This window comes from Schistocerca gregaria, chromosome 2 (assembly GCF_023897955.1).
Source record: "Schistocerca gregaria isolate iqSchGreg1 chromosome 2, iqSchGreg1.2, whole genome shotgun sequence".
Taxonomy (NCBI): Eukaryota; Metazoa; Arthropoda; class Insecta; order Orthoptera; family Acrididae; genus Schistocerca; species Schistocerca gregaria.
Window position 1 is genome coordinate 623,487,092 of NC_064921.1, and position 288,358 is coordinate 623,775,449.

Sequence of the window (288,358 nt, forward strand, 5' to 3'; positions counted from 1 at the left end):
CACGTGCCCGTCGACCTGGGACCGGACCGCAGCGACACACGGATGCACGCCAAGACCGTAGGATCCTACGCAGTGCCGTAGGGGACCGCACCGCCACTTCCCAGCAAATTAGGGACACTGTTGCTCCTGGGGTATCGGCGAGGACCATTCGCAACCGTCTCCATGAAGCTGGGCTACGGTCCCGCACACCGTTAGGCCGTCTTCCGCTCACGCCCCAACATCGTGCAGCCCGCCTTCAGTGGTGTCGCGACAGGCGTGAATGGAGGGACGAATGGAGACGTGTCGTCTTCAGCGATGAGAGTTGCTTCTGCCTTGGTGCCAATGATGGTCGTATGCGTGTTTGGCGCCGTGCAGGTGAGCGCCACAATCAGGACTGCATACGACTGAGGCACACAGGGCCAACACCCGGCATCATGGTGTGGGGAGCGATCTCCTACACTGGCCGTACACCTCTGGTGATCGTCGAGGGGACACTGAATAGTGCACAGTACATCCAAACCGTCATCGAACCCATCGTTCTACCATCCCTAGACCGGCAAGGGAACTTGCTGTTCCAACAGGACAATGCACGTCTGCATGTATCCCGTGCCACCCAACGTGCTCTAGAAGGTGTAAGTCAACTACCCTGGCCAGCAAGATCTCCAGATCTGTCCCCCATTGAGCATGTTTGGGACTGGATGAAGCGTCGTCTCACGCGGTCTGCACGTGCAGCACGAACGCTGGTCCAACTGAGGTGCCAGGTGGAAATGGCATGGCAAGCCATTCCACAGGACTACATGCAGCATCTCTACGATCGTCTCCATGGGAGAATAGCAGCCTGCATTGCTGCGAAAGGTGGATATACTCTGTACTAGTGCCGACATTGTGCATGCTCTGTTGCCTGTGTCTATGTGCCTGTGGTTCTGTCAGTGTGATCATGTGATGTATCTGACCCCAGGAATGTGTCAATAAAGTATCCCCTTCCTGGGACAATGAATTCACGGTGTTCTTATTTCAATTTCCAGGAGTGTATTTCAAAGATGTGATTCCAATGCCCAAACAGTTTATGAAACAGTCCAAAACTGCTTAATAGGTATGTTAAAAGCTCGTCTTATTCCAAACAAATATTATAAAACAAGAATAGGTAAACTGTGGTACACCAAAGAGTTGGAGAGTTTAAAAAATAAGCTACTGCTGTTAAAGCGCATTGGCAAAGAAAAATAAGTCTAATGAAATTAAGCACCTTGAAATAACCACTAAGAAACTGTATAAGAAAGAGCTACTATTGGTGAAACAGAGAAACAACACTAATCTCATAAAAAATAGTAAAAACCAGTGCAAGACAGCCTTGTCAGCAATTAATAACATTAAAGGTGAAATCAGAAACTTTGATAAGACAGCTTCAATACCAGCAGATATGTTCAACAATAAATTTGTAAGCTATGCTGATTAAATCAAAAAGTTGATTAGTAAACCCAATGTAATGTATACAGATTATCTTAAGAGCACAAACTTAAATCATAATCAGGCCAAACCTTCATTGAAATACTTCAAAGAGGTATGCCAAGATGAAGTTCTTAAACTTGTCAAAGAAATGAAAAATTCATGCAGTACGGATATTTTTAATATGTCGAACAATCTATTTAAAAAAAAACAGTACGTTACATTGCCTTCCCCCCCCCCCACCTCAGCGTACAACATGTCATTTGCGACTGTGGTAGCAGTCATGTCATCTGCAACTGCGGTAGCAGCTGTTAGTAAGCAAATACTAAAAGATGAACTGACCTGAAGGTTCAGGGAGCAAAACCAGTGGACTTGTAGACTTGCTTGTATGGATGCAATAGCGCAATTCTTTTAAGTTCAGCAGCCACTTTTTTCCCCATAGTGCAATGGGAACAGTTCTGGCCCGGCAAAAGTTTGGCTGAGAATCGTCTTTCAGAGTAATATGTGCAACAGAAAAAAATCACAGAAAATATGCCGCAAACAGTGAAAAAAAAAGGGGGGGTTAGTATGAAAGTATGCATAGAACACTACATTTCAAAAAATGAACAGTAAAAACGTAATAACGTGATTGTGTAACTATGCTATTTTCAGCATGTTTTAGATTTTAAAAACCCACCGATGATGGTGATCTCTGTCACTGAAACTAGTTGTGAAATAAATACATAAACAAATAACAAGGTGTTTTGCATCAAGGCGGACTCAATTCCAATATTGTTGTTTTTCTATCAAGCAAGGACCAAATGGAAGAGTTCCAAGATAAAGAGGTGGAATCCAAAATTTTCGGGACTGGTGCTGCCATCTGGAAAGTAGTAGTAGTAGTAGTAGTAGTAGATCTATGCACCGCTAGGTGGCGAGAGCTGCATATCTAATGAATCAGTGTGCAGAGTCACCTTCAGCTGGGAGGACGTGTTCCGTGTCCACAATGATTTCTGTAATACTCTGCAAACAGAACAGCGCGTGTGTATCAAATTTTGTGCGAATCTTGGGAAAAGTGCTACGGAGACCTCTGCAATGATTCAACAAGTGTTTGGGGGACAGAGCATGAGCCATACAGTTGTCCTAGTGTAAGAGCCCGGGGTCTCCACACCCAAGAAAGTGAAACAGGTGAAGAAGGAAGTGAAGAGCATGATCATGGTTTTTTTTTTTTTTTGATACCAAGGCAATTGTGCACAATGAATTCATCTCACCCAACCACACATTGAATTCTGTGTACTACTGTGACGGCTCCATGAAAACATGTGGCGACGACAGCTCGAACTTTGGCATCAAGGGAATTGGCTGCTGCATCATAACAACACGCCCTGTCACGCGTCCTTGCTCACCAGGACCTTTTTGGTAAAAAAACAACATGGCGGTTGTACCCCACCCACTGTACTCGCAAGACTTGGCACCATGCGATTTTGTGGTATTCCCAAATCTGATACTAGTTGAAAGGCCGTAGGTTCAACACTCTAGGGAGGATTCAAGAAGCATCGCTGGAGGTGATAAACACCCTCAAAGAGCAGGACTTTGACCAGTGGCAGAAGCACTGGGACCAGTGTGTACGTGCATATGGGGACTACTTTGAGGGTGATGGCAACCATTAGTCCAAAGGTAAGGTTTTTAACAGATGGCAGCACTAGTCCTGAAAATTTTGGATAGCACATCGTATTGCTCTGTGTTGACTTAAGTCTACAGTCAACCTACAAATTGTGACTCATACTTATCCATTACCACACCCAGAGGACCTCATACACAGATTAGCTGCTGGTCGCTACTTTTCAAATACCACTAGATGGGCTTCTTTAAATATTTGCATTTGCCTTTTGGCAATGCTACCCCATACGCCATTTTCCAAAATGTATTTGGAACAGTTGACTGCTCAAGTACCAAACTGTTTAAACTATTTTGACAATATTGTCATAGCAGGACTCGCACCTGAAGAACACATTGCAAATTTGTGTGCTTTTTTTCATGTGTTATCTGCTGTAGGACTAAAGTGTAGACTGGACATGTGAGATTTTTTTAAACGTGAGTTGCAGTATCTTCTTCACGTTATAAAGTCAAGGTGTACATCCTCTTCAGTAGCATTTGTTAGCCATATGTGACCTGCCAGTTCCTTGCAATGTCACAGAATTGCAGTCAGTCTTAGGGAAAATGAACTATTACATTCATTTCACACCGAACGCTGCACAAATTGCAGCTCCATTGCACTGCTTGCGTCGCAAGAATGTCCCCTTTGCTGGGCAGATGGGTGCCAAGAAGCTTTTCAAAAGCTTAAAGATGTTATGTCCAGTGATTGATGCTTGGTTCACTTGGGTCCTGGCACAACAGTTGTGTTTAGCATGTTGATGCTTCCCCTTACGGAATCGGTATAGTGTTTTTGCACAGAATTTGTGATAAGACAGGCCTAAAGCTTTTATATCAAAAGGGTTGTTCAAAGCTCAGTGTAACTATTCACAAATAGAGAAAGAGGCATTGGCTATTGTGTATGGTGTCACCAAATTCCACTGCTATTTGTATGGCAGAAAATACTACTAGTAACAGATCACAAGCTATTGCAGTACTTGTTTCATCCAATGAAGCCGGTTTCTGTACGAACTGCCCAAAGATTGCAAAGATGGACTTTGTTGTTGCTCAGGATTCTGTAATTGCTTCAGTCCTTTCCTCTGAACTATAGGAAAATTACACAGGCTATGGAAGCTTATTCAGATTTGAACATTTTCCTCAAAAACACACATCAAAAAAAAGTATTCGATCACCCCAGTTCCCAGAAATCCTGAAGATATGTATTGACTGTGGATATTGCATAACAAACACAGTCCCTTTGACTGTTCAGAGCTATCACCAAACCCACCCAAAGATGTAAACAAACGTGCATGAGCAGCGCCTGTTACACCGAGGGGACCTGGCAGCTGATCAGTTCCAGTCATTACACCAGGAAGGAGGTACACGGCTCGTGTTATCTGTAGTTCAACAATGCCTAAATGGTTCATACTGTGGTTCGAGATAGCATCCGCATTGTTCTTTGTGCTTGGAAGAGCTCTCAACAGGGGAACTGTCCAGGCATCTCAGAGTGAACCAAAGTGATGTTATTCGGGCATGGAGGAGATACAGAGTGCCAGGAACTGTTGATGCCATGCCTTGCTCAGGCCGCCCAAGAGCTACCTACGGATTATGGCTTGGAGGAACCCTGACAGCAACACTACCATGTTGAATAATGCTTTTCGTGCAGCCACAGGATGTTATATTAAGACGCAAACTGTGCAGAATATGCTGCATGTTGTGGAACTTCACTCCTGTCGTCCATGCAGGATCCATCTTTGCAACCACAACACCACGTACTGCGGTACAGATGAGTCCAACAACATGCCGAATGGACTACTCAGGATTCTTCACCGATGAGTGTCGCATATGCCTTCAACCAGACAATCGTCAGAGATGTGTTTGGAGGCAACCCGGACAGGCTAACACCTTAGACACACTGTTACGGCATAAAATCGGCACCGGCACGCTAGTCGGGAAACAACAGCTGTGAGAAGAAGTCAGCCAATCACACACTGACCGACCTCCCTCTAGGATGACAACATGACAGCGGCAGCCCCTATGTGAAGAGGACATAATCGCGACACCTGACTGGTGGTGGCCCACTCCAATAGCAGTGTCAACACTAGCCACTTCGTCAGGAATAACTATGTATTTGTTTATTTTGAAGAAGACTGATTATTTTGTACGTCACCCTTTGCTTGCGACACATCTGTGCAATCCAAGTTACATATTGTAGTTGCCTTTTGTAATAAAACTCATTAGCACAAATAGTCTGTTTATCTAGAAAACAGACACAACAGTCCCCATAAAATATTAGATTATACTGTTAAATAAAGTGTATCATTTCTCATTCAAGTGAGACATTATGGTTATGGTGCAAGGAAGAAGCAAGTAAATAACAAACCTTTAAGACCATAACATTGGTATATAACAATGTAGAACAGATAGCATAGCCACTAAATAAATGGGATTATCTTTTCTGGGAATGACATGTCATTTGCTCAGGATAATATCATGTCACCAAATTATTCATTAGTTGGTTACATCACCAACCTACTTTGATTAACTCAACAGGAGTGCAACCAATGTGCAGTTTACAGATAACACTTGTCAACTATGTCATCAGCATCTGTTGCTAGGATCAAGGGGAGGAGTTTATGAGATAGTGATAATTGTCAATTTCAGATCACTAAGATTTTGTAATTCTGCTTCCAGCAAATGACTCCATCACTACACTCATTGATCTACAACATTTGTTTTCCAGCATCTTCATCATCTTTCTTACTAATGTCAAGATTTGAAGACCTCCCTCAAAGAATGTTGTATATTACAGTTTGATCATTTTTCAGGAAGTAAAAATTATTGTTTTCCTTGGGTGGTATTTTTATATGCTTTTTTGTCTGACATATTACTATATCCAGAAATTTATCTTAATTTTTATGTAGCTTTCCGTGTAAAAACATTGCATATACTGTAAAAATACACTGTGGAACAATGTGGTATATATAAAAACATAATAATTTACTCTTATAATGGCAAAAATAATGGATAGTATTACCAGAATGTTATATCTGACACACTGAAATAATACAATGTATTTATTTAATTAACCTCCAAGCTAAAGAAAAAACAGTCCTACACTGAACAAGAAACAACAAAAAGACAAAATTAAACAGAGGAAAAATAAATTGAACTATTCACTCAGAAGGTAAATTCATATAAAGTTCCTTGTATTGTACAACAAGGTGTATCTCCAAATTGTACCTCATTTCCTCTGGTGATAGAGGAAGAAGCTCTTTATACAACAAAGAAATTTAGGACTGACTAAGAACATCAAAAAAGTTCAAAGAAGGGCAGCTCATTTTGTATTATTGTGAAATAGGGGACAGTGTGTCATGGATATGATATGATATGCAACCTTGAATGGCAGTCATTAAAATAAGGGCATTTTTCTTTGTGGCGAGATCTTTTTCACAAAATTTGTCTCCAAATTCTCCTCAGAGAGTGAAAAATATTTTTTTTTGCACCCATCAACATAGAAAGAAAATATCATTATAATAAAATCAGAGCTCACACGGAAAGATTTAAGTGTTTGTTTTTCCTGCATACTGTTAGAGAGCAGAACGGTAGAGTAATAATTTGAAAGTGGTTCAATCAAGTGTGAATTGCAGAACAGTCACATAGATGCGCACGTAGGAAACCTCAAAACAGGAATAAGGTGTTAACTTGAGGTTGATTCTCTCTTTGGTTTTTTAGCAGAAACTGACTTATCCAAGGATGAATGAAATTATGATTAACAGACAAATACACCAAATTTGCATCATCTGCATTGATTCTCAAGTTTTGGTCACACTTCCTACTTGAGAGCAACAAAGTCTTTCTGCCTCATTTTCTTTAGCAATTAACGTTTTCATCAACAATACATACGCACGCACGTTTACCATCTCTTGCATGACCTTCCTTCCTTCCTCTCCCCTCGACCCACATCAATTGCTTCCCACTTCTGCACAACATGCATGTTATACCTTTCCCCTGCTCTCAAAGTTTCTTTCATGCATCTAACAATTTTGATTGGTTGAGACAGTTCCGTTATTACTTTTATCTTGTATTTGTACTGTACCATTTTACTTCCCAACTATCTGTAATGGAAGTAAAGTGATTTGGAAAGTAACAGTAAGTCAATCATATTACAGAATACGTTTGAGGCCACTGATCTGTCTTCTCTTCATACAAATAATACAATAACATCTGGTCCTGCTTATTAGTTTCTGACATATACACACATTTGGCCAGTGACAGTGATATAGGTATTACTTGCTTGGAAGCATTTATTAGCACCTTTATAAAGAAACTCAAATTTTAACAATTTTTTTGTCTATCCTTACACTTACCAGTCATCAATCAAGCATGTAGAATAACCTGCAATTATATTTCCTTTTCTCAATTCAACAGATACAGTTTCTTAGAACTGTTCCTTCTATTTAACCTTTGTGTTCCAGTGAAACGTGTTTTTAGATTTTAAAAAAGATTTAGCTGAAATAAAAAAGGAAACTATTCTAAGAATTATACACATAATAATGACGGCTAACATACAACTTCACCAACAAATTCACAACCATCCAGACATGAAATTTTTTCTTCCCTTTTGCACACACAACAGTTATTTATATTAATAATCAGATTGTTCAGTATCTAGATCCTGATAACACATTTCTTTGTTTTATATATATTATACAAATGAAATACTCATTTTCATCTGAAGATAAGCCTCCTCCTAAGTGAAACATTAACACAATCTACTGTTGGAATAATTTAGCATGTAATAACTCTTAACTGATCTGGTTTTGGATGTTCAGACTGATGTCTTGAGCAGTCTTGGCTCATCCTTATCTCTATTTCACTGTTTTCCACCTGTGAGCCTTTCTTTCAACAGACTTAAATCTGATTTCACATTAATCATATGTACTGCAAGATACTGAGTATTGCTTCTAATTTCCAGTTACAAATCCTACATTCATTCTTCGTATTCACTAGTTTGTCATTCACATCAGCAATTACAGATTGGAGTGTTATCTGTAAGGCAGTAACCTGTACGGAAATCCATAGGGCTATTGGTAATAGGGGGATGAGTATGTACAACATTTTTGTCATGTGGGATCACCACCATCGATTTAATAACCATTACTGTCCACACTTTACGATACTGAATGGTTACACAACATTTGACAGACCTGCTTCCACACTCATTACTATGCCAACTTCTGAGTTATTTGAATGCCAGCCATTTTCCAATTCACTGCCTCTTAAGAGTCATTTCTAAAACATTTAGTACCTGATCAGCAATAATTTTTTTCAATCTATCAACCCATTCATGTCAAAGTCCTGGAGTCAGTCGGTTGAAGAAACATGTGCACAACTGAAAAACTAAACTGAATCATAAGTGGGCACCTACACTTAAGTCAGGCGCAATGAATGTGTTAATGAAGAGAGAAAAAAAGCATAACCTCTAACAAGCAACTTTGTCTCTCCTTCGTTGGTTAAAGCATGTATGGGTGACTAAACAATGAAGTATAAATAAAGCGATTGCAACATACTCTAAATTTCAATTGACCACAAGACCCAGTATACAAATAACTTTGAAGTCTTTCACTGAACTACCCAAGAGTTTGACAGTAGGCCAACCTGCTTGACTTCAACATAATTAGCATTTAAGAGGCTAATATGCATTGAAATCCAAGACTGCCTGTATGCCTCACTAACAAGTGTTTACCAGTTAATTAATGAAGTTTCACATGCTACATACAGCTGGCGTTCATGTAAGACATAATCCGTGTCTTTCCGATACTATTAGGTATCTCGCTTAATTGCAACAGTTGAGAGTTGCAAGAATAGTGTTACTTGTGCTGATCTTTGGCAACCATATATGAAGTATAAGAAGGTTAACATTAAGCCAGAAAATTTTGGAGTGAAAGTAGATCCTGCCAGAGAAGATATATATTTGGCATATGAAGTTAGTTATACGACAATAACAACACATCCTAAAATGAATCTTAGTCTTCACATGTTGTAATGAAAACTACATTTTCTCAGTGTAAACAACTATTTCTTGACCACATATCCAAGCACTCTTTCTGTTCAGACAATGAACCACTTATCACATCAATGTATGACAGTCCACTTCTATAATTACTCTCAACAACACCAGAACTGAAAAATGTGACTGTTATTCAACAGGCTCCATGTTATACTGTGCAGTGTGCATGGAAGCTGCAATGAATGTTCATATTAGTGACCTTAGACTTGTACCAAGACTATTCTGAATATTTTGGGAAAGATTTCTCAATTTACAATGAAAGACATTACACCACACATCACTTTCCAACAAATCGAGAAAAATAAAAACAAGTAGGAATGGCAATAAAAACAGAAAAGGCTATCTCTTTCAAGATTCAGAAGTGTTCCTCACAAAATGCATTTTTTTTCCAGTGACACGTCATGGAAATTTAAATACGACGTAGCCACTTCTGCAACAATTCTGTTGAACCCTAACAGAGATGACGAACTGATTTCACCACTGACTGTAACAGCAACAAAATTGGTGTTGACAGAACACAATATCCACTTGCTCAAAACCCAGGAGTTATGAAACAAACTATTTATTACATCCCTCATTTCACTTCAAGATAGCCAGGCAAAAATGTATTCCAGTCTTTATGAAGACAGAGGGGAAAAAAATTGACCTAGCAACAATCTCCTCTGCTACAAATACTGACATAACATCAGTACAAATTTTGAGAGCCCTCCAGGTAAATGCAACTCACTAATGTTAACTGCAAACTTTAGACAACTAGAAGTAGCAGCAACAACCTTCGCATAAATTAATATAATTCTAAAAAATAAAACTATTGTAGCGTACAGAATTCTGAAACATGGTTCCAACTTAATAAGTAATGTCTGCTTTACAATATGTAAAGCATCACTGGCACTTTGAAATTTTCCAGACTTGTTAAAATAGTCAAATGTTACAGCTTTCCATAAGGGGACCAGAAAGGCTTCAAAAGTTATCCAGTTTCACTGCTGACATCTTTCTACAAGACATCAGAAAAAGTAATGCACTCCAGAGTAGTCTCTTTACTTCGGTAGAAACAATTTACTTACCATATCACAATTTGCATTCCAGAACAGATGCTCAACTGAGAATGTTATTTATACATTAACTCACCAAACAGTTCAAGTCCTAAATAATAATAATAACAACAATAACAATAAAATCAACAATCAATTACTAATTCTTGTCATTTTTTCAAGGCATTTGATTGTGTAGCTATGTTATAGTCTTCAAAAAACTGAAGGCTCTACACACAGCTAACTCAAATCTTATGGGGGGAGGGGGAATATTGTGCCAGGCAATTCAAATGATGCTGGAAGGGTAGAAAATTATAGTGAGAGAAGAGGGCTCAATTTTGGGTCCACTCTTGGATTTTTTGCACACAATACTGGAGTTGAAGAGATTGTTAAAAATACTTTTCACACAACTAAGTGGTTCTCAGAAAATGGACACTCCCTAAATTTTTAACATAGACACTATCTTCAGTTCTATAAAAGAAGTAGTCACATCAACAATTGATGTAGCACAATTGGTAGTCAGTAAATCAGGTAAAATGCTCCAAATGTTTGGGTTTACATATTAATAAAACAGCTATTCTTGGAAAGAAATTAACCTCCTGATATATTTCCACTCAATAAAGATTTATGGAATTATTTTCTGGGGTAATTCCTCATTTAGAAAGAAAGTATTGACTGCACAAAAACCAGCAGCAAGCGTATTATGCGGTGTCCACAAACAGACATCATGAAGGTACTTCAAGAAGCAAGGCATTTTAACTGCGCTATCAATACACGTATTTGCTAATGAAATTTGTCACAAATAGTCCATAACAATTTGAGAAGAACAGTAAGGTCTATATCCTTCCAACTGGCTTGGGGGGGGGGGGGGGGGGGGGAGACCAACAACATCCAAATGATCTGTGGAACATGTATCCAACAGTATGTTCAGGTTGCTAAGCTTGTGATAGGAGAAAGCAATTTGTAGTGTTAGGAAAGCAATGACTGCATTTGTGTAACAGTATTACCAAGACTAACAAAAATAGTGGGACATAATAGTAATTCCAGAAAGTACAATATCTGTGGTTTAAAAAAATAACAGGAGATCAAGCAGAACTAAAGAGAACACTAAATTTATTATTTTTTCCACTTCTTGTAACTTTGCTACAATGTATGTTAAACAAAAGGAACTAAATTTGTATCGCCATAAGAACACTGTCTTTTAAAATTCTGCAGAAACGAGTGCCTACCTCTCTCATGTTACGTATTGCATTACGGATAAGAAAGAAAACTTCCCCATTCATACACTGCCACTCCTGCAATTTTAACTGAATTTATCTATTACATAAGATTGTGGGAAATACTCAAGAGCTTGGACTGTGGGAAATACACAAGAGCTTGGACCTCCAAACTGACAATTACCATTAAATGGATTTTTTACTGCAACAACAAAACTCAAACTTAAAAGCAGAAATTTCAGAATGAAAATGAACACAATGGTCACAAGAAAACACGTCTACAGATAAGACCAGGAAATTTTTGAACATAATTTGTGTGGACTCATTTGCTTAAAGTGTAAAAATTAATGTGCAACATATAACTCCGAACATTTCATTTATATGTATGTAATGTTCATTTTGTATCATATCTGTATAATATTATAAATATTTGTTTTTAGTACTTTGCAAATCAAGTCCCTCTAAAAATCCATTACACCTCAAATTGTTACGAGATTTCTTTTATTTCTCTTTCTTTTATACATAGAACTGGGTGCAGTTTTAATGTTTCTGCCCAAATGTGGGTATGAAAACTCTTGTGCAGTCTTAAATACCCAGATTTCTGTGTAAACAGTGGACTAGACTTTTCCCTTTTAGCTCATTCCACTGAAAATCAGCCAAAATTAATGAGGTTGCCCTCATGTCACATTTGTGAAAAAAGTTGTAAAAAGAACATAATGAAAGAAGGTTAAATTATTTTCTTTTGAATATTGAGATCAAAACGGTGGTTACAGTGTAATTACAAAATTTGGTTCATTTTCACAAACTGGCATCAGTAGAAATGGTGTTAACTTTATTCACAGATTTATTTTATTCCACTTGGTGTCTTGGAAAGTATCAACTACAATCTAAAATTATTCAAGTGTGATAATTATGCTCACAACTCTGTACTGAAAGTCTTTCCATCAAAATCACAACCTTATTAAAAAAAATTCTGAATGGTATTTGTCCTGAGTAGTGACAAATGAAAGGACATAAAATGCATTTATTTTATTTTGTGACAACTACTGTCTTAAGCAAATTATCAATGGGGAACAGTGTGTCTGATCCTAAAGCACAGTATACAAGATAGCCTGTGCTTGAGCAGGCAAAGTCATTAAAATATTTTTCACGATGGACCCTACAAACAGCACTAGCCATAACTCTACTGCATCTACATCTACATCCATACTCCGCATGCCACCTGACGGTGTGTGGCGGAGGGTACCCTGAGTACCTCTATCGGTTCTCCCTTCTATTCCAGTCTCGTATTGTACGTGGAAAGAAGGATTGTCGGTATGCTTCTGTGTGGGCTCTAATCTCTCTGATTTTATCCTCATGGTCTCTTCGCGAGATATACGTAGGAGGGAGCAATATACTGCTTGACTCTTCGGTGAAGGTATGTTCTCGAAACTTCAACAAAAGCCCGTACCGAGCTACTGAGCGTCTCTCCTGCAGAGTCTTCCACTGGAGTTTATCTATCATCTCCATAACGCTTTCGCAATTACTAAATGATCCTGTAACGAAGCGCGCTGCTCTCCGTTGGATCTTCTCTATCTCTTCTATCAACCCTACCTGGTGCGGATCCCACACTGCTGAGCAGTATTCAAGCATTGGGCGAACAAGCGTACTATAACCTACTTCCTTTGTTGTCGGATTGCATTTCCTTAAGATTCTTCCAATGAATCTCAGTCTGGCATCTGCTTTACCGACGATCAACTTTATATGATCATTCCATTTTAAATCACTCCTAATGAGTACTCCCAGATAATTTATGGAATTAACTACTTCCAGTTGCTGACCTATTTTGTAGCTAAATGATAAGGGACCTATCTTTCTACGTATTCGCATCACATTACACTTGTCTACATTGAGATTCAATTGCCATTCCGTGCACCATGCGTCAATTCGCTGCAGATCCTCCTGCATTTCAGTACAATTTTCCATTGTTGCAACCTCTCGATACACCACAGCATCATCTGCAAAAAGCCTCAGTGAAATTCCGATGTCATCCACCAGGTCATTTATGTATATTGTGAATAGCAACGGTCCTATGACACTCCCCTGCGGCACACCTGAAATCACTCTTACTTCGAAAGACTTCTCTCCATTGAGAATGACATGCTGCGTTCTGTTATCTAGGAACTCCTCAATCCAATCACACAATTGATCTGATAGTCCATGTGCTCTTACTTTGTTCGTTAAACGACTGTGGGGAACTGTGTCAAACGCCTTGCGGAAGTCAAGAAACACGGCATCTACCTGTGAACCCGTGTCTAAGGCCCTCTGAGTCTCGTGGACAAATAGCGAGAGCGGGGTTTCACACGACCGTCTTTTTCGAAACCCATGCTGATTCCTACAGAGTAGATTTCTAGTCTCCAGAAAAGACATTATACTCGAACATAATACGTGTTCCAAAATTCTACAACTGATCGACGTTAGAGATATAGGTCTATAGTTCTGCACATCTGTTTGACGTCCCTTCTTGAAAACGGGGATGACCTGTGCCCTTTTCCAATCCTTTGGAACGCTTCGCTCTTCTAGAGACCTACGGTACACCGCTGCAAGAAGGGGGGCAAGTTCCTTCGCGTACTCTGTAAAATCGAACTGGTATCCCATCAGGACCAGCGGCCTTTCCTCTTTTGAGCGATTTTAATTGTTTCTCTATCCCTCTGTCGTCTATTTCGATATCTACCATTTTGTCAACTGTGTGACAATCTAGAGAAGGAACTACAGTGCAGTCTTCCTCTGTGAAACAGCTTTGGAAGAAGACATTTAGTAATTCGGCCTTTAGTCTGTCATCCTCTGTTTCAGTACCATTTTGGTCACAGAGTGTCTGGACATTTTGTTTTGATCCACCTACCGCAGAAGGCTTTATGCAGCCCATGGTTTGGGGAACCCTGCTATAAATGAAAGAAAGAAAGGAAATCGTCACATTTGCAAAATGCAATTTATTGAATAGGCAATTAGACATGAGAAGGTCGAATGTCTCATGAATTTGACTGTTTGCGTATCTATGCTCTTGAATGGTTACCAGACCGTTTTTTCTGAGCCACAATCTGTTTTCATAGATAGAAGCAATGAACATTACTTTACTAGTGATAGAAGATTTGCTTTTAATGCCAAGATTAAGTTATATGAATTTAGTAGATGACAGACTATCAGCAACCTGGTTTCATTCAGTGGTTTGAAGAGAAAAAATCATTTAACTATTGTCTCAGGAATAGTGGAACTAGTTTCATTTTTTGTAACATTCATTAAATTTGTTACCTCCTCTGTCACAGTATAAAGTATTTGTATTCCTGTAACATGAGTTTTGGCACACATGAACACACCTTTTGAACTTAGAATGTTACTATCATATGGACACCACAGAATTGATTTTGTGGTGTAACATTTAACAGTTCCACCTATTCCATTAAGTGCATCTTTGCCATAAGTACTGCCAAAAAATTCCATTCTGTAGTACACGAGAGTGGTTTTCTGGAAACCTTAGAAAGTTTGTCATGCTGCAAACAATCACTTTTACAACACTTAATGTAATCCTCTGTTTTATGGCATAAAACAAAATGGATGAAGGAGAACTTTAATTTTCTGTCAGGAAAATCATTGTGCAAAGCCTGAAGGAAACAAATTTCTGCCAAATCCACTATAATGGTGTGTAAAGTATCAGTGGGTTTCCTTGTTCAATTTTAACACATTAGTGATGGGTGTTTCACCACCATACCATACCAGTCTGTGTTAACAAAATCAAACTCTAAAGTTATTTTACTCCATACTTAACAGTGGTCCTTATAGGACATTCTTTTAAAAAGACACAAAAATTCTGGGTAGCCAACAAACTTGAAAACACACAAAAATGCCTACTGATGAAGGTTTGTCATCACGAAAGAATTAGAAACAGAATCTAATTGTAAACAATATGCAAATTATAAACCAGGTGTGCCCAACATTTTAGGTTACATTTTGTGTTGCAAATAATATACTTAACACTAACAATAACCACTTTATATCTTCATTTTTAAAAAGATAAATCAATGGCAGAATAGCACCATGTGGTGGCAGTTTCAAATTGAAAATATTCAATTTAACACAACTTTACAAAAATTCAATTTTATGGAACTTTTTTACCAAATGTGTGATCAATGCTATGGAATGCCTCAATACCTACTTTGGGCTTTATGCAGCCCATGGTTTGGGGAACCCTGCTATAAATGAAAGAAAGAAAGGAAATCGTCACATATGCAAAATGCAATTTATTGAATAGACAATTAGACATGAGAAGGCAAGCAAAGAGTATCACCATATTTCTTTATTTGTACCACATTTGTACATAAAATTAACAAAGTTCATCTTTTTTAACTAGTGTTTTAAACAAACAATTTCAAACAATCAATGCTCGAGCACAGCTTTAGATTATGTTCACTTTTTTTTATATCATAAATACTTATTAGTGTAACAATTTCTGATCATCAATTTTCCACAATCACCTTCAATCTATTGGCATGCATTCAAGATATGACTGCCAATGATTGTCACAAATGGATCTCATTTGCTGCACTGTTTACACATGCTGTGATCGTATGCCCTGCTACAAAAAGGACAATGGGCAATTCCGCCATGAAGATGCACAATAGGTAGCAAGGGCTGTTTTGGAAGCCCAAGAGGAAGTTTTGTTTTGAGTTTCATAACTTCAGATTTGTTTTGTTGTTATATACAATGATCAACAGAAGATCTTGCTGCATGAATGACTTTTTCCAGGCAATGAGAGCAGACAATTTTCGTTCCAGAGTTAGTCATCTGAATATATATCAGAAGACCATTATATCCACCATATTGACAAAACTGTAGACCAGCACGATATGCCACTGGTGACAGTTCCGAGTAATGTCCTATTGCCTGCGCATTTGATCAAAAGTCAAGACCAGTAGTGGACTAAATGTTCTACAGAGCAACTGGGGCTGCCTTTTCATTGCTTTTTTGTGTCAGCTTCAAATTTGTTTATCCATATTATTTATATAAACACACAGAACACAAAATGATATAACCAACAACTATTAAGAAAATTACATTTAACTTCCACGAATACTTGCCACAGGCTTCAACAACAATTTAGACATCTTTGCACCATGGGAGTCTCCACACTACTAGTGGGAGTGAGAAATCATACCTGAGGAATACATGAAACAGCAGCACTGCTGCGCTAATATTAGATGATCGGTGGGCTACAACTGTAGTTTGAAAACACGTGCGGGACTCTTGGTCCAGTATTTGGGCCAAATGTGATCATCAAGAGCCTGGCCCATGGTACATAGGTTGGGCAAAATGTAAACTGTACAGACCTGGTACATCATACGACTGTTGTGACTTGTGATATGCTTCACCACCACACATAACAGACAAGGCTTTTGACATTATTCGTATCTCTGAACCATCCAGTTACATGTTATTCATGGCCACATTCACATACTGAAATAGGTTTTTTCAAAACTTAAATGCTGTGATGAGAACATTGAGTGTTATGTTGATACTTCCGACATCAACAGTGATAGTAGTGACATCATACATCCTGTATGACAAAAATACAGGTAATTATTTATTGAGAATGGTAGGTACTGCATTGGAAGGCAGCATGGAGGGTAAAAATCAGAGGGAGAGCAAGAGATGAATACACTAAGCAGATTCAGAAGGATGTAGGTTGCAGTAAGTACTGGGAGATGAAGCTTGCACAGTATAGAGTAGCATGGAGAGCTGCATCAAACCAGTCTCGGGACTGAAAACAACAACAGGTACTGCTGATGAAGATCAACTGCTAAGGCCTAGCTCTGAAAAGAAATAGTCTAAAAATCTGGAACAGTACAATGACTTCTGGCATGAAAGAGGCATTGGTAATGTGTTTTGGGAGAATATTGGAACCGAGACTGATACATAGAACAAATACAAACCATTCCAAATATAAAATACGAAGAATTGATGCCAGTTCATTTCCGGTGGATTGTAATGAAATTAAAAGATATTTTGCATTGTCCATAATAATGTTTAAAGAGGGGAGAGGAAAAAAAAATCACTAAAGTAAACAAACTGGCTGAAGAGGGCTGTTACAGAAACAGACGATATTTAGAAAAAAACAATGCAGCTAAAAAGGTACAGACAAATTAAACAATTTTTGCACTTTGCAAATGATCTGATTGCCAATACACACAAATTGAACAAAATAATACCTATGACCAAGTATCGAAATAAAAATTCTTAAGCAGTGTACACTATGAAGTACAACATTACTATTGATGAATTGGTTCAAATGACTGAGCACTATGGGACTTAACATCTATGGTCATCAGTCCCCTAGAACGTAGAACTACTTAAACCTAACTAACCTAAGGACATCACACAACATCCAGCCATCATATTGATGAATTGCTCATGAAATTTAAGAGACGCGTATCTTGCAAATAATTCAACCCATGAAGGAGGACACGATTTAGTACTAAATTTGGCGAATTATGTGAGCATGGGTCAGGTTACTGCTATGACAAATATATACAGGCCACTATAAGAACCTGTAATTATAGCGTCTCCAAAAGTGTTGTCTAAGAGCTATCACAGTTGGTGCTACACCGACTCACTTTATACCTAGATAATCTGTGCTCTTCATATAAACTTTGACATTTTCTGTGTAATTATAAAACAAACGTCACTGGTACACTGTGTGTACAAAGAAAGTATACGCCAAAAAGTTTCTGTAAAGTAAAATTGAAAAGGGGGGGGGGGGGGAGGAGGATATAGAATGAGGAGTCGCAATCTAATACTCATTGTAAAATGGAAAGATCAGTGAGATGTTCACGTTATAACAAAAAAACACAGAACAGTGGATATGATTACACAAGGATCGAGTCTTACTTTGAAAGAGTCTTATTATTGAGTACGACAAGGGAATGATTAGAATTGATTAACTGGACTAAATACTAGCATGCTTTCCAATCATGAGAAACTATACAGAAGATATCAAAAAAATTCTTTTGTGTGTTTTTATATTGGTCTTCAATTAATATATTTTGAGCAACAAAACAGGAAAAAACAGTGATGATTATAGGACTGAAGTAGCTCAATCATTACTGAAGAATATACCACAACCAGATAATGAAGGATGAGGACGAGTATTGTACTGGGATTTACTGGACACTACACAAGGAACATAAAACTCATTTTCCTAAACATATTGACCCAACAGCATCAAAATCCAGGCCATCAACACTACAGTTTACTTGTAAATCAATCAAGAGATCACCAATTTAGTATTGGAGGACAGCACAGAGGGTAAAAATCATAGAGGGAGACCAAGAAATGAATACACTGAACACATTCAGAAGGATGTAGGTTGCAGTAGGTACTGGGAGATGAAGCAGCTTGCACAGGATAGAGTAGCATGGAGAGCTGCATCAAACCAGTCTCTGGACTGAAGACAACAACACAACATGAGAATATAACAAGATGCAGTTCCATTATGAGTACTTTTGTTTCGAACGATATGGCACCCTTTAAGATTATCAATCTGTGCTGTTGCTTTTTGTAGAAGTGCTAATAATATGAATTTTGAAATACTGAAGAATTGGAAACAAGTGGTATTAATTTGTATCACTTTATAGATTGATAAATGTTTTTTGGTATTTCTAACAATTACAAGAAGAAGCTGTAATTACTTATAAAATATTTCACAAAATGAAACCAGTTGGATTGTACACATGCACTTACATCCTGTAAGTTGTGCACAACTGATACAACACTGGACCAATTTGCTGAACTGTGGAATAGCTCGAAAGCTGGGCAATCTTTTTTACATTATGGGCCCAGGCCATTGGAACTTAAATACAGGGGTAATGGCAGAGCTTGTTGCTGCCAGAAGACCTGCAGAACGAGGCTCTCTGTGGCAAGTGGTGGCCACACTGCAGTCCCACACGTTAATTAGCGACATATTTTGATATGTAAAGAGTAAAGTTTTTGAACTAGATACTCAACAAATTCAAAAACTGTCTTCATTGATATGCCCAGTGAAGGTCACTCAGTCTGTATTCCATTTCTGGAAAACCAACTCATTACACAGGGGGAAAAAAATTCTTCAGCAGGCAGATCGGCAATGCAGCATGCACTCTTCCTTCTACAGTCTGCAACCAGGGTTGTGTAAAAGTTCAGTGTTACAACTACCTTATAAATGTATTCCATGACTTTACAGCAGCACATTCTTTTGGACAAACTTCACAAAATTAAGTAAAACCAATTTGAACAACGATATTTTTCTATCAAAGCTACTTACACATCTAACATTACAAAAAACGCTTTCTGTCTTAACACAATCTTGCCTTTTCTGAAGGAACAAATAGACAATCTCTTAGTACTAGAAATTTGACTGTCACGTATTTCCATGTCTTTGCCTATTATGTTTCCTCTTTACAGCATACTTCTGACTAAATGTTTTTTAAATACTTTTCATGTATTCCATTGGGTTAAATGTTGGGATTTTTTCTTTAGATAAAGTTACATACTAAAGTAAGTATTTGCTGTTTTTTGAAAACTATTTTTGCTAAATTTATCAAAATCTTTGCTTTAAACACAGTCTGAGCACTCAACATTGCCATGTTCTTGAGACATTTTCCACTGGAACAAGCAGCACTTCAGAAACTGTTTGCAGGAAATTTAATGTTACATGACGAACCTTTTTAAACATATTCCAAGCACCTTGTGTGCATCTCTTAGGTACCACCTTTTGTGAACATCTTTTAGGTATTAAATGGTGAAATTTCAAATAATTCACACGATTCAAACATCACTCTTATTAAATCAATCTCTCTGCTGCTACTGCTTCTTTCCTTCTGACATCTCTGCTGTTGCAAAACCTATAATATATGTTTTCCCATCATGGTTTCTAAATCGGGTGTGTATGTTGCAGAAAAGGCCTGATTTAAAAATTTTCTGGAACTAATCAGTCAAAGATGCATTATGAAGAATCTGCAAGCGTGAAACAAAGAATTAATATCAAATTTATGCGATTTTTAACCCGTATGTTAGGGGACAAATAAGATTTAAATGTGACAGCAGAAATCTGTGTAGCAAGCTCCGAGTGAGAATGCACGACTGCAGTTGACAGAGCAGTGTCACTACTGTACCTGGTAAAACGTATTACTTTCTAATAACTTACTAGACAGGAGAGACATTTAGAGAAGCATACAGGCAGATAGAAAGTATGGAATCAAGATTAAAAACACACACACACACACACACACACACACACACACACACACACACAAAAACACCTGATGTCCGAGTACTGCTGCTAGACTGAATTTTTCATTGTTTCATGTACTGTTTAGCTGCTTTAAACACTCCTCACTCATCTTTATTCTGAAATATGAGATCTAGCAATCAATGAAGAAACATCCTCCTCCTAACTGTTTAAATCTGAAAATTATAATAGGCATTGTGTGATTCAATTTACTTCATTGGAAAAATTCCTGAAATTTGCAAAGAATCTTCAGAAATGGTTTTCTTTGTAGATCTGTATATACTTGTACCATAATTCCAGAAATTTAATAATTTTATATTACAATTGTTTCTTTAATGACACCAACTTGAATAAGATTGATTAATAAATATAAAAGTTAAAATGGTCACTAACTTATAAGCCATCTATATACCCTGAATTTAAGCATATGAAATAATCAGGTTTGGATTACTGAATAAGGAAGGTACTTTTCACATTCACATTAATAAATAGATGTACACTCATGTTTAGAAAGTACATGAACACCTCGAGTGACTACAGATAGGGTGTTCATATTCACAGGACGCACATACTAGTACATTCTGCAGTAATGATTAGCATTTGAACCATGTTAGCCTGTGGGTTCAAGGTCAACATTGATATCACGCACAACACTAACTACTGGTAAAATGTGCCAGGGGTTCTTGTCACTATAAACTCAGCAACTTAATTAGCTGTGAAAAATGCTTCGCAGATGTAAGTGCAACACGTACTGTCAAACGAGTTTGAAAGGGGTCACATTATTGGCATGAGAGACTGATGCATCCATCTGGGAAATTGCTGCTCTTATGGGATGAAGTGCTTTGGCAGTGCAATGGGTGTGTGCAGAATGGTTCACGGAAGGCCATAGAACATGACGAGATAAGTCCGGTCCTACCACCCAGATTATCCCCAAGAAGACTGACACCTCATTCGATTGACATTGCAGGACACATCCTTCTTGGCTTTAACAATGGAAAAGTTAACACACTTCATACACTATCAGTGGTGACAGTCCACCACTGTCTATTACAACATGGGTTATGTGCGTGGTGCCAGTTCTCTGCCTACCGTTAATGAATATGCAAAAACCTGCTAGACAGCAATGGAGGACAGAACGTCGTCATTGGGGACAGAAATGACATCAGATATTGGTTTTGGACAAATCCATGTTCTGTTTGAAAATTATGGTCACAATTTGGTCTGCCGAAGATGGGGGCGCAACATCACAGCGACTGCATACACACAATACCTACAGCACCAACTTACGGCCCTATAGTGTGGGGTGCTATTGAGTACAAACACAAATCATAGTTTGTGTGCACACAGGGCACTGACTAATGTGGCATACGTGAATGACATCCTGCAACCTGTAGGCATACCCTTTCTGTACAACACCCCAGATGCTATTTTTCAGAAAGGCAATGCACAACCACATGATTCTGCAGGAACAAGTGCATTCTTGATGCCATATGTCAGCCTTTTGCCCTGGCTCACTCATCACCAGACTTGTTGCCAATTGAAAATATGTGAGAAGGTGAAACAATGGATGTAGCACTGTGACTCAATGCAACCACCACTGATAAACTTCGGAACACAGTAAATCAGCTTTAGTTCTTATACCCAGTCTATTCTGAAAATCCAAGTAGTTGTATTAAAAATGGAAATTTTAGAATCTTGCTGGATAAATTCCTGTGTACACCCTGATGTATACTCAGGGCAGTGATCACTGGAGAGGCACTGATCACCATCACCCTTTTCAGGCAATTAATGAGAGTGACAGCTGTTACCAGAGGCCATCCGATGCCAAACCTGACAATTTTTATTCTAACTCTTACCAATTTCTGCAATTCTCATAGGCTCTTGTTTTATCTCTTGACAAAACAGTTGCTGATTGGTCTGGACCTCAGGTAACTGTCAGGTACTGATGAACTAAATATTTCTTCCCAAGACTGGTGAAACCACAACATGAAAACCATATTATCAATGCTATGCTATGAGAGAAAACAATAGACAAGGAATACTATATCAAAGGAAACAACTATACTAACCTATTTTTTTATCCAAATGTTTACTAGTCAGCAATACAGGTGAAACAAAATTCAGTGAACAGCCATTAAGTGTCAACAAACAAATGAAAACAATCACTACTAGCACACTAATTTATTTTGAACAGTAACAAAAATGTATGAATATTATTAACAACTGGTATATGGTGTCTTTAAAATACAACTGAAATTAAGAAAGCTATAGTCCTCCAAAATTAGTGCTGGAACTGTCAAGAATGTTCATAATTTTCCCTTTTCCTGTCACGGGAACGTGATCTATCCTTCCTGTCACCAGAGCGGGAACGGTGTGAACGTCTAGACCGACTGCTGCTACGTGACCGATGTGATCTGTAAGAAAAATGTATTTCAGTCCTTTAACTGAAATCTTTCCCCACCTGACCAGCACATCACATCAAGAGTCATTCCATGTCATGTCATGTCATGTCATGTCATGTCATGTCAAGACAAGACATTGATCTTATTTCTTGCCCCGAATTTTGATTAAATCGGTCACTGAGGTAGCCTACACACAGGTTAAAAATACCCAACTATATTAAAATATATCAACCCATTTTGAAAATAAGGCAATGCAAAGTTGTCAAAAACTATCAAACACAAGACCGCTCTAATTTGAAATTGCTGTAGCAACTCTTCTACTTAAGCTAAAATGATGGAAGAGGTGCCACTTTATAGCACTTCCCACAAGCATTCCAACGATGTACAGTACAATAAGGGTTTGCGATGAAAATTTTTTCCACTTTAATGGAAAACTTAAGTTTTTATTTTACAACGCTTCATTTATTGTTGACTAATTTAAATCTGCAACCTCTTTCAGAAATAGCGGGCAATAACTACAATAAATTTTTAAATTTAAACAATTTATAAAACAATTTTTCATCTGTCTCCAGAAGACACTAAGAGCACACAAAAAACCAACTCACTTTCAATTGAATGTACAGTGAAAAACTATACTTTGTGTACACACCTCTGTCATTGCACTCAATTATTAGAATGTTAATCTACAGCATGCATGGGTTCATGAAAACATATGATCCCTACCTGGAGCTGTGCGACTTTGAGCGTGAGCGTGAACGTTTATCTCCCCGACTGCGAGAACGGCTGCCATGTCTGTGACGACGCTCACGGTCTCTATCCCGGTCTCTTTCTCTGTCTCTGTCTCTCTCCCGCTCTCTTTCCCTGTCACGGCTGTGCCTACTTGAGCCACCACTGAGACCACGCTCCCGTTCTCGTTCCCTTTCACGATCTCTTTCACGGAGCCTTTCACGCTCACGGCTCTCACGGTCACGATCTCTGTCCTTCAATGACTGGCGCATCTGTAGTTTCCGTCCTTCTACAGTTTTCTGCAAGAAACAATGCATGCAGTGACATTAGAATAATTGAAGGCCAATATTACACATTTAATATTATTAATATTACACATGGTGTATGTTTTGTATTGGCTGTATTAATAATGAAGCTGCTTCCTCCTGGAATATGTTCCACACTGATCACAAAGAAATTAAGTAAAGGAATCCAGTGAAAGAAACACCTAGAATTAAGGTATAGTGAACAGAAGTCTGTTAATGGCCCAGAACACTGGAAATTGTGTGACTGCAGTGATACAATCTGAACTTGAAAAAAACATTGAACGTCACAAACAGACAAGTTTATAAACTTAAGTTCTAATGTACATAAGCTACATTATACAAAGATTTTTACTTCATTATAAAATTTCAGTGTGTTTCGCTAGTAATACAATGTTGAACATAATATGAATTAAATTTAAGCCACTGCAACTACTTGTTGCACTTAAATACTTTCCTAATATCACCAGTCTTTACTTCCTTTTCTCACCCCATGTCCAATTTCTCCACCACCCGTCTCACCCATGATCACTAGACTGCCCATTTAGGTGGCACCACAAGAAGAATAGTTTTTCCATTATTGGATAATAAAACATATGTAACAATACTTCATATAACAGTTAGTAGTGACAAGTACAGAAGACAGGTCATAGGTCCTATATGTATACTTGTCCACTGGAAAGATAGATACTGAGCTTGGTTCAGTGGACCTGTAATTTTTACATTCCACCAGTGAGAAAAGCCACACCAACAGCTTATACAAATCCTGACACTGGGAAAGCCAGGACAAGCTGTTCTGTTATAATTTTTAAATCCCTTCCACCACCCTGTTTTATGTTTGAATTATTGTCTTCAGAATACATTTAATGGAAATCTTTTAGACTTAGTGCTATGTTTACCTAATTCAGTGATTATAATATGTTTTTGTTCAGAAACACTGCTTCTTTATTATTAGCAACAACCAGAGTGAACAAATAAAACAAAATATTCTAATCAGTTCTGTAACTTCCATTTACTGAACACTGCACAGTAAGAGTTGTTGGTAAGCATATCTAATAATGTGTCAGCTTCTACTCCAAAAAAGTAACATCCAGTGGCATATGTAGTTTTGTCTTCATAAATCATACTCTCTGCAACTGATTAGTATTGTATATGTTGACACACAACTAACCTAATAACTAAGCCAAAGAAAGATACAATAATCTACAGTTCAGCATGTTACTACATTAACAAACTTTTTACAATGGAGTTTCAATGTAGTCATACTACCTAGACACACCTCTTAATGAAAAGTTTACTTCCTAAGAATACAACTAACAATGTAACTTGATATAAACTAATTTCAGCCATTACATTTTGACGAGTTTAATATTAGCTGGAAACAAAGTCTGGAACCTGGAAGTCTGTTTCTGTTCACAATTACTGGCCACAGGCCACTTTAGCAGCACCCTGGGGACTTGCATGTAGTGACCATGCATTGCCCTGACCGTAAGTTGTGTGCAGTCTGAAGCATGTTGTGGATGACAAATGTGGTCAATGGTTATGTGAGAAGTATGAGTTGCAAAGTTTTGGCACCTTCAGTTAACACTTTATAGTGACTGAATGACTACATAATGAATGCATCACAGTAAACAGTGAGAGTGGTGTAATAAAATGGACACCAAGTGCATAATTTCTTGTAAGGTGAAACAAGCTTATTTCACGTCAATGCAAGAAGTCAAACTGAAATCAATTTGGTTTCGCACTTGATGGCAATGAGGAACTCTGATTTAGTGGCTTGTTTTGCACGTAAAAAGATGCGTTCTTATACTAGATACAAAACAGCAACTTCAAATTTGTTAAAACTTTTATGTGAGAAAGGGGCAAGGTCATTCCATGTCAAAACACACAATGATTCAAGAATTTGTAACCCCTATCTCAGATTTTCACAAAACTTTTGCTTATAACATAGGAACTTCTGCAAAATCTTTTTGGTCTCAGACTACAATTTATCGGTGACTAAACTACAAGAACATATCTAATTTTAAATGCAGTGATATTCTGATAATTGGGCTCTGCAAGAATGTCAATGCAAAATGGTACTATCTACATAATGACCTTAACTTGGATGTTTATCAAGCTTTTGATTTGGAATTTTTTTCAGTAGTTAAGTAAGGCATATAGTTAACATATCCAGTTATTGAAGCAGTGAAGTTACAAAGAAAATTTTTAAAAATTTAATATGCCAACTTCCTATTTTATAAAAATTGCAAGGATACGGAAAAATGCTTACACCATTTCTCCAATCTGCTGGGAATGATCCCCCAGATTGTAAGTTTTCTAATATAATAAAAATTTGAATGGGTCTTCTGCTAACTTACACACACATCTGAATACAAAATACTTTTTGCTGTGATTTGAAGTTCATCCATTCACTGTCTCAGGTGCACAAGTACCAAATTAGCATCTCTAGCTATAATTCATTCCACGTAGGCAAGTTAACGAAGTGTGAAAATCTATTTAATATCATTTGATTAATTCAGCAATGTTTTAAACACTATGATGTACATAATGTGTGTGTTTGCTCAGCCAATCACCTGCTCACAGTGAAAGTTTTCAGACAGCAGTGGCTTGTTTGAAACCTTTATAGGCATGAAAACAATGCAACAAGTACTGAAATTCATTGTTGAGAATAACTGGCAAGCATCAATTAGTCTATTTGTCCTCAGTTCTCTGTCTTTTCGTGAGACAGGTCATATCTGTTTGTGGTGTGGCCCTATCAGTCCACTGGTAAAAAGTATGTTTCAAGTGAAGTGCTCAACTAATTGCAATGGAAAATGGTTTCACACACTATTGGAAAATGGCTAAAAACACCATGTCATCTGACAACCTACACCTTAGTAAAAACTCTACAAAAATAAAAGAGCTGAGTGAAGACCAAGAAAGTGCTACTATATGTGGACATCACAGATACCTTTACTTAAAAGTATTTGTAATTCATCAAAGAACTTTTGATCCTTTTGGAAAACACAAACAATTAAAAAATCTTTGAGGCCAATTTGCTTGTCTGCCTAAAACATTAAATTCTAAAAGAATCTATATAAAACCACACCAAAAACTGTGCACAACATGCTGTAAGATTTGTTAACAGAAAACTGGCATCAGTGATAGAAATGAAAGTGGTGCAGATGAGACGGAGGTGACATTTCACGAATCAGAACTAAAAAGTCAAGGTACTGAGGATGCAAATAAAGCTTAACATTATTTGGGGTGCTCTCCCTTAAAACTTCACTCAATTCCAAAACACAGCTAGGCTTCATACAGTGGAAAGAAGCTAGAAAAAGTGAAACATGGTTTGGAAAGAAAGTGTTCTGGGCATTCAATTGCAGTATTGAAGATTCTGATCATAGAGAAGAAAAATTTGATGATGAAATTGTTAAGAAAGCCAAAGATTTTGAAGCCATTATACTGTTAATAAAACGAAAAGTGGTTAGTGTAAGTTAAAATTTAATTTTAGCTCCACCCACTTTGTCAAATGAAAACATATCAGAATTCAATGTTAGTGAGCATGTGGTTCGACAAGCAAGGAAAATGAAAACAGAAATGGGTATTTTCTCAATTCTTAAACCAAACAGGAAGAAAGTTATTGCTGATTACATGGTAATTCTTTAGTGTTACCAGGAGCGAAAGACAATTAGCATTCAGAATTTATATATAAAGAGTCATCCTTTGCGTTTGGATGCAGAACACATTGAAGAAACATACAAAGAGCTTATAAAATTTCTTGTACGTGACTGGAAACTTCGACTGCATCCTTTATCACTGTGATAAGCGTCCCAGTGAAACTGTCAGAATTATTGTAACAAATTAGCTTACAAAGATACTGATGATTAAATTGAGTTCAACCAATGGATAAACACAGATCATCATGTAGAATTAGTAAAGCAGCCTGCAAGTGGTGTTTGAATACATAGTCTTGTCGTTAACAAAATTACAGGCATTTAAACCACACTCATTAACGCCTGTCAGTCAAAATTATTGAAAAAATTGAAAGAATATCTACCCCCAGAAAAAGTAATTTTGTTAACGGATTTTGCTGAAAACTACAGTTTTGTAATTCAGAATGAAATTCAGAGTCACTACTGGACAAGAAGCAGCTGTATAATCTACCCCTGTATGTGTTTATGTAGTAAATGAAGAAAGTAAATTGGTAGTAGTGAACCACTGCTTTATAAGTGGTGGTATGCAACATGCTGGAGGATTTGTAAATGTTGAAAGAAATGGTTAAGTGGCTGGAAGATCATTACCCACAAGTGAAGAAAGCACATTATTTCACTATTTTTCTATTGAGGCTGAGCTATTCTGTTTTGCTACTAGCCACAGTAAATCTGTGTGTGTTGGTTTGGGAGGAACTATGAGGGGTGTTTGAAAAGTCCGAGAGATGGTACCACCGGCACATATCGAGGTCATGTTTAGTTAGTAGCATCTTTGGAAAGAACGCACACCAAGTTTCAGCCATACCGGTCTTTTTTTTTTGTGTTTGGCATTCGTTCAAGGAAGTCTAATGATTTGTCAAAAAAGGGACAAAAAGAATTTCATATGGTGATTAAACATCACTTTATGAAAGGCAAACTGCCTCAGTGGACTAAACAGAAGCTTGATAAACCTTACGGTGACTGCACTTTCGATTAAAACAGTTTATAAGTGTTTTCAAAATTTTGCCAATTGGAAGTGATGCTGAATGTTCTGGACACCCTGTCGAGGTTACGACTACAGAAATCTTTAATAAAATCCACGATATGGTGATAGATGGCAGAAAAGTTAAGGTGCGTGAGATTGCTAGTGCTTTGGGCATCTCTAATGAACAGATACGTATATCTGGCATAAACATTTGGGACATGAGAAAGCTATCCGCAAGATAGGTTCTGCAATTGCTCATGCTCAACCAAAAACTGAATTGTGTGAAGTATTGCAAGAAAGGTTTGCAACTGTTCAGAAAGAATCCCCAGGTCTTAAAGCATTGTTTCGTCACTGTGGATGAAACACTGATACATTACTATACTCCCGAGACCATAGAACAATCTAAACAATGGGTTAACAAGGGAGAATCAGCACCAAAAATGGCGAAAACCATTTCTTCGGCTGGAAAGGTTATGGTGACTGTCTTGAGATTTGCAGGAGGTGATCCTCATCGACTATTTGGAAAAGAGTAAAACTATTACAGCTGCATATTATTGTTGTTGTCTTCAGTCCTGAGACTAGTTTGATGCAGCTCTCTAAGATACTCTATCCTGTGCAAGCTGCTTCATCTCCCAGTACCTACTGCAGCCTACATCCTTCTGAACCTGCTTAGTGTATTCATTTCTTGGTCTCCCTCTACGATTTTTACCCTCCACACTGCCCTCCAATACTAAATTAGTGATCCCTTGATGCCTCAGAACATGTCCTACCAACCGATCCCTTCTTCTAGTCAAGTTGGGCCACAAACTTCTCTTCTCCCCAATCCTATTCAATACCTCTTCATTAGTTACCTGATCTACCCACCTAATCTTCAACATTCTTCTGTAGCACCACACTTCGAAAGCTTCTATTCTCTTCTTGTCCAAATTATTTATCATCCATGTTTCACTTCCATACATGGCTACACTCCATACAAATACTCTCAGAAGAGACTTCCTGACACTTAAATCTATACTCAATGTTAACAAATTTCCCTTCAGAAATGCTTTCCTTGCCATTGCCAGTCTACTTTTTAGATCCTCTCTACTTCGACCATCACCAGTTATTTTGCTCCCCAAATAGCAAAACCCTTTTACTACTTTAAGTGTCTCATTTCCTAATCTAATTCCCTCAGCATCACCCGACTTAATTCGACTACATTTCATTATCCTCATTTTGCTTTTGTTTAGAGTTTTCTCAGGACTGGCTCTCCCAAGGCCGTCAGTATTTCTAATGGAATGTTATCTACTCCAGGGGCCTTGTTTCGATTCAGGTCTTTCAGTGCACTGTCAAACTCTTCACGCAGTATCATATCTCCCATTTCATCTTCATCTACCTCCTCTTCAATTTCCATAATGTTGTCCTCAAGTACATTGCCCTTGTATAGACCCTCTATATACTCCCTCCACCTTTCTGCTTTCCCTTCTTTGCTTAGAACTGGGTTTCCATCTGAGTTCTTAATATTCATACAAGTGGTTGTCTTTTCTCCAAAGGTCTCTAATTTTCCTGTAGGCAGTATTTATCTTACCCCTCGTGAGATAAGCCTCTACATCCTTACATTTGTCCTCTAGCCATCCCTGCTTAGCCATTTTGCACTTTCTGTCGATCTCATTTTTGAGATGTTTGTATTCCTTTTTGCCTGCTTCACTTACTGCATTTTTGTGTTTTGTCCTTTCATCAATTAAATTCAGTACCTCTTGTTACTCATGCATTTCTACTAGCCCACGTCTTTTTACATACTTGATCTGATCCTCTGTTGCCTTCACTATTTCATTCCTCAAAGCTACCCATTCTTCTACTACTGTATTTCTTTCCCCCATTCCTGTCAATTGTTCCCTTATGCTCTCCCTGAAACACTGTACAACCTCTGATGCTTTCAGTTTATCCAGGTCACATCTCCATAAATTCCCACCTTTTTGCAGTTTCTTCAGTTTTAATCTACAGTTAATAACCAATAGATTGTGGTCGGAGTCCACATCAGCCCCTGGAAATGTCTTAAAACTTGAAATCTGGTTCCTAAATCTCTGTCTTACCATTATATAATATGTCCGAAACCTTCCAGTGCCTCCAGGCCTCTTCCATGTATACAAACTTCTTTGACGATTCTTGAAACAGGTGTTAGCTATGATTAAGTTATGCTCTGTGCAAAATTCTACCAGGCAGCTTCTTCTTGCATTTCTTAGCCCCAATCCATATTCACCTACTACGTTTCCGTCTCTTCCTTTTCCTACTGTCGAATGCCAGTCACCCATGACTTAAATTTTCGTCTCCCTTCGCTACCTGAATAATTTCTTTTATCTCATCATACATTTCATCAATTTCTTCATTTGCAGAGCTAGTTGGCATATAAACTTTTACTACTGTAGTAGGCGTGGGCTTTGTGTGTATCTTCGCCACAATAATTGTTCACTATGCTGTTTGTAGTAGCTTACCCGCATTCCTATTTTCCTATTCGTTATTAAACCTACTCCTGCATTACCGCTATTTGATATTGTATTTATAACCCTGTATCACCTGACCAAAAGTCTTGTACCTCCTGCCACCGAACTTCACTAATTCCCACTATATCTAACTTCAACCTATCCATTTTCCTTTTTAAAGTTTTCTAACCTACCTGCCCGATTAAGGGATCTCACATTCCACCCTCCGATCCGTGGAACGCCAGGTTTCTTTCTCCTGATAAGTCCCCACCCACAGATCTGAATGGGGGACTATTTTACCTCCAGAATATTTTACCAAAGAGGACGCCATCATTTGGTCATACAGTAAAGTTGCACCCCCTTGGGAAAAATTACGGCTGTAGTTTCCCCTTGCTTTCAGCCATTCGCAGTACCAGCACAGCAAGGCCGTTTTGGTTGGTGTTACAAGGCCAGGTCAGTCAATCATCCAGACTGCTGACCCTCTTCAGGAACCATATGTTTGTCTGGCCTCTCAACAGATACCCCTCTGTTGTGGTTGCACCTACGGTACGGCTATCTGTATCTCTGAGGCACTCAATCCTCTCCACCAACGGCAAGGTCCATAAGGGGGAAGGGGGGGGGGGGGGGGGGGGCGCCACGCAACGTTCAGCAGTTGCATATTATAAACGCCAGAATTGGACTGCAAAAAAGTCTTTCCATCACGACAACGCACCAGCACAGACGTCAGCAGTTGTGTTCGCAAGATTAATGGAAATAGAATTCCAATTAATTTCACAGTCCTCCTGCAGTACTATTTTGCAGTAGCGGGATACAATAACATCAGTTGTTACAATATTGGTTCTTACCAGTCAAAATCACAAAAATTTAACTGAAAACAAAAACAAAGAATTCCCATATTTCTAAACAGTTCCCAGGTTTTTCCTGGTTTTCTCCCAGATGAAAAAATTCCTGGGTTTTTCCCAGATCTCCCGGCTGTCCTGAATTGTACACACCCTTAAGTTCTGCATGAACAAAGCGCGAGAAAAAGTTGGAAACAAATCAATTGTAAAATGTAATGTCTTACTGGAAATTAATCTCCAGTATTATGAAACTGATGACAAATGAAGTGCTAAAATTTATCAACTTGGGTGAGTCTTTCAAAATAGCAAAGCTTGCTTGCTTGTGGCAGTGTTAACTTAGTTTCTGCCACGTGCACCTTCCAACACTTTAAATACTGCTACGTCAGCATAAATGGCCTAACAGTTCCTCAGCTACCAGAAATACCTACAGCAGTGCTGCTGAGAAAAACACACTGTAATATATAAAGAATAGGTCAAATATGGACTGCCCATCACACACTTTAATCTTTAGTATCTAGACCTTGATTCAGATGTGTTGACTTGGGAAAGCAGCATGGCATCCTTCCCCAGCACCACTCCCTCCGTGGATCTACAATTAATACCATACACATTGCTTTCTCCTTGCCACACCTCTCTAAATTATTTTTTCTGCTTTATCTGTAACTTCATCCACTCATTAGCTTTTCTCTGTTGGTGTTTAAGGCATTATCAATAAATACTGATGAAGATCATATGGCTGCAACCATTCAAAGCTTATTTTGGAGATTAAGCGACTAAACTGGATTGCATGAACTACTCATCTAGTTTTTCATATTTAACTGTGTTCCAGTAAGTATCTGAGATTTAACTTATCCTTTTTGCTAAAATAAATGGAAGTGCTTTCAAAACTGTCTTGAGCTATAAATTGTGGTTTTGATGGGTTGGAAAGCACATCATCTCAATATCCAACCATATCTTTTTTTCACTAATGTACAACAGACATGCAAAATAGGCACTGATAATTTACACACATTTTTAACAAATAAAGCATTAACATGCAAAGTCACTCACTGTCCTACAAACTTCCATGTTTTACAGCAGCAACACCACCAATGCTGCTGATAACTAAGTACTCATCTGTGCTGATTGCTACAGGTTTTGCATGCCAATTCTCCTTGCTTATTGCCAGCAGATAAGCTAACAGTGTTCTTTCATTTTACCTAGATGATAAACATACTACACTGAATCAACGATGCAAATGAGATTACTGTTCAGAAATGAGGAATGGCATCAGGGGGCTACTTTTGCTGTAGGAGATCAAATGTTGATTTTGTATCAGTTCAGTTCATAATGTAGCCAACTTTTAAACATAAAATATTGTCATGATTCATTCGTTTATTTATTTATTCTTTTTTCTTTCTTAGCTGAAAGATCTCTGGATTTCTTAGATCATAAATTGACCCCTACAATGACAAAAGGGCCAAAAATTCCCCACACATATGGACAAGTTCCTATGCCACATATCCACCGTGTGCAGCTTCTGCCTCAAAGACGTCTGCTCACAGTACCCCATTGGCACTGGTCACTTCTGTTTGATGTCAGTTCAGTTCTTGCCCACTGATTTTTCAGTTCACCACTCTTCAACAGCATGGCTAGCACTCTTCCAGTGGCAGCCTTCATTCTGATGTATAATTTGTTGACAACGGAGTCAGCCATAACAAGAGGTACATTGCTGGACAAATTCTTTCACCAGCGAATGAAAGGAGGAAACAGACTAGAGTGTGATATGGCAACAGACAGTAAAAATATACTCCTTTAGTTGAATGCCATTATCCCATTTCAAATTCTTGACTTGAATGATTGAACAAATCTTAAAGAAAATGGCTACACATTTTAGTTTTGGCACCTGCATTTCTTTACCAATAACTTTTCCTGCATCCTCAGGTGTACTTTTATTGTGCTATTTGACATTTCATGCTTTCCACAGCTCTTCTTTGCACTTCAACACTACATACTTTCCATTTTCATTTTGCAATGTAACAAATCCTCAGTTATCATTAACTTAAATTTTGGCATTTATGTATGTCATGCTTTTTCATTGGTTTACTTAGTAAGGCTTTGCTGTAGGTGAGGCCTGCATTTCCACTGTCTAAAGGCTAAATAGGTTGTCACATATCACATATGACTGTGTAGCACTGCAGTGAACTGTTATTGAGTGTACAGTGAGGTGTGTGTTTCTTTGTCTCTGTTATATGCTGCAAATATGCACTGCATGTGAAGATAAATGTCCAAACATATACTCTCACTAAACCTGTCTCTTGCACCTTTAAATTTTCACACAGGCTAACAAAATCTATGGAGCTGGCCATGTATGGAAGATGAGAATATGGATAGCAATTTTTTGTACCCACACAGACATCTAATCATGGTACTGTCTGAAGGATTCCATTAAAGGCATCTTAATATAATACATCTAACACAGCAGGCTAGTAAAAGGGTTTTACAAATTCTAACAATGTTAACTTGCATTATGCCATTTGACAGGACTTTCACAAACACAGCCATTTTGCTTACCAATGGAATTATAAAGGAATGGGTCAGGGAAGGCAAGACTCCATCTTTAAGTAGCCCTTTTCAATAATTTTGACAAGTGAACATAAAGGCTTTGTCTTCCACAAACTTGAAAGGGTTAAAATTGCCTTATGGTAATTTGTAGCGTATTATTAACTTTGTTCATAAAAGAAGTTAAGCTGTGGCACTATATTACAAGCAAATCGACTTTGTACCTAATAGTGTTCAGTTATTGCTTGTAACTGATTATATACTTACACAGGGCTTTATATAAAAAATAGAATCCAATCTATTCAACTGACAACCGAAAATTACAAGCACTTTTAGATCCACATAGGTCAGTGAGAAACTTGTAAACTAATACAAACAGAGCAACAAGCCTAATACAAGTGGGATGTAACAACATTCCTAGATGTGTTAAGGTAAGGGAAGTCATGGTGTTATGTGTAACTCCACTAAAGTTGTGGGTAGCCCTACAACTACCTTATTGATGAATGATGCTTGAGACCTATAAACAAAACAACAATTTAATAATTATGGGAGCACCATAGCTTTTCAGCTTAACATTTTTGCATGTGGAAAGTACATACACCGAGGGACACCATGTATCTTCAAGGCTGCATGGTGACCGCAGTAACTGTGACCAAGCGAAGTACTTGCATTGGCTTTTTCTGTAAATCATAGAGCCAAAATTGACTAGCGCAGCATGCCCTAGTAATTGCCCTCAGTGTATTGCTGGGAGCAATCCATGAAGAAAAAGAATCCAAAATTTGCTTCATGTCATTTTCCTGTCCTGTTATGCAATGATCTGTGAAATTTATGTTTACTGCCTTGTAAACGACTGACAAGACAGGAGCTACTCCTGTGTTAAGAGTCTTGTACAGTAGTATTTCCTGTATGATTACAGATGAAGAAAACAATGTGAAGTCAAGGTTGGAATATTGACAATTTATGAGAAGGATAGTTTGCTACTCACTACAAAATGAACCCGTTGAGTTGTAGACAGGCTCAACTGAAAGGCTTGTTACACATTGAGGCGCGCACACATGCACACAAAAAACGGTTATATCAGACTGCTCCAGCCGGAACATATGGAGGTGGTTTTTTGAAGCAACTCTTCCTATTTGTGAGAATCTAATATTACATTTGAGAATCTTACTTCCAGCATTATCCAAGATAGCTGCAGAAATTAAATATCTGCAAAGTCATAGTCAATATATCATTATGGATCAAATGAAACTCATGACTACAAGAAGTCATGGAACTAAGCATGGAAAATAGCAGAAACACTAAATTCTGACAACTGCACACAAACTACAATAAAGGAGCATAATATAAATATCATGATACTAGAATCTGCAGTAGGTGATATGGTGCTGGAGAAAGCTAAGCATTCTAGTTCAAACTTGAGGAAATAAACCAGTATGAAGGGCCTTACGAAGTAGCACAATGTAAATTTCATTAAAGGATTTATTACTTAAAAGTATCCTCAGAGGATTCACATTATTTCTGAATTTTGTACAGTGATATTGACAAGGAGCCTATGTCATTTTATTTCTTTAGGTTTCATTTTCTATGCAATGATCCTCCTTTCCACAATACTGTGTGTTTTAATTACACTTTCTATGTGATTTGTATTATAAAACTAACACATTTGATAAACACTTTTACTGCAAACTGAAGATGAAAATGAGTGTGTTATGAGTCCAAGCATAATACAAGAGATTTGAAAACTCGCGGATAATGGAGTCAAGGGTGAGAAGTTGGCTATCTTGTTCCCTTCCTAGGTCTGAAATTTCCTGATATCTTGTTTAGTTTCTTACTTCCTCTTTGAATATCAATTTTATGCTCCTCTTCCTATATTCAACAGTTCTTAGTGAGACCATTCTTTCTATCAATCTGCCCCCCCCCCCCCAAAAAAAGAACTCTTCATGTTGGCACTTTGTCAACATATTTACCACCTTCATAGGCTAAACATTTAAGATTTAAACACTTAATAATAAATTTCTACCGCCTCCCATGAAGTATATACAGATCTTATGTTGTTAGAGGGCAAACTACAGACACTAGCCCTCAACTTTAGAGTTCAAGGGTTACCAAACATAGCACAAATAATTGTTGGCTGAACTCTTTGATGCAGTCAGGCAGGAAATATTAGGAAAGACATGTAGCCAGCATTTTCATTTTCTTACTGTAGCTTTCTATCCTGCAGTATCATTTTGTATACATTTCTTAGGTGATGTGGATATTTCGTATTTACAGCACTCATTCCCTCCAACTTTTCTATCTTTTAGGAATGAAGTACTTCCTGATTAAACACTACTATGCTTTATCTGTCCTCTGTGTACTTACACTTTCTTCACAAGCATTGCACATTTCATTTGTTAATTACAAATGTGGACCATAATTAATGTGTTTTGTGTAAGAAACAATTACCAACAATCTTTTTTAAAGGTGTAATTTACAACTGCAATATTTATATTGATAATACAGCACTCACAGCAACATTATGATCCTTCACCACAATTTTTTCTTCTACTTTCATCAAAACAGTCCCTAATACATTACAATTATGTCCTGCCAATATTCATTATTCGTATTTGCACAGAAATTTGATGTCTTTTTCTAAATTTCAGCTAAGACCCTCTATTATTTTAATTCCTAAAACCAGAGGCATAATTAATACCTTTCAAAAACAATGTTTTAACAACATAAAAAATTAAATCTAAATTCTGTGTTATTGCAGGTACTTTTACTCACCTCTAATTCAGCAAGCTTCTCGCGAATTTTAATGAAACCAAGGTGCAACTTTCCACCAAAATGATCTGCCAATCTGCGATCGTTATCATGTATCCCAAGATAAGCTGAACATACTTCACAAACTCTGAGTTTCTGTTGCTGGTAACTACTAGCAGGCATCGAATTGCGATATTCGCTCTCAGCAGCACTTTTCTTTTTTCTCAGGTCTTCAATCTGTGAGAAACAATAACCAGGTCTGGCTAATAAACCATAAGTATCATGGTTATCTAAAACAATCAAGTTACCACCTAATAATTTCAATAAAATCTTAACAGAAAGGAACTAAAAATATAATCAATACCCACATTCCTCAGACAAAACATGAAATTGGTCAACTGGTAATGAATGAAATCCAGTTTATAGTTACTGATTTGCCTGTTACAAGATAAGCCAATACATTATCCTATGTTTACAAGTTCATATTATTAAGAGGATGGTTAATATTTTAATAACTGTGTCTACACTAGTCTTATTTTTATCATTCCCAACAAGTTGGGAAATTTCTGCTGTTTAACAGAATGGTATAAAGAATTTGAGGGTGTTTATTTTTGTATTTACATAAGACAATATGTAAATATAATACATACCTCCTCCATCAACTTCATACTGTCTTCCACAAGACCTTCTGCACCCAACTGTTCTGCACGTGCTAACTTCTTGCCAATTTGCTCCGCAAGCTCATGAACCTTATTAGCTTTTGCAGCCACTTCTGCTGACAATTCTTCCTGTGTTTCTGCCAAACGCTGCTTTGCTAGCTCTGTTCGACGATCACAGTCTGCAATGAATGTTTGCAGATGCTCCATTGCCTACACAAAGATGCACAAGTGAAAATACTGCATTCAGTGCCTAAAAAATAGCACTGGAATAGAAGTTGAAAATGAAGGTTGCACAAAGTTTACTAAAGTTTCCCCCGTTCTAACCCACCAGTCACTTAAATTTTTCCATTTAAAGCCAAATGCTACATTTCTCTTTTTAATTTTACTCGCCCAGACCCTTAATTCATGCATTTGTTGTTAAGGCATAACTTTATTTTAGCTTTTTGTCACATTCTGTACATTTAATTATATGCACCTCTCTTCACCAGATATCAAGTTCACATGGTAAATTATAAGTAGGGACTGTTGGTTGCAAAAAACTTATCCACCACCTACATTAATGTAGCGAACGTGCATATTCTGCGAGTACTGGAACTGGAAAACTATTTTTAATCCTCGGCTTTAACTACATTTCCTGATTACAGAGCGAGCAGTGCACAATTAAAAATTAACATTGGCAGAAGGGCTAAAGTTTCTGAACTATCTGTAGCACATGGATGTACCCATACCATTTACCAGGTTATGAATCACGTGAAACTAAGTTTGCATGTGGTGTGCAATCACACAGAACTAAAAACATTTCAATACAATGCTCAATTTTCACTGACAACCTCGTTCACACAACAGGGTATATAAGTGGAAAAGATGAAGAAAATCTTTAATTTTCCCAGATATCCTGGTTAAAAATACACTACCCCTAGTGATCGCACTTTTTTCTGTGTTAAGTGACGAAAAAGGAGGGGGGGGAGGGGGGGCTGGAAAGATCTCTAATATGCAGCAACATGTAAACTGCATATTCTCGTATTGCAAAAGTATGAAATCGAATTCCACCAAACACAGCACGTTAATCTCCGAAGCACTGAAATTGACATTGCAATGTGCTGTTTAAGGCCAATCATAGTTCATGTGTTCTCACCAGCCGATGTCGGCAGATATTCACAGCTTAAGACATGAATGGCAACATCACTTAAGTAGCGCGAACACAGAAATATGAAAAGTTAATGGTTTAAATTAATATACATAGAGTAACTACAAGAAAAGCTAAGCTTCCACATATAATATAGGTCTTTTTTGCACGTGTTACACTTTATGATACATTACGTAAATGTGCCAGTAACATTTTAAGCAATGAATAAATGTCTCTTCTGGGCATGAAATTCTTCAAAGTTGCTGTTCCTCACAATGATAAGTTTTAAATGAGTCAAACGCTTAAGTACACATTCACATGTCCAAATTCCCACGGAAATAGGCTCCAACCTGGTATTAAGGTTTTCAGTATGGTTTTGGGGATTTAATTTTTCTTTGAGCATCAGCTTCGTGTTATCTCATGTTAGATTTTTATTATGGCATAGTGTCTTAAATGCCTTAAGATGAAAGCGTGCCTTTTAAATTTAGTAGACAGTTTAAACTAGCCAACAGCTTGGACTGAGAACACTGTTTCAAACTGACTGCCTCTACAGAAAAGATTAATTAAAGTCAAATTTCTTTAGCCTTCTGTAATTATGCGAACCTCTTACTTCACTTGACAGCCCCCGGACACAAATCTGTTTTGTTTTCATTTGACGTGAGAGCTTGAAATAAAAAGAGGAATAACAATCACACTTCAAAAAGTAGCCAGAAGCGGAAGAAGGTACTGCTCTTAGGCGATTCAACTAAGCATGTGCATGAGCCTGCTGGAAAGTCCACAAATGAACCTAATGCCAACAATTGTGATGTCACACATCTGAAACAGTCTGTTGGTATGAAGTATTGCATAGTCTTCATCCTAAGGCGTTCAACACATTTTGCTATTGGCAGATGCTTCTGTGTGCACTGTGTTTTGCTGTTGTACATGATCACATTTCCTTTGCAACTTAAGTTATTTTGGTTTTCCTCTCATTTTTTATTACTGTGGCAGTAGTGGGAAAGAGTAACAGTCTTTGTTAGAGTATTAATTCTTACTAGTCAAAATTTCAAAAAATTTAACTGAAAATTGAACCAATGGAATCGCCTGGAATTCTAAAAATTTCGTGGTTCTACCTGGATACAAGAAATTCCCGCATTTTTCCTGGTGCATATATGCATCACACAAGCATTAAAGGGATGTGCGGATTGTGTATTTTGACACTATACTGTAGCAAACTGGTCAATTTTTGTGACATACTGCAATGCCATTGCTATGGCCCTGTTGGGACGCAGCCTCATTTTCGTGGGCTTTTATAATTTAGTAATTACTGTTATGTTGTCAGTTTACAATGGTGTGCAACTTTCTCAATGCAACTGTGACATTTAAAAACTCAATAAAAATGATTTTGCTGACTGACAAAAGGCCAACTGAGAAAGCACAATGACTTACTACTTTAAAATTGGAGTTATTGAAGGCAAGGGTGGTTCAAATCGAAGTGTGGTAATCCTGATTTAAAACAAATGCTAACAAAGAGATAGAGGGGCTGTCCAGTACTTACCTCAGCTCAGTACAGCCAATAGATACACAAAAAACAACCGAAAATTTACGTTCCTACCTTTCGGAATAAATGTTCCTTCATCAGGGAGGAGAGAGGGGAAAGAAATAGAAGAAGAGAAAGTGGATTTAGTTACTCAGGTGGAGTGAGTAAGTCTATGGAAGCCATTGTGAGGCCTTGTGAGGGACCTTTGATTTTTAGGTTTTTCTGCACTACCTCTCCCAACACCCACTCTAAGAACTTGCAGAAACCTCGTTCCTTATCACACTTACCAACTTCATCCTCACCCATAATTACTTCACTTTTGAAGGCCAGACCTACAAACAAATCAGGGGAACTGCCATGGGAACCAGGATGGCTCCGTCTTATGCCAACCTCTTCATGGGCCGCATAGAGGAGGCTTTCCTGAAGACCCAACAGCTGCTTCCCCTGGCCTGGTATAGGTTTATAGATGACATCTTTGTGGTCTGGACTCACGGTGAAGAAACACTCCTTAATTTCCTCCATAACCTCAACTTCTTTTCGAATCTGAATTTCACCTGGTCCTTCTCCAAAACCAAAGCCACCTTCCTGGATGTTGACCATCTTGTTGAAGCTCACATCCACACCTCTGTCCATATCAAACCCACCTACAAACAACAGTACCTTCACTTTGATAGCTGCCATCCATTCCACATCAAACGCTCCCTTCCCTACAGCCTAGGCATTCGCGGCAAACGTATCTGCTACAGTGACGAATCCCTCAACACTTACACCATAACCTGACCAGTGCTTTCCTGTCCCGCAACTATCCTGCAGACCTTGTCCACAAACAGATCTCCCAAGCAACACATTCCTCCCCCAAACTGCACAGAAGCATACCCCTTGTCACCCAAGATTATCCTGGCCTCGAATACGTCAATAAATTACTCCACCAGGGATATGACTTTCTCAAGTCATCCCTTGACAAAATTCTCCCCACACCACCCAGAGTTGCCTTTCACCCCCTCCCCCCCCCCCCCCCCCCGCTCCGTAACATCCTTGTTAACCCTACAATATTGCCACACTACCTTCTCTACCCAGTGGTTCCTACCCCTGTAACCAACCCCACTCCACATACTCCAGCCCCGCTACTGGTAAAACATACACAATTCAAGGCAGGGCCACGTGTGAAACTACACTTGTCATTTATCAGCACAGCCTTTTACATCGGTATGACAACTAAACTGGCTGAGCGCATGAACGGACACAGACGAACTGTCCGCCTAGGAGATGTCCAATACCCAGTAGTGGAGCATGGTCTCCAGCATAATTCTAGGGACCTTGGAACCTGCTACACCGTATGAGCCATTTGGCTTCTCCCACCCAACACCAGTCCCTCTGACCTGCGGAGATGGGAACTTGCACTCCAACACATCCTTTCATCCCACCATCCCCCTGGACTGAACCTATGTTAAGCAACCTCACTCCCATTTAATCTCCCGTCTTCTCTTCTTTCCCTTTCCTCTTGAGCCATTCACACACCTTTTCATCCTACGTAGTTGTGTTTATCTTTATACTATATACCTTTTTACTTCTGTATGCATCCTCTTTGGTTTGAAGCTGGCACAGTACTTACAGTAGAATATCTTTGGCTTCCCTCTGACAACCATGCCTCCATCCTTGCTACCCTCCCTGTTTTCCTTTCCCTGTTGCTTCATAACCTGGGTTGTGAGTAACTAAATCCACTTTCCCCTCTTCCCTTTCTTTCCCTCTCTCCTCCCTGATGAAAGAACATTTATTCCTAAAGCTAAGAACGTACATTTCCGGTTGTTTTCCGTGTATCTATCAGCTGTACTGAGCTGAGGTAAGTACTGGCCAGCCCAGCCCCCCCCCCCCCCCCCCCCAATATCTCTTTGTTAGTATTTGTTTCACATCTTCATATGAGATTTTCCATTAATCATTTTAATCCTGATTTAATTTTATTTTCTTAAATGAAGTAATGCAAACACTGGGATGACTTGAGAAGGAACATACCGATTTCCCTCATCATCCTTGCTCTGTCTCCAATGGGATTTTATAATCAACAGGTCTTTTACAAGTACATATGCATGCACAAAAGCACATGCTTGAGACCCATGACAGTAAACTTCCCACAAGAAGTTTATGGTGGCACTGTCCTCCAATTTATCCATGCGAACAGGATACTTAACTATTTTAAAATAGTTGTATAAACCAAACAATACCAGATCAATATCTGATTTTTTACAATATGTAACACAGAGAAAATTTAAATGGCATTTACACTATTGCTGCATGGTGGTGATTTTTTTTTCTTCCCTTTAATGTCTGTTCATAAACAGAACTACATTACAACTAACATGCAATATAAGTGCCAGCAAAATCACTAGCCCTTTGGGTAACAATCTTCATTCCTATTGGTCCATTATATTTGAGTTGATAACATTTCTTATTAACATCAGGTAGACATTCATTAGAGCGGCATATCAAAAATACTAAGATATTTTCATTCTCTCAGTGTTTTTTTTTTTTTTTTTAAATGTGTGTTTTACATTCTTTTTCTCACCTCCAAGTTCATTTATTATTTGTGGGCTTTTAACAAAAGAGCCAAAAAATAAACTATAAATTTGCTGACTTACATCAATATCATAGAAGTAGTCCTTTGTTTTGCTGGCCTTTTCATAGTCAGCACGAAGTGCCAGATCATGTATTTTTGGGCATTCTCCCAGATCCATCCGCTGAAAGTTAACACACAAAAAGATAAGCAGCTGTAGTTATTTCTGCATTAACAGTGAATATTTTCAATGTTAGCAATATTTTGTAACATTTAGGGGCTCCAAAACGAAGTTTAGTAAACATTTTACAGAAAGTTTTCAAGGGATTACTTTGCTTGAGTCAGAAAAGCCGAGTTGTTACTCTGCTGGCAAAAACCTTTACATTACATATTTCGCAACTGTGTTTATAATAAAGAAAACATTAACACAGCATGAAAGACATGAATTTTAAAAATATGGCCATGAAAAATGAAATTAGTCATGCCTTGTGTTTCATAATGTAACCACATATTTATTGCACATATGACCTGCCCAGTACTCAATTAACCGCAATCAACAAAATTTGTTGTCATGCATTATCATTATACCATGAATGTTGAAAGTGACCTGTATAGTTCAGTAAGAATATGATCATTCCGCTAAACTAATAGCAGGGTAATTTTAAAAAGCTTATAACAGGAAAAGTCTTCAACAATGAAGAGTCAGCGATTTTTCCTACACTCCAACTGAAGAGTTATTAACATCATAGATTTCTCTCATGCCACCTTTTCCACATGACAAACTTGCACTCTGAGAATACTTTATGAGTGTCAAATATTAAAGTAAGATTCTTGATGATCAAATCCAGAGCATCCTTTTAATATTTATAAAAAAACTTGTTATTGAAACTTTCCCTTTTCTAAAATGGAACATATCCCTTTTCCTCACTAATAATTACAATAACTACTATTTTGAAATGAGTTTGGATAAACTGCAAGTTTTCATGGTGCTCACATTCCATGTTTAATGACTGTAGAGCTCCACATATAACTCACTATTTCTGTTTAAAAGGTGCAGAATGGCAAAGACAAAACACCTCTAATCGATGTATGCCTAATAAAACCCTACAGCATTCAAATCAATCTGTTCCTCATTGAGCAAACAGAGGAATGACAAAAATTCTAAATGCGCAAACATATCCTGACACTAACTAGCATGACACTCCAGCTAAAAATTTGATTTCACAATGTTAAAATAATTAACAGTTGAAAAATAATTCACTAGAGAGTTTTCACATCAGCAAGACCCATTTGGACTGCTTACGAACCACCTGTAGCACAACCATTTCAATCCCCACTTGGCAGACTTTCATAGGAAAAAATCTCTTTTTGTTTATTAGGAACCTGCCTGTTCCATCATATAGAAAATACATCTTTTTAAATGTGAATGTTAGAGAAAATTTGAGCCCAAAAACAAGAAGGAACTTCACTGAAGTAGGATAATGATTCACAATAAAACTGCTACATAATAATGCAGTGAAGTGACATGACATGCAGGCACAGATAAGTTAATTTTTCAGTGCTGATTAGCCAAGGAAATTTACTACTTTAAAGGAGATTACTTAAACTACGTATGGACATCACCGCACATTTTCTTGCAAACACATTTAACATTACATTTTTACAGTGTGGCAACCCTTCCTAAACTGTACAAAACAGTATGATCGATTTCACAGTTATTACTCAGTTGCACGAGTTAACTCTAACTACCGAGTTTACATCTATATAAGCTGCAGAACTTTTCATTGATTTTCTATTTAATACATGTGAATAAACAAGATAACTTTACTTCATTTAATCAAGAAATGTGATAAAAATCACTCAAAGTGAGAGAGTGGCGGAGAGAGAGAGAGAGAGAGAGAGAGAGAGAGAGAGAGAGAGAGAGAGAGATAATATGCACTGTTCTTTGATATTACAACAAAGATTCAGGGCAACAGCAAAGTAAACCCCCATTCAAAACCTTCTGTAAATTAATATTTAATACTAGCCGCAGCCTTGGCCAACAGATCACAGAATGTAAAAGAACACAACTCTCCTATGATATTTAATTTGTAATATTCTGATTCACACCACATGAATTCCAAAATTTACTAAGGAGCTTTATCGTTTAGTAAAAATTAAGTACCTTCTATCTCCGTAGAGTAGTTAATCAGTATTTAGATGCATCTTTCTGCAGTTGCTACTGCATTCCAACTTTTTTAAGCATATTCAGACAAGCAGAAGGAAGAAAGTAAAATTATAAAACAAAAGACTGAACCACAGAAAATTTCAAACTAGCCTTATCAAACAGTATCAGTATTAAGGAATAATGTTTTTTAGCTTATCATTAAGGAACACTAGTTCTTGCAGGAAGTGTCCCACCAAAACTCAAAGAGCACGTAATTAGGTACTCACTCATCAAATTGAGCAGTGCGAGCTGCTTAAAACATTTACTTCAACATAAAGCTTAAAAAATAATTAATTCCAATTAACACTGCACCTATAAGGGATCACTCAATATCTTCTGAGGTAGAATCATTTCACTATAGATGTGGTGACCTGAGAAGAGTTAATTCATTTTAGCGTTCACGCCATCTTTATCATTTAAATTAAGTTTGAAGAGCAGTGTATCAAATTTCATCACTACTCTCCCCCCATCACTACAGTGAACGAAAATCACAAATGAGCAAATAAGTTATAAGAAACAGCTATTTAAGCACAGAGAAAGCTGTATGAATAGTTTTTGCATAAAAGACTAATGTTTCAAATGGTATTTTTGTAAGTCTGCACTTGCCAAGAATGATGTGCGCAGTAATGCTAACGATGTTTCACAAATATCTCTTCACTCAGCCAATAATGAAGCCTACAGGATGGATGAAAATATTTATTACAAATAAAAATTAAGGCCAATGTAAACTCTCAAAATTAGCAACAATGTGCCAGTATTAATAACAAAATGCAAATATTTGCACAACAGTTTGCAGTACAGAAGTGTAAAGTTTTATGAATCATCTGTTGCAGTGAAATAAATGGTAACCAAACACCAGATCAGTATGTGCATCTGCATGACTTAAGTTGTGGGTTATTAGGGGAGTGATACTCTGAAAGAATATTTAAACAGTGAGATTATAAAGTTTGTTTTAAAAGAGAAATGAGGTTACCTGACATTTAAAAATAACGTAGCACCAAACAATAAGAGCAACAATTATCTCTGTAAAGCCCATGCCACACTAAGATATGTTCGAAGTTTACTTTTTGGCTTGTGCGATGGCTTCCAAGCAAGCACCCGTGACTGTTAGGCTGCAGGGAGCTCAAAGTTTCAGGTAATAGCTTCAATGCTGCAATCTTTAATATCCTCCACTTCTACCTATCCTGTCCAAGCTAATGTACTGTGTCTGGCATCACAACCTGCCAGTTATGTCCCCTCTGCAAGCATCACCACACTAACGAGACACTAGTGGAAACTTGCTCTAAAAGTGCCCCTTAATTGATGCACAAGGCTCCACAGAAGTAAAGAAAGCATTATTGCTGTAATGGCTGCATGTAGGGAAGAGTCTTTATTATACGTGGGAATAAAAGGACCTGAATCAGACATTCTGCCACAAACCTTGAACTGAGTGGAAGGTCCTGGTAGATGGGTGTGTGAAACCACCACCTGCTGCCTTCTATTGTCAGGCAAATTTTTGGTGTAACTTTTTTAGTGTGGGCTACAGCTGTAATTATATTATCCTGCATAATATACATGTTTAATTGGCTTTGAATTAGAGATTCAACAATTGTTTCACAAATGAGTGCAAACAGTGAATAGAGACAGCTGTATTGCACAGGACGAGAATTCAAGGTTTTATACTAGGCAGTTTTCAGTACATAATCCATTCAAAAATGGATTACTTCATAATTATTTTTGAATAACTTACAGTTCATGTTGACAGTTGAAATTTTGCTTATGGTATTTTTACAAAGTAGACAGTGAAACAAACTAAAGGTTTTGATGAATGAATTTAATCATATCCTTGTAAGTGGACAATGTGGCATTCCTGTCCTCCTAGCCCTTAAACTCCCGAGTAGTTATCTTTCATTAATGGCTACATCATATCTTACAACTCTCTAAAACCCATAAAAGTCATTGTACTTCAAATAAATTTTTTGCCCTGGTTAACTCTTTGTTACATGTTTCATTTGTGTGTATCTTCAGAACACAGATGAGTATGAAAGATCATTTTCATTCTCTTAGTGGGTTTTAGTTTTACTGAAATTTAAGTACCTTTACCACAACTTCAACTCAGTTTACTTTTTGCATTGTGTCCATTAATGGAAACACTAAAAACTGCGAAATAACTTCTCATTACAACTTTTTTATTTTGTCAGCTCCATTTAAGTTCTCAATTCCTATGAAATATTATCGAAGTATTACTATTAGCCCTGTAAAATGAGTCTTAAAATAGGAAATTCGTTAACTTTAGTAGCCTCTGAATGGCATCCTGGTTGCAAATCATTGCTGGCAATTATTTCTAGTAGTAGTAGTAGTAGTAGTAGTAGTAGTAGAAACAAAACTGACATGGGCGCTTGGGAAGGACAGGCACACAGCAACCTATTGCTAACCGGTTAGTTCTTATTACTCTTGCACATCTAGATTTTGGCTTTACAGCTCAATTTCCTTCTGCATATACACCAGTAAGATCATGTGGTGACATGTACTGCTGCAAGTTTGTTGAATTTTAACTCCAACTGAAGATTGCTATTTATAGCCAAAATCTACATTTTCAAGAGTAATAAAAACTATGGGATTGCAACTGACTGCTGTGTGCCTCTCCTTCCCTGTTGTCTACAATCACAGTGCACAAAAGTTCCTTATGGAATCAAAGGTGGTTAATGGACACTTGGTTCATAGTCATTATCAGAAATGTTTGCCAGCATTAATCTTAATGATAATTTCTATATACAACAAGTTTACCATTTAGTGGCTGCTTTAAGTTTACAATTACTGTCACTTTATTATCACAAGATCCATTACAATGAGGTAACAAGTCTCAAATTGCTAAGGTGTATTTGTATTACTGATTAATGCCTGCCTTTCACTTCGGTAATGGCCTATTTGCAGGTAAAGATTATTGTAGCCATGTTATGTTTCACACTTTCTTCCACTTGTATTTGCCGTAGTTAAAATTCTATGATCGGTTGACCAAGGTTACAAAATTGGTACATTTAAGACTTAAGTTAAAATAGTCAGAGAAATAGTCACACACCTATATAGAGCCCACATACAGACAAAAATATATATGTTGCCAGCCCTCGGTAAATTATGCAACTTACAGACTGTCACAAATATCTTCAAACTCGAATGGTGTCGCCGTATGATGTAATGGTGACAAAATTCCTCTAAACTATCCACATGGTGTGTCAAATTATATTTTATCTTCCTAAAGGGTGAAAGAGACCAGTTGAAAAAATATGTGAGTTGCAATTTGTCTTGATAAATAAGTAAATCTATGATCGAAATACAACTCTTTAAGCTATGGCGTTAAAAGATGAAACAGATTATACACCTTCAGTCAGCAAAGGTTAATGGGCCGAAGGTGACTTAGTAGTAATTTTGTCTAAGATAGGTACATCACCAGTGCAAGGTGAAGCCTGACAGTCTTCAGGATACTTCCACCTGCAAGTTAAATGGGCATACTCACAAGGTAATAGGAAAACGTCCCTCAGCACTCGATTCAACGCATATTTCAACTACAGAGCCATGCAGAACAACTTCTCTACTTACAAAATGGAGATTTTGTTCCTTCCTCGGGATATTTTACATTCCGATCAATTTTGATGAGGAAAAATCTTTCTGCCTAGAACCCAGATATTTTTCCCACAATTTTAATAAGCTATAACAATACTTAAGGACACTTTACTGGAATCCAATAATATTTGAATGGCTGATGTCTTCAGCTTTCATGTGGAAATACTTACCATTTCGAAGTGCCGTCAAAGTCACAGATATACTAGTTCTTATAGTAACATCTTAAATGTGAAACAATGAAAAAGAATTTTTGAATTTGCATTTGTATCTTTCAATTATTTAATTCTTGTACTTACATAATGTAATAAACCCCAAATTCACCCTGTCTTATCCACAACAATATGCCGTGATATTCTGGAAAGAACTATTGTATGAGGCATTAATGAAGCTTAAATTGTAATAAAGATTGATACCATAAACTGACAATAATACAGCACCAAACCAAAAATTGTGATAAGCCACTGGAGGCCTTATGAATGAAATTTAACTAGAAAAAGGTTTACACAGAAAGGTTTTCCAGGAGTACAATTTTGAAAAATTATACAAAAATCAACATGAAACACAGATTTGTCTTAATTTTGTGACTTCGTAATACGAAGTTACTTTACGATTGTAAACAATACTAAATAATTCAATATATTAAAACTTCAGATTGCTTCACAGCAGATATAAAATGTACATACCGTAGATGATAGAATCTCATGTGGACAGCAGCTGAGCAGGAAGCTTTTGCACACCTTGGGGTCTGAAAACTTCACTTGGAACCTGTTGTTTTCCCCTAAAAATCCGTTACCATTTTGTTAAATTAATGATATTTGTGTAAAACTATGAATGCTCAATGGAATGTGGAAAAACCTACACAATTAGGTACAAAAATACTATTTGAAATATGTATGATATCTTCCAAAAAAGAAGTGTTTGTCTATTTTACACAATTTAGAGCCATGTGATTTTTATGAACTCTAACAGACATATTTGAAGAAAGTGCTTAACTGTATTAATTTGTTTTTAACAGTAAACAATTCTACAACTGCAAAAACACTTCACAGAACTACAATATCTATGAACATATCAAGCTATTAATAGCAATGTTTAGACTCTTCTATTAAGTAGCAGTTATGATGACACTGTTTTGAAATAAAAAAGAAATATCACAGATTAATACACACGTGTGCTGCTCTCAGCTGCCCTTTACTCTCAATACTTGTATTAAGCGCGGAAGCCCCCCTAGAATGAAATCAGGGATGAGGCTTTAGATCCCACATATTAATTTCAGAATAAATGTTAGTATACAAAATTTAACACTAAACTAAGCTTCTTTATAATACTAGCTTTTATTTTAATATTAATTTCTTCTCAAATTGTCATTTTGTCCAAAATCTATTACAATTAGTAAGAATTTCCAAAGTTTCTGCTACATTAAGGCAATGGTTTATATGTACTCATTAAAAGAATGGAGGTAAGAAAGGAAAGATTTAAAGAAGATCATCTCATTAAAATGAGAACAGTTTCACACCAAACTGAAAATGTCCACTCAGTGCCAACTTGTAGAAATAGATTCTATCACTCATGACTGATGTGTTATATATAAATCTGGTACTAAATCCAGAAGTGTGTTATCTTTTGTCATATTTAATTCTAAAGTCAATTACACTAAGTAATTCTGACTCTCAATCTGTCCACAATTCCCATTCAAATGAGGTACATTCCCCCTCAGGTGCCAATTTCAGAATTACTCAACACACAGATAGTACCAAACTGTTTCAATGAAGCTGCCTATACATAGTTCTTACAATTCTTAGTCCACATCCGAAGGATTCTTATGTAAAAGAAAATATTACATATGCAAAGAGTTTCTTTTACCAAAGCATAGAATTAAAAATATGAAATAGGGGAGAAGAGCAGATTTATGTGGGCACAAAACAGAGACAGCAACATATATACTAAGGTCAAAGACAAAACCATCATAGCATAAAAGCAAAATGTGCAATCACCACAGAATAGTAGCCAATCCTTCAATTGAGGATATTCCACTATCATGCAAGATTACTAGCTTGTGTGTAGGGGAAAAAAAATCAGCCTTCACAATGAGAACTTTTTTGTAGTAACTGAAGCTGTTGCTGACAGGTGTGATTGTTACCAAATTATTCATCTAATGACTTGTGGTTGCAAAATACTGACACAAATTGTCTAAAGAAGAATGGTAAAACTGTTGGATGTTTACCTCTGGTAAGCTCAGTTTGGGTTCTGGAGAAGTGTAGAAACGTGAGGTAATACCAACCCTGCAACTTATCTTGAGTGGTAGGTTACAGAAAAAGCAAATCCATACTTCTAACATTTGTAGAACCAGAGAAAGGTTTTGACAATACACACTGAAATATATATAGGCATACAGATGTTATGAGCTGAAGGGCACGACAGGGAAGCAATGATGGAGAAGGGAGTGAGACAGGATTCTAGCCTGTCTACAATGTCATTCCATCTGTACAGTGATCAAGCAATAATGGAAAACAAAAATTTGGAGGAAAAAATTTGAGGAGAGATTAAAGTTCAGGGAGAAGAAGTAACAACTTTGCTGTTTGCCAGTGACACTGTCATTATGTTGGAGACAATGAAGCACTTGGAAAAGCAGGTGGACAGAATGGACAATGTCTAAAAAGGAATATAAAAGATGAACAACAAAAACATTAGCAATAGAATGTAGTTGAATTAAATTAGGCAGTGCAAAGGGAATTAAATTAGGAAACAAGATAATAAAAGTATTATATGACTATCACTATTTGGACCATACAATAGCTGATTATGGCTGAAGTGGAGAGGATACAAAATGTAGACTGGCAATGTCAAGGAAAGACTTTCTAAAGAAAAACTCTTCACATATAAATTAAATATCAGGAAGCCTTTAAAGATATTCATCTGGAGTGTAGTCTTACACAGAACTGAAACACAGACAAAAAGCAACAAGAAAAGAATAGAAGACACTAATATGGTGTTATAGAAGAATGATGGAAAGAAGATGGGTAGATAATGTAACCAATGAGGTACTGAACAGAACTGAATCAAACAATGGAAAATCCAGAATGGAATGTAACCATATTATGAGAAGGGAAGTTGCTACTCACTATATAGTGGATATGCTAAGTCGCAGATAGGCAATTCACATTTAAAGCTTCCGGCCAATGGCCTTTGTCAACAAAACACGCACGCGAGCTAGCAAGCTGGGAGGGGGGGCGGGGTAATGCAGCTCACACACCACTGCACTCTCAGGCAACAAACCACACTGTGAGCAGCAGCAGCACCAGTGCACAATGGGAGTGGTGACTGGGTGGGGGAATGGAGGAGGCTGAGGCATGGAGGGGAGGGATAGTATGGTGTGGTGGATGGACAGATGTGCTGCAGGTTGGGTAGTGGGCAGAGGAGAGGTGGGGAGGAGGGAGAGTTGCAGAAAAGGACAGAAATAAATAAAAATTAAATAAAATAAATAAATAAATAACTGGTGTGAAGATGGAATGACAGCTGTGTAGTGCTGGAATGGTAGCAGGGAAGAGACTGGATGGGCGAGGACAGTGATTAACGAAGGTTGAGGCCAGGAGGGTTACGTGAACATAGGATGTGTTGCAGGGAAAGTTCCCACCTGCGCAATTCAGAAAAGCTAGTGTTGGTGTGAAGGATCCATATAGCAAGGCTTTGAAGCACTCACTGAAATGAAAGTTATGTTTGGCAGTGTGTTCAGCAACAGGGTGGTCCACTTGTTTCTTGGCCACAGTTTGTTGGTGGCCATTCAAGTGGACAGACAGCTTGTTAGTTGTAATGCCTAAATAGAATGCAGCACAGTGATTGCAGCTTAGCTTATAGACCCCATGACTAGTTTCTCAGATAGCACCGATTTTGATGAGATAGGTTTGATGAACCCTCTGCCAGGCACTTAAATGTGATTTGCAGAGTATCCATGTAGATGTAGATGTTAGTGACCCGACTGGAGCAGGTGGTGGCGGGAGGATATATGGGGCAGGTCTTGCATCTATGTCATTACAGGGGTATGAGTCATGAGGTAAGGGATTGAGAGCACGGGTTTTGCAAGGATGAACGAGTATATTGTGTAGGCTCGGTGGACAGTGGTATACCACTGTGGGAGGGGTGGGTAGGACAGTGGACAGCCAGATTCCATACCCACCTACTGTTCCTGCATTGTTGCTTGGATCATGGAATCCCAAATGGCCTTACCATCAAATTACCCATCTCTGATTGCCACCCCTCCTTCAACAATGACCTCCACCTGTTTCAAATTCTGCCAATCCTTAGGCCTCACCAACATAGTCATGCAAAACCATATCAACCAAACCCATACCATCGTGCAGTATCACCTCTCCATTTGCAAGATTCTCCTGCTATGCAATCCCAAATTCCTGGAACCCATAACACACACTGAAATTCTTGCCCTGCAAGAAGTTTAGCAACATGCACGATGCCACCGTAAAAAGCTCTCCATCCTGCTCACTTCCTACTCCCACCTTTGAGAATCACTGTCCATCACCTCCACAACAACCTCCAAATTTCCCCACACCCTCTCATAGCTGACAAACCCTGTCTTTCAGTGCTACTACACTTACCCCACCCTCCAAAACTCTCACTCCCACCACCACACAGAATCCAGAACCTAAACCTAAACAGATCTGCAACAGTCATGAACCTTTCCTCCAGGCCACACATAAATATCTGTCCTTTCCAAAGGTCTCACCTTTTGCCCCACTCCCAAATTTGATCATGCAGGAATTGTGAAAGACCTTTTTTCTTCCCTCCCCCCCCCTCCAATCACTACACTGGAAACACTTTCTCCACAAACCCGACCAATCAGACTCAACCAAAGACCAATATTGAACCATACCTCACTCAGTTCAGTCTTCTATCCAACCATGATCCACCCTAACTGCCTCCAAACCACCTACTGTTAACTTTCTACAATTTCTTAACCTCAAACCTTGTCTCACCATCATTCCGAAATCCCTCAACATGCAAAATAAACTATCTTCCACCTACAAACCTTGCCACAGTGACTCCATTCCAGTAATCCAGCAGGATCTCAAGTCACTACTCAAATCTTTAGGTCCATTCCAGAACCCCTCTCCAGAGTCCACCTCTACTCACCCCTAACACTCCACGCACTACCACCTTCTACATGCTTCCTGAACTCCATAAACCTAATCATCCTAAAGTCCAAAAACCTAATCATCCAGGACACCACAGTGTGGTCGGCTACTGTGCCCCCACTGAGAGAATCCCTGCTCTTGTAGATGAGCACCTTCAACCTATTACCCGGAATGTACCCCTTCTATATAAAAGATATCAACCATTTTCTCCACCGACCCTAAACAGTTTTTGTCCCCTTACCACATAGTGCCCACTTACAACTATTGATGCCACCACCTTTTACACTAACTTTCTTAATGCCCATGGCCTTAACGCTATTGAACACTACCTTTCCAGGCGTCCTATGGATTTCAAACCAACAACCTCCTTCCTAGTCTTCATAACGAACTTTATCCTCACCCACAATTACTTTTCCTTTGAAGGCGTTACCTACAAAAAAATCTGAGGTACGGCTATGGGAACCCACATGGCAACATCCTAAACCAACCTACTCATGGGTCTTCTAGAGGAAGACTTCCTAAACACCCAGAATCCTAAACCCCTCACCTGGTTCAGATTCAACCATGACATCTTTGCTATCTGGATCGAAGGTGAGGAAATTATCCACAATCCTCCAGAACCTCAACAACTTCTCCCCATTTGTTTCACCTGGTCCTACTGAACCCAACAAACCACCTTCCTAAATGTTAACCACCTTGAAGATGGCTACATCATCAACTCCATTCATATCAAATCTACTAACTACCAGCAATATTTCCAATTCAACAGCTGCCACCCATTCCATACCAAGAAGTCCCTTCCATACTGCCTAGCCACCCATGGTCATTGCATCTGCAGTGACGAGCATTCCCTCTTGAAATATATCAAGAGTCGCATTGAAGCCTTCACCAAATGTAATTATCCTCCCAACCTAGTACAAAAACAAATAACCCATGCCTTATCTTTCCAGTCTCCCACCACCTGCCAAAGCCCCACCGTTTGGCCACAGAGCAGCAGTCCCCTCTTAACTTCATACCACCCAGGAATGGAAGCAACTGAATTACATTCTCTGACACGGTGTTTATCACGTCTCGTCATGCACTGAAATGAGGAATGTCCTGTCTACTATCCTTCCCACCCCTCCCACAGTGCTATTCCACCGTCCACTGAACCTACACAACATATTTGTCCATCATTACACAACTACCGCTCCCAACCCCTTACCTCATGGCTTTTACCCCTATAATAGATTTAGATGCAAGGCCTGTCTCATACACCCTACCACCACCAACTCCAGTCCAGTGACAAATATCACCTATTCCATAAAAGGCAGGGATTCCTGTGAAACCAGTCATGTGGTCTACAAGCTAAGCTGCAACCACTGTGCTGCATTGTATGTAGGCATGACAGCCAACAAACTGACTATCCACTTGAATGGCCGTCAACAAACTGTGGCCAAGAAACAAGTGTAGTATCCTCTTGCCAATCACACTACCAAACATGATACCCTTTATTTCAATGACTGCTCCACAGCCTGTGCCAACACCAGCTTTTCTGAAGTGTGCAGGTGGGAACTTTCCCTGCAATACATCCTACGTTCCTGACTCTCCTGGCCTGAAACTACTTTGGTCGCTGTCCTCACCCATCCAGCCCGTTCCCTGCTCCCATTCCACACTACAAAGCCATTATTCCACCACCACACAATCTTTTTTTATTTATTTAATTTCATTTTTTAAGATTATATCTCTCCTTTTCCACAACTCACCCTCCCCCACCCCTCCCCTGCCTACCACTCAACCTGCAGCCCTTCACTGTCCACCACCATGCCAACCATACTATCCCTCCCTACCACTGCTGCCCCCCCCCCCCAGTCACCTTTTCCCAGCCAGTCACCACTCCTACCATGCACTGCTGCTGCTGCTCGAAGTGTGATTGCAATTGCCTGAGAGTGAAGTTGTGTGTGTGAGTGAGTTGCGTGTGCGCGCGTCTATTGTTGACAAAGGCCATTGGCTGAAAGCATTAAGTATGGAAATCTTTTTGTTGTGCCTATCTGTGACTCAGCATCTTCGCTATATGGTGACCACTGAATATAAATGGGGAAGAAAGAAATTTGTGGCGTAACTTGACTAGAAGAACTGATCAGTTGATACGACACATTCTGAGATATCCTGGAACACCAATGTGGCATTGGTGTGTGTGTGTGTGTGTGTGTGTGTGTGTGTGTGTGTGTGTGTGTGTGTGTGTGTGTGTGTGTGTGTGTGTGTGTGTGTCAAGGGTGGAGGAATAGCGCACGCGTGTAGGGGGAGGGGTGTGAAATTGTAGAGGGAGACCATGGGACAACTACAGTCAGCAGGTTAATAACAATATAGTAGTTATTTGGAGATGATGGGCTTGCACAAGATAAAATAGTGTGGAGGGCTGCACCACACCAGTCTTTGGATTGAAGAACATGACACTTACTGGTGACAATTACAAGTAAGCAATAAATGTCTATTACAACTGAACAACTGCATAACAATATTTGCATTTCACAAAAAAATTAAGGCTTTATTCACAGTGAAAAGCTAATAAGTGACTAGAAATCCATATTTTTTAACTGTATGAAATAAAAAGTGGGACTGCAACAATGTGATGAAATTTATCCCACCCACACTAATAGTACTTGTGTTTTTGATAAAAATCAGCTACAATGTTTTTGTTTTCCAAAATACTTTCAGATGTATCAGCATATATTATTAAATGCAAATAAAAAAAATCAACATTTCAACTGACAACTTCCCTATTTATAAGGCAGACTTCTCTTATGGAGTTTCATTTTCCTATAAAATTTTAAGACGTGATGTATATACATGTTATGGTGTAGTTTTTTGCATTACGAAGCTATGTATGTATTTTTATTGACTTTCAAACATACCACTATATACACTATCACCCCCAGGAGAAGTGTGATCTGGTGTGTTTAATTTTTACTTTCATCCATGGATTGTTATTAAGGGCAGATTTTTGTGAAATTAAGCCTGTCATACATTATAAACAAGTATTTCTGCAGTTTCCCATGAATTTACTTTATGATTAGGCTATGCCAACTATTCTATGCCTTTAATATTATGAAGTGACTGACAACTAATTGCTCACACGAGAACTAACATGGCTACACACACAATGGGGTTGGTTGCAATTTCTGCTCTCTTCACCACTGTCATATGAATCTGCTTCCTCAAGTCAGTTAGCATTCAGATTGTTGCTGCTAAATTAACTTGTTACTGGCATGTAGCTTTGTTCCACTGTGCATATATTTTATTTGACAAAACAATGTAAAGGCATCAAAAAGAATATGCAGTGACAGTCCTCTCGGCAAAGAAGGGTGGTCCGTCCAGTTTCCGATATGACAAGACTTAGCCTACAAGACAAACTCAGTACCTGCATGTGCAGCCAACACATGAAAAACCTTGGTCCATTTCCATTCCTTGAAGTCAGTCATTTTCTGATCAATGTATAGTTTCAGATTGTAGAAAATTGTACATATCTACAGGGTGTACATAAAGTCCAGAAACACTTTCAATCATTTACTGCACAAGAGCTAAACATTGTACAGATGTCATACATATTGCATTTTGAAGAGAAACTCAAAGCTTTTTTACAAATATTCAATACTGGAACCATCAGTGACGCGGCAGACATCAATACGGTAACCGAATTCTTGCAATACCTGTCCCAGCATGGCATTGTTTAGTTCTGCTACATAATGTGGTAGAAGCAATACATACACCAGATCTTTAATGTGTACCCACAGAAAAAAGCCACATGGCGTGAGATCTGGTGATCGGGGAGGCCATTTCATGAAACAGTGTCCCCTTCTGTAGCATCGCCGATCCATCACTGCGGTAGCTCCGTGTTCAGGTACTCACGAACTTCACGATGAAAATGGGGTGGAGCCCCATCCTGCTGAAAGACGAACACAGAGTCCAACTGCATTTGTGGCATCAGCTATTGCTGCAACATGTCCAAGTAGGAATATCCAGTGACAGTGCTCTCGGCAAAGAAGGGTGGTCCGTACAGTTTCCGATATGAAAAGGCATCTTTGGGGAATCACACTCAAATTCAATGCACTCGTGTGGATGCTTTGTACCCCAGATTCAACAATTATGCCTGTTCACATTCAGATTAGTGTGAAAACTGGCTTCACTGCTGAAAAGTGAGTGATCAACAATGCCATCCCCACCCTCATTCAATTGTTGTAACTGAGAACAATACTCAGAACACACTTGTTTCTCATTGTCATTGAGCTTCTGCACTAGCTCCTATTAGGATGGTTTCACAGACAGCTGTCAAAGGACTTCCACACAGTCATTGGAGCAGTTTAGAGTTCCTGGAATGCACTACGCATCAATTTCTTTGGACTCTTATGACTGTGTCTCATACATGCTCCACATTCACTTAACTTACATTGGGATGTCCGCTTCTCTTTGCCAGACACAAGCAACCCGTCTTAACGAATTTGTTGTGCCACTGGTAAATGGTCTTCCTTCGTGGTGGCTTCTTTCCGTACTTAGTTCTAATTAGCAGTTGTAAAGCTGTAGCACACTTGTTTTTGTTGAACTCCAACACACAGAAAGCTTGCTCCCCACGTGAACTTCCCATGTTTGCAACTAGCGCCGACTATCAGCAAATTACCAAACTACACTGCGGCGGTATGCATGAAAAAACTTTCAAGGTTTCTCTTCAAAATGACATATGTATGATATCTGTACAGTGTTTGGTTCTTGTGCAACAAATAATTTAAAGAGTTCCCAGACTTTATGTACAACCTGTATTTAGTCTTCTACAGGGCAAAGTGATTTCTTATGTATAGAGAATTTTAAGTTTTTAAGAGGTATTTTCTTCACCTCAGATACTTATGGTTGTATGCTTCACTGTTTTCAGCACCTTTCTAGACATGAATGACAGTGTCTGTCTTAGCACAAACAAGAGGAAATTACCATTGTCATCATTCTTATCTTCCACACAGTTCACTGTTCCCATGACAACATTATTAAAAAGAGATCACAGCACCCACTTCAACACTTAAAAAATCCAGTCACCATTGCTTATGACAGCATAGTTCAAGAATCAGATGAACACTTGCCTGTCAACAGGTATGACATTTCATACCAGAAGTGGCTCTCTTGGGTGCAATAGTTCTCAACAGTAACCAAGCATTTGATTGCATTTGCTACCACTTGTCTATCATTTTTTTAAAGATTATATAGAAGAATTCTTTATTAACTCTTGGAATTAAGGTATCTGGTAATTTTCTCTACCAGACACTTGTCACCAACTTAATACAGGTCAGGTGTGTACTTTTACACCAAATAATGAGTTCGTAATTTCTTGTGGGGTAAAAAAAAAAAAAAAAAACACCACACACACACACACACACACACACACACACCCTGCTGATAGAACTAATATACACAGTATCACACACCCACAAAACTCGTCTCCAGATTATAGGAACATGTTATACTAGTAATCCCACTCCCCTAATTCTTTTAAAGAATGGAATTACAGCAAACAGCTTCAAACATTTAACTATTTTACAAAGGTGATCATCATTTGACATTAAGATGAAGGACGCAAAATTATGTGGGTTTCATTACTTACCAATTATTCACACACAGACTAATGAACAAGTCAAAACCAAATCTGGTAAACCAAGTAAGAGAAACCCTTTTTATGTCCATGCAAGATTTTTGTGCTAAATAGTGCCTGGTGTCAACCTATTTTTGGGTTGTTGGTAGTGAAAGTTATAAATATACCTTAAATGTTACAGTATCAATTTCTTATTTTACTTTATGGTTATGTTACAAGACAAATGCATTTAATTTTACTTTTATAAAAATACAGTAAAAAATATCCGTAATGCCTTGTTAAACAATGGACGAGTATAATCTAGTAATGTGCACAAAAAAGCTACTGTTTCATGCAGCTTAATGTTTGTAGTATCTCCTGAGCTATGTATCTTACAATGATATAATTTAGCAGGTGTCTTCAGTAGTATATATAGATACAGCCTGAAAAAATTGTGTTGCATATAGAGTTAATATAAAAGATGTAACAAATTAGTCATGTCAAATGACAGTTTTACTGCTTGCAGAGCAAAAAAATGCTTTGTGTGCACATTTGTGTGTGTGTTGCAAGGAAAATTTGTGAAACTACGAGGAAAGTTTGCTACAAGGTCACTGTGCTCTCATTCTTAAATACTGGATGAATAGAGCTGGGTAATCTGCATGTCATGAATTACAGTGCCTCAACCCACACACCAAGTTTCTAAAATTAATAAACAACATTTTGTGTTCCACCTTAGATATGGGATTAATTCATTAGAATCAAATATTTGTTGCCCTTGGAAAGTTAAGAGTTGTCTAACAGACAACATTTAACTGGGAACAGTGGTTCAGAATCTGCTTCACTTATACTTACTATATTTCTAGAAAGCAAAACTATAGCTTTACAAACGATATTTCATTTGATATGTTCTTCCTCTGAAGTACATATGAAACGTTATGCTTATGAATGTTAAGTTTGCTTTTGGTCACTTCAAGAAATCATTACCTAATGTGATATGAAAAGAAATCCTATTTTGTTATTTTCAGTATCTGCTATCCAATGTTCATTACAATACCTGACAATATAGTGGTACTTTTCAGAACTATGGGGGTTTCTTTGAAAGTGCCGAATTCTGTTCACTGATGCCCAGCGAGGCATACCATGATTACAGCTGAATAGCAAATGTGCAATGCAAGGTTTCAGTGTGTACATGAGATTAATTACAGAGACCTCATTGGTAATGTTTGAGTCTTTCTTCCTCAGTTTTAAGACTAATAGCATCAAAGCCACATACAACCCTTCACTCTAACCCAGGCCTTGACCAAATCTACAATCACATTTATATATATATATATAAAAAAGGTACTAAAAATGATAATACAACAGACAGACACACACACACACACACACACACACACACACACACACACACACACAAAATCACTCCACTAGCCAAAATAGAAAAGCAGGTATGGGAAACTTTATTCCATCCTCATTGCAGAGTACATACTTTATAAAGAAAACTCGTTTCCACTATTATATTACATAAATTTATACACAAGAGGAATAAGTCAGAAAAATATTTAACGTCATTCAAATTCAGATGACTTTTCTACACTTATCAAGTACAACAAAAAAATTAACTTTAAACTGCACTACATTGTACGTATTTTACAACAGTCACAAACAGGTCAAGCATGTACATACTGTACTACTTCCGTATCCTTCCTATCACTTTCACGAGTTCCTGAAGAATACTACTGAAAGTTCTGGTCACTTCCCATCGTTTATTTTAATGCTACCAAAGTACGACCTACGAGTATATATACCTTATATAAAATACAATAATAAAACTGTATGGAAGGGCATCTAATGAGCACGGAGGGGGGGAAGAGGGAGAGGCACACCACAAATAAATAAACGTCACCATATACTTAGTAAGTTGCGAAGTAAAATAATTAATATTAATTGACAAAATAACTAGTACAATGAAGTGCTTTCCATACGCTCTGATTGACAAATTACTACGCCTGATAAACGACAAACTACATCGCCATATTGAAATTGCAGTACAGGACCCTGCTGGTAAAGTAACAATATAACAAATTTACTGCAAATGCGTATTGCTGTTTCTTACCATTTCGACCAGTTCCCATCAACTGATCTAACATCGCCCTTATTTGATCATGAGCCGTCATTTTAGTATACTCTCCAGAACGAAAATCAATTCACTCTATCTGCACAACGATCCCAAGGATTTTCCTCCAAACATTAATGTTGTCAGAGTAGTTATTGTAGCACCAACAGCAACGATATTTTTCCTCACAGAGATAAAGGTTTCTTAACGCTCCAAAGAATAATTTTTGTAAATTTAATGTAATTATTAATACGTTTGAAAATCCATTATTATGTTCCCGTGGTATTTGCTTAAAATTTATTTTTCTTCTAATTAGTAGTTACTCAGTTTTAAGCAAATCCTTGACGTCAACTATCTAGTAAAAGCACTTGCCAGTGTCTGTGACGATTTCTGAGGGACATTTGAACTTGAAAAATAAGGAGTTTGGTTATGCATTACGTATTGTTGCCAATCACGATATGATAAGCTTTGTGAGGTTTGAAATCACGAGTATGTTGGTTTATTGTTACTGTGCCCGCTCATGCGGGGTACCGGAAATTAAACATTTCTGAAGGCGTGGCATTATGTTCATTAAATTGTTCAACATTCATTGAGTATTTTATTATTATTATTATTATTTTTATTTTTAAATTGAGATGGAACACTCCAAGGCAGATAGGCGTGCAGTTGTCGAAGCTGTTGATGCTGCGGAAGAATATGTCCAAAAACTGGAAGATCTACTGAAAACCCTTACTGAAGCGGAACATCAAGTATGAACATTTTCTCAGATTAGCAAATGACTTTTCACTCTGGCTCACACAACAACAGACCTACAAAATAAGCGTTTCTCTGTCACTCTGATCCCAGGCTTTCTATGAAACGTATATTTAAATGTACATGGCATTTTGTAAGGAAACCAAGAATACTTTCATTAGAGTATCTGTGAGTAATTACTGTGATTTTACCCTGTGGATATTGGTAATGGCATGGAAAATATCCCGATATTGAAACAGCAATTAACACATCATTGAGAAACATTCCCTGCGTTGGGCTTCAGAGGAAATCATTTACTTACAGAAATCAGACATACTATCTTCTCTTTAGCATATTTGTTCTCATTTATTGTTAGTGGTTTTTAGTTTACAGTGAAGTCTTAGTACCTTCTCTGATTTTGTAAAATAGGTTTTCATTCCATTAGGACCACAACATAATTACTTAAATGTGTGCATTATATCTCCTTTGCACATCGGTGTTGTGATACATTCCTTGAAATGACAAGTTTTTGCTGCAAGATTTATTTGCTGTGCTCTATATGTGTAATTGCGGCAAATTTTTTAAGTTGCTGTTTGTATTATATCGTAGTGAGGTGTGGAAATGGTGACACGTCTTTCAGACAATGTTACGAGTTAGGCCTATCATCAGAATGCCATTGTTACAGGACACAATTATTATCACATGTCGAACAACATCCTTGTCATATTGTATCTTTAACTCCATATTTGAAGTAAATGATGTCACTTAATCCCTACGACTGTACACTTAAGCCCCCCACTTCCTGAAGTGTTCCTTTTTACTGTAATGGTTTTGGCAATTAATTGATAAATGTATTTTGTATATTTGAGTTTTAAACAACATTATTGTTTGTCCTTCTGTGTACTTCTCTTATTACTGTCAAGTATTGTTATGGGCTGTGTATGACTTTTGTGGTAGCTAATTTACAACTTATGTTGTCTTCTTTGTTATCGTCTGTGTATATTACATATTTCAATTACTTATAGTCAGTTTGCTAACCTCTGCTACTACCATTTTCTATATCTTCCATTTTCAGTCTGTTTTTTATTGCATATTGTTCAGCTTCATAAACACATATGGATAGTTATAAAATTGATACTATGCTGCTGCTTCTCCTCACACTTCCTCTGTGCTGTTTATTGTGATGACATACTGAGGTGTTGTTTAGACTGAGGCTTCAATCGGGTTCCAAAGTGACAGTTTGGTTGCGATTTGATGAAACAATGGTCCTGGTAACATACTGAATATAGCCTTGTCCAGTTGATGTGTTCATATTGGATGACACTCCTTATACATTTAATTTATTTTTATTTATTCATCCCGTTGCAGGGGACTCCAACTTATTGAAAACACCTTCAATGCTGGGCAGGCTTTCAAATCAAAGACTGTGCTAGCAGTAGGTAGGTACTGGCAGGGTGACTGAAGGTAAAGTGGTCTTGTCAGAGGAGTCAGACAAAGTGTGTCCCATAACATAGGGTTAGGAGGGCTCTAGGGTTGTGGTGAAGCTTAACTTCCCCAAAGGAGGAAATCTTATGCAAATCATGGTCCTCTAGGCTGGGGTTGGGTATGGGGCTGATAACCCCATACTGTAAAGAAAGGCAACAGGGAATATACACATCAGATACTGGAAGGAAAATACTTATCACAATCCCATCAAAGGAAAGACATAAATGATTCGACAATAGCAACAGGGAATGTAAGGACAAAGCTTCAGCCTGAAAAAGTGGAAGAAATAGTCAATGAAATCTTAAAATTTAAGAATGGTATTGCAGGGCTACAGGAAATAAGATGGCAAGGAAATGGCAGATTGGCACACATGAGTAGCCTACTCATCAATATATAGTGGGCCAGAGGAAAGAACTGACCAATTTGGTACTGTGTTTATAATAACCAGGAATGCTAGTGAAAGAGTATTAGACTTTTGAACATATGAATGAAATCATTTGCAGAATAAGAATAAGAGAGGAATTTAGGAACATATTGATACAAATGCACCAACAGAAGGAAAGGAGGATGTAACAAAAGAACAATTCTATCAAGATTTTGAAAATATGTTGCTCAGTGCCCAAGTATGACTTGATACTAGCAGTGGGAGATTTTAACCAAAAAATTGTGAGGAATGAGCGTCAACACAGAGTCTTTGGAAAACATGCATTGCACAAAGAAAACAATGAAAATTTAGATCTACTGTGCCATGAATATGATGATTAAGAGCACTTGTTTTCCACATGAAAAGAGCCTGTTCTGTTGATGGTGCAAATGCTGCGGTCTACTGCCTGTCGAATTTCTGGAACAGTTCTGAAGTGAATGCCACAAAGTGGTTCCTTCATCTTCAGAATCAAATCAAAGTCACAAGGACTTAAGTCTTGGGAGTATGGTGGATGGTGCAGCACTTCCCAGTCCCATCGACCGAACAGAGCAGCCACAGCTTGCACTGTATGCGCCTGCACATTGTTGTGCAAAATGATGGGTTGTGCAGTAAGTGTCGCTGCTTCTTTCGCATAGCTGGTAGCAGGTGATGCTCCAAAAACGAGCATTAATACTGTGCATTGACGGTGGCATTCTCTTTAGAACTGTTCCATAGATTCGACAGGCAGTGGTCCGCTCCATTTGTACCATCAACAGAACAGGCCCTGCTAATGGTATACTACGCCTTCCACATCACTGGCAATGGGTTCTACACAACGCTGGTGACTACTTTGAAGGACAGTAACAGTAGAAAACCTGTAACTTTTTTCTATCAGTTGTGAATAAATAGTTGCCTCTATTTAAGTTCCAACCCTCGTAGATGTACAGAGCTGCTGTGGACCAAATATGAGCCGGATCACTATGTGACAAAATCAGTCTTGAGAGAGAAACTATCACTGGTAAATAGCAGTAGAACAGAGAAATAGGATGAATTGGAATTTAGGCAGACTTAAAATTCCTATTCAAATGAAAAAATGTGTACTAACACTAAGTGGGAACCTAAGTAATGAAGCGCCACCAGCAGGAGTAGTTCAGAGGTGGAGCAGGATTCAAAAAGTCATTAATAAGAAGAAATAATGGGCGTGAGAAGAAATAGAAGAATCTAAAAATAGTTTGAAGAAAATTGCAGGTTAGCAGTAGAGAAAAAAGAATAGAGGAAGAACGGGATTGTTACAAAGAAAAACTAGAAATAACATGGAGCAATATAGAAAATAAAGGAAAAGAGCTAACAGACTGTGCAAGAGAAAAAAAGAAAAAGACAGAGTGGACCAAGAACAAATTCCAAGAACTAGAAGAGCTAAAGAAACAGAGTGAAAATAGAAAGTTTCGTAATGCTTTAAGGAAAGTAAGTAGTGTATGTGTGCAAAAAATAAAGGCATGCTCGAATGTAGGTGGGAAAAAGATAAGGTTGTGGTCAGAGTACTTCAAAGATGCACTAAGTAACAGCTTAAAAGAAGAATAGACAGGCCCACAGGAAGAAAAAGGAGCCAGAAATCCAATGCTGCAAGAGGTTCCTCTGAATACACATAAGATGAAACACATTCAAGCTCCTGGTGATGACAGCTCTGTATTAATAAAATGTGGTGGAAGTGCTTGATAAAGGAGCTGTGCATACTAATGTCAGACATACGGTAAAGTAAAACCATGCAGGATAACGGGAAAACAGGAATAGTAATCCCCATTTATAAGAAAGGAGATATAACAGCATGTGAAAATTACATAGGTATAACATTGTTAGCCTGACTTATAAGCTGTTAATGAGTATTCTGAATGAAAAGTGCGCAGAAAGCATACTTTGGTAATAGTGTGGCGTTAGGCCAGACAGAGGAATAACTAATCAAAACCGAGTGAGGTGGCGCAGTGGTTAGCACACTGGACTCGCATTCGGGAGGACGATGGTTCAATCCCGTCTCCAGCCATCCTGATTTAGGTTTTCCGTGATTTTCTTAAATCGTTTCAGGCAAATGCCGGGATGGTTCCTTTGAAAGGGCACGGCCAATTTCCTTCCCAGTCCTTCCCTACCCCAAGCTTGCACTCCGTCTCTAATGACCTCGTTGTCGACGGGACATTAAACACTAACCACCACCACTAACTAATCAAATATTTGTGATAAGGCAAATGATGGAAAAGTTCTGTGAACATAATATAGATCTGCATTTCCTGTTCATTTCTTTCAAACAAGTCTTTTTTGGCAGAATAAACTCACAAGAAATACACAAGAGTGCTGAGGGAAGCTATTATATGTGCCATCGTTGTCGACGGGATGTTAAACACTAACCACCACCACCAACTAATCAAATATTTGTGATATGACAAATGATGGAAAAGTTCTGTGAACATAATATAGATCTGCATTTCCTGTCCATTTATTTCAAACAAGTCTTTGGCAGCATAAACTCGCAAGAAATACACAAGAGTGCTGAGGGAAACTATTATATGTGCCAAGCTAATAAATGTAATCAAAATTGGCAGTGACAAACAAGCTAAAGTAAAAATAATTAACATGACAAGTTAAAGTTTTGTCTTCAATGAAGGGGTGAAGCAATGTGATAGTCTCTTTACTGTCTTCAATATAGCCCTTCTTATGTTTTTGATGCCATAAAAACATATGACATACAAACTTTCCACTTGTTTTATACGAGGTGACTTACTTGAGATTCACAGCCGATCTTCTTGGCTGGCTAGCTGGGCTGCTGGACTTCTTCTCCGTAGAATAACGCTAGGTATGGGAACATTTAAGCCTCTCTCTCTACTTGTGAAATAAGTAGATAAGCGAACTTTACTTTTCATCAACCACTGGTATATTTGAACTCCATACAGAATAAAATTGTCCCTTTCCACATACATATATGACTTCCAGTAAGTCACTCGCTCCGTCCAACATTAGAAACAAATTTAATTACATTTATAAAAGAGTCGGCTCCATAACCATGACTCTGCTTCATATGAATCATAAAATAGGTCTTGCCTCTAACAAGGCTGGATGAAGAATTTTCAAGGTTACTTTTTCAGCTGTTCTTCTTTCACATAACAATAGTCAATGACACAGTAGGCACAAAGCTGCTTAAAAACTACATGGTTCTTCCGTTAAAACATCTATGGATTGCTGACAAGTACTTGTCGGTGCCGTCCGACTGCCGCGTCTGCTTTCTTCTGGTGACTGACTTTAAACTTGCACACACAAATGTGACGTGCAGTAGGTAGGATTTTACCATCCCAGACTCGTATCTAGAATATCGTGTGTTCAAGACGGTAGAAGGCTGAGTGGTTCTAGAATTTACACAGAAATTCTCGAATCACTACACCTTGTACAGCATAGTAAATAAGATCAATAAAATAGGCACCATATTTATGAAAACATATCAGATGTATATGTATGCCATGAAATTGCAATATTAGGGAGAAGTTGCCAACACAATTAAAGAAACCTATCTGATAATGGAAACAGAAGCATAAAAAATCAGCCTCTTAGTAAATGAAAATAAAAATATGTTCTAATTTCACACTGAGCCCAGAAGAGCCCTAAAGATCTAAATGTAAATAGGAAATGCTTCAACAGAGTGTCCTCTTTTAGTTACTTGGGAGCCTTAATATCAAATGATAATATAGTATTGGAAAAGCTATGAGGGAAAGAGTACAAGCGGGGAACATAGTTTACTTCACAAATTTACAGCTCTCCAGAAACACCCTTGTTACAAGAGGAACAAAGCTTCTAATACATAAGTCCCTAGTTCAGCCACTAGTCACATGTGGTTAGAAGTATGAACACTGACAGAAGATGGCAAAAATACTCTAAGAACTGCTGATCAAAAAGTACTACATAAAATTTATGGTCCAATAAGGGAGGAAGAAGGCTGGAGGATACTCTATAATGTTGAACTAGAAGGATTAATACAAGGAAAAGACATAATAAAATTTGTACAAAAGTAAATGATGAAAGGTATGATAAATGCTGCTATACAGAAAAGGAGACCTAGAACGAAGTGGACAGATGATGTAATGGATCATCTCACCAGCATGGGAGTCGCAGATGGAAAAGAGCTGCAAAAACTGGGAAGCATGGAGGCAAATAGCTGAAGGAGCCAAGGCTCGCCAAAGGCTGTAGTGCTGAAGAAGAAGAAGAAGAAGAAGAAGAAGAAGATCATCTCTTCCAGCCTTTCTTCCTGTATATGTATTTTAATACACATGACACTGTGGCGCTCTATGACGAACTTGCCCAGGTGTTGAGAGTCTTGTACAGGCAGAGGAACAGTGCCTTCTGAAATTTCTGAAAGCCCATACTTGAGCACTGCTATGATTTTAATCTTCACCATCCATAAATGCTCTCCTGCCTCCTCATTGGCACTGCTTAGTAGGATGTGGTCGAACAGCATTCAAGGGAACAGTTGCCAACTGGACACATCTAGCAGATCCGACAGTGCTTAGAAGAATCCGTCATAATGAATCCTTAGCTGGAACAGTTAGACACAGTACAGCCAACTGTCTGTGTTTGAATATTGGGAAAGTGTTCAGTAATGGAGAGGTTACTTTATGAAGCTTCCTGGCAGATTACAGCTGTGTGCTAGACCGAGACTCGAACTCGGGACCTTTGCCTATCACAGGCAACTGCTCTACCATCTGAGCTACTTAGGCACGACTCACCGCCCATGCTCATAACTTATTCCGCCAGTACCTCATCTCCTACCTTCGAAATGTCACAGAAAAGCACCCCTGTGATAGACAAAGGTCCCGAGTTCAGGTCTCAGTCTGGCGCACAGTTTTAATCTGCCAGGAAGTTTCATATCTACGCACACTCTGCTGCAGAATGAAAATCTCGTTCTGAGATTATTTTATGATTGTGATCCATCTAGCTGCTGATGCAGCCATTCCAATGTATTCAGCTCGTATATGAAGACTGCTTGTCCATTGATTATTTGAGGATTTCTGCCTTGTAATGTGGAGCGGGCGTCCAACTCTGAAGTTTAAAATGCAGACCACTGCAGATAGGAATACAGCCTAGAATGGGCCAAATACTGACAAATTTCTCATGAGTGTAAGATGAGTTGTGGAATCTGTTTCTGAACATAGCCAATCAGCAGAGTCCACATTAATGTGGGAGACCAGTATGAGGATTTCTGGAAGTGCCAAGCGCAATAGTAGTCTCCATACGAGCCCAGAAGACTGAGACGAGTGACCTCCATTGGCATTCAAGATTTAGCCTTCTGTCATCAAAGAGCTATTAAAATAAGTCATAGTTGAGACTAATACTTCAGTAATTCCTGGGGGGCTCACAACTCACTTGTTAGTATGTGCATGACAACATGGGGTCCTGAGCAGTTGCAGAACTTCTTCGCACTCTTGCTCTCTGACTGTATCTTTTCTCATACTTGTCATTAGGACACTGATTATGGTTAATCTCTCATTTCCTCGCCATTTTCATTTTAGTGGACTCACATCCAAGCTTTTTTTCAAAAATTTTATGACGACAGCAAGCTGTGCAGGAAATGTCACCCCTTACACAGCCTGGTAGGCAGTCATTATGGCAGGTCATAAGGTACCCAAACAGTGCCTAAGTAGAGACTGCACTATTGATGGCTGAGCTGTTAACAGTGGACATAGAGTCGGATGGCCGTTGCTCAGGCTGGGTGGTGCCCAAGGAGAGAGCGCTTGACCAGAGTAGGCATTAAAGCAGAAGTTTGGTGTCACAAAATGACCAAAGTTACCAGCTGGTGAAATGCTGGCTGTCATCCCTGACAGACTTGCATGCTTAAACTCTGGTTATATTATATTGTTAAATTCTGATTATTATATCCCCAAGAACTTTTCCTTCCTTGGCCATACAATGGGAGGAAAGTAAAACTGAACAAACTGCATAAACATACTCCTCTTAGTCCATGGTTCACACCCAGATCACAGTAACATGATTGTACATAAACTCATGTTGTAGTGTTCAGTTGCATAAAAGATAGAAATCCTGCCAAGTGGGAGTCATGGGCTGTCATCTGCTTCCTATTTGTGGAAGGAATATCACCTACTGAAATTTTTTCACATTTCAAAATGGTTTGCAGTGAAGGTGTTATGAACAGTGTGTGTGTGTTTAAGTGGTAGTGGGAGTTTAGTGGAGGCAGAACAAATGTTCATGATAAACATAGGAGTGGAAGAACTTCCATTTTGACATACAAGTTGGTGCAAAAAATTGAGGAAACTGTTTGTGAAGACTGCTGATTGACAGTGGATGAAATTTCTGTGATTTTTCTGTAACTCTCCATAACTCTGTTATATGAGACACTCACAGAAACACTGGGATACCAGAAGCTGTGTACAGGATGGGTCCCAAAACAGCTCACAGAGTAGCACAAGAAAAATCAGGTTAGTAGTGTCTGTGAGTTTCTTGAGCTGGAAGATGACGGTTTTCTGTGCTCTATTGTGACTGAAGATGAAGCTCGGATGGCTCATTACATTCCTGATACAAAGGCAGTTGCCACTGTGATGTCACACAAGTTCTGCATCTGCCAAAAATTCAAAACCACAATTTTAGGCAAAAAAATATGGCTGCAGTCTTTTGCTACCTAAATGGCATCATTTCAGTTGAATGACTGCTTTGGGGAGACCGTCAATGCACATTGATATTGTGAGACCCTCAAAAAACTCAAAAGGATCATTCAAAACAAAAGGAGGGGAATGCTGACAAGAGGAGTGTGCTTGTTGCACAACAATGACCACCTTTCCACAGCTTTAGCCTTAACCTTAGCCTGGGCTCATTTGGTTGGGATGTTTTGAACCACCCCAGTGTTCCCCTGAATTGGTGCCTTCAGATTATTATCTTTTCACCTCTCTAAGGGCATATATAAATGGAATTAAATTTTCAACTACCGAGCAGGTGCAGAAAGAGGTTCTGAAGTTGGGGAAGAACTGGTGGGAGAGATCTATGAGCTGGGTATAAAGGAGATTGCATCCTGGCTCACCACATGAATTGAACAGGATGGCAATTATGGGGAATAATGGTCAACAAGTTATCAATAATTCCAGTAATTTTCTTTCAAAAATAGTTAATATAAAAATCCTGTACACTTCCTATCTGAACATGCCTTGTAATATCAAAATTGTATTTGGAGAAATCTTCCTCACTAAACTATGAAGTGGTTCTGTAGTAATTATGAGCATTGTCTCCTATCCAGTCCGGAGTATTAATCTCTTGAAAGAAACTTGGTGACATATCTTTCACCTTAACACGCCATATAAACCTGAACATTGTGAGGGTTTAATTTCTCATGAGGACGTAATTCTGCAAATGGATCAGAAATTACACTAAAACTTGGAGAAGCAAACAGTCTGCTTCATACACCACGTACGTCAAACTCCCCACCCAACAAAACTGACACTGGAGCATTCATCCTCACTTTTATTGTGGATTCGCTTCCTGAGAAAGTTAAGGTCACTGTCTACCAGTGTGAAGTGAAGCCATATTTTCCACACCCGTTGACAGTGCTTTAAATGCCGACACATCAGCCATGTCTTCCCAGTGTATGAACAACCCAATTCATGGAGACTGTAGTCATCTACCTCATGAAACCTCCACATATGAGCCATTAGCATCGTGCCAATTGAAAATACAGTCACATTCTTTGATTCCAAAAGTCTGCTAGCTTAATCAAGGAATGTAAAATCCAGGAACTTAAGGTCTCCAAATGTGTCTCATATTTTGAAGCCTGGAAGATGTATGATCGCCTATGTTTTGTCCCAGCAGTATGCAATTTTGCCACTACTGTGGCCAGGTCATGGGCAGTACTTCGAGTACTTATTCCCTCGATGTTGATTTCTGGCAGTTGCGGAAGTAAATTAGCTCATGGTGGAAGTAGGGCTCTCTCTCTCTCTTGTAGTTCCTGCAGCACCGTGTACAGAGATTTCTACTCCCCACATCCAACTAGAGGTGCAACATCCTCCACTGGTGTCTACCAGTGACAGAGCTTCCTTTAGGAAATGCTCTCCCAGAAATCTTCAGACTAGCAACAAGACATCAGCTGTGACTGAAGGAATGATGGTCTGCAGGGCACTGAGTTGCCTTAATCTCCCCATTTCTTTGCTCACAGTGAATAAGCTCTTCCAAGTATTTTAAGGATAAAAAGAAGTAACCTCAAATAAAGAATACACCAGTGACACAAGAAGCATCAGATCACCGTCCCCTCCCCCCAAATGTAACCTTAGTTTGTCAGTGATGTTCCGTCCTTACCAGTGAAAAAGAGTGACCCTTGGCCCCTCCACTTCTAAGCAGTATATCCTAAACATGGCAATTCAATGGAACTGCAGTGGATATTACTGTCACTAGCCAGAACTGCAACCATGAACGTCCTCTTCTTCCATGATCTGCGCACCAAGAAATGCATTTTACGTTTGATCATTCTCCAACCTTTTGAGGTCACTGTGCCTTCTGCCAGAACCATAGCAGCCCCAAAAGAATCCTTACATGTTTGACACAGATGTCATCAGAGAATGGATAGCTCTCAGTACTACATAGGAAGTCAAGGCAGTGTAAGTGCTAACAACCACAGTGATTACCACTTTCTGTGTCTATTAACCACCAAACAGAGCACTTGGTACCCACTTCTGGATTTCAGTCACCTTTGCCCCTCTCCATCAGACTGTACTGAGGAGGTAGACAGAGATGTCTCCACTGCAATAATCATTGGTAACAGAACTGCTATGCCCTTTATTAAGGCCCCCTTCACTGTCATGATAGACCAAGGAAAATTGTAACAGCTACCCAGGACTTCGAAGGGCCTTGTGATATCTCAAGCAACATCCTTCACAGACAGCCATTACCTGACTGAGACACTGTAAGCAGTGACTTGCTACCTAATTAAAAGCACTAAGGAGGAATACTAGGAATGCTACATCACCTCTTGAAAACATACGCTTCATCATCCCAGGTGTGGGCTAAGCTCTGTAGTCTAATGGGCCACCAAAGATCAACAACTGTTCTGGGTTTCCTTTGTTGTCTTCGTATTGGTACTAATGCATTGGTTCTTGAACACCTCATGGCCCACTTTATGACAGTATCGTTATTGTCTTTATACCTGGGCTACCTTCAGAATACACAAAAGACAAGTTGAAGACATTCTCCTATTCCCCATAAATCTGAATTGCATAATCAATCTTCCACTGACTGGCTGTTGCTTAAGGCTGTTGAATCGTATCTTGCCTGAGACCAGATTCAATTCAAAATCAGATTATCCAATGTCTGACTCACAGACTCCATCAACTCAGGGTCTTCAGCCATATCTATCTAGAAGCAGTCTTCGATTCGCAATGTAGAGATAGTGTTGTCTTTGCAAATCCTTAAACCAGGCAAAAACTCAACATCCCTTGTCAGCCACTGACTGATTAGCCTTACCAGTAAGCTCTGCAAACTGGAAGTTAGCCAGATGATTATGCTTGGTTCTTGAATCACAGGTTGTTTTTTCCCCTTATCCGGGTGGTTTCACGGTAGGACAGTCTACAACCAGTCATCTGATTAAGTTGGAAACAGCAATCCAACAGACATTTTCTAAATGCCATTGCAGTCTTTTATTACCTACATAAGGCATATGACACTGCTTGTTACTACACAGGATACTTACCATTCATGACTGGGACTTTTGAGATTCCATACCAATTTTCAGTTATCAGTTTTTATCCTTCAAATCACTTCACCTTAGAGATGGTACATCGTTCAGCTCCCCATGGGCCTAAAGAACAGTGTCCCTCATGGCCCTATGCTGAGTGTTATTCTCCTCTTTATCACCATAAATGGGTTAGTTGCGCTACATCTGTGCTTTATGTTGATAATTTTTGTGTTTGGTATAGCTCCCAATCTGAAGCCTTAACTCAACAGCAGCCACAAAGAGCCACCTGAAAGGCTTTCACTTGGACTCTTTGCCAAGGCTTCCAGTTTTCTCCAGGGAAGATCATGTCTCTTCAGAACTCTTCTTGTGTACCCAGCATTTGGCTGTTGTTGCTCAGATGGTATCTTTGGGACTCTTCTTTGATAAAAAGCTGGCATGGTTGCCCCATATTTGCCAGCTAAAGACCAGTGCATGCAAAGGCTTAACACACTTGTGTATCCTTGACCATTTCTTGGTGTGTGGATTGCACTATGGTACTCCATATTTACCAGGCCCTGGGCTCATTCTGATTCAACTATGGTTGACAGATCTGTGGCTCAGCAGCACATCAGCTTTTTAAATCACTAGACTCAGTCCATCAACTTGGAGTAAGACTGACCACTGGCACCTTCCAAGCTAGTCCTGTAAACAATCTCCTTGCCAAAGTGGGGTCTTCCCTCTTCATTTTGGGAAGTACCAACACTTGCTCACTTACACAATCACTATCTATTGATTACCTAATCATCCAATGTACCAGATTCTTTTTTCGTACTAGGGCCATTGGTCCCCTGACACCTACCCCCATTGTGATTACCAATTGGAATATGCCTCAAGTATCTTTGCCTAGCCCCTTAGAATGGCAGAGTTGCCAAGAGGCTAGGCAGTCAAGAAGCAGTCAGGGTGGCTGTGTTGTGGGCACATCATCATTTTCACAGCAGTGTTCAACTCAGGCTGAGCATCAATGTCTGTTGTCACTGTCATTGCCTTGCGGAAGTGGTTTGGAGCATGGAGATGGCCCGTCATTGCTGAAGTTGTTGTGTTGGCATGTGGTCAGTGGCTGCGGTGGTCAGTGCCTGGAACTTGGATCTACCCTACTGGCATCGCTTGGTTCATTACATTCTTCCATCCTTACCTGAATCCAGCCTCTGAATTCCTGTTTGAAAGTTGACTGCAACACGAGCACTGAAATATATACTTTTGTATATGCTTTGTGACCTCCTACTTGAGTTCTGAGAGAATATCAGTGTCAGTATGTTCCTTTACATTATTTACTGTCTCCTTGTTCGTTCACTATTACCAGGTGCTATAACAGAGCTTGCAATTTATGATTTACACTGTGCTATACCATTTAAATCTTCATTGGTGTCAATGTCACTGGTAGGAACCCAGAGGCTGAAGGTAGTAAGCAATACCCATTATGCAGGCAGCTGAGGTTGTGGTTTGTGCGGTTACAAGTTGATGATGATGTTCCATGAACCATGGGCCTTGCTATTGGTGGGGAGACTTGCGTTCCTCAGCAATACAGATAGCTGTACCATAGGTGCAACCACAAAGGAGGGGTATCTGTTGAGAGGCCAGACAAACGTGTGGTTCCTGAAGAGGGGCAGCAGCCTTTTCAGTAGTTGCAGGGGCAACAGTCTGGATGATAGACTGACCTGGCCTTGTAACACTACCCAAACGGCCTTGCTGTGCAGGTACTGCGAATGGCTGAAAGCAAGGGGAAACTACAGCCGTAATTTTTCCCGAGGGCATGCAGCTTTACTGTATGGTTAAATGATGATGGTGTACTCTTGGGTAAAATATTCCGGAGGGAAAATAGTCCCCATTCGGATCTCCGGGCGGGGACTACTCAGGAGGACATTCTTATCAGGACAAAGAAAACTGGCATTCTATGGATCGGAGCATGGAATGCCAGATCCCTTAATCGGGCAGGTAGGTTAGAAAATTTAAAAAAGGAAATGGATGGGTTAAAGTTAGATACAGTGGGAATTAGTGAAGTTCGGTGGCAGAAGGAACAAGACTTCTGATCAGGTGAATACAGGATTATAAATACAAAATCAAATAGGGTTAATGCAGGAGTAGGTTTAATAACGAATAGGAAAATAGGAATGCGGGTAAGCTACTGCAAACACCATAGGGAACACATGATTATTGCCCATGCCTACCACAGTAGTACAAGTTTATATGCCAACTAGCTCTGCAGATGAAGAAGAAATTGAAGAAATGTATTAGGAGATAAAAGAAATTATTCATATAGTAAAGGGAGACAAAAATATAATAGTCATGGGGTGACTGGAATTCACAAAAATATAATAGTCATGGGTGACTGGAATTCGGTAGTAGGAAAAGGAAGAGAAGGAAATGTAGTAGGTGAATATGGAATGGGAGTAAGGAATAAAAGAGGAAGTCACCTTGTGGAATTTTGCATAGAGCATAACTTAATCATAACTAACACTTGGTTCAAGAATCATGGAAGACGGTTGTATACATGGAAGAAGCCTAGAGATACAGGAAGGTCTCAGTTAAATCATATAATGGTAAGACAGACATTCAGGAACCAGGTTTTAAATTGTAAGACATTTCCAGGGGCAGATGTGGACTCTGACCACAATCTATTGGTTATGAACTGTAGATTAAAAGAGAAGAAACTGCAAAAAGGTGGGAATTTGAGGAGATGGGACCTGGATAAACTGAAAGAACCAGAGGTTGTAGAGAGTTTCAGGGAAGCATTAGGGAACGGTTGACAAGAATGAAGGAATACAGTAGAAGAAGAATGGGTAGCTTTTAGAGATGGAATAGTGAAGGCAGCAGAGGATCAAGTAGGCAAAAAGCCGAGGGCTAATAGAAATCCTTGGATAACAGAAGAGATATTGAATTTAATTGATGAAAGGAGAAAATACAAAAATGCAGTAAATGAAGCAGGCAAAAAGGAATACAAATGTCTCAAAAATGAGATCAACAGGAAGTGCAAAATGGCTAAGCAGGGATGGCTAGATGAAAAATGTAAGGATGTAGAGGCTTATCTCACTAGTGGTAAGATAGATACTGCCTACAGGAAAATTAAAGAGACCTTTGGAGAAATGAGAACCACCTGCATGAATATCAAGAGCTCAGATGGGAACCCAGTTCTAAGCAAAGAAGGGAAAACAGAAAGGTGGAAGGAGTATATAGAGGGTCTATACAAGGGCGAGGTTCTTGAGGACAATAATATGGAATTGGAAGAGGATGATGAAATCGGAGATATGATACTGCGTGAAGAGTTTGACAGAGCACTGAAAGACCTAAGTCGAAACAAGGCCCCTGGAGTAGACAACATTCCATTAGAACTACTTACGGCCTTGGGAGAGCCGGGCCTAACAAAACTCCACCATCTGGTGAGCAAAGTATGAGACAGGCGAAATACCCTCAGACTTCAAGAAGAATATAATAATTCCAATCCCAAAGAAACCAGGTGTTGACAGATGTGAAAATTACCGAACTATCAGTTTAATAAGTCACGGCTACAAAATACTAACACGAATTCTTTACAGACAAATGGAAAAACTGGTAGAAGCCGACCTCGGAGAAGATCAGTTTCCGTAGAAATGTTGCAACACGTGAGGCAATACTGCTCTATGATTTACCTTAGAAAACAGATTAAGGAAAGGCAAACCTATGTTTCTAGCATTTGTAGACTTTGAGAAAGCTTTTGACAAATTCTGAAGGTGGTAGGGGTAAAATACTGGGAGCGAAAGGCTATTTACAATTTGTACAGAAACCAGATGGCAGTTATAAGAGTCGAGGTGTATGGAAGGGAAGCAGTGGTTGGGAAGAGAGACAGGTTTGTAGCCTATCCCTGATGTTAATCAATCTGTATATTGAGCAAGCAGTAAAGGAAACAAAAGAGAAATTCGGAGTAGGAATTAAAATCCATGGAGAAGAAATAAAAACTTTGAGATTCGCCGATGACATTGTAATTCTGTCATAGACAGCAAAGGACCTGTAAGAGCACCTGAACGGAATGGACAGTGTCTTGAAAGTAGGATATAAGATGAACATCCACAAAAGCAAAATGAGGATAATTGAATGTTGTTGAATTAAATCGTGTGATGCTGTGGGGATTAGATTAGGAAATGAAATGCTTGAAGTAGTAAATGAGTTTTGCTATTTTGGGACCAAAATAACTGATGATGGTCGAAGTTGAGAGGATATAAAATGTAGACTGGCAATGGCAAGGAAAGCGTTTCTGAAGAAGAGAAATTGTTAACATCGAGTATAGTTTTAAGTGTCAGGAAGTCGTTTCTGAAAGTATTTGTTTGGAGTGTAGCCATGTATGGAAGTTATACATGGATAAATAGTTTGGACAAGAAGAGAATAGAAGCTTTCGAGATGTGATGCTACAGAAGAATGCCGAAGATTAGATGGGTAGATCACATAACTCATGAGGAGTTATTGAATAGAATTGGAGAGAAGAGAGATTTGTGGCACACCTTGTCTAGAAGAATGGATCAGTTGGTAGGTTATATATTGTGAGGCATCAGGCGATCACCAGTTTAGTGTTAGCGGGCAGCGTGGAGGGTAAAAATCGTAGAGGGAGACAAAGAGATGTATACACTAAACAGATTGAGAAGGGTGTAGGTTGTAGTAGGTACTGAGAGGTGAAGCTTGCACAGGATAGAGTAGCATGGAGAGCTGCATCATACCAGTGTCTGGACTGAAGACCACAACAACAACGATAATGTTCTGAACAATACTTTTTCACATGGTCTAATTGGTGTTCTATTGATATGGGCTCATTTTGTGCAGCTAACATCTGATCTAAGGAAGCAAGAAATGTGGGGTCTAATGTGTTATTCAGATAGGCCCAGTTTTCGGAGGGTAGGATCTCAAAGGGTTGGTTAGGTAGATACATTAATGTGTGTTTGGTATTTAGGGCAGTGGTTTTAGCAATGGTGGTGAGTAGTCAGAATGTTGATCAAGAAATCCACTTCAGGTGGCGTTGATTAGTAATCCTTGTGCCTGTTGTTCTGTGCACTGTGCACCACTGTGATATCCTTGTTCTTAATTAGTACAAATGGCGAGCACTGGGTTTGCCACTGAGAACAACCAGTACAGTTCTATCCTTTAGAATAATTCTTGTGTGTAGCAAATGATGAATGGCCCAGCTCGGCAGTGCAATAATTCCTGATTGGTGAGCAGAGCATGGTACTTTCTGTCAAATACTATCCATCATATTACATGAATAAACTGACTTAGCGAATAATCATAAACATTTTTTAACATTAAGACGAGCAAACACACATCTATAAACACTCACGCGCAGTGACAATTTACTTGCTGTTACAAGCCTGCACGGAATGGACAACAACCAGACGTGCTCTCTTCACAATATAATTAACATACAGTATGACACAGATTTTCCCTACACAACCAAACACGTTTAAGTTTCCACTATCAATAACAATGCTGCAAATAAAAATTTCGTTCGAAAGTTGCTATTGCTAAACAGAATGTCTCCTCTACGCTCACTCACCTTTTATGATTTAATACATAAAACATGAAGATTGTCATAACATATTTGCACACATATCCCTAATATTCTGTATAAATAAAAATGTAAATGCAAAACAGCTACAGTTGGAAAATTCTGTTTATTGATTGGTTCTGGGTTACCTGAACCCATTTTCAAATCATCCAAATAGACAAATGGTATATTCTGTAATAGCATGCAAACCATGTTAATATTTTACATATACATGTATCAACAAGTTTCTCTATTAACCAGGATAAACATACAACTCAACACAGCATACTGGAAATCCTTGTAAATGTTCATTCGTTCAAAATAATATATCTCTGAAAGTTCTTCACCGATTGCTTTCAAATGTTGACACTGCATTCGAATCTGTACATGTTTTTACATACATACTGGAGCACCATATTTAGGCTCGCACACACACACACACACACACACACACACACACACACACACACACACACACACACACACACACACCCATACACACAATCATATGGTATTCCCGTATGTGTTTAAAAACAAATGTAATGTTGTGTCAAAATTTCAAAGCATTTAATGAAGAACTTTTGGAGATTTACGATTTTGTACAAACAAACATTTACATCTATAGATACAAAAACTAAATTTTTTTGTGTTCAGAATCTTTTTTCTCGATAAGTTCTCTACCAATTGCTCTGAAATTTTGACTCACTGTTGTATTCAAATACAGATATGCTTCTGTGCACCTACTAGAGCACCACAAATAAAATATAAATAAATATGTAATAATTTTTGGTGAAATCAATACAAATGTTAATGTTTGTTCTTGGAATATTGTAAATCTCCAGAAGTTCTTCTCCTATTGCTTTGAAACTTTGACACATCATTGCATTCAAATGTGCATGTTTCTGTATACCTATTTTTTTTAAAAATGTGCATAATATATCAAAAAGATTCAATACATAAAAAGGAAATATTACTACCAAAAATCCTGAAAAGTTCTTGACTGATTTACTTTATAAATAGGGGGCTAAAGAGGAGGCGGACAGAGGGCTGGGAGGAAATGAAGACGAAAGTGAAAAGGAAGATATGGACAGAGAGAAGGGACAGGAAAAAGACGGAGAGAAGAGGAGGGAGCGGAAGATGAATATAGAAAGGTGGGCAGATGTTGGATGGGGGGGGGGGGGGGTGGGGGCGCAAGGAGTAATGTAGAAAGAGAAGGGAGGAGAAGACGGACATAGAAAGTGGGAACGGGGCCATGGGGGCAGGAGGAGATTGGGAGGAAGTGATGGATAGAGAGAGGGGGTGTGGAGGTGAAGAACAGAGGTAGGGGTAAAGAGTAGGCAATAGACAAAGAAAGAGGGAGAAGGAGACAGTCAAAGACAGGGGAGAGAAGTAGATTAGTATGTATATCCTATTCCCCTACATGTTAGAAATGTGTGGTTACTCTTTTCTTTCTTTTTCATTTAACCAGATTGAGCCACAGCAATAAGTGTCTGAGAATAGCTAGTAATTAATAAGGAAAAACACACCAATCTCACAGGTATTTTGCACAGTCAGCTCACAAGGTCACTTTGTGACCTTAAGGCATATGAGTAGGTTGGAATAACTGTAGGTGTAACATGTTTCACTTGCCTGATCTTACCTTTCTTTTCTCCTTTTTCGAGGCACCTGCCTCCCCTCTTTGAAAGGTGCTGCCAGTAGCGGAGGCAGTGCATTCAGAGTGCCTTTAAGAGGGTGAATGTGCCCTTGTGCACTTGGAAGTTGTAATACAACATTAACAGGTGACGTAATTTTTATTGCTTACTAAGGTCCTTGGTAACCCGAACAAAACATTCTAGTCTTTCCTTCAGAATATACAGGTTGGTTAGCATTACTCATTGTCTGACATGATACACTGGTAGTGTTACTTTTTTTATTATGGGTGCCTTCCTGCCATTCTAATGCCTTAGTATTTATCTTTTTAACTTGCCAAATAAACTTTAATCTTTTTAAAAAATTTTGAACTGATTTATCATTTCCTGTTGGGATCTGGAAAACTCAAAAGAAGATTGCATCTTTTGACGGAAAACGACCTCATTGGGATGAGCATGTACTGTCTTGGAACTTTCAGTTGCATGGCGCTACTGTGTAATGGAGTAGGATGTCACAGTCATTATGGAGACTATTGACTTAGCAACTTGTCTACTGCACTAGTCGCTGGCCGCTGTGGCCAAGCGGTTCTAGGCCTTTCAGCCCAGAACCGTGCTGCTGCTACGGTCGCAGGTTCGAATCCTTCCTCGGGCGTTGATGTGTGTGATGTCCGTAGGTTAGTTAGGTTTAAGTAGCTCTAAGTTTAGGGGACTGATGACCTCAGATGTTAAGTCCCATAGTGCTTAGAGCCGTTTGAACTGCACTAAGCATGAGTTGCATAATGTGTAAAATTGATACAACTGCTTTATTCATTGTGACATAAAATTTGTGCTTTGACCATTATCGTTTTCTCAGATGTTCCAAATGTCAGTATCCACTGATTGTGTCACTGTTTGCACATGCTGCTTTGGTATGGTGATCATGGACATGAAATATGAAAAATGGTCAATTTTTGTTAGTACATAACGGTTCCATGCTGTTGGTTGAGTGAGTGAGTGATCTGAATTTGTCCTTGCCAGTCATCTGAAATAGTTTATCTGCCACTAGTAATCTCTATAACGCAGTTTTTTGATGGCTGAGTTCTGCACTTTGTGCACATGGGGTACAGTTTTTTACCTGATATTCCACATTTTGCTTGAATGACTTCCACAAGTAGTTTTGTGCGATTTGGTGTTCAGTGGCTGTACAACCAACGTGTCTGGCTAAAATTGAATCATGTACCTGTCTCAACACCTTGTTTTGTAATTTTGCTGCCATCACTAGGTGCAAACTGCATATCATTTTTCTGTGTAGCATACTGTCTGTTTCGCTGAATTGTGATTGCCTTGCAAGGTGCTGACAATTTGGGTCAACAGCTTATGCTTCCTCTATTGTTCTGAATGTACATCACCACATTACATGATGCGTATTCTCCAACTATGTCCATCCACATTCAGATGTTATTTATCTGGTCAGTGTACCACTTCAAAATCAAATTCTCTTAATCATAATGCTCACCTGGTTAAATGACTTGGGCAGTCTTTGAGTCCCATTAACCACTTAAATACTGCATGGTCAGATATTACTTTAAAGCATTGTCTTTATAAATAACAGCAGAAATAATTTGTTATGAAGTGCCAGCATCTTGTTTCTCATAGCTGAATAATTTTTTTTTTCTGCCTTTTGAGTTGCCTTGGCACATATGCTATTTACCTATTCAGCAAATTCAAAGGGCAGTGTTCTGTCATTTATAATTATTCTTGCAAAACATTTTCCTGTGAGCTATACATATTTTTCACCCGGGATGCAATCGCTTTCATGTCAGAGAACGTAGGGTTTTTTATGTGACAGTGATAAGCATTCAGCATTATAGGATAAGAAGCCTCTGTGATAACTAGTGTCCAGACAGGTTGGCCATTGATGACAATGTCAGTGAGATTTCCAGTTATCTAGGTGACTGTCTTCCATGGAGGATTTTCATCTGTGGCAGGCTTACCTCCTTAGATGGTCACCTCACTTAGTTTTCTAAATTTGGTGCTAAGGGAGTGGCTAGTACCCCTGTACGACACCGTGGAATGCCTGTAGCATATTGGGGAGTGGCCTTGTCAAGGGTACAGCTAAGGGCTTTTTCCACTGCTTGACTGTAACCATCTGCAGTTGACCAGTGTGAATAGAACTGTTGTGATGGGTGATGGCTAATGGCGTAGTGGTTGTCTAAAACTCCTTTTTTTTCTGCAGTAGTGTATAACATGTCCAGTGCATCCACAGTGACAACTTACTGGCATATTGTTCTCTGCTCTCTTACTGTCTGTTCCTCTGTGGTGGCTATAGTTGTCAGAGAAGTACCTGTGTTTTTCAGATGCATCTTTGTCATTTGATGGCTGCAGCATAAGTCCGAGTTGGCTGCGTCCATTCTTCCTGGTGTGATCGACTGGTGGCAGAAATTGATACTAAAGATTAATACCTCTCTTCAGCATTCTCTTTCTTCCTGATACATTGGATCGACATTCGTGACTGCTGTCTCGTGTGTATTTGGTCCAATATTTCGTGCTGCCACAAAGTGCCACATCTGTTGCACTACTGTCTGGTGTATGAGAGACTTGAGGTCATAGTAGGCTTTCACAGCTGCCATAGGGATCACATTCAGGAGTCAGATACGCCTCCTTCATCCAGTTCTTTTTCTGTTGCATTTCCTCAAAGTGCTTAGTGAATTCTTCAGCTGTTGTGACATTTTTTACCAGAAGAGTTGGGTGCATTTCTTGTATGACTCCTTTCATTGAGTGTGTGTTCTTATTAGCTCCTGTCATATTCAGAATAATGACTTGGCATTGCACAAAGAATTCTGTATCTATGGTTGTATTGTTTCCCCGCACAATTGAGCCCTGTTCTTCCGTTGTTCTTTTGCTAAGCAGATTTGCTGTCAATTGTCACCAATTGTTTTCTTCAGAACGGCCCGGAAGTTATCCCAGCTATTGAGCTTCTCTTTGCTATTCTCAAATCGCTGCTGAGCTGTGCTGTCCAAATACAAATTTGCAAAACACATCAGATCATTCCGTATGTTGTATTTGACGACTCTGTTGAAAGCTTTCACTTGTTTCATTGGGTACTGAAATGCGTCTCTGGAAAAACACTGCTGGGTGCCTGATGTGCAGTTGACTTACTGCTGTTTCGGCATCCATTGATCTCCTAAATATGCAGTGCTTGTATTCTATTTCTTGTCCAAGTAGTCAATGGCTTTTACACTGCCTAAGGACACATGTTGATAAAGAGGTTTCTAAGTACCTGTCATTTCCACCAAACATCTACATCTACAACTATGCTTCACGAACCTCTGTGTAGTGCATGGCAGAGAGCACATCCCATTGTGCCAGTTATTAGGGTATCTTCCCGTTCCATTCACGTCTGGAGCACAGGAAGAATAATTGTTTGAATTCCTCTGTGTGTGCTGTACATTATTATAATCCTGTCCTCATGATCCCAGTGTGATTGATACGTAGGGGGCTGTAGTATATTTCTAGAGTTGTCATTTAAACCAGGTTCTTGGAACTTGGTCGGGGGGGGGGGGGGGGGGGGGGTCAGACAAGTCTATGACCATTCATGCTGCCCTTCTGTGTATACATTGAATGTCCCCTGCTGGTCCTATTTGGTACTGGTCCCACACACTGAGCAATATTCTAGAATGGGTCACACAAGTGATTTGTAAGCAATCTCCTTTGCAAACTGATTGCACTATCCCAGTAGTCTGCCAATAAATCGAAGTCTGCCACCTGCTTTTACCCGTGAGGGAGCCTGTGTCATAATTCCATTTCATATCTCTGAAAAGTTTTACATCCAGGTATTTGTATGAGTTGATAGATTCCAACAGTGACTCATTGATATTATAGTCATAGGATACTATTTTTTTTTCTTTTTTGATGTGCACATTTGTACATTTCTGACCATTTAAAACAAGTTGCTAAACTTTGCACCACGTTGAAATATTATCCTTATCTGACTGAATATTCATGCAGCTTCTTTCAGACAGTACTTCATTATAGATAACTGCATCATCTGAAAAAAGTCAGAGGTTACTTTTAATGCTGTCTGCGAGGTCATTAATATACAACAGGAACAGCAAGGGGCCCAAAACACTTCCTTGGATCACAACCGAAGTTACTTCTACATCTGGGTGATGACTCTCCATCCTAGGTAAATGCTGCATTCTTCCTACCAAAGTGTCCTCAACCCAGTCATGAATTTCACATGATACATCATATGATCAAGCTTTTGACAGTATGCATAGATGTGGTACTGGGTCAAAATGAAGGTATCAACCTGACTGCCTTGAATCAGGGTTTCACATGATCAGTGTTTTTGGGATCAGTGTTGGTTGGTATGGAGGAGGTCATTCTGTTCAAGATACTTCATTATGTTTGAACTAAGAATATGTTCTAAGATTCTACAACAAATTGATGTCAAGAATACTGGATGGTAGTTTTGTGCATCACTTGCACTACCCTTTCTGTAGAGAAGTGTGACCTGTGCTTTCTCTGAACTACTGGACACAATTTTTTGTTCAAGCAATCTACAATTGATTATATATTCAGAAGAGGGGCTAATTAAGCTGCAAATACAGTATAGAATCTGATAGGGATTCCTTCAGGTCCTGAGGCTTCATCCAATTTTAACTGTTTCAGGTGTTTCTCAATCCCACTGACACTAATACTGATTTTGCTCTTCTTTTCAGTGGTACAAGGATTAAATTGAGGCAGTTCTCCTGGGGTTTTCTTTGTAAAGGAACATTTGAAGACAGAGTAAATCATTTCAGCTTTTGCTTTGCTACCTTTAATTTCAGTTCCTGTCTCATACACTAGGGACTGCACACTAGCTTTGGTGCCACTAACAGCCTTTACATACAACCAGAATTTCTTTGAGTTTTGTGAAATATAATTTTACAATATTCTGCAATGGTTGTCACTGTAAGCTTCAAGCATTGCTCTCTTGACAGCCAAACATATTTCATTCAGCCCCTCTCTATCTATAGTCTTACACTTTGTTTTACACCTATTATGCAGTAGTCTCTGTTTTCTTAGAAGTTTCTTTACAGTGACAGTATACATGGAGGGCCCCTCCCAGTATGAACTGTTCTCTTGGGGACATATCTATCCAGCGCATGTTCAACTTTTTAACATGAGCCATAGTTCCTCTACATGCTACTGCCCTGAGCTGAAAGTTTAAGTTCTTCGTTGAGATATGACACTACTGATTTTTTATCTAGTTTACTGAACATATATATCTTTCTGCTTGTTGTAGTTGTCCTTTGTACTTTGGTAATCATTGTTGCTGCAACTGCATCATTGTCACTGATATCAGTTTCAATGTGGACATCCTCTAAGAGATCAGATCTACTGGTTGCCATCAGATTCAATATGTTTCCATCATGAGTGGGGTTCTGAGAATTTGCTGTACATATTTTTCAGAGAAGGCATTTAGTAACATTTCACAGGATGCCTTATCATGCCCACCACTAACACAACTCCAAATTTCTTCATTGATTGTTGGATTATTGAAGTCTCCACCAACAATTACAGTATGGTTGGGGAACTTACATACAAGTAAACTGACATTTTCCCTAAAGTTTTCAGTTACGTAAGGAGATGAGTCTGGTGGGCAAGGGAAGGATCCAGTTACCATTTTATGCCCACAACTGATATTGAATCTTTCCCACTTTCACGTGCAGCTTCAATTTCTATCTTGTAGATTTGAGTTCATTATCTGTTGCAACAAATACACTACCTCCATTTCCCATTAGCCTGTCCCTTCTATATACAATTAAATTTTCTTCAGAAATTTCGCTGCTATCAGTTTCGTGTTTCAACCACCTTTCTTTTATTGTCATATCATACCCCCAATTAAGTCCAAATCTGAAAGCATACTCATCAGTGAAGTACAAGACTTAGCCCTAAAAGCATGTTTATCATGGGCACCAACATAGAGTGCTACTATGTGTATATAAATAATGAGTATTCCAGAATATGAAAACATGACTAACATTAGAACCTTCTAGAAATAATCAATACAAAGTAACATATATTTGCTGGTAACTGGATATGAACTGGCAACTCGCACATAGCAGCCACTGACACTAATAAGTACTCTACGTTCCTGCAGCACATCTCATGACAATATTGTTAAAAGTTTAAAGTTTTAACCCAGTTTGATTCAACAAGTTCACCAAGAAATGTTATGCAACAGACTTCAAGGAGAAAAACTGTAGATTAACTGTAACCAGTGGTGAATGCATTTCATTTCATTGTGCACCACTTAACATAATCAATGTATAAGGCAGTATCTGTTTGGCTTGCATAAAGAATGTGTGCTCATTACCTCTTTGGGTGAATTTCAATTTCATAGATACTAGGTATGAATTGCAAAGTATATGTCTAATTTACCTTTGTGTGGTGTGCATGTGGAAATCTGAGCCCAGTCCCCTCATACTGATCCTCATTGGTGACAGTTTGCGTGCAAAGTGAATCTTCATTCCTACACTGACCTCTCCTTTATTAGGGATTAAGCAAGAAATTGAATAAATAAGAATGAATAATTTTTTCCTCATTGTAGCTGCATAAGTGTTATACCATAGAACACTTGCAAATGAGTTGAACTTCTTTTTATACACTGATTTGCCAGTTGTTCTTGGCTTTCTTGAAAGTCACGCATACAGTTTCTTCGTATGAAGTGAAAGTTATATCAGTATAGAACTCCACACTGTTAGAACAAAAGTTTTTTGAATAAGACAAAAAAGTATTTTGTTTTGTTAATCCAGTGTTTATTGTTTTATTAAGAACATAAATCTGAATCAATCAAAATGAATTGTTAACAGCCTTAAAAATGTAGTTTCCAATCTCCTGAATTGGTGTTTAGCAATAATAATTGTATCACCAGGTGAAAGAACTAGTTTGGTTTCTGTGCTTAACAGATTTGGTTTATTCAAGTTTTCAGTTAAGATGTGCAAAATTGAACTCAGTATATCATTTCAGCAACAGATTGGGAGAAATCTGAAACAGTGGCAAGTAAATTGGAGTGAACTGTAGGCCAGATCAGGTGAGCTGGAAAGGAGCCAGAGTTGAGTGGGGATAAGGGAAGGCAAAGGTCGAGACTAAGGTGGTGGTGGTGGTGGTGGGCTGTAAGAATGTTTTGGAGGAGAATTCCCTGCCATAAGGGAGGATATTTAACTCTAAAACATGATTGCAGTAGTTTGTCCCAGTAGTTGCTCTAAACATATGGTAACTCATTTCCCAGTATTGTAAGCCTGGAATTTACCTCAGAATTTTGCATACTATTCCTTTATTTCCCAGTATAAGTTCTCTTGCTATCTTGACATGTGAAATAGTAAAAGCAACTAATTTTCATTCTGTGTTTTGGAAGTAAATTGATATAATGAATATTGTGTACATACCCCAGCATGCAGATACTGAGCAATTGTTTACTCAAATACAATTTTTGTTGACAGGTGAAAAACAGTGCAAAACAGGCAAGAGATGATGTCAATTTTGCTTTGGACACACTAGCAGCAGCATTCACTAATGCTTTAAAGCAAAGGCGAAGTGCTCTTCTTGAAGAAGTGGATCGTTTGTGTAGTGAAGGACTGGCACCTCTAACTGAATGTCGAGATCTGATTACCACTCAAATGCAAGTGGCTCACAGCTATGCTAATGAAGGGAGACATTCTCTGGATGACAATAACAAATTTCCAGTAACTGAAAGCTGGGATGACTACACTCACTCGTTTGCAGAGCGTGGTGCTGCATTTCTCGGGAGGTAGGAATGCAGCCCATTAGACTGGATTAATTATATTTCTGTGGTCTGCAGTGTAATTATTGTTCAAAGTTATCTCTCTTTATGGCTATCACCACCTATGAGACTTACTGTCTTTGTAAAAAGGTAGTATTATTGTGTAGTACCAACAAACTGAAAGGAATCGGAGGAAGTTTCTGGGCATTAGCAGTAGTTTCCTAGTTCTGAAATTTGTACTGTGACCTTGGGTTATGGATTGCTGCAAAGGTGTGTACTGTTTTTTTAGCTATGATAAATGTCTTTATTTCAGATTAACAGCGTTCAGCAGTTAATCACGTATATATTCTCTTCCATCATGTTTGCTTCTTCCAAAGCTACAATTTCAGATTTCCATGCTAGAAGAAAATTGCTGGTATGAGGTTGGAGTAGACTTCATTCTGACTTACTGAAACATTTCCATCAGAGATTATTTGATAGATCAAGGAAAAGTGAAAGTCTTTAAGTGCATAACAACTGGAAAATAGAAGGGATATGAAAACATATTCACAGTCTGTAAATAGCTCTCTCATCATTCTACTTGTGTGCAAAAATATATTACTTGTAGCAGCACTTGCTACCACTATGAACAACAGACTTTGAGGTGGGGCAGCTTGCTTGCCTCAGCCATACCGTAAGTGCAACCACAGTGATGGGGAAACTGTGGAGAAGCCAGACAGCATGTCATACCTGAAGAGGAGCAGCAGCCTTTTCAGTAGTTGCTTGCATCACAGTCAAAATGATTGACTGTTGTGACCTTGTAACACCAGCCAATGCAGCCTTGATCCCCTCGGGGGAATATCTACATTACGAGAATGGTAGCTCAATTTATTGCAGCACTTCCTTTGTTTCCTGTGCTGCAATCTCTCATGTTTGACTATCCTTCCTTATCTTGCTCACTTTCTGAAGATAGCAGCCTTTGATGTCAACCTGGCTATTCTATAGATTTTGTGTTCCTTTTTTTGTAATATTCCTTCATTCACATCTTATTGACTGAAGTAATTTGTGGTCCCCTTCTGGGTTTGATCTTCATTTTCCAAATTTTTCTGTAATGTGGAGTGACTGGGGAAAAACACCTTGAATTGTACCTAAAGATGATGTGCACACAATACCTGTTTAGGCTCCTATTTGAGCTTCAAAGCCAACACAGTAGCCAGTCCAACATGGGGGGGTTGTGATGTACCCTTTCAGTTGAGCCCCCTGATAACACAGGGATCACACTGCTGATGCCTTAGCTGCTAGCTCCCTGTGCATGCCAAGGAGTGGATGCCAGTCTTCCTAGGGCATCAGGAATCCCAGCAATGGCCCATGTGCCAGACAGCCTTTGCTGTGGCTGGGTGGTGCCCATGGGGAGAACTGAGGCCTTGGTCAGAATAAGTGGCATCAGGGCGGATAGGCCCTCACAAGATCCCAGCTACAAAAGGCTGCAAAGGAGAAGAAGAAGAAAAAGAATCAAGTCAAGGCTATTCTGGTGAGCTTGGAGGTGTCATATCCCCCCATGTTGTCAAATTCCAAACTGGTGCGCATTGATGTGGTTTCATTGCCATCGCTGACGGGCAGTAATACTGTGGCATGAACAGTCCTCACGGCCCCTTCACACATCACCTGAACACCTGTAACGTGATCATTCAGTGGAACTGTATGAATATTACCATCACCAACCAGAACTACAGTATCTGAATTCCTCCTCTCAGAAATTCCTATTGCTCTACAAGAAACACACTTCACTGGTGGCTATTCCCCAATGCTCCATGGTTGTCATGCATTCTGTCCAGAACCATGCCGGTCCTGAGAGGGCATCTGGAAGGTCTGCACATTCGTTCACAAAGATGTGATCAGTGAGTGGGTTCCCCTTCATACACTGTTGGAAGTGATAGCAGTGCAAGTGCTGACAACCACAGAAATCACCATTTACATTGTTTACATACCTCCAGGCAGACCAATTTCTTACTTTGAGTTGACCACCGTAATCCAACAACTTTCCCCTTTTTTCCTCCTACTTGTAGATTTCAGTGCGTGTCACCCCCTGTGGGGGAGTACTATGTTATCTTGTTGGGGCCATCAACTTGACCAGATTCTTACTGACCATGAACTGTGTGTCGTCAACAGTGGTACTCCTACGCACTCAGTGCTGTCCATGGCACCTTTCCAGCTCTTGATCTAATGATCTCTTCCCCCAATCTCACCAAGCGAGGTGGCGCAGTGGTTAGCACACTGGACTCGCATTCTCGGGAGGATGACGGTTCAATCCCGTCTCCGGCCATCCTGATGTAGGTTTTCCATGATTTCCCTAAATCGCTCCAGGCAAATGTCGGGATGGTTCCTCTGAAAGGGCACGGCCGATTTCCTTCCCCATCCTTCCCTCACCCAAGCTTACGCTCCGTCTCTAATGACCTTGTTGTCGACAGGATGTTAAACACTAATCTCCTCCTCCCCAATCTCATGGCTTCACTGCATTGCTTGTTACATGATGATCTATGTGACTGTGACAACTTTCCAGTTATCCTGTTGCTTCCTTGCAATCACCGGCTGGATCAATTACCACAATCGGTGCTTCGAAGAGCCAGCTTGCAGTTGCATGCCTCTGCCGTTACCTTCGCCCCCTCTGTCAGATTGCATCGACAAGGTTGTGCATGATGTATCCAACGTGATCTCCCATGCCGTGAGAATTGCTATTCCCCTATCTACTGCTCCTCTTCACTGTCATGGTGGAACAAAGACATTGCAATAGCTGCTCAGGGCTGCTGAAAAATTGTGCAGTGTTTCCAGTGACATTCTTTGCAGACAAATTGTATCACTACTAAGTGACTTCATGCTCAGGCTACTAAGGGACTTCATGCTCAGGTTTGCTATCTAATTAAAAACAGTAAGAAGGAATGCTGAGAGCACTGCATCTCCTTCCTGGAAACGTATACCTCTTAATCCTTGGTGTTGGGCAAGATCCATAGTCTTAAGAGCCTTGAAATATCTGTTGATTTTGACCTTCAGGTTGGTATTTTTACCAATGTGTCTGTACTTCTGAACACCTTGTGATGCACTTTCCATCAATGTTGGTACCTTCTTCTTATTCAGCTATCCTTCTAATGCAGAAGAGACAACTGAAGACACCCCCTTATGTTCCACCCTCTTGCCAGTTTGAATTATATTATGAACCTTTCAATTGCTTCAGGCTCTTGCTTTGTCTCATGATAAGAGCCCCAGGCCCTGAGTCAGTTCACAATCAGATGATCCCACATCTGAATGTTGCTCAAAGGCTACATCTGCTTAGGATCTTTAACTGTGTTTGGTTCAAAGGTCCCTTTACTCTGCAGTTGTGAGATAGTACCATTTTGCCAATCCTTCAGCCTTGCAAATACCCAACATCTGTCGACAGCTACTGACAGATTAACTCACCAGTGTGCTCTGCAAACTGCCTGAAAGGATTGTTGACCGTGGATTTTGCTGGGCACTTGAATCTCTGGGCCTTTTGTTGCCCTTTCAGTGTGGTTTTCACAAGGATGATCCATAACCGACCATTTGGTGCGTTTGGAAACAGAAGTCTAACAGGCATTTTCTAAATGTCAACACCTCCTTGCTGTCTTTTATGACCTACGTAAGGCATATGATATCACTTGGCGCCATCACAGTTTACCTACCCTCCATGACTGTGGCTTTCAAGGCTCCGTAATGATTTTCATCCCACCAGTTATACCAGGTTGTTGGTACTTCATTCAGCTCTCTATGGTAGTAAGAGAATGGTGTTCCACAGGGCTCTGCCTTGAGTGTCACACACTTCCTCATTGCCATCTGTGAGCTAGTGACCTCTGTTGGGCAGCTGGTCACTCCTGCACTGAATGTCGACAACTTTTGCATTTGGTACAGCTCCCACACAGTAGCCTTGGCTAAATGCCAGCTCCAATTTGCCATCCGACAGGCCTGCTTGTGCCCTTTCCCATGGTTACCAATTATCTAGTGCAAAAACAGGAGTCACACATTCTGTCGTCATGCCATAGTCCATTCTGACCCAGTGCTTTGAAGTTATTGAACAGTTATTTTGGGCTTCCTCTCTGATAAAAATCTGATTTGTTTGCCCCATATTTTCCAACAAGACTAGCTGCATGTGGAAGCTTAACACGCTCTCTGCTTTCTTGCCTGCACATCTTCTGCATATTTATCTGTTCCTGGTCTTGTCCTGACTGGACTGTGGTTGCCAGGTTTATGGCTTAGTAGCACAGTCCTGGTTAACACACTCTGTTTTCTTGCCCACACCTCTGGGTGTACAGATTGTGTTACTATTCTCCGTATTTGCTGTGCCTTGGTCTCATACCAGCTGGACTATGATTGCCAGCTTTAGGCTCAGCAGTTTGTCTGGCACTGAAATTGTCAGACTCAGTCTATCGTGGAGATTGTCTGGCCCCTGGTGTCTTCTGAACTAGTCCTGTAGACAGTCACCTTGCTGAAGTGAGATCTTACCTCTTCATCTCTGACAGTACCAGCTCTTGGTCTCCTATGTAACTGCCATTTGACAGTTCCCTGGTCAACAAACATACCACATTCTTTTTGCTTATGAGAGGCATCGACCTCTTAATACCAGCCCTCTGATGAGATTACCAGTTGGAGTGCGCTTCACTGCAGCCCTCGGTCAGGATCTTTGCTTCTCCTCCTTGAATGTACTCCCCACATTTTTCTCATGCAATCTTCTCACTTTCTCTTGTTCTGAATCTGTTCACTCAGAGACATTCTGTGCTCTGTAACTTCTTCGTGATTGATTGGGCTGGCAGGATCAGATGTGAGGAGGATCTTTTCCCACCATTGGATGAGCCCTGGGAGACCCCTCATCTGCTCTTACCTCCATACTGGCCTGATCCACACACTTCTCTGGCAGTTCTTTGTCAGCTTCCAGTGCTTCAGTCTGACTGCTCCTATGTATTTTCATCATCAGAATATGCAGAGTCACTAATTATGAAGGGACTACAAATGGATCAATGACCTTGCTGTTTAGTCCCTTATCCCCCAATCAACCAAACAACATGACCTGGCTATACTAGTACTATGAATGGCCAAAAGAGATGAAACTTTGTCATTATTTCTCCTGAGGTCTTGAATCTCTACTGTATCGTTAAATGATGATGGCATCCTCTTGAGCAAATTATTCTGGAAGTAAAATACTCTCCCATCCAGATCTGCTAAGGATAATGTCATCATCAGAAAGAAACAAAACCACCATTCTATGGGTCGGCATGTGGACTGTTATATCCCTTAATTGGATAGGTAGGTTAGAAAGTTTAAAAAAGGAAAGGGTAGATTGATGTTAAATATAGTGCAAATTAGTGAAGTTTGGTGTCAGGATGAACAGTACTTTGGGTCAGGTCTGTACACAGTTGTAAATATAAAATTATATAGGTTTAATGAGAAAGAAAGTAGGAATCCGAGTAAGCTACTACGAATGCATTTAGTCCAGTGAAACTGTCAGAAAAAAAGCCTGTACCTTGCAAAAGGTAGAGTAGAAGATTTTATTTTTTTAACTCGTTCATATTTTTGGAAAGGTTAGAAAACCGAGTTTTGCCAACAAAATTTCTCTTGGGAAAACTTTCTGCAGTCAAAAAACTTAGAAAATTTCGGACTTTTTTCAGTTTTTTCAAAATATCTCAGTTTCATTTGCTCCTATCGCTTTGACGCCTAGTTTCTTTTTTAAAGAGCACAAAATTCTCTACAAATTTTATTCTTACCATTTTGTTCTACTCCCAGTATCTCAGGCACTACGGTGCGTCAAAAAATACCAATTTTTCGAATTTTGAGCAAAGAATAGTTGGTGACAATTTCCACGATGTAAAGTTCCGTAGAGAAGATAAAGTTGTGACTCTGCTTTCTGCGTTCAATTCTGTAAAAGCTGGGAGCACTAAAATTACTCCTGTTGATCCTTTAACTCTTTTCCAAAGGATTTGTTTAATGAAACAAAGTGAAGAAGAGTTAAAAGCCTTTCTGAAATATGAACTTGCTCCTTACCCAACATCCCTATTCTCAGAAAAAGGCATGCGAAAAGGAACAAAATCTTCATTCTACAATGCAATCGTTCCAGTGGAAGATGTGAAGTCAGGTGGACTAAGTAAATGTTTTGTCATTGATGGAGGGTACGTTATCCACAAAGTGACTCGGACTCGAAGTGTTTGCTTCAAGTCAATAGTCCAATGCTATGTTTCTTACCTGCATCGTCATTTTGGATCTCAATTTGCTATTGTATTTGATGGGTATCCATGTGAGGGAGACAAATGTAGCACAAAGAGTACTGAGAAGATTCGTAGGTCCTAACAACATTCTTCGGTTGACATTGTGGTTGAATCAGAGACGGTGAACAAAGTCCCTCAGGACAAGTTCTTGTACAACGAACGAAACAAGATGCGTTTGATCACACTTCTTAAAATGGAATTTCTGGAGTGTAGCATTGAAGTGCACCAGGCACAAGCAGATGCAGACGTTATAATTGTAACATCTGCTATTTCAAGAACCACAGGTTTTGGAAGTGTTGTCATTGTAGGAGAAGATGTTGACCTGCTCATGACTGGTTTGGGGCAAGGCATTGAAAACTTATTTTTCTTGAAGCCAGGAAGAGGAAATGCAGAAGACAAGTGGTTTTCCACTGCGTCTTATAAGTTTGACAGTGAATATATTCTGTTCACTCACTCCTTTAGCGGATTTGATACAACATCTGCTTTTTTGGTCAAGGAAAAATTAAGTGCTGCAATATTATTGCGAAAAATGAACACCTAACCTCAGCGCGTTGCACGTTCAATAAACCACATGCTACCCATGAAGAAATAATAACAGCAGGAGAACAGGTTACTATCGCATTGTATAGTGGAGGTCAGCAGTACCCACACATTAGACCATTTGCAGTACCAGCTATTCACCAAGTCTGCCACAAAAAGCAAACTGAATCTTGCACGGTTGCCACCTACACAAGATGCTGCACAACATCATTCGTTGCGGACTTACCAACAAGTCCAAAGTTGGATGGGAAACTCCGAACCTCCTGAGAAATGGGGCTGGAATCAGAGTGACCATGGTCCAATAACCATTATAATGAGCCAAGATCCAGTACCTGAAGCACTTCTTCACATTGCTTCACACTCACGCAAGCTGGACTGTGGCGGAGTGTGCTCCTGCAGAAAAGTGGGTTTGAAATGTTCTTCAATTTGCAAGAAATGTATTGGGGTCAACTGTGAAAACGAGCCAAAATTTTTATATGAAGACAGTGAAGAAGATGTTATGGAGGATGTTGAGGAAACCGCTGACGAAACCAAATAACTTGCTGAGGCTGACTCGTTGTTTAAAGAAGAGGTCAATCTGGGATCAACTCTATGGACAGACCCTGAATCTGTAACTCGAGGTATTTCTGGTGACACTGAGGAACCTGGCCCATCAAAATGTTGGAAGTGATGCTCATATCTGTCTCAAGTGCGCTTAAGTGCAATATTACAAGTATTACACACCCAGAACTGTCAACATTTTTTAGTAACTGACAATGCATTTTAATTGTAATAAAGCTACTTATTTTTAATGTCAACTGTGTGGCTTTTATACACCAGAATAATTAACTACCTAATTAGGTTGCCTATTGCAGCTAATAATAGTTCAGTTTCCTGAGACAATTTATTTTGTGTGTGTGTGTGTGTCTATGTCTCTTAATGATGTATTTTTATATTTATAGTTTTACAAATACCAGGGCTGAGGTGGCCCCTAGTGAACTTCAGGTAGTGATGTAAGAATCACAGTTGTTGGGTGCCCAGCAGTCTTCATGTTGCATGCAGAGAAATTGAATACCTGAAAGTGAGCTGGTAAATTCCAACTTATAACATGATGTATAATGTATTTATACCACACAAACAGAAACTGAAAAAGTAGTGTTCAAAAATAAGGTATCTTGCCACTATGCTCAAAATTTGAAAAATTGTTTTTTTTTTTTTTTGGCGCTGTAGCACCTTAGATATTGGGAGTAGAAAAAAATGGCAAGAATCATATTTATAGAGAATTTTGTGCTCTTTAAAAATGAAAATAGACGTTAAAGCGATAGGAGCAAATGAAACCGAGATATTTTAAAAAAACTGAAAAAAGTCCAAAATTTTTGAAGTTTTTTGACTGTAGAAAGTTTTCCAAAGCGAAATTTTGTTGGCAAAACTCGGTTTTCTAATCTTTCCAACCATATGAACAAGTTGAAAAAATAAACTCTTCTACCCCACCTTTTGCAAGGTATATCTACTATTTGACTGGACTAATTATCGTAACAAAGATAGAGATGAAACCTACATCCACTGCAGTACTAAAAGTTTATATGCAAACTAGCTCTGCAGATGATGATTAGATTGCAAGAATGTATGGTGAGATAAAAGAAGGGAGAGTAAAATTTAATTGTAATTTTTCTATGGAATTCGATGGTAGGAAAAAGAAGGAAAGGAAAATTGTAGAAGAGTATGGACTAGGGAAAAGAATGAAAGAGGAAACCACCTGGTAGAATTTTGCAGAGAGCACAATTTAATCATCACTAATACTTGGTTTAAGAATCATGAAAGAAGATTATATAGATGGAAGAGACCTGGAGACATTGGAAAGTTTTGTATTGATTATATAGTTGTGAGACAGAGTTTTTGGAACCATATTTTAAACTGCAAGACATTTCCAGGAGCATACATATATTTAGACCGTCATTTATTGGTTAGGAACTGTTGATGAAAAGTGAACAAATTGTGAAAATGTATGAAATTAAGAAGATGGGGACCATTGAAAGAACCAGAGGCTGTCAAGAGTTTCAGAAGGGCCATTAGGCAATAACTGACTGAAACGGGAAAGGAGTATAGTAGAAGACAAATGGATAGCTTTGAGAGATAAGTTATTGAAGACAGCTGAGGTTCAAATAGGTAAAACAACAAGGCCTAGTAGACAGAAATATAAAAATTCAGTTTGTGGAGGAAGCTATAGAGATAGAATGTGTGACCAAGAGAAAATGGAAACTGCAAAACAAAGTGAAGAGAGATTAATAATTAGTTATAGTCACAAAAATAAAGTCCTAATTGCAATGACAGACAAGTTTTTGTATTTTTATTAACTACAACAGGAAGGCATTGCCTGGACATTGTAAGTCCTTGGTTATTTACCGCTCCCCCTATAATGACCTTTTAGAAGTTCAACACTCTCATGATTCATACCACTGTTTTATGTTTCCTTATGTTCCAATTGAGGTTTGCTAGTTCTATAATTTATGCCATGATTCTAATTTTCATTTAATGTTGGCTTAGGTCTCACTGTTTTTATCACTAACACTTTATCTGTAATGTGACCCATCCGAAAATTATAGATGACACATTCAGATTGTGTGATAGGTTGCCAGCAGTCCCAAACTTGGAAGATGTTCCTGGTGTGCAGTTTGAATGTTGCCTGCATGCTGTTGAAGCTGATTTGATGCATACTATCGAGAGGGTTGGCAGCGTGTCACGTCTTGGGCCTGTCCAAATTTGTGCTGTTGAAGAAAAACCTGGAGCTCTGCTCGTCCATTGGCAGCAGGTGTCACATTTATGTAATTAATTATCTTATTAGATTAAAGGCTTTTACTCGTTTACTACCTGTGATCTGTTCTGCTACAATTGTGTGCATTATGTTGTATTGTCTTATGTAGGGTTTGTAGGTTATTTAGACAGGATATTTCTGTGGATTTTTCCAGTCAGCAGGTTTACAACATATGGACCTTGCAACATCAAATCTGTTGAAAAACTAAGTGTCAGATTTATCTTTGTTTTATCTTCCTCTTGACCAACTAAGACCATGCAACAACTTCAATTCCTCTTCCTTCTTTGTTGTTTTCTTTTTTTTTGTCGTCACACTGTTTTTTCCTTTCTTCTGTCCATAGTGTTCCTGATTTATTATTTCTTCTACTTTGTGAAAGCCTTCAGAATTTACTATTTTGTTCTCTTTCTGATTCTTTGATGATGATTTTTTATAGTTCATTTCATTTTTTGTAATCCACTCAATTATAGATTTCTTTTTCTAGAAAAACAGTAATATTTGTTCTTTCTGGTCCTTTGAGGACGTTTCTTTCTAGTTCATTTCTTATTTCTGTAATCCATGTTATTGTAGATTTCTTTTTCCAGAAAAGCAGGAATATATGCTTCGTTTATTTTATTTTTTAGTTTTTTCAATGTTCTGATAATGCAGAAGTTATGTATGCATAATGAAAGGCATTTCCAGGTAGTCTGTTTTCTTGACATTTCTGTTGCACATTACAGGTCCTCAAAAGGTAGTTTGATTTCTATCTATTCATTAAAAATTGTGTTTTTGAGGCTGGTTCATGAAATTTAGCTTCACTTTGGTAGAAACAAGCTGCAAATTCTTATACAATGTAAGTTGTGTGGAGTGTTGTTATTTGTGGCACATGAATAGTTTTGGATGAGTCTTTTTAGATCAGATTTATGAACCAGTGTTTTTCTTCCTTTATATTTTATTTGTTATTATTTTAGGCTATATTTGATAGTGTTTATTCTCATGTGGTAAATATTTATCTTGAAATAAAAACAAAATTAACTATATGTATGGCAGATTTTTTTCCTACCTAAATTTATGCACAAACAGATGTTGTTTCTTGTTGCAGTACTGTACAAGTAATTTGTTTCTAATTTGTGCTATATGCTGTATGTCCAAGGCTGAGCTGCTCGTGGCTGCAAGTTGCAGTTTATGCTTTTGAGAGTTCTAAATTCTGTCTGATGCAAGACATGATTTATTTTTTTCTGGTGTAAAGGATTCTTGTTTCTCTGCAAGAGAAACACTCTCAGCACTGACTGTGATTAATTTGGGAGAACCTCGGTAATGTGGCTTAGCAGTCTTTGTATTATACTGCAGCTTGAACACACCTCTGTGTTCTTCAGGTCTCAGCAAGATGAGGTATCTGCTCTACCTTGTGGAAGGTGTCAGAGCATTATGCCGTTATACTTCTCTTCTGAACACTGGAAAGAGCTTCATTTTTGATATGCTATTAAAACTGTTTTTGTGATCTTGCAGTTAGACTAACATCAGCATACTCGGACATACAATAGAAATGTTAAAAAGTGAAAGGTTCTGGTTTAATTATCCACTAGCATATTTTTGGTAATTCCTAATTTTGTGTCACTTTACTGTTACTAAATTATGACTTCTATGTAATTTATTTGATGCATAATTATGATTAGGTTTTGAGCTGGTCTGATGGTTGTGAACTGACCTAGCATGCTCAAATTATTTACTCCTGACAGAGAGCCCTACATACTGTTCCAGCATTATTTTTCATAATTTTATGACCCTTGATAATTTTTTTTCTCTCACCCACACAGGTTTCAGTAGGTTCATAATATAAACAGGGTGACCATAATTACAGTTCCTGTTTCAAAACACTGTAGAAAGATGACCACTGATCAAAATGGCATCAAATTTGAGCAGCACAGTATTAATGGAGGAGGAAACATAATTGGGGGGGGGGGGGGGGGGGAGAAAAACAACATTTTGACCAGTAGATGCTGCAGTAAGCATCAGAATATGCACGACACACAGCCGTTTGTCAGTTTCCATTCGGAACACCCAACATGACTGTCCCCATGAAGATTGCACGCTGCTAGTAAAGCTTTTTTACAAGAACAGAACTGCAGAAGTTTTAGACACTCAAGAGCATGAAAAAAGGCATTGTCCTGATATCTACCAAGGGTATGGAGAAATGACTACAAAATTTAAAAGACAGGTGGCAAAGGTAGGAAAGCCGTTGATCTGGTGTCTTTCGAAGATGTGGCTACAGCAGTGCAGGAGGAGTCAAGTGATGGGATGCAAACATGGAATTGCCTGAACATTGAACATACCTGCGAGCACAGTGCATAAAATCCTGTGAGACATTCTACATTTTTATCCATACAAAACCACCCATGTTCAGGAGTTGCTTCCTGCTGACCTGCAACAATATAGATGTTCACTCTGGAATTTCTTGCTCACATGGAAGTGAACAATGAATGGCCATGGATTATTCTGAGGAAAGATATAACCCATTTTCATCTCCAAGGACATGCCAGTATGCAGAATATGGGTGACGGAAAATCCACAAACATATCAATCGATACCACTTCATTCTGTTAAGCTGAAGTGGTGGTGTGTTTGTGTCTGTTGGTAGTAGTTTAGCTTGTAGTGAAATTGAAATAGATAGTTCCTGTGAATTACTATGGGTAGAGGTTATACTCAAAGATGTACCAAAATAATAATTGGCTCCTTCTACCAGATCAGATGATGTAATAGCTGAATGCTTCAAAGAAAACTTAATCTCAATACAAATGAATACCCCACTCACAGTTATAATTGGTGGAGACTTCAATCTGCCCTCGATTTGTTGGCGAAAATACATGTTCAGAGCCGGTGGTAGACAGAAAACATCTTCCGAAATTGTACTAAATGCTTTCTCTGAGAATTATTTTGAACAGTTAGTTCATGAGCCCACACGAATTGTAAATGGTTGCGAAAACACACGTGACCTCTTAGCCACAAATAATCCTGATCTAATAGAGAACGTCATGATGGATACAGGGATTAGTGAACACAAGGTCATTGTAGCGAGGCAGAAAACCATATCAACCAAAACCACTAAAAATAAACGCAAGATATATCTATTTAAAACAACAGATAAAAATTCACTTGATGCCTTCCTAAGAGGGAGTCTCCATTCCTTCCAAGCTAAGTATGTAAGTGTAGACCATGTATGGCTCAAATTCAAAGATACAGTATCGACAGCAATAGATATATTCATACCGCATAAGTTAATAAGAGACGGGACTGATCCTCCATGGTACACAAAACACGTCAGAGCACTATTGCAAAAGCAATGAAAAAAGGATGCAAAATTCAGAAGAACGCAGAATCCCCAAGACTGGCTAAGTTTCACGGAAGCTCCAAATTTAGTGCGGACATCAATGCGAGATGCTTTCAATAGTTTCCACAATGAAACATTGTCTCAAAATATGGCAGAAAACCCAAAGAGATTCTGGTTGTATGTAAAGTACACCAGTGTCAAAAAACAGTCAATACCATCACTACATGATAGTGATGGAAATGTTACCAATGATGGTGCCACTAAAGTGGAGTTCCTAAATACAGTTTTCCAGAATTCGAAACCAGAACAGCTGTTAGCATGAGTGACATGAAAGTAGATATCTTAGGTGTTGCGAAACAACTCAAATCGAGTCTTCCCGTCCAGATGGTATACCAGTCAGGTTCCTTTCAGAGTATGCAGACACAATAGTGCCTTTCTTAGCAATCATATACAACCACTCACTTGACGAAAGATCTGTTCCTAAAGACTGGAAAGTAGCACAGGTCACATCAATATTCAAGAAAGGAAATAGGAGTAACCCATTGAATTACAGACCCATATCACTGGCTTTAATTTGCAGTAGGACTTTGGAGCATGTACTGTACTCAAACAGTGTGAATCACCTTGAAGAAAATTACTTATTGATACATAACCAACAAGGATTCAGAAAATATTGTTCTTGTGCAACACAGCTAACTCTTTATTCCCATGAAGGAATGAGTGCTGTTGACAAGGGATCTCAGATCGATTCCATATTCATAGATTTCTAGAAAACTTTTGATACCATTCCTCACAAGCAACTGTTAATCAAATTGCATGCATATAGAGTATGGTCTCAGTTGTGTGGCTGGATTCATGATTTCCTCTCAGAGAGGTCGCAGTTTGTAGTGATAGACGGTAAATCATCAATTAGAACAGAAGTGATATCTGACATTCTGCGCCATAGGCCCTCTGCTGTTCCTGATTTACATAAATGATCTAGGTGATAATCTGAGCAGCCCCCTTAGATTGTTTGAAGATGATGCTGTAATTTACCGTCTAGTAAAATCATCAGATGAACAATTCCAATTACAAAATGATCTAGAAAGAATTTCTGTATGGTACGAAAAGTGGCAATTGGCACTAAACAAAGAAAAGGGCAAGGTTGTCCACATAGGTACGAAAAGAAATGCGATAAATTTTGGGTATACGATAAATCGCACAAATCTAAGGGCTGTCAATTCGACCTAGGAATACAGTTACAAGCAACTTAAATTGGAAAGACCACATAGATAATATTGTGGGGAAGTCGAAACAAAGACTTTGGTTTGTTGGCAGAACACTTAGAAGGTGCGATAAACCCACTAAATAGATTGCCTACATTACACTTGTCTGTCCTCTGCTGGAATATTGCTCTGTGGTGTGGGATTCGTACCCGGCAGGACTAATGTAGGACAAGTGCAAATAATGACAGCCCATTTCGTATTATCGTGCAATAGGGGTGAGAGTGTCACTGATATGATATGCGAGTTTGGGGTGGCAGTCACTGAAACAAAGGCAGTTTTCTTTACGGTGAGATCTATTTCGAAATTTCAATCCCCAACTTTCTCTTCTGAATGCGAAAATATTTTGTTGACTCCCACTATGTAGGGAGAAATGATCATCATAATAAAATAAGAGAAATCAGAGCTTGAACGGAAAGATTTAGGCGTTCCTTTTCCCATGTACCTTTCGAGAGTGGGATGGTAGAGAAGTAGTATGAAAATGGTTCGATGAACCCTCTGCCAGGCACTTACGTGTGAATTGCAGAGTAACTATGTAGATGTGTGATGCAGGTGGATGGCATCATTTAGCATAGGGGTGTATTTTTTCGAGGAAATAAGACCTTCGGTTTCTCTTACCTGTACCATCGCTGGTAAACACTATGAGACTCTTTCGCAGACCAACATCATTCCAACTGTTCCACAGGATGGGTGTGTAGGTAGGAGTATTTTTGTGCAAGATGGCGCTCCTCTGTACATTGCACAGCCAGCGAAGCAGCTGCTGCAGAAGCATTTCAGAAATGTTATAATTATCGGCCATCATATCCCTACAGCCTGACAGTCTAGATCACCTAATCTTAATCTGTGTGATTTGTGGCTGTAGGGTTGTCTGAAATATGTTGTGTTCAGTGCTCCTATTACGAATTTAGCTTAATTGGAGGCATGCATTGGACAACACATTCTGAAGACGCTGTAATATCTAGTGGAATGCGCTGTTTCTCAATTTCAACTTGGGGCAGAAAACGGAGGATAGTACATCGAATATGTCTTTCACCAATGTGATGAAGATTAGAAAGTGATGTCATTTTGATTTTTATATGGTTTTTGGTTGCAGGACAATTAATAACTGATGTCATTTTGCTTTTCATATGGTTTTAGGGCCAGCAAAATTTTTCGTGCGCCTGTTGGCCTCAAGACAATTAAAAACCAGTTGTTCCCACCTGATATGGTATGACCTTCCAGTGGTGGATGGGTTTATCTAAGTAACAGTGCCACAGCTGTTGACTGCCGAATTTGTGTAGTTATGCACATTGAACAGTATGGATGATGTAATGTGTATCTCAAACCATAGCTGGCATGTTGTGATTCGTGTGTCATTTATAGCGACCCCATTTATATTGAGAGGCTCACAGCATCATCTAATGATTTTTTTAATATTACAGGATACACCTTTTACAGTATTTCATGGTTTTTTGATACCTTATGCTTGATTGTATACATAATTGCTCCATCATGAAACATTCATCTCTGTGTGTCCCACTACACATTTGTAATAATGTTCATTAATGAAAAGCTCCTTGTCTCTTTTGTTAATGCTGCAATATTAATAATTCAAAATCTGATCCCATCAATTGTTGTTAACTTCTCATTTCTCATGAAGATACATTATAGTGTATGTGTACCTTCAAAGAAAGAGAGAAAAGGGGGACGACACCACAGTAAGCTAAATGTGTTGTAGACTGCAGCAATTATGTATGTAAACAGGCAGCTGCAAGTACCCAAAACGATAGCAAGTTGTGGAAATTACTACACTGCTAACTAAAAACGGCAGCCACCTTTATGTGAGGCAGAAAAATAAATTACAAACTTCCTGAAACATCAGATTTTAGATGCAAATTTCTCCAAACTTTGAATAGGAATCATTTGAAAAATCATAAACTGAAGCGTTGAGCATAAGCATAAGCAATATTATGCCTATATCAGAAGACTGGATTACCGTTGCTTTGAAGGCTCTTGGAAAAATGCATTCAGACATACAAGCAAGTTCAGAAACTGACTGGCAGCACAGGGCATATGGCATAAACCAAGGCTATAAAGATTGGGGTCAAAGAAGAGCAAGAAAATCATATTATAGCTTGCACAGGATACAGTGGCCTATGCGCAGTGACCAGTTTTTGTCCAAAGCGCTGGGCGAGTTCATTCGTTTGTTTGTAAGGGGAGTGTTTTCTGCCTTTCCACTGGTCAGTGATGACAGAATCGAGGTGCGCACCCTGCAGTCTTTCTCAACCATTTTTACAGAAACTATTTGGTAAAAAAAAAATCATGTTTGCTTTACTTATAGCTTTATATGACAGGCAGTTATTGTGATATTTACATGAAAGTAAGACACTGTGCGAAATTCAGAAAAGTGTGCAAAGAAAAATGGAGGTAGCTATGATTTTGCATTTGGTGCCCATTACATAATATGTTGTTGTGCATGAAACATGTTGAAATTTCATTAGACTTAGATAGAGGCATCTATCTGTCACCATTGTCGAGGAAATCGATCTAATGTAGCACACTCATTTGCAATTGTGCCATGCCAGCGATAAAGCCAGAGTGAAATAATATTGATGTGCATCTTCCATGTTTTTGCAGCACAAAGATTGTTCCATAAAATTTTGGACGTGCAGTCACATAAATTCAACTTCTTCTTCTAATATTTCGGCTGAATACTGTCCAGACATCTTCAGAGTGAGGCACTTGACAGTGAGGTTACTAGGCTCTTTAAGTTTTTTTTATTAAGATGCCCTGACCATGGCATAGTTTCAAGGTTTGTCAGGTTATTACATTTTGTAAAGTTGTCTGCCATGAATAAGATTTTAAGGAAAGCTGGTGCTGCTATTGTTAAGAAGAAGATCTGTTTTACCGGCAGAAAATTTGACCTGGTTTCAGAACAACTTTATCACCTGCATCTAAAGATATCTGTGGAGTTACCCTACAATTCATGGAACTGGATTGATGGTATAATGTGGACCAAGTCAGACTTGGTTTGTGAGGTAGCCATATTGAGACAGATGACAAAGTTTAGCCGGTTTGAGGCATCTTCGCATGAAGAAACTGATATTCAATGCTCAGTTATTAATATATATTAAAAACAAAGATTCCAAGACTTACCAAAAGTGCCGGTAGACAGGCACAATAAATAAAACATACACACAAAATTTCGAGCTTTTGCAACCAACGGTTGCTTCTTCAGGAAAGAGAGAAGGAGAGGGAAAGGCGAAAGGATGTGGGTTTTAAGGGAGAGGGTAAGGAGTCATTCCAACCCCGGGAGTGGAAAGACTTACCTTAGGGGGAAAAAAGGACAGGTGTACACTCGCACACACACACACATATCCATCCGCACATACACAGACACAAGCAGACATTTGTAAAGGCAAAGAGTTCGGGCAGAGATGTCAGTCGAGGCGGAAGTACAGAGGCAAAGTAGTTGTTGAAAGACAGGTGAGGTATGAGCGGCGGCAACTTGAAATTAGCGGAGATTGATGCCTGGTGGATATCGAGAAGAGAGGATATACTGAAGGGCAAGTTCCCATCTCCGGAGTTCGGATGGGTTGGTGTTGGTGGGAAGTATCCAGATAACCCGGATGGTGTAACACTGTGCCAAGATGTGCTGGCCGTGCACCAAGGCATGTTTAGCCACAGGGTGATCCTCATTACCAACAAACACTGTCTGCCTGTGTCCATTCATGCGAATGGACAGTTTGTTGCTGGTCATTCCCACATAGAAAGCGTCACAGTGTAGGCAGGTCAGTTGGTAAATCACGTGGGTGCTTTCACACGTGGCTCTGCCTTTGATCGTGTACACCTTCCAGGTTCCAGGACTGGAGTAGGTGGTTGTGGGAGGGTGCATAGGACAGGTTTTACACCGGGGGCGGTTACAAGGGTAGGAGCCAGAGGGTAGGGAAGATGGTTTGGAGATTTCATAGGGATGAACCAAGAGGTTACGAAGGTTAGGTGGATGGCAGAAAGACACTCTTGGTGGAGGGGGGAGGATTTCATGAAGGATGGATCTCATTTCGGGGCAGGATTTTAGGAAGTCTTATCCCTGCTGGAGAGCCACATCCCGAGTCTGATCCAGTCCCGGGAAGTATCCTGTCACAAGTGGGGCACTTTTGGGGTTCTTCTGTGAGAGGTTCTGGTTTTGAGGGGATGAGGAAGTGGCTCTGGTTATTTACTTCTGTACCAGGTCGGGAGGGTAGTTGCGGGATGCAAAAGCTGTTTTCAGGTTGTTGATGTAATGGTTCAGGGATTCAGGACTGGAGCAGATTTGTTTGCCACGAAGGCCTAGGCTGCAGGGAAGGGACCGTTTGATATGGAATGGGTGACAGCTGTCATAATGGAGGTACTGTTGCTTGTTGGTTGGTTTGATGTGGACGGATGTGTGAAGCTGGCCATTGGACAGATGGAGGTCAACATCAAGGAAAGTGGCATGGGATTTGGAGTAGGACCAGGTGAATCTGATGGAACCAAAGGAGTTGAGGTTGGAGAGGAAATTCAGGAGTTGTTCTTCACTGTGAGTTCAGATCATGAAGATGTCATCAATAAATGTGTACCAAACTTTGGGTTGGCAGGCTTGGGTAACCAAGAAGGCTTCCTCTAAGTGAGCCATAAATAGGTTGGCATACGAGGGGCCCATCCTGGTACCCATGGCTGTTTCCTTTAATTGTTGGTAAGTCTGGCCATCAAAAGTGAAGAAGTTGTGGGTTAGGATGAAGCCGGCTAAGGTGATGAGGAAAGAAGTTTTAGGTAGGGTGGCAGGTGATCGGCGTGAAAGGAAGTGCTCCATTGCAGCGAGGCCCTGGATGTGCGGGATATTTGTGCATAGGGAAGTGGCATCAATGGTTACAAGGATGGTTTCCGGGGGTAACAGACTGGGTAAGGATTCCACGCGTTCGAGAAAGTGGTTGGTGTCTTTGATGAAGGATGGGAGACTGCATGTAATGGGTTGAAGGTGTTGATCTACATAGGCAGAGATACGTTGTGTGGGGGCTTGGTAACCAGCTACAATGGGGCGGCCGGGGTGTTTGGGTTTGTGAATTTTAGGAAGTAGGTAGAAGGTAGGAGTGCGAGGTGTCGGTGGGGTCAGGAGTTTGATGTAGTCAGGTGAAAGGTTTTGTAGGGGGCCTAAGGTTCTGAGGTTATTAATATGACGGATAAAATTTGGACGATGCTACAATGGTGGTTTTAAGTAAAGGACTGAACTTTGCATCCACACCAAAGGTTTTACCAATACTGGCTTTCATCAGTGCCATTGAAGAAGCTGTTCGCCCTATTTCTGTGGAATCAGCAGAAGAAGTAAAAACGTGAAACTTGAGCAGTTTTGAAGGCTCGCCCACAAAGGAGGAACATATCTGTGGCAGAGAGGGCTGCACCTTATAAGTTTCGCCAGGATTCTGAGACGATGGTTCTTCCCGGTGATAAAGGTAATGCTACTGTTATAATGTCTTGTGACAACTGTCGTGAAAAAATGAACATTTTACTGAGTGACAGCACATACTGGAAGATCAGTAAAAACCCCACCAACCAGGGTGCTAAGGAAGACTGCTTTGCTTCTGAATGCCTGCCCCCTTCCACCAGAAGTTGTGCGAAGATTGAAATCAAGTGGTGCCATTCCTCCAAGGCTTTATGGACTTCCAAAGATCTGCTCTAAGATACACCACATGCTATTGAGGCTCTTCGTAAACATAACGTATTATTAGTAGTATGGGATGCAGGCAATAGTTTGGTGAACAACCTCAATTATTCAATTGAGGATGACATCTGGCACATCACTGGAAGTAGTCCTGACACTAGTGTGAGGATCATGTCATTCTTTGATTGGTATTGTAAGCACTTGATGAAACAATCTGTGAAATATGTTAATGCAGGGTTTGGAGAGCACTCAGGATAGTGGCATTCACACAAGGGTATAATTGAAGTATCATTCCTCACTCAGTAATATTATTTGTTGCATGTTTTACATGTGAATGGTTCTGATAAGGGACTACCTGCACAGCAAATTTCCATCATCATTTGTTCTGACCAAAGTAGTAGGCATGCTATTCTAATGATTTCTAATCTTTTCTCAAAGACTTTTCTTCAGTAAATTCTTCTGAAAGACAGAGCTACTGAATAAATGTAATTGTGCTTGAAACAGCTCTTAGCAAAGTAAAATACTGCAGCTAGAAGAAATCCATGAATCCTACATCAACATAGGATGTACCGGTTCACCGATTTTGGAATCAACTGAAAATATTGTTTACTTTATTTTTATCAAATTCTTGCAGTGAAATAATGGAAATAATTCAGTCCATGGTGACCATTGCATAATGGTCAAGATATGTAATATCTGTTTCCACCTTTAGTGTAACAAGAACAAAATTTCAGGACGGAAACAGAAAAATATAATGCTGTGGAGTGCATAAAAAGACACAGTGGCATTGAAATATTACTGTCTTTCACAGTGGCATTGAAATATTACTGTCTTTCAAGTAACCATTATTTTTATTGTGTATAATAAAAGAGATGCATAGCAATAGACAGCCATGTAAAAAGAACAAAAAACTACTAACGAGCACACATTTCAAAAGTTAAACAATTTTTCATCCTTTGATCACATCTATCTGTTGCTCAGCACCACTTCTGCATGGTGAGTAGTGATCCAGTACCTCATTAGAAACATTGAACTATATTCCATCAGATATTTTTCATTGATTCTTAATTAACTTTTAGTTTGTTGTAAGTCTATTGTAACTCCTTGTCCTTTTGCAGATGAAGGTTTTCACAGTGTGTTAATACAATAAATCTTCTTGGGTTTCTTTGTGTATCAATTCACAGTGCATCCACAGTTTTTTGAGAGGCATCTACCCTGCTTCCAACTTTTGTCAAGTGTTGGTACATCACAGTCAGATTCATTATACAGCCAGTGGCAGCAACTGATATTTCAATTCTTACAATAGTAGTTCACAACAATTTTGTTGGACAACAGATGATGATAGATGCGAACTGACAGCTACATAAACACAGGACTGGGGCAGTGATAAATTGTTGTGAAGCAACCATTATAGGAACTGAAATATTAACTGCTGCTGATAACTATAAAATGAGACACTGTGATAAAAGAGCACTAAGCCAGAAGATGGAAGAAGAGTATATGTCTTCTGAGAAGTTGAGGGCTCACTTCAAATCTATGCGACAAGGAATGTGAGGAAATTATATTCCTTTCCTGTATTTTCCTGTATCTCTAATAATATGCAACATCTATCTATAGCAGCTATCATCATAGTATTCTATTTAGATTTTCATAATTTTATTCTGTTTGTTTTCATGTTTGGCTCCATTAATAAACATGATTACATTTTGACATTAAAAGCAGCTGACAGCTTAGCAAGTTTTCTGGAAAAAGGATTTCTGGTTTTTCTTTTTAAAATGTGTAAAATTTCTTTTACAAAAATATTGTCATTGCTGAACACAGTTTCTGCACCATACATTCTAAAGACTCAATGCTCTCCATCATAGAAAGAAATGTCTGTTGTACAATGTTCATACTTACATTGAGGAGTGTCAGTTTCCCTTCCCATTCTGCTTCTGCCATTGCATTCTTCTTGCACCATCCCATTCCACCCCAAGAAACACTTTTCCAACAATAAATATATACTTGTATTTACTTTGTGGCAATTTTAGCTGAGCATCTTCATGCTTTTTGTAACAGGTAGAGACAGAGAAACCTGCAGAAATTGGCTCTTTTCGCTTACAACGAGCTTATGGAGATGTACGTGGCCGTCGTGAGTTGGAGGCCAACTTCCATGACGAGTATGTGGGACCAGAATGTCAGTACCTTATACGCAATCTACGTCCAAAGGAACCAGTCACCTTGCGAGTATGTTGCCGCGAAGACAGTGAACTTGCACCGTGGAGTGCTTGGTCTGTGTTACATGTTGCTGCCACCTCACTACCACCATTTTGTAAGTTGACCGTATGAAAAGATGCAAAGAAGCATGAACCATAAATGTACTTCTAATGATAGTAACTCTGCACAGCAGTATTGACTCATAAATAATGGAACTAGGAGATGAAATTTATCAATTGAATTAAACAATGGAAAATCCAGGATGGAATGTAACAATAAGAGAGAAGGAAAGTTGCTATTCACCATGTAGTGGAGATGCCAAGTCACAATGGGCAGTTTAAAAAGATTCACGCAATCATAGCTTTCAGCCATTAAGACCTTTGTCAGCAGTAGTCACATGCAAGAGCAACTTGCACACACGTCTGCAGTCTTAGAGAGCTGAAACTACACTGCGAGCAGCAGCACCAGTGCATGATGATGGGAGTGATGACTGGGTGGGGATAAGGAGGAGGCTGGGGCAGGAATGGGGAGGGATAGTTGGTGGGAGTGGCGGACAGTGAAATGTTGCTGTTTAGACAGAGGGCAGGAGAGAAGGTATGGAGGAGGGAGGGGGTAAGTAGCAGAAAGGAGAGAAATAAAAATAAAAAGAAATTAAAAGACTGGGTGTGGCGATGAAATGACGGCTGTGTAGTGCTGGAGTGGGTACAGGGAGGGGGCTGGAAGGCTGAGGATAGTGACTAACAAAGGTTGAGGCCAGGAGTGTTACGGGAATGTAGGATGTATTGCAGGAAAAGTTCCCACCTGCGCAATTCAGAAAAGCCAGTGTTGGTGGGAAAGATCCATAGGCACAGACTGAGTCATTGAGATGAGGGGTATCATGATTGGTAGCGTGTTCAGCTACAGGGTGGTCCACTTGTTTTTAGCTTGTAAAGCACATGACTGGTTTCACAGGTCGCCCTGCCTTTGATAAGATAGGTGATGTTAGTGACCGGACTGGAGTAGGAGATGGTAGGAGGATGTCTGGGACAGGTCTTGCATCTAGGTCTATTACAGGGGTATGAGCCATCAGGTAAGGGATTGGGAGCAGGGGTTGTGTAAGAATGGACGAGTATATTGTATAGGTTTGGTGGACGGCGGAATACCACAGTAGGAGGGGTGGGAAGGATAGTGGGTCGGACATTTCTCATTTCAGGGCACGATGAGAGGTAATCGAAACCCTGGTGGAGAATGTAATTCAGCTGCTCCAGTCGCAGATGGTTCTGAGTTACAAGGGGAATGCTCCTCTGAGGCCGGACTGTGGGACTTCGGGAGGTGGTGGGATACTGGAAAGATAAGGCGTGGGAGATTTGTTTTTGTACAAGGATAATTACGGTCAGTGAAGGCATCAGTGAGACCCTCGGTATATTTAGAGAAGTACTGCTCATCACTGCAGATGTGACGACCACGGGTGGCTATGCTGTATGGAAGGGACTTCTTGGTATGAAACGGGTGGCAGCTGTCGAAGTGGAGGTATTGCTGGTGTTTAGTAGATTTGAAATGGACGGAGGTACTGATGTAGCCATCTCTAAGGTGGAGGTCAACATCTAGGAAGGTAGCTTGTTGGGTTGAGTAGGACCAGGTGAAGCAAGTGGGAGAGAAGTTGTTGAGGTCTCTGGAAGAGTGTGAATAAGGTGTCCTCACCTTCAATCCAGATAGCAAAGATGTCTTCAGTGAATCTGAACCAGGTGAGGGGCTTAGGATTCTGGGTGTTTAGGAAGGATTCCTCTAGATGGCTCATGAATAGGTTAGCAGAGGATGGTGCCATGCGGGTGCCCAAAGCCGTACCACGGATTTGTTTGTAGGTAAGCCTTCAAAGGAGAAGTAATTGTGGGTGAGGATATAGTTGGTCATGGAGACCAGGAAGGAGGTTGTTGGTTTGAAATCCATAGGTCATCTGGAAAGGTAGTGTTCGATAGCAGTAAGGCCATAGGCATTAGGAATGTGAGTGTACTTGGGAGGTGGCATCAATACTGTCGAGCAGGGCAACTTGCGGTAAAGAGAAAGGAACTGTGGAGAGTCGGTCGAGGGAATGGTTGGTATCATTTATATAGGAGGATAGGTTCTGGGTAATAGGTTGAAGGTGTTGGTCTACGAGAGCAGAGATTCTCTCAGTGGGGGCACAGTAAGGGGCCACAATGGGCTGTCCAAGGTGGTTGGGTTTATGGACTTGAGGAATCATGTAGAAGGTCGGAGTGCAAGGAGTGGTAGGGGTAAGTAGAGAGATGGACTCTGGGGAGAGGTTTTGGGATGGATCTAAGGACTTGAATAGTTACTGGAGATCCTGCTGGATTGCTGGAATGGGATCACTGTGGCATGGTTTGTAGATGGAAGCATCTGACAGCTGACGGAGTCCTTCTGCCACATAATCCTTGCAGTTCAAAACTATGGTGGTGGAGCCTTTGTCTGCTGGTAGGATTACAAGTTCGGGATCAGTTTTTGGATGGTGGGCTCTGGTTCTTTCTGCGGATGTAAGGTTAGTATGCATGTTGAGGGATTTGGGGAACAATGGTGAGGCAAGGTTCGAGGATAGGAAATTCTTGAAAGTTAACAGGAGGTGGTTTGGAGGCAGTGGGGGTGGATCATGTTTGGATGGAGGAGTGAACTGACTTAGGCAAGGTTCAGTATTGGTCTTTGGTTGAGTCAGATTGGTCGGGTTGGGGGCGAAAGAAGAGAAGATCTTTAACTAGTCCTGTATGTTTGAATTTGGGAGTGGGGCCAAAGGTTAGGCCTTTGGAAAGGACTGATATTTCTGTGGGACTGAGGCTTCTAGAGGAAAGGTTATGACTGTGTTGTGGGTCTGTTTAGGTTTTGAGTTCTGTGTGGTGGTGGGAGGGAGTTTTGGAGGGTGGGGTAAGTGTAGTAGGTCTACGAGAGAGGGCTTGTCAGCTATGAGGGAATGTGGGGGAGGTTGGGAGATTGTTGTAGAAGTGGCCTAACTCAGTTCACTCCTCCATCCAACCGTGATCCACACCCTGTTAACTTTCCAGAATTTCTTATCCTCGAACCTTGCCTCATCATCATTCCCCAAATCCCTCAACATGCATACTAACCTTACATCCGCAGAAAGAACTACAGTCCACTATCTACAAACTGATTCTTATCTAATAATCCTACCTGCAGACAAAGGCTCCACCACTGTAGTTTTGAACGACAAAGTTCACGTGGCAGAAGGACTCCGTCAGCTGTCAGATGCTTCCACCTACAAACCATGCCCCTGCGATCCCAATCCAGCAGGATCTCCAGTCACTAGTCAAATCGTTAGGCCCATCCCAGAACCTGTCCCCAGAGTCCATTTCTCTACTTACCCCTACCACTCCCTGCACTACCACCTTCTACATGATTCCTAAAGTCCATAAACCCAACCACCCAGGATGCCCCATTGTGGCCGGTTACTGTGCCCCCACTGAGAGAATCTCTGCTCTCATAGACCAAAACCTATTACCCAGAACCTATCCTCCTATATAAAATATACCAACCATTTCCCTTGACCGACTCTCCACAGTTCCTTTTCCTTTACCACACGTTGCCCTGCTCGTCACTGCTGATGCTACCTCCCTGTACTCTACCATTCCTAATGCCCATGGCCTTACTGCTATCGAACACTACCTTTCCAGACGCCGTATGGATTCCAAACCAACAACCTCCTTTCTAGTCTCCATGACCAACTATATCCTCACCCACAATTACTTCTCCTTTGAAGGCATCACCTACAAAAAAATCCTCGGTACGGCTATGGACACCCGCATGTCACCATTCTATGCTAACTTATTCACAGGCCATCTAGAGCAATCCTTCCTATAAACCCAGAATCCTATGCCTATAACCTGGTTCAGATTCACCGAAGACATCTTTGCTATCTGGATTCAAGGTGAGGGAGGACACCTTATTCACATTCCTCCAGAACCTCAACAACTTCTCCCCCATTTGCTTCACCTGGTCCTACTCAACCCAACAAGCTACCTTCCTAGATGTTGACCTCCACCTCAGAGATGGCTACATCATTACCTCCGTCCATATCAAACCTGCTAACTACCAGCAGTACCTCCACTTCGACAGCTGCCACCCGTTACATACCAAGAAGTCCCCTTCCATACAGCGTAGTCACCCAAGGTCGTCACATCTGCAGTGACGATCAGTCCCTCTCTAAATATACTGAGGGTCTCGGTGAAGGCTTCACTGACCGTAATTATCCTCCCATCCTTGTACAAAAACAAATCTCCCACGCCTTATCTTTCCAGTATCCCACCACCTCCCGAAGTCCCACAGTCCGGCCTCAGAGGAGCATTCCCCTTGTAACTCAGAACCTTCTGCGACTGGAGCAACTGAATTACATTGTCCGCCAGGATTTCGATTACCTCTCATCGTGCCCTGAAATGAGAAATGTCCTACCCACTATCTTCCCACTTCTCCTACTGTGGTATTCTGCCGTCCACCAAACCTATACAATATACTCGTCCATTCTTACACAACCCCTGCTCCAAATCCCTTACCTCATGGCTCATACCCCTGTAATAGACCTAGATGCAAGACCTGTCCCAGACATCCTCCTACCATCTCCTACTCAAAGTCCGGTCACTAACATCACCTATCTGATCAAAGGCAGGGCTACCTGTGAAACCAGTCATGTGCTTTACAAGCTAAAAACAAGTGGACCACCCTGTAGCTGAACATGCTCCCAATCATGATACTCCTCATCTTAATGACTGCTTCACAGCCTGTGCCATATGGATCTTTCCCACCAACACCGGCTTTTCTGAATTGCGCAGGTGGGGACTTTCCCTGCAATACATCCTACATTCCCGTAACCCTCCTGGCCTCAACCTTTGTTAGTCACTGTCCTCAGCCATCCAGCCCCCTCCCTGTACCCACTCCAGCACTACACAGCCGTCATTTCACCGCCACACCCAGCCTTTTAATTTATTTTTATTTCTCTTCTTTCTGCTAGTTTCCCCCTCCCCCCTCCACACTTCTCTCTTGCCCTCCGTCTAAACTGCAACACTCCACTGTCTGCCACTCCCACCAACTATCCCTCCCCATTCCTGCCCCAGCCTCCTCCTTACCTCCACCCAGTCACCACTCCAATCATGCACTGGTGCTGCTGGGCGCAGTGTAGTTTCAGCTCTGTGTGTGTGTGTGTGTGTGTGTGTGTGTGCGCGCGCGTGTTCGTGCGCGTGTGTGCGCGCGCACGCGCGTCCGTGTGTGTGTATTTGTGTCTACTGCTGACAAAGGCCTTAATGGCCAAAAGCTATGATTGTGTGACTCTTTTCATTGTGTCTATCGTGACTCAGCATCTCCGCTATATGGTGAGTAGCAACTTTCCTTCTCTCGTATTGTTATCAGTTGAATTATTTGTTATGCCATGTATCTTATCATTAAAATGATGTACCAATGGAAATTTCTCTTGCTTAAGAATCTTGAGAGAAATTGGTGCATTCTCAAAATGTGAAATGGGCATCTTCAGAGAAAGTGAATAATGGTGCACTATTTGAAGACATATATGGGTCACCAAATAGTATTAGTTTCAGTAAATCTCTCTAGTATAATGGCAGTTATGTTGGTTCAAATGACCACATTTCTTATTATCTATCATGGTACATTTAAAAAATCTCCTTTGACGACTTTTTGTTTAGGTTAATGTAACTAAGCTGTTTATTTAAAAAGGGAGTGACATAAACCAATCACAGCCTAATGAAGTATGGTATTTTCGTGCAGAAGGGAAAATGTGATCCAGAAGATACTCAGTATCCTCCAGTCTCCAGTCTGTGATTGCAAGACACGTGGTATCATATTCAGATCTATACTCAAGATTATTAACATAGAAGCATGTAACAGGTACATTAATATATATATTAGTATAGATCTAAAGATGATCAGAATTGTTAATTTATAAATATTTTTGTGGTCACTGACTGGAGAATAAAGAATAATCCCAGTTTAGATCTTAAGAAACAAGCTAGATTATTGAAACTTCCTTGAAACTGTTTGCTGGACTAGGGTTTTAACATGGGTCTCTTGCCTTTCATTGGCAATTGTTCTACTGACAGAGCTATCCAAACATGATCCATGACCAACCCTCACAGCTCGACTTTCGCCATTACCTCAGTTTCTATCTTCTAAACATCACAGAAGTTCACCTGCACACATATCTTGTGAAAGATGTGGAAACACTGTGTGGGAGTTTGTTATGAATTCTGCTGTCATAAACAAATACACAAATAAGAGCTCAGAAGCTATTTTTGAATGTTTTGTGTTGTTATAAATATAATAGGACTGTAATTACATTAGCAAAAGTATTATTGTGATGTGAAGTAAGGTAAAAATGGTGAAAAAATTGTGTTTTTCTTATTGTGCCTGCAGTCATAAATCTAGGTCTGGTCTTACATTTCAGAATCAAATGGACAAAATAACATAAATTTCTTTTTAGTTTGTTTCACTGTATCTAGTGTTAAAACCAATCAGCCATCTGCGACAAGATATGTGTGGATGGTTGCACAGAGTAGTTCAACAGGGAGTGTTTTGCGAAAATCGTAGGTTGTATTTTCATTAGGGCAATTGCAGTGGAAAAAAGAATGGGGTGATCAGTGGGGCTTTCCATGGGATTGTAGGTTACACCATAAGGACCATAAAATTGGTGAACAGGAGGTGAAGATTTGTGGCAGCTGTAATGGAAAAAAGTGAAACGTTGCTGGAAAAAGGTGGCAAGAACTGGGCGAACACAGGTTAATTTTGTTAGAAAATCAAAATTCAACTAAGCAATAGATTTAGCTTGCTACTAGAATTAAAAGAGGGGGAGAGCCTCATACTGATGTAGAGAAATGTATAGTGCAGCAGAAAAGTCCCAAGAAACTTACAGATAAGTCAGTTGAAAATCGAGACAAGAAAGCAAGAGTTCTGCTATTAGGAAGCAATTGTGGGAGGGGTGTAGACCAGCAGGTACAGGAGAAATTAAGTACAGAGTATCAAGTCACAAGTTTTGTGAAACCAAGTGCTAGCCGTAGCCTGGTAACAGAAAACCTAGTGCAAATGTGCAAGGATTTTAACAATGAAGATCAGGTGTTAATAGTAGGGAGAGCTAAAAACAGCCTGGCTAAAAATGAAAAATATAGTATTATGTGTGACCTGGGAAAATGCGAACACACAAATGTAGTTTTGAGCAGGTTGTGTGGTGCCGTAATCAGATCTGGGTTATCTCTGCTGTAAACCAAGTAAATATGGAGGTGAAAGGGTTCTGATTAATGCATAATATCATATTGGTTCTGTTCCATTAGTTGCTGTAGGAAGATGGGGATATACTTCTCATGGCTTATACCTGAATAGGAGAGATAAGTACAACTTATCAGATCTACTAGCATAAAACATAAAGCACACAGAAGTAAAACCTGTTGGTTGTTGGGGTCAAGTGAGACACCAGCATTAAGTCGGATTCACAATTCAGATAGACAGCACTAAAGGAAATAAAATTGAGACAGGCTATAAGTTCATCCTACAGTAATAGAGTGAAAATTGAGATCAGTTTGCTTCATTGTGATATTAGGGAGTTAAGAACTTACGTTTGCAAGAACTTAGTAGTTGGAAAGAAACTGATATCATTTGACTGTCTGACACCAGTCAGTGGTTGTAAGTTAGTTGCATTTTCATGTGGATCCAGTATGGATAAAGGTTCAGTTGTCACACTCATGAAAGGGAATATTAATACAAAAATGTAAAAATGGTAAATTTTGTGTAGATCGGGCTATAGAAGCATGTGCTTCTAATTTACTATTGGGAAATATATTTGTAGTTGTAACTTTTTGCGAGTCACCACCAAGAATTGGGAAAATTTCATGAAAAATTCTGATGAATTTTACTGGGCTCTCTGTGAAACAGAAGAAAGGGATTATTAATCTGTGGTGGTTTTAAAGTAATTTTATTGAAAGAATCGATAGGAAAATTGATCTGGAGGTGCTTTTATAGTTCGGCATCAATCACAAATTACTCTACCTGAATATCTCAAGATAGTAGTATCCTTATAAATATGTGTTCATTTAACACCCAGAATTTACAGAAAAACATGCCAATCTGGTAATAAATGGATTGTCAGGTCATGATGCACAATTAGTCATATTATATAACTTGCTTCATGTACAGTTCAGAAACCTGTAAAAAAAAAACAAAAAAAAAAAAAACAGTGATGCTCTTTAATGACCAAATTGTTAAAGAAAGCTTAAAACATGTTGACTGGGGTGAGCCTAATGCGATCTCTAAATTTAACATATTTCTTAATGAGTTCCTGTTCATTTGTGAAAAAAGTTTTCTAAAAAGATAATTAAGTGTAATAATGGCAAATCATTACAGAAACTTTGGATAACTGCAGATATCAGAATGAAATAAGAATATGTACAAAGTAGCCAGAAGAAGTAATGACTCAGAAGTGCTTTATTACAAACAGTACCATAATGTATTAAAATCATCATCATCATCATCAACAACAACAACAACAACAACAACAACAAAACTCGAAAATTGTAAACTTTTGTCTCAAAGTGACAGATTAGATAGCAAAATAAAACCCATTGTTAAAAAGAGAGACAGGGAAAGAAGCCTTGGAAGATGACATTATTTCTGCTTGAGAATGGGAGCATTGTAAAAGATAATTCATGTTAGCAAAAGCAAAAGTGAAACAGTTACACTGAAGAATCACTACAGAGAACATGTAGTGAATAAAAAATTAATCTCACATCGCCATCTGAATTAAGGAAGGTGATCATGATTGTAAAAAGTAAAAGTTCATATGCGGTGGATAACATCTAAAAGACACTAAAAAGTTGTGGCCCTAGAATAAGTGATATTCTTAGTCATTTTTATGTAATGCTTCATTAACTCAATGTGTTTCCCCAGAAATAATGAAATATACCATTTTTAGATGCCTCTCTAAAACGGGTGCCCAACAGATGTCAATAATTGCTGCCCAGTGTTACTCCTTACATCATTATCTAACATTTTTGAGAAGGTAGAGTACTCCATGGTTGTCGCCAAACTGTATAGTAATGGAATAATTAGTCAGTCACAGTGGATTTCAAATGGACCATACTATTTATATATCTACTGAGCACTAATAAAATCTTTAAATGATAAAATATAACCAGTTGGGATCTTTTGTGATTTACCAACACCATTCGACTGTGCCAGTCACAATATTCTGTTACAGAAGTTAAGTTTTTATGAAATTCCTATTTCAGCAAATGTCTGCTTTAGTTTTTATTTAAGAAACAGAACATACAGTTTGAATAATGCAAAGGGAAACACTACATCATCTGCATGGCGAGGAACTGCAGTAGCAATCTCTCAGGGTTTGATCATTAAGCCACTATAGGTGTTCCTGTATGTCAGTGATCTGCCATTTTATTTCAATCAAGAGGCAGAATTAGTCCAGTTTGCAGATGATACAAGCATTGCTATAAAGCTGAGTGAAAAAGCATCAACAGACAAAGTAGTAAATGATGTTTTGTGGAAGTCACCGAATGGTTTTGTGCAACTTCAAAAAGCACAGTTCATTCAGCTTTATTCTGTCAAAACAATCCCACCTCATATTAACCTAGTATACCAAAAGGTAGTGGCAAACAGGGTAAAAAATTGTAAGTTATTTGGTGCGCATATTGATGAACTGGAAAAACTACATAGTAGACATGGTAAAATGTTTAGGTGCAGCTACTTATGCCACAAGAATAATTGCAAACTTTGGGAATATAGAAGTCAGTGAGTTACCGTATTTTCATTTACAGGATAATGTTCTGGGGTTAGACCTTGCTTAGGCAAAAAATATTCATTACAGAAAAGAAATCAGATTTGTGTGTGGCATTCACAGACATGCATCTTGAAGAGCTTTCACTAAGCAGCTGTAAATATTAACTACAGCCTCATAGTCCATTTATTCACTTACAGAATTTACTATCAACAATTCATGTAACTTCGAGAATAATAGAGATATTCAGAAGTTCAACACTAGAAGAAAAATGAGGATCTGTATTATCCTTTAATAAATCAAATCTGGCACAAAATGGTGTGAAATATGCAGATATAAAACTTTTTGACCATCTAGCCATATAAATAAAATGTCTGACTAATAGCAGAAGTGTTTTCAGATGTAGCTTAAAGGTGTTTCTTCTTAACAACTCCTATCTTTAGGGGAACTCTTGAATAAAGATAATTAGTCGTTTAAATAAAAACTGTAAATGGCCAGCAGAACTAAGTAACAAGGAGTTGTGGAAGAAAGGGTATTGAGGGAACATGGCTTAGTCACACCATGGGAGATTGTTTACAGAACAAATTTTCACTCTGAAACATGCTGACAGATTAAAATTATGTGCTTAATCAGGACTCAGACCTCGGACATTGCCTTTTGCAGGCAAGTGCTCAACCAACTGAGTTATCCAAGCATGACTCAGAACCCACCTCCGTAACTCTACTTTGCCAATAACCTATGTTCTCAATTTGCAGGCAAGTGCTCGCTTACACTTGACTGCAACACGCAGTAATCCCAGGTTTGAATCACAGTCTGGCACCCAGTTTTAGCCTGCCAGGAAGTTTCAAATCAGTGCACAATCAACTGCAGACTGAAAATTCATTCCGGAATTTAGTGTATTGTTATGATTGAAAAACGTTATGAGTTCCTCATTTGTGAAATTATGTTTTATCTTCCCTTTATTTTCTGCTATTTACACGCAGATTGTGGTAGCCAAGACTGGCCATCCAGAACATATCCAGAATGAGTAAACATATCAGTATTCAGTTTTTGTTAAGCTTTAGCAGACTATGTGGTGAATTTTCTGACATAGCCAAGTCATTTTTGACATTTATAGCTGTAAAATTGTGACAGCGGACTCAAACAAAATAATGTATGTGATGGAATTTCATCGAATAGTAACAGGGTAACAGTGCCACAAATCACTGTCCCACCGACAGTAGAACAGCTAAACAAGCACGACTCGGGTATGGTTTGTGAGTTTACTCGCACACTTGAAGATCATCAGCCTACATTCTGCTATTGTAGCCATCAGACAACTTCCTAATTACGCTATTTAGACTTACACAATGTATACAATAGAAAAAAAGTCAGTATTGCTTTCTTTTATGGCGAATGTCTTCAAACTCTTAGAACCCCCCAGGGGGCTCACCACTCTTTGGCGGGTTCGTGTTTGGCTACCATGAGGCCCCAGCTTTTGCAGCATTTTTCCCTTCCGTGCTGCATGTCTATCCTCTAGCTATTCTTTTTCTTCTCCCTTGGGGAACATGTCTGTGGAATTCTTGGGAATGTTCTGCATTCTGTAGCTGATGTACGAACAGTCCCACCATTGTTTTTGGCTCCCTTTCCCTTTGTTTGTTTCCCTTCTTTTCTCGTTCCTCTGCTTCGGCATTTGAGGATCCTCTTTTATCTTCTTTGGTGTTTGAGGCTTCTCTTTTTTCCTCTTCTTCGCTGTGCACTTCCGAAGGCCGGCCCATGCATCTGACGCATAACAGGTGATAGGTAACATGTAATTCTCAGCCCTGGGTCGACAGGTAAGGTTCGCACATATCCCCTGGTACAGGCTTTAATTTACCCCTCCCTCACATCATTTGTTGATTGTCACTGACTTCATAATTAACTTTCTCAATAAATTTCCAGAGTAGTAAGATTTACAATAAACTTTTTATTTTCTTTTCTCATAGTTAGCTCCAGTTCTTCGTGTCTAGGGGCTGATTCTTGAAGCTGAAAATGTTATATTACAAGTTCTCATGGTTACAATTGATATAAATAATGCTCGAGTATTGCCTGAGAAATAATTTCAGTTTCTGTAATTTTTATTCTTTCACATTTTTCTAGGCCACGCCATCTTTACAATTTCTACTCCAACAAAACCGAAAATTCCATTGTTATTGCCAAAAGTAAAAACACGTCCTATTACATCTGATGCATGCCCACTACGAATCCATTCCGCGGTACTAAAAATATTCCAAAGAGTTTACAGATTTTCTTGACAAATGAATCTCCACGAATTTGTATCATTGTTTTATAAATGAATCCAGAAGTAAACTTAATAAATATCGTCAGATTGCGCAGTTAATAATAGGAATTTTAAGAGTGCCAGATATTTTGTAATTTCAGATATTTCTAAAAACAAAAAGTAGTTTTAACTGTACTTACGGAACTAGTACATATCGATTGTAACAACGAAAATAAAGTAATTTATTTTTATGATTATCGCATGAAATATACGACATTGTGTACAAAAGCATATGAAATTCTTTTAGAAAAACAGCTGAGATAATATAACCTGTTTAAAAAGTTGTAATTATTTTTGATATTGACTATTTCTGTTGAGGAAAAGTAATGCTAGAGGAGGGTGTTCCTTTGCAAGGCCTGGCCCTGGGAGGGGTGATTTTATGAGCTACTACCTTCCCAAAGCGCCAATTGGTCCCTCTGTCCGGTGTTCGGGAGGTGTCACCTGAGATGTGAACAATAACCTAAGGCAGGTACGCCCCCTTGTGAAGGGGGACCTGAGTTGGAAGGAGTGTGCCGTCAGAGACACTAGCAGTCATGGGGGATTTTCTCGCAATGAACCAATCATCTTCACAATAAACATAAACGGAATGAAGTTAATGATTCAAAGACCCTCCCAGCTGCACCACGGTTCCTCATGGTTTCGCATACTGATGATATTCAGTCCTTCGCAATGGTAAGTCTGTTTCTTATTTGGAAAAGTGTTGACATAGTTGCCAGCCCTGTGAAATCTTGCTCTTGTTTAAGTAATAGCACTTTGCTTTTGGAGACTACTTCTGGTTCTCAAGCACAACAACTGCTTACCGCTTCACTTCTCCATGACTATCCTGTTCATGTCGAGGCCCATCAAACACTGAATTCTTCCTGTGGTCTTATTTACACTAGGTTGCTCGGTGGTCTGACCAAGGACAAAATCCAAACATACCTCTCTGACCAGGGTGTCATTGCCATCTGTTGGGTGATGAAAAAGGCATATGCTTCCTTAGTGCCCACAGTCACTCTTCTCACCTTTGATACAGTGGTGCTTCCATCCAATATCAAAGCAGTCTGTGAGGCTGTCACAGTTTGACTGTACATTCTGAACCCGATGTGCTACACCAGTGTCACTATTTCAAGCATTCTCGAATGTCTTGTTGACACCCGGCCAAATGTGTAACCTGTGGTACGGATGTGCATGAGGGTGATTGTCCACCTCCTCCTTGGTGTATCAACTGTAATGGTGGCCATGCCACTTCCTCTTGTGTATCTTGATGGGTCTGTCCAGAAGATCTGGATAAAGGTAAAAGTTATTTACCCAGTCGCTCGCAAGTTATTGGCTAGTCGCAAACCCTGCGTTCTATCATCTGGCACTTACAGTACTGTTCTTGCTACATCTCGTTCCATGAAGAACATAGCCATGCATACATGTGACCTCAAATTCAGTTCTGACATTGTGAAATTGCCCAGTGTCATGGCAGGATCGCAGTCCCCTCACCCAGCTGTGCAACAAGCATCAAACTCTTGCCTCGCGGGGCAAAATCACTAGCAGGCCAGAAAGGACAGAAGGAATGCTCCTGTGAAGACTTCCTATGATCTTCTAGCCAACCAACACCTGAGTCTTCCTCTGCTAACTGGAAAGACTCGAAGAAGTCCAACAAAGGCAAATAGTATTCTCCTTTGCCGACTCGAAGATCCTCTTCAAGTGTGTTGCCATGTGATATCTTCGTCCGGCCTACCACCATGTCACTGGTGTGCACCACCAACCATTTTTCTGCACTGCAGGCTGACAGCAGAAGAAAGCTGACGCTTCTTTGGACCTCATGGAGCAGGATCGTCCCTGCCTCAACGCTCTGTAGCAGCGAATCTTCGCAGGCTGGCACTCGGCAGCCGCTGAGTGAGACTACTTCATTTTTTCCTCTTCATGACTCTGTTCAAATGGAACTTTCATGGCCTTCGATCCAACAAAGAGGATTTATGGCTGCTTTTAGAATTGCAGCATCCACTTGTACTCTGCCCTCAGGAAACAGCTTATTGGGTAGCCACCTCACCCATTTCTGCTGCTCGGTGATTTTGATGCGCACCATGCCATAGGGGTTCTCCCAGAACCTGTTGGAGAAGTGCCCTCTTGGCTGATCTTATTAATCAACTTAACCTTTTCTGTGTTAACACAGAGCACCCACATTCCTTTCAGACTCCGCGCACACCTATTCCCATTTGGGCCTATCATTCTGCACTGCTCATCCTGCGCATTGTCTTGAGTGGTCTGTTCTTTCTGTCATCTACTCGAACAACCATTCCCCGTGTGCTATCCGTTTGCTGACTCCTACCCCACCTCCGTACACACTCAAATTGCATCTTACTAAGGCCGACTGAAGGGTTTACTCCTCCCTGGTTTCCTTCAACAAACATGATTTCCCCAGTTGTGATGACCAAGTGAAATACCTTACAGACATTATCCTTATCGCTGCAGAATTTTCCATTTCTCACACTTCCTCTTTAACAGGCCGTGTCCCAGTCCCTTGGTGGACCGAAGCACGCTGCAACGCATTTCACTCATGGAGACGTGCTCTCCTTGATTTTAATCACCACCCTATGATGGCAAATTCCATTCATTATAAACAGATAAGTTCCCAGTGTCATTGTGTTCTTCAGGATAACAAAAAAGCTAGCTGGATTACATTCACTAGTTCTTTTGACAGTTCCTGCCCCTCTTCTGTCATGTGGGCCAACCTCCAACAGCTTTCTGGGACCAAGATCCATTCCCCAGTTTCCGGGCAGTAGCAGACGATGTCATCATGGACCCTATCACTATCTCCAACACCCTGGGCTGCCATTTTGCCGAAATTTAGAACTACTCCCACTATCACCCTGCATGCCCCCATTGGAAAGGAGTGGAGGAGGCTCTGGCAATACTCTTCTCTTCTCAGAGTTATGAGTGTTACAATGCCATCATTACTAGGAGGGAGCTAGATCATGCAATCACTTCATCCAGCTTCGCTGCCCCTGGCCTAGATGCTGTTCTCACTCAGATGTTGCAGCATGTTTCTCTTGCAGGCAAGCACTTTCCGCTTGATACATGTAACCACATCTGGACTGAGGGCAGTTTCCCAGACACTGGTGTGAAGCTACTGTAATACTCATACCTAAGCCTTGTAAGGATAAACACCTTCCTTCTAGCTACCACTCCATCTCTCTCACCAGCTGTATTTACAAGGTGATGGAATGTATGATTCATGTCTGGCTGCTATGGTGGCTCGAGTTTTGCAATTTACTAACCCCTGCACAGTGTGGATTTTGAGCACGCCATTCTGTTGTTGACCGTCTTGTCACTTTGTCCACTCATGTCATAAATGGTTTTCTGTGGAAATCCCAGACTGTGGCCATGTTTTTCAATTTGGAGAAAGCGTAAGAAACCTGCTGGAGGACTGGTATCATCCATACTCTCTACATGTGGGGCTTCCATCGCTGCCTGCTCTGTTTCCTTGAGGAAATTTTAAAAGACTGAGTTTTCAAGGTACAAGTGGGTACTGTGTTGGACACCTTTATCCCCCGCAATGGTGTGCCTCAGTGTTACATCCTGAGTGTCATCCTCTTGCTACCGCCATTAACCCTATAATGGCCTGTCTCATGCTGGACATATCCGGGCTCCCTTTCAGTTGATGATTTTGCCATCTATTGAATTTCTTCACAGACTTTTGTCATTGAGCGGCATCTTCAGTGATGTCTCGATTGTCTTTACTCATGGAGCATCGACAATGGCTTTAGTTTTTCCACTGAAAAAACTGTGTTTATAAATTTCTGGTGGCGCAGTTGGTTTCTCCCACCATCTTTACACCTTGGGCCTGTTGCTCTTCTTGTCATTGAAACTACGAAATTCCTGGGGCTCCTGCTCAATAGGAAACACTCTTGGTCCTCCCTCTTACCTGGCAGCCCACTGTATGTGTCCTCAGTGGTACTTCCTGGGGTGCAGACCGAGCCCACGACACTTTGTTCGTGCATCTGTGCATCCGTACTTCTTACACCGTCTCAATACTATCCACCATTGTGGCATCTGTTTGGCCACTGGCACCTTTTACACTAGCCCGATTGAGAATTTGTGTGCCGAAGCTTCCAAACTTCCGCTGTCCTACCGCTGTCACTGCCTTCTCAGTAGATATGGATGTCGTTTGTCTTACATGCATGGCCACCTGTCCTATGCCACCTCCTTTGATGACTCCTTTGATTGCCTGTACAGGGCGTGCCCCTCTTCTCTGTTACCTCCTGGAGTTCGCTTGCAGCACTTGGTTCTGCAGTTGAACTTCTTGCTTCCTGCAGCTTTCCTGGTGGGTGTGAACCCTTCGCCACCTTGGATTCATGCAGCGGGCCATGTTCACTGTGGCCTTTATTCACTTCTTGAGAACACTACACCAGCCTTGCTCTATCACCTTCAGTTTCACAACCTTCATGTGGAATTTCGCAATAGTAACTGTGTGTACACTGATTACTCTTGGACTGACCATGGTGTCGGGTGTGCCTTCATCATTGGTGCTTATGTTTTCTAGTATCAGCTTGTGGCACACTGCTCAGTATTTACAGCAGAGTTCTTCGCTATATATCAGGCCATAGAGTACATTCGGTGACACAGGCTTGCTTTACAATTATGTCATCTGCTCAGACACTCTCAGCGCCCTGCAAAGCCTCTGTACACTGTACACTGTCCATCCCTTAGTGCAATGGGTCCAGAAAAGCTTGCACTTGTTCACTTTATGGAGCCATTGTGATGTTTATGTGGGTTCCAGGTAATGTCGGTCTGATAGGAAACGAGGCTGCTGCCAATGCTGCAGTCCTCGTACCTCAGCCCACTAGTTCTTACATTCCCTCTGATGATCTCCGTGTTGCCATTTGTCAGGTGATGGTGTGCTTTGGTATTGCCATTGGTCCTTCCTTCATGCGAATAAGCTCCAGGTTATTTAGCCTTTTCCAGTGGGTTGGATGTCCTCCTCTCGCCCCTCCCACCATGAGGATGTCATTTTAACTAAGTTGCATATTGGGCACTGCCGTTTTAGCTATCACTATTTTTTAAGTGGTACTGCCCCACCACTTTGTACACCAACTTTTAACTGTATGCCATTTTCTGATGGAATGCCCTTTGTTTGACTGGTTATGTTTCTGTTTTGCATTTGCTGTCTGAGGAGTTATCGGCTGTTTTAGTGAATGATGTGTGGGCTGTCAACTTTTTCTCTGTCGTAGCAGTATGGCAAAGACCATTTAATTTTTAGTTCTGGACCTCCATTTCTCTATTTCATGTTTTTTAGACCTTTCTCCTTGTCCTGGTTTTTAGCCGCCTCGTCTTCTGTCATTGGGGATTTACATGTAGTCTTTTTTAAAACCTCTCTCTGTCTTCGCATTTCACAGGTTTTTGACATGGGCACATATGACCCTAGTTGCTTTTGTGTCCTAAAGCCATACAAAGCAGAAGGGGGGAGAAGTACGGAAGTCCTTACATTTTTTTGTCAACTAATGTCTTTACTTATGCTTGAGATTTCAAAATTTGTCAGGGAAAAATTCTAACACTTGTCTGGAAATCGGGAAATATTAGGGAATTTCACTTGGGGAAACTTGTGACAACCCTATACATGTTCTGACATGCCTGCCCCTTATTGGGACTTTGCTACAGCAAACATTATGAATTTAAATTTGGTGATATTCTCTATCTACCGCATTTTTACTGTATGTATGGAATCTTGATCACCTGTCATGGGACATACACATCCCAGTGGTAGTGAAAGGGTTAAAGACAAGGAAAACAAAGATAACAAGCAGATAAATGCAAAATAGGAGGAAAACACTCCAATTGAACAAGAGAAGATAGGAGAGGAAACTCAGAAAGTGAAATACCAGAACAGACAGAATTTGGATACCAGAGGAGCTGAAATGACAAGCACTATTATCAGGTCAGAGATAAAAGGAGGATAGACTGAATTAAAAAGCGAAGAGGAAACAGACAGACAGACAATGGTACCCAAATGATACAGAAAGTGTTGGACATATTGTGAAAAGCTCCTGCATTTTGTTGTTCAAAGTGAATACTGTACACGACATGGTTGCTGGATGAGACACATTTTCATATATTTGGCTACAGTAATTCCTTAAAGTTTCATGTATATGCATTCAACAGCCCTGCTGACCTTTATAATCAGATTGGTGTTTAGTTCACAGTGTCTCATCCCTAACTTTGCTGTGTGAAATTCAATAACTAAGATAATTGTGAAGTTACTAAGGTTCTGTTCTAGCAAATGGGACAGTTAGCTATCTGTTTGCACATGAACTAGAGGAGGAAACTGTTTTTCCCTTTGCATTTTCTGGAAAATGTGCCCTCTAGAAAAAAGGGCAATGTATGAAGCCTTCATGATTACTGTAGCAGAATCTTGTCAAAAGACATCTCACAAAACCCAAAGAAATTCTTGTCATATATAAAGGCCATCAGTAGCACCAAAGTTAGTGTCTACCCACTAAAGAATGACAGAGGTAGCACAACAAAATTAGAAATGATGAACTCAGTTTTCAGATGTGAATTTTAAAATTTTCTCGGCGAATTGACTGTTCAAACAAATTTCGGGCTTGCAGCCAGTCGTCGTTCAATACTTCGCACAATACTTCAACTGGGTACCTGCCAGTCACCTTCAGGTGAGCCGTCGCAGACTGGCGAAAATGTCCTCCGTTCTGCAATATATAGCGTACTGTAACTATTCTGCGCACGCGTCAAAAACTTGATAGATGAACCACACTGCCCGCCGGCAGCACCCTCGCTGGTGGAATAGCACTACTCAGTCGCTCTCTGCATTACTGTTTGCCATGGCCGTCGATGCACTCTGTGAGCTTAAAACACTTGTTCATAGAGCTCATACTGTCTCAGATCTAGATAGCTTACCTCAAGAACTCGCCCATCTAAAGACAGTATTCAGCGAAAATGGGTATTTCATCCGGCGGATTAACAGGGCACTAACAGTGAAAACTAAGAAGCAGGAAGTGAATAAAGAGGAGAACATGCCGGAACAATCTTTAGCTTTTCTTCCTTTCGTTGGCAACACTTCGTTTAAAATAGCATGAATCCTCCGAAAATTTCAGGGAAAAGTGGTTTTCCGCCCACCATCGAAGATTGCGGACCTGGTGGGATCGGTTAAGGACAATCTGTTACTACGGAAGGCCGGAATTTACAAGATACTATGCCAGTGTGGTATGGTGTACATAGGTCAAACCACACGCACCGTGAAAGAACGCTGCACTGAACATCAAAGTTACACTCGCCTTTTGCAGCCAAGCAAGTCCGCTATCGCTGAACATTGTATTTCTACTGGACATTCAATGGAATATGAGGAAACAATGATTTAGTCCACTGCAACATCTTTCTGGGACTCCATTATTAAAGAATCCGTAGAAATATGACTGGCGGGAAATCTGTTAAACTATGACAGCGGCTACCAGCTGGACAGTGCATGGAATCCCATCATCTCCACGATTTGCTCAAATCGGAGACGACAGAGTGTGTCGACGGCCGTCGCAAACAGCAATGCAGAGAGCGACTGAGTTCCGCTATTCCACCAGCGAGGGCGCTGCCAGCAGGCAGTATGGTTCATCTATCAAGTTTTTGACGCATGCGCAGAATAGTTACAGTATGCTATATATTGCGGAACGGAGGACGTTTTCGCCAGTCTGCGACGGCTCACCTGAAGATGACTGGCAGGTGCCCAGTTGAAATATCGTGCAAAGTATTGAATGACAACCGGCTGCAAGCCCAAAATTTGTTTGAATCAGTTTTCAGATGTTTATTTACAGAGGAAATCTCTGAATACTGCTCCACTTAAATTCTTGAACCACTGCAGAGAAGAATGATGCAGGTATTAGTGCTTTTGACTTACAGAAACAACTGAAATCACTTTAACTGAGTGAAATTCTTTTCAGATTATATCTAGAAGTTTTGGCTGAGTTATTCCCTTTTTTTAAAAAAAATAATATATATCTATCAAACAAACTACTGTGTCTGGGAGTTGCATGAAAGCACAGGTGAAATGAACCTATAAGAAGCATAACAGAAGTGACCCCTAAAACTACCACCCAGTATTGTTGATATCTATCTGTTGTACAATTTAAAACAATATTTTTAGCTAAAATGTAATGAAGTATCTGGAATAGTATGACCTACATTCCAGTCAGCATGAATTCTGAAGATATTGGTCATGCAAAACCCATCTCATGACATCCTGAAAGGTAGTTGGATGGTTCTTCTGGGTGGAAAAATCATCATAAATTATTCTTAAAATATGTGCCATTGTAATATATTACTTAGTTTCTTTTGTACTAACTACTTCCAATGAATTTTCACGGAATAGTATAAGGGTTTGCATTTATTGCATGAGCTTTTACAATTGTAAGTTCAGTGTGGCTATCTGAGTCCTACCAAACAGTCTAACTGCTCCTTGTTTGATTAATACAATTTTCATACACATTCTTCTTTGGTGATTTTTGATCTCTTCTTCTCTGAGCAGCCCCTTCAGCATCTGTGGAATGTTGGACACATGTGCTGTGACATAAAAGCATCTGCAGACGAACTCAAACTGCTACACCCTGTCCAAGGAGTTCTTCAGACAAATAACAGCCAAACAGACTATCATCACTAACCCAGCATATCCTATGTAAGAGTGCAAATCTGTGTGCTATTTTAAATATCTCTTTAGTAAAACATGAATAAATGCACAGTTTCTCATTTATATATGACTGGCTTATCACCCGCTGCTTCTTTCACTGAGACTGTGTGGGCTGCAAAGATTTTTTTTTTTGTTTTCGTTAATTGAATTTTATGTTGTTCATAAATTGCCACAACTTGTGAACTTTTAATGCTAATTAAGGCCATAGAAGTGTGGTTGTCTCTGAATGCACTTTTGGCCATAAAAAAAGTGATTCTTGTAGCTATAGTCCAAGGTTTTTGTTAATCATGCCTTTTGTGTTCAGTTTAGTGAAGTTTTTCATTCTCCGTTTCACTCCGTTAGGATGCTGAATTTCCAAAAACACTTTTTATTTTCAAGTGAGAAATCAAATACCAATTTTCATAGATGTAGCTTTAAAAATGCTTCAGTAGTTCTGTAATAATTTACAGGGTGACAATTACTGAATTATATGAAAAAAAATGTAATTTAGTTATGAACTATGGCATGCACATGTTTTATTTGAGATGTAAATGTCACTGCAAATATTTGTATTAGGATTATGACAAGTCTAATATGCCTGCCATCATTGGCGATGATGTGGCGTAGACAAATAACGAAATTCTGTATGACCAGCTGAAGTGTCGGAACATTGATGCTGTCAGTGACCTCCCGAATGGCTGTTTTCCGCTCAGCATTGATTTTGGGGTTATTGCTGTATGCCTTGTCTTTAATATTGTCAGACAAAAAGTGTTCCGGCATAAAAGTCAAGTGCCAGCAAGACGGTCAGGAATGGTAGAGCAAAGAGGGCTGTGAAGAAGGCGTTAGCCAATAGTATGCTGACCAACTCCTCTTTAAGACAACACCGATACAGCTGTAGCCTCTAGGTAAAGAAAACATAAGCGCTGCGCCGCCTGGCTGCAGCCCAGTTGAAGACTAGTCGTTCTACAAGCTCTACAGCAGCTATATACTGTATATTTCACTTGTATTAGGCTTTGTCTATACTGATGAGATTTCTTATTTTGTCTATCGCCTATTGCTTGCAAAACATTCATTGTAACTTCTCAAAGATAAGTATTGTCATTTATCTTACTGTTATAAAAATTCATTAATACAGTTTGCTTGAATTGTTGCCTAGCAATCCGAGAAGCAGGTTTCCTAGGCACCCCGTATTTGATGAGTAGGCAGGACACAGCAAAAAGGAGTCACATGTGTTCAGATCTTGAGAATATGGTGGCCAATCAATGCATGCTAGTGGCCTCTGGGTATCACAGAGCCAGAATGCGGTTCCAAAAGTGCTCCTCCAGGACATCAGACACTCTCCTGCTTCAATGGGGTCAAGCTCCATCTTGCACAAACTACATCTTGTCGAAATCAGGATCACTCTGGATAATGTGGATGAGATCATCTTCCAAAATCTTCATGTACCATTCGGTAATCACCGTGCCATTAAGGAATATCGCAGTGATTATTCCAAGACCGGACATTGCACACAGCACAGTCACCCATTGAGGGTGAAGAGACTTCTCGGTCGTGAAATGCGGTTTCTCACTCCCCCAAATGCACCAATTTTGCTTATTGATGAACCCATCCAAATGAAAGTGTGCTTTGTCTCTGAACCAGACCATACTCACGTCAGAGTCCTTTCACCAATTCTTTGGACAATAGTGTTGGCAAACACAATGCTGTTCCATGACCCTGGGGCTTAATGGCTGATGGGTTTGAATTTTGTATGGGATAAGATGCAGGTCTGCAACAATAATTTGACGCAGCATCTCCTGGTTGATTCCCACCTTTTGTGCGGCTCGTCTGATCAATTTCTTGGGGCTGGTTTGGAACACAGCACATACAATCTTGATGTTTTCATCCTTTCTAGGTGACCAACATTGCTAACACTGTCATCACGAACATTAGTATTATTGCTCGCATAGTAGACATTCACAAGTGCTATACGCTCAGGAACGCTATACCGTGACATTTTCACATGCAAAAGGCTGACAACAACAAGGTGCATGTGCATGCACATTCTAATACCAATCATGCTGCACGACCAACCGTGCAGTTTAAATGTCCTGATGCAAACCGTTCAGAAGTTATGATGATTTTATGTCATATAGTTCAATAATTGTCACCCTGTGTTTTCAAAAAATCTGTCACCCATTATTTTATTCCATTAGTGGTTGAATTTCCAAAAAAGCTGAAACATGATTTTTTTAATTTCTGACTGAGAAACCAGACACTAATTTTCATAGTTCTACTTTTAAAATTCATAACATGTTTTCAAAAAGCCTATCACCCCATATTTCACCCCCTTAGAAGTGGAATTTTGAAGTATCATTTCTAAAACGATGCCTACAGTATAAGTGTCTTACTTACATCATTTTATTACATGAGGATCCTGGGGATATACTAAAGCTCCTACATAATGGTTTAGAAATATAGACTGTTAGATTAGGCTAGCTACAGTCCACACAAGGGCATTGAAGCAGTGATTCTTCCTATGTTCCATATGTGAATGAATCAGGAAGGAACATTAGTAATTCGTGTAATGGAAAGCACTCTCTGCCATTCATTTTACAGTAGTTTGCAGAGTGTAAATGTATTGATTGTACATAAAATGTTGTCACCTGAGATATTGTATAAGTAGCACTAACTGCCCTCCATTATCAGAAACACTGTGTGTGCATCAGCAACCATAATGAAACACGACAGTTGTGCATTGTACATTTTGGAGACCAGGGTTATTGTCCATAATGTGAGGTTGGTAAGAACATAAAAAAAATAAAACCTTAAAAAAATAGTGTGTTCAGCAACAAGTCAAAGCCAAAGACATATAATACTTCTATTTTAGAGAAGACCTATTTTGAACTATATGATACTTCTGTGCTAAGCTGTCACATCCTCAATGAAAGCAGGTGGAGAATGAGCAAGAGACAGTGGCACTGTTCCTCAGCAAAGCTTGTGACCTCCAATACTTTACTGCAAGTAAGTGTTGTAACTATTCACTTTCACTGGAAAGTAATGGTGTGCTTTATATATCTACCACCAAGTGACTTGCTGGACACTGATACTCTTAAGCTACCAGATAAATCAGATTTCCAGTCCATTTCTAATTCTAGTAGACTTAAGTGCTTATAGATCTTTTTAAGTTTCTGTCATAAACTGCTCCAGTAATTGAATGATAGCACATGTAATACATATGTGTAAAATATCGAGCTCTGTGAACCCTTGGGTACCTAGTCTTAACAGGCACTGGTGGAAGATTGTAGTGGTGGTTGTCTCTCCTAATACTGAAAATTAGCCAAAGGAGATATTATGACAAGGGAAGACGTTGTATACCTTTGAAGAGGTCTCTAATAGAAGACAACCTATCAAATACTGGTGCAAAGTTGCCAGGAATGGGAGCTCATGCCACCACAGTTAAGAGAAAGAGAATTCATTTTGTTGAGTTCCTGCCATGCAGATTTAATTAATTTCATCAGAAACTGTGAACATAGAAAATGTAGCCATAGCTGAAGTGCACCCACATACACATGCAATTCTGTAGTCATAGCCGAAGTGCACTCCCTTTCACATGCAATTCTGAGTGCTTGGTCCAAGCCATTATGCAGTTGTAGGAAGCATAACAACTTCAGTTGGGAAGTTCATAAACGTGGCAGATGTCAGCTGTTTGCTCTGCTGATTGCGTTAGTAGATGGAAGACCTGGACTGTCTGTCTGTCTGTGTAGGTGATTATATAGCATCCCTGATAATTTTTTGTGTTTGTCTTTTCTTTTCTGTATTTCTGAACACTTAATGCTGTATCTACAATCTGATACTAGTGCTAGTGGTCTTTTTTCAGCCCAAGCAATATGTTGTTTCCCATGATAAACATACTATAAATACTTTTTGTGGCATGGTGTAACCTTTTGTGATATGGTGTAACCTCATCCTTCCCAGGGGATATCCTGGCAGAAAAACTCTCCAGCTTGCAGCTTGTATCCCTTTTCCTGATACCTTCAGAAAAAAGGTTGAGGATAGTAAACTGTCCATGATGGCCCTTTGTGGCCTCAGCCCATTCTGCCATATTGGATAATAAAAATTGGCCTTTAAATAAAAACGTGAAAGTCACCACTTTGCCATCTACAGTGGTCCTCTTCACAAGGACACCGATTTAAAAAAAATATTTAATACAACTCATACTTTAACTAACCTCTTTGAAAACATATTGAAGTTTAAGCAGTACATAATAACAACACTTTAGTTACATAGTACTTAAATATAACAGTTTAAATATGTATAACTTTCAAACACAAGGTAGAAAACAATTTTCAGCACTGCCATTTGATTGTCAATACTTGTAGATTTCTTATTCCACTCCTACTGCATTTTTGATTGCATTTATGGGGTAGTTGAAGATGACCTCCACCTGAGTGATCTCTTCCAGCCTTTGTCACGTACTATTCAGAGCAACTCGTAAAGGGATGTCATGAAAGCTGGCACTCATCAGGTCATTTTATAGCCAAAGTATTTTTGAACACTAAAATAGTTTCCAAAATAGAGTTCATCAAAATAAAAATATAATCTACTACATTGCATATAATTTGCTTTTTCATAAAATCTCAGCCAAGCTTGAGACTTAGTTGCTTCTTGATAAAGTGAGTAGTAGTTCCTCACAATGAGAGTGAGGCTGTGACACTCCACAAGTCCACATGCATGTTTATAGTGGAGAATGTCACATCATTGTCTTTGGTTAAACAGAATAAGAACGATCATGGCATAGTAAGGTTCTCTTGTACTTTGCACTTATTGAAGAAGCGTACGTCTACATTCAACATTAGTGCAGTATTATCATTTTAATCTCAGCAATAAACACTAATTACAAGTAAAGTGATTATACTAACATATTTATTTAAATAGTGATGTACAGAAGAATTACCCAGTTTACAGGATGTGTTGAACAGTGAATCAGCAAACAGTGTAAAACCAACTGCCAATATGTACTATTGATGTCAAAAACCAGTGTACGAGTGATTTTGAACATGGCAGGATGATTGGTCTCACGGAACTAGCTTTATCACACTATGCTATTCTGACTGCTGAGTTGCATGTTGGTAAGATGTGGTGGATGTATGGAACCAATGGCTCGTTGCAGAAACAGTCACAGGCAGACCACGACAATCGTCCTAGGGGTATACAAGACAGCCACCTGTGAAATTTTGCAGATTGACACTCCAGTAATGCTGGGTTGGCATTCTTCAATACAGCAGTCTACTGCAGTGGTGGGTTGTATTGCTACAAGCAATGTTCCACAGCCAGCTACATGATGGGATGTGAGTCTCTGTCATAACAGCCGGGCTAGTATATTATGCTCCAAATTCAGCAAATACCTTTATTATGTCAGCACTGCAAATTCCTGTGCTACGGTCTTGGTTCTGGCTACCAGTCAGATATGCAGCTGAGTAGCTACAGCTTTGACGAGCAGCATTATCAACCAGATGTAGCCACAAGGGTGTGAGCCATCAGCTCTCCCTTGGTGGTTCTGGGCTTCAAATTGGTACCGCCTAGGCGAGATGTGTCACTGGGTACTGTCGCCTGACACTCCAGCCAATCTTTGAGAGTCCTAAGTTTGAGTCATGGAATCTGAAAGCCCCTGCAAGCCACCTTGAGGCATGCAGAGTGTGCCAGTGTGACTGTATGTTCGCTATGCTTTGGAGTGGGCATCCATCTCACATCAGTAAGGTTGCTGTCTCCACTGGCTGCTGTTGTGCTGTCTTGGCATTCTGCTGCCTCAGTGGACTTGGTCTAGCCATGACTGGAACCTGGACCAGAGTTGTCGACCTACTGTAGGAGAATTTTCAAATAATAAAGAATATTTTACTGACCCAGCATTCTTGACTCTGAGCTCTCTGCAGTATTGGGAGATCCCACCTTTGTTGCACATGCCATTCTGGTGGCAGTGAAGTGGTCAACACAAATGCAATACCTCTACAGGATTGCATGCAGTTATTTTTTTGAGTAATTCCACATGACATAATTCAACAGGACAATGACTTGTCACATATGGTGTTCAGTGTGCAAGAATTTTGCAAAGAACAATGGGTAGATACTCTTGCTTTCCTGGCACATGTTTTCCTGACGTGTTGCCAATGGAACATGTCTGGGATATGCTTGATTGACAATTTATTTGTCCCAAACTTCAAGCAACAGCAAATGGTGTTTCAAGGGCAGTTTGGAGTTGTTGGGAATAAATCTGGGCTTAGTTGATTCCATGCAATGAAGTTTTAATTGTAAAGTGCAAGGCATTTTCACACTATGCTAAATTCATGGAATCAAATATCATGTACAGTTCAACAATCCTAAAAATTAATATATTGTCTTGCAATATGAGGTATAAAATTTGTTTCACAGGTATGCTTCTTAGTTTGACAAATGTCAGTGTACTTTTATTTTAAGTTTTTATTTATTTGTAAGTTTTATTGCTTTATTTTTCATTAACCAGGCTGGGAGGAAACAAATCAGAATTACATTGTAACGAATGAGAAGCAGCTGGCAACCAAAAGCACTGCAGAACCATCTGTCCTTTTTTCATGTGGACCACAGTTTGGACCAGGACATGCAGTGGAATTCACTGTAAGTAATAGGTGGCAGATTCAAAATGTAGCACACTGTTTAAGTGTAATGAAAAAAAAAATCTCAACAGTTTTTTCACCTACATTTAATAGCAATCCCCCATGAGATACATTATTTCACCTACTCATTGTCAGGTAGGATGTAAGTGTTTGTTCTTAAAGCAGTCTTTGTGGAGGAAGTACAGTAGTCGTCATAGTAGTAGCTATAGTAGTAACAACTGACTCTGCCAAGGATCATTTTACAGTGTTAGAGCTTTTGTTATACAAAGATTCATGAAAATAATTGTATATATCAGCAGAGTAAAGGTGTTGGAAGTGCTTTTCCTTAAATCAGATTCTGATTGATGGTATAAGGAAAGACAGTCATCCACATAAGGAAGCTGTTGGTGCCTGTAGCTCAGCTAATAAACTAGCATTCTTTTTTATAGTGCACACTTACAGCACACACTAGTGACCCAAACATTATTTATATTCGTATCTAATGCTCAATGTGTAACTCTGCGGAACTGATGATCTTAGCAGTTTGGTCCCATAGAAACTTACCACAAATTTCTACCTTTGCAAGAAGGTGACATGTTTTCCTGATACCATTGTTTGTATTCTGTCTGGTATTTTCCATTATTGCAATAAAAGTGAAAGGCGATCAGGCTCAATTTCTGTATCAGGTTGTAAGCAAGAGCCTCTTCAGACACCCTGACGCCCCCCCCCCTCCTCCTCCTCCTCCTCCTCCTCCTCCTCCTCCTCCTCTTCCCCCCTCTTCCCACCCCACCCTCCTTTCCAAATGTTCAAAATAGTTCAGTTTAAGGCAATGATAACTTCCCTTGACGGTGGCCTATAATCATGTCACATCTGGTTTGATCTGTGCTTCAGTACTTCATGATGTGCTTTCAATTTACAATGCTGTAGTTTGATTATGTGATAGTGATTTGGAATGAAAGAAGTTACACCATATATTAAGTAGCACTCTCCTGCTAAATTCTATTCCACACGCTCAAATATTAAAAGTTCAAATTTACATCAATTTTTCCATATTAGTAACTAGAGTTAAATGCACTTCAGTTAACATGACAGCTCCTTTAAGACCAAATAGTGTGTCTTCATTGCAAATAAACCATCCTGGCATTGTAAATTATAAATAATTCAATTTAAGTTCATACTAATAAGCAGATTACCAAAACTTTAATATTTCCATACTCTGCTCATTCTGTATTTAACAGTAATCATATAAGAAACTAAATAACATACAAACTTCAGAGCTTAATGACATTCTGCACCTTAAAAAATGCTTCTGTGCCATATGCTAGTCCATGTGTGATTGAAGTGCCCATCTCCAACTACAGAGTACATTTCATTCTTTATTGGTGCACTTCAACAACACCCAGTATCAGAAAAGGACTGTCTTGAGGGAAAAAAACTTGTTTCACAAAGTGCCTAGCATTCAGTGCACATTGATTATTCATATGTTTTTGAAACACATTTCTGTCGGTTTTTGAACATTTTTGAACACATCCTAAGTTGATTTCTGAATGAATCATGAGTTGACTTTCGAATGCATGTATAGTGTACTTGATGTGTCTGTCAGGGGAATCCTCGCCGTATCTAGAAATAAACTTCCCTGCAGACAAAAAGGGATGAGGCTATATGAGCTGAGCAGTGAAAGGCTGAACGGATGGATGCCAATCGTTGTATGATTATGTAGTTGATTGGGTTCGTGAGTGATTAGTATTGTTATAATTGCTAGCGAAATCCATAGATTCAGACTACCATTGTGGAAAGAAACGACTAACAGGAATAACGAGTAAGAAAGATTACATATCATCTTCTTGGTGTATCCAAGAAAATTTTTGGCCAGATTGCAACACTAATAAGGGCCAGTTGTACACTGGCTACCAGCAGCTAAGTTCTATTCTGGAGGTAATGGGGAAATGCGTTGTACGGACATGCATCAATACCTAACCGGAGAATAGTCGCAGGATAACTAAACCGATGATTCAGGCAGGGTTAGTGAAGTTAACCGATGAAGTTACAGAATTAGTGATGACAAGATCGTTTGTTAGAATGAGGAAGGAGAAGAAACAGGAATATCAGACAAATTAGGGAAGAATATGATGATTCTAAATTTATATAACAATTTCGTACTACTACTTTTCCATCTCCATAGATTACTGGTGGGACAATGGAAAATGAATCAGTGTGTGAAAAATAGAAAACAGAAGTAAGTGATGAGGAGATGGGATTGGAAACTGAAGGAGAGTGAAAGTGCCGAGAAGTATAGAGAATTAATCACACAAAAATTTCCAAAAGACAGTTTCTGTGATGTAAAAAAAGAATGGAGTTTATTCAAAGACACTTTAGTCGAAGCAACACAAAAAGTATGTGATGCAGCATCTGGAAAGGAAAAAGTAAGACAGTCAAGTTGATGGGACAATACCACAATCCAAGCAGTTTGAAGAAAAAATGGAGCATGGAGAAAGTGGTGGAAAACTAAAACTGATGAGGACCATAAAAGATAAAAAAATGTGAGGACCACAAAAGATATATAGTGGAAAAAAGCAAAGAAAAAGGCATGGGAAGAGTTTATATTAAAAACTGAAGATGTGAAGAGCAATAAGAAAATCTTCTATAAAATGATAAAAAATAAAAGGAAGGCTTCTGAAGTATCAGTGAAGATGGAAACAGAGGATGGTACTGTGATTGAAGATCCGAAGAATATAAAAGATCTCTGGAGAGAACATTTTAAGAAAGTGTTCAGCATTTAGATACAGGTACACAAGGAAGCAACAAAGAATGGAGAAATTGAGAAAAATTGGGAAGAAATGGAAATATCTGTGAAGAAGATGAAGGGGGGTAAAGCCCCACTACCTGATGAAATATTAGTGGACGTGATAAAAGCAGCGGGTCCAGCGGGAATGCAGTGGTTGTATAGAGTACTGTCAAATATGTGGAGAAATAGTACAATACCTGATGATTGGAGAAGAGGAGACATTGTTCCCATCTTCAAAAAAGGCAATAAAAGACTTTGTAAAAACTACAGAGGAATAACCCTTATGAGTCATACAGCCAAGATTATTGAAAGAATTTTACTAAATCAAATGCATGAAAACCTAGAAAAGGAGCTGAGTGAAGAACAGCACGGGTTTAGCAATGGAAGAAGCATGATCGACCTGATATTTTCCATCTGTTGACTGATGGAAAAAAGTTGGGAGTATAACAAAAGGGTGATAATGGTTTTTATAGACATAGAGAAGGCATAAGATTCAGTTAACAGGGAAAGACTCTGGGAAGAAATGAAGAAGATAGGTATAGAAGATGGATACATTCATGTAATAAAGACATTGTGTGCAGAGAACACAATTGTAAAATTAGAGCACCATTGGGGAACTCTGAATACTTCAAAATAAGACTAGGACTTAAACAAGCAGGTATTCTATCTCCTGAACTTTTTAATGTTGTGATGGGGGGAATGAATAGGGCAGTTAAAATATATAGTAAAAGAAAAAGACAAAAAGATGATTTTAGCAGATGATATGGTAATATGGGGCAATAAAGATGTAGATGTACAGCTACAACTTGATGTGTGGAAGGAAATAATGAAAGGGTATGGATTAAAAATAAATAAAGATAAGAGTGAAGTAATGGAATTTGGAAGAGACAAAGGGATCAATGGGACTATTACTTTGAATGGAGAACCCCTCAAAGTGGTAGACAGTTTCACTTATTTAGGGAGTGAAATATATAGTGATGGAAGAATAACCAACAAAATTAATAGGAGGTTACAGAAGGGAGGCAATTTCTAGCAAACAATAAAACACCTGTTTTGGAATAAGGGAGAAGAAATAAAAACTCTGAGGTTCGCTGATGACATAGTAATTCTGTCAGAGACAGCAAAGGACTTGGAAGAGTAGTTGAATGGAATGGACAGTGTCTTGAGATAAGTATATAAGATGAACATCAATAAAAGCAAAACGAGGATAATGGAATGTAGTCGAATTAAGTCGGGTGATGCTGAGGGTATTAGATTAGGAAATGAGACACTTAAAGTAGTAAAGGAGTTTTGCTATTTGGGGAGCAAAATAACTGATGATGGTCTAAGCAGAGAGGATATAAAATGTAGACTGGCAATGGCAAGGAAAGCGTTTCTGAAGAAGAGAAATTTGTTAACATCGAGTATAGATTTAAGTGTCAGGAAGTCATTTCTGAAAGTATTTGTATGGAGTTTAGCCATGTATGGAAGTGAAACATGGACGATAAATAGTTTGGACAAGAAGAGAATAGAAGCTTTCAAAATGTGGTGCTACAGAAGAATGCTGAAGGTTAGATGGGTAGATCACATAACTAATGAGGAAGTATTGAATAGAATTGGGGAGAAGAGAAGTTTGTGGCACAACTTGACCAGAAGAAGGGATCAGTTGGTAGGACATGTTCTGAGGCATCAAGGGATTACCAATTTAGTATTGGAGGGCAGTGTGGAGGGTAAAAATCTTAGAAGGAGACCAAGAGATGAATACACCAAGCAGATTCAGAAGGATGTGGGTTGCAGTAGGTACTGGGAGATGAAGAACCTTGCACAGGATAGAGTAGCATGGAGAGCTGCATCAAACCAGTCTCAGGACTGAAGACCACAACATCAACATTGGAATAAGGAAGTTTTAGAAAAATTAAAACTTCTTATGGAAAGAGTTATTACTTCCCTATTGTCATGTATGGAGAGAAACATAGACAATGACAGAAAGGGACTGGATCTGACTGCAAGCATGGGGAATGAAACTGCTCAGAGCAGTTAAGGGAAAAACAAGAACGGACAGAGTAAGGAATGTAGATATTAGAAAGTATGAGGGAAAAAAAATGAGGTTAAGATGGTATGGGCATGTTAAGAGAGGATGCATGGGCAGAGATTTCCCAAAATTATGGAAGAAATAAAGATGGATGGAAAAAGACCTAGAGGATGCCCAAGAACACAGTGGAAAACGGGAGTGAGAATATCTGTGGAAAGTAGAGGTGTGACCTGGGAGCAAGTGGAGGTAGAAAAGTGGTGGGAGGACCAAGCAAAATGGAGAGGACTCATCAGCACCCAGACCCGGCAGTATCTGAATCTGGATCCGGATACAACAACTACTTTTCCATCTCATGCTTGAGAAACTGGAGAGTATGAATGAAATATGAAACTATTTCCTAACATAAAACTTTTTGCTTATAGTAGGCCTAATACCCATTTGATATTAGTACTTCATGAATTATATTCTATCGAGTGATAAAAATGACCATTTGTGCCAAAAAACAGTCTCGTTTATTTGGTGTGTGTGTGTGTGTTACAATTGCTGGAGTTTTAGAAAGGCCTATTTTGTTTTCTCTAGCAGACAGTGACAAAATAGACTTAATCAGATCAAGAAAACACACCGATCTTGGGTACTATTTGTATTAGCAGCTTCCTCAGTATTAGACAACATTTTGATTTTTCATGTAACAAAACATTCAATGAACTTTGATGGGATAATAGATCCTTTCACAGAAAGGAAAGCACGCCATGTAAAGCTGCAGCAAGAGTAGAGAGAAAAAAATGCTGGGAGCTAAGGATTGAAGAAATGTGTACTGTCATGCTTGTCTCTTGTCTTTACTGGTTGTTTGTACCCGATACTTAATTTTATGTTACACAAAACAGCAAGTTATTAGCTAACAGGCAAGAAAGAGTGCAAATTTTCTGAAGAGTTCTTGTTCTCCCAATTACAAATAATCCCACCTGAGGTTTTTTAAAGAAAAAAAGAGGGGCAGGATGTCAAACCGACCGACTGGCAGGAGGAGAGGCACTGCAGGACAGTTTAATTTCCACTGTCATGAATATAGTTTGATGGCATCCAAACATTTCAATTCCACAGAGTGAAATACAATGACATGCGACAGAAGAACACTGTGTGAAGAGGCGTGGCACTACACTTTGGTGCATTTAAGACCCAATAACATGTCTTACATTTCCTCGAATACATATGTTGTATGTATCAGACTCTTAAGAAAGATGTGCTCTACAAAATGAACATATTTTTGAAATTTAGATTGTTTTGAGAATGTTGACGTCCTATCTCAAATGCGCGAGGGGGGGGGGGGGGGTCGCCGCTATCTAGTATTGCTCCAGTTTGGAAATATCGTAGATCCGGGCCTGATACGAGGGCAGTGTGAGTTATAGTGTATAGTGGGGAAGTGGATAGTTTCCATGTGACCTGTGTTTACATTGAGTGATTTTGCTGTTTCCTCTCTGTTTACTGCTCTCACTTCAAATGAAAATGGATTTCTGTGGCTGGAAGCTATCAAATACATTCACATAATTACGGAGGGCTAAAATATGTTATTAGTTTCAGATTTTATTTCCACCATTATGACAGTCAAGCATTAATCGCCTTGCAGAACAATGAAGTTATTTTTGTCGGTTTGCTGAAGAAATTTGGCTTTTATTAATCTTTTCCTCTGAGGCAGTCAATGTATTTTAAACGAAATTTTTAATTCCACACAGTTGGCTAGTTTCAGTTGTTCGCTGCATTTCAGGTGCACGTTTTCATCTTCTAACACGTTGGGCATTGGGAATTTGGACACAAGAATGTGCACTTCAAGTGTGCACTTTAACTCTGCACATTTTAGTATTGCTCATGAAAGTCTGATGTTCTTGAGGTATGTCTGATGTCTTGTTTCTTTTATGACATTATGTAAGATCTTTTAATGTTTTACATGTACAAACATACGGGCTTCCTACGTTGTCATAGCTGCGCAAGTAGTGTGTTGCCTGTTATCTGGCGACTGCTGAAACAAACCTATTCGTAACAGGTTGCGGGAAAATATTGCGAATGGTGGTTTGAAAAGCGTTACTTTCAAAGTAAATTTCCTTTTACGCAAGTTGAACTATGTGCAAGAATGTATGGTGAATTTCTTAAGTCACAAAATGTGCGACTCTCATTTAAAAATCAACTCTTTGATGACGAGCCATTTATATGAATTTCGAGCCCAAAAGATCAGACATTTATATGTTGTCATTAAAAATTTTCCTGGCACATTTGTGTGATATATCTTAAAATGTAACACGTGCAAAAAAGATCAGCATTATATGTGAAAGTTTAGCTTTTCTTGCAGCTTATTAACCTTAGAGACCAATATTATATGTGAAAGTGTTGCTTTTCTTGTAGCAACGCTATGTATAATTAATTTAAACGATTAACTTTTCCTGTTTGTGTGTCCCTACTACTCAACAGTGATGTTGCTATTGGCTGACTACATCAACTGTCCTATGCTCTGAATATCTGCGGTCGTTGGCTGGAGAGAACACTTGACATGAGCTATGTCTGGCTTGCAAAAGCAGTTCACAACTTGATTTCAATGCTTCTGAAAGTAACCTGCAGTGTTTGGTGGAATTTGAATTAATACTTATGTAATACGAGAATATGCAGCGAACAGTTTGCTGCACATCAAAGATCTTTCCAAAACATGTTTTTTTTCCCCCTGATTTTTGTTTTCTAAAGTGCTGGGAAATTCTACACCAGTGTATAAAACCATAATCATTCAAAGGACTGACAAGTTTTACAGTTCCGAGGTAGAATATACTGTCACTTAACATGGAAAGAATCTGTTTTTACCTGGAAGAAAATGTATTTTTAACTGAGATATCTGGGAATTGTTTTTCCTTGTCTGCATACAAATCCTGAAATTTAAAGATACATATTCAACAGAATGAATATAAGAGGAAAAACTGCAATAATTGAAAGGGAAGGAGGAGGAGGATTTTGTATAAACTGCAGGTTGAACAACATAAAATGCAGAGGGAGGTGGGAGACACCACGGTGAAGTCAAAAAAATTTCACTCGGTCCACTTCTTTCCTTCCAGTAAATATATGCATTATATTAATGTACCTTAATCTCACCACTCATCAAATGGGAACAGCAATCAGTAGCTGACAGGCACAGAGTAAAGGACAGATAATAGCTGAAAACACTACACTGCAGCATAGGGCAACTGGTGCACCTAGTTGCAAAGCATGCTTCACAGCATAATGTGGCTGACTTTAATGGCTATCCATACAGGTACACCTGCTTACATACTCCACATGCAACCATGTGGTGGAGGATGTCCTGTACCACTGCTAAGCATTCCTTTTTCAGCTCCATTTGCAATTGGAGCAAGGGAAAAATGACTTGGCTATATGCTTCCATATAAGTCCTAATTTCTCATGTCTCTGTTCTTCTTATGATATATTATATATCTCCAAATCCAGAATGACTCTGAATGCAAGATGACTCTCCATTTCTCTACAAGGGATTACAGAAAAAAACATGTATACACATACTAGGTTTATTTTGAAAACTTACAAGTGGTTACCTTTTTACAGGTAACTGAAGGAGACAATAGAAGTACCAGCCCACAGAAAATAAAATAAGATATAGATCTCCCTTGGTCATATACAAATGCCTATTTGTCCTCCTCACTAGAATGGTCCACTGAATCTACAGTGTCACTGGCACTGTCATAATTATCTTGCATTTCTGCCCATAGTAGATACTCTTCACTACCATCTAATGCATTTGCACACAGTTCTTCTTAAAGCCATTCACAATTGTTACACAGGATATGTGTGTCCAGGTAGTATGGATCCATTCCACAGTTAAATATACCAAAGGCTTCATCAACTTCCCAGTAGTAATCTATTGCTGTACAGTTACTTCAGATGGTCTTCAAATGGCTTATTGACCATGACGTCTAACAGATGTAGTTGCAAAGACATTCCTTCTGGAATCACAACAAGATCCGTGTTTAATCTGAGGATTTCTGCCTTCACTGCTGGTGTCAGTAACCAACTCATTGGTCATCCTTTCTTTTCCACTGCAACAAAGTGTGACACCAGGTAGAAGCTTTTAATTGCACATAGTTTTGTGACTGAGGATGATGTAGGGTCACATCTTTGTTCCATTGACACACACACATAATGTCTTGGTGATTCGCCATCTCTCATTGCCCATAGTCCGAACCAATATGCTTTTGAGGCCTTTCTCTTCTACTGTTGTACTGAATGGCATGTCAAAGTAAACAGGAGTTGTGTCAGAATTTCTGGTTTGTACTTTTTCAGTATTATAATGTGTCACTAATACTCCCCCAACTCCTCCCCACATGCAATGCTGTAAGATGCTAAACAAGGGATGTTCGACATCGAGGCACAAGCCCATTGCGCGCATCATCCTTGTATACCACACAGACCTGGCTTTAAATTGGACACTGTGAACCTGTGCCAATTCGCCTGATTTATTTCAAATGACAGTGAGGCGAAACAGTTGTTAGCGGGCAACCACTGGGGACCTCAATCACTCAAGAGGCCTCGTGTTACAAGCCCTCCATATTCTGAAGCTGTTAAGAGCAGTTCAATATTTCACAACACAATGGATGCAGCAGATCAGAATTTTTATTTGATAGTTAAAAGAAGAGAGGGAACCTTTGAGAAAGTCACCCCTTTTTACATTCAAAAGGACTTAGAGGGCATAGAGACATAAAAATTGGCCAGACAATTACCCAGTAGGACACTATTGGTTGAAACTTCTAATTCACAGGAGGCAATGAACCTGCAAAAATGAAATTCTTTGGGGAATATACCATTGAAACTGAACTCTGCACCAAATTGAATTACAGAAAAGGATTTGTGATATGTAGGAATCTGGTACCTATCCGCAAAGAAGAACTGAAAGTCGAGTGCACACGAGAAGGAATAGTTGACATGTAGAATACCTTACAAATCCAACTCATTTATGCTGACGTTCAGCAGCATAAAACTTCTACAGCACATTAAGGTGGATCCCTTCACCTCAGTTTGCAGCCTTAGATCCCCAACCCTATGCATTGTTTTACATGCCAGGGGTTTGGGCTCATCAACTTAGGTTGAAAAGGAGAAGCCACTTGAGGCAAATTTGGTGAGGCCACCCATGAAAGAGTTGGTTTTTCATCTCCTCCGAAGTGTGTAAACTGCTCTGGGGTTGTTCGCCCTGTCTGGAGTAGGGACTGCATTGTGTTTCTTGAAGAAAAGAAAGATACAGGATACCAAAACAACCAAGCATATCTTGTATGGTGAGGTCAAAAATATCTAAAATGCCATGCAGCCCTCGACACATTCACTACCTCCGTTCATTCTTTTGTTAAACAGCCTGTTCAGAAGATCGATGCCTGTTCAAAATTGTAGCTTGCTAGTGCCAGTATTAGCATGTGCCTTTTACATTGTGCTTGTCCTGCTGCAATTACTTTGAAGTCTATACCTCTTCCCAGATTGTCAGCCAAGGCCATGGTTGTGACCATTGCGGATCTCCCTCTCCTCCAAAGGTTCAGAATGGTCCATTGTCCAGTCCTGATGCTGTCACCTCCATGGCTGCAGCTCCAAATTATCCCCAGGCAGAAAAACTGGAGTATAAGACAAAGAATCAACTGCCAGTGGAGACAAGAAGTAAGCAGTCTCATGATGTTGACATCCCTCTCTGTGGTTTCTTTCATGACTCGTCTACAGAGCCGATGGATCTTGATGTCAGCCTGCGGCAACATCTCACTCCAACATTGAGCCTCCACCGACTGTGAGCTGGCCTCCATTGCAGAAATACAGCTGAAAGTACAACCTCCATGATAGACGGCTCCTGTATTACAGTGGAACATAAGTGGATTCAGGACACATGTAGAGGAATTGAAACTGGAGTGCCCTCTGTGCTTGTGTTTGCAGGAAACACATTTTAAAGCCTCTGATGCCCCAGTACTATGGGGCTATACACTCTTATCACAAGGATGACCTGACTGGGGAAAGGGCCAAGGGAGGGGTCACTTTGTTTGTCAACAAGGCACAGTGCTCATCTGCTCTCCCCCTAGCTACTAGCTTGCAAGAGGTTGCCATTGAAATTCACAATTTCAGAAGATCACTGTTTTCTTACTGTATTTACGTATGCACAATGTGATTGACTCTGAGGCTCTAAAGGGTCCTATAGAACAACTCCCACAACCATTTTTCGTACTGAAAGACTTTAATGACCATCATGTACTGTGGGGCTCGACCTCTACTTGCCTCGGAGTCAGGTTTTGGAGAGCCTCATGCTGTTTCATGAGCTGTGCAACCTCTTCACAGGCACTCCCACTCATTTCTGTGCTGCTACTGTGTCATCCTTAGCCAACAACCTCTCTTTCTGCTCTCCAGCCCTTGCGAACTCTGTTCAGTGGGAAATCATTGACAACCTCCATTCCTGTGACCACTTTCCATTCTGCATTCACCTACTTCATGAAGCTCTCCCTGAAAGGATGCAACCACAGTGGATGATCAGCGGAGCCAGTTGGGTGCTGCTCAACCAACTAACTGTGTCTGAATGCCATGACAGCATCCAGGAGTGAGCGGACCACGTCACCCAAGTACTCCACTATGCCGCTGACTATCCATTCCAAAGTCCTCTCATCTTCCTCGGAGGTACCTGCCCCTTGGTGGACCGACGAGTGCCGTTCAGGCATTCGGGTCAGGTGTGCAGCTCTGCGACAGTTTAAGTGCTACCCAACGGTGGGAGACCTTGCAGCCTTTCAATTAGCAAGGGCAAAGGCTTGATGCATCAGCAAAGAGAGGAAGAAACATTATGGCAAGTGTTCCTGGACTCGATCAACTGTTCTACTTGTTCTGCTACAACGTGCGAAGGCATCAGGAGGATTTGTGGAAAAGGCAGTCAGTCTCCTATAGCAACATTGTTGAATCATGTTTATCTCCAAGTAACACCTGGAGATTTCAAACATACAATGGCAGAGCTTTTTGTACTGACTGCTGCTGCAGCCAGCCAGGATCCAGTATTCCATCATTACTGTGCCATCATGGAAAGGCTGAATGGACTTCGGGTCTAACAGTTCGGAGTCCCACAACTGCCCATTCTACTTGTGGGAGCTGGATTCAGCACTCTCTGCAGCTTGTGATACTGCTCCCAGTCACTACCACATCTGGTACAGCATGGTGCAGAACCAGTAACCTGTGTCAAAGGAAATTCTTTTACAATGTTTTAATTTGATATGGCAGACGGGCAACTTTCCCAGCTTGTGGAGGAAGACAATTTTGGTACCTTCTCAAACCGCTAAAGGACCGAACACGTCCCTGTAGTTATCGGAGCATTGCCCTAATCAGTTGTGTAGGGAAGCCCTTGGAGTGAATGTTTAACCATCGTCCGGTCTGGACGTTGGAGACCAGGCAGCTGCTAAGACATTCTCAGTGTGGATTCAGGGGATTCTGAATCACTATTGACAACATTTCCTGGCTTGAGACAGCTATTCAGCAGGTTTTCCTATGTAAACAGCATTATATACGTACATGTTTTGATATCAGTAAGGTGTACTTTACTTCTTGGAGACACCGTATTCTCAGGCAGCTCCACCAAAGACCATCTCCCCATCTTTGTTTGGCCCTTCCTATCAAAGCACTTTTTTCAGTACTGAGCTGGTGGTGTAGTTTTGAGCAGGAGAATGGTGTTCCTCTGGGCAGTATTTTAAGTGTTACCCTCTTCTCCATAGCCATAAACACTACCATGTCTATGGTAAGTAGTCTTGTACGATGCTCCTTATTTGCGGACAACTGTGCAGTTTTCTGTTTCTCCCCAGCATTTCAACCACAACTCGTCAGTTGAAACTTAAGAGTAAAGAGGCTGGAGGAATGGGCTGCAGAGGTGTGTGTGTGTGTGTGTGTGTGTGTGTGTGTGTGTGTGTGTGTGTGTGTGTGTGTGTGTGTGTTTATTTTAACCATTCTCGTTGTATTTTAATTAATGTGAATTGTGTATGTGGAACATCATTCTCCCTTTTAAAGACTCTATGTGTATTTTTGGGCCTCATTTTTTACTCCAAACTGTCTTTTACCAGACCTGAAGGACGTGAAAGTAGTCTTAGAAGGCAGTGAACATTTTGAAGTGTCTTACCACAGGTCTTGAGGAGCAGATAGGGTGCATGTGCTCCAGTTTTACTGAGAGTGTTTGTGCAATCGGACCTGGACTATTTGTGCACAGTGTACAGTTCAATGAGGCCTTCTTACCTGAAGATCATTTATGCTGTACACCATGAGTGGATCAGGATGGCCAAGGATGCCTACAGGACCAGCCCCATACTCAGTCTCTCTGTTGAGGCTCAAGAGACTGAGCACCACCACATACCACCCGGCACCAGCTTCTTATAGTGTCAGGCTTGTCACTTCGTCACTACTCCTACTTCCCCAGCATACCATACCATTGGTTGTCTGGCTATGGAATTCATCTTTATAAATTATCCGTGTGCAACGAGGCTGTTCCAGACCCATGCAAAATGTGTGTTGGAGTCCCTTTATGTGTTGGACATTTATGTGGGGCACTTATGGGCTCAAATACGGGATTTTAACCGAGTGCCATCCTGGCTACTGCAGAAGCCTCAAGTAATTTTAGATTTGGTGCAGTAGAGGAGGGAGTGCCCTCCAGCTTCTGTTTTTAGTACGCTATTTTTATTGAGCATCCTGATGTGGCACTGCACTCATGGATAGGTCTAAAGAAGGGGACTCATTTGGTTGTTCTTTTGTTTTCTGGGATTTTGTTCTCAGGAGTCGGTTGCATCCAAAGTGCACTGCATTTTATGCCAAACTATCCGCGATCTTGAGGGTGCCGTAGCACATGAGATGTGGCGTGCCTGCAAAATTCCTTGTCTGTTCTGACTTGGTGAGTACCCTTCGGTCCCTAAAAAAGCTTATATCCAGCTGAAGAAGTAGACCAGGATATCCAGGACACCCTCCTCTGGTTGCAAAGGCTGGGGAAGTAGGTGTCCTGCTGGGTGCCAGGGCACATAGGTGTAATGGAGAATGGAAGGGCAGAAGTAGCAGCCATGGAGGCATGTTTCTCAGTTAGTTCAATGTGGCATCCTCCTGCATGCTGTCATTTCATTTTTGAGGTACAGAGTTTTTTTTTCATGAACCCTGTAGGAGCGATGTGCAAGGGGTTGTAGTATATTCCTAGATACATTACTTAATGTTGGTTTTTCAAACTTTCTAAGCAGGCCTTCCTGAAATGGTTTGAATCTGCCTCCAGGCTTCTGCCAATTCAGTTCTTTTGACATCTTTGTGACACTTTCCCAAGGGTCAAACAGTGACTAATTATGCTGCACTTTTTCGTATCTTTTCAATAAGCCTGTTAGTCATATTTGGTGCATGTCCCACACACTTGTCAAGACTGTAGGATGGACAGCACAAGTGTTTTGCAAACAGGAATCTGAATGGATTAATCAATTTCAGCTGTGGCTCATTGATATTGCAATCATAGGATACTGTGTTTCTTTATTTTGTGAAGTGAACAGTTTTACATCACCGTACATTTATAGTGAGTCTTTGCATCACTTTGAAATTGTATCAAGATCTGACTCAATATTCATGCAGCTTTCTTCAGACAGTACTTCATTATAGATAACTGCATTATCTGTGAAAAGTCTGCAAAGTCATCAATATATAACATGAACAGCAAGTGTCCCAACACACTTCATGGGCACACCTAAAGTTACATGTTGATCTGTCGATTACTCTCCACCCTAGATAATGTGTCCTCCTCACCAAAAAAATCCTCAGTCCAGTTACAAATTGTGCTTGATACCTCATATGATCATACTTTTGATAATAGTCAATGGAGTGGTACTGAGTCCTGTACTTTTTGGAAGTCAGGGAACACTGAATCTATCTGATTTCCTTGATTCATGGCTTTCATGACTTGGGGTTGGTCATTCTGTACAAGGTACCACACTACATTTGAGTTCACAGTGCTGTCAATTTTCGGTTTTAACCAGCATTCTGTACACATTAATTCTGTGAGCTTCCCTGGATATTAGGATCACTTTAGGCTCCCTGGCAGTTTGTTGCGAATATTTTAGCAGTTAACCAAAAGGATTTTAATATCCTCTCCTGTTGGGAGCATTTCTTTGGATGTTACACTGATACTTCAGTAATCTGGACTAGACAGAGAGTCACCTAACTCTTGTGTGCTCCCCCATGGACAATCAGGTATGTGCTTAGCAGCCCATAATATGTAGTGTACACCACAGCCTGTGGTTCTCAACCCTATGGCGCAAGTCTAGAAAATCACAGCCTAGCTTGTGACCGAACCTTCAGTCCCTAGTTCAAACCTTCCATTTGGCTCAGAACCAGGAGTCTGGAATCTGTTTTGGAGACAATTCTGCAAATTATGACCTTCGTTGAAACTTAAAGAGGCTTTGAACCCTCACATGTCTGAGAACCTAGTGTGTATGATTGGACTTTAGTTAACTGTGTACAGTGTGGCACTGGATTGGACACTTTGAGGAAATCTGGAAATATGGACTGTTATCTGTTACCCTTTCATCCATGGTTTGCAGCATATTGTGCAGGGAAACTGCAAACTGACTTTTGCATGAGTGATCCTTTCTGAATCCATGCCGATTTGTGGACAGAAGCTTATTGTATTTGTACTCTTAGAATATGCTCAAATATTCTGCAGCCAACTGCCATTAAGAGTGTTGGCATGCAATTTTACAAGTCCTTTCTTTTACACCTGTTATATACAGAATCACTGACACTGTTTCCCATTCGCTTTGAACTTTGCACTGGGTGAGAGATTTGCTATAAATGTGAACTAAGTCAGAGACCAGTACCATTGAGTATTCTCTGTAAAACCAAAATGGGATTCCATCTGGACCTGGCAACTTATTTGTTTTCACAAGCCATGCCATCTGAATCCTCTGTAGGCTCTACGGCAGCTTTTATGAGGGAATGTGCAGGTGAAACCTTCCTTCCAATATACATGTCACTCCCACAATCAACCAAGCCTCAGTCTCTGCTAGCCCCTGTTCTTCACCTAGCCTCGGTCTCCCCTCCTATTTCCACTACAATCCACAATTCTAGTCCACCGTAGATCACCCATGTATTTTATTTCCGTGTCCCTATCTCTCACTCCAGAGCTCTCACATCCATTATACTTTGTTCTCTTAATGGTTCCTTGCCTTGCTTCCTGCTTCTCTGGTAGATGCAAAACAGATGGACAGATCGCAGATTTTTGTGTACTTCTGAGTTTTATCCGAGGAGTAGAAATATACTTCGATGAAACTATCAGCTTGCTGTTTCTACTTCTTCTTCCTGAAACATTTCTGCTTGTGCAGGTCATTCACAAATCTTCTTCCAGTCTTTTCTTATCTCCCACAGTCTAATGTTCATCATTTACTCCCATTGTTGTCCTCTCTGATTTACATCACAATTCACCTGCTCCCTCCATCTTGTTCATGGTCTTCCAATTTGTCTTCTTCCAGATTCTGTCCATTTCAGAGCTCTTTTTGATAGTCTTTTTTCCCCCTTTCTTTTAACATGGCCAAAACATTTCAGCTTCTTTCTCTCCATAGTTTCTTTTAGGAGATTGAGCTGTACCATGTTTCCTATTTTTTTCATTTCTTATCCTATTCCTTCTCACCTTACTCATGATCCCTTGTAGAAAGTTCATCTCTGTTGCTTGTTTTCTACTCAGTCTTTCTTTGTACAGGTCCAGCATCTTCATCCATGGGTCAAAATTGTTAGATAATGTAATTTATATATTGTGATCTTTGTTTTGTGGTTATTTTTCAATTCCAAATTATGCCTTATATACAATATTAATAATTTTGAAAAATTTACTTTCCACTCCAAAATTTCTTCGTTGGTGTTAGCTTACTTCCTAGAAGTTTGAAAACATCTACTTCTTTAATAAATTTTACCGTACAACTTACACCCTCCATGTTTCATTTTCCATGTTTATTTTCTCTATCTCGCTTTTTGTTGAGCTTTTTTACATACCTGCTTCTTCAATTATCCTTTGCACGGTATTCAGTTGTTCTTTCAGTTTCTGCTCATTGTCTTCCCATGTCATCACAGTGTCTGCACATGGTATAATTTTCTTATCATTTGCTGTTCATCCTTGGTAAACTTTCCTTGTGATGTTGTCCATGACTATATTGAAGAACACTGACGAGCGTACACTTCCTTGTTGAATTTTTCCATCTGTTATAACACAATTCAGGGATTTCCTTTACATCTTTCTGAATTTGAGTTTGAGCTGTTTTGAGATAGTTCCAGTCATTTCAGACCTTGCTGTCTCTCTTCCAACCTGTCAGTGTTTTACACCTTTTTTATATCTATGAAAGCGACTACAGTGTCTTTCCCAGTTCTTTTTTACTACCTGTCTAGATGTAAATGTGGCATCTGTAGTTGATCATCTAGCCAAAGTCCCTGTTGTTCCTCTTTCAATTGCAGTTTTATCTTGTTTTGTATTTTCTGTAAAATTATCTCTTCATAAATCTTCATACATGTTATTCCTCTGTAGTCCTACCAGAGCAGTTGGTTACCCTTCTGAAAAATAGCTATAATAATTGCCTTTGACCAATCATCAGGAATCTTTCCATTATCATGCTAAGTATCTTTATTTATTGATTTTATACCATTTACAAAGTAACACTTTTACTGTTTAGAAAATTGCATTGGTAAATATGCTAAATTAAAAGGTCGTGTACCTAGAATCTGTTAATAAAATGGCCCATCTACCATACTGTTCTGTGATTTATGATAATTACCTGTACTTAGTTAGGGTCAAACATGAAGGCATGCAACTCAAGAGGTGACAGATGGATCACCAGGACAGCATAGATATATTTGGAGAAGACATACTGATGCAGTTTTTTTGTTATTATTATTATTATTATTATTATTATTATTATTATTATTATTATTATTAGGTACATTGGACCAATTGAGAAGCTACTTATTCACTTTTTCTTTGAAGGTTGTGCTGCTTGTTTATTTTAGTTCACCTAGTACCTGTTCATTTGTTCCTGTTGTGATTCTCTCATTTCTTATGAAACCTCCATAACCTTTCTATGCATCATTTCTGCTGAAATTTTTAAGTCTTAAGAAAAGTGTCAATATTACCTTTGCTCTCTGCATCTAGTACCTTGAGTTCAGTTGTCCGGTCGGGCTGTAATTCTTATTGTTTGCTCTCCCGTCTTCTTTGCCAGATTTCTTTTCACTAGTTGTCATAAGATCCTGTTTTCTGGCAGTCACAAGATATGAAAGAAATATGAGATTCTTTTCTTCTTCATAATACTGAGGATTGGGTCAGTCTCTTGACAGAAAGTTTCATTGGGGAGGACCTGGTATTTTTATTTACTAAAGTTCTAATGATCCTTCATTCAGTTTTGACAAGTTGAGCAGTTTTTCATTTTTGATTTGGAAGAGAACATAAGTGGCTTCCAAGAACTTTATGATTTTATAGAGCTGTGTTTTGGTATCTATTGTTAAGTGTTTCTTATTATATGATGACAAGATTAAAAATTGAACTGTTTTCATTTTGTTGATTCTATTTATCCATGTAGCTTTCACCACAAGGTGATGATTACTCACAGATATTAATATTGCCAAACTCTAGAATAGCTTTGTGATAATTTATGAGCATAATCACAGTTTTCTCATATCACACTTGTAATGTTGTTTTGTAGAGTGGTAATTTGGGGACAAATGTTTTCCATGTTGAAGGCATAAAGGAGGTATATCACCTGCAAACCTTCTGCTGTTCATTTTTGGGTGTTTTGTTCAAATGTTGACCTTAGGTGAAGCTTCCTTTTGGCACATCTTCGTGATGTAATGCAAGGGCCCACTGAAATGCAGTGGGGATAAACAATCACCATGTCCGAGATCAGTCTTTATTGTGGAAGAAGTTCCTGGAGAAGACTCATACTTATTAATTTAAATAATATAGTTTACTTTGTCATTTTGAATTGGCCTATATATTCTTCCCATCTAGTTTCATTGAAAGGCTGTGGGTCTCTATTTTACCATCTGCTGCTCAGTGCCTCCTCTGTTTTGCCAGTAGTGATTGATCTGTCATCATAAAGTCAGCTATATATTAATTTGATGCAGCCCTGTAATGCTATAAACAGAAATTTTGGATGTTTTTCCAAAATATTTTGATACACATTGCAAATGTCTGTCTATAGTTATGGTGATAGTTTTTATGTATTCATAATAAGAGACGGGACAGTGTTATTAGAATTTTTTTCTATCTAAATATTTAAATTGTTGCTGTGTTGGTAGTAGTTAACATAGAAAATAATATTTAAGGAATACAAAAATAATGTAGTAATCTTCTGTTTTAAGGTTCTAGAATGCGGTGCGGGGTGTAGTGATGAAGGTCTTGCTCTTGCTGATCATCATTTTATCGATGAAAATCTTCTCCAACCTGGAGTAATCTTTGTTAATGCACAAGGTAAGTGTCGTAAACAGCCCATTGTAACAAACTGGAACAAACAGGGTTACTTGAACTAACTCCAGAAAGTGAGGGAAATCTGTGGGATTTTGAACATAATCGGATAATTCTGAATTAAGTTGTGGTGATTTAACTGTTCATTGACAGAACAGATAGTTTGAATCATTTTGTTAAAATTCAGTCTTCGAGTTCCTGTATTGGGATACTATCAGGTGTAGCTATCATGGAAGGGCAAGTGAAACAGTTGATTGGGTTGTTGGAATGTTTGTTGCTATGCAGTCTCAACAACCTTGGGACTATTTGTTATCAACTTAAGGTTTTTGAAAGGCCATGTCCACTTTCCATTAGTCGGTTGTGAGTGCTGTGTGTATATCAGAATTTGCCATGTCACTGTGATGTCCTCATTCACACAAGCTTACTCCCTTTTTTAGCTAGAGCTTGCTTCAGGACTTCCGAGCTCACCTATCTGCTGTGGCTTACATGCTTTCCTCTCCCCTGAGTTCATGTTATTAAAAACTTATTTTCATTAATTATACTTGTACTGTGTCAAAATACACATCAGTTACTTCCTGAGGTGGCTATCTACCCCTCCTTACCCCCAGTGAACGTGATGATCCTAACAGCTAGCTTTTGTAACCACAATTGGATAGGTATTGTTTAATTTATTTTCTATGATTGGAATTGGCTATTATAGAGGTCTTTTACTTTCTCTATATCTGTACTAACAGGTAGTTTCATTTAAAACTGATTTATTGTTTATTGAATTGATTCTCAGTATTCACTAGTTTCCTTGCCGATTTCTTATTCTTAGTGAAGTTGGAAAAGGTTCTGTTATTGTTGTACAGGGATGAATATGTGTAGTTATTTCTGTATAGATATTATCCAGTGTCCATCATTAAAACTTGCTTGTTATGAAGATACAGCAAGGCACAAGATTGTTGCTATGTTATTGTCTGATATCTACCATTTCGTCAACTTTAAAGACGGCACAAGCAGTTGCTGTATGTAAAATTAAAAAAAAAAAATTATAGTCAGAGATGTTAAAAACACTAAAATTAAATGAGATAGATCCTCCTAGTCATTTAGCCTTAAGCTATGTATCTTTTTATTAATTCTGTGTTATACAAACTTGCCCCCCCCCCCCTCCCCCCTTGCTCAAATAATGTGCTTACTAAACACCTTCTAACATTTTCAGATGACAACAGACAATGTGGTATTGGGTTGCAATACACACACATCTCTCAATCCAGTTAACTTGCACATTGTGTGTAGCCGATCCTCTTCTCTGGATAAGCAGCTACGTCGATCTCCCTCAAGCTTCTTCTCCGAAGACTATAGCTGGTTAAAGGAATTTATTAAAATACTTCTCTATTACTGAAATAATTTTGGTACTCATATAATACTTTTCAGTTCCATCACTTTATATTTTCAACTTTCACAGATAATAACTTCTGCAAGCTAACTTATTCCTCACACCTCAAGACTCATTTACTCATATTCAAATAGCATACATGTGTCTTGTTTCGTTCATAGCGAGTCCAATACATGAATATGCGTAGCACTCTATATTCAACTGCTTAATAGTCTTTTAATAGTCTTTTTTTTTTCACATCACCACAAACTCTAACACATCAAAGAATAAGACATAATTATTCGTTGAGTTCTCCTCACATCTTCCGTGGCACTGGCGGCAAACATTTGTCTTGGTCAGTGACTCGCCAATCTTACAGTCTTCTAATAACAAACTTCCTACTTGCACATAGAAACAGGTGGATCAGTAGAAACGTTCTCACTCTCCTGCACTCGTACCTAAAAGATCGGGTTTTTGAGACGGTCGAAAGCCGAGTGTTCGTAGAATTAACACTGAAATTCTTGAGGCACTACACTCTTAACTAGATGCCCTTCCTCAAATATATTGTGTAGATATTTGGATTTCATAAAATGCTATTCTGTGTGTTTATTATAACTCCTCCAAGTACCATGAAATACTTAGTATCAAACACTCGGAGATCAGTACTTTCTTTTAAATTTCTACTGGAAATCATCCCAAAAACTAAATTCCTTTGTACGTGTTGATCTCCTGCCAGCTGTGCTACCTTCTAAGTAAATGAGCACAAAATATTTTTCAGATCCTCCCATCATTTAGGGAGTGACCTAAAAAATACCCTTAGAAAGTAAGTGGGAGTGAACCTCCCCATTTGGTTTAAACTTTGAGAATTGTACGTATAAAGTAATCTCGCTTCCTTTTTTTAATTCCTCACATTATTCTGCTGACAGGCTGTTGCCAGCTTTCTTTCAGTTTAATTGCTTTTTCATCTTTTTCAGTTCCGTAAATTTTCTGTCGATTGGGGTGTACTGACAGTTGAATCTATTTTCTCATGTACGTTTTGATCAATTATGTAGCACACACTCTCCTTCAAGTTAGTTCAAACATATCCTGTGATAGCAGTCACCTCTAAATCCTTATTTTGTTCTAATATTTTGATTTTCCCATCCATGTTTCAGATTTGTCCAGAAATTGTTTTAAATGCCCATTTGTTTGTCTCTCTCAATTACTTTACATAATTGTTAACCTCTATAAATTGTTCGTTAACTCTGTCACAGTGTTTAGTTACTTCTGATTGTGATACCCAGTTGTTGTTGTTGTTTGGAAGTTATAATCAAAGTATGCAATTCCTTTTTCTCTTTCCTAGATTTCTTTATACACACATCAAAAAAAGGTTTGCATCATCCCAGTTCCCAGAACTCCTGAAGATAGACGTTGACTGTGGATGTTGTATCTCAGACACAGTCCCTTTGACTGTTCAGAGATATCACTAACCTGCCCAAAGAGGTAAACAACCATGCATAAGCAGCACATAATAGACAGGGGGGATCCAACAGCCGGTCAATACCACAGTTCAATCGCATCCACATTGTTACTTTATGCCAGGAAGGGCCCTTAACAAGGGAAGTGTCCAGGCATTTCGGAGTGAGCCAAAGCGATGTTGTTCGGACATGGAGGAGATACAGAGAGACAGGAACTGTCAATGACATGCCTCACTCAGGCCACCCAAGTATGCAGTGGATGACTGCTACATATGGGTTATGGCTTAGAGGAACCCTGATAGCAACGCCACCTTCTTGAATAATGCTATTCGTGCAGCCACAGTATGTCATGTTACGACTCAAACTGTGCGTAATAGGCTGCATAATGCGCAACCACGACACCATGCAGTGCAATACAGAGGGGCCCAACAACGTTCCGAATGGACTGCTCAGGATCGGCATCACGTTCCCTTGCATCAATGCGAGAGGACATGCTTATTGGGTTTTTGAGGTACCAGTGTGAACAACAATCTGGACCACCACCTCCAAAGGTCTCGCTGTATGGTGGTATATCAAGCAATGTGTGGTTTTCATGATCAATAAAAAGGGCATAGATGATGTTTATGTTGATCTCTATTCCAATTTTCTGTACAGGTTACAGAACTCTCGGAACTGCGGTGATGCAAAACTTCTTTTGTTGTGTGTATCATTTTCTAAATTCACATTGTTGCATATAGTTGTGTTCTAAGATTTCCCATGTTTCTATTTAACCCTTTGTTTGCCTCTTCAAATTCACCAGTCATCTTCTCCATAAACACTCGTAACACCTCTTCTACTGGTTGCGACATGCTTCAGATGCCTACAGCCTTACACCGAACAATAACAAATCTACTGTTAACCCTTCATTGCAGCCAGCTGTTTCAGTGTTGACCTTACACTGCATGAAAGTAACAAACTTTGTCGGCTAGTTGCACTGTCGTTTATCTCACCCACAAACCACAACACTGCAAATAAATAAGTAAGTAAATAAATAAAATCTGTGTGAGCCGAACACAGCTCACATAGGTTCATGATGATCTCACCGTGTAGTGATGCCAACAAGACACTAGTGTGATGTGGTGGGTGAACTATTGCACTGCTGCTGCTGCCACTGCCATTGCTGTTGTGAACAGCCAACCAGATCATAACCAACTGTTGTATGTCTTTTTGGAACCACTGACATAAACAGAAACGCCTATCTTCCCAACCATGAACTTAATATTCTCTTCTCGTTCTCAGCTATTGTTGCGGCAATTAATCCTTACTCCTCAACCATTAGACTCGTTGTGAATTTTCCATTTTAACTGCAGTGCTAGTAATAACTCAAACACCAAGTAATTGCAGTTGTCCGGTTGCTGTGGACAACAAATTTTCTTCACAAGGTAAAAATTTCCTTTTAATTTTCACTTCTTCTCCTTTCTCAATCACATGTTATTACCTGAAAATACAGACACTTCTGATCATCCCTGCGCGGGTGACAGATGTGCATTTGGAAATAGTTCCAGAAGTACTGTGGTTCAGGCATCTTGGCGTCAGACTTTTTTTGCTATGTTGCAGTGCCTGTGTCAGTCTGGAAAGTTACTTAAGAGATCTGATATTACTGAATGATTTAACTCTCTTCTTCTTTGCAATATGTGTATTCACTTTCCATTACAATGAGTACATTGCAGTTTTACAGTTGGTTACATTCCAAGTTATACAACATTAGCCTTGTACAATGTCTCTTGTATATCCTGGCAGTCAACCAATGACCGACTTATTTTCCTAGAGGTGGCAAAATCTAAATCTCCAACTCCCTGGGGCTTCCGTGGACCTGAGCACATCTATTAGGCAGGCCATAAGTGGCACAATATAATTGCTTGTCGCAGCAAGTGCTGCAACGCGCAGTGATGTGGGCCAGGCAAATGCTCCGTGGGCAGGACATTTATCAATGGACATTTTTAAATGCCCAAAGTCTGGGCATTTATAAAAAAGTTTATTTTAAAGATGTTACTGTTAAAATGTATAATTTACCAATAAAAATAAGGGATGGTACAATACTGTCAGCATTAAAAGTTAATAAACTCCTCTATTTAAATGGACATATATCATTTTTTGCCTTTAGTACTAAGAACAAAAGAAAAAGAGAGAGACGCATGCTTCTTTCTTGCTAGAATTCCAACTTGCTGTACCAAGGAAGGGTGCATGTTCATGTTGCAGACATCTGCTTATTATTTATAATGTCCTTTTTACCAGTTCTACTATTCCATTCCCTATTCTTTTTACCATCTCTCTCTCTCTCTCTCTCTCTCTCTCTCTCTCTCTCTCTCTCTCTCTCTCTCTCTCTGACACACACACACACACACACACACACACACACACACACACACTCACACTCACACACACACACACACACACACACACACACACACACACACACACACACACACACACACAGATATATACGCCATGTTCAACAGCTGTGTAGTGATAGTAGCCAGTATAAAAAAAAAAATTAACCCGAGATCATCACTTTGTAATGCAACACACTTTATAATCTTATTTAATTGGATAGATAAAAAATCTACTCACCAAGTGGCAGCAAAACACACACATAAAAAATGGTTGTAACTGGCAATCTTTTGGAGCCAGTGGCTCCTTCTTTAGGCAGAAGGGTTAAAGGGGAAGGAAGAGGGGTGAAGGGAAAGGACTGGAGAGGTCTAGGAAAAGGGGTAGATTTTGGGGAAGTCACCCAGAACCGTGTGTCAGGGGAAGCTTACTGTATGAGATGAGAAGGAAAGACTGATGGTTGGTGACTGTATTGGACGAGATTTGAAAGCTCTCAGGTTTTCAAATATTGTTCAATGAACTCACGTTACATTTGGAAATCAGTGTTTTATTATGTAGAATTGTTATCCATCTAGAAACCCATATTTTATTTTGTAAATCATCATTATAAATTGTGTTATTCAGGCAAAAATTATTTAAGCAGGGAAGAGCATTAAAATTAAAGAACAAGAATGTAATTTATGTTGTGACTCATGTTACAAATTTGGACGTCCTATTCCTAATGTGTATTTTAGATTGAAAGTGTCCTCAAACTATTAGGAGTGCGGATCTGGTTTTTAACACAGAAAATGCATATTAGGTTTGCATTCAAATGACAGAGTTACAGATTTCTAAAAATATTTATACCAAGTGAAATATTGTAATATATTGAAAAAGGCGCATGACTCAATGCTTCGTGACTCATGTTACTTGTATGTGACTCGTGTTACTTGCTACTTCTTGTTGGAAAAACTTTTTCATGCAAGCAGAGAAATGAAAATATGACTTTATGTGCCAAATAAGATAATCTTAACATTAACATTTAACTTTTCAAACACTATGAAAAATTATAAGAGCATGACACCTGGGAAAATGAACTGTAAGTTCAGTTAAAAGTCAGAGAACTGAAAATATCTTCTTGCATTGACAGCATCAAGTGTATTAATTTTCTTTATAATTTCATCACATTTTACAGTCCATTTCCAGTAGTGACCAGCACACTCCATTGTACTGATTAAGTAAGAATTTCCAAAAACTGCACGTACTCCAGCATTGAATTTACTGTCATATTCTATTTTGTACCAGTCTCCAATTTTCACACTACCTATAGTTTCCTCAGTATGACGATTTGTAGCAGCAAAATTCTTTGGAGACAGCTGATATGTTTGTAGTACTCCTTTCTTGTAGTGAAAGCAATGAATGCCTTTTATGTTTGGTATTGGTGGTGCTGAAGAAAATACTTGAGCCAGATTATGTTTCACATTGATGCCTTAAATTTCATCAATAGACACATGAAAAACCTGCATAGTTGTGGTACTTGCAGCCACCTTAGTGAAAGTTGATACATCACCTACTATGAATTTTGCCACTAGCTGTTCCACAACTGCACCAATTTCATTTAGGCTCCTTTACCATGGTATGTAGCAAATAAGTTCCACTCTATTTCCACATTATGAAACGACTAAAATTGAGGCACAGCAGCAGTAATATATTTGTTTTTAAACTGTGAGGCAGGTCCGTCTGACTAGAATGAAACTACCTTCACATTTTCAGGTATAGTTGACAGCACCTTGCTAATGCAAATAATTGCAGCACTCGAGTCAGGGCTTTATCCAGAGCACTATCTGACTTATACGGTGACAAACTTGCTTTACTAGGTTTCTGATATTGCATCTTATGTTTCCTATGTTTTTTAACACTCTCCCTATTTTTAGCTCTTCTTTCTTCTAATAACAGTCCTTGTTTATGTTGACTCAACTGTATAAACTTTTGTTTTTGCTTTCTCATTAAATTATTAATAGCTTAGAAGGATTATCTTAATTATCACCACCACCACCACCACCACCACCACCACCACCACCACCATATCGAACTGTTTCCAGCCCCAGGCTGGGTCTGTTTGGAACATAAACCTTGCTATCTAGTTGTGTTTTCCCATCATCTTTCTGTGTTCACTCTGGTCCAGTCCCCATCTCTTTTTTCGCACTTATGCACAACTTTCAATCATCTATCCCTTTGTCTTCCTCTTGATTGTTTCTTTTGGATTTGCATTTCATGTATTTTCTTGGGAATCCTCATTTTCCATTCTCTTCAAGTCCCCATACCATCTTAGCCTTGATGTTTCTGCCCTGTTCTGCAAGGATGCCTCTTGTACTGTTTCCCTTACATTTTCATTCCTCATCCTCTCTCTCCTTGTTACTCCTATCCTACTTCTGAGGGACTTCATTTCACATGCCTGTAATCAGCAAACATCTCTCTTCTTCATTACCCATGTTTCAGGTGCACAAGCCAGCATTGGGATTAGTAACATTGCTGTCTTTGCTTTCTTGTGGGACGGCTTTGTTCCAAACCAGGCTCCTAATCTCAGGAATGGTTCTGCCTTTCTGCCACATTCACTAATCTCTTTCTCATTTCTTCCCTTTTTCTCTGTCACACTTCCCAAGTACGTGACACTTTCTACCTTCTTCCATTGTTCATTTCCAATCCTTATTCCACTATTTGGTATATCTTTCTTTCTAGGTGTAACCAGGATCAATATCAAGAAAGGCCATCACAAGGTCTTCCCCAAGTTCCTCTCTCAATTTGTTCTTGACCCTTGTTTGGTTTCTGCCCTCCAGGATCTTTTCGTATCTACAGTCCTTCCTACTCCCTTTCTTGAATATAGGGACAACTGGTGCCCTCTTCCAATCCTCTGGGGTCTCTTCTAATTCCACACCACCCTCATCTCACAACACAGCCACTGTTCCCCAATCGACCATGCTACCTTTACCTTTTCAACACTCACTTCATCCACACCTTGTGCCTTTCCTCCTTTCATCTTGTATCTTGTCCAGTGCCATTTCCATTTTTTTCCCATCCCAAATTCTCCTCACTCCCCTCCCCCCCTTCCTCCTCAGTTTATTTCAACTTCCTTTACTCTATTATTCTCATCTCCAAGTCCGTTCAGATTTAGCAAATGCTCAAAGTAGTCCATCCACACTGTTTTCAATGTCTCGTTGTTATTAACTTCTTTGCCATTTCTATCCATCATTGTTGCATCCTCTCTCAAACCTCTCCTCTTACTTTTGGCCAATCCTTACAGTACTTTTTTACTTCCTGTGCTATTTCTCCATCGTTTTTGTCAGTTCTTCCATCCACTTTCTTGTCTCCTCAACCACTGTCTTATTGGCCTCTTCTTTTTCTTATACTCCTCTCTTATTAATTTAGTCTTTTTTTGGAACCACAGTATGGTTCTTCCTTCCCACTACCTCCTTGACTCTTTTATTCCACCATGGTGTCTCCCTCTACCACTGTCGACCATGTGCCCTTCTAGATACGGCTACTGCAGCTTCTACACTAACGCTAGTTTAGGACAGTGGGTATGTAAACTGTAAATGGCATGGAATGAGGAAGGTTGAGAGTGGGAAAAGAAGGCAAGGGAGGGGTGAGGGAGAGATAATTGGCAGGGGTGCAAGAGATTTAACAGGATAAGGTCTCATACTCAAACTGCAAAATTTCAGTTATTTTCCAAAAAACCTCTTCTGTTAAAATACTAACATTGTTGACCAATGGATGTGCAAAACTGTAACGGGGGAAGTGGTGGGGAATAGTAAATTATAAAATTGGAAATAAAGTAGCTAAAACTGAATTAGTGTCTTAAAATATTGAAAATATGAAACTTTGACAGTATAAGGTCTTACTCTAAAAGTACTAAAAAAATTGTATAAAATTATCATTAAGATATTAAAAGTATAGGTTTGCATAATGGATGTATAAATCACAAAAAACATAAACATTGTAACATTATAGCAGTATAATTATGTGTAGGTCATAGAACTCTGTTAAGTGTCATTAAATATTAAAAATTTAAAACATTGGAAGTATAATACCATAAAAAGTATAAAACAATAAATTACAAAAGTGAAACTTATGTTCAGCAACTATAATTACAGGGAACAGGATGTGGCAGTAGTGATAATTGTACATCTATAATTTTATGATGTTTGTCTTTTACTATTTATACATCCATCATTCTAGGCCTATTCTTGTAATATCGTATTTTTTATACGTTCAGAGTATAAGCTTATAGTTTTATACTTTTGAAGTTTAGGATACTAATTCAGTTTTAGCCACTTTATTCCCACTTTAATAATTTATTTTCCCCTCTATTACAGTTTTACACATCCATTGTCTACACTTCTTGTATTTTAACAGAAGTTCCCCCACCCCCACTCTTGACACAGGCCTGTCTTGCGATGACCACAGTATGGCCCTGCCCCAACATAGGGTTAGGAAGGGGAATTGAGCTGTTCGGAGAACAATGAGTTTTTTCAGATTTACTTATGTTCCATTTGTGGTCATGAAATTTGTTCTCTCAAAAAAGACATTCTTAGCAGGATGTCTTTTGGCTAATAAAAACAGGCAGAATGTAATTAAATGAAATTGTCACCAGAGCATTAAATGATTTTAACTAACTAGAAATATGTCTCATCTCAGGTATTCCCAGTTGATCAGCAGAGCATCTCCTGTTTTGTATAAAAACTGGCTGGTTTTTACTTAAGACATTATTTTCATGAAACAGAACTAATGAGAATTTTTTAGCATAAATGAAGCCTTCAGCTGTATTTAAAGGTCTTGCAAGATCTTTAAATATGGTTAATGGATTCACTTTTACTACAAAAAGAATATAGTAACAATTGGCATCCTCCAGTCTGTCTGAAGATCTAACTAGATATTGTCAAATACAAAAGCTACCAATGCAGCCAAAACATTTTATATCATGAAAGGCATCAAAAGCAATCTTTTTATTCTTGTATTGTCTGTTTTACTTCTTCAGCAATCGTTATGTGTAATAAGGCCACAGGAAACCCCTATTGTGCATTCAGAATTGTATTCTTAGTCTTAATAAATATTAGTACATTTGTGTAAATGACCTTTTCACCCATTTTACTGAACCATATTATAACTGTTGTAAAGATATTAATTTTACAGCAAATGACCATTTTTAAAATATTTTTATAAGTAATTGTTTATTTATTTATTTACATATTTTACGCCCACATTGGAGCACTTTATACAATCCATATACATTTAAGTCTTACTACTAGTTGTAGATTTCTTCTACTCCAAAAACTTATTCATCCTTTCCGACCTGGCTGCCATTTCTACATCAGTTATGGTGTATTTTTTTGTGTGTAAATGTCTTTAGTTTAAATCTCGTGTCACTTTGTTTCAGAATCTTCTTCTCTTCTCTGCCTTCAATTTGTTGCATTGTAAAGCCTAACTCATCTTGAACTTCTTTGAGTCAGTTGTTCTTGATCTAATTTTCCAAAAGTAGGTGAACAGTTGTTTCAGTATCCTGGTTTCCTGTAGTCTGAAAATGTGGCAGAAAAAAGCAACCCTCCTTTTCTGCATTGTGTCAGTTATTGACTCAATAAGTAATATTGAATAAAATTTCTTTCTTTTACAGGAAGTGTATTTGTGGACGGCAAGGGGAAGACTACCAAATTGCCTCCACTGGAGAAAGGTTCAAAACTATGTTTCACATGTGAACATGTCCGCAATAGTAAGGTCCGCATCCATATTGACAGTGGTAATAAGACTGTAGCTTATGATTGGAATGTTACCAGTCCACTGCACAAACTATTTTTTGCTATCTGTTTTGGACAAGTTGGTTGGAAAGTGCTGGTTGAGTGAGGGAGTGTGGTAATTATAGGTCCAGTTACAAAAATAAAATTAATGAATTTATACTTTTGTTAAAATTATACATCTTTCTCATTATTTACAGCACTGAAACTACTAACAAGCTTTTTCTCACTATAATTTGTCTGTTGTTTTATCCCAAATGTCTACCATTGTGTGCCTAATGAACTGATTCATTTTTAAGTATGTGGTTTTTCACTGTTTAGCTTTACTTTTTAAATATCTTTTCAGTGCTCCATGTCATGAGTGTGTTATATAACTTGCTGGTGACAGTTTACCTTTTGAAGATGTCATGTTTATGAATAACCTATTTTATGTGTACATGTTCTAAATTTTATGTGGATCTGGTTACAGACTTACTATTGTTTTAGCCATTAATTTTTTTAATTGCTTGTAATCTTATTTTCTGCTAGTTAACCTCTATGAGTGTTGCTATAATATTTTCTTCATGATTGAGAATGTTTTCATTGAGAATGTTTACTTACATATGTGTCACTATACAGTATGTTTGTGCCCTTTTCCGAAAAGATCTCTCTTTTTGCAGTTATGTTAATGTGATTCACTATTTTTAGATAGAAATGTTTCACATGTTTGCTCTTTATTATGTATTTCTGAATGATTTTTTTGAGCATTACACAGTGTTGTTGTTTATGCCCCAAATAAATAAAGTTTTTATACAGCAAATTGAAATTGATGTCTGAAGGATGCTGAATCCCTAATTTACACAGTATTCTATACTGATCTAATGAAATACAGTTGTGTCCAGGGATCCTGAAAATATTGTTGTCATTCAGTCATCTGTTCAAATTGTACATTTATAAACACATGCATTCTTTGATAAATATTTGTATTGAGAAATGTCATGTATTATAAGAACTTACAATACAAATAAAAATTATAAGAAATTGTTATGCATTTTAACAAAATAAAGAATTGTGAAAAATATTAGTTCTGTTATATTGGTACTATTCTGACTTTATTGTGATCTCCGTACTCCTTTTTTCATTGATTCTCAGCTTTTTCTATTTTTAGTCAACAGAAGATTGACAACTTCCGGCAGATACATCTGTCAGCAACTGTCCACCTTATGTAATCACCTTAAAATTATTGAACTATTCTAACAAAACTCGGGTGAAGCAACAACTTACCTGTAGCCAATAACATATGCAACAGCAGAGTGGGAGATAGGTGGCTCACAATGGCAGTGCCAAAATGGGAACAGAGTAAAGTAACAATTGCAAAACTGTAGAGTAAAGTTTGCAGTAAGAAAGAAGGGAAATGGGAAAAACCATGTTGGAAGTAAAGGAAGCTGGGCTAAAAGAAGCAGCAAAGAATGTAGATAAGCAGATGTTTAGACTGGGGGAGGGAATTATAGTTCCCTCCTGCAGAGTTCAGAGTAGGTGGTGGTGGTGGTGGTGACAATATGGAGAGCTGGGGTGGGGGTCCAAATGATGTTGGAGTGATTGTGTGAAGTGTTTGCTTTCTCATGTGGTGCTAACTTTGACTCCATAAAAAAATCCTATGGCTGGACTGTTGTAAGGCTAGGTGTGGGATAGGCCAAGCATGAGAGTCTGCAGAAATTTATCCAGAGGTGAGGGGAAGACTGAAATTGCCAAACAAACTTAAGTTAAACAGCAGTTGCTGAAACCATTGTATTATCTTACTGTGATCAGCCGTGTAGTGCCACAACTGGTGAAACAAGAGCTGCAGCAGAATCACTTCTAGAAGTGGAGGAGAATACCATAGTAAATAAAACCTCTGCAACCCAGTTTGTTTGTTTTTTTTGGGGGGGGAGGGGGGAGGGGGGTCACCCCCCTTTGTGGACACCTGTGGGGCTAGGACTTGAACCTTAAGTCATCCGCATGGAAATTACTTGTGAGGCACTATATTGGGAATGAGGGTAGCGTAATGATGGATAAGGAAGTTGCATAGTTTTAATGGACAGTGGAATTGTGTTGATCAAAAATGAAACACTGTGAGCCCTCGCTTTACAACACCCCTGTCCAATTAAAATTTGTTACTTGAGAATGGAGAACAACCTTCTGCTTCTTGTTTTCAAGCCAGAAAAGAAACATCAATACGCTTTCCCAAAAACTCCATAATAGTCCAACCTACCTGGGGTTAAACATGGTCCACTAAATCAAAACCTGTTTGTCAAATTGAAGTGAAAAGTTTAAGTCATGTAAGTACCAAACACACAGGTGAGTAAATTGCATTTTCTACTGAAAAGCCTCTCTTGGAGTGAAATTTGAAAGCTGAACAGAAAATTGTGTGCGATTCTGTGTGCGTATACTGAATTATTCATGACCTCTTTGAAAACCTAACTAGGCTAACTGCCCTGTAGTTGTCTGCACAGTCTCTTCTCCTCATGTTATAAAAGTACTTTAATTGACAAATGTTTTAATCTGTCAGAAAAACAGCAACCAGAAGATGAATAACACCGATAAGAGGTTAGCACTAATCTTAAGCCTGTTTGATACATCACCATATCTTGAGTTATTAGATCTGAATGAATTAATAACTAATTGTCTCAGTCCGCTATTTGATGGTTCTGTATGGTGCATGCAACATAAATGTCTTGGAACCCTAAACTACAAAAGTTATATGTGCTTACTGTACCAACAGCATTTTGATGTAATTCGCCAAATGACTCAAAATAGTTGCTGAATATTTTGCATGTCTCTGTGAGTCACTACCATTTTCATTTTTCCTCTGTAAGCCCATCTTATGCATCATCTTTCTTCTTAATTTGTACTTTTCAAAATGGTTGCATTAATGCTGTATTTCTGCATGCATAATCAAATCTTGTGTGCACAAACAGGTTCAGTGTGCTGTCAGAAAGTAGTTGCAGAAAGTTCATAAACAATAAAAGCAAACTTCCAGGGCACATCTGCATCTACATTTACATATGTACTCCATAAGCCAGTGTGAATGGCTGAGGGTACCTTGTACCAGCACTAGTCATTTCCCTTCCTGTTCCATTCACAGACTGAGGGAGGGAAAAATGGCTGTCTATACGCCTCTGTTGTCATTGTGGTTTTCAGTCTGAAGACTGATTTGATGCATCTCTCCATGCTACTCTATCCTGTGCAGGCATCTTCATCTCCGAGTAACTACTGCTACCTATATCCTTCTAAATCTTCTTACTGTATTCATCTCTTGGCCTCCCTCTACTATTTTTACCCCCCACGCTTCCCTACAGTACTAAACTGGTGTTCTGTTGATGTCTCAGAATGTGTCCAGTCAACTGAACCCCTTCTTCTAGTCAGGTTGTGCCAAATATTCCTTTTCTCCCCAATTCTATTCAGTACCTCTTCATTAGTTACATGATCAGCCCATCTAATTTTCAGCATTCTTCTGTAGCACCACATTTCAGAATCTTCTGTTCTATTCCTGTCCAAACAATCTATCATCCGTGTTTCACGTCCATACATTGCTACACTCAAAACAAATACTTTCAGAAATGACTTCCTAACACTTAAATTGATACTCAATGTTAACAAATTTCTCTTCCTCAGAAAAACTTTAATTGCCATTGTCAGTGTACATTTTATATTCTCTCTAATTTGATCACAATCAGTTATTTTGCTGCCCAAATAGCAAAACTCATCTACTACTTTAAGTGTCTCATTTCCTAATCTTAATTCCCTCAGCACCACCTGATTTAATTCAGCTACATTTCATTATCCTCATTTTGCTTTTGTTAATGTTCATCTTATATCCTCCTTTCAAGACACTGTCCATTCCTTTCAACTGTTTTCATATGTCCTTTGCTGTGTTGGACAGAACTGACAGAATTACAATGTCATCGGCAAAACTCAGACTTTTTTTATTTTCTCTCCCTGGACTTTAATTCCTACTCCATTTTTCTTTTGTTTCAATATACTGATTCAATAACATTGGGAATAGGCTACAAGCCTGTCTCACTCCATTCTCAACGACTGCTTCACATGCAAACCCTTTGACTCTTAGATTTGCCTTTCTGTAACTTATCTTCTATGAGAAGTCATAGGTTTAGTATTGCTGCATGTTCCTACATTTCTCCATAATCCAAACTGATCTTCCCTGATGTCGGCTTCTACCAGCTTTTCCATTCTTTTGTGAAGAATTCGTGTTAGATCTTTGCAACCGTGACTTGCTGAACTGCGAGTTCAATAATTTTCACATCTGTTAACAACTGCTTTCTTTGGAATTGGAATTATTATATTCCTCTTCAAGTCTGAGGCTATTTCGTCTGTCTCATACATGTTGCTCACCTAATGGAAGAGTTTCGTCATGGCTGGCTCTTCAAAGGCTATCAGTAGTTCTAACGGAATATTGTGTTCTCCCAGGACCTTTGACTTGGTCTTTCAGTGCTCTGTCCAATTGTTCATGCAGTATCATATCTCCCATCTCATCTTCATCTATGTCCTCTTCCATTTCCGTAACATTGCCTTCAAGTACATCTCCCTTGTATAGACCCTCTATATCTTCCTTCCACCTTCCTGCTTTTCCTTCTTTGCTCAGGACTGGTTTTCCATCTGAGTTATTGATATTCACATACCTGGTTCTCTTTCGTCCAAAGATCTTTTTAATTTTCCTATAGGTGGCATTTATCTTTCTCCTAGTGCTATATGCTTCTAAATCCTTACATTGGTCCTCTAGCCATTCCTACTTAGCCATTTTGCACTTCCTGTCAATCTCATTTGTGTTCCCTTTCAGCTGTTTCATTTACTGCATTTTTTTTTATATTTTCTCCTTTCATTAATTAAATTCAGTATCTCTTATGTTTCCCAATGATCTCTACTAGTCCTCGTATTTTTCGTACTTGATCCTCTGCTGCCTTCACTGTTTTATCGCTCTAAGCTATCCATTATTCCACTACTGTATTTCTTTCCCCTGTTCTTGTCAATAATTCTCTGATTCTCCCTCTGAAACACTCTACAACCTCTAGTACTCTCAGTTTATCCTGGTCCCATCTCCATAAATTCCTTCCTTTTTGCAGTTTTAATCTACAGTTCATACCTAATAAATTGTGGTAAAAGTCCACATCTGTCCTTGAAATGTCTTACAGTTTAAAACCTGGTTCTGAAATCTGTCTCTTACCATTATGTAATTAATTTGAAACCTTCCAATGTCTCTAGGTCTCTTCCACATATACAACTTTCTTTCATGATCCTTAAACCAAGTGTTAACTATGATTAAATTAGCCCATGTGCAAAATTATACCAGATGGCTTCCTCTTTCATTCCTTTCTCCCAGTCTATATTCACCTACTACTTTTCCTTATCTTCCTTTTCCTACTATAGAATTCCAGTCCCCCATGACTATTAAAATTTCATCTCCCTTAATTATCTGAATAATTTCTTTACTTTCATCATATGTTTCTCCAATCTCTTCATAATCTGCAGAGCTAGTTGGCATATAAACTTGTGCTATTGTGGTGAGTGTGGGCTTTGTGTCTGTCTTGGTTACAGTAATGCATTCCTTATGCTGGTCATAGTAGCTTATCTGTGTTCCTATTTTTTATTCATTATTAAACCTACTCCTGCATTACCCCTATTTGATTTTGCATTCATAACCCTTTATACACCTGACCAGAAGTTCTGTTCCTCCTGCCACCTAACTTCACTAACTCCCACTACACCTAACTTTAACCCATCCATTTCCCTTTTTAAATTTTCTAACCTTCCTGCCCCCATTGAAAGATCTGACATTCCACACTCCAATGCATAGAACACCAGATTTGTTTCTCCTGGTGATGAGATGATGACATCCTCTTGAATAGTCCCACCCAAAGATATGAATGGTGGACTATGTTACTGCTACAATGTTTTACCCAAGAAGATGCCATCATCATTTAACCATACAGTTGACCTGCATGCCCTCAGGAAAAATTACGGCTGTAGTTTCCCCTTGGTTTCAGCCATGCACAGTACCAGCAAAGCAAGGCCGTTTTGGTTGATGTTACAAGGCCAGATCAGTCAGCCATCCAGACTGTTGTTCCTGCAGCTACTGAAATGGCTACTGCGCCTCTTCAGGAACCACACATTTGTCTAGTCTCTGAACAGATATTCCGCTATTGTGGTTGTACCTATGGTACGACTATAGTAGGATTGTTCTGCAGTCAGCTTCAAATGCTGGTTCTCTAGCCACCCTTTTAAACAACATTGCCCTTCCTGTGTGTATCCTCATTTGAGTTCCTAAAGCATCTCTGTAATACTTATATGTTGATCAAACATACTGGAAGAAATCTTGTGGCACAACTGTGAACTGCTTAGATGTCTTCCTTTAATCCAACCGAGTGAGGTGACGCAGTGGTTAGTACACTGGACTCACATTCGGGAGGATGATGTTCAATCTAGAGCCTGCCCATCCTGAGTTAGGTTTACCGTGAGTTCCCTAATCACTCCAGGTAAATGCTGGGATGGTTCCTTTGAAAGGGCGCTACCGACTTCCTTTTGCACCCTTCCCTAAACCGATGAGACCAATGACCTCACTGTGGTCTCTTCCCCCAAACAATCCAACCTGGTGGGGATCCCAAAAACTCAAGCAGTACTCATGAATGGGTTGCACTAGTGTTCTGCAAGGGGTCTCTGTTGCAGGTGAACCACGCTTTCCTACAACTCTATCGCTAAAAAAAAGTCAACCATTTGCTTTCCCCACTATAATCCTTAAATTCTCATTCCATTTCATATTGCTTTGCACATTACACTTAGATAATTAATCAACCTGACTATGTCAAGTAGCAGACTACTGATACTGTATTCAAACATTAAGGAATTGTTTTTCTACTCATCTGCATTAACTTACAGGTTGGTTCAAATGGCTCTGAGCACTATGGGACTCAACTGCTGTGGTCATCAGTCCCCTAGAACTTAGAACTACTTAAACCTAACTAACCTAAGGACATCACACACATCCATGCCCGAGGCAGGATTCGAACCTGCGACCGTAGCAATCGCACGGCTCCGGACTGCGCGCCTAGAACCGCGAGACCACCGCGGCTGGCATTAACTTACAGTTTTCTACATTTAGAGCTAGCTGCTATTCATCATACCAATTAGGAATTTTGTTCAAATTGTCTTGTATCTTCCTACAGTCACTCAATGACGACACCTTACCGTACCCGTCATCATCATCAGCATACAGCTGCAGATTTGCTGCTCATCCTTTCTGTCGGATCATTTACATGTGTAGAGAATAATAGTGGGTCTGTCAAACTCCCCTGGGGCTCCCCTGACAATAACCTTGTCTCTGATAAACAATTGCAATCAAGGAGATTTTACTGGGACCTATTACTTAAGAAGTTTTTGAGCTACACACATATCAGGGAACCTTTTCCATATGCTCGTACTCTCATTAACAGTCTGCAGTGACCTGTTGAATGCTTTTTGGAAATCTAAGAATACACACAGTTTTGCAGGATATCATGTGAGAAAAGAACAGACTGAGTTTTGCATGAGTGATGCTTTCTAAAAATATGTTGATTTGTGGACGGGAGTGTTCCATCTCAAGGAACTTTTTTACCAGCATGAGGTTCAAAACATAATGGAAAGTTGTAATGGTAATGTCAGATAGACAGCAAATAAATTCATTGTGCTTTTTCTAGTGGATAACAATGGTAGAAAGCACACTAACTATTTGAAGAATGAAGTTTTACATTTGTGTAACTGGGATTATGAAACCTGCAGTTAGGACAAAAAACATTATTGATGTCACGTAAGACTATATTGATGGACAGTGACTTTGTTGCTTGTGTGACTAGTACTAAGTACATAGTATGCAATGAATCCAGTAAGTGTATGACAGTTTTAAAGAATATTTTAGACGTAAGTAAAATGAAAAACTATGTTGTTGTGATAATACCTCATAGACATGACCTGATTGTTAATTTTTGTATTGACAAAGATATCTGAAAAAGCAATATTACAATCAAATAACTTTGCACCACATTCATAAGAGGCTGGAGAAAAATTTACATTCTGAACATGGCGAGAGCACCTAAATTACAATAGAAAGGAAGTCCTGTATCGGGAGATAAAATTATAAATGGAATGTGTAAATGCAGTAGTCTTGTTTTGCAAGACAGCTTTTCTGTATGTGCTTATCTTCTTTTTCTTTCGTCATTTTAGCCATCTAAGAACCATGTGAATGCAACTGTCTTTTTGCGAGTTTTAACTGCTGCTCAATGCTTTGGTATTCATTTCCAGTGTTGTCTTTTCTCGCTTGTATCCCTGTCTTCGGCTTCGCCTGAATCTTTGAGCATTCTTAGCTTTTCCTTAAATAAGTCATACTCCTGGATGTCTTTAAGTGAAATTTCCAGTTCTCTTAGACCTTTTTAAACTTCGGTGAACCAAACTCCTTTGATTTTCTTGTCTTGAAAACAGGTTAATATCTTTTCAGGTATCCGCCATAGGCTCATTAATGTCATGTCACCATAAAAAACAACACTTCTTTTCCGAATTGTGTCACTTATATTCTCCAAGAGTGTATACACTTTGTGGTTGTAATGCCTCTGTATCCACGCTTTCCTTCTGTTGGAACCAGAATTTTTCTCAAAGTCTTTCTTTCTTTGGCCTCAAGTTTCTCCATTTGACATTCCTTCTTCATTGTACGAGTCTGCCACATATAGAATCTCTGGTCAAACAGTCTTACAGTAGTGTCTAATTTTGGCATTTAAGGATATCAATCCCATATTTTGGATAACTTTCATTATCTGATAGGTCATTTCCATTTTGTAAAGGCTTCTTTTTTCATAATTTAGGCCCTAGCTATTAACCTAAGTATTTAGACTTGTCTGCATGCTTAATTTTTCTCCATTTCTTGTCGTCCTGATTTTATGTTTGTCATAAAGTGTGTGTTCTCAAACGAGATTCCACTTTTTGTGTGTTCAGTCATTTAAGTTATTTTGCTGCCATACCTTTGGAGTCTGAAAAGATCATGAGATCATCTGCATAGGCTATATATCAATTGTAAGAGTCATACACTTGTAGCCTAGTGCTAGCTCATTTCCTACTCCTGAATTGTTCATTTCCTTCCAAATTTCTCGGATAAACTCTTTTAAAATTCAGACACAGAGTAGATTTGTAGCCCACACTTATATACTTACAGAATTATAGTGGAAGGCAACTAGAAACAATGTCAAGAGCAAACTATAGCGGACTAATCAGATAACTGATGCTGCTCTAACTTAACAGAATCAAAATCAGCATAAACCTTCATATTTTCTGTCAAAAGATTGTAAGTAACAAAGAAACTATTTGAATCTGAACTTTTCTGCTTGAATATGTAGATAGCATCTACCTCACTGAGTACTGACTCAGAACTGAAGAACTCACCGTTCCTAATTTTCCAAATTACACTACTGGCAATAACTACAGCCTGTCGTGTACATGGGGTAGATAGCTGTCAAACTCTTATGAATAACAGCATTAACTTATGTAAATCCAACAGATCCAATCAGCTTAATGATGAGAAAGAGCCTGAATACTGTGCGCTTGAATTTGAATATCTAAAGTTAATCATTTGCACACAGGTCTCCTGGTGGCATTCTCTCTAAGTTTTTACAAACTCTGGAATGTTTTATTAGTATGTACATTCCAAGAGGATGCATAATTATTTTGTATGAGGATGTAAATGTTAATTTAGTCAGTATATCACAAAATTTGTTTGATGTAAGAAACCTTTTAGCTACATTTAATATGGAAAATATTGAGAGAGACCCCACTCAGAACAACAGTTGTCTTCAGTAGCTCTATTGATACAACATTTATTGATCATTCATTCATTACACTATGGAATGTTCAAAATACATGGTGTCCCACAATGGGATTTACACTGTTGAGGAGGTATTATTGACAACCTGATCCAGTTGTGATTATATGGTGCTCTCATGAGTAGTGTGTACAGCCATTCTTTTGTTTTTATTTTGTGTGTAGTTCCCAGTAACCCATTGTAAATAACGAGATGGCAGGAAACATGTCCTTGGAGCGAAGAAAATAAATTTTAAAGTGTTATTGGGAATCTGAATACATGAAAGAAATACAGAGACAATGATAGGCAGGGTTTGATACTGCACCATCGTCACGGGCAACAGTAACGAAATCACATGACAAATTTGAGAGGGAAGGAAGTGTGAGTGTGATCTGAAGAAGGGGCAGTGCTGCAGGAAGAAATCAGTAGTACATGAAAAAGGGGGGAGGGGGGGGATGATGTTTACTGCCAGCTTTCACAAGAAGTAGTCTATACTGCAAGCTCCACATAATCGGATGTAAGCAAATAAAGTGTTCACCACATTTTAAAGCAAGCAAAGTGGGAACCCTACATTCCCAGGTTTCTTCGCATGATGAATGAGAATGATCTGGATAGGTGCCTTGAATTTTGTGAATGGACTTGAAATAATGGGACTGTTGACTCATGTCATTGTTTGGTCTGATGAGGTGATGTTTAAATTGGATGGAACCTTCAATCACCATAACTGTGTTCTGGGCAAGAGATAATCCCTATGTTGCGGAATATAGAGCTGTTAATCTTTTGGAGGGTTACCTGTATTGTGTGGTACATCTGTCAGAGGACTTGTCGCATATTTCATTTTTGAAGAAACAGTGACAGGTGTGAAGTACCCTACCATGTTGGAGAAACAAAGTGTACCAGCTGTTCACCAACTGTACTGAGATGAAGATCATTTTTTTCGACAAGATGGTTCACCGTCACATTTACACCATTATGTGCGGCAATTCCTGGATGACATATTTGTTGATTGGGGGATATGCTTACAAGACGGTGTTGAGTTTCCACCTAGATCTCCTGATCTAATGTAGTTAGACTTCTTTCTGAGGGAACTCAGAAGGACACTATCTGTGTCACAAAGTCATGTATGCTGGATGATATGAGACAGACAGGTGATTGCAACTGCTCATGAATCCATTCCAACTGAAGCCACAGCACAAGCGCCGATTTGTTCTTCATTGTAGCAGATGCTGTGTTGATGCTGAACTTCAACAGCAACGCATCATCAGTATTCTTGTGACCATCTATGTGACTTAACAATGATAGCTCTTGTTATTTTTGTTCTAGTTATCAAAGTTCAAACATTCTAAACTCCTTCATAGGACACCGTGTGTATCATAACACAAAAGAATTTTACTAAACCAAAGTTTCCATACTCTTACACCACAGATAGTCCAAAACATACATACAGGTAATGAAGTTCTTAGTAATTTAAATGTATTTAGATACATGTTGACGTGTGACTCCTATGAGAAGGTGTTCAGTAAGGAAGTTACTCATAAGAAAACATTAATATTTGTTGACACTGCCATTATTTTAATATAGCCTTTCCCCTCAAAAGATCACAAATTCAAATCAGAAGAAAGTTTGTAAGGAATGAATTGAAAAGGGAATAATAACCCCTGTCCACTGAGAAAAAAACAATATATGATATGGTTTGAGGCAAAGCATTGGTACATAGGCCAGAGGCAGTGATGCACCTCGCGGTGCTATTTGGAACATGTGAGGGGCATTCACCTTAACCAGACCGACAAATCTGCCATGACAAAGTAATCATCAATGAAGGAAGCACATTTATTTCTGTGCCACATCAACAGGTTCTGGGATCCCCTTTAAAAAAAGGCAATGGAAATAAAGTATATATGATGATCTTATCGACCAGGTTAGCCGTTTTCAACTGAGCTCTGCAGGAAATGTGGTGTTAGCAAAAATATATCAGGGAAGCTTTGACGTGAAAGCAGCAAAGGCAGCAATCATCACAGACAGGCAGTATCAGGTCTCCATGCTGGGTCAGTTAGTTTCAAATCACCCAGGCAATGTTGTTCAACATTTTGTATTTCCCTACACTGTTTCCATGTGTTCTCTGTAGGCAGACAGTCACAAAACACTGTTTGAAAACATTGTATAAGCCATAGTTTTTTCTGGCAGCCATTTTTAAAACGGTGTTTGGGCAAATTTTAATGGAGAATGTGGTTTGCAGAAACTTTAATTGCCTAATTATTTTCAAAGATAACAGAATAATTCAAAACAAGTGTGTTCAGCAAGAAATAAACCCCAGGTACATATTTTTTTTAAATTTTCTATCACACAAGACAGTAAATCAAATGCTTTCTGTAAAGAGTAGGAAAAAATTTATCAATCATTACTTTTTAAGACCATAAATTTTTATGAAAGAAGAGAGTCTCACTAATATGATATTTTTGTATTGAACTCTTACATAACCATCTGCACTATAAGTTTTAGTTCTGAGAATGCACTCCTGTTTTTTCTAGAGCTTTTCAAAAATGGCCGAAAGCCTTTTAACATCAATTTTCACATGTCAGTATCCGTAAACGAACTGAATGGAAACAACTCAAAATTTTACAGAATGTTCTTTATACTCATAGGAATACCTCACAAAAAATTATGATGGAGACTCAAGTACATTGAAAGCAACAGAGCACTGAATTTCAGTAGAAACGCAACCTTTCTACATGTTTGTGGAGTGTCAAGTTAACAAGGGCTTGAAATTATTAAATTGACATTGATCAAATGTTGTTTAAATTATTACATACAATAAATGATGAAACATTTCTACTTTTAAATAACAATAGGCAGTTATAACAATAGAAAGAGTTCTAACGCTTAAACATAACTTACCAATACATTTGTTGTACTACACTTGTGTACAGTATACACACAGTAACATTTTTCTATGTATTTAGATTTAAAACTTCAGTTGTAACTACTGCCAGCTGCAATTTTCTTTAGAGAGGGGGGGGGGGGGGGGGGGGAGGAAGGGACACGGATATTTCATTGCATAGTTTAAAATTAAGAATTTTGAAAGAAATTACTAATATCTACCATTACCACAAAGATAAATATTTAGACAAATACAACCACACTTTTGGCACAAAACGTTGTGACCCATTACGTACTCACAAAAAATCAGTTAAAAACAGTTTGCATAAGATACTAGTTGAACACCTTTCCAAGAGCAAAGATGTGAATATTAACGTCTTTCCTGAATGATCTCTGTGTCCAAGAGAAGCATCTTTCCATAATGGTTCAGAAGCTCAGATTCAAAATAGCACAGGAAATGTGAGCAAAGTAAGTGTGATGTACTTACTACCAAAGTGAAAGAAAAACTTAAAGTATGTAGTAAAGATGATAAAATTAATATAATTATCCTCTTGCCAAGATTGTAGTTAAAGAAAAAAAATAATCAAGAAATTTGGAGCATATGAATATATGGTGAAGTTAAAAGTTAAAGTTTCAAAATGACAAGGTGCCAACAAAATAAGTGATATTAATTGTATTATGGAATTTTACAAGTATAATTAAAATAGTCATGCAGTGCAATCTACATTGTTTCTGGATGAATAAACTACTATTATGTCCTTGTAAACAGGAGTGTGTTTCAACTGTGATTAACAATGTTAGATGCACAAGCAGAAAAGGTTAATTCTTCTATTGCTGAATGAGCTCTACAGCCTCTCTAAACAGAAATACGCAGCTCACAGAATTCGTCACTCTATGTTTTGCATTCTACAATTAAAGTGGTGCATTCTTCTGGGCTCATCAGGGACTCATAGTGTGTGTGTTTGGAAGCATCATCAAAACTTATGACAGAAGGAGCAAAGCTTAATGAAAATGATAAAGACATGATAGCTTTCATGGTATATAGCACTGATAATGAAAAATACATAATCGAGACCTGTGTAGAATGTACTGGACCATATATCCCACTTGATGTCCTAAAAAAGGAACTTGACATCTTGCCTGACAAAGTTATTTTCAAACAGTAGGTACAAAATGATAGAGCTAAGTTCAATGCACAGGTAACGCCCAGTGAGGAATTTTTACATTCTCTTCTTGGTAAGCTGGTGCTTTTAAAATCCCATCAATTTATCTCAAAAGTTCAAGCTTAATTTTTCAAGAGAACGAAACAAAACCTGAAAGACACCCTATGTTAAGTAATTGATGATTTTGTGGAAAACTGTACATTTACAGTATATGATGAAATTCAAAGCGTAGGCCTACTAGTATTTATTTATTGTGATCCATGTTTCAGCATTTTTATGCAATCAATGCTATCATGGGTAGATTACATATATTTTACAAATACATTTTGGTGACATAATTACACTACGCATACTAATAATAATACAAGCTACATAAAATGTACAATAGAAAATAATATATAGAAGTATCAAATAAACTACTGGTATTCTAAGGTAAACACAAAATGGTTTATACAATGTTGTTGTTGTTGTTGTTGTTGTTGTTGTGGTCTTCAGTCCTGAGACTGGTTTGATGCAGCTCTCCATGCTACTCTGTCCTGTGCAAGCTTCTTCACCTCCCAGTACCTGCTGCAACCTACATCCTTCTGAATCTGCTTGGTGTAGTCATCTCTTGGTCTCCCTCTACGATTTTTACCCTCCACGCTGCCCTCCAATACTAAATTGGTGATCCCTTGATGCCTCAGAACATGTCCTACCAACCGATCCCTTCTTTTGGTCAAGTTGTGCCACAAACTTCTCTTCTCCCCAATCTGATTCAATACTTCCTCATTAGTTATGTGATCTACCCATCTAATCATCAGCATTCTTCTGTAGCATCACATTTTGAAAGCTTCTATTCTCTTCTTGTCCAAACTATTTATCGTCCCTGATTCATTTCCATACATGGCTACACTCCATACAAATACTTTCAGAAATGACTTCCTGACACTTAAATCTATACTCGATGTTAACAAATTTCTCTTCTTCAGAAACGCTTTCCTTGCCATTGCCAGTCTACGTTTTATATCCTCTGTACTTTGACCATCATCAGTTATTTTGCTCCCCAAATAGCAAAACTCCTTTACTACTTTAAGTGTCTCATTTCCTAAACTAATTCTCTCAGCATCACCTGACTTAATTCGACTACTATTCATTAACCTCGTTTTGCTTTTGTTGATGTTCATCTTATGTCCTCCTTTCAAGACACTATCCATTCTGTTCAACTGCTCTTCTAAGTCCTTTGCTGTCTCTGACAGAATTACGATGTCATTGGTGTACCTCTAAGTTTTTATTTCTTCTCCATGGATTTTAATATCTACTCTGAATTTTTCTTTTGTTTCCTTCACTGCTTGCTCAATATACAGACTGAATAACATCGGGGAGAGACTACAACCCTGTCTCACTCCCTTCCCAACCACTGCCACCCTTTCATGTCCCTCGACTCTAGTAAGTGCCATCCGGTTTCTGTACAAATTGTAAATAGCCATTCGCTCCCTGTATTTTACCCCTACCACCTTCAGAATTTGAAAGAGAGTATTTCAGTCAACATTGTCAAAAGCTTTCTCTAAGTCTACAAATGCTAGAAACGTAGGTTTGCCCTTCCTTAATCTAGCTTCTAAGATAAGTCGTAGGGTCAGCATTGCCTCACGTGTTCCAACATTTCTACAGAATCCAAACTGACCTTCCCCGAGGTCGGCTTCTACTAGTTTTTACATTTGTCTGTAAGGAATTCGCGTTAGTATTTTGCAGCTGTGACTTATGAAACTGATAGTTCGGTAATTTTCACATCTGTCAACACCTGCTTTCTTTGGGATTGGAATTATTATATTCTTCTTGAAGTCTGAGGGTACTTCGCCTGTCTCATACATCTTGCCCACCAGATGGTAGAGTTTTGTCAGGACTGGCTCTCCCAAGATTGTCAGTAGTTCCAATGGAATGTTGTCTAGTCTGGGGGCCTTGTTCGAGTCAGGTCTTTCAGTGCTCTGTCAAACTCAGTATCATATCTCCCATTTCATCTTCGGCTACATCCTCTTCCATTTCCATAATATTGTCCTCAAGTACATCGCCCTTGTATAGACCCTCTATATACTCCTTCCACGTTTCTGCTTTCTCTTCTTTGCTTAGAACTGGGTTTCCATCAGAGCTCTTGATGTTCATACAAGTGGTTCTCTTATCGCCAAAGGTCTCTTTAATTTTTCTGTAGGCAGTATCTATCTTACCCCTAGTGAGATAAGCCTCTACATCCTTACATTTGTCCTCTAGCCATGCCTGCTTAACCATTTTGCACTTCCTGTTGATCTCATTTTTGAGACGTCTGTATTCCTTTTTGCATGCTTCATTTATTGCATTTTTATATTTTCTCCTTTCATCAATTAAATTCAATATTCCTTCTGTTACCCAAGGATTTCTACTAGCCCTCGTCTTTTTACGTACTTGATCCTCTGCTGCCTTCACTACTTTATCCCTCGAAGCTACCCATTCTTCTACTGTATTTCTTTCCGCCATTCCTGTCAATTGCTCCCTTATGCTCTCCCTGAAACTCTGTACAACTGCTGGTTCTTTTATTTTATCCAGGTCCCATCTCCTTAAATTCCCACCTTTTTGCAGTTTCTTCAGTTTTAATCTACAGGTCATAACCAATAGATTGTGGTCAGAGTCCACATCTGCCCCTGCAAATGTCTTACAATTTAAAACCTGGTTCCTAAATCTCTGTCTTACCATTATATAATCTATCTGAAACCTGTCAGTATATCCAGGCTTCTTTCATGTATACAGCCTTCTTTTATGATTCTTGAACCAAGTGCTAGCTAGGATTAAGTTGTGCTCTGTGCAAAATTCTACCAGGCGGCTTCCTCTTTCATTTCTTTGCCCCAGTCCATTTTCACCTACTACATTTCCTTCTCTCCCTTTTCCTACTACCGAATTCTAGTCACCCATGACTATTAAATTTTCGTCACCATTCACTATCTGAATAATTTCTTTTATTTGATCATACATTTCTTCAATTTCTTCTTCAGCTGCAGAGCTAGTTGGCATATAAACTTGTACTATTGTAGTAGGTGTGGGCTTCGTATCTATCTTGGCCACAATAATGCGTTCACTATGCTGTTTGTAGTAGCTTACCCGCACTCCTATTTTCCTATTCATTATTAAACCTACTCCTGCATTACCCCTATTTGATTTTGTGTTTATAACCCTGTATTCACTTGACCAAAAGTCTTTTTCCTCCTGCCACCGAACTTCACTAATTCCCATTATATCTAACTTTAACCTATCCATTTCCCTTTTTAAATTTTCTAACCTACCTGCCCGATTAAGGGATCTGACATTCCACGCTCCGATCCGTAGAACGCCAGTTTTCTTTCTCCTGATAACGACATCCTCTTGAATAGTCCCCACCTGGAGATCCGAATGGGGGACTATTTTACCTCCGGAATATTTTACCCAAGAGGACGCCATCATCATTTAATCATACAGTAAAGCTGCATACCCTCGGGAAAAATAATGGGCGTAGTTTGCCCTTGCTTTCAGCTGTTCGCAGTACCAGCACAGCAAGACCGTTTTGGTTATTGTTATAGGGCCAGATCAGCCAATCATCCAGACTGTTGCTCCTGCAACTACTGATAAGGCTGCTGCCCCTCTTCACGAACCACACGTTTGTCTGGCCTCTCAACAGATACCCCTCCGTTGTGGTTGCACCTACGGTACGGCTATCTGTATCGCTGAGTCACGCAAGCCTCCCCACCAATGGCAAGGTCCATGGTTCCTGGGGGCAGGGTTTATACAATAGAAAATAATATATAGAAGTATCAAATAAACTACTGGAGTGCTAAGGTAAACACAAAATTGTTTACAGTTAGAAGTAATTTAGTATCTCAGGTCATCATCATAACAGTTTTGAAATTCTGAAATACTGTGGAAAGTCTTGTTTTCAACCATTTTCATTTTTTGTTTTAAAGACATTAAGTTAGACAAGATACACCAGAAGGAATAAAGTATTAACTCATTTTATACCCAGGTAATTATAACAAGATTGTATTTTCTTTAATCTTGGCGTGGGCATATCTGTGTTTCATCTGCCTATTTTTATATTGGTGTACGGCTTCCCTTAAGGTGTAGTTATTTGAGTATCCTTTAATCTTTAGTAGACAATATAATATAATAAGTGATGGGACTGTCTATACTTTTTTACCTCTTTAAAAAGTGGTCTGCAGGAGGTTTTAGAGTTCATAACTCCAGAAATAGATTTGATAGCCCTTGTTGCCAATGAGTTTTTTTTTTTTTTTTTTTTTTTTTTGCCCCATGGTGACTTAATCAATAAAAGGTTACCATATTGCACATGACAATGAAAGAAGGCATAGTTGGAGTTAGGTAACAGAGGTTTTATTACACATGTCTGTAGTTTAGTCAATAAAAGGGTAACACATGAGAGCTTTCAGCATAAGTAGTTTTTTTGTTTGTCCCAAGTTAATTTCGAGTAAAGGTGTATATCAAGTAGCTTAACATTTGAGCTCCCAGTTTCGTTGCTTGATAAACTGAAAATGATGTTCATTGTCTTTTCATAGTTGATGGATAGCTCATTGGCTTTGAACCATGTATTAGACAGGTAAGGTACTCTTTGTTTTCCAGTTTCATCCCAGAGCTAATTAATGTTGTGTCATCAGGACAAAGTACAGATTTACAGGGCATATTACTGGGAAGATCATCACAAATATTTTAAACAGAATAGGGGCCAAGCACGGAACCTTGAGGAATTCCTCGAGTTACATATAAGTATTGGGACTTTTGGTTATTGTAAACTACAATTCCTTTCCTGTCACTTAGGAGCTTATGGGGTGAGTTCTAAGTCCACAACATGTAATACTATTGGGATTTCCATAGTATGAAAGCTGTGAGTACCCTTGGAAAGGCATTCAGCTATCTGTATATTAAATGATCAACTTATGAGATGAGACCTATTCTTTGAAGAAAAAAAATGTGAAAACGTAAAGAAGCTCGACTTTAAGCTAAAAAAGTGAGCGGTCTTGCCAGAGTGCAGACAACATTATTAATTAATAAAATTCAAGTAATTTATGTTCGAAACTGTAAATCGGCAAGTTATTGTTATGAAGGTGTTGAACGGTGCAAGAATTGTCTCGAGGGAAGGAGAAAAGTAATGACTGTAATTTGCGACAAAAACGTGAACCAAGAAGCTATTACAGGACAGGCTGAAATCCGATCGCACCATACAGTTAGAAAATTACTTATGTAAGTTATACTGTTTATAAAATAGCTCTAATTGCTTGTGGGAATTATTAGAATATATTTAGTGTTTGCCAGATTTCTTATTCTATTCTTTTCCTTTATTTTTTTTTACCTCCGTGTCATATTATTTTTATGAATGTCAAAGTGCCTTTACTACAGCAGAGAATAGTGCCGCATCCTGGTCGTAGACAGAAGGCCGCTCCTTGTCTTCTATACCACTCATAGCTGCCTCATTTATTAATGATTTCATTTGCAAATGCAATTTTTTTATTGTTCATTGTTAAAGGTCCCTTAGGTAATTATAAAATTCATACTGATTACGTAAAGAAATCTGGGTTGTTCCAAATAATAGAAGTCTTTGCGTAATCAAAATCTAGCCTCCTTCTGACAACGATCAGGAGCCGACCAAAAGACGGACATCTTCGATCGCTTTCGTGTCTCCTGTGGCGAAGCTGTGCCAAACTGAGAACACGGCATTCTAGTATGAAACACAATATATATATATATATATATATATATATATATATATATAAAAGATCAAAACTGAAAAAAAAATTCAAATATATTTAACCTAAATTCTTTTATCATACTAGATACACCAAAGCTTCTCCAGCAACTAGTACTGTAAGGTTCACTGAATCAAATGCCATGCTTAAATCGCCAAGAATGCATTCAACAGATAACTTTGATTCAAATGAGATTTGTATGAAAGAAACGATGTCTCTGCTTCCACTTTTGATAAATTGGACTGGAAACGATATTGAGATTGAATCAGAATACTGTTTACAGATAAATGTCTGTAAATATCCTGTTGTACACAGTATTTTGTTATTTTGGAGAGAATAACTACTAGTGAAATTGGACAATACTTATTTGTGCATAACTTGTTATTCCTTTTTTGAAGAGGGACAATAAATGTTCTTTTTAGACACTCTAGAAAAATGAACACTAGCATGTATCTAGTTTAATTGTGTACAGAAATTGTTCGATGTGGGATCCACTATTTTTTTAAATCACAAAATTTTATAAACCATAAATGTCCTCAGATTTTGAATTTCCTAATGTTGTTATTAATTTAACCATGTCACATACTTCTATTTGTGTTCACCCAAAAGCAGGCACAATGTTTGCACAATTTTGAAAAAACTGACTGCCAGAAATGGGGTCTAGATTGGGAGCATATATTGAATTCAAAATATGCCCACCAGAAGTTGAGGTGGTAGTGGGATTTGCTGCCTTGACAGAAAATTGATTAAATTTATCTGCTGTGTTACAGACAGCACTTGTGGTTTCTTTACAATTTGTACTTGTACACAACTGTGCTTTTCTAATGCCGCTAGCTGCCTTACATCTACTGTTTGAGTTTTCAATGTGATGTTCATTTGTGTTACCCTGGTTTGTGATGTATAACGTCATTTGAGATTGTTGTAAGTGGATTTTTCCACAACACTGCTTTTTACTTTTTCATAGCAAATAATTACCAAGAGCCTTAAATCCTAGTTCAATTCACTTTTATGTATATTTGTTATAAAGTTACCAAGGCAGGATTGAAGCCCAGTAGCACTTTCACTTGTAAAGAAAAATTTATATAATCGTAACATCTTGCTAAGTTAATATTTTTAACTGTATTTTTTCCTAACATCGGTGTTTAAGTCTGCAAAAATTAGCATGTTGTAGTTGGTATATTTCTGCACACACATAATAAGCTTTTCTAAGCATTCAGTAAATTTCTCTCCACCACTTCAGGGGAGTGATACACAGTAACAGTTACAAGCTGTATTGTTTGTAGAAGCATAATAGGCTGATTCAAAAACATTTTTAATAAATAAGTCGTTAATGTCCACAACAGTACATTTCAGGTCTAAATTGTTAGTTACACGCCATATAGCAGAGATACTGAGTCACAAATAGACACTCACAAGTAAAGCTTTCAGCCATGGGCCTTTGTCAAAAATAGATAAACATACACACAATCACATTCATACATACAAACGCAACTCACACACATGATTGCCGTGTATTACATTCCATCCTGCGTTTTCCATTGTTTGATCACTACTTATGTGTATAGAGAAACCCCCATAACCTTAACTGGATCTACAGTAACTTGTAATTGGCTGAAAATCTGGTGGAACAGTTTTGTGGCTTCTTCTTTCATCCAATGTTGATTTAAGCGTACTATCATTCTTCTATCATCTTTCAAAAGAATACCAAGTTCATCAGTTATATATTTTAGGGACCTGATATTTAACTGTAAAAATAAAATAGAGCAGTTATTACAATGAGGAAGATTTAGTGTGTTATGGGGCAATTTGGATGAACACACAATTATTTGTATAGTACTAGATACTAAGTTAGTATGTAATTGGGCCCATAAAAAGTCTACACTTCTCTGTGGTATTTTTTGGGTCTGTGGCGGATACACAAAAACGTCAAGGAGGGGGCCCTAAAACTACCTTTACTTTTACCACAAGTTTAACATCGTTTTATTTAAACTGATTATACACATACACAAGACAGTGCCATCTTATGATATAAAAAAGTTTCAATTGTTGTTCTCTTCCTCATATTATGAATTCTGTGCGCTTATTCTTCCGGGCAAATTGGTTAATTACATCATCAAAAGAACAATCAAAAGAAAAGTCTGACATAACAGTCGCAACACTTCGCCTCGATTTTGTTGCCTACCACGCCAGCAGCGATCCAAGCGGCCAATAACTTAAACTGTGAGTTCGGCGCGATCATGAAAGCGAATAGTGGTTGTTTATTTTGATTTCTACAGTGGATTTTAGAAGCGGGAGAGTTTGTAGCGGAAGAAGACACCACAGCTGTCCTTTTTTAGGTTTCCTAACAATCATGTTAGTAAACTGTATCGTCAGGATTCACTTGCAAACTACATGTGTATTAATGATTAATGTTTCGTTTTAGGAGCAGAAAATGGCTATTTAATAGCAGACGAGAAGAACTTATGAAAAAGACCCAGTTTTCCTGTATAATAATCTTAGGTTTTGTTCGCTACATTTCGAACAAAACCAGTTCATGAACGCAGACAATAATACACTCGTGTACCCACATCCCAAGATTGGACAATCCATCTAAAGCTGGAAAACAGTCCTATGACACAGAAGCAGCCAGTTCAACTCTTCATGTATCAGTGCCAGATTCGTGTGAATCGTCAACACAGATCTGGTTTCACGATGCAGTGCTTCGATTTAGTGCAGTTATTCGTGTCTTACAAAAGCCTAATGTTTGGTATGTTTTTCATCCACTTCTATTGTTAGTCACTTTATTTTCCTTGCTTTCTTCGTGTGAAGACATTATTTTTTTAGCACCTTGTTCACTGACAGTTTGAAAATTATTCAAATATTTGGTTTTGCGTGAAATGTAATGGAATCAGCTCATTATAATGTTTTCAACATATTTCTTCCAGTATTTGGCAGTTTCGTGTCCAACTTGTCCTTTGCTTGTATTTAAGAATCTCTACCATTAAAATGCGATGACGTGGACACGCGTGTTACATAGGAAAATACAACTACTCGATTCGGCCAAGTCGATTGATGAAGAAACGAATGAATAGCGTGCGAGCTCACTGGCAGGGGCGGCATGGATGGTTATGTGGGTGGCCCCGCAAGGGGAGGTGTAGCGAAACAAGCGCTGTATTGAAACTTCCTGTCAGATTAAAACTGTGTGCCCGACCGAGACTCGAACTCGGGACCTTTGCTTTCGAAAGGTAAACCATGTGCCCAACTGAGACACGAACTCGGGACCACAGTTTTAATCTGCCAGGAAGTTTCATATCAGCACACACTCCGATGCAGAGTGAAAATCTCATTCTGAACGCGCTGTATTGTTTGACAGATGTAGAGGCGAGCGAGTGTGCCGGGACTTACCCCAGTTCACTGCTAGTAGCACCACGTCACCATAACGAGTCTGTGCGTAGCACACAAGTTTTGCACCCTACTTAAGAATAAAATTAAATGTTAAAGTTTTTTTTCAAACTCTGTCAACATATACTTTTATGTAGTAATGTTTTAAATGTCAAGTCTCAGATTGATTAGGTCAATATTTTATTTAAATACCTCATTTTAAGAAAAAAATAAGTGGCGCTAAATAATAAAGCTAGGAAACCAAAACTTGGTAGTAATGTGCAAATGTTGGTCAAAATTAACTGGTGCAAGTCTCAACGTGATTAAACAAAAATTGTGGTCAGAATCTACATTTTTAAGAAAAATTGAAGGCGCTAAATATTAGACTTAGAAATTTGAAAACGTGTATGATGCTTCAGTTCAACCTAAAAATAATAACTGTGTGACCCAATTAAGCTACCTCTAATAGTTTTCAAGTAATTTAATGAAAACTAAATTTGGAATTAAACATCCTTAAGTACAGTAGATTTAGTATATGTTATATCAATGCTAGAAAGTTTTGGTTACAGCACATGATAAAACCTATTAAATAATGGAGCTTGGTTCAAATGGCTCTAAGCACTATGGAACTTAACATCACTCCCGTAGACTTAGAACTACTTAAACCCAACTAACCTAAGGACATCACACACATCCATGCCCTGCGACCATTGCAGCTGTGCAGTTCCGGACTGAAGTGCCTAGAACCGCACGGCCACAGCGGCCTGCATAATGGAGCTATACCAAGTTTTAGGACCTTGCTGTAAATGATAACCAATACAAAGTCTCTTAAAGTAGTAGTTCAGAGGTAATGATCTACAGTCAGTTCCATTCTAAAAACTCTAGAAGGCAAAGTTTTTATGCAAGTGAGCTATAACTCTTTCTGTGTTTTTAACCAACTTAACTACATGCCTGCAAAAAATTAAGTAGATTCTAAATTAATTCATAAGATTTTTACTAAACATTATGTGTCCAAGAAAGCAGCCATTTAGGGACTGCCGCCGTGTGCATAGGGCAGATGACAACAGGTGTTCCCTTGGCTGTCCGCTGCACCACATATACACTCCTGGAAATGGAAAAAAGAACACATTGACACCGGTGTGTCAGACCCACCATACTTGCTCCGGACATTGCGAGAGTGCTGTACAAGCAATGATCACACGCACGGCACAGCGGACACACCAGGAACCGCGGTGTTGGCTGTCGAATGGCGCTAGCTGTGCAGCATTTGTGCACCGCCGCCGTCAGTATCAGCCAGTTTGCCGTGGCATACAGAGCTCCATCACAGTCTTTAACACTGGTAGCATGCCGCGACAGCGTGGACGTGAACCGTATGTGCAGTTGACGGACTTTGAGCGAGGGCGTATAGTGCGCATGCGGGAGGCCGGGTGGACGTACCGCCAAATTGCTCAACACGTGGGGTGTGAGGTCGCCACAGTACATCGATGTTGTCGCCAGTGGTCGGCGGAAGGTGCACGTGCCCGTCGACCTGGAACCGGACCGCAACGACGCATGGATGCACGCCAAGACCGTAGGATCCTACGCGGTGCCGTAGGGGACCGCACCGCCACTTCCCAGCAAATTAGGGACACTGTTGCTCCTGGGGTATCAGCGAGGACCATCGCAACCCTCTCCATGAATCTGGGCTACGGTCCCACACACCGTTAGGCCGTCTTCCGCTCACGCCCCAACATCGTGCAGCCCGCCTCTAGTAGTGTCGCGACAGGCGTGAATGGAGGGACGAATGGAGACGTGTCGTCTTCAGCGATGAGAGTCGCTTCTGCCTTGGTGCCAATGATGGTCGTATGCGTGTTTGGCGCCGTGCAGGTGAGCGCCACAATCAGGACTGCATACGACCGAGGCACACAGGGCCAACACCCGGCATCATGGTGTGGGGAGCAATCTCCTACACTGGCCGTACACCTCTGGTGATCGTCGAGGGGACACTGAATAGTGCACGGTACATCCAAACCGTCATTGAACCCATTGTTCTGCCATTCCTAGACCGGCAAGGGAACTTGCTGTTCCAACAGGACAATGCACGTCCGCATGTATCCTGTGCCACCCAACGTGGTCTAGAAGGTGTAAGTCAACTACCCTGGCCAGCAAGATCTCCGGATCTGTCCCCCATTGAGCATGTTTGGGAATGGATGAAGTGTCGTCTCACGCGGTCTGCACATCCAGCACGAACGCTGGTCCAACCGAGGCGCCAGGTGGAAATGGCATGGCAAGCCGTTCCACAGGACTACATCCAGCATCTCTACGATCATCTCCATGGGAGAATAGCAGCCTGCATTGCTGCGAAAGGTGGATATACACTGTAGTAGTGCCGACATTGTGCATGCTCTGTTGCCTGTGTCTATGTGCTTGTGGTTCTGTCAGTGTGATCATGTGATGTATCTGACCCCAGGAATGTGTCAATAAAGTTTCCCCTTCCTGGAACAATGAATTCACGGTGTTCTTATTTCAATTTCCAGGAGTGTATAAATACAGCCCGAGAGGCAAGACTAGTTCCGTCTCCCTCTCCTGTGCTCCCCTTCAGTGTCTCTGCACTCCCTCCTGCCTTGTCTTCCCTCTTCATCTCCCACCCCACCTGTCTCCTACCTGTTGGTGCACCTCTTGATGCCCCTACTCTTTTCATCCCGCCCCTTCCCCTGCTGCACCTTGCTCTCCGCTCCTTTTTCATCCTCTAAGCCTCCCCCTCACCAGGTCCTTCCTGGCAGTTTTATTCTCCGTCGTGTGTGCTCCATCTCTTCAAGTGGATTTAAAGTGTCTTTTTCTGTAGTGTTTTTAATACTGTGGTCAACTTTTAACCTGTGCGTGTAACTACAGTGCCCTTTTTGTGCTCTACAAATCAACAACTGTGTTTCTTTACTTTATGTCCACTTTTTTAATTGTCCCCCCATGAACGTCTCCATGTCAGTGTATTTTCATATCCATTATCTCCCCTCCCTCTGTTTTTATGTTCCCCTTTTTATCACCTTTATATGTTTCACTTTCTTCTTGAATTGGTTGTTATGTCTCTCGGCTCAAGAGCGGCGGATTGTGCTGCTGACAGCACTCCCCTGCCCATATGGGGCAGGGGAGTGAAATGAAATCACAATAAAGAGAAAATAAGACTAATTTTCGCTTCGCACCCAGCCTTTGTAAAATCCGCGTCAGTTAAACGCCGGAGTGTGTGCTGCCTTGGATGACGTCAAAATGCTTATTTTCAGTAATAATAGATAGTGAACTCGTGAAGACTGTACAATGTTCTGGATCACTTAGATTTCGCTAAAGTAACTGTTAGTGTGACACCCATAATATTTACAAATCCGTGTGGCATTTGGTGGGAACGTACAATAGAGGTCGCCTCTGAGGTGCTCATAGTGCTGTTTAGAATAGAGTGATTTATTGTCAGTATGAACAGAATGAATATTACAAAATTGTGTGTATGAAACTTTACTAAATATATCAATTACAAGTCTAAATCTTCATTTATAATCATAGACCTGATCCCACTAAACAAATACAGAATAGAAACTTTTCTTTCAGTGGGCTCTTTTAAAAGACGATGAACAATATTCAACAAATTTTTACAACAATTCCCTCCAATTATTGACATCTACCTGCCGCCCCATTTGGGGGCTCCCCCCCCCCCTTCTTCCATATGTCTCCGCCACTGGCTTGATGGCTTGAGACACAGATAGCAGTGTGATATACATGACTAAACTGTTTGGAAGCATGTGGTACCACTTCAACAGCAGATGATGTATAGTCTTAGACAATAAAACTGACCGCCGGCCGGCCGCCAGTGACTAAGTCCGAGTCATTCACTTAAGGTGGCCAATAAAACTGAGCGCCCCTGACAACTCTAAGTCTGGCCATCTGCACAATCTGGCAACACTGTAAGATGTGGAAGTGTTAGGAGGAATTGTTGTCTACTTCCGAGACGTTGTCGGACTATGTGAGCCTGTGGTCTAGTGGCAAGCATTGTGCGCTCTAAACTTATAGCCGCCTGTTCGCGCCCAACTGTATTTTTTTTTACCACATTTTGATCTAAAGTTATGAGTCTGACTGAACATCGAAGATAATTCGCTTAACATTCCACCCACCAGCAATAATAAGTATTCCAGAAACAATTCCGCAGGACAGCTCGTGGCTGCGTCGCGATCATAACAGCTTACGCTCGAACGTTTCCTCGCACTGCAGCGGCTACTGGCCACAGCCAGACGCCACCCGCCCACTGAAATCCGGCGCCACGCTGTTAAGTGTATCTATCAACTGTCATTTTCGAATTTGAAGTTCTAGTTATCATCTTGCAGTTAAGCACTGGATTTTGCATACTTGAAAATCATGAACTACAATTAAGCATTGTAAAATTGAGTCGCAAGTGGAAAAATGTGTAACATCTGCAACAAAAATCAACGGAGTGACTATTATTAAACGTCGTCAGGTCGCTCATTGAGCATTCGTATGCAGTACTGTTACTGGTGACATATTATGATGCCTTTATCGTTAACTTCCTAAGAAGAAATGAAAGGCTGAGCCCCTCCAAAAGACATAAACTCGAGCAAAGAGTAGTGTGAACATAATATTTTACATCTGATAGCTCCAAAAGTGTGTTTTGGGCTACGAATTCTGCCCCAAGGGCTGGAATTTGTTGCCAACAACTGAGACACCTTTCGGTCTCAGCGTAAGAAAATCGAGCAACACAACTACATCACATGTGCTACTGCATGATAACGCACTTCTTGATTTGAGAAACAAAACTATCCAGGAGATTGATAGGAAAGTCGTCTCTCAGGCACTTGTATTGATAGAGAAGTCCTCTCTCAAGGACTTGTCCCTCTCGTCATATATTCGTAAAGTTTTACCTTTCCCGCTATTTGATCGATCAACCGTCAACGCAATTCATTTCTAGACGAAAATACTCTTAAAACTACTCAGGTATAATGATATCGTTGGAACCAGCAGGTTTCTACTGGCGTAGAATTTGTAAACAACTTTAGCATTGTCAGATCGTTTTAGATGTCGAGAAAGAAAATTCTTTTGCTGATTTATTTCTCTTTGATGATTACTGTTGCGTTTAGTAAACTAATGGAAAATCCAATTAAAATATTCACTGTACTAATACAAATTAAATTCAGCTTACTACAGAAACATCACGACGGCAGACTATCTTAATAAAGCATTAAGTATCTGTAAGACGATTGAGCATATTTTAACACGGATTAGTAGGACATTACCGACTTTTGACTTCGAAAAGATCTGTATTTAATTCATTTCCTGCATAATTCGCAATTATTATGAAAATGTGGCATTTCATAGATATAATTATGTATTCACAACAACAAAAAATATGTCGTCATTATGAATTTGGCAGTACCGTCAGGTTTTTGCTCTGATACTAAGGGTTACTGAAAGTAGCAAGGCACATTTTGCTCGAGCGTTGTCTTACGGTTCCCTTATTAGGTTTGTATCTGCCTGCTTGTAGCTCTGCTACAAAAGAATTAAAAATCTGGCTTTCAGCGAGTCTCGAAAGGCGAACGACAGCAGCTTGCACCTGGTATCCAAACATGTTTCTTGGGAACAGGCTTTTTCATAAAGTGGGAAGATATTCTTTTGTGGTTGAATTGTTGGCAAATGTCAGTCAGACGTGTGCCGTTGGTGTAAGCGTTTCGGTGTGTTGAATTTGTACCAATGATTTTTCTACAGATTTTTTCTGTCCCAAATAGAGAGTCGAAGTCTCCCATTAGTAATTTCACGTCATTTTGGTGAATTTTGCTCATAGTATTTTCGAGTGTATATCTTTTATAGGGGCTCTGAACGAGCATAGTCGTAAGTCGATTGTTGATGGATGTGATTTCTTTGACAGAGTTAATGATAGATCTGTTTTCGAGAAATGCATTGCCGAAAATTGGTACGCCTTTCGCTACCTTTTGTTGTATTTTGCTCTTGAAGATGCCATGGTTTCCGTAATGCAAGTTTTAATTGACAATTAATCGTGGTTCTTGAAGAGCAAGGATGAGAATTTTTTGGCGGTCGATTTCTTTTGTGAGATTATTGAGGTTTCTTGTTTAGATCAAAGTATCGATTTTTAGTTTTCAAATGAATGTTCTCTGCTTGTAGGGTAATTTACCAGAGATCTTCGATATTCTCTGCCGTGCTAACCTGGACTCCCCAGAGTTCGAAAATACAACTGCGCCTATCGGTGGCCAGGTTGTGTACCACCTGGGGTAAAGTTACCTTTGCTTGCATAGTTCATGTTTTCTTGTGTTTCATTGGTTTGGCCTGGGTGATACCGGAACCAGACAGGACCATAGGGTGTTGAAGCCTTTAGAAGCAAATATTTTCAGCCAAGTTCATTGAGCTAACAGACGGTTACAAGAGTAGCGGTGATTTTCACTGAGATGTGTCTGTATTTTGGGTTCAACGGAATGAGTAGCCGTCCACGATTGTGTTAGTATCTGGTTCATCCCAAGTTTTTGATTTCCTCGGTACCACCCGTATGGGGGAGGGTTTTCCCTATCGGCCAAACGGGATTATTATTATTATTATTATTATTATTGTCATTATGTCACGAGGAAATCCGATATGGTGTATCTTCCCTCCACTGAAATAGATGTGTATTGTTCGATTCAGTATTTCCATCACATAAATATGGGTTATAATTACGTTACATTGCTGCTAGTAGACATATCTCTCACTTTTTCTTAGACAGTTGCTAGCTGTTACTCCATCATAGGAATTTATGTGCGCAGCATTGTTGCAATACAGACGTTCAAATTATCCGATTTCTGTAATTTCATTCCGATAGAAGATCGTCGTAATCGGATTCAGCCAGTCAGTCTTAATGTGGATATCCGACTACGACTCTCATCACAATATAGACTGGGTGAACCACATTCTTAATCGGACTGTTGAATCCAGATCACGTATCTATGACAGGGAATGACTTCTTAAACACTATGGAAAATAATAATCCAATATTCTTATTACAAATACGTAATATAAATATATGAACTAACGAGATAACAATGTATTTACAGGAGCAGAGCCCCATCCATCATAGCAGAGCAGTGCGAGATTGGTTTCAGGGCCTAGAGAGGATAAAGCTGTTGCCGCTTGTTCCACGATCACCGAACATCAACCAGATAGAGAATATGTGGGCAGAGGTAACAAGGTCATTGCCATGTGGACCTACAAATACAAGCGACCTTTGGACGAATATAGAAAACGTATGGTGGGAAGTAAACCATCAAGCTACACTGTCGACGACTTAATGAAATCAATTCCCCTACACCCTCGAGATATCTTACGTAATGATCGTGGGTGGGTTGGTTACTAAAAGTACACTCGTCCACAAAACCCATGTGGACAATTATCTGGTAATCGGTCAAGCTTTGCTTTGTCGCAGCGCTTTAGCATACAACAAGTCCATTTACTTTCAGTCCCCTCCTTACAATTCTTGCAATGTAAGGTAATTGAAAAATCTCATCCACTCGACGCCAACTGAGGAACTGACTGGTGCATGTGTTGTTCAACACACAGTGGTTGTCACCCTCACTGGAATCAATGACTGTTTGTGTGTGTGTGTTTTCGTGTTAACGCACAATCTGAATCAATACTATTAACATTAGAGAGACAACCAACAATAAATATTGCATCAAATATGACTGTAAAGTATTTTAATGCGATGAGAAGTTACAAACTGAATTTTTACTCAACCCACGACCTGCATATTACGTTACTTCAAGTAAGATGTATTAACTCCATAGTATCGTTAGCAGAGACAGTGCGCTCTTGTTGTCGAGGCTCGCGACAAGTGCAGCGATTAGCAGTGCCCAATGCCGCCGCGATTTGTTTCTGTTGGCTGAGCGTGGACACTGCAAGCAGACGCTTCGCCATGAACAGAAAGAAATCACCTTGGCTCTGACTGCAGTGAGCGGATATCACTGCCTGCGTGTTCTTATAGTAACCAACGTGAGACTCTACTCGCAGGTGGCATGGAGCAATTGCAACCAGTGATGAAATGTCCACTCTATTTGAATCCCAAGAAAATAGGAACCTTCTCACAAAGGAATGTGGGGTGATATCAAAATTTATCCAACATACAAAAATTATCTGCAGGGCTTTCATGTATGCAGTAATAGCACACAAGGAAATACTATGTCTTGGAAGCGTATATTTCATTTCCTCTTCTCATATTAACGCCGTTGTTTTAATATGAATTGAGAAAATATACACGAAAAACTTAAGTTCCTGGGAAGCATATAAGTCATTTCCTCTTCTCATATCACAACTTTTGTTTTAGTATGAAGTAAAAAAATAAACAGTTTAGGGTTGTGAAGCATAATATGACACCAGATTCTTATCGTAGGCGCTATCGGAAACGCCAAAAGCAGGGAGCTGTCCATTCTTTTGTCCAACAGTCTGTTTCCTTTCATGCATTACTCCCGCTAGGAGATTCTTATTTAAGGACTTGTGGGCATCAAGTTCTTCAGCAGAACAAGCCTTATGTTATTGTGATAATTACGGTATATGGAAAAAAATGTAACAAAGACGAGTTCCGCTAGAGCAGTGAGGATATTTGCACATGTCTGTAGTCGTCAATGACTGCCAGCTGCCACAACGCTTCACAGAATCCTTGCGCAGGCAACACAACTGTGCGTGCACTTCAGACTTCAGTGAGACGTCAGAAGATGGATGAAAGCGTCAAATTAACGTCGCTTTCCGAGTCGTATTCGACCCAGAATGAGGTGTTATTAAGGTAGTTGGGCGTTCTAGCAATTACACTTTTATAATTCCCATATGAGTATTTCGATAGCCAAAAGAACCCGTTAGTGTGAAACTATCGGAAACTGCATTAATATCAAACTGCAAGAACTTGAGACAATACGTGGACTCTTCTCTTTGTTGGGTGACCTATTACTGTTATTTAGCATTCTCTCCGCCCTAGTCGCAATGCAAATGGAACTTCAGAGGCGCTTTCCGCTATTCTTGACAAACATCAGCTACCTGTAATCACTGAGAGTCACAACTGCGTGATGATAATGGTTCAGGTTGTCAGTAGTTGTGGTGGTGTTATGCTGTCAAACTGCTTACAGTAACGTTAATGGTGGCGCACATAATTTAGCGCTGACTACCTACTTAAGTAAGGATAGTGTTTTGGCGTCGTCGCTTATCTTCATTTGGCCCCAGCTTGAGTAATCCGACTTAACGAACATAGTACTCCAACTGCGGGCTCCTAATACAGAGATTATCGTGCGGATATTACATTTATTCTGTAATGAAATGCGTAACAAATCTTACCCTCAGCTATGCAACTGGAATAACTCATTTCACAGGTACTCCATGTTGCACTTGGTTAAGTGATCAGTTCGCTGTAATCCTGCTTGTACTGTTCGTAAATACTCGTATACTTCAGAAATGGTTCAAATGGCTCTGAGCACTATGGGACTTAACTTCTGAGGTTATCAGTCCGCTAGAACTTAGAACTACTTAAACCTAACTAGCCTAAGGACCTCAGACACCTCCATGTACGAGACAGGATTCGAACCTGCTACTAGACAGACGTTCTTATCACTGCACTTTTTTTATGTTTCAGAAGACTTTCAGCACCAGGTAGGCGGAGGCACAGACGGCAGGGGTCGAAGATCCGAGGCCCGGGCACAATGCCTCCCCCGTATCTGTCACTGAGCAACTGCATTATTCCTATATATTCCATGTTTGCACCTGTATATTCCTTTAAATTGGAGAACAAAACTGAAGTAGTAATTAAGGTAAAATAAATTATAGATTGCCACCTCCAGTGCCGTGCATTCCTTGTAGAACATAACTTATAACAATGAAAAGGGTGACGGAAAAATACATAACAAACATTCATTCAGCAATATATTCACAATTTCAGTTATTATGCACTGGATGCATATGAGGAATGTAAGGAAGCCATATATTTTTCAACAAAGAAAAAAAATTCGGAGCTGGTGGGGTTTTGCCAAATTAGAAGCGTTTTGATTTTAGATCCAACGTAAAAGAATATTCCAGGAATAAAAAAGTGAAAGAAATAAATGAAACTGAAGTCCCTCGTTTTGCCTCTGCAAAGTCGCCGTGTTGAAGGGTACTTTGAAGATATATTGTTTCCACAAATACCAAGAGGCTACAGATAATACGTATTTTATGTGAAGTGACCTGTAGTATCAGTAAGACTGCTACGATATATATTTTTCTAAGTATGTATGTACACTCCTGGAAACGGAAAAAAGAACACATTGACACCGGTGTGTCAGACCCACCATACTTGCTCCGGACACTGCGAGAGGGCTGTACAAGCAATGATCACACGCACGGCACAGCGGACACACCAGGAACCTCGATGTTGGCCGTCGAATGGCGCTAACTGTGCAGCATTTGTGCACCGCCGCCGTCAGTATCAGCCAGTTTGCCGTGGCATACGGAGCTCCATCGCAGTCTTTAACACTGGTAGCATGCCGCGACAGCGTGGACGTGAACCGTATGTGCAGTTGACGGACTTTGAGCGAGGGCGTATAGTGGACATGCGGGAGGCCGGGTGGACGTACCGCCAAATTGCTCAACACGTGGGGCGTGAGGTCTCCACAGTACATCGATGTTGTCGCCAGTGGTCGGCGGAAGGTGCACGTGCCCATCGACCTGGAACCGGACCGCAGCGACGCACGGATGCACGCCAAGACCGTAGGATCCTACGCAGTGCCGTAGAGGACCGCACCGCCACTTCCCAGCAAATTAGGGACACTGTTGCTCCTGGGGTATCAGCGAGGACCATTCGCAACCGTCTCCATGAAGCTGGGCTACGGTCCCGCACACTGTTAGGCCGTCTTCCGCTCACGCCCCAACATCGTGCAGCCCGCCTCCAGTGGTGTCGCGACAGGCGTGAATGGAGGGACGAATGGAGACGTGTCGTCTTCAGCGATGAGAGTCGCTTCTGCCTTGGTGCCAATGATGGTCGTATGCGTGTTTGGCGCCGTGCAGGTGAGCGCCACAATCAGGACTGCATACGACAGAGGCACACAGGGCTAACACCCGGCATCATGGTGTGGGGAGCGATCTCCTACACTGGCCGTACACCTCTGGTGATCGTCGAGAGGACACTGAATAGTGCACGGTACATCCAAACCGTCATCGAACCCATTGTTCTGCCATTCCTAGACCGGCAAGGGAACTTGCTGTTCCAACAGGACAATGCACGTCCGCATGTATCCTGTGCCACCCAACGTGGTCTAGAAGGTGTAAGTCAACTACCCTGGCCAGCCAGATCTCCGGATCCGTCCCCCATTGAGCATGTTTGGGAATGGATGAAGCGTCGTCTCACGCGGTCTGCACATCCAGCACGAACGCTGGTCCAACGGAGGCGCCAGGTGGAAATGGCATGGCAAGCCGTTCCACAGGACTACATCCAGCATCTCTACGATCGTCTCCATGGGAGAATAGCAGCCTGCATTGCTGCGAAAGGTGGATATACACTGTAGTAGTGCCGACATTGTGCATGCTCTGTTGCCTGTGTCTATGTGCTTGTGGTTCTGTCAGTGTGATCATGTGATGTATCTGACCCCAGGAATGTGTCAATAAAGTTTCCCCTTCCTGGAACAATGAATTCATGGTGTTCTTATTTCAATTTCCAAGAGTGTATTAATAATCTGAACTGTGTGCAGCCGGTCTAACGATCGCATGTCATGGTTGTTCAACAAGGTCCGAATGACATCCCGCTCCCAATTGTTACTTGTCATACACTTGGGATACGCCTTTAACCACAGTCAGAGTTAGAGACACTCTTCAGTTACATCTAACCAATGCGCATCTATTGCACTATTGTAAGAATCGATATGCAGTTTTTTGGTATTAAAATTTTGTAAATTTGTGGTAAGAACTTATGAGACCAAGCTGCTTAGGTCATCGGTCCCTATGCTTATACATTACTTAATCTAACTTAAACTAACTTACGCTATGGACAACACATACACCCATTCCGGAGGGAGGATTCGAACCTCCGACGGTGGACACTATGAGGACACGGCAGTCAACCTCTCTGCAACACCTATCTGCACATGCTCCTCGTCAGATGCGAATTCCCATTTTTGCCGCATACCACATGCGCGGTACCCCCCCCCCCCCCCCCGGCCATTGTTCCACTAGCTCGCATCCACACTGTATTCCCGCAAGAGCCGGACGATGTCGTGCGTCTAGCATTGAAAACTTTCGATGACCCGTGGAAGCCCAAATAATTATACAGGATGTTTCAGGAGTAATAGTAAATATTCTAGGAGATGGTAGTATAGACAAATTGTTGAAATAATGACATACAACATGCGTCCAATTTTTATTGAACACACATATATATGGGCTCAATGCATTTTCGTTTCGTATGTTGGTCCTTACAGGACCTTGAAAATGAGCTTCCAGCGTAATTGGAAGAGGTTCATTTGGCTACAAGAATGCGTATGTTCCTCCAGCATGACGGGGCTCCTGCACATTCTGAAACGTCCTCTTTGAACAATTATACATGAATCTGCTTAAACTGACACACAATATTTTGACTTTCAAAAATCCCTACAACAGAATGGCCCTGACTAACATTAACCTATACGTTTCACATATCACTTACCTCACAAAAATCTTGGTTACTCGAACTACTGCAATACAGCAAGCACCACTACTGCCAGCTAAATAAAAGATTTAAACTACGGAAAGCACTAACTACTGATAGGCACAGTTAGCAAATGAAAGATTTTAATAGAAAACAAACAATGTATTTACCTCAATAGTCGTAATATATATATATATATCAGTTCATGACATCCATTCTTACAAATTTCAAAACTCTGCCATCTCTCTCCCCACATCCACCACTGCTGGCGGCTCACCTCCAACTGCGCAACGCTACGCGCTGTTCACATCCATCTGCCCAACGTCACAATGGCGAGTATTACAACAATGCCAACCAGCCACTGACTGCATACAGAGCACTATGTGGCGTTATCAATAAGAAAACCTAACCAGCCTACTTACATAGCCCCACGCTCCCCACAAAAAATTGTTCAAATTGTTTTGGGCAGTGGCCAATACAGATTTGAAAAAAAAAATTCATAGTTACAATAACAAAGATATGAAATGCACACGCTTATTTATACAATGTTGGTCAAAAGCTAAAATTTTCTCACAGTCCATAAAGACAGTCCTGATCGTTCATCACAGTTAAATAGCAGTGTTTTTGCTCAATGTCTGAGCACTAAAAGAAAATGCACATGTAAGTAGTGGATTTTAATGCAGTCTTGAAGAAGTAGTATTGTCCTTCCAACGGAAAGACAATGCTGACTCTTGACATGCTGACAGGTAATGGGCCACAACAGAGCAAACCCACAGCAGAGTCAGTCGAAGTTTTGAAGAATATTGGTAGGTAGGTCGCCACAGAGTAGACCCACTGTAGTCCTGGTAGAGAGTATGGTAGTGGTCGGTCATCACAGGTGCAGACCCACTGCAGTCCTTGTAGAAATAATGGTATTGGTTGGTCGTCAAAGGTGCAGACCCACTGCAGAAATAATGGTATTGGTGTGGCATCAAAGGTGCTGACCCACTGTAATCCTTGTAGAGACTGCCAGCAGCTATCTGTTGCGACTGTGCAGGTGCACAATCACCATCGAAGAGTCTTGCAGAGAATATAGCAAGTCCATAAACCACCACTTGTCCACTCACAAAAAATTTGTTTGAAATGACCTTAGAACCAGCAATGCTGTTATCCAGTCGCTTGCTGAATTGTGAACACACATGCAAACACTAACATTCCTTTTTTTCACATATTGTGCATATATTATGACCAACAGAAACGTGTGCACTGAAATGAAACTTAATTTGAAGAAATGGTGTCTATACAATTATAAATTTACAGCATAAGAATACAATTACAAAGGTACAAAATACATCATTAAAGAACATAACAACACAGATAACATTTGTAGTAATACAGGCTTTACAAAAGAATCGAAATAACATATACATCAGTGTTCCAAAAATTATGACATAAGTACATACATAAAAGATCAGAATAACTTTTGAAACATCAACTTCACACATGAGCATTAGAAAAAAGACAGAATAAATAATGTGTAAACATCTTTACGAAGTAAATAACATGTTATTAATGCAAATTATATTTGAGGATAACATTACTCCTCATCATAGTGAATGTAGCTTAGTATTAGAAGAGAAAAAATTCTATGAAACAGTACACAGAGATAGGAAGAAAATAAATACACAAGGGTACACAAACACATAGTGGGATAACACAAAAGGAAAGGACAGGGTTTGTTTTCAGGTTAACATTTGGTACTGCAGTCCAACCCAAAACTTCATTCCATAGATCGTCCCTCTTATTTCAACATTTGATCCAGCCAAGAAAAAAAAATCCTATCCAAGCATGCTTTCTGTGTTCTGTTCACATCCTCTTTCAAAAATAGTTTTTCTCCACTGCACACTACTTTTTTTGGCCAAATCATTTTCTTATAGCTTGTTATTGCTTTTCTTCCAATTCATCATAGTTAGTTTCTTATATAGTCTACCCCCTCTTAAGCTAACTTAAACCTACTGAGCTCAGATGCTAAATTAAGGGACGATGCAATGAAGCAGCACAAAACAATTAACACAAACAGCAATGACATAAAAAAACAAATTGGCAAAAAAAGGCAGCAATATATGACTTAGGAAAGCAAATGCAACATTACAACTAATATGAAACAATGAACAGCAACAAGAAAAATAAATCAGTAGTAAAACTGGCTTAACAGAGTAATACAAAGTGAAATACAGTAACACTATGCCTGGCAAACAGCAGCAGCAAATGCCATAACTTATATCTAAACATGACAAAGCTCAAGCAGAAAAAATATTACAGTAAAGACAACAATGCAGAAAAGGGAAATGTCTATTCACATATTAATATCTATGTCATTAAAGTGGTGCACCACAAAACGAATTCTACAAAAGATATTACCAAGTAGTTGAAAAGAAAATTATGTATGCAGTAACTTTTATTAATCCCTTCTTGTTCTTTCCTTTCCAAGTGCTCATTTTTCGAAGAACGTGGATCATAAAATGAATATTTTATAGATCTGTTGACAGAAAGTGTTCACATTAGCAAATGCATTTAATTTTATTTTATAAAACCAATGCTGCAACACAGCTGGAAACCAGATATCAAATGAAATAAGCAACTATGAAAGGCAAAGCATAAAGATATCATTCAATAGTCATGTGACATTTCATTAGTTAGTACAAATTCTCTCAACTCTTGTAGAAAGACGCTTGTCATTATCAGGTGTGCAGATGTAAGAAAGTATCTTTCCAAGTAATGAGTGTGTCGTTTTTGCGATGCTTTCTACAAAGGAATGTCAATAGCGAGGATAATGGCCTCTCTTTCTTTTTCACCTAATGGCTTTCTTTTGTCAGGTGGCTGTTGCGCAGCTGGGTGCCAACGACGCGTTACGTGCAGGTGGTCACTTATCTGTCTTACCGAAATATTTACGACACCAGTTTCCGCTACAGTGGCAGCCTCATATAAAAATATTTTCACAGGTTGAGAATTGCGTTACAAATGTGTAGAAAATAAAATCCTATAAAAATAACAGTGTTCGAAAAATTTTCGTCGGCATTGTAATACATTCAAACATTTACATACATTTCATAATTCTTAAAGTACGATTCTTGGTTTCCAACAACCTTTTTTACAAACCAGAGTCCCTAACCACTACTCATTATTCCTTACCTTATTCGTCGACACTTCTTCAATATTGCATCATAACAGATACGTAGCATAATCAAATAACTCATATAGCATCAGCTTACTGATCATAAACATACCGCAACAGCATAATACACATTGTCATCGTAATAATAACATCATAACACCTCAGTCAACTCTCAAAATCGTCGTAGCTTCCTCCAATAATTTCAAAACCTAAAACAAATTCTCTGCTCGTGTCAATAGTGTCATTTACCTCAAACGTACTTTAAAAATCATGATCCCATACCAAATACATCATTCAAAGCTCTCGTAGTATCACAATGATTAAAAAAAAAAGTTCACAAAGTACAGACAAAATACAGTTTCATAAGTGTGAAGATATTCAACTGTGTAATTATGTAAACATGTGTCACTGATGTAGTAAAATAAATGTTAGTCTGTTCCAGTTAAATGATCAGATAGCTGTGTAATTTATGTGTTAGAGAAATATGTAATGTGTAAAGTTGTATAAGCAAATACCATATTAGCTTGGGCTCCTTGTGCTTGCCAAACACATGGTACACAAAGTAGGCGTGTACCCCCTTGAGGATTAATGTAGATTAGATTAGATTAGATTAATACTTGTTCTATAGATCATGAATACGACACTTTGTAATGATGTGGAACGTGTAATTATATCCTCAGGTGTTACAGATTACAGCAATGGAATGAAATGTATCACTGAAAACCTTTGTATCATTGTACTTCAAATATCTTTAAAAATAAATGTTTTAAGTACAAAATTAATCACTCAAATACGTGTACTGTAGCGCTAAACTGTGCGTCTTGTTGTAAGATAATCTCTGTGGAAGTGTCGTAGTTATCGTCCTTCGAAAGCTAAGTTCTGCAGAAGTCAATGTACTTACCTCATGATAAACAAAAGTGAAATGCTTTGCGTGTAGATATCGTAGATACTACGCTTATTGCCATTATGAAGTAAGTACTGAACTGTAACGTATTGTTGTGCTACAGAAAAGGCTGTCTCATTGTAGCCATACCACAAAGTTGCTACTAAAACATGTTTTCCTTTCCAGAAGAATTCAGAAAAACTCTGCAGATATAAAACAGATACACCGCAAAAGCACAATGTAAATTGTGTCACACATTAGTAGCGTCGTGCTATAATCGTGTAGCTATCAAAGAAACCAAATGCTAAGTCATCTTTAATCTCACAGAAAGTACTTCAAATAAAGAATGTCTTTTCAACTAAACCAAAATGTTGCATTAAAATCTAATTAACAGTATATGTTCTAAGTATGTAAGCCTTATAGTCGTTACGTAATCTCGCAACTAACGAGAAAGAATGCACAAATAACAACACTGTGTCGTCTGTTCACTATAACAATGCATTCGTAATTTCTGTTTAAAAATGTTCCCTAGGTTCTAGACTGGATAGTTAACTTCAAAACATTGTTGCATGTTAACAGTTTCTCAGTGTGACAAAGCATACTAGAAATGTGAAGTGAAATGTTTTATGGCAAAGACAAAGTTAAAAAGCAGATTAACTTTCAATAAACGGTTTTACATGTGAAATGTGGTGTAAACCTTTATTCTTCCTAGTACGCCGAGTTTCAACTTCAACGCAATTATCAAGTGGTATACATCGGATTCAGTAAGGTCCATTGTAAACTAGAAAGAATTTGTGACTCAAGTGTTTCTTCTTATGTGACAATGAATGAGCTTTAATGAGAACTTTCTGACCAATATATAATTTCTTTGCGTTTGCTTTACCGTGTAATTTTCTTCTTTTGTCTGCAGCAGAATTTATATTTTTAATAGCGAAATCAATTATGTCTTTGTGTCGAAGTTTACGTGTATTCGGAAAAGGTACAAGCTCTCTGATTCTGTTCGGTGGTTCTTTATTCTTCAGTACAAGAACAAGTGGTAAAGCAGTGGAGTCATGAGGCATTTCATTCAGCGCGTTTTGAAATAAGTGTAAATATCTGTCCCAATGCTGATGCTTTCTGTGACAATAAAGTCTGCAAAGCTTATTGATTTCTTTCATAATCCGTTCAGACGGATTACAATGTGGTGAGTACAATGAAATAAAAACAGATTTGATATTATGGTTACGAAGCATGCGTGACCAAACAGCAGATCTGAATTGCGGTCCGTTATCTGAAATGTGTCCAACTTCACGTAAGAAATTTTTAACAAAGGCGTTGGATAAAGACCGTCCAGTGGCTTCACGTAACGGAGTGAAAGAAACAAATTTTGAAGTACGTTCAACAGCGACTAGAACATACGAAAATCCATTAGATGTTCTGACAGGCGGACCCAAGAGATCAACAGCAGCAAATTCTTTTAATTTAGAAGGAATGATAGGAAACAATGGAGCACGATGCGAGACAGTAGATGGTTTCGCCTGTTGACAAAGTTTACAAATAGACAAGACTCTTCGAATTCTCTTTTCCATATTGTTAAAATAACAAGTCGTTCGATGAATAAGATAACGTTTTCGTGGACCAAAATGTGCATAGCTGAAATGAATGTACCAAATGAGCTTATTAACGGAATCGTCTGGAATGCAAAGTACCCATAGCTTGTCATCAACAGTGCATAGTTTGAACAGTATGTTGTTTCTAACCAGATAATAATGCCGAATCTTTGTGTGTGTCTTTTCATGCCATTTACTTTTGATGTCTTTCCAAATTGGATCTTTATCTTGTTCATGGGCAATGTCCTTTAAAGATGTGGTGATGAAGTTTTCAAAGGCGACTTTCTGAATGTAAAGAATACTGAAATTTTTCTCGAGGTTGCTTTCTGTGTTACTTTTCTCAAGCCCAGCTGGTGCGCGTGACAGTGCGTCCGCAACAATGTTCTCCTTGCCGGGGATTTAGACTATTGTGAAGTGGAATTCTTGCAGAAACAATGCCCAACGTTTTAACCTGTCGTGATTTAATTTTGAAGACATAAGAAATTGTAATGCACAATGATCACTGCATACTTTTACGTGCTTACCATAAGGAAAGAAACGGAATTTTTTAAGTGCCCAAACGATAGCTAAAGCTTCTAATTCAGTAACGAGATATTTTTTTTTCAGATTTTGTTAGCACTGGGCTAGCAAAAGCAATGGTTTTCTGAACGTTTGAATCCCGCCAGTTCTGCTGCAATTCAGGTCTGTCGTTACGATCATATCGTCTGTCGTCATGTCGGTAGATTCCATAGTTTCTTTCTTATCGGTCACGTGGTGGAAAATTTCTCCCTGAATCGTAACTGCGCGCTGGACCGTTGCGTCTTAAGTTATTCTGTCTCCCTTGATAATAATTATTTTGGTTTCCATATTGTCTGTTTCTCTGATTGTCTCTGTGATAGTCATTACCGCGGAGAGGTGATCTTTCCCTGTAATTATTACTACTCTGCCTGCCAACGGTTGTCATACGGTTGGTGTTTGTTTTGGTCACGATTTACGTTGTACGAATAGCCATGTCGTGTATTATTTCTGTCATCGCGGAATTGTGACAGGTGTGACCTGTAATTGTTGTGCTCCTGTTTTCGCGTTCCGCGATTGTCAGTGTCAATTTCCAGTTCTTGTAACAGTCCTTGAAAAGCTTCAATATCGTCTTTGCATCGTCCTGCTAAAATAATCTGTCGTAAATGTTCAGGTAATTTGATTAAGCAAATGCGGATGACTTCTGAGGGGCTGTATGGGTTTGAAAGATACTGATTCTTATGTAACATGTCTTCGAAACATTTGACAAGACTGGAAAATTCAGATTGTTCGAAATGTTTCATCATTGTGATACTATGTTTTACTCGGTCTTGTGTAGCTTGAGACCAATATGCTGAGAGGAAGGCATTATAAAATTCTCCTTCACTGTGACAATCGTGAATGACCGATCGCATTCTTACAGCTGGTTCATTCTCCAAGTAGCCACACATAAATTCTAATCTGTGCTCTAATGACCAGTTGGGAGGAAAACAATGATAGAATTGATGGAGCCACGCTTGTGGATGAATGTCGTTGCCAGAATTCTTAAATGTTTTGAATTTACGTGCAGTAATGAACAGCTTATAGTCAAAATCATCGTGTCGGCGAGTAGCATATCGGTCATTGTTACGTCGTGTCGACGGTTCCATCTCAAAATTCGGTGCACCTTGCCAATTTCTCTCATGATTTCCGAAATGCCCTGTGTTATTATTTTGTGGCTTTTCCGTATTTCTAAGTTCCTCTTCCCGTGTTGGAGCGCGAGTGTCCTCTGAAATACGTTCTTTGTATTACCTGTGTCAGCTGATCTTGAACTTCCCGGATTTTTGTTTGGTATAGCGTATTAATTTGATTCTGATTTTGTTTGAATTTCTTAATTTGTTCATACACTTCTGTGTCAGTAATGGCTACAGGTCTTGTGTCATCAGATCATCATCTACCTTTGCAGATAAATTAGTGAACTGATCCGAAAGTTCGGCTACTTTCTCCGATAGTGAGCACATTTCCTCAGTGTGTTTTTCTGAACCAAGTTTCAGAGTGTCCATTTGTGTTGAAATCGAATCTACTGTGTCCTTTAAGTTTTCCTGAGTTCTTGCAAGTTGCGTAACCGAATCGGTGGATGCAACTGAGTCCATTTTAGCTTGCAAGGTGTCGTGATTTTCACGAACAATAGTTTGCAGTTCTTTTATGGCTGCTCCGTGATTCTGTAATGCATTTTCATGCCGCGAAAAAATAGGTTGAAAATGCTCACAAATTTGAGTTTTTACGTCATTACAGATTTTTTGACATTTAGATTCAATGTTATGTAACTCAGCAGTTAAATCTTCACGTGTTTGTTCAAGTTTGGTGTCTAACTTCCGAAGATTTTGTTCCATTGTGTCTAACTGTTGCTGTGTTTGTCTCTTACTTTGTTCCATTGTGTCTAACTTTTGAAGATTTTGTCCATTTGTTTCTGACTTCGTGCAAGCATTGTGTCTAACTTTTGTAGCCATTGTCCCATTTGTTGCATTAACTGTAATAACAGTGCACTGGTGTCTGAAACATGTTCCTCAGTGCTATTCGGCACTGCATTTGAACCGACAATATTCGCATTTTGAAAAGCAGAAAATGTGTCTTGATTTATTTGAGAAAACGGTGAGGACGCAAAATCTGAATCTACAGTATTTGCAAGATTGTGTCCTGTCATTTCGGAATCCTGAGGCGAGCTGTTGCCGACCGATCGATCGATAATGCTTCACTGTTCACTAATTGTTTCACTGCCTACGCCATTATTTGCAGCCCGCTCCATTTCCCTATGCACAATTACCAAATTACTACTTTGAACATTAATTAATTCATTACATGTTGGCGCTAACGCACTGCTTTCGTCTTCACCGTCATTTCTCAGTTTACTTTGGAGCCTAGTATTACGTTTTTCACACGCCATTATTGTCACAATATTTCACACGACAACACAGAAAACCACAATTTGAAGAGCAAAATAAGAGAACATATTAACGTAGCACTGAAAATAATATCTAGTTAATAGCAAGCGCAACTGCGAAATACTTGGTGCAAATCTACATGCATGCCACAACTGTTTTCCTGTACAACAATGAAAAACTACAACTACAAAGGAAATTCTCTCTATAATTACGCGCTAGCAATAAACAAAAGCTACACTAATTACACAAACTACAAGAAAAAAATCAGAAGATTCCAGTGAGGTATCCTCGGCTAAGTGTCGACATATGAAACGTCTCCTTTGAACAATTATACACGAATGTGCTTAAACTGACACACAATATTTTTAGCGCAACGCAATCTGACTTCCAAAAATCCCTACAAAAGAATGGCCCTGACTAACATTAACCTATACGTTTCACAAATCACTTACCTCACAAAAATCTTCGTTACTCAAGCTACTGCAATACTGCAAGCGCCACTACTGGCAGCTAAATAAAAGATTCAAACTACAGAAGTCACTAACTACTGATAGGCACAGTTAGCAAATGAAAGATTTTAATAGAAAACAAACAATGTATTTACCTTAATAGTCATAATATATATATATATATATATATATATATATATATATATATATATATATATATCAGTTCATGACATCCATTCTTACAAATTTCAAAACTCTGCCATCTCTCTCCCCACATCCACCACTGCTGGCGGCTCACCTCCAACTGCGCAACGCTACGCGCTGTTCACATCCATCTGCCCAACGCTACAATGGCGAGTATTACAACAATGCCAACCAGCCACTGACTGCATACAGTACAGCCAGTGATTTTCATATGGAGCGCTATTTGGCGTTACCAATAAGAAAACCTAAACAGCCTACTTACAATTCTAGTTTTCAGGTGACACATTATCCAAACCAAACATTTACCGGAAGATGGATCATTAGATATGGGCACTTTTCTTCGCTTTCAAGGTCCCCGGACCTTATCTCTTTCGATTTTTGCCTGCGGGGATGGTTAAAGGCGAAGTCCACAAAGAAAAAGTAAACCCAAGAGCCGATTTGATCGTTCGGATTATGAATAGTGCAGCCCTCATAAAAGAACGCAAAGACGACCTACACGTGGTGTTATAAAGAGAAGTCAAATGTGCATTGAAGTTGGTGGGGGAGTTTTTGAAAATCTACTTTGAATCTCCTCGTTGCCTTTGCTTTGAGTTTGTTAGGGTTACGTACTAACAGCTGTATCTGTACACAATAAAAAGTGGACGCATTTATATGGAATTTTTTTATGCAATTCGTCTGTACTTTCACCTACTGAAATATCTAATATTCCTCCTGAAACACTCTGTATATGGATATATGTGTGGTGTCTGTTCTTTCGGACATGTCCGGAAGAAAATGCTTCATGGCATTCTGCAACGACCTTCGGTCTAGTTGCAGGGGCTGATAGAGATTTCAGAGCTGCTTGGCTGTCTGAATAAAAGTAGATGCTACAATTTTTGTAGGGTATACTCTAATTCACCTCCGTGCACATGCTGATAGAAGATACTGTGTAATACTGTGGCCATCTTCCCTAAAGAGATTCTAGGCCGTACACCAGACCCGGTGCTTTCATCTGTTTTAGACCTGTCAGTTTACCGCTATATTATGTCTCCTGAACGGTGTAGTGGTTCGTTCTTCCACTGCTCCCTGCTTCCAACTGTTACATGCCAAGGTTTATGGAAACAGCTAGAAGTTATTGTATAGTTAGTCGGCATTTCCCCAGCCATCGCCATACTGATTTGGGATTCCGTATATTCTAACTATATCCAGTTATTTACAATTTTTAGCCTTTGTGTCCCAGCTGCGGCCTCCGTATTACGCCACAGGTGTAAGGTGGGCATGACTAGCCTAATATCCATCCCAAGAGTGGATGTCCTGCTAATTCCATCTGTTTGTGTAAGCAGGCCAGTCTCTGCACTTTGCCAGACTCTCTAGCAGCCACCTTCTGTTCGACTTTGTTCATAATATATGACTATAAATTATCATTGGTATTTTTGCAGAGGTGTATATCCAGTACATACTGGGTTTAGACCCCACTTTACCCTACAGCAGCTTCTAGTGCTTATAAGATTATCTTTCGCAGTGGAATATATTCTTTATGTGAGGTGTTCATAACAGTTTTCCATTCAGGGCTACCTATAGATACACTACAACCCTCTCTAAAGTTTCATTGACAAACATAATTTTTCAGTATATGTGCTGGACATGCTTCCCCATAAATAATACTACACCAGTTTTCGTGCGGCTTGTCTAAAATACTTTTTCACAATGTTCAGTGCACATAGGTTTAACAGTACTAGCAAATTTGCTAAGTCTTACTGTGAATAAATCGTCTACCTATTCTTTTCAAGAGTAGTCTCTCGCATTCAGCTCATCTATGAGTTCATTCACCATTGGGTTCTTCATCTCTAACCATTTACTCGAAGGTCGTATTACTTGAACCCCCTCGACATCCAGGAAGATACAGAGAGCATCCAGAAAGGGTAGTGCTTTTTCCACCTTCCCGACAAGTTGGTGAAGTGTTCCCTCACATGATTTGCTTCGTAATTATTATGAAAATGTGGCAGTTCATAGATAAAATTACGTATTCACAACAACAAAAAGTATGTCGGCAGAAAACAAAAGTGGCATTATGAATTTGGCAGTACTGTAAGGTTTTTCGCTTTGACACTAAGGGTTACTAAAAGAAGCAAGACGAATTTTGCTAGAGCGTTGTCTTACCATACCCTCATTGAATTTGTATCTGCCTGCTTGTAGTTCTGCTACAAAAGAATTAAAAATCTTGCATTCAGCGAGTCTCGAAAGGTGAACAAAGGCAGCGTGCACCTGACAGGCAAGCACGTTGCCCAGGAGCTAGCGAACAGGGGGGGGGGGGGGGGGTCATCGACGTACTTACTGGCTCAGTAGCAGTTATGCCAAATAAATCGCAACATAAGAGGCGAGAGTAGTTGTATTTCCCGTGTGGAACCACTTTCGTTGACTCAAAAGCATTAACTGATATCCTTATGTTACGTCTCAGGAGAAAATCACTCACAGCATTCAATTGAAATGACACGGTAATATCAAGTGAATTGAGCAGGATAGTTCTGTGCCATCAAGGAAGTAACTCGACGGTCACTGAGTTGCCAAACATATTCTCCGCTGTTGCCAAGTTTCAGTTATACCGCCAGGAAGGATACCAGCTGATGTATTCTGTGAGTGACTTCGGAAGCGACTATAGTTTCGTCTCAAAGTTGCGGGTGGCAAGGGCCTATGAGTCTTATTCGCATTTCTGTAACTAGGTTTAGAGACTAGAGTGCACTTACTAGTAATACATCGATGTACTGAATGCAAACTAAATGTCATATATTTGTGTTTTACTGTCTCAATCGGATCGAAATATTGAAAGCGTATTCACCAGACGCGGTTCACAATTTTGGAGCTTCTCCAGTGGTTGAGTTGGCAATGCCTCTTAGCTGTACAATATTGTTATTGAGATCACTGTCATTGGCACATCCAACAGAAGACAGGCATGGCCTGGCTTATTGTTGTCAGCTTTGCTGACGGATATTCTGCCTTTGCTCGAAACATGAAGACTTAAGGTGAATTCGAACATTCCATATGGCGAAAATTTGATGTTTCTTTTCTTCCAGCTCTAACATACAAATAACAGTTACAATAAGCTGCAGAAAAGCGCCTGTGAACCAACAGTTAATGATGCAACCATAATTAGTGGAATCTGACAAATTCCATCTGTCATCTGATAATTGTGAAAACTACTTTTTCATCTTCACAGCACCGCAGTATGAACTCAAGGGTTTCATAGAATACCTATACTTAATTTCGTTGTGATCGTTTTCAGTGACAGTAGGGGAGGAGCAAAACCATCTGACTTGAAACATACTTTTCCAGTGGGATTCGAATCTTTGGTTACAGTTGCAGCAGCACGTCCATTGAGGTATCAAGAACGTGAGCAATCACTCATTGCTATAGTATAGCCTAGGGCAGAAAGAAGCACGTTTCCGACAAAGTAAACGATGAGAGACACTGTCGCTGTCACTCATAAGAACAGGAATTGTTCAGAAAATTGCAACAATATCTAGTGAAATGAGTAGGTTGATGCATCTCCAGTATGTCACTATCACTGAGTTGCCAAACGTTTTCCGAATAGCACTTATGATATAAATGTGTGTGTGTGTGTGTGTGTGTGTGTGTGTGTGTGTGTGTGTGTTCTTAGGGCATTTCCGAAAGAACAGACACAACGAATCGAAATAGACAGACTTCTTAATCAATTAAAGATTGAAGGACAGATGTCCAGGCTGTCATGGCCATAAAAATAGAACAACAGCGTCACATGAAAATTTGTGCCTGACCAGATTCGAACACGGATTTACAAAATTTTAATACCAAAATACTGCATCTCGGTTCTTACAATAGTGCAATAGGTACGCACTGGTTAGATGTAACTGAAGAGAGACTCCAACTCGGATTGTAGTTAAGGGCGAATCCCAAGCGCATGGCCAAGAAACAATTGGGAGCGGAAACTTAATGTCATCGGAACCTTGTTGAAGGACCACGGCATGCGATCGTTAGACCGACTGCACAAAGTTCAGATTAAAAATGCATACATACTCAGAAAAATATATTACGTCGGAGCAGTCTTACCGATACTGCAGGTCACTGCACATAAAAATATAAGCTGTAGCTTCTTGGTATCTGTGGAAACAAAATATCGTCAAAGTATCCTTCGACACGGCGACTTTGCAGAGGCAAAACGGAGGACTTGGAATTAAAGACGTGATTTTAAACTAATTCATATCACTAAGACAGGCATCACGAAACTTCTGTTCCTCTCTCTACATCCTGGGATTAGGAACGCTCCTGATAACGTAGCACACCAGCCTAGATTACGTCCGAAAGTACTATGGCGATTGGAGCTGTATAAGACTTCCATAGTGCTCAGAGCCATTTGAACCATTTCTGAAGTATACGAGTATTTACGAACAGTACAAGCAGGATTACAGCGAACTGATCACTTAACCAAGTGCAACATGGAGTACCTGTGAAATGAGTTATTCCAGTTACATAGCTGAGGGTAAGATTTGTTAAGCATTTTATTGCAGAATAAATGTAATATCCGCACGATAATCTCTGTATTAGGAGCCCGCAGTTGGAGTACTATGTTCGTTAAGTCGGATTATTCAAGCTGAGGCCAAATGAATATAAGCGACGACGCCAAAACACTATCCTTACGTAAGTAGGTAGTCAGCGCTAAATTATGTGCGCCACCATTAACGTTACTGTAAGCAGTTTGACAGCATAACACCACCACAACTACTGACAACCTGAACCATTATCATCACGCAGTTGTGACTCTCAGTGATTACAGGTAGCTGATGTTTGTCAAGAATAGCGGAAAGCGCCTCTGAAGTTCCATTTGCATTGCGACTAGGGCGGAGAGAATGCTAAATAACAGTAATAGGGCACCCAACAAAGAGAAGAGTCCACGTATTGTCTCAAGTTCTTGCAGTTTGATATTAATGCAGTTTCCGATAGTTTCACACTAACGGGTTCTTTTGGCTATCGAAATACTCATATGGGAATTATAAAAGTGTAATTGCTAGAACGCTCAACTACCTTAATAACACCTCATTCTGGATCGAATACGACTCGGAAAGCGACGTTAATTTGACGCTTTCATCCATCTTCTGACGTCTCACTGAAGTCTGAAGTGCACGCACAGTTGTGTTGCCTGCGCAAGGATTCTGTGAAGCGTTGTGGCAGCTGGCAGTCATTGACGACTACAGACATGTGCAAATATCCTCACTGCTCTAGCGGAACTCGTCTTTGTTACATTTTTTTCCATACCGTAATTATCACAATAACATAAGACTTGTTCTGCTGAAGAACTTGATGCCCACAAGTCCTTAAATAAGAATCTCCTAGCGGGAGTAATGCATGAAAGGAAACAGACTGTTGGACAAAAGAATGGACAGCTCCCTGCTTTTGGCGTTTCCGATAGCGCCTACGATAAGAATCTGGTGTCATATTATGCTTCACAACCCTAAACTGTTTATTTTTTTACTTCATACTAAAACAAAAGTTGTGATATGAGAAGAGAAAATGACTTATATGCTTCCCAGGAACTTTAGTTTTTCGTGTATATTTTCTCAATTCATATTAAAACAAGGGCGTTAATATGAGAAGAGGAAATGAAATATACGCTTCCAAGACATAGTATTTCCTTGTGTGCTATTACTGCATACGTGAAAGCCCTGCAGATAATTTTTGTATGTTGGATAAATTTTGATATCACCCCACATTCCTTTGTGAGAAGGTTCCTATTTTCTTGGGATTCAAATAGAGTGGACATTTCATCACTGGTTAATATTCTGATGACTAATGACATGATACCCGTTGCAATTGCTCCATGCCACCTGCGAGTAGAGTCTCACGTTGGTTACTATAAGAACACGCAGGCAGTGATATCCGCTCACTGCAGTCAGAGCCAAGGTGATTTCTTTCTGTTCATGGCGAAGCGTCTGCTTGCAGTGTCCACGCTCAGCCAACAGAAACAAATCGCGGCGGCATTGGGCACTGCTAATCGCTGCACTTGTCGCGAGCCTCGACAACAAGAGCGCACTGTCTCTGCTAACGATACTACGGAGTTAATACATCTTACTTCAAGTAACGTAATATGCAGGTCGTGGGTTGGGTAAAAATTCAGTTTGTAACTTCTCATCGCATTAAAATACTTTACAGTCATATTTGATGCAATATTTATTGTTGGTTGTCTCTCTAATGTTAATAGTATTGATTCAGATTGTGCGTTAACACGAAAACACACACACACAAACAGTCATTGATTCCAGTGAGGGTGACAACCACTGTGTGTTGAACAACACATGCACCAGTCAGTTCCTCAGTTGGCGTCGAGTGGATGAGATTTTTCAATTACCTTACATTGCAAGAATTGTAAGGAGGGGACTGAAAGTAAATGGACTTGTTGTATGCTAAAGCGCTGCGACAAAGCAAAGCTTGACCGATTACCAGATAATTGTCCACATGGGTTTTGTGGACGAGTGTACTTTTAGTAACCAACCCACCCACGATCATTACGTAAGATATCTCGAGGGTGTAGGGGAATTGATTTCATTAAGTCGTCGACAGTGTAGCTTGATGGTTTACTTCCCACCATACGTTTTCTATATTCGTCCAAAGGTCGCTTGTATTTGTAGGTCCACATGGCAATGACCTTGTTACCTCTGCCCACATATTCTCTATCTGGTTGATGTTCGGTGATCGTGGAACAAGCGGCAACAGCTTTATCCTCTCTAGGCCCTGAAACCAGTCTCGCACTGCTTTGCTATGATGGATGGGGCTCTGCTCCTGTAAATACATTGTTATCTCGTTAGTTCATATATTTATATTACGTATTTGTAATAAGAATATTGGATTATTATTTTCCACAGTGTTTAAGAAGTCATTCCCTGTCATAGATACGTGATCTGGATTCAACAGTCCGATTAAGAATGTGGTTCACCCAGTCTATATTGTGATGAGAGTCGTAGTCGGATATCCACATTAAGACTGACTGGCTGAATCCGATTACGACGATCTTCTATCGGAATGAAATTACAGAAATCGGATAATTTGAACGTCTGTATTGCAACAATGCTGCGCACATAAATTCCTATGATGGAGTAACAGCTAGCAACTGTCTAAGAAAAAGTGAGAGATATGTCTACTAGCAGCAATGTAACGTAATTATAACCCATATTTATGGGCAGAATTCGTAGCCCAAAACACACTTTTGGAGCTATCAGATGTAAAATATTATGTTCACACTACTCTTTTCTCGAGTTTATGTCTTTTGGAGGGGCTCAGCCTTTCATTTCTTCTTAGGAAGTTAACGATAAAGGCATCATAACACGTCACCAGTAACAGTACTGCATACGAATGCTCAATGAGCGACCTGACGACGTTCAATAATAGTCACTCCGTTGATTTTTGTTGCAGATGTTACACATTTTTCCACTTGCGACTCAATTTTACAATGCTTAATTGTAGTTCATGATTTTCAAGTATGCAAAATCCAGTGCTTAACTGCAAAATGATAACTAGAACTTCAAATTCGAAAATGACAGTTGATAGATACACTAACAGCGTGGCGCCGGATTTCAGGCGGCGGGTGGCGTCTGGCTGTGGCCAGTAGCCGCTGCAGTGCGAGGAAACGCTCGATCGTAAGCTGTTATGATCGCGACGCTGCCACGAGCTGTCCTGCAGAATTGTTTCTGGAATACTTGTTATTGCTGGTGGGTGGAATGTTAAGCGAATTATCTTCGATGTTCAGTCAGACTCATAACTTTAGATCAAAATGTGGTAAAAATAAAAATACAGTCGGGCGCGGACAGGCGGCTGTAAGTTTAGAGCGCACGACGTTTGCAACATTTTTTTTTTTTTTTTTTGGAGTCGCTTGTGACAAACGGTTCGTTTCCCTCGGTTTCTGTGGTTATGCCATGGTTCTTCCTCTACGTGTGGTAGCAGTGGTGTGTGTAGATATTTGCACCGTATACCATCTTTTGTCTGGTCGTTAGAGTTCCGGCTTTTTTTTTACGCTACTTAAAATAACAAAATGCGTACGTAACACAAATGGGCATTTTTTTCATAGCCAGCTATCGTAGCCACTTTTTTTAACAAAAATGAAAAAAAAGGAAAAAGAATTTTGGAAGGTTTGTTTTTCTGCTTTTTTTTTACTTTTATTTCATTGTATTTTCATACAAATGTATAAAAGGAAGGCCGTTCCTCTTCGGCTACATAAACAGAATAATAGGAAGCCGCCGGCCACGGTGGTCTAGCGGTTCTAGGCGCGCAGTCCGGAACCGCGCGACTGCTACGGTCGCAAGTTCGAATCCTGCCTCGGGCATGGACGTGTGTGATGTCCTTAGGTTAGTTGGGTTTAAGTAGTTCTAAGTTCTAGGGGACTGATAACCACAGTACATCCCCGTTTTCAAGAAGGGACGTCGAGCAGATGTGCAGAACTATAGACCTATATCTCTAACGTCGATCAGTTGCAGAATTTTGGAACACGTATTATGTTCTAGTATAATGACTTTTCTGGACACTAGAAATCTATTCTGTAGGAATCAACATGGGTTTCGAAAGAGACGGTCGTGTGAAACCCAGCTCGCGCTATTCGTCCACGAGACTCAGAGGGCCATAGACACGGGTTCACAGGTAGATGCCGTGTTTCTTGACTTCCGCAAGGCGTTTGACACAGATCTCCACAGTCTTTTAATGAAGAAAGTAAGAGCATATGGGCTATCAGACCAATTGTGTGATTGGATTGAAGAGTTCCTAGATAACAGAATGCAGCATGTCATTCTCAATGGAGAGAAGTCTTCTGCAGTAAGAGTGATTTCAGGTGTGCCGCAGGGGAGTGTCATAGGACCGTTGCTATTCACAATATACATAAATGACCTGGTGGATGACACCGGAACTTCACTGAGGCTTTTTGCAGATGATGCTGTGGTGTATCGAGAGGTTGCAACAATGAAAAACTGTACTGAAATGCAGGAGGATCTGCAGCGAATTGACGCATGGTGCAGGGAATGGCAATTGAATCTCAATGTAGACAAGTGTAATGTGCTGCGAATACATAGAAAGATAGATCCCTTATCATTTAGCTACAAAATAGCAGGTCAGCAACTGGAAGCAGTTAATTCCATAAATTATCTGGGAGTACGCAATCGGAGTGATTTAAAATGGAATGATCATATTAAGTTGATCGTCGGTAAAGCAGATGCCAGACTGAGATTCATTGGATGAATCCTAAGGAAATGCAATCCGACAACAAAGGAAGTAGGTTACAGTACGCTTGTTCGCCCACTGCTTGAATACTGCTCAGCAGTGTGGGATCCGCACCAGGTAGGGTTGATAGAAGAGATAGAGAAGATCCAACGGAGAGCAGCGCGCTTCGTTACAGGATCATTTAGCAATCGCGAAAGCGTTAGGGAGATGATAGATAAACTCCAGTGGAAGACTCTGCAGGAGAGACGCTCAGTAGCTCGGTACGGGCTTTTGTTAAAGTTTCGAGAACTTACCTTCACCGAAGAGTCAAGCAGTATATTGCTCCCTCCTACGTATATCTCGCGAAGAGACCATGAGGATAAAATCAGAGAGATTAAGGCCCACACAGAAGCATACCGACAATCCTTCTTTCCACGAAAAATACGAGACTGGAGTAGAAGGGAGAACGGATAGAGGTACTCAGGGTACCCTCCGCCACACACCGTCAGGTGGCTTGCGGAGTATGGATGTAGACGTAGATGTAGATGTAGTTAAGTCCCATAGTGCTCAGAGCCGTTTAAATAGGAAGTCGTCCCGTTACGACAAAGGATGCTCCATACTATAGCCCGCTGCGAATTTTTCGATGACTGTCTTCTTGTTGCTGTGTTGTTTCCGTTGTTTGTTCAATCTCATAAAAAAGGAACTTGGAAGAGGTGCTAAGGTTATCTCCTCTTGTCATCGATAATCCAGCTGCGAGGTGGATTATGGAATGCGCTCCAAAGGAAATTAGAAAAAAATATTGCCTATATTTAGGGTTCTTGACGGTCGCACAATGTCGTTCGTTGAGGTAATACCAAAAATCGGGTAGTGTCTTTTAGCCATTACCGAAGAGGTAGTAAACAGCGTGGCCGCTGATCCACGTCACAGAGTTCGTTTTTGCTCTTGGGGAAATAAATCTTATCGGGGAAAAGAAGTGATCGGGTAGTTATCCTGTCGGGAGTCGTGTGTGTGAGAAAAGCCAATATCTGACGCATCAAATACCATACGTCCTTTGCCGACCCGCATTCGAAACGATGTTCATCCGTGTCAATCACTTGGCATGTGGCACACAAGGGGGAATCAGCGAGGTGGATGTGATGTAGGCGAGACTGGCACAACTGTTTCCCATTAACAGTTACGTACCATGCAGATTGCACGTCAGTATCAAGGGTGGTGACATTCACTGCCTGCCACACAGCTCGCCACTTTGTATTGGGGTGTTTGCTTTCAATCACATTCGGCGTCATGTTCATTTGCATGGCAGCATATATCGCCCTCGTCATCATCAAGCGTGTGGGTATTAGTGCAGTGCGGATGTAGCTTAATTCAAGGAAGAATTGGCTAATGTAGAAGAAAGGTGCCGGGATGTCCGATATCATCACAGGGGGTGCGAGTGAGATTGGTCGTAAGGCTTCCAGCAAGAGACTTGTGAGGCACGTCGGACTTCGTCGCCACAGTTGCAGGTGACAGCTGACAAACAGGGCCTTCGCTCTGTTCTGAACATGACAAAGGCCTAAACCCCCTCTGTTCCTCAGGAGGGTTAGGGACTCGTAACGAATCTTAAATAACATGCCCATATTAACAAAGAATCCCAAAACCGCCAACATGCGGTGAGCCAGGGTAGGTGGTATGGGGAGTATCTGTGCAAAATGGGGGATACGTGACGCCAAATAGGCGTTAGTATATCGTGTCCGTTGCAGTAGGTCTAGATGTCTCAGACGGTGGTCACTTATTCCTGCTCTCATCTGATTCAATAAACGTCTGTAGTTAAGGGCTGTTGAACGCTTCATGTCAGATGTGAAATCAATGCCAAGAAAGCGGATTGTGTCACACTCTCGTAGGGTAGGCCTCTGCCTATAGACAGAGCGTGTGATTTGTGGAGATTGAGATGGCTCCCCGATGCCGCGCCGTAGGTCGCCACCCACGCCAGTGCTACACGATCATCCGCATAGGCAGTGCAGCAGAAAGTGTGTCCACCAAGGGACATCCCAGGCAGGCGTTGTCGGAGGCCGCACAGGAGTGGTTCCAAGACGAGGGCGTACAATATCGCCGAAAGAGGGCAGCCTTGTCGCACCGATCGCTGGATCTGTATCGGCGGCGTAAGACGGCCATTATGTAACACTTTGGACGTCGCGCCGCGTAGGAGACGCATCAGTACATTAACTATGACGTCCGGATACCCCATGTGTAGCAGTACCTCCATCAAAAATGTGTGGTCGACTCTGTCAAAGGCCTGGCTAAAGTCGAGTGAGGCCAAAATTCCTGGCAGTTGGCGAGCTTTGGCTAGCGCGATCATATCTCTATATCGGCACAATGCAGTGCGAATATTATGGTCATCACCTAACGATGCCTCGTCCTGCGACACAACACATCGTACTGATCGCTTTAGGCGTGCCGCCAGAAGCCGGGTGAAAATCTTCAAGTCACTGTTGCGTAAGGTCAAGGGCCGATAGTCACTGATTCAGGATCTGCCTCGTGGTTTGTGTATGGGCACAATCAGTCCTTCTAGGAAGACCCCAGGTATCTGCGTCGTGGGAGACATAAGATCGCGGCAAATATCAGTCCACGCTGGTGCCAGAAATTGTTGATACGTCCGGTAAAATTCCAGAGGAAGGCCATCAGGTAGCAGGGACTTATGAGCAACCCCAGCCTGTATTGTTTCAATGATTTCCTCTTCCGTTACATTTGCAGTCAAATCCGCCGCTGCTGTCGGAGAGATCGAGCCATAAGTGAGTTGAGAGACTTCAGCGATCACCTTTGGGGGATGTCGATGTTCCGCGTACAGCCTAGTGTAGTGAGCATGAAGGGCGTTTCCTATATCGGGCTGGGTATCAAGGCGTCGCCCGTCTTCCGTCGTGATAGCTTGGATCAGTGTCCTGCGTCGGCGCCGTCGTTCTGTAATGACGTGGTACATAGACGGTTCCTCCTGGGCCACTCTGTCTTGAGTGCGCGCTCTGACGATCGCACCCTCAAGGTGGCAACGCGTTAATCTGATGATCTGTGCCTTAGCACGGTTCACCGTCACCTGCCGTGCAGGTGAGTACGGCATTGTTGCACATTCGCTTAAGATGCTGTAGTAAAAGTCCATGGTATGTCTCTTCCATGCTGCAACATCTCGGCCGTAGCCTATCAAGATCTTCCGGAGGGCTGGTTTGGCGCAGAGTAACCACCACGACAGTGCACACCGGTAGGTGCCACGCCGGCGGCTACAAGAGTCCCACGTGTTCTCTATAAGGCGGCGGCATTCCTGAGAACTAGGAGGGCGACGTTCAACTTCCAAGGACCACGGCTGTGCCATATCTCCTGACGGCCGAGGGTAATAGCGCAGATGTAGGCCTCGTGGTCAGAAAAAGCTGTGGGCCAAACTTCGGCAGCTCTTGTCCCCACAGCTATGGAGCGCGAGATGTAAATCCGGTCGATGTGGTTGGAGGAATGGCGGGTGTAGTGAGTAAATCCGGGCCGATCGCCACAAACATGTTCCCACGAGTTCACCAATTGAAGATTATTTATAATTGTCGTAAGTTCTGCGCAGGGAAAATGATGTGTTAACTGATCCTTAGGTGCTTGGCTACAGTTGAAGTCCCCTCCCATTATAAAAGCGTCCTGACGGCCCATAAAGAGGGGCGTGATTGTATGAGCGAAAAAGGTGGATCGTTCGCGACGCCGACCAGATCCTGACGGTGCATAGATATTAATAAGTTTGACTCCTTGGATAGTAAGAGCCATGCCTCTAGCGTCAGGGAGATACTCGACGTCTTCTGCGGATATACCTTCGCGGAGGAGGATCGCCACACAACTGCCATTGGCAGACGCATGTGAGACCCAAGTCTGGTAGCCGTAGGGTCCCTTGATGTCGGTGACTTACACCTCTTGAAGGAGCGCAATGTCGATGTCTGCTGCGTTGAGTAGATCCTGTAGCATCGCTAGTTTATGTCGGGCACGTATGTTGTCGATGTTAATCGTCGCTAGACGGTATGTTTGGTCAGGCAGGCCGGCAAATGTGTTGTGTAGGAGGCCACGTGTGGGCGGCAGGGGCGGTCCCACAGACACTGACGATACAGCCGTAGTCACTGATGTTGGCTGGTGCTGGGTACATCTGAGGGAGCATCTCTGCCTTCGGCATCCTCCTGGTGCTGTGGCTCATGCTAGACATCATCTGCCCAAGAATCAGATGCAGCAATTGGTAACTGTTGATTAGTGCTGTCAGTAGAGCGCTTGCGCGTATGTTCAGTAGCAGAAGTGATGTTGTCAGACCGAGGCTCAGAAATTGTATCCGCCGTAGCATCGAGATGGGAAGGTTGAGTTGTGGTGGTAGAGTCCTGAGTGTCGTCCGACGCCGGATATTCGTCTGGGTCACACATCCGAAGCAGGCAATCATCGGATGGCATATGGAGCCGTTTCTTGCGTTTTCGAAGGGACTGTTGTTTCCGGACATGTTGTTCTGTGTCAGAGTGCGGGCGACAATCATCTGATGCGGTCTCCATTGGTAGGATGGCAGAGGTCGGGACAATTTTAGTTTCTACTTCCATCTTCTCTTTAGGCTCGTCTTGGTGGCACAATTGATCACTGTCTTGAGGCAAGTCTGCCAAAGTCGTCGTAGAGGGGGATATGCTGTCCGCCACACTGTCATCGACCACTGACTGCAATATGGTGTTACGATCCTGGGCAGGAACAGCTGTTGCGGTTGCAGCCGCTGCATACGTGATGGGGAGTGAAGTAGGCGTCGCCGGGGATGGAACTTCACCAACCGGTGTCTGAGTCAGTCGGCGTTGAATGCAGGCCGATCGGACATGTCGTTCCTGGGCACAGCTAGCGCAAGTACGTGGTTGTCCGTCGTACATGACAATGGCTCTGCAGCCGCCAATTACTAGATAGGATGGCACATGCTTCGTCAGTTCAATCTTAATTTGTCTCACTCCATTTAAGACGAGGTACGTCTCAAACGTTTGCCATTTTTCAGCCAAATGGCTTAGCACATTGCCGTACAGTTTGAAAGCTGTCATCACATCCGGCGGGACTTCGAATGGCAGCTCGAAGATCCTCAGAGTGCGAAGGCCTAATCCAGCGTGGTCGATCGTAACAGTTCCTATGTGACCATCAGAATGCTTAAATTTAAGTCCATGAGCGTGAGAGCACACAACATCGTTGCACGCCTTTTCATTGATCATTTTTATGTAGACGACACTTTGTGTTACAGAAAAGTGGATCCCAATGATGTCTTGAGGTGCAATATGAAGTTCTTCTCGGATGAAACGTTCAATGTCAAGTGCCGAGGTCTTGCGTAGTCCGCTTCAAAAATGTGATCTTAATTGTGGACTTGCGATACGAGTGCGCCATGGCACTACAAAGACACAGACGCGTGACACTCGCCGCTGAGAATGTAAACAGTAATAGGTGCGCTACCAGGAGTACACAGGCACGACGACCTTGCCCCACCGCTGCTAACTGCGGACTGTGACCACGGTCTCAAATAGTCCGACAACGTCTCGGAAGTAGACAAAACTTCCTCCTAACACTTCCACATCTTACAGTGTTGCCAGATTGTGCAGATGGCCGGACTAAGAGTTGTCAGGGGCGGTCAGTTTTATTGGCCACCTTAAGTGAATGACTCGGTCTTAGTCTCCGTGGCGGCCGGCCGGCGGACAGTTTTATTGTCTAAGACTGTACATTCTGTACTTATTGTGGTGCCACTGGCTTGAGACACAGATAGCAGTGTGCTTTACATGACCTTCTGCAGGATGATACGTGACTAAACTGTTTGGAAGCATGTGATACCACTTCAACAGCAGATGATGTACATTCTGTACTTACTGTGGGTACTTTCTTCTTTACTGCATGTGGTAGTGGTGTCTTCTTGCGGAGCGCGGCCCGTGTTTCCCAGTCTGCAACTTTTGTTGGTTTTGCAGCAACTGTTGAGGCTTCCATCTTGTTTGGGTTATGGTTCCACTTATCGGCACAATGAGATAGAATATGTTGATGGGAAGGGGGTCAGGCATTTGGTAGTAGGCCTACTGTTTGTTAGCATCTTCAATAAATTTGCACAGAGCTTAGCTTTTCCTAACTTTGCCATTTGAAATCCATGTCTTGAGAATGTCAACCACTTTAAAAAAGAGGACAACGTATATTGCAAATTTATTTGTGTAATTAGTGACCATCTTGATCGCAATTCCATGACTGTACACTTTTCAACATCACCTCACAAGGGAAATTAAGAATATCATATGTAATGTTGCAATGGTCATTTATTTTAGCGATGGTGCAAGCAGGCAGTGCAAAAATAAGAAAACTTCATTAATGTCTGCTAACAAGATAATGATTCTGATTTACTAGCACAGTTAAATTTCTTTTCCTTATCACATGGAAAGAATTCTTGTGATGATATAAGTGGAACAACAAAACGAGAAGTTCAAAGACCTTACACAAAACTGACCCTGACCTCATAAGATCTGTTCAAATACTGTCAACAGAATATTACTGTAATTAAATATATATTTGTGTCTTCAAATCAAATTGAACAAATTTAAACAAAACTGACTGAGAGACTTGAATGTTGTTTACCAGTGAAATGAAGAAGAAGCTATCACAGATATACAGAGTGCTACAAAAAGGTACGGCCAAACTTTCAGGAAACATTCCTCACACACAAAGAAAGAAAATATGTTATGTGGACATGTGTCCGGAAACACTTACTTTCCATGTTAGAGCTCATTTTATTACTTCTCTTCAAATCTCATTAATCATGGAATGGAAACATACAGCAACAGAACGTACCAGCATGACTTCAAACACTTTGTTACAGGAAATGTTCAAAATGTCCTCCGTTAGCGAGGATACATGGATCCACCCTCCGTCGTATGGAATCCCTGATGCGCTGATGCAGCCCTGGAGAATGGCGTATTGTATCACAGCCATCCACAATACGAGCACAAAGAGTCTCTACATTTGGTACTGGGGTTGCATAGACAAGAGCTTTCAAATGCCCCCATAAATGAAAGTCAAGAGGGTTGAGGTCAGGAGAGCGTGGAGGCCATGGAATTGGTCCACCTCCACCAATCCATCGGTCACTGAATCTGTTGTTGAGAAGCGTACGAACACTTCGACTGAAATGTGCAGGAGCTCCATTGTGCATAAACCACATGTTGTGTCGTACTTGTAAAGGCACATATCCTAGCAGCACAGGTAGAGTATCCCGTATGAATTCATTATAACGTGCTCCATTGAGCGTAGGTGGACGAAACTAAAATGAGCTCTAACATGGAAATTAAGCGTTTCCGGACACATGTCCACATAACATCTTTTCTTTATTTGTGTGTGAGGAATGTTTCCTGAAAGTTTGGCCGTACCTTTTTGTAACACCCTGTATAAGTGACAATCAAATAAGATGTTTTGTTACTTCTAAAGGCTGAGACTTTGGTGGTCGTCTGTCTTCAATACATTTTACAAATGTATCATCTTTTAGAAATAATGGCGTTGCTGTTTGTATGTATGTTGAGAAGTAGTGGTTTGGAGAATTTCAAGACAAAAGTGAAGATAATAGCGATGTTTTTGTATATTTCTTTAACACTTCTGGGTCAAAAACAACCTTTCAACTTTCCAAAAATGATATTGCTTGCTTGCAAAGAAAATACACACATCAAAAAAAGTATTGCATCACCCCGGTTCCCATAACTTCTGAAGATAGACGTTGACTGTGGATTTTGTATCACAGACATAGTCCCTTTGACTGTTCAGAGATGTCACTAAACCTGCCCAAAGATGTAAACAACCATGCATGAGCAGCGCCTATTAGACAAAGGGGATCTGACAGCCAATCAGTGTCAGTCATTCCACCAGGAAGGAAGCACACAGCTCGTGTTGTCTGTAGCTCAACCTCGCCTACACGGTCAATACCGCAGTTCATTCGCATCTGCATTGTTACTTTGTGCCAGGAAGGACTCTCAACAAGGGAAGGGTCCAGACGTTTCGGAATGAGCCAAAGTGATGTTGTTCGAACATGGAGGAGATACAGAGAGAGAGAGAAACTGTCGATGACATGCCTTGCTCAGGCCACTCAAGTATGCAGTGGACGACCGCTACCTATGGGTTATGGCTTGGAGGAACCCTGATAGCGACACCACCATGTTGAGAAACGCTTTTCATGCAGCCACAGGACGTCATGTTATCCTCCAACCGATAGTACAACCATATCGGCTGCATATTGGCGAGGGATTCATCTTCATGGACAATTCGTGCCCCCATCTTGCACATCTTGTGAATGACTTCCTTCAGGATAATGAAATCGCTCGACTAATGTGGCCAGCATGTTCTCCAGACATGAACCCTATCGAACATGCTGGGATAGATTGAAAAGGGCTGTTTATGGACGACGTCTCCTGGGGCCCTATTCTGAATCGTTGATACCGATCGGTGTAGTAGCTTAGTCTCGATAGTGACGTCATTTTCGGTTCTTTATCGAAATATCCTATTCAGTAAGCTTCTGAGACTTGTTACCGAATGGTCCTCCCACCGATCTTACAACAATTGTACTGAGAGGTTTTGGATTTCGGTCTGGCCCTGTCGATTGGTGAGCTGTGGTATACATACACCTATAATTTGTTATTTTAAACATATTTAGCGGTTTTAACTTTGGATTTAGTGATTGTGTTACTAAAGAATCACCAGAGGACGCATCCGGTTGGAAAGTGAGTTCATAATTGACTCTTCGTTAGAAATATGGTTAGGTTAGGTTGTTACTGTGAATGATTACATAAAAAAATGTTTTCGGTCAATATTCTCTCAAAATATATGTTATTTTTATGCAAATAAGAGTTTAAAGATCATTAAATATCAAGACATCGGCTCTGCTAAGGTATATTACATGAGTATGAACTGACGTTACTTGTGCCTTTGGGTACTTTTTCCCACAGATGGGTTAGTTAGTAATTATCGAAACATGTTTACAACTTTCAAGTAACAGTGGAGAGCAATTATCTGAAGCCTGATATTGGAAACCTTCCAAACTATCACGCATTTATGACTTACGCAGCACTGTTTGACAACGAAGTCAGACTATGTTCCTCTACACAGTACTACAAGAATTGAGCATTGCATATCTGTTGTCTGGCGCGGCCAAGTGGTTGGCGCGTGGGAATGACAACGAAGTCAGCCTGCGTTCCTCTACACAATACTACAAGAAATGAGCATTGTATATCTGTTGTCTGGCGTGGCCAGGTGGCTCAGCGTGTTCGGTCAGGGGATTAGCTGCCCTCTGTAATAAAAAAAAAAAAAACTGAGTTAATCGATCAACAACGAACTTAAACGAATGTCTTACGACGTCCGCCCCGAGCAGATGAAAAAAAAAAAAAAAATAGCCCCATCACGGTAGCTCAGCGTGTTCGGTCAGAGCTGTTTGGCCTCTGTAATAAAAAACTGAGGGGCAAGATCAACAAACGAACTTTAGCGGATGTCCTGTGACGTCTACAACGACCAAACACAACGATCATTAACGAACAAAATAATAAAAAAAAATAAAGAAAATGTGGTTAGCGCGCGGGAATGCGATGCGAAAGGACACGGATTCGCGCATGGGTGGATGCAAAATTTTTTTTCCCTCTTCATATATCCAACACGTTTTGAGACATTGTTATTCGTATAAGTTAAGATTTTTCGGCAATATTCCTCATTACTTACACGTAATAGCTCACTTCCTCAGTAATGATTTCGTGATTTTACGAAATATTGTTGGAGATGAAATTGCTGTTAGTGAATCAACCGACAGTGACCTTTATATTTTTTCTTGTCAGAAATAATTCACCATTTTTCCGAATATGTAACGATTTCCGAGTATGCGTTTAGACAGGAATCTAGGAGCACAACTTAAATTACTAGGAATTAGCAGTAGTCATCTTCATAATCTTGCTTGTCACAAGTATTTATCTGCGATCGAATCCCCAACCACAGTAGACAGAGATGAGAGATCTCTGCCGTAATATTTTTAGACTGTAGCACCACATACGAAACATTTTTATTCATGAGATGCATGTTATAAACTTCGACGAACTGCAGGAGCTCTCGAAAATGCGTTACTTTTTCTTCCATTTTTAAGACCCAAATCGTTGACGTATCATATAGGGAATTGGGCTACTTAATCATTTGGATCTTCAGGAGCGAGTGATAACCACATTCTATTTATCTTCTTATTCTTTGAAACTCTCAGAATCAATTTTTCGCCTGTTTTTATATATGTTTTAGTACACTGCGGTACTACGCACTATTCCTAACTCATTTTCCGAGAATTTAATATCTAATACAGGCTGTCAGTGTGAATGAGAATAAGACGACATAATGCGGCATTTACAACAATCTGAAGAATACATTCAAATACGCTATCGTTATTATGCATGCATGGAAACATACGGTCGGTGAAACTGTAAAATTTTTTATGCATTTCAGCTGAGAGTCATGGCAATGCATATACTGCACCTGATACTGTTAAGGAGGAGGCAAGAGCGATGAAGGCGGGCACGTCAGCTCGATGGAATGCGGTGACATGCATTATGGCAACGTAAACGCAATTTTCGGTTACTTGGAAGAATATCACGCCTATGTCGTCTGCTAGCCGCTTTGTGATCGTGGCTCTGCGCGCGCTGCAGTGCGCATGCGCGGATGTGCGGCCGCTTGCTTTTGATTGGCTTGCGCGACACAAACCGACAACAGCGCTTCGGTTCTCTAGACCCGAACAGTATCGCCACCGAAATGCATACTGAATAATTCTCTAATTCGAGTGAAACGATCGGCACAATGGTGGAAAGATTCAGAATAGGCATCCTGGCAAGACATTCACAAAATCGTTGTACTATATGAAAAAAGAAACATTTATCATTATTATTATGATTATTTCATTAATGTATGAGCGGTTGACGATTATGTAGACTCTGTAAAACAAAAGAAATAATCTTTTTTCGTATCTATGTTTGTGCAATAATTATGTATCTATATTTTGCAAGTAAAGTTTGTGGTTGGCGAGTGTAGAAATCAAATTAAACAATGATAATTAAAAAAGATAACAAAGATGCATATTAAATTGCCTATAAATAGTGGAGGTTAAAACATTACTCTCTCTGTCTTCTTGTAGCCGTTAAAGTTGTAAGACCCTGTAACGCTCGAGTGAATGCTTGGTTATTTTTCTTTTGTTCCTTGGTCGAGAAACACGCCATTGGAGGCTGAAGGATGAAAAAGTGTGTACTTTAAATTTATGTTGATTTTTTAATATGTTGTTGTTGTTGTTGTCTTCAGTCCTGAGACTGGTTTGATGCAGCTCTCCATGCTACTCTATCCTGTGCAAGCTGCTTCATCTCCCAGTACCTACTGCAACCTACATCCTTCTGAATTTGCTTAGTGTACTCATCTCTCGGTCTCCCTCTACGATTTTTACCCTCCACGCTGCCCTCCAATGCTAAATTTGTGATCCCTTGATGCCTCAAAACATGTCCTACCAACCGATCCCTTCTTCTAGTCAAGTTGTGCCACAAACTTCTCTTCTCCCCAATCCTATTCAATACCTCCTCATTAGTTACGTGATCTATCCACCTTATCTTCAGTATTCTTCTGTAGCACCACATTTCGAAAGCTTCTATTCTCTTCTTGTCCAAACTAGTTATCGTCCATGTTTCACTTCCATACATGGCTACACTCCAAACAAATACTTTCAGAAACGACTTCCTGATACATAAATCTATATTCGATGTTAACAAATTTCTCTTCTTCAGAAATGCTTTCCTTGCCATTGCCAGTCTACATTTTATATCCTCTCTACTTCGACCATCATATTTTTTAATATAGAAATTATAAAAAACACTTGTAATAATATATTGCTAGGTTGCCCAGTATTTCATTGCAAATTTTTTAGCCGTTTTCAGCATATTTAGAATTTTTCATGACGCAGAGCTGTGCAGCGATCGCGGGAGCTACTGCAGCGGTAAATTCAAATTAATTGGATGGAAGCAGTTTTCCCGCGGGCAGGTAACGGTACATCAAAATTATTTCTTTCATCTTCCCGGAGACCCCAGAGGTGAATGGTGGATTTTATTATATCATTTTCAGGTGGACATGGGCAACTGATATTATAATATCAGTGACGTAAATAATTTACGTAAATAAGAGTAATAAAATTTTATTTGTGTGATATCAAAGACTGCTGTACTGAAACTTGTTCTGGGCAACAATCCAAAAACCAAATTTCATTTTTAGTTTCATGCTCTCGTGTTAGTCATGGCAACGAATATGTTCATATATTAAAAAATCCGTTGCAGCTTTTACGTTTAGCGAACATAGCATACTGTAAATTCTGTACATACAATAATAGTAATTTTCAGTGCATTTCAGAGGTGAAAGCGAAGGACATGTTTAATTTCATAATTAGTTACAGTAATGATACCGTGTTCCATTTCTAACAAGCCAGATCAGGGTTATATAAAAATAGTTGGCAAATTAAAGATAATACGTGCAGAGCAGGAAATCTTTTAGTGTTGCGCGAATCCACACGTAATAGATCAAGGTGCACAAAGTTAAAATATTTTTAACTGCAGAAACTAATAGTGAGAATCGCATTTTATCTGTTTTGATCACAACAATAAGCAATATACAGTTGATTAAAATATTATGCAATATAAAATGCATAGAAAGTCAAAAACGCAGTGGGGATTACGCGACAATTTGGCGCCCAGGAGCGCGTGGCCCGAAGGAACAGTGGCCACCAAAATGTCCTTACAATTTTGGGTTTTTTTCATTCAGAATAGTTAGTGTATATATGGTTACTGATAAATGTACATATGTATTCTGTAACAAATGCTATGAATTAATGCATGTAAAATTCTTTCATGAAATCTACACCACTGCTTGCAAACCGAACGGGTAAAACCCCATTCTACAGAGGAACTGTAACAACAACATAGTCCTGGGGCAGCCAAACTCAGAACCATTCAAATTAAAGGTAAGACTACAGTGTCTTGTCAGTAGAGTATGAATGTCAGTGGACTCATCTCACGTCACTAGTGGTGTGTGTGTGTTGTTTAGGGATAGTTATTTGTGACAGGACGGAGTTAAGCGTAGATAGAATTTTTCATTGTGTTGTGTATTGTATACAAGTTTATATATTTTATGTGCACGATTAAATCGATAGATATTGTATCTAAGTTCGTAAACCATAAATATGGTCAAACTGTGTAGGCAACGCACAGGGAACATGGATACTGAGGAACATCAACCAACCAGTGCAGTAAATGTAGAAGCGAGTGCTGTAGACAGCACAAGTAATCTGTTTTGTGAAATACCCTGTGAAACTGTGGGGCAGGGACACAGGAAGTGGTGCCACCGTCCACCAGTGTCCAAGCAGACGTAGAAAAAGTAGTAGTGCAACCACCGGCAGAGCAGGAACCAGATATTGGTAATCTGCCTGGTGGATAATCGATTCAGGCTATTTTAGAACGCTTGCTAAATTATCAGGCGAAGTTAGCGCAACAGCAAGCAATAGGAAGCCTTCTTTTCTGCCAACAAGCTGAGTCGGAAAAGGATGAAACAATCGAAATTTTTCTTGCGTAGCAAGCAGAGAGTTTGGAAACCAAGACGATATTTTGTCGGCCGAGGTGGCCGAGCGGTTCTAGCCGCTACAGACTGGAACCGCGCGACTGCTACGGTCACAGGCTCGAATCCTGCCTTCGGCAGGTTAGTTAGGTTAGTAAGGCTTAAGTAGTTCTAAGTTCTAGGGGACTAATGACCTTAAAAGTTAAGTCCCATAGTGCTCAAAGCCATTTGAACCAAAGACGATATTTTGAAAAATACATTAACAAGACGCGCTATTGGGACGAGCATATATCGTCGAGAGACATTATTAGGCTTCTTAAATCTCATTTGCCTACCCACATTAAGGAAAAGCTGATACACATTCCCGAAAATGACATGGAACATTTCCTGTCAGTACTAGATTCGTTTGACCTAATCCAGGAAGATCTAAAGTCAGCGTGTGAACATGCAAGAAACAATGGCTCAGGAAGCACAAACGGTAGTAATAGTAACGCACCTAACCAAAACCATGGAAATGGTGGGAGCGGTGGTAAACGGCATGAATATCCGCCGAGTAGTAGCAACAACCGAAATCGAAATGGTTATGATCATCCGTCAAATAATAAAAAAACAACTAGAATTGGCGATCGATATGATTCCGGTCCTGCCACGGCCAACCGCTGGAAAAATGCGCGAGGTCAATGGCACGATAATTACAATGAAAACAACCATAACTGGAATCATAATCACCGACCGAACCAAGACCGGCAAATTAATGAGAGGTATGATAACAGCAGACCACCGCAGCCAAACGCACCTATCGCGCAGCCGTGGCGGCATGCAAATCAAAATGTGCATATTATGGAGGTCACGGATAACAACCGTCCAAGCACCTTGCACAAAAATAGTTCAACAAACTAGAATCCTCATGATATCCTCTCTGTCGATGGCTGTGGAGTAGAGTAAGAGCATCACAAATGATAGTTCACCTGGAATCAATAAGCCGCGTTACAATGACGGAATCAGTATGGAGCATGACCTCCTAACAGAACCGCACGAATATGCAAAGAATAGTAATGAAGGCATACAAGCAATTCTAGAAGCAAAAACCTATGATATTACTGTAAATATAATCATTGACACAGGTGCCTCGGTTAGTGTGATGTGTGCAGAACTGTTTAAAGCACTTGGGAAGAGACAAAGTAATACCGACCTTCCCAATGAACAACTGCAAGGTGTCTGGAGCCATAATCGCACAGAGTCAGTTAATTAAGCACCAGGCAGAAATTTGTAAAGAGGGCGGAGCCATATGAGTTCGTTCCTCGTTGATAAGGGGTTGGGGGTAGCCTGCATTGTGGAAGTAGCTTTTCTCCGGGAGATGGACGCAGTGATCGACCTCTCCACAGGAAAACTAAGCATAATTAATAAAGGCAGAAGAGTTGAACTGTCAATGAGGTAATCGAAAGAGGTACTTGTGTCATGTTGTAACAGGATGAATATCAGGTGTAGGAACCCCCGTGTGCTGCTCTTAGATAATAATTCACCAACATCGGATCTTTACTATGCAAACAAGGAAAGTAATGATTTTGAAGTAAATGTAGATGCATTCCGGGATAAGTTCAGGTATGTGAAAGTTTAAGTCCTATTTAAAAACAATAGCTAACGTAGCTGCTGTCAGAATATACATTGGTATTTTCTGAACGACCAGGAGTAATTAGGGGTTACAACTATCATATAGCGGTGACGACCCACAAAATTTATTGTCGAGCGTCTTACTCCATTCCATGGTCGAGAAGGGAGGCAGTGCCGAAAGAAAGTGGAACTACATGTACAATAATTTGTAAATAGTAGTCGTAAGGAAATTTCATATTTGTACCTTAGAATGTAAGTGTATTTAGTTTTAAGTATGAATTTGTGTATATTCAGTTTTGAAAGTCAAGATAGTTAAGGAATGTTTATGTTGTGTGCAAAGACTCAATAGTAAGTGTAATAATGTGCTAAATGAAGACTAGCATACAGAAAGACTAGTGTCAGTGAAAAAATATTTAATGCTCATCAAGCAGTGAATAACTTCTTGTTTAAAAAGTATCAAACGATTTCTTGAGTAATTTTTCATTACTTTGTGTTCTAGCTTTAGGAACTTGCTTATTCTGTATAAGAAATAGTAATAAATAATAACAGTGATGCTGTCACTGTTGGTTGGTAATATTTGACCTTTTGACCCTGATTGACTTCACGCAATCGGATCTGTGATGAAAATACCTAAGAGACCTATTTGAATATAAAAACGGAAGTCAAAGCAAATTAGAGGAATTTCGTATGAGAAAGATTAACAGGTCGGAAGTTGAATGCATTAGTGGTCACCCAGATACAATACTGTAGGCGGTGGGCGCGAGGACTTCTGACACCAAATCTGTAGGAGCCCCGGTGGTCCCAGTCGGCTACGGTGGACTGGAAGCCGAGCGGTGACCTCTCCAGTTGACAGGATGCTAGGAAATGACTGTGGACGAGTCAGAAACGCCAAAGAAACATTATTAATTCATGACACCTTTATTCCTGCCGAGTACAATGTGGCCCGTGTAACACAGGCTGCCTGAGCTTGGTGATATCAACGACGTTCCCCGAGTCCACACTGACTCAGAGCGATGACACCAGCTCCAGGCTCAGCAGTCTTGCTAGCGCAGCGCCGCATGCTGTGACATGGCGATGGAATGCCCTTACTTCGCCCGTGCGTTGAAGGCGGCGCCCGGCTGGCCAGCAGGGTCAACTGCGGACAGCAGGCCGCTGCGCGTAGGAGGCTCCGGGTTGGAGTCTCGGTGCTGTCGGCACGAGAAGCGTTCTCGTAGTGCGGAGTGTACTCTATCCCACCCCGTCTTCTTCCCTGCTCCTCCTGGTGGCTTGTCCGCTGTGGACGGACAGAACGGACTGCAGTCCCCCAGCGTCGTCGGCTCACCTGGTTGTGATGGCAGATGCACAGGGCCTAGGCCCCGCACGATCCCGATGAGAGCTCACTGATGTGGTCAGCATTGGCAGCGAGCGAGTCTGCCGTGATGTCTGCTAATCCTGGGTTGATGATTGACAGCGGCAGCAGAGAGGACCAGAGCTGGTACTGTCCACTCACATCTGCTGCTGGACGGACCACCCTTACTGCAACATCTCTTTAATAAAGATTTACATGTCGATCACCGAGCTGAGTGCTACGCAGCGTCCCAGTACACATCTAACTGCAAGTCTAACTGCGAGTGCCTTGTTGCTGTCAAAGCTGGCGTATTTAAAGGAGGCACGAGCGACGTCCTGACGTCATGATCATTTGTAATGAATGCATTTGTTCCACTTATACTGCTGATTTATCTGTCGTACTCGCCCCTTAGGTGTTCTTGTGACACAGTTATGTGTTGCTACGGCAGACTTACGCAAAGTTATGAAATGCAGTACAGCTGACGCTATACCTCTGTCTTACACTCTACGAAAGTCTCCGTCTAACACAAACCCGCATGCTAAGCAATTCTCTCTCGCCTGTTGTGTGTAACCAGGCCACTGCCCCTGTGTGACGACACATTCCGATACATGTGCAATCCTCTTACCTCTTGGCTAACCTACTGCCTCTTGCTCTCGGCATAGGCAACGAAACTTTGACAATATTCCGTGTTTCCAACTCTTTACTATTCCGCGACACTACACATCCCCCTCCTTTAAGAAAATTCGTCCCGAATTTTACAATTCTGGACTTACTGGTAGTGCACGCCGTACTTCCTTATACTATACAGGTATCTTACAACTACTCCTTCAACGCTGTCTAACTTTTCGTATCCGCTAATAATCTATTTACACTTAATACTGATTCCAATCTTATCTATTTATATTACGTTCCACTATTCCCGATCCATCCAATAAGTATTTGATGTACGTTTGTTATTTCAGAACGAGACATCTTTTTCCGTATACAACAGTAAGTGGCAGAAATAAACACTAGAACTAAGATTATGCTCTTCGTTGACACACCAAATATAATTGTGTTTTTGCTTATGTTTCTCTCGATATTGCTGCACGTGCTGCAGTAGTTGATTAACTGATATCTGCTCTTTTTCTGAGATAATCAGGCTATCTAAAGACTGCAGCAAAGTGGAATCCAAGGACTCGTTAATAAACGTTAGGTTCTGGCGAGGCAATATGTGTGGTGGTTCCTCTGGATAATACAAGATAGGCTGTGTCACGTGAATAATTGTTGTACCCGTGAAAGTAGCTGGTAGGTGAAAATGCTTCCCCACTATTTCACATCCAGTGCCATTAATCAATAACCCACTGCCCTGCAAATCAAGCTTTGATATACCTGTCAGTCTATCATTTCTGTAACAAGGGGCAACTACGGTCTCTAGTTCGAACACAGAGTAAATCCAATGTTCCCCAACTTTCTGAAATTTCGGTCCCAGAAGTACACCTTCTTTTCGCATTCTAAGGTTCCCATATTCCCCAAGAACAATTGCATCTCACACCAATGATTGTGGGTTGCCACCTTCTTTGCTGGACAATTAAAAAAAAACTTCCCCTGAAGCAGTCTGTCAAATCTTCCGTAGACATTACCACACGAGCACTCCTCCGTCTTGACACTAACAACACTTCCCGAGTTTGCACTTGCACCCACTTCCCAAGTGCACCCCATCTAATTGGATACGAGTGTACTGTATAGCACAGGTACCGCGAATTGATACCCATCACTGGTATTTGCACTTCTACGTGTATACTCGCTTGACCCGTAATTACTCTCACTTTACACATGCGATAGAATAACGGTAAATTCCGCTTCGCTGGAGGCACGACATGACGCACTCTTTCCGAGAATTCTTTCTGCGCTTTCAGCAACGCCTTCAGCATCTGATCTGGACCTAACAAAGTGGCACTCAATTTCCCATGCACTGTGTGATGCATAGCTTCATAGAACGCTTCCAATTCGACACGCGCATCGTCCACCCTGTCTGCTAATGCCCTCAATAAAGCTGCTACTTGTATTTTCCCGTCTATTCGGCTCAATCTCGCCTGTATAGCTTCTATATCCCCATTCAGCGCTTTCCTGGTATTTGCTGCATACCGTTCCAGGTCTGACGTCAACTCCGGCACTGTTCTAGTGACATTCAATATCCCCTGCTCCGTGTTACCTATACGTGTCGTGTGCCAATCCACTTTCGACTATGTCTCCTCCTCCAACTCCTGCACCTCCCACACCGTACTATTTAAGCTCCTTATATCTTCATTGGCTGCGGTTCCAAACACTGTTTTCAGCAATTTTCCCCCTGCATCCAACCACCCTCGTTTCCTGCGAACGAGCGTTTGCTGGACCACTTCCGTTACTTGTTGCAGCTGCCTTCTGAGCTTTTCGAATGAGAGCTTCAATTCCTGATACTCGTTCCTTATGTCTTTAAACAACCCCTCCTTTTCCGTGGTCGCCTGTAGCGCCGTAAACCTATGCTGTAGTGTCCGTACATCATTCCTCACTCCCCATATATTATACGTGAACACAATTGCCCACCTGCGGCTTGACAATACCACATCTAATTGTCTGGCAAACAAAATTCCCGTATCTCGTGGTTGCACCTGCACCACCTCTCCTCTGCAACAGTGTAGCAGTACCAGACAGAAGAAAAGTTTCCCGAGCCACATCCTGGCACTGCACCTGAAGGAAAAGGGAAGCCATGTCAATCGCTCCCTTCCTTACCACGTCTAAAACACACAAATGACAAGTAAAAGGTACACATACCCTATTACCTAATAACAATAAATACGGCATGTTCCTCCCCGAGGACATTTAAACTACTTATCCCTAGACCTAAGTGCGTAAGGAACGTTCCTCTGCTGTTCTTTTAGCTTCGGTACCCTCACACCCTTTGTTACTGGTGGAGGAATCTGCGATAACGCATCCACTGCGCCCTTAAACGGCTTAATCCTACTCGCATGAACTACTGACGACTTGGTTGGTAACTGCAACTTTACGTTCACTGGAGACACTATTTCATTTACCTGATACGGTCCAGAATATTTCGTCAAAAAGTTCTTCGTTTTACCCTTCGAAACATAAGGATTAGCCAACAATACTCATTGACCAATTCTGTATTGCAGCAGTTTACCTGTTCTTTGCCCAATACTCTCTTGTTTCTCCAAAGCTTTAGTATCAGCACGCCGTACCCTTTGCCAAATCTCTCTCAATTTCTTGGCGAAATTCTTCACCGACTCATCCTGTGAACCTACCTGAGGTTTGAGCAAGTCAAATGATCATGGCATTTTCCGACCATAAATTAGCTCATACGGAGAGTGCCCCATTCCTGTACGAACTTCCGCGTTATACGCGCTTGTCAACAGATTTAAATGCACGTCCCAATCCGAGTGTTCTGAATTTACGTAATGACTAATCGTCTTAACTAACGTCCTATGAACCCGTTCTGTTCGACCATTCGACTGAGGATGAAATGGGCTTGTCCGCAATTTCTTAACTTTCAATAAACGGCATAACTGCTTCATCAGCTCCGACATCAAGTTACTACCCTGATCTGTAATTATAGTATCAGGCACACCATACTTCAGCAACCAGTTGTTTAATAAGGCTTGCGCAACATGGCTTGCCTTCTGATCTGGAATAGCTACCATTACCAGGTATCGGGAAAAATGATCTAATATTGTTAATACGTATCAATTACCCTCTTGGGTCTTGTTAAATGCTCCGATTACGTCTAATCCGATGAATGCGAACGGACTATCCGCTTCAGGTAGTCTCTGTAACTGAATTTTCTGATGACTTAAATCTGCTCTCTGCGCAAACGGTATACAATTTTGGACATACTGCTCTACATCTTTGCGACGTGTCTTCCACCAAAACCTTACAGTTACCCGTCTATCAGTCATTCTTTCACCATCATGACCCCACAATACATGGTCGTGCGCTTGTTTCAACACTTCTTCCCTCAGCGACTCCGGTACTACAACACGTAGTCCGCACTTCGTCTTCCTGCAAAGTAACTCATCCTGCATTTCAAACTGCGGTTGCGTTCGGAACAATTGACACTCTCTCTCAGTGGCTTGCGCCTTTATCCACTCCTTCTCACTTATGCCCAAACTTGTAAAGCTGCTATTTCTTTACTAAGCGCATCTGCATTTGTGTGTTTTACCCCTGGTTTGTGAATTACCTGGTAGTCAAATTCATTTAGTTTCAGTGCCCATCTCGTTAAACGACTCAAAGGATCTTTCAACTCCAACAACCACTTCAGTGCTGCGTGATCTGTAATCACCTTGAACTTACGCCCACATAAATAACAGCGAAAATACGAGATACCGTAAATCACTGCTAACATTTCTTTCTCCGTAGCTGAATAATTCTTCTCTGCCTTATTCAGTTGCCTGGAAGCATGAGCCACTGGGTGTTCCTGTCCATTAACCCTCTGAGAAAGAATACAATCTACAGCAATATTATCAAAATATCCACGGGTGTACTGCCGGTCTATAGTGTCCAACGGGCACAATATTTCGGCGATCAAACATGTCGCCATCATCAGGTGAACTGACGGACTGAACTCCTGTGAACGCGCCGGCACGGAGATCCGTACGCTATGGCTGCTCAGGGGGAACTGAGTTCGGTCGCTTCGCTTCGCTTCTACCTTACGAGCTTTCCTTTGCTCGTTGCTCGTGTAGGAGCAGGGTAAACAATATTTTGTTGTTCCTGCTATGCCTGTGGTTTTTGTTTCAGTCCCTGGCTAATTGGATCGTCCTATAGGGATGCAGTTGCATCCTGCCTGCTGTGGGTTGTTAGTCCCTCAGTAGGTCAGGCCAACGCGTGGTTGGCCTGTGGTGTATGTTTTTGCCCAGGTCCTGTATGAGCCGGTTTTATGAGTTCTCGGCCTTGGCGTAGAACAGTCGTGCAGACTGTCTGAAACGGTCCCGCAGTTGCAGGATGCCAGTTTGTTCATGTAGCAGAGTGGAGGAATATCTTCTTGGAAGGCGCAGGGCGAGCCTTAGGGCTCTGTTCTGCATCCACTGCAGCGTGCCTATATGAGTGTCGGCTGCCATGCCCCACACCACGGCTGCGTACTCTAGTACTGGTCTGACCAGCGCTAGGTACAGGGTGATGCCGTGTTGGGGGGCCAGCGTCGACGTGGGGTTAAGCAGGGGGTACAGGGCGTGAAGTTGCCCTATAGCCCTGCTCCTAACTTCCTGGACGTGTGGTCTCCAGGTAAGCCTCTGGTAGAGTGTGACCCCGAGGTATTTGCCGGTTTTACTCCACGGCACGGGGCTTCCCGTGATAGTAACCGGCGGCAAATGTGGAGGCAGCAGTCTGCTAGTGAATACTACTGCCTGGCTCTTTGCGGCGTTCTGCTTGAGCCGCCACTTGGTTGACCACGCGCCCAGGGTGTCGCAGCCAATCTGGAGGAGGCGTCGCATTTCCCTCACGTTCGTGCTCCGCACGAATAGGGCGGTGTCGTCAGCATAGAGTGCTAACTTCACCGGCGCCACTCGTGGGGCATCCGCGGTGAAAATGGAGTACAGCAGGGGGCCAAGGACAGACCCCTGTGGCACTCCTGCTCGTATCGGCCTGTGGGTCGAGGTGCCATCATCTAGTCGGACGTGGAAAGTCCGGTGGACCAGGTAGGAGCGGATGAGGACTCCGTGTGATGTCGGTGTCCCATGCAAAAAGAGTTTGTACACGAGGCCGTCGTGCCACACGGAGTCGAAGGCTCTGGAGACATCGAGGAACACCGCCCCAAGGTATTCCCTGGTCTCCAGGGCGCGCATGGCTTCTTCCACCAGCCGCAGAAGCTGGTGGGTGGTGGAATGACCGCGCCTGAATCCCAACTGTTCGTCTGGGATGATGCCCTCGACCATCACATGTCGGAGTAGCCTCTTGGCGTACAGACGCTCGAACACCTTGGAGAGGGACGAGAGAAGGCTGATTGGCCTTTAGTTTTCAGCCTGCCGAGCATCCTTATTTGCTTTGGGTATGGCTACCACCTCCGCGTGTTTCCACTCAGAGGGGTAGATCCCAGAGCGGAGGACCTGGTTGAAGATGCCTGTAAGGAGCTGGTAGGCCCCTTACGGCAAGTTCTTAAGCAGGTGATTATTGACGCCATCGGCGCCTCCCACCCTTTTGGTGTTGAGCGTCTGTATCTGTTCTGCCACTTCCTCCTCCGAGATGGGGTCAATCCTGTCGCCTTCTTCTCTCGCTGCTAGGAAGATGGGGAGCTCTTCCTCCACTCTGGCAATGTGGGCCACATCGAGATTGTCATCCACTGGGGTGAACGACGACTCGAAGTGGTCGGCCAACAATCCTGCTTTCCCATCTGGACTGCAGACGACCATCTGCCCAGCCTGCAGAGGTGGGACTCGCTGCCGCCGGCGCAGGAAGGACTTGACGACTCGCCAAGCGCTGCCGTCCTGTGGGTTGAGGGTGGCGACTAGGTCGGCCCAGTCGCGGTTTCTATGTTCCTCAACCGCCGCCTTGATCTCCCTCCTCATTCTGTTTAGGAGGCGTTTGGTGGCAGGTTGTCGCGTGAGTTGCCATTCACGGAACACTCTGTTCTTCTCCCGTATGGTCTCTCGTGTGTGCAACGGGAGACTACGGGCGAAATCCTTTGGCTGGCGCGGGGGAGGAGGTGACGCTTCTTCAGCTGCAAGTAGCAGCTGGTGGTTAAAGTACCGTAGTACGTTGTCTACCCCCACTTCCGTGGGGTCTGGGGCATCTGAAAGAAGTTCCAGGACATTCTCCTGAAACCTTTCGCCATCCATTCGGTGGAAGTTCCTACGACGGGGTGGGAGGGTGGCCCCCTTACGTCGATGTCGTAGACCACTGGTAGGTGGTCTGACGACAGTGCACACCGAGTGGTGGCGGTCATGTAGTTCCCGATGCCCTTAATAAGGGCGATATCGAGAACATCTGACTGCCCTCGGTGTGGATGGATGGTGTGGTCCTGAGGTCCGAGCGCGATGGCGCCATTGCGGAGGGCGGCACGGAGGAGTCGACGACCGCTGACGTTGGTAAGACGGGAGTTCCACTCCGTGTGCTTAGCGTTAAAGTCGCCAGCCAGGAACACCCGTCCCCCGATCGTCAGTAGCGCGTCAAAGTCTGCCTCCAGGAGATTGCCGCGTGGCGGCCTGTAGGCGGCCACGAAGGTGATCTGTCCCACCATGGAGGAGACATTGACCCCTGTGGCTTCAAGGGTTGCCAGGGCTGGGAGATGGATCTGGTGGTGTCGTAGGGAGGTCCTGATATAGATGGCAGTTCCTCCTCCGGCAGTTGGTCTGTCGTGGCGGTAGCATGCGTAGTTCGCTACCTTTACATGGACTCCTGGTTTCAGGTGAGTCTCTCACACTAGGCACAGGTCGACTGCCTCGTCCTGTATAAATCGGCGAAACTCACCTTGTTGTTTTACCAGTCCATTTGCGTTGAATACGCGTACCGATAGACCATGGATCTGCTGTCTAGCCATGGTGAGTTGCTGAGGGAACGGTGACGGCCTGGAGGGCCCCCGTTACTGCCGTGACGAGTACTGGCAGTTGGATGAGTAGAGTGTTGAGGGAGCGTAGTAGCTCACCCAAACTGCTTGCGTCGGTACCTGGAGAAGTGATGGCTGCGTGGGTGGGCGCCGAGGAGGCAGCTACGGTTTCCGGCTGCGACGCCACTACCGGTCGCCGCATGGGGCGTTCCGCACTTTGCAGTGGGATGCTGGTGGTGGGATAGGGTTCGGTCGCGGCGGCGGCCGATTTAAATACCCTCCGCCCGCGGCGCACTCCCGCCGCCGTCCGCGCCCCGCGCCACGGTAGCGCGGTGGAACAGATTGCGACGGCGTCTGAGATGACGTCGGTGTGATGGCTCTGTCCGCCGTGGTCGTCACAACTATGCGTTGGCTCGATTTACTCTTGATTAACCCAATCGCTGGTTCCCAAGCCTTGCTAACATTATAGCCACAGTCACGGTTTATGAGGTCGTCATTGGTGCGAATTTCGATGGCCTCTCTAACAACGCTGTCCCAGTATCTCGACGTCTGTACCAGAATCCTCGTGCGGTCATACTCCATAGCGTGATTTTCCGACAAACAATGTTCAGCGACCGCCGACTTGCTCGGATACATCAGTCGAGTGTGCCTCTGGTGTTCACGGCATCGATCCTCGACGGTACGCATCGTCTGACCATTCTGCAGCAGCTAAGAGAATCAAGAAACGAACCAGCCTCGCATTGGTACGTGAGAGAGTGCAATTCACCCGCCGGAGCCTTGAGTTTATCTCACAGGAATTACTCAAATTACATTTGCAACTGGCTACTAAGTTAACTTCTTTTTCCTGGGATTGGATTGATGGTGTCACCTGGGTGTCAGCTGATTCCGCCCATAAGAAGGCTACGGGACGTCAAACAGCTAAGTTCTCACGTCTCCTTGACAAACCATCTCTGCAGGTTCCGTGCAAGACTGTCTTCAATTTGAGTGGCATGGTGTTGAGTGATGATGCGGTCTCGGTTTTGCAGAAAGGTCTCAACTTCGCTCCCACCCCCAAGTTCACTCCGGTCGCAGAAATTGTTAGTGCTGTGGAACAGGTTGCAGCTCGACTTCCGCCAGAATCAGCCGAGGAAATACGTCGTGAAACTTGTCGTGCGTTGACGAAATCCAAGCCGATGAAGTCAAATATCAGCAGTAAAGAGAGGGCGGCCATTCGTGATCTGAGGGAACGCTCTGAAATTGTTGTCTTACCGGCTGACAAAGGCAATGCTACAGTTGTTGTCTCCCATAAGGACTACACTGATAAGATGCAGAGCCTGTAAATGACGATTCCTACCGGAAGATCAGCGTTGACCCTACAAAGAAGGTGGAGAACGAGGGTTCTTCTCAAGGACGCAGATTTACCGGAGGGTGACGCTAAGAAATCGTTACCCCAAGGTCCGGTACCGCCTAGACTATATGGACTCCCGAAGGTTCACAAAAAGGGGGTACCATTACGCCCCATTGTCAGTAACATCAGGGCACCTACATATTTGTTGGCCAAATACCTGACGGGAATATTAAGTCCTTATGTGGGTAAATGCCCTCATCACATCGGTAATTCCGTGGATTTTGTTAAACGCCTTGATAGCTTCAGGTTGGATGAGTCAGATATCATGGCGAGTTTTGACGTCGTTTCCTTGTTTACGAGGGTACCCCTGCAGCCATAGCGTACGGATCTCCGTGCCGGCGCGTTCACAGGAGCTCAGTCCGTCAGTTCACCTGATGATGGCGACATGTTTGATCGCCGAAATATTGTGCCCGTTGGACACAATAGACCGGCAGTACACCCGTGGATATTTTGATAATCAAATACGCCGGGAGAAACTCAAGAACTACAGCAATATTACTAGCATCACAAGATATTATGAACTCTTGTTCGAAATCGGGAAGTATCAACACTAGGTCTGATGTTAGTATCTGTTTGAGCTTTCTAAACATTCATGGCGGTGTCTGATTGTTCTATATCGTGTCTCCCTACCACATTCGCGCAACGACGCTCTGAGCGTGTTTTTTAGGGAATTGACTAGTTTGAACCTGGGACCTGTTGCTGGTAAGGAGACGCCAGACCACACATGACATGTAGAATGCAGTAGAGTTCAGTGAGACTAGCGATGATATAACCAAATACTAAATGATCTCAGCGTCAGCTCCACTGCACTCCCTGTAAAAGAATCTTAATACTAACTAAATATAGTGGAAAGGGTTCAAGGCTTTCCTATTTTTAGTTAGCTGGTAAAATAACGTCGAAGAAGCAGTTAAGTTTACCATTGGAAATTTTATGCTACTCACAAAACATCATTTATAAATTGCACTATTGATAAAAGGAAATGTTTTAATACAGGATGGTAAAAACCAACAGCGTTCAACAAAAATGTGAACGAATATTCCCTGAATGGGTTTCCAAGCTCTACAATCGATCGAAGGATGACCTATGCCATATCACATCTATAATCTAGGTTTAATTTAAGTTTCACAAAAGAGAAAACTATCAAAATGGTCTACAGTGACCCTCAATTATCTTTAATTACTTATCTAACTTGTCGTAAATTACAGTGGCTGATGTGGCTTCTCAATAACTATATAACAGAAAAATTATCGCGTTTCAGATTTTTACTTCAAGTGGCAAATGTGAACACCATGAGTTTTAATTAACGATCGGCACCAGTATTACGCAAAAAAGGGGTGTAACAGATGAGTCTTCTGCAGTTCTGAGTGAAGCCTTATGCGCTCAAAAATGCGGCATCGCGTGCGTTCATTACCTTGTCGGTGTTTAAGCAGCGTCAGGGCGGCAGCGGCCGGCGCAGCAGCCATCCAGCTCGCCGTCTCGGAACCAACTCTCTTAACTTCTCCTTACTACAATTTACCGAAGTTAGTTTAAAAAAACTATCTGGCTATGTTTTCATCTGACCAATCAGGGTCTCAATGTTAACCTTAAGCTCCGCCTACAAAAATTCTGTCTATCCAATGAGAAACGTTATACTTTTCGTGGTGTGGCAATGTTTTCAAAGTTTGCAACGTAACAGAGACGCTAAAAAGTCTCACGCTAAAACCTGCAGCTGCTGTGGTCCTTTTAGCGTTATCGTGAGATCTATACTGTTCTTCTGGAGGGCTCTATCTTTTAACATGGGCTAGGGGGTGGTCCTTTACGTAACAGAGACGCGAAAAAGCCTCACGCTAAAACGTGCGGGTTGTGTAGTCGTACAGGTAGGCTGGCCCGTCCGTCCCTTATCGTAGGACCTTCTAGCTTAACACGGTTCTGCTCTCGGCTTTTGTCCTCGTTTCTCCCCTCGGAACTGCGTCTGCCTCACGGTGGGAAGGTACGACATGCATTTAGGCATTCTTGTGTTAGTCTGTGGCATTCCATTTGCTCACTCGTTACTTGCATTACTTTGGTTAATTTAATGTCACGATTTATTCGGAGCTATGTCACATACTACTGGATTTGCTTATCATGTCAGGGTTTTCATGTAAGGTGTTGGATTTGCCTGACACCTCACATATCACCACCCTTCGAACTTAATTTTTGCACTGAATTTAGGCAATGATTGAATCGTTGTCTAAGTCGGTCAAAAATTTTCTAATTTATCTAAATTTTGTTGCGCACTGTTCAGCCACATTATTCTGTTCTATGCTAGCTTGTATTACTAATTTATATTTTTATATTCTTCCACATTATAATTAAAATTACAAGAGAAGAATATTTTTATACTATTATTAATTTTTAATTATTTTCTTTCTTTATTTAAACGTGTAGTTTGTTTTTTAAGAAGTTTGCTATCGAAAGTGAGGAGTCTTTCACATCGATTTTCTTAGAAATATTGTTTTTGTAAGTGTAGTAATTAAGTAAAATCTATTCCTAACACATTTTCTCAATATCAAGTACAAGTAAAATGTTTTTGTTTCTAGACACGCATTTCAACATTGTTACACTAACAAGTAAGAATTATTTCCAAGAATTGCTTTGACAAAGAAATGTACATACACAAGTATTGAGATATTATCCTAACAAATTTTACAAATGCTAAAAAAAAATTGCTTTGACAAAGAAATATACATACACACGTATTGAGGTATTATCCTAATAAATGGTACAAATGTTAAGAAAAAAGGGAAAACATCCAACAAGATAATTTTTTATTCTTTGATTTTATAAGGAGAAAATAAGTAAAATATAGTTATTCTTTTATTTTTATGAGGAGAAAATAAGTGGCATATCGTTTCTTTATATACTGTCCATTTCAGAACTAATGACTTTTTTTATCGATAGTCTATTCTTTATTTAAGTCCATAGTGAATGACTGTTATTTTGTAGTTTATCAGCTGTCTGGTGTGCTTAACTTATTTAGTTTTTCACACGTTTCTTTTGCACAATTCCTAAATCGCATAATTTGATTTCACACGTTCACACAATCCTGTGAATGTTTAAGCAAGAGGTTGGCGAATGTTTTTGCACGAAGGTGATGGACTTGAGCGAGATGGATGTGGGCAAGTATTTGATGTACAGCTTCGTTCGTCGTTCCTTGTTGACTTTGCAAGTGTGTGTTGCTGTTGTGGAGGTCCCATAATGGAATGGAGCTGTGAGTGCAGAATCTCGTGGTTTACTGGCTTTGTATGCGTGAAAGTCATCGTTATGTGTCGCTGAATGCGATCGTTTTTTGTTGTAATACTTCGCAGACGACTAGTTTACAATAGGATAGGCATATGTGACGGTATGTCGTCTATTCTTCACCCATCTTCTTTCTTGGTCTCAATCTTGCGAATCTTCAACTTCTGTTCTTCCCACTTTTTCTCTGCTTCTTACTTGCTTCTTGGTTCTGCTCTGGGCAGGATATGGAAATATTTATGGATAACTACTCGCTTTGAAGTTCTCCTCTTAGTAACAGTTTGATAAATTCTTTGGGCGTGTCATTTTTACTTTGTGGAACTTTTCTTCAGTTTCGTGCATCAGCGTGCTGTTTAATAGCAGTAATGTGACTTTTACGCATATTTTTTGCCAGTGGTGGCTTGCCCAAGCGGTCTTCTCGTCCGGCCGTTTTTTGCTCGCTCCGTTCATTCATTTATTGCCCACTTTCTATACAAGGGCCTTCTGTCCTTTCCCTTCTGTCGACGCTCCTGCTATGTAGGAATTGTGTCTTGCTAATTACGTCCTTTTCTTTCTTGATACATCTCGCGTTGCAACTTGTGGGTCGTTGCATCTCTTCCTTGCTGGAGTTTTTACAAGGGTTCTTACAAAAAGTTTTACTTAAAATCGTCTAACATATGTCTAGTACCTACTTGTTATACGCCTTCTTAAAAAGCTTTACAAATTTCGGCGCCCTTTCCATGTTACAATTCTATGATATTTGGAGTCTTAACGTCTACTCAAGAATCCTCAAATTCGTTTTTTTTTTTTGTGTGTGTGTGTGTGTGTGTGGTATCGTGGTGTATAGGATATTAGTATTTCATGCTGTTAGACTATCTACGCTTTATCCCTTCATCTTAATCTATGGTACTCTTGTGTTATTATTGAAACTACTTTCTTTTTCCCACCTTCCTCTCTCTTCATTCTTCTTTCTCCTGACGATCTTATCTGCAACATAAACTTGAAATATTGTGCTGATTATTTACCAGTAATAAAATTAATCTTCAAACTTGTACTGAAAGTGTTTAATACTGCCAGTCTTAGGTAAAAATACCTCTGCTTTATCTCGTAAAATACCCTCTAATTCTCTTTTACTGTGTTCCGAAATACCTTGAACTTCTTGCAATTTTTCGTCGATTTCTTTATGGACTTCTAACATGAGTTGAGGCGATTCCTCCTTTTGTGCATACCATTCTAATTCTTCATCCTCTTTATCTCGCATCATTCTTAATTGTTTGTTTATAACTGGTATTTATTCTAATTTTAGCTTTTGCTCAAAGAGAAGTGTGACATTCCCGAATGTTACGCTACCTTTCCCCATATCTATGATCGCTCGTCTCTCATTTAAAAAATCTGCACCTATAATCAAATCTACAGTTAGTTTAGGTATAATCACGAAGTTGGCTTCGATCTTGTGACCTTGGCACGAAAGAGTTAACCTTGTTTGTCTCGTAACTTCCGCAGCATTGTTTCTAATAGGACCTCTTACTTTAATCTTACGTGTTTTCAGAACTGGCAATTCCTCATTGGCATTACACTGCATGAATAAATTTTCTGAGATCGCAGTCAGTTCACTTCCGCTATCAATTACAATACTGACTGGGATATACTTTACCATGGCCTTCACAATTGGTTGAATTTGAAAGGGTTGGTTCTGTTCTTCTTCTTGTTGCATCAACGAATCCTCCACTGAATCATACATGAGTCTTTTTAGGAATTTCCCTTGTGTATTCGAACTTTCTGTAGGATAAGCTTCGACTGCTACTTCTCTCTCTTTTATTTCCTCTTCTCTATTTCTTCCTTCATTTACGCTTTCTTCTACATCGCGTACTTTTTCCTCATCCTCGTATATCTTCTTCTTCGTCGCTACTTCCACATAATCGCATCTAAATGCACTAATTATTGCTTCATAACTTCCTTCATTATATACGTTGGGTTGTGTGCCCACTCGTAACTTATTTTCAACTTCTGTCGACTGCGCATTATCCTCATTGAATTCGCTTTCCCTGGTTTCCATCTCAAATAGCTCTGCAATACTCATTACTTCGTCCTTTCCTCCTACATTCGTTGTGCATGCCTCTGGTAATTCATCTTCCTCGTCAGTATTCTCCCAATTAATTTCGTCCCAACACGATATTGTTACTTTCTCTTCTTCGTTTTCATCTGGTCCCTGAGGATTTGTTTCTTCCTTCTTCTCTTCTCGTGATAAGATTTTTATTTCTCTGTTCAAGGTGCTGCAATTGTCCTGGGTCGGAGCGTCATTCTCTTTGCCATGGGCACTTAGCTGTCAGTTCGAACGTTTATCGGGGTTTAGTGAGCTTACTTCCACCTCTTCTGTCTGTATTCGCTTTTCTTGTTCAGCTTGTTGATAGTGGTTTCTTTGTTGATAATTTGTCGGTCTATTGGTTCTCCAGTACCCGTTCCGGTTGTCGTTATTCCCTCTGTAATAGTTGTTACCGTTCCTGGGTGAATTATAGTTATTGCCATATTCTCTTCTAAATCCATAACCGGTTCTTTGTTGAAATCTATTGTCGTTTCTTGGCGCGAAGTTATCACGTGGTTCGTAATTATTGTTTCTTTGTACTCTGTCTTGTGGGTTCCACTGCTTTTTGCTTTCGTTTTCACGTGCGCTTCGTCTTTTTCTTGCGTCATCTTCCGAAAATATGAACTCTAGTTCCCTTAGAATACCTTTAAATGCTTCGACGTCATTGACTCCGCGACCTACTAATGATTGCCGGTATTTCAATGGTAGCTTCATCGTGCATAATTTAATCAACTCTCCGTCACTGTATGGTACATCTAAGAATTGATTTTTGTTTGCCATTACTTCGAAAAATTTCACGGGACTCTTCTCTCCTGAATTTTCAAAATATTTGTTCTGTAATAATCCGTACTTCACTCTTTTCTGTGCTTCGCTGGACCAATATCGTGAGAGAAACTTCTCTCTGAAATCTTCGTACGATCGGCATGTCGCTGCAACATTTTGCATGATTTCTGCGACTGTTCCTGACATGTGTGCACATATAAAGTCTAATTTGTGTGCTAGCGTCCAGTGTTCTGGTAATCCTACTCGGAATTGATCAATAAAAGTTCGTGGATGTAATGAGTTTCCTTCTAGAAAGTGTTGAAATTTTCTGACTGTGAGGAAATGATCGTTGTCGTACTTCGTCATAGTTCCATATGAAATTCGCGATTCTTCGCCACTTTTGTTTCTGATCATTTCTCTCGTCGTTCTTTCCGGTTGTGGTAGAACCATTGGATATTGTCCACTGTAACTTTCGCGTACCCATGGTGCAGGCTGTTTGATTTCACATATGCTACTTTCCGCCTGTGATTGAAATCACAATTGCGTAATATCTTTGTTAATTGCTTGTTTTTCCGGTGTTGTTACAGATACGGATGTGCTTGCAGACTCTGTGCTTGTTCGATCCTGTTCACTACGCTCTCCAATGGTTTGCAACAACTCTGTTCGCAATTTCTGAAATTGTCGCTTCGTTTGCGCTTCTATTTTGACTATGCGGTTATCATATCTTTTCAGCGCTGCTTTTGTGATACGTTTGTGTAATACACTGTTTTCAACAATTTCACGCGCTGTACCTGCTGCTTGTCTAGTAATTTCGTTTATCTGTTTCTCTATTTTCTTGAATTCTCCGTGGGTGTTGTTACGTAATGTTTTGATCTCGTCCTGAGTGTCATTACGCAATGTTTGTACGTCCGCTTGTACCGTGTCAATGTCTGTTCTCAATTGATTGTAACCTGTTATTAAGTTTCCTATCACTTCTCGAGATTCTTTTGCCTCGTCTTCAATATGACTTAGGTGTAACTGAATTATTTAGTTTTGTTCTATAATCTCACGCATTTGTCTCGTGGTTTCTGCATTCTGAATTTTTATTTGGTTCGCAATTTCTTTATTCTGCCTTGTCATGGTTTCCGCAATTTGTTGTAACAATTCTGCCAGATTGGTGGGTCCTATTGCGTTTTGTTCCGACGTCCTACGCTCTGTGTTTTCGCCCAAGTGTTGGTTCGCAACCGATTGCATTGAACTGTGTTGTGACACGTTTCTGCTCGCATTCCTTGTACTCTGTTGTGAGGGAGCTCTGATTACTTGTACTATGGGTTCTACGTATTCAAGACGCAAGTTAAAATCCTCATTGACTGCCTCTTTACTTTCCTGCTCTATCGTATGCTGACCTAGGTTTTCTGTGCCGTGGCGTACATTATCCTCGTTATGGTGCGTTATAAGTCCTATTTCTCGCGATACTGCATCGTCTGTTGTAGTGTTCTCTATTCTCTGTCCATTTTCATGCTGGGTCTCTACCTCTATTCGGTCAAGGTCTAGATTTGCCATTGCTAATCTTTCCGAATCCCTTATTTTATGTTTTAAAAGCAATTCACGCGCCCTACTTCGCGTCAAAATGCGCTCATACGATCTCACGCGTTTCATAAACTTTTTGTTCACAAGGCGCTCATACGATCTCACGAATTTCATAAATTTTTTGTTGACACGATTTGACACTACCAAGACTGACAATCCATTCACTTACTTGTTGGGTCAGAACCAACTTGTCAACGATCTATCCGCCACCTGCGCCCTTGCATTGGAGAGAAAACTTAATTCTAACAATTTACAATATTCATAACTTAATTATGCTATTGTCACTGCTAGACTAATTTCTGTTTAATACTTTTACTATCAATCGATGCAGCTACTGTTTTCGACCATGTAAAACTTTAAGAAAAAAAATTATTTCAACGAAAATTTTTAGCAGGATATTTTTCTGACCTGGTTAGGCATGTGGTCGACCTTCAATCATGGTATTTTACCATCCTGGCAGGGTCGCCATTTTCTAAACATTCATGGTGGTGTCTGATTGTTCTATATCGTGTCTCCCTACCACTTTCGCGCAACGACCCTCTGAGCGTGTTTTTTAGGGAATTGACTAGTTTGAACCTGGGACCTGTTGCTGGTAAGGAGACGCCAGACCACACATGACATGTAGAATTCAGTAGAGTTCAGTGAGACTAGCGATGATATAACCAAATACTAAATGATCTCAGCGTCAGCTCCACTGCACTCCCTGTAAAAGAATCTTAATACTAACTAAATATAGTGGAAAGGGTTCAAGGCTTTCCTATTTTTAGTTAGCTGGTAAAATAACGTCGAAGAAGCAGTTAAGTTTACCATTGGAAATTTTATGCTACTCACAAAACATCATTTATAAATTGCACTATTGATAAAAGGAAATGTTTTAATACAGGATGGTAAAAACCAACAGCGTTCAACAAAAATGTGAACGAATATTCCCTGAATGGGTTTCCAAGCTCTACAATCGATCGAAGGATGACCTATGCCATATCACATCTATAATCTAGGTTTAATTTAAGTTTCACAAAAGAGAAAACTATCAAAATGGTCTACAGTGACCCTCAATTATCTTTAATTACTTATCTAACTTGTCGTAAATTACAGTGGCTGATGTGGCTTCTCAATAACTATATAACAGAAAAATTATCGCGTTTCAGATTTTTACTTCAAGTGGCAAATGTGAACACCATGAGTTTTAATTAACGATCGGCACCAGTATTACGCAAAAAAGGGGTGTAACAGATGAGTCTTCTGCAGTTCTGAGTGAAGCCTTATGCGCTCAAAAATGCGGCATCGCGTGCGTTCATTACCTTGTCGGTGTTTAAGCAGCGTCAGGGCGGCAGCGGCCGGCGCAGCAGCCATCCAGCTCGCCGTCTCGGAACCAACTCTCTTAACTTCTCCTTACTACAATTTACCGAAGTTAGTTTAAAAAAACTATCTGGCTATGTTTTCATCTGACCAATCAGGGTCTCAATGTTAACCTTAAGCTCCGCCTACAAAAATTCTGTCTATCCAATGAGAAACGTTATACTTTTCGTGGTGTGGCAATGTTTTCAAAGTTTGCAACGTAACAGAGACGCTAAAAAGTCTCACGCTAAAACCTGCAGCTGCTGTGGTCCTTTTAGCGTTATCGTGAGATCTATACTGTTCTTCTGGAGGGCTCTATCTTTTAACATGGGCTAGGGGGTGGTCCTTTACGTAACAGAGACGCGAAAAAGCCTCACGCTAAAACGTGCGGGTTGTGTAGTCGTACAGGTAGGCTGGCCCGTCCGTCACTTATCGTAGGACCTTCTAGCTTAACACGGTTCTGCTCTCGGCTTTTGTCCTCGTTTCTCCCCTCGGAACTGCGTCTGCCTCACGGTGGGAAGGTACGACATGCATTTAGGCATTCTTGTGTTAGTCTGTGGCATTCCATTTGCTCACTCGTTACTTGCATTACTTTGGTTAATTTAATGTCACGATTTATTCGGAGCTATGTCACATACTACTGGATTTGCTTATCATGTCAGGGTTTTCATGTAAGGTGTTGGATTTGCCTGACACCTTACATATTCTCGAGTGCCTCCTGACACTGTGCTGTCCATTCAAACTTAACACCTTTCTTTAACAATCTAGTTAATGGATGTGCAATTTCCGCGAACCCCTTTACATATCGTCTGTAGTAATTACATGAACCGACATATTGCTGAACTTGTTTAGTGGTCTGTGGTACTGGAAAACCGCCCACAGCCGACGTTAGACGAGGTTCCGTTCTCACCCCATCCTGACTGATAATATGCCCAAGATGAGTCACTTGTGTCTGAGCAAACTGACATTTCTCTACATTAAGCGTCAGTTTTGCCGCTCTTAGCCTGCTAAATACTTCGTTCAGTCGTTCCAGATGCTCTTCTATATTACGAGAAAAAGTAACAATATTATTGTGGTACACCATAGCAATCTTCGGCTTTAGTCCCCGAAGCACACTATCTAACAGACGCTGGAAAGTAGCAGGAGCGTTTTTCAACCCCAATGGCATTCTGCGATACTGAAAGTGACCAAGGCTTGTTGTAATGGCCGTCTTCGGTCTATCCTCGGTACTTACTTCTATCTGATGGTACCCACTCTTTAAATCTAGTGTCGAAAAATATTTACACCGACCTAGCTGTCCAATGTTTCCGTGATGTTCGGTATTGGATACGCATCTGCTACAGTTCAAGGGCTTAAAAAAAGCGAGTCACAACAAAACCTATACTTTTTAGTACCGTCCAATGTCTTCTAAAAGCTACCACTATGTTGGCAGACCACGGGCTTTCACAGTTCTCTATAATACTGTCCCTTAGCTGTTGATTAATAAATTCTTCCGCTAGTGGTTGTAGGTGTTTCGCTATCCTGTATGGTTTTCTATAGACCGGCGGACAATCGCCAGTCGGTATACGGTGCTGTGTAACAGGAGTTGCTGGTAATGGACCTTCTGAATTAAACAAATCTAAATACTGTAATAGCAAGGCTTCCATAGCTTTCCGATCACCATTCTCCAAGTGACGAATCTTATCACGTAGTACACATGCCTTCACGGTTTCCTTGACGTTATAATCACCTTGGGATTCACCTATATCCTCATCGTCGATTATTTCATAACTTGCTACCACTAAACCCTTTGGGAGATCCACTTCATCTGCCCCAAAATTATCTACACTGACCGGAATCATCAGTTCCCCATTTATATCCGTTATGCGCGCAACGCTCCTCCTAATAAAACAATGCATTTCATCCAATGCTTCATTGCTGTGCAGTGGCTCCACCACACATAGTCTCTGCTGTGGTACATCGGTACCTACTGACAACCAAACTAACTTCCCTGTACCTGAAGGCGCTTTAATGACCTTGTACGCAGTTAAGTTGGTGACATCTTAGCAACGGATTCACCTCGTGACGTCGAAACATTTACTGCTGTTGTACCCATTGAAAACAAATTTCCACTAAGTTCAACTGTACGCTGTGAAAGACTAATTTTCGCATGGTGTTTATGGAGGAAGTCCAGTCCGAGAATCACAGAATACCCTTGTCCCACAGTTGCCAACACTTCCATTTGCTCTCCGAACTCTAGAGTTCCAATCTTAAAAACGAGCTGTATTGTATCCAATGATTGCAACTCATTATTTCCTATTCCACGTAATCGATACCTAGGTGTACCTAGCCTTCTCCTACCCACGAGGTCTAGTCTAGCAACAGATACATGTGACCCTGTATCAATCAAAAACTTACATATGTTATTCCTTACAACACCCATCAAGCAACAATCCGTCTCTGTACTAGTTTTCACCGTACTTTTGCTTACCGGGAATGTCTTCCGACGGACGAAACACTCCCGTTACCGTTTAACGCTTTTTCCTGTTTATTCCCATTACCAATCTGCTTACTACGACACTCATTCGCCTTGTGACCGCAGCGTTTACAAGGATTGCACTGCGGCTGTCTGCATTGAGCCTTCACGTGACCTTTCCTCTCACAACGGTAACAATTCCTCTCCGACGCAAAGATGCGTGTATCATTGCGAACCCTTACTGAAATGTCTATCTCCTGCAGATGCGTTGCAATACGCAGTGCTGCAGCTAAATCCCCAGGATTCTCCATCCTAACCCTACGAGAAAATTCTGCAGGAATTCCCCTGAGGAATACATCGAGGGCTCTGTTTTCTGCCTCTCGTAGTAATACACGATCCGCATCTGGATTACCCGATAATTGATAGGTCGGCGAATTAATTTTCCGTATCCTATCTGAAAAAGACTCCACTGTCTCGTTGACCTTCTGTGTCAAATTAGCTAACTTCTCCATAAAAAATCTTGTACTATTCTGCTTACGATATCTTTGTCGTAACCCATCTGCCAATTCCTCAAACGTGCTCGCCTTACTAAGCGCCTCATGGTACATCACGAACGTCTTGGCTTCCCCTGCAAGTAACAAATTTGCCATACGTAACGTAGTTACGTCCGACCAATTGCTCATTGCAGCTGTTGCCAAAACATCATTAATGAACGCTGTGACATCCACCCTTACCCGAGAAAGGCGTGATCAGGTTAGCTACTGAAGGATATATTGCAAGGTTGGACATTGCTACTGATTTGCACTCACTTGAACCCGTTTGCGACTCTTGCGCCGAACGCAAGGTCTCCATTTGCGTTATTAATTCTGCGTGACGTAACTTATGCTGTGCACTCTCTTTCAACAATTTTGAGACTTGCTCTGCCAGAGCATCTATACTCACTTCAGTAATAACGGATCTTGTTTCTGGCATGATTTGTGTAAATTACCAACAACTTACTCTGTTGTTGTTGTGGTCTTAAGTCCTGAGACTGGTTTGATGCAGCTCTCCATGCTACTTTATCTTGTGCAAGCTTCTCCATCTCCCAATACCTACTGCAACCTACATCCTTCTGAATCTGCTTAGTGTAGTCATCTCTTGGTCTCCCTCTACGATTTTTACCCTCCACGCTGCCCTCCAATACTAAATTGGTGATCCCTTGATGCCTCAGAACATGTCCTACCAACTGATCCCTTCTTCTGGTCAAGTTGTGCCACAAACTTCTCTTCTCCCCAATTCTATTCAATACTTCCTCATTAGTTATGTGATCTACCCATCTAACCTTCAGCATTCTTCTGTAGCACCACATTTCGAAAGCTTCTATTCTCTTCTTGTCCAAACTATTTATCGTCCATGTTTCACTTCCATACATGGCTAAACTCCATACAAATACTTTCAGAAATGACTTCCTGACACTTAAATCTATACTCGATGTTAACAAATTTCTCTTCTTCAGAAATGCTTTCCTTGCCATTGCCAGTCTACATTTTATATCCTCTCTACTTCGACCATGATCAGTTATTTTGCTCGCCAAATAGCAAAACTCCTTCACTACTTTAAGTGTCTCATTTCCTAATCTAATTCCCTCAGCATCACCCGACTTAATTCGACTACATTCCATTATCCTCGGTTTGCTTTTCTTGGTGTTCATCTTATATCCTCCTTTCAAGACACTATCCATTCCGTTCAACTGCTCTTCCAAGTCCTTTGCTATCTCAGACAGAATTACGATGTCATCGGCGAACCTCAACATTTTTATTTCTTCTCCATGCATTTTAATACCTACTCCGAATTTTTCTTTTGTTTCCTTCACTGCTTGCTCAATATACAGATTGAATAACATCGGGGAGAGACTACAACCCTGTCTCACTCCCTTCCCAATCACTGCTTCCCTTTCATGTCCCTCGACTCTTATAACTGCCATCTGGTTTCTGTACAAATTTTAAATAGCCTTTCGCTCCCTGTATTTTACCCCTGCTACCTTCACAATTTGAAAGAGAGTATTCCAGTCAACATTGTCAAAAGCTTTCTCTAAGTCTACAAATGCTAGAAACGTAGGTTTGCCCTTCCTTATTCTAGCTTCTAAGGTAAGTCGTAGGGAAAGTATTGCCTCACGTGTTCCAACATTTCTACGGAATCCAAACTGATCTTCCCCGAGGTCGGCTTCTGCTAGTTTTTCCATTCGTCCGTAAATAATTCACGTTAGTATTTTGCAGCTGTGACTTATTAAACTGATAGTTCGGTAATTTTCACATCTGTCAACACCTGCTTTCTTTGGGATTGGAATTATTATATTCTTCTTGAAGTCTGAGGGTATTTCGCCCGTCTCATACATCTTGCTCACCAGCTGGTAGAGTTTTGACAGGACTGGCTCTCCCAAGGTCGTCAGTAGTTCCAATGGAATGTTGTCTACTCCGGGGGCCTTGTTTCGACTCAGGTCTCTCAGTGCTCTGTCAAACTCTTCACGCAGTATCGTATCTCCCATTTCATCTTCATCTTCATCTACATCCTCTTCCATTTCCATAATATTGTCCTCCAGTACATCGCCCTTGTATAGACCCTCTATATACTCCTTCCACCTTTCTGCTTTCCCTTCTTTGCTTAGAACTGGGTTTCCATCTAAGCTCTTGATGTTCATACAAGTGGTTCTCTTATCTCCAAGGGTCTCTTTAATTTTCCTGTAGGCAGTATCTATCTTACCCCTAGTGAGATAAGCCTCTACATCCTTACATTTGTCCTCTAGCCATCCCTGCTTAGCCATTTTGCACTTCCTGTCGATCTCATTTTTGAGACGTCTGTATTCCTTTTTGCCTGCTTCATTCACTGCATTTTTATATTTTCTCCTTTCATCAATTAAATTCAATATTTCTTCTGTTACCCAAGGATTTCTACTAGCCCTCGTCTTTTTACCTACCTGATCCTCTGCTGCCTTCACTACTTCATCCCTCAAAGCTACCCATTCTTCTTCCACCGTATTTCTTTCCCCCATTCCTGTCAATTGTTCCCTTATGCTCTCCCTGAGTCTCTGTACAACTTCTGGTTCTTTTAGTTTATCCAGGTCCCATCTCCTTAAATTCCCACCTTTTTGCAGTTTCTTTAGTTTTAATCTACAGGTCATAACCAACAGATTGTGGTCAGAGTCCACATCTGCCCCTGGAAATTTAATTACAATTTAAAACCTGGTTCCTAAATCTCTGTCTTACCATTATATAATCTATCTGAAACCTGTCAGTATCTCCAGGCTTCTTTCATGTATACAGCCTTCTTTTATGATTCTTGAACCAAGTGCTAGCTAGGATTAAGTTGTGCTCTGTGCAAAATTTTACCAGGCGGCTTCCACTTTCATTTCTTTGCCCCAGTCCATATTCACTTACTACGTTTCCTGCTCTCCCTTTTCCTACTACCGAATTCCAGTCACCCATGACTATTAAATTTTCGTCCCCCTTCAATATCTGAATAATTTCTTTTATTTGATCATACATTTCTTCAATTTCTTCGTCATCTGCAGAGCTAGTTGGCATATAACTTGTACTACTGTAGTAGGTGTGGGCTTCGTATCTATCTTGGCCACAATAATGCGTTCACTATGCTATTTGTAGTAGCTCACCTGCATTCCTATTTTCCTATTCATTATTAAACCTACTCCTGCATTACCCCTATTTGATTTTGTGTTTATAACCCTGTAGTCACCTGACCAGAAGTCTTGTTCCTCTTGCCACCGAACTTCTCTAATTCCCACTATATCTAACTTTAACCTATCCATTTCCCTTTTTAAATTTTCTAACCTACCTGCCCGATTAAGGGATCTGACATTCCACGCTCCGATTCGTTGAACGCCAGTTTTCTTTCTTCTGATAACGACACCCTCTTGAGTAGTCCCCGCCCTGAGATCCGAATGGGGGACTATCTTACCTCCGGAATATTTTACCCAAGAGGACGCCATCATCATTTAATCATACAGTAAAGCTGCATGTCCTCGGGAAAAATTACGGCCATAGTTTCCCCTTGCTTTCAGTCGTTCGCAGTACCAGCACAGCAAGGCCGTTTCGGTTAGTGTTACAAGGCCAGATCAGTCAATCATCCAGACTGTTGCCTCTGCAACTACTGAAAAGGCTGCTGCCCCCTTCAGGAACCACACGTTTGTCTGGCCTCTCAACAGATACCCCTCCGTTGTGGTTGCACCTACGGTACCGCTATCTGTATCGCTGAAGCACGCAAGCCTCCCCACCAACGGCAAGGTCCATGGTTCATTGGGGGAGGCAACTTACTGTATACTGAATTTACTCCTCAGAACAATAACTACCCCGGTGGTCCCAGTCGCCTACAGTTGACTGGAAGTCGAGCGGTGACCTCTCCAGTTGACAGGATGCTAGGAAATGACTGTGGACGAGTCAGAAACGCCAAAGAAACATTATTAATTCATGACACCTTTATTCCTGCCGAGTACAATGTGGCCCGTGTAACACAGGCTGCCTGAGCTTGGTGATATCAACGACGTTCCCCGAGTCCACACTGACTCAGAGCGATGACACCAGCTCCAGGCTCAGCAGTCTTGCTAGCGCAGCGCCGCATGCTGTGACATGGCGATGGAATGCCCTTACTTCGCCCGTGCGTTGAAGGCGGCGCCCGGCTGGCCAGCAGGGTCAACTGCGGACAGCAGGCCGCTGCGCGTAGGAGGCTCCGGGTTGGAGTCTCGGTGCTGTCGGCACGAGAAGCGTTCTCGTAGTGCGGAGTGTACTCTATCCCACCCCGTCTTCTTCCCTGCTCCTCCTGGTGGCTTGTCCGCTGTGGACGGACAGAACGGACTGCAGTCCCCCAGCGTCGTCGGCTCACCTGGTTGTGATGGCAGATGCACAGGGCCTAGGCCCCGCACGATCCCGATGAGAGCTCACTGATGTGGTCAGCATTGGCAGCGAGCGAGTCTGCCGTGATGTCTGCTAATCCTGGGTTGATGATTGACAGCGGCAGCAGAGAGGACCAGAGCTGGTACTGTCCACTCATATCTGCTGCTGGACGGACCACCCTTACTGCAACATCTCTTTAATAAAGATTTACATGTCGATCACCGAGCTGAGTGCTACGCAGCGTCCCAGTACACATCTAACTGCAAGTCTAACTGCGAGTGCCTTGTTGCTGTCAAAGCTGGCGTATTTAAAGGAGGCACGAGCGACGTCCTGACGTCATGATCATTTGTAATGAATGCATTTGTTCCACTTATACTGCTGATTTATCTGTCGTACTCGCCCCTTAGGTGTTCTTGTGACACAGTTATGTGTTGCTACGGCAGACTTACGCAAGGTTATGAAATGCAGCACAGCTGACGCTATACCTCTGTCTTACACTCTACGAAAGTCTCCGTCTAACACAAACCCGCATGCTAAGCAATTCTCTCTCGCCTGTTGTGTGTAACCAGGCCACTGCCCCTGTGTGACGACACATTCCGATACATGTGCAATCCTCTTACCTCTTGGCTAACCTACTGCCTCTTGGTCTCGGCATAAGCAACAAAACTTTGACAATATTCCATGTTTACAACTCTTTACTATTCCGCGACACTGCAATCGAGACTCCACGATAAAGAGTGAATGTGTAACAAAGCCCGTATACAATTTGAACATCATTTTTGGCCTGTGAGAGAAAAAAAAGAAGAAAATTACTGCATCGTAAAATTTTAATATATTTTGAACAAATTGGCTCTAAGCTTCTAGACATTGACAAACACACAGAAAATACATGACGTACATCTTATATTTCTTTTGCACAAGGCGCAAGCCAATAATCGCTCCTCTGTCAGTCCATTCGTTTTTAAAATTAGATGTCCTTACATGCACGTAAGTACATTGTATCTTCACCCGAGTTATCGAAACCTTTGTTGTCGTTTCACATAATTTTTACACAAAATAGAAATACAACTTGTAGCAATGCTATGTAGCACGTCTTAACATGTTGGCGATCAAAAGTGCAAGGGTAACGAAGTCTCTAGAATATTTCTTAACAAATGATAGACTGTTCTTTCTTTTGTTTCGCAGCTTCTTGCTGTCAAGTGCTGTGGCAATGATTTTAAATATCTGCGCCCAGTGGGTCATAAAGTTTATTTAAAGTACTTTAAAATTGGACGCGCGTCTTGCTGTAGAAGTACATTATAAAAATATTTCGGCTCTTTATGCCCACACTGTGATGCTTAGCATCTTTACGAACTACAGTTCTCTGGCTGTCCTTTTCTTTTATGACAAATACCTCATATGCAAAATATCTGAGATCCATTAATTTTACAGTGTTTAGATAACTGATGATTAATCTGCATATAGTACTATAATAGATTTAATTGTGTTGGGTTAAAGTAAGCCCTGAGAGGGTCTTAATTTAAATGAAAGTAACTTTGAGTCATAGGATGATTATGTATACCACTGTTACCACCGATAGTGATATGAGAGCGACACTTGAATAAATTCAGTCTGAACTGAACCCATTTTATATGACGCACACTTTGTATGTGTCTATCCCTCAATTGAAGCCAGTATATTTTGTATACGTCTTTCAACACTGACTGCGCGTAATGCGAATTAATTCATTCTACGCGAAACCTACACTGTAGTCCCATAGGACATATTATTCATGCAAATTTATGTCACCAAATGAAGTATTTATTGAACAATATGCCCAAGTCCAGCTGAGGTGCACATGATAAGATCTGTTCACTGGAGGATGATAACTTGGCAAGCTACACAAAAAGAAGATGGTACAAATTCACACACCTTCGTTTTGTAATAAAGGTCATTTATGCATTGTAACAATATTATGGAAAGTGCAATGGACACTGTAAATGTAACAGAGTCACCACAAGTGAAGGTAATTGTGTAAAGAAGGAACAACATGCCTCCCAGACAGACTGTGTGTACATACGCAATCTTTTAGACATTTGGAATATTGTGTGGAGAAGGGACAGAGAATGACTGTTGGAACTGCACCAATATATACGTCGAAGTAAATTGAATGTTGAGTTACAAACTGTCATAACGCAGTGCTCAAACAATAACAGACTTACCGTGTGTAACGGAGTAGGTAATAACCCGTTCGAAGACGGTAACAATGAACATCGCTCGACAGAATCAGTTTGTGTGTGTGTGTGTGAATTAAAACTATTTCGCATGTTGAAAGACGCTCTGACAGCGGACCGTCCGCGAGAACGAAGCAAAAGTGTGTAGTGCAACTTGCGCATGACAAACTCTTATAGCAGTGCCACAGTGCAATTCAGTTGCCATGCCGTGAAGACCGTTATCACGCCAACATATTCTGTGCAAACCAGCGAAACGACGGCTGACTGGACAATAAACGCTGATTAATCAAATTGCATTCTATTGCCACAGCCTTAAAGATAGTATACTGTTGTGGAATGGTCTGTTACATGTATTTCGACGGAGATCGGTGCGGAGGAGCAGCAAGGGGATGCAGTGCCGCCTCCAGTCAGCTGCTCGCGAGCGTAACAACCGCAACGCGCCACAACAGCGGAGCGGCCCAGCTCAGCTCGCGACTGTGCACGCGCTACCAACCGCCGCTGCTTCTTCGGGTATGCGGCGTCGATCCCGATTGTCGCTGAGACATCGTGTTCCAGCCGACGCTCCGGGGCACAACATGTACCTCACCCACCAACACCTAGGTGGTGGTGGTGCCTCACCCCACCGCAGGCACCGTCCAACGTAATTGTTAACATTTCGTCGAACATAAACCTCAAGGTTGATGAACTATACATCAGAATGATTTTTGTAAGACGAACTTACATCAAGGGACGAACACTTTAATTCGTTCCAGTAATGAATTCAAACTATGAACCTATTACACACTTCATGTTAGATGTTTTCCTCATATTAGCAGCATAAACTGACACGAGTAAAATGCCCCGGTAGAATGTCTATAATGAACAATTACGAGCCAAAGTCATAACACTACATTGAATTATTTAATGACCAATATTTTACTTTCCCTAATACATAAACTTGAACATTTCCACTGATGTGAAATTTCATAAACGTACAGTGTTGAAAAGGATCCAATTTTAACATTTTTGACAGATAACTCTCGTGTTTTGTGCTTCAATTATGGACACGTTACAAGTGTCGAAACTCGTTCGTGAACTTAGAAATGACCATGGCTCCGGCGCAGTTTTCCCAGGTTTCCGAACGCACATAGCCTGAATGGGAAAGCCAAAAACTGCAATGATCCTGGAACAAGGTATACGGTCAGCTCGCTAAGTGGAGGAGCGACATACACTCCACGAGAAAGCACTGAATAGTGTAAACAAACTACTGTGTGACGTAGTGAACAAATGAGATTTATGTTCAAAACACAAAGTGATGTACAATGACTGTGTTGACGTCAATGGCAACATATTGACAAACATTTGCCAATATTAATCATATGCTGCCAGGGGGCATTGTGATGTCTCTTGGCAAGACTTCACAAAATCGTTGTACTATATGAAAAAAAGAAACATTTATCAGTATTATTATTATTATTATTATTATTATTATTATTATTATTATTTCATTCCTGTATGAACGGTTGTCGATTATGTAGACTCTGTAAAACAAAAGAAATAATCTTTTTTCATTTCTATGTTTGTGCAATAATTATGTATCTATATTTTGCAAGTAATGTTTGTGGTCGGCGAGTGTAGAAATCAAATTAGCCAATGATAATTAAAAAAGTTAACAAAGATACATATTAAATTGCTTATAAATAGTGGAGGTTAAAACATTACTCTCTCTGTCTTCTTGTAGCCGTTGAAGTTGTATGAGCCTGTAATGCTCGAGTAAATGCTTGGTTATTTTTCTTTTGTTCCTTGTTCGAGAAACACACCATTGGAGGCTGATGGATGAAAAAGGTGTGTACTTAAATTTATGTTGATTTTTCTAATATAGAAATTGTTAAAAACGTGTAATAATTTATTGCTAGCTTGCCCAGTATTTCACTGCACATTTTTAGCCGTTTTCAGCATATTTAGAATTATTCATGACGCAGAGCTGTGCAGCGATCGCGGGAGCTACTGCAGCGGCAAATTCAAATTAAATTGAATGGAAGCAGTTTTCCCGCGGGCAGGTAACGGTACATCAAAATTATTTCTTTCAGCTTCCCGGAGACCTCAGAGGTGAATGGTGGATTGTATCATTTTCAGGTGGATACGGGCACTGCTATTACAATATCTGTGACGTAAATAATTTATGTAAATAAGAGTAATAAAATTTTATTTGTGTGATATCAAAGACTGCTGTGATGAAACGTGTTCTGGGTAATAATCCAAAACCCAATTTTCATTTTTAGTTTCATGCTCTCGTATTAGTCGTGGCAACCAATAGTGTGCATATATTAAAAAATCCGTTGCAGCTTTTACGTTTAGCGAACATAGCGTACTGTAAATTCTGTACATATAAGAGTAATTTTCAGTGCATTTCAGAGGTGAAAGTAGCTGGACATGTTTAATTTCGTAATTGGTTACAGTATTGATACCGCGTTCCATTTCTAACAAGCCAGAACAGGGTTACATAAAAATAGTTTGCAGATTAAAGATCATACGTGGTTTCACGTGCACAGCTGGAAATCTTTTAGTGATGTGCGAATCCCCACGTAACAGATCAAGGTGCAAAAAGTCAAAATATTTTTAACTGCAGAAAATAATAGCGAGAATCGCATTTTATTTGTTTTGCTCACAACAATAAGCAATATACAGTTAATTAAAATATTATGCCGTATAAACTCAAAAGCGCGGTGGGGATTACGCGACACGGGGTGTACAAAAATCTGGAGCACCACCTCTGAAGGTGTCGCTGTATGGTGGTACAACATGCAATTTGTGGTTCTCGTGAGCAATAAAAAGGGCGGAAATGACATTTATATTGATCTCTATTCCAATTTTCTGTACAGGTTCCGGAGCTCTCGGAACCGAGGTGAGGCAAAACTTTTTTTTTATGAGTGTAGTACGAAAAGTGACTCCATAGGAACTCATTACAGTGTCTGTTAGAACACACAACATAACTGATAACCTACGCAAGGAAAGATTGTGTTCATTTAACTCTCTAATGAAAATTGCAACTGGCAAGTAGTTACAACTGAAGTTTAGAGAAACATTATTGTGTGCGTACTGTACACAAGTGTAGCACAACAAATGTATCAGTAAGTTAAGTTTAAGAATTGCAACTCTTAATTATTCTTATCACTGGCTATTGTTATTTAAAAGTAGCAATATTTCATCATTTATTGTATGTAATGTTTTAAACATGTCAATTCTTATAATTTCTAGCCCTTGTTTGTTAACTTGGCACTGCACAAGCATGTAGAGAGGTTGCGTTTTTACTGAAGTTCACTGCTCTGTTACACTCAATGTAGTTGAGCCTCAGTCATAAGTTTTTATGACGTATTCCTACGACTATAAAGAACATTCTGTAAAATTTTCACATGTTTTATTTCTGTCACTTTTTAGATATTGACCTGCGAACATTTACGTTAATAGACATTTTGCTGTTTTAAAAAAGTTATAGAAGAAAAAAGAAGTGCATTCTCAGAACTAAAACTTATACTGCAGATAGTTATGTAAGTGTTCAGCACAGAAATAATATATTGTTAGTGAGTCTCTCTTTCTTCATAAAGCTTTGACTGACTCTCTAGCTTGACATAAAAATTTAAAAATATATGCTTGAAGTTCATTTCATTCTGAACACAACAGTTCATTTACTTATTCTAATATCTTTGAAAATAAACGGCGATTAAAGTTTCCACAAACCACGTTTTACATTACAATTTACCCAACGACAATTTTAAAATGGCTGCCAGAAAAAACTATGGCATATAAAATGTTTTAAAGGACTTGGTGCGAATCCCAAACACTCAAGCATTACTCAAAAATAGGTCATCCTAGCGTCCTACATGCGGCCTCCTTTACAGGTTAACCACATTATCCCAAAATTCTCTCAATAAACTGAATTCGACCAGTCGCCTTCCCCACCTCACTCCTCACACACTCATTCCATTTAATATTGCCTGAAACTTTATGTTCAGATATTTAAATTACATGACTGTGTCAAGCAGGAAGTTACTGACCCTGTATCTGGACGTTATGGGTTTGTTTTCCCTGCTTATCCATATTAACTTACAATTTTCTGCATTTGGTGCTAGTTGCCATTCTTTGCAACTATAAATTTTGTCAAACATTTTGTCAAGTCATCCTGCATCCATCCAGTCACTCAACTTCGACCCTATCTCGTACATCACAGCATAGTCAGTAAGCAATTACAGATTGCAACTGACCAGTTCAGCATTTAAGACTTTTCAAATACTCTTTTGTTTTTTGGAAATATGCACCAAATCTCCTACATTAAACTTCTGCTTGAGTGGATCTACCATCTTAATATGATTGTATACTGTACCAAGAACTCACTATCACATATCTTTCAGTCTCATCTTAATTTATCATGATTAGTTTGACTGTACTCCTCAATAATTTGTGAGAGAATGTCTACCCATTTGTGTGAGCCTCAAGGATTAAATTGCATCCACATCCAATTTTTGATTATCCTGTTCAGACTTTCAACAACAGTAAGTTTCAAGTGAGAGAATGCTGAACAGTGATTTAATCTGTATTGTTCGATAGCCTATTGTAAAATTCAACACTATGATGGTCGGTTTGTACATCACCAGGACACTGATTTGTCCCAGACTGCAGCAATTGTTCATAGACCTGCACAACTTCCTTCCCAACTTTGTCTTCACAGGCAGGAATAAAGAACATTTGGAATATATGCCTACGATCATCGTGGAGCATTTATTTGTTGTGAATATTCTCGCATATCTACGAGATCTGTCTGCTATAAATCATCCAGTCTTCATTATATAACACGTCTACGCGTGAATGTTTTGTATGTTGGGGTGAGGTGTTCATGGACCACCGTCCATGATTATTATTCAACAATGTGTCTTCCTCAAAGCTCTGAAATGACTAATGTTATTTCATTTATGTAAGATGTATTCCCTGTGGTGACTGATGCTGTTAGAAGTCCTGGCCATTCTATGAATTCGTTCATGTCGTCACAGTTCATGTATTCCAGAGGTAAAATGTTCAGCATTTTATGTTCAATGTCTATGCATTTGTCTGCACAACATACTCCAGCTACCATAAGTCTAATTATGTCTTTGTGTTTCCTACTGTTTGGGCTTTTTATTCGCCCACTTGCGTGTGGCTTTGACTATGTACATTAGTCATATATAATATTTCAACGAACGCTTTTATCTCTTTTGGAAAATCCTTTGGAGGTTCAAAGTTTTTAAGAACATTAGTTCCACTAAACAGGGTGCACATTAAAATGAATTTATCTCCAATCTAAATCGAGTATGTGGAGAAGCAGACTCATATAAGATGATTTTCCAAATTGCATGACCGATCCTGTCTGACATCATACGTCGTTTCAATTTTGCTGACAGTGTGATGATTTATGAAACTGGCCATAGTATATCTTTCTTCTTCTCTTTTTCTGCCGTCATAGGCCACCGTGTGTGAGAGCTGTTTATTATGTTCTGTAACAGGTCTAAATGCTACAGAGAGAGGCTGTTCCTGCTCCTGTTGCCCTAGTTTTAGGAGTCGTAGTTCGTGACAAAAAGCTTTGTGCGCTGCAATGACACTGCGTTTTGTTGAAATGCTGTTGCATACTGATTACAATTTGAGGCAGTATACATCTTATAAAGTCTTACACACGGTTTTCTCAGTCTCATCAACCTTTCCATTCAATACACTGACTAACCTCAGAAGGGTTTCACTTTATTCTTCCCAGGCTTTTCTTTCCACAATATCAACAGGGGGAGACTTCTTTTATCTCTTTTAATATATATATATATATTCAATTCCACGGACCTTTACAGCTACTGCCTGAATTTCCATAAGAGCCTCGTTGATCTTGGCATTTATCACGTCGATATATGACTGTATCCCACTGCTGCACTTGAGATTCGCCTTTCGTAGCTGCTGGCTTGATAAGGCTGTCCAATTGTGTCAACTTTGTGTAGATTGCCTGCTCACATCACTGGATTCTAACATTCATTTGCTGCGCCTCAGCTTCACCTTTCATAGCCGTGTTGACACTGCTATCCGGTTCCATTAATCGTACACTAACTGCCTCTATTTTTCCATCAATGAGCAAATGTTTGGGCTGTGCTTCACACCCTTTGAATGTGTGCATTTAATGTCTAAAAATTAATCCACAGTGTACTGACACAGTTACATACAGTTACTTTTTAAGCAACATCTCCTCGAATTTTCATCTATATGGACCATCATTAACTTTCCTCATTTTATTGCATATGGTGACAAAGTCATTGAATGTCGTGTCGTGTGCTTGGTAAATGTTTTAAATTCATATTGTCCTATTTGAAAACAATGATAAGATTCACAGTATCCCTTAACAATGGTTTCAGAATCCTGGACTATGTCTGGCTCAAGCAGAAACATCTACTTTCACATGATGGTTAAAGCAGAAATATTTGAGGGTCTGATCCTGGATCTCCACTGTGACGCAGCCAAATACGAATATGCTGTTTGGTTTTATTTTTTCAGATGGTGAAATATCACTGCTTCCGCTGAAATTCTGGTAAGATACTGCATTGGTACTGTGCAGCTATTATGGCTGTAATAGTGTTGTTGAAAAATACATACCTGTTTGAAGCAGATCCCATCAGGATGTTATAACAGTGATAGAATGACAAGTCTTCCTCAGTCATATGCTTCAACAATTAAAGCGTGTATGTAATTGTGAAGGAATGATCCATTCTCCAGTCTTTTTCTCCGGTATCCAACCTCATTGCTGCACCAGCTGGTTATTGTAAGTCTCTTGCGACAAGGATGTTTCATCCACTATGTCATGGCGTCAACTACTCATTTACATTGGCATGCAGGGTATTTTATAGAGAATACGCACATGCAGCTATTAACCTTTTACCTATAAACACTTAAAATAGCTGTGTATATGAACATACTCAAATTAGATCTTAGTTCTCTACTTACACTTGGCATAATTTCCTCATATATTTATAATTCCATCAATGTACAGTATGTATCGTAGATATGAGTGATGGTTTCTTCTGATGAGTGCAGAGTTTTCATAGTCTCGTGGAAAACCTGAAATTGATAGCATTGAGATTTTTGGGGAAAATTTAAGTGTGTATGGAAAGGATAGATAAATGGGAAATGGAGGTGGCATATTTGTCGCAGTAGACAAGAAACTCAAACTCACAAAGATAGAAACTGAAGCTTCATGTGAGATTGTTTGGGAAAGACTCAGTATCAGAGATGGCATAGAATTATAATTGGATCCCTGTGCCGCTAGACTCATCTGATGTAACCGAAAACTTTAGAGAAATCCTCCGTTCATTCATACGTAAGTTCCCCAATCATACTATAATCACTGGTGGAGACTTTAATCATCCAACAATTAATTGGGAAGATTACAGTTTTGTTAGTGGTGGGCATGATAGGACATCCTGGGCAACCTTACTAATCGCCTTCTCTGAAAACTACATAGGAACAGGTAGTTAGGAACCCCACTAATGATGGGAATTTATTGGGTCTAATGGCAACAATTAGGCCTGATCTATTTGTGAACGACCACATCTAAACTGGTTGGTATTAGAGACCATGGTGTGGTTGTGGCAACAATGGTTACTAGAGTACAAGCAAAAAGATATAAATGTTCAGTAAACAAGATAAAAAAAATCAGTAGTCTTATATCTCAATAAAGAACTTAAAACTTTCACCACAGGGCAGGAGCATGTAGAGTAACTATGACTCAGGTTTAAAAGAACAGTTGACGATGCACTGGATAGATATGTAGCCAGTAGAACAAATCATAATCGGAAGGAACGTCCATGGTATACAGTTACTGTACAGAAACTTCTAAGGAAACAGGGATTACTGTGTAATAGGTGTAAAAACAAAGCATGGGGCTATAGACAGAGATGCTGAATGAAACACATCTGGCTGTCAAGTGAGTAATGTGTGAGACCTTCAGCAACTACCATAGCAGAATATCGACAAATGGTATTTGACAAAAACCAAAGAAATTATGGCCATATGTAAAGGCTGTTAGTGGCACCAAAGTTAATGTCCAGTCCCTAGCAAATAAGACAGGAACTGAAATTGAAGGTAGCAAAGCAAAAGGTGAAGTGCTTAACTCTGTTTTCAAATGTCCCTTTACATAGGAAAACCGAGCAAAAATGCCACAATTTTATCCTCATACCACTGAAAAGAAGACTGAGATAAGCATTAGTGTCAGTAGTTTTGACGAACAACTGAAATCGTCAAACAGAACAAAGCTCCAGGGTCCGATGAAATCCCTGGCAGATGCTATACTAAATTTGCGGCTGAGTTAGCTCCTTCTCAAACTATAATCTATTGTAGATCACTTGAACAAAAAACCATGTTTAGTTCTTGGACACGAGGACAGGCCACACTCCTATACAGGTAGGTGGTGGTAAGTTCCTATGGGACCAAACTGCTGAGGTCATCGATCCATAGGCTCATACATTACTGAACTAACTTCCGCTAAGGACAAGACGAACACCCATGCCGAAGGGAGAACTCGAATCTCCGACGGGGAGCGACGCGCGAACCGTGGAAACGCATTTAGACTATGCGGTTCTACAGAAAGGGTAATAGAAGCGTCCCACAAAAGTACCATCCAATATCCTTGACATCGATTTGTTGCAGAATCTTAGAACAAATTCTGAACTCAAACATAATGAGGTATCTTCGACAGAATGACCTCCTCAACACTAACAAGCATGGACTCCGAAAACATCGATCATGTAAAACCCAACTTGCACTTTTCTCAGTCGACATACGGAAAGCTTTGGATCAAGGTTATCAAGTAGATGCACTATTTCTTGATTCCAGAAGAGCGTTAGACGCACTACCATACCAACGCCTATTGTCAAAAGTTCGATCACATGTATCAAGGGAAACTTGTTACTGTATTTAGCATTTTTTGGTAGGGAGGACATATCATGTTATCTTGGATGGACAGTCATTGTCAGATGTAGAAGTAACTTTAGGTGTGGCCCAGGGAAGTGTGTTGCGACCCTTGCTGTTGATGTATATTAATGACCTTGTAGGAATATTTATAGTAACCTCAGACTTTTTCCAAGTGACGAAGTTATCTGTGAAGTAATATTTGAAAAAAATTGCGTAAATAATCAGTGAGTTCCTCATAGGATTTCAAATTAGTGCAGAGTTTGACAAATTGCTTTAAATGTTCAGAAATGTAAAGTTGTGCTCTTCACAAAACGAAAAAACGTAGTATCCTATGACTATAATATTAATGAGTCGCTGTTGGAATTGGCTAACTCATACAAATACTTCAGTGTAACACTTTGTAGGGATATTAAATGTAATGGTCACATAGGCTCAGTTGTGGATAAAGCAGATGGTCGACAATGGTTCATTGGTAGAATACTGGGTAAGTGCAACAAGTCTACAAACGAGATTGCTTGCAAATCATTCGTGAAACTGGTTCTAGCATATTGCTCGAATGTGACCTGTACCAGATAAGGCTGACAGGGGATACTGAACATCTAAAGGGAAGGGCAGCATGAATGGTCATAGCTTTGTTTAACCCATGGCAGACTGCCACAGAGATATTGAAGGCACTCAACTGGAAGACTCTTGAAAATAGACCAACTATGCCAAGAAAGTCTGTTAACAAATTTTCAAGACCATGCTTTAAGTGATGACTCAGAATATACTACAATTCCATACATATCATTCACATAGAGATCGTGAGCATAAGATTAGAATAATCACTGCTCACACAGATGCGTTCAGTTAATCATTCTTCCCACACTCCATAAGTGAATGGAACAGGAAGAAACTCTGATTACTGATGCTATGAGATGTACCCTCCGCCATGCACCTCATGATGGTTTGCAGAGTATAGATGTAGATGGAATCGAAAGCTATGAGACTGCCACCCTAGTCAGCAGCAAAAGTACACTTTACCCATAACTGGTGTACATTACATCCTTAAAAGTTTCTTCCTGTAGATAGATGCACTTTCTGCTGTTAAATATTTTATGCATTCCAGGGATGTCCCCTGATGCGATCGTATGGTCTCTCAGCATCTCCAATGGAGAGTGAACATTTCTATGGAACAAGACTAAAATCAGCATTGATATCACACAATCGAAGTCAGTCATCCTTGGATAACATTACTTTAGCATCGGTAAATCGTGGATTTTCAAATACCACAGGATAGAACTCTCAGTCTGATGTTATATCAACACTGATGCATTTACAACCTCTATGGTTTAATCTATAATTAATGTTATAAGTGCCACTTCAGATTGCTGCTGCGATGACTTGGCCTTGTTTGCAATGAAGAAGAAAAAAAAGCATGATTACTTAAGTGTGTGTATTTTCCCTATTAAACACCATTGGCGCCAATAGTTACACTGTCTCGGAGCAGGGAGTGCTGTTATGAGTCTCAACATCTTTACTCCTTGATAGTCCTCACACCATTAGGTGAACTATTTATCAATCGCTGTTAATATCAGAAAGAATGTATGTATCACCTTGTATGTATATAACAGTATAAAATATGAATATACTGGGCTCTATTGCCAGTTAATTGCCAAAGTTAACAAGATTATGATCAGATGCAGAGTCACAGTACTAACTGTCAATGTGTGCGCCGCACACCATCAGGTGGCTTGCGGAGTATGGATGCAGATGTAGTGTTACTGCATGGCGCATCTTAGAATACAGCCATTAACGCGATCTATAAGCATAGTGACTAAAATTTCGGTATATTTGAGGGAACTGCTTAATTCAGTCGTTGGTTGGTTGATTTGGCGAGAAAGGAGCCAAACTACAGGGTCATCAGTCCCTATCTCAGTCGCCCTAGATATCCTTGAATACATTACAATAATTCAGCTCGAGTACAATGGTTCCCAAGAAGGGGATGTCGAACGAGTTACTGCTTATTGCATGTCTGATGGCTCAAATCGAGAATATGTGCAAAGTGCTTTTAGAAATTTATGGGACACTTATCAAAAGACAAAACAGTTTGAATGCTATTGATTATTACACATTACCTACAAAGCTTCACAGAGATTTAGCAACTGTTACAGTGCTCCATGTGTGCTCAAGGGGTGCACACAGTGCTGGAAGTGGTGGTAACAGTGGCGCTGTGGGTGGCAGCATTGGAGTCATTGCTGACTCTCGGAAAGGAACAATATATCTTTTAGTATTTCGCAAAATATTGTCTTCCATAAGCCTTAAATGCAGCTTGTACCGCCTCGAGTCCAGGAGGCATGAAAAACACGTTGGGATACTGTCTGTGAACTTAGTCTCTATGGACTCAATACGTTTGACACACACTTTGGCCAGAAGGAATACATGCATTGATATTTTCTCCAAGTGGTCCATACTTACGCTATAGTTACACAAAACTCAACAAATTCATAGTATGCCCTTCCTACTTAAGGTGTCAACAGCACAATCTGTCTGTGGCAACTGATGATACACAATACAGGCCTTGAAGTTTAACAACACTTGAACGTTTTAGATATACATTGAAGAGCAAAAGAAACTGGTACACTTGCCTAAAATGAGGTAGGACCCCTGCGAGCATGTAGAAGTGCCGCAGCATGACATGGCATGGACTTGACTAATGTCTGAAGTAATGCTGGAGGGAATTGAAATCATGAATCCTGCAGGGCTGTCCAGCAGGACAGCACGTTGCAAAGCATTCCAGATATGCTCAATAATATACATGTCTGGGGAGTTTGGTGAACAGCCTAAGTGCTTAAACTCAGAAAAGAGTTCCTGGAGCCACTCTGTAGCAATTCTAGACGGGTGGGGTGTTGCATTGTCCTGCTCGAATTGACAAAATCTGTCTAAATGTACAATGGGCATGAATGGATGCAGGTGATCAAACAGGACACTTACAGGTGAGGTGTAATGCTTTGTGTTGTGCAATGATCAGGGTTGCATGAGTGGGCCTTCGGTTCCGAAAGCCCATACCAATGATGTTCCATTGAATGGTTTGCACGCTGACGCTTGTTGATGGCCCAGTATTGAAATCTGCAGCAAATTGCGGGAGTGTGGCACTTCTGTCATGTTGAACGATTCTCTTCAGTCTTTGTTGGTCCAGTTCTTGGAGGATCTTTTTCCTGGTGCAGCGATGTCCCATTGCTCATGCATAGACTATAACACCACCTTGCAACTCACTTAAATCTTGATAACCTGCTATTGTAGCAGCAGTAACAGATCTAACAAGTGCACCAGACACTGTCTTATATAGACGTTGCCCACCGATGCACTGTACTCTGCCTGTTTACATATCTCTGTATTGTAATATGCATGTCTATACCAGTTTCTTTGGTGGTTCAGTGTGTATTCATGTCTAGTTAAGTTAATTCTCGCATTGACTCACCATGTATATCTACTACAGTTACCTTATTACCAAACATATATACATCAATCAGGTATGAAATGGATCATAATTGTCCATCATTTTCTCTCTATATATTCCACAATACTATAAATATGATCCCACTTGTACCATGAAGATTGACCTTCAGCTCTGATGCATCGTGTGTTTTCCACTTCTATCATCACGTCAGAGACAAAGAACAGTGACAAACCTACAACAACACATTCAGATCAACTTCGTGTCACATGAAAAGTTGGTGAATATCAGCACTCTTGGGTGGCTTCTTAGTGGCTCGGTAGGCTGTAATAGTTCCAGATACAACTGCTGCCGATGTGGAAGTAGCGCTGAATTGGTCTGCTAAATCTGGAAGATTGCCAATGACCTACTACTGCAGCCATTGTAGCACAGACAAAAGTGTGTGTTCTCGTCCAGTGGTTTTGCTAGCATCGGACCAGAGGCATGTCGTGCTGCTGGGGGAAAAAAAGAATACTTTAAAAGCAATAACAATATTATTAGTAACAACAACGGCTGGGCAAATACTTACTTTCAAGTGTTACAGTCCCATTCTTCTTATTCTATCTGGGGGCACCACCCAGTCGCTGCTGATGCTTCATGTGATCCTTTAGCTATGAAGTACAGAGCTCGAATGAGCGGGCTCGAATAACTGGATTCTTATAATGAAAAGGGGAAGTGGAGAACGGTATCCATACTGGTCCAGATGTTCATCTTTTTTTTCTCTGCGTACTGGTCCATAGAGAAATGGGAGGAGGAAGGAGGGAAGGGGCGTGAGTAGGATGTGTAACCTATATGGCGAAACATGGCGATTCCGTGGATTAATAAGTTCTACTTCTAACTACCCCCCATGAACCATTGACCTTGCCGTTGGTGGGGAGGCTTGTGTGCCTCAGCAATACAGATGGCCGTACCATAGGTGCAACCACAACGGAGGGGTATCTGTTGAGAGGCCAGACAAACATGTGGTTCCTGAAGAGGGGCAGCAGCCTTTTCAGTAGTTGCAGGGGCAACAGTCTGGATGATTGACTGATCTGGCCTTGCAACATTAACCAAAACGGCCTTGCTGTGCTGGTACTGCGAACGGCTGAAAGCAAGGGGAAACTACAGTCGTAATTTTTCCCGAGGACATGCAGCTTTACTGTATGATTAAATGATGATGGCGTCCTCTTGGGTAAAATATTCTGGAGGTAAAATAGTCCCCCATTCGGATCTCAGGGCGGGGACTACTCAGGAGGATGTCGTTATCAGGAGAAAGAAAACTGGCGTTCTACGGATCGGAACGTGGAATGTCAGATCCCTTAATCGGGCAGGTAGGTTAGAAAATTTAAAAAGGGAAATGGATAGGTTAAAGTTAGATATAGTGGGAATTAATGAAGTTCGGTGGCAGGAGGAACAAGACTTTTGGTCAGGTGAATACAGGGTTATAAATACAAAATCAAATAGGGGTAATGCAGGAGTAGGTTTAATAATGAATAAAAAAATAGGAGTGCGGGTAAGCTACTACAAACAGCATAGTGAACACACTATTTTGGCCAAGATAGATACGAAGCCCACACCTACTACAGTAGTACAAGTTATATGCCAACTAGCTCTGCAGATGACGAAGAAATTGAAGAAATGTATGATCAAATAAAAAAAAAATTATTCAGATATTGAAGGGGGACGAAAATTTAATAGTCATGGGTGACTGGAATTCGGTAGTAGGAAAAGGGAGAGAAGGAAACGTAGTAAGTGAATATGGACTGGGGCAAAGAAATGAAAGAGGAAGCCGCCTGGTAGAATTTTGCACAGAGCACAACTTAATCCTAGCTAACACTTGGTTCAAGAATCATAAAAGAAGGTTGTATACATGGAAGAAGCCTGGAGATACTAAAAGGTATCAGATAGATTATATAATGGTAAGACAGAGATTTAGGAACCAGGTTTTAAATTGTAATTAAATTTCCAGGGGCAGATGTGGACTCTGACCACAATCTATTGGTTATGACCTGTAGGTTAAAACTGAAGAAACTGCAAAAAGGTGGGAATTTAAGGACATGGGATCTGGATAAGCTGAAAGAACCAGAGATTGTACAGAGTTTCAAGGAGAGCATAAGGGTACAATTGACAGGAATGGGGGAAAGAAATACGGTGGAAGAAGAATGGGTAGCTTTGAGGGATGAAGTAGTGAAGGCAGCAGAGCATCAAGTAGGTAAAAAGACGAGGGCTAGTAGAAATCCTTGGGTAACAGAAGAAATATTGAATTTAATTGATGAAAGGAGAAAATATAAAAATGCAGTAAATGAAGCAGGCATAAATGAATACAAACATATCAAAAATGAGATCAACAGGAAGTGCAAAATGGCTAAGCAGGGATGGCTGGAGGACAAATGTAAGGATGTAGAGGCTTATCTCACTAGGGGTAAGATAGATACTGCCTACAGGAAAATTAAAGAGACCTTTGGAGATAAGAGAACCACGTGTATGAATATCAAGAGCTCAGATGGCAACCCAGTTCTAAGCAAAGAAGGGAAGGCAGAAAGGTGGAAGGAGTATATAGAAGGTTTACACAAGGGCGATGTACTTGAGGACAATATTATGGAAATGGAAGAGGATGTAGATGAGGATGAAATGGGAGATAAGATACTGCGTGAAGAGTTTGACAGAGCACTGAAAGACCTGAGTCGAAACAAGGCCCCCGGAGTAGACAACATTCCATTGGAACTACTGACGACCTTGGGAGAGCCAGCCATGACAAAACTCTACCATCTGGTGAGCAAGATGTATGAGACGGGCGAAATACCCTCAGAATTCAAGAACAATATAATAATTCCAATCCCAAAGAAAGCAGGTGCTGACAGATGTGAAAATTACCGAATTATCAGTTTAATAAGTCACAGCTGCAAAATACTAACGCGAATTCTTTACAGACGAATGGATAAACTGGTAGATGCGGACCTCGGGGAGGATCTTGGATTCCATAGAAATGTTGGAACACGTGAGGCAATACTGACCTTACGACTTACCTTAGAAGAAAGATTAAGAAAAGGCAAACCTACGTTTCTAGCATTTGTAGACTTAGAGAAAGCTTTTGACAATCTTCACTGGAATACTCTCTTTCAAATTCTGAAGGTAGCAGCGGTAAAATACAGGGAGCGAAAGGCTATTTACAATTCGTACAGAAACCAGATGACAGGTATAAGAGTCGAGGGACATGAAAGGGAAGCAGTGGTTGGGAAAGGAGTGAGGCAGGGTTGTAGCCTCTCCCCTATGTTATTCAATCTGTATATTGAGCAAGCAGTAAAGGAAACAAAAGAAAAATTCGGAGTAGGTATTAAAATTCATGGAGACGAAGTAAAAACTTTGAGGTTCGCCGATGACATTGTAATTCTGTCAGAGACGGCAAAGGACTTGGAAGAGCAGTTGAACGGAATGGACAGTGTCTTGAAAGGAGGATATAAGATGAACATCAACAAAAGCAAAACGCGGATAATGGAATGTAGTCAAATTAAATCGGGTGGTGCTGAGGGAATTAGACTAGGAAATGAGACACTTAAAGTAGTAAAGGAGTTTTGCTATTTGGGGAGCAAAATAACTGATGATGGTCTAAGCAGAGAGGATATAAAATGTAGACTGGCAATGGCAAGGAAAGCATTTCTGAAGAAGAGAAATTTGTTAACATCAAGTATAGATTTAAGTGTCAGGAAGTCGTTTCTGGAAGTATTTGTTTGGTGTGTAGCCATGTATGGAAATGAAACATGGACGATAAATAGTTTGGACAAAAAGAGAATAGAAGCTTTCGAAATGTGGTGCTACAGAAGAATACTGAAGATAAGGTGGATAGATCACGTAACTAATGAGGAGGTATTGAATAGGATTGGGGAGAGGAGAAGTTTGTGGCACAACTTGACCAGAAGAAGGGATCGGTAGTAGGACATGTTTTGAGCCATCAAGGGAGCACCAATTTAGTATTGGAGGGCAGCGTGGAGGGTAAAAATCGTAGAGGGAGACCAAGAGATGAATACACTAAGCAGATACAGAAGGATGTAGGTTGCAGGAGGTACTGGGAGATGAAGAGGCTTGCACAGGATAGAGTAGCATGGAGAGCTGCATCAAACCAGTCTCAGGACTGAAGACAACAACAACTTCTAACTACTCAAGCCCACGAGAATTTTTAAGAATTTCGCTGAAAATGATGGAAGAAGATACAATGTTGATCAGAGCATCGCAAGTCAACAGCTGAGGAGATGTAAAGGGAAACATGTATTGGTGGTCCCTGAATTAATTTGGAAGTTTAATTTGGTTAAGACAAACTAAGCAGTAATTCATTTCATTGAGGGGAGAATATTAGTTAACCACAGCAACGAGGTCAACAGCAAAAGATATTTGCACACTTAAATGAACTTTAGTGTATGGCTGAAGAAGAGTTTCCGCAATAACAGAGAATAATTCCTTGATTTGATTTCGAAACTGACGAAGTTGCCAGAAATATGGGGGTGCTGGAGTGGAGTCTGTGGAGTGGGACACAGGGCAGCTCATGCCTGCCGAGAGACGGTGCTGTAATCTGTAAACATTTTATTTCATTTTCCTTTGCCTCAGGCAGTAAAAGTACCTGCCATCCCACTTGTGTTGAATTCCGTTCAGTTGGTGGTTTAGTCACCTGCATTGCTGAGGACGCAGCGCTATTGCCTGTGGCCCAGTTGCGGCAGCCATAGTGAAGTGTGCTACTTCAGCAGCGAATTCTTTGATGATGGTCTCGTGCCAGCAACTGGTGTCAAGTGGCACTCAAACCAAGCCGACTCACTCCCTACGATGGTGGAAGGTGGATGTCCTCTGCAGCAACTGGGATTCAGTTACTCTGCCTCTGGACAGGAGTCGACCATACTGCTGGAAGGTCTGGTCTGGCTTGCTGCTGGCTGGTTCCGAGTCCCTTGCAAACTCAGAGGATCGAACCATGGCCCCACCACAGACTGGAACTGTGGTCCTCTTTTGGAAGCTTCATGGGGCCGTCCATGTAGCACAGCACTGTTGTCCAAGAGAGCTGTGACACTAAAGACAATGGTATTACTTGACTGCCCCCTATTTATACCCAAAAATGTTCAAGTTTTGAAAAAGTGCCTCTTCAAGTCATGTACTAACCCACATTAAATTAGCATCAGTATATTGGTTCTGATGGCAGATTACAGCAAGAATCACTCACAATCCCGCTGAAACGCCGTTTTGGTACTTCTTGCCCATCTCGGCCTGACATAATTTGCTACTTCATGTTGCACGAAGTTCTTATCAACAAGCCAGAGCCTAACTGACAGGTACGGCGGCAGTCCACTTCCGCAAACTACCCTATGCTGTGATACTGCTACATTATTTTCCCTCTGGGAAGACCTGGTCCCTGGGTTCACCTCTAATTGCCGTTATATATTCCTTAGCTACGTGGGTATCTCTTGAGCACAACCTAATCTTTTAAGTATCTTCTACAAGTGTTCATAATAACATACATTGTTTTCTGGTGCTCTGGGCGTTTTGCAACGAGCATAAATCCTAATGTTCTTTGTTACTTTAGCACTAGGAACCAACTATCGAGAATTCTGGAGTTACATACTCCTCCCACACCCTTTGTGTAAACTCCACTGGGTTTTGGAGCACTGATGGTACCTTTTGTTTGCTGGCTTTCCACCTTTTAAGAATGAAAGCGACACATAACAGGGCAAGGCACTATGGCACTTGGTATGGTGTTGCTCAGGAGGACTGGACCCTGCTGCTGTCCTCTGTCGTACATGACATGCTCCGTCAGCTGCTCAGCTGAGATGCACCCCTTTTGCTCGGCATTTAATTGATCCACAGACTGTACTATGCCTGGCTTCAATATCTGATTCAGAAAGGTTATACATCGTTCAGGCAAAAATCCTAACATTATCTCTGGCCAATACAATTGTGGCTGTTTGATTTTCAGTTGCGTGATCCCTGAAATTGGCGCTGGTAGATGAAAAGTTGGTCCTATTATCTTGCACACAGTCTCATCAATCAGTATTCAACTTCCTTCAAGTTCTATGCATCCTCCTTCCATGAATCTGCCCTACTCATAGCAGCTTGCTACTACCACCTGACTTTCGTAGGCGGAGTAAACCAAATGAACCTGACTCGCTGTAGACTCAGCTTGGGTTTTTCTATACCTCTTGGGCAATTTCCTTCTACCTAGTTAGAAACAATTGCACTGCACATGCATTTGGGTCGAAGTGTATCACTCTGGATGAACACACAGTTACCCTTCATCTTTAGTAATTTTGAAATTCTTACTTTGAAATTTTGGCATACCTGTCTCTATCTGCTGAGATTATCAACATACTCTCACTTCCACGAACTTCCTCAAAGCCCCCACTTTACTGTGTTCAGAGGATGGCATAGCACTGGAATTCCGCATTCTCCCTCACTACTGGAAATCAAACCAGAATGCCCTGTGAAAGTAAAATGATAGGTTTTGCTTGTTAGGTTACATTACCAAACTTAACTGTGGTGGCAGTCCCTTCTGTTTGTTAGTTATCCCAGCAAGTATCAGCCAAGCGATAACAAATTAGTACTCAGCTGCTCATGTATGGCGTGATGCAAAGCTTCCTGCAAGCTCACCACTACTCCCTTTACATCCCACACACTGTAAGCTACTTCTTGCTAAAGTCTCGTCACCACAATCCTGGTATCCAGCACTTCCGAGCGTCTCTGTAAGGCTCCTAGATTTTGGTACACGTCGTCTTCCAATGTTTTAGCATACTCCACCACCTTCTGGGCCAGCTTATGAAGTAACTGCGTGTTGTTCAGGCTTTCCCTTCCAAACTCTGTGGCGTGCGCAATACCTCCATTGCTTTACTCTCCTCTGCCAATTTCTTTATGGTCTGCACTGTGCTGTTCAGTTCCCTAACACCGTTTTTGTCCGCAATTCCGGACACTGTATCCAAAATTTTCCCAACTGCATTCAACCAACCCTCTTTCACCTTGCACATGGTATAGCTTCCACCATTTGTCCCGTATGTTCCTGTTGCATTCCATATGCCTGATGCAATTTACCATATTGCCCTGCTACTTCCCGAAGCACTCCTTTGCTTTCTGCACCCCATCTAAGCTCATCAGATGTCTCCTCTAATCTCCTCATTCAATTTCACATCTGCCATGTGTTCAGTGTTAGCCTTAATTCCCCCTGATGACTCATCATCACCACATCCTCCTGCCTCAAGTAGAGTACTTCTCTGTCCAAGTGCTGGACCTGCAAGGCTTCCACCCTGATGAGTATGACAAGATGTACAAAGCCAAGGCTCCCATTTTCGGTAACCTGAGGATAGGGATCGTCATCACACTTCCTCTCTTTCAAAGGACTGCTGCTCCTAGCAGGCTCGAATATACGCATAAAATCAAACAATATAATTAAATTACAACAAAACGGAATGACCATTCGCTACTACTTCCTAGCTCACACTGCATAGGTCCAATCATATTTTTATGTTCCTCCCTTAGCTCTAACGTTTTCTTCTTCACACACTGTGCTATGGCATACTCGCCATTCCTCTCACTGCTTCCTCCTGCTTTTCCAAAGCTCTTTTATTTACCTTTTGCACTCGTTTCCATACCTCCCAAGCCATTCTCGTTAACTGCCACTATGGTCTATGCTAGTGTAAGCTGTCGCCAGCACACCAGTGGGCAAAGATGTAGCGCGAAGATCGATAGTAGGCGCTGGATAAAGTGCACCTATCACGAGAGAGGCCAGAGACACACCGACAACCAAACAAGCAACATGCAGCAAAGCCCTCTCGACAGCATGTATTTAGGCCACCGCCACTGACCGGAGGTACTCATTGACTCATTCATTCCAGTTTGGCGTGTGTCATTCAATCACAGAGCGGGCTCAGTTCATGTTTTAGGCCGCAACAGTACATAGTGACCAGATTACTGACTTTAGCGGGACTGGCAATGAGAACTGAAGTTTGTAATAGCAAGATTACTGATATTGTCTGCAAGATGACTGTTACTGATGAGTTTGTACCACAACACATGGACTCCATTCCAGTTAAGTAAATGTTCACTTAAAGAACGCTATTAATCCACATGTGTATTTCTGTTGTAGAAAGAGGATACCAGACACCCATAACAACGTCCTCTGCCTTGCTTCCTTGGATTACAAGACTCTATGGATTCCCCATTTCTTCCCTTTCCTACCTTTATCAAGTCAAATGGAGATGGCATTTTCTGTCTGTGTACTGTCTTATATGAAGAAAACCCAGTATTCATATGAACTTTTCAATTGTAAGCGTAGATTACGTACCCCAAACATTTGTTGCAGTCCTGATGATGTGAATTCATATTGTAACCCAGCATCTTACCAATCGCACTGTGCACATTTTGTGTTCTCCCATTTGCCTGCAGATGCAAAGAACTGACACTCAGTTTCTTAACATTCAACAACCTTCAATAAATCTGACATAAAATTGGTATCCTATTCGGTAACTGTCGTTAAGGATAAACCAATCTTCAGAATCCAGTTGTTCACCAGCCCTTGTGCAATCATATCAGGTGCTGATTCGGTATGGCTACCGTTTCTACATACCTCGAAAAATGATATATTACCGCCAGAACGAATCTGTTACCCGCTGGTGTTGGAATGCACAGTCTCATGACGCCAATCCGCACGAAAAATGGGTTTGACGCTTCTAACAATCTCTGCAGTTGTATCTGTTTCCGATCCGAATCGGCCGTTTGTGTAAACTGTATATAACGCCTCTTTTGAACTTCGATAGCACCACTACTCGCGGTTCTAACCTCGTTTCCCTGCACGGAAGACTGTTGTCGTTCTAAACTGCACCATTTTCTGCCATAGTGCAAGATGATTCACAGAATGGGCATATGATTAGTGAAACTGTACAGTTCAAATTTCTAGGTGCTAGATAGGTAGTAAACTGTAGTGGAAAGCCCACGTTCAGGATCGTTCGACACGAAAATTTGTCTACTTTGCTTACATCCATTCTCTTATGCCGTATGCTATTATATTTTGGGGTAACTTTTCCCATTCTAAAAGGATATTTTTCGTTCAGAAGCGGGCGGTTCGGGCAATAAGTGGTGCGAGTTCATGAACCTATTGTCGACCCTGTTCACGAGTCTGGTTATTTTGACATTGGCCATAAATTAAGGATAATGCTGACACATGGTGAAACAACGCTCTAGTGGGCGGTTTGTGAGTTAAAATCACCTCAGGGTATGACCATGTGGTACATTTGACCTGCGGTCGTCGCACAGTGGCGCTGGCAGCAGCTCACATATGCAGAGGTGTGTTGGTTCGTGTCAGAGTACGGTGCAGCGAGTAAGTGTCCAGACGTTTTCAGGCATGCTAATGGTGACTGTCTGTTGAA

General features: G+C 40.2%; 2 protein-coding genes across 5 annotated transcripts; one reads left to right on the forward strand and one right to left on the reverse strand.

Annotated features, from left to right (window-relative positions):
• Positions 1-22,716: 22,716 nt before the first annotated feature.
• LOC126334623 (putative RNA-binding protein Luc7-like 2) lies at positions 22,717-61,920 on the reverse strand. 3 transcript variants are annotated; one of them, XM_049997055.1, is made up of 9 exons: positions 61,831-61,920; positions 50,147-50,204; positions 49,661-49,755; positions 48,503-48,609; positions 43,257-43,355; positions 37,970-38,188; positions 37,344-37,556; positions 23,772-24,073; positions 22,717-23,060 (listed from the first exon to the last, which is right to left on the reverse strand). In XM_049997055.1, the coding sequence occupies exons 5-9, from the start codon at positions 43,350-43,352 to the stop codon at positions 22,943-22,945; spliced, it is 948 nt and encodes a 315-aa protein (XP_049853012.1). In that variant the 5' UTR covers positions 43,353-43,355; positions 48,503-48,609; positions 49,661-49,755; positions 50,147-50,204; positions 61,831-61,920; the 3' UTR covers positions 22,717-22,942. The 3 variants fall into 3 exon arrangements, with proteins under 3 accessions (XP_049853012.1, XP_049853011.1, XP_049853009.1); XM_049997054.1 differs by having other exon boundaries at positions 48,503-49,331; XM_049997052.1 differs by lacking the exons at positions 48,503-48,609; positions 50,147-50,204 and having other exon boundaries at positions 61,831-61,913.
• On the forward strand, positions 61,880-169,656 carry LOC126334622 (cytokine receptor-like factor 3). 2 transcript variants are annotated; one of them, XM_049997050.1, is made up of 7 exons: positions 61,880-62,029; positions 88,790-89,097; positions 98,463-98,643; positions 110,927-111,179; positions 138,261-138,391; positions 157,548-157,656; positions 168,479-169,656. In XM_049997050.1, the coding sequence occupies exons 1-7, from the start codon at positions 61,880-61,882 to the stop codon at positions 168,703-168,705; spliced, it is 1,359 nt and encodes a 452-aa protein (XP_049853007.1). In that variant the 3' UTR covers positions 168,706-169,656. The 2 variants fall into 2 exon arrangements, with proteins under 2 accessions (XP_049853007.1, XP_049853008.1); XM_049997051.1 differs by lacking the exon at positions 61,880-62,029 and adding an exon at positions 62,351-62,579.
• The last annotated feature ends 118,702 nt before the right edge of the window (positions 169,657-288,358 follow it).

What these genes read in the sequence shown, in the direction of transcription:
- LOC126334622 (XM_049997050.1), top strand. Translation starts at nt 61,880, where the DNA reads ATGAGCCGTCATTTTAGTATACTCTCCAGAACGAAAATCAATTCACTC. An exon ending in CACCTCACTACCACCATTTT is followed by an intron (nt 111,180 to 138,260) that starts GTAAGTTGACCG and finishes TTCATTAACCAG; the next exon opens with GCTGGGAGGAAACAAATCAG. An exon ending in GACATGCAGTGGAATTCACT is followed by an intron (nt 138,392 to 157,547) that starts GTAAGTAATAGG and finishes TTCTGTTTTAAG; the next exon opens with GTTCTAGAATGCGGTGCGGG.
- LOC126334623 (XM_049997052.1), bottom strand. Translation starts at nt 61,891, where the DNA reads ATGACGGCTCATGATCAAATAAGGGCGATGTTAGATCAGTTGATGGGA. An exon ending in GATGGGAACTGGTCGAAATG is followed by an intron (nt 49,756 to 61,830) that starts GTAAGAAACAGC and finishes ACGGATTTTTAG; the next exon opens with GGGAAAACAACAGGTTCCAA. An exon ending in AGAAGCTTGCTGAATTAGAG is followed by an intron (nt 24,074 to 37,343) that starts GTGAGTAAAAGT and finishes TGTTTCTTGCAG; the next exon opens with AAAACTGTAGAAGGACGGAA.